The sequence below is a fragment of the Monodelphis domestica genome, chromosome 1 (genome assembly GCF_027887165.1).
Source record: "Monodelphis domestica isolate mMonDom1 chromosome 1, mMonDom1.pri, whole genome shotgun sequence".
In the NCBI taxonomy this organism is placed as follows: Eukaryota; Metazoa; Chordata; class Mammalia; order Didelphimorphia; family Didelphidae; genus Monodelphis; species Monodelphis domestica.
In genome coordinates, this window is record NC_077227.1 from 92,459,726 (window position 1) to 92,748,083 (window position 288,358).

General features: G+C 35.1%; 1 protein-coding gene and 1 pseudogene across 2 annotated transcripts; both read right to left on the reverse strand.

Annotated features, from left to right (window-relative positions):
- Window positions 1–18,811: 18,811 nt before the first annotated feature.
- On the reverse strand, window positions 18,812–233,017 carry PLPP4 (phospholipid phosphatase 4). 2 transcript variants are annotated; one of them, XM_001376673.5, is made up of 7 exons: window positions 232,313–233,017; window positions 167,605–167,713; window positions 125,146–125,236; window positions 120,690–120,753; window positions 119,465–119,589; window positions 55,146–55,316; window positions 18,812–21,589 (listed from the first exon to the last, which is right to left on the reverse strand). In XM_001376673.5, exons 1-7 carry the CDS (start codon window positions 232,366–232,368, stop codon window positions 21,390–21,392), a joined length of 816 nt encoding a protein of 271 aa, XP_001376710.3. In that variant the 5' UTR covers window positions 232,369–233,017; the 3' UTR covers window positions 18,812–21,389. The 2 variants fall into 2 exon arrangements, with proteins under 2 accessions (XP_001376710.3, XP_007478965.1); XM_007478903.3 differs by lacking the exon at window positions 120,690–120,753 and having other exon boundaries at window positions 119,465–119,554; window positions 232,313–232,951.
- On the reverse strand, window positions 74,245–75,703 carry LOC130453760 (dual specificity protein phosphatase CDC14C-like; annotated as a pseudogene).
- Window positions 233,018–288,358: the final 55,341 nt, after the last annotated feature.

Sequence of the window (288,358 nt, forward strand, 5' to 3'; positions counted from 1 at the left end):
CATGAGAAAATAGTTGCACTATACATTGTAGACAGAATTTTTATAGAAGAGAACTAACTAATTAATTCATTTTTATAGCCTAAAGTCTAGGCTCTAGACCTTAACAAAACCTGAGCTTTTAAAAAGAGAATTTCCACAGAGTTCTACTCTGAAGAGGGAGTGTGATAAGTCAGAGTGTGGGAAAAACCCAATTCGCTCACTTTGGGGTCAGACTCCTCTAAAACATGAACCAGGGCTCTGTGATGCCAGAGGTACCTCCCCTCCATCACACCTTCAGCCCACTCCCCCAAAGAATGTAATTGCTACAAGAAACAATAGGTTTCTTTTTATGTCATGGACCACTTTGGCAATCTGATAAAGCTCATTGACCCCTTCTAAGAATAATGTAAAGAGAATAAAGGAAATGCCCATTTTCAGCTAGAGGTTAATGAAAATAAAAATGACATTTCCCCCATCTACGTTCATAGTCTTTTGTAAATTAAAAACCCTTTCTGTGAGAATTAGTACATTGCTCTTCCTCCTTCCCCTTAGTCACTAGGATTCTTGAATGCCAAGTAGGAAGAAATAATTAACCTGAAAACCTAATTATTAAGAATAATAGTTTAAGTTTAATCTCAATTTAAATTATCAAGAATAATAGCTTAAATTTAAATAGAAAGCTACCAAATGGCCTGACTCTGCTTAGAGTTGGTAGGTATCAGTGTTCTTAGTAGCAACTTCATGGTACTTTGGAGTCTGTCTTCCCTACTTACCCCATTATCAACTCTGGGTGCCTTTGGAGCCGCTTTTCCTTGGTAGTTTCCTCTAACTACACATATTCCCAGTTTCATTTTTTTATTATTCCTTCAGCTCCAGGAGCTCATGACCCTGCTTCAGGAATCAAGAATGAAGAAACTCTAAGCCAATCTATTAAGCTTTTTATTAAGGCCTTTTAGGTGCCAGGCACTGTGCTATAGGCTCTGGGTGTACTGACAAAACCAAACTTGCCCATGATTTCCCCCCACCAAGTCACAAAACAAAATCCACCCTGGGTTCTCAGCTGTGTCTCCAAAAAGACTAGCCCAAGTCTCTGCTCCCTTTTCCAGGTCCAGCAGAAACAGAGTTTCCTTCTATTATTCAGTCAAGCCTTGGTTCTTGATAGTTTTAGAATTCTTTGATTTGGGTATATGATCCATTTTGATGAGAAAGTATTGCTGTGGTATTTGAGGCTTGCTTGTTAGAACTTGTTGGTGTTGCCTTAGAAAGCCTCTAACAGAAATAAAGGATCACATATTAATTCAGGAGCAGAAAGAAGAGCTCACCATTGCAGAGCTGCAGAAACTTCAAAGAGCAGTAATAGCTAGTGACAGGCGAGTTTTCTACAGTTGAAAAGGAGGCAAATGAGAATGTCCCCACTTTATTAATCAAGTTAATGGGTGCAAAATGGGGGGAAGTGCAAAACTTTGTTGAAAAATAATACTCCAATAAACCTTTGCCAAACAGAAGTGTACATTGTTAAATGACCAAATCATTTCCAGTTTTAAAGGAATTTTGAAATTCAGACAAAAACAAATCATTGGATAATTGTTTTTGTGAAGTTTATATCTGGTGAATCTTAAGCAGAGTAGTGATAAGGGACAAAAAAACCAGAAAGGCAATTGGCACCACATATTAAGGAAGGGACTCCCTCCTCCAGACAATAACATTTCTCTCCCTCACCATCTCTTAGGCCATGAACTCCTTTCAATAGAGGTAAGGTTAACAAATTTATTTAATCTCCTTTTTTTAAAATTTGTGTCTATGTATTATTATTTATTTAGTAAAATACAACTATTAATGCAAATAATGCCTTATAAAATCTGGCTTTTCTGGGTGTCTGGAATGGATTAATTCAATTTACATTATTCTTTATAGAAAAAATTCATTTGGTACTCGAACTTTTTGGTAGTTGACCCGCCTTCTGGAGTGAATTATTGACAAATACCAAGGTACTGCAGAATTTTCATTCTTTCAGATAATTCATCATTCTGAGACTTAATCACTCAATGAGTTGGGAAGGCATTCATAAATCCTTAGAGTGAGAACCAAAGGATTGACTAAGCTTCATGAAAGTGCCCCTTGTCTTCAGTCATTTCAAGAGTTATCAATGGAGATATAACACACACACACACACACACACACACACACACACACACACACACACACACATATATATATATACTTCCAAAGGGAGATGCTATCCAAATCCTTTTATCTACTCCCCTTGAGGATAAATGTGCCCATTCAGAAGTCACAATGGCTTTTAAATGTAATCAAAGTCACTAGGATTTACTGCTTTACCCTCATCAGGTTTATGTGGCTTTTCTGGGTCAGTTTCTACATGGATCTGTTTGGTTAATATATAAAGAACTGAAGATCTATAGTGAAGAGGATGAGAAAACCCATGCAAGTATTCAGACCTCTCCCAGGACAGATCACTGGGTTGGGAAGGAGTGGTCACTGTGGTCACTGCCTTGCTCCAACATAAAAAAGTCCAATGAAAAAAGATGAAGGAGCAGAGAGTACAGAAAGTCACTTTTCAGATTACAGCAATCCCTCCTACACCATTACCCAACATCAAATCTTCCTTCAGCAAGCTTTGTTGATATTATTTACCTGCCTCTCCCTCAAGCAATTCATTAATGTGTGCTCTCTCTATGAGTCTGTGTGTGAGTCTGTGTCTGTGTCTGTCTGTGTCTGTGTCTGTGTCTGTGTCTGTGTCTGTGTCTGTGTCTGTCTCCCTCTCCCTCTGTCTCATCCCATGCTCAAAGTCTCCCCAATCAGTTTTATCCTGAGGGAAGGACACTTTCCCATAAAATCCAAGGTACCACTTTAGAGCTCAAACTGCTAAAGTTTTTCAGACTGGCACTTTGTATACAACACTTTGCTTCAATATTCTGTGCCCCTTTTGTTTCCTACAGTTTCATTCTGGCTTTCTCTCATTTACTTCCAGAGTCCTGTTTTAAATGAATGGTCAACATCTAGCTTCCCTCATCTTCTGCTTCTTCCATTTTCCTCTTAAATAGACTTACTTTCTTTCAGAGAGATGTCATATATATAACTGGACACTAAATACTGAGGAGAAATAAATATGCAACATTGGCCATTACTTTGTTAAAGCACATTGATTATAGTTCTCAAATACATATTCAGAAATGAAATGATGACTTTATCTTTTATAATGTTCAATTTTGTATGTCTCCCAAATAGCACAGAGAATATGTTTTGTTAGAGTCAGATGTCCCTTCCCTCTCCATGTCTCAAGACATGAAAAGGGACCAGCGATATAGAATCATGACACTGGAATTGGAACAAATTCTACATGTTACCCAGTCCATGTTCTTTATTTAACAGATTAGGAAACTGGGGCCCAGAGAAGGGAAGTCACTTCATGACACATAGCACATTAGGAGTAAAATCATGAGATATAGCATAATATTGTAGAAATGTTACAGGATTTGGAGATAGGAGAACTGGGTTCAGATTTTTGCTCTGAAAATCTTGGGAAATTCATTTCATTTCTCTTGATCCCAGTTTTCCTGTATTCAGGAATACTTGTGATATCATCTCACACCTATCAGACTGGCTAAAATGATAAAAGGGTAAAATGACAAACGTTGCAGGGGATGTGGTAAAATGGTGGCACTGATATAATGTTGGTGAGATTGTGAATTTATCCAAAATTTTTTAGAGTAATCTGGAATTATGCTCAATTACAAAACTGTCCATACCCTTAGACCCAGAAATACCACTATTAAATTTATTTCCTCAAATGATCAGGGAAAAAGAAAAAGAACCAATATGTTAAAAATATTTGTAGCAGTTCTCTTTCTGGTGGCAAAGAACTAGAAATTGAAGGGATGCCCATCAATTGGGAAATGACTAAGCAAGTTGTGGTATATGATTGTGATGGAATACTATTGTGCTATAAGAAATGATAAACAAGTTAATTTTGAGGAAAAACATGAAAGAACCAACATGAAATTATTTAGTTGAATGAAAAAGAACCAAAAACCTCATATACAGAAATAGAAATACTGTTTTAGGAATGACTTGTGAATGTCTACCTCTAGAGAAAGAACAGATGAATAGGAAAAAACAAGACAGTTTTGTAACTACACATATCTCTTTATTTTGGATTTTATTTACTTTGTTTTAAAAATATTTTCTATGTTTACATATTTCAATTTCTTTACCTTCCCTCTACCCTCCCCCTTCCTGGATCCCTTAAGTACTTCTACTGAGTTATACAAATGTTATCACATACCTATTTTCATATTATTCATTTTTGCAATAGAAGAATCTTTTAAAACCCAAACCCCAAATCATATGTTCATAAAAACAAATTACAAGTCATTTGTTTTTCTTCTCTGCTTTTACTCCCACAGTTCTTTTTCTCAATGTGGATAGCATTCTTTCTCCTAAGTCCCTTTGAATTGTCTTGTATTAGCAAAGTCCATTACATTGTATTGTTCCACAATGTTTCACTTTCTATGTATAATGTTCTCTTGGTTCTGCTCATTTCACTCTGCATCACTTCGTGGTGGTTATCAAGTTCATATAGAAATCCTCCAGTTCATCTTTCCTTACAGCAAAGTAGTATTCCATTACCATTATAGAACACAATTTGTTAAATCATTTCCCAATCAAGGGACATGCCCTCATTTTCCAATTTTTTTGCCACTGCTCTTGGCTAAGAATATTTTTGTACAAACATTTTTCATGATTATCTCTTTAGGGTACAAAACCTAGTAGTGATATTGATCAATCAAAGGGTATGCATTCTTTTAAAGCCTTTTGGGCATAGTTCCAAATTGCCTTCCAGAATGGTTAGATCAATTCACAACTCCACCAGCAATGCATTATATATATGAAGCCTTCTTTAATGGGAGTAAAGGAGGGAGGGAGGGAATTAACTAGATGTTTCCATGTAACAAATTAATGAATTAAAATACTTCTCCAACTTTTTTCATAGGATTTAGATATGATGAAAGCAACTTTCTAAACTTTAACATGCTATCTACAGCAATGATAATAATTGTGGTTGATGTGGTTGTTGTTGTTATACTTATTAGCTAAGTCAATTTGATTTTTCATTTAGTGGACTTCCACCACAACCTATTGTCTTTTATAAGGAAGTTTGGATGGAAATCAATCAATACTTGAAATTATTTCCATTTACATTCATTGAGTCAAGTTGTTATTGTTGACCATGTAGTGATCCAAGACAATCTCAGGGACTCATAATGAAAAATGCCATCTACCCTCAACAAAAAAAAATGATAGAGTCTGAATGCAGACCAAAACATATTATATTTCACTTCTCTCTTCTTTTTTTGTTTGAAATCTCTTCCACAAAATGACAAATATTGAAAAATGTTTTATGTGATAGTACATGTAAAATCCATAGCATATTGCTTGCTATCTTTGGGTAGGGTGGGATGTGAGGGAATGAGAGAAGGAAGAAATTTGGAACTCAAAATGTAAAGAAGGATGAATGTTTTTAAAAAAGTTGTTTTTACATGTAATTTTGAAAAATAAAATATTTTTTTAAAAATTAATTGAATCAAAAAAATAAAGGAAGCAACCTTAAGGCAGATATGAATCAGAAAAGGTTTCTGACAACCATAACTGATATCTTCCTAATATTTTAAGTCAAATAACAAGATATGGAAAGCACCAGTTGTGGCTGAGTGAAGAAGAGAGCAGAAGTTCTTCTGCAGCTAAATTAGTTGTAATAGCCTCAAAGATCCACCAAGCTCCTGCTATATATCCAATTCCTTGATAACAAAGTACCAAAATTTTTCTAGGGAATTTATTATCATAAGAAAATGTCTCAGAATAATGCTAAAATTAGAGAAGCTTAAAATCAATAAAAATAAAAGCATAAAATAAATTTTAAATAGTAGAGAACTGATGACAGAGGAAATTCACAAAAAACTTTTATGATAAAATAATCATAATGTCTAGTAGTAGGAGCATTATGTCCACTTAATGGTCAAGATATTTCTAACATTATCACCAGTCTGTAACAATGATATGGACCATTTAAATTAAAACATCTAAAGGGACACAGGTCTCTTGCATGGAACCTTCCCAAAAGCCTAAGTTAATACCTGGACTCAAAATATAGTATCACCTTTTCAGTGTTCTCAAATTTGTCAACCAAAATTTTCCTTTCTCTAGAAATTCTATCATGGGGATCATATCAAATTTTGTTTACTTTTAAAATTTCTATTGAAATACTATCATCTTATTCATTTGGGCTTAGATGAAGACTCCTCATCTTGATCTAGAGACTTCCAATCCTCTCCAAAGTGGGCAAAGTATTCCATTTTCTTCAAGTAAACATCTACTTACTTGCAATTGTAAAAAAAAAATGAAATAAATAATCATTCCTTAAATCCCCCCTTCATATCATCTTCAAAAACTATTTTTTTTTAGACTTTTACAAATACCTGTCTCAATTTCTTTCTTTTGTAATATTTACAGATAATTTTTCTAGTTCTGTGTCACATAATCATGGCGACAGGGGACATCTTTGTTTTTATCCCTGATTATGCAAAAGCTTTCAGTGTTTTTCCATTATAAATTATACTAGTTATTGGTTTTAAGGAGACTTTTGATCCTATTAAGAGTACTTCTTCTATTTATATAATTACTGGTGTAAATTAACATAAATAAGTACTACATATTATCAAAGTCTTTTTTTGGCATCTACTTATATAACATTCATATAAAATATATATGCTTGTATTCATGTGTATATGTGTATATGTATATATATATAAATACATATTTATGTGTATATATATGTGATTTTATTTTCATTAAATATTTCTTTTACTTCAACAATGTATTTTCAACTATACTATTTATGGTACATAATAAGCAAAATTATATCATCTAATTAAGAAGAAGAGTGGTATGGTGGTTAGAGTGCTTTACTTGGTATTAATGTGGCATAGCTTCAAATCCTGCCCCTAACACATACTGTTTAAATTGCGAAGTCACATGAGGTTTTTGAAATCCAGGAAGCTCTTCATGATTTATAAGCTAAGTTATAGCTAGTTTGTGATGTTTTTTGATGCTTTAGAATCTTCCCACAATAAAAGTTTCACATAAAAAAAAAGTTTGTTCATTTTAGTTACCAAGGGACTTAAAGAGGGATTCACAGAATAATCAGACAGGTCAATCAATGCTGAAATCAAGAGGTCTTTATTATTTATAGTACATTATAATTTACATGCACAAAGGAAGATTTAAAGACACTGGGATCAAGTAAACAGAGGAAAGGGCAACAAGGAAAATGATACAGACAAGGCCTTTCAGCAAAAACTGCACAGCAGAATAAGAGAAAGAATATACAAAAGGTGGCTAAATGATGGTAGGAAAGACCATAGACTTTGAAAGGAAAGAGTGGTTTTTCCTTAGGTGTACCTGGTTGACTTCCTATCTTTGGAAGCAGTCAGGATGATATTTCCTGGGGATTGCCTAGCAAGGTCCCAGCTAAACTGATTTGGAGTAGGAGTGGGAGGTACAGTGGGGAGGTTCTGGTGGTGGTAGAGTGAGACTTTCTAGGTATATCTAAAAAAGGTTACAAAGAGGTGGCATATCTCTACCAGTGGCAGCTTACCACAAGTATTACTTGTCTCAAAAAGTCATGGAAAGTTTTTTTGACTGTCACAATATGGTTAATTATGTGAAATGTTTTCCAAATGTTCAGCCATCGAAAGATGCAACTTTGTGGTATGCTTCATACTAATTTCTATCATCTGTTTATTAATATTTTACTAGAATTTTCCATCAATTATGATTATGCATCTTGTAGTTCTCTTTGCTTCATTCCTCTCTGATTTGGATCATATTTTTCTCACTTTATGTCCTAAAAGTTAATTTATGGTAAACAAGTTGTCTTTCTGAAACTGAGTTGCTTAGATTCTTTACTTCATCTCTTATAACTTTTGAAATTCATCTATTTCCTTTAAAATCTAAGCTTTGCTGGATTATAACCAAGCATAGCAGTTTCTAATAATTCTCTTCCTATCTCTCTCTAGTTATGAATTTGCTTTTTCTATTGTAATTTGCTTTTTGACCTATTATCATCCTTTTATTATTTTTTTTAAACATTACTGTTTTCTTTAAAAGTTTTTTGTTTACTTCAACAGTCTATTTTCAAGTATATCTATCATTCTTGATTTTCTAAATATCTTAATTTGTATTTGTTAATTATAGATCTTGAAACATTTTTTAAATTGCATTCTCTGTTCAGAGTTTTATTCTGTTTTGTTAATGTTTCTAGAGACAATTTTTTCTTTTAGAATAATTGTGAAGTCTCGTTTTATGTTATCTCTGTTAGTTTCTTTAATTATATGTTGCTTCCTTTAGTATCTACTTATACTGATATGTTTTAGTAATATTTATTTATTTTTTATCTTATGGAAGTTTGTTAATTCTGGGTTTTTGCATTATTTATGAATTTATTTTGCCCTACCATATGATCAATTTTTGAAAAAGAACTGTTATGCTGAAAAACAAATATACTCTTTAATATTTCCATTCTATAATCACTGCCTGTTAAATTGAGTTTCTCTAACATTTTATTCAGATCTATAATTTTTGTCTGGTCAAGGGGCAACATGGTATACTGGGTAGAGTCCATAAATAGTGAAATTTGGATTAGGGTAGGGTTGTAGAGAAAGATAATAGTTCCATTTTGGACATATTTATTTTGTGAGTCTATGAGATGCTCAGTTCAAAATATACAATAGGCAGTTGGCATTGTGAAACTGTAGATCAGGATCAAGGATCTGAGAACCATCTACCAGGCAACATGTCTCTTTATCTCTCATGGCCATATCTAAGCCCAATGTATTTTATTTTATTTTCATCATTATTTCCTTCCAAAAATAACATTGTCCTCACATAACTGACATGTAAGTGTGGTGAAGGATCCTCTTACATCTTGTCCATTGACCTTCTTTGTTTGAATGGGCCTTCATTTAAAAAAATTATTAATCCAGTTCCTTCCAGCTTTAGGATACTCTGTGAGATAATTTCTTTTTTATACTTTGCCAATAAGTATTTTTTTCTTTACTTTCTTGATGATCTACATAAAAAGCTATATTTCTAAGAAAAGACAGACTTATTTCCTTTTTGATCTAGTCTAGATAAGACTGGGTTCCTAGTTCCTTCCTTGTTACAAAAACTTTTAGCCATGATATCCCTTCAGAAAAGACACATGTGTGGTACAGAAGAGGGAGCATTTGATCTATGGACAGATAACTCATCATTTCCAAATCATACTTCATGGGCTTTTCCTATAAATGTTCCTCAGAGAAGGAAGAATTCTAAAAATTACTAGTTTTGAAAGCATGGCAATATTGTAGTCTTCTAAATATTTCTGCCATATTTTCATACTATTTGGACTGTATCTTTCTTTGATTTCTTCTGTGGAATAGATGTTCAGGTCAAATGTCATGTCCACTCACCTTTATTTTCTTTAGGAGGAATGATTCAAATTCCTTCTTCCTATTAAAAAATCAAACATTTTTTTCATTGATGGCTAAATTATAATTTGCAGAATATTTACTTTGGAAAGCAAACTAATTTCCTTTAATTTTCTGAATCTAACAGCCCAGATTTCTCCTTTATTTCTCATAATTGATTAGTAATCTTATAAACTGGGACTACTTTTCTTTGGTATTGGAAGGGCTTTCTCCTGATCCTTAAGATCTGGATCATAATGATTACTACATTTCAGGATGAACTAAACCTGAAGTCCTTGTTTTCCAACTTGTGAATTTTATCAATCTCTTTGGATCTGTTTTCTCTATAACTTCCTAAAGTCTAATATTCAAGATTAGTGTTTTACTATGTTTTACTGGGTTACCAATCATTCTCAGATTGTGTTGTGTTACACCTTCAAAGTTAATTCTTTGGCTGTAGAGATGTCAAAAGCCCTTCTAATACTTAGAATAAGAATTTTTTTTTAATTCTGAACCTCTTAGTCTTTTTCTCCTATGTCCACTGCCTTAGTTTTCCTACTGACTGATGATCTTATTTGTAGTAACTATTTTAATTAGAGCTCTAATTTATATCCTTATTTTTTTTTCTTTTAGAATATCTAAACCACTCAGGAAGTTCTTGAGTAGTTTAACAACTTCTTGAGGCATAGTTGAGATGCTTTCACAGTATGATTCCTCTTCCTTTGAGGTTTCACATATTTCTTTTATCCCATAATATTTACTCATCACACCAGGATCTCTTTTTTTGTAATTTGCTCATTTTTTCAGTCTTTGCTGATTTTTGTGAGATTTTGCCAGTGATGAATTAGTTGGTGTTCTCTTTGTTGTTTTTATTATTTTGTTTTATTTGACATTGCTATTGCTTTTGTGAGGTGATAGAGTGACTGAGCTTAGACATGATCTCATATGAACCTCTATTTCCAGATGATATAACATACGATTCTTAATAAACCTGGTAATCTAGTTCTTCAGTTCATAGGGGTTTGAAGGCAGTAGAAGTAAAAAAATAAGAGTACAGTCTAAAGGTAGGGAGCTTCTAACCTATAATAGAAATCACATCCTACTGTTGAATAAGAAAAGTGAAAAATAAAAAACTAAAAAAGCAGACCTAGAATTATATTATGACACTGTAATAATGGCGTTTCTTTCAATGACTGAATCCTCAACAGAAAGTTGTTTGAAAAAGTCTCCATTTAATGGGTTGTTATGGCGAAATATGCCAGACTAAAAGTTGTATTGATAGGTAGTGAAAGAAAATGGAATGCTGGACATGGAGTTATTGAAACCTGAAGCTGCATACCAATTTTGGTCCTTACTATATAAATGTGACTGTAAGTTAATCACAACCTCTCTGAGCTTCAGCTTCCTTATATAATAAAATGTAAGCTCCTACCAGGATAATGACTGTCTCCTTCTGTTATTTTTATTGTCTATAGCTAGCCTATCCTATTGCTTAGAATATAATAGAAGCTTATAAATGTTTGTTGATTCATTGATTGACTTCAAAAAGCAGATGATTGTAGATCCTCGTTTACAGAATTATTGGGCAACTCAATAAAATGGTTTGTTGATTTGCAGTACATAATTAGATAATTTATGTATAAACCTTGAAGTGCTATGTAAATGTCAAGGGTTTGTATTTCACAAATGCCATCCATCAAATTAATTAAATATATAAATTACATATATTTATAAACGTATTCATCTATGCATATGCACACAGGCATACACAGGGCATAAACAATATAAATATCTACACACTATATATACAGAGATGAGGAGGATGAGGAAGAGGAGAGGTAGAATAAGAAAAGGGAGGAGGAAGAGGAAGAAGAGAAGGAGAATGAGAAGAAGAAGAAGAGGAAGAGGAAGAGGAAGAAGAAGAAGGAAGAAGAAAGAACTGCTTTGGAACTAATGCTTAGTATAGTTTCTAAGACAAAAGGTAAGGGTTTAAAAGTTTATTATCACATTTGATCCTCACAATAAATTTGAGAGGGAGGTGCTATTATTTTGTTCATTTTACAAGTAGGCAAACTGAGGCTGATGAAAGTTAAAATGACTTTACTAGGATCACAAAGCTAAAAGGGCCATATCTGAACTCAGATCTTTCTGACTAGGTGCAACACTCTATCTATGGCCCTATTTACTTACAGAAACATACTTACACATATATATCTTGGACAGATATTAAGAATGGATAAATAACTTATCCTAGGACAGGGTAGTCAGAGAAGACAATATTTGGGAAATCATTCAGTCTTTCCATTGATTTAATCATTACTACAACCATTCATCTACTTAATAATAATATTCTCCCTATAATGTACCTTTATCCCAGGCTACTGTGTATCATGTTAACCTCAAACCATACAATAGTGTTACATAAATGATATTCTTCAGGACATGTATGACCAGAATACATGGAGTTTTCTTGTATTGAAAATTGGAAACAATACATGAACAACCTGATTGATACAATCAATGTTCTTGAAATATTTTTAAAATCCCTCTAGGGTTCAAATGATCCTTGATGGAGAAAATGTGAGAAATATAGGCAAGAATCTCAGAGGATGAGAGACGTGTAACAGTAACCATTTGAATCAAGGAATGCCCACGTAAATGAAATCATTAAACTCCCAGTGTACCAATTAATCAAGAAGTATTTAGTAAGTATCTTTGCATTAAGCTAGTACTTTAAGGATAGGAAGGCAAAAATAAAATAGTACCTGCCCTCAAGGAACTTAGTGCCAATTGAGGGAGTTGGCATGTACACACATAAAGAACATATAAAATAAATAAAATGTAAGTAATTTGTTGGTGAGGGGAGCAGGGGGGTGTGCAAACAACTGAAGAAATCAGGAAAAGCCTTCCTAGCAGGTGAATTGAAAGGTAACTAGGAATTCTAAGAGTCAAACGATGAGGAAAGGATTCATTTCAGGCAAAAGAGACAGCTTGTACCCAAAACAAAGGGCACAGAACCATTAATTTTTAAACAGTAGCTGTATATTTAATTTTTTAAAGGGCTACTGAGATCTCTTTGGAACAGAGTAGTATAGCTCTGGTGGGGAGGGGGGAATCTAGTTACCTAAATGGATTTTTATGTATTCCTTCAATCTTGTGGATTTTTGTGCTGTAAATTGTTTAAGATCTAATACCCTAGAAGACTGAAGAAATAACACTTTCAGAAGTTAGTGACAGCTGCGCCAATGGGGAGATCATCTTAAATCATCCTTAGTCTCTCTGTAATGCTTCCTTTAGTGGTCACAGAATTCTGGTAGTCCATGGTGATGGGGCTTTAATGTTGTGCTCCTTTAGTTGGTAAATTCTAAAAGAGCAGGAATCTTTCATGTGTAATATTTTCCCCAGAACCCTTGACCATGAAGACTTAACTATTGCTATTTAATTCTGATGAAAGATATTGCTATGTAACTTTGTTCATGTTATGCTATGCTATCTTAACTTTGTTTCAAAAGCTCTAATGCTAAAATGTACTCATGGAAAAATATAGTCCCAGGTAAGATTTGTCCCTGTGTTGTTTTCTTAAGACTATTCTTAATGCCATCATAAAGTGACTGCTTTAGAAGTAGTAGATTTGTAGAAAAGCCTAATTCTCATGGGAAAATAAAGTTCCATTTGCAGGATCTTCCCTCCATGCTGTGGCGTCTATTTTTTTCTCATTTATTGTCTTTCTCTTCTAAAGAAAAATTAATTCTTTGTGTAGGTTTTTCCTTATACCTAGCCTGTTTGGTATTTGTGTTGTGTGAACCTAGGCTTTCTCCTGGGTCCTTTCTGTCCTGATACCTTACAATTAAATCCCAAGAACATCACATGCCTTCCTTTTACTAGCATCATTTCTAATTTCACATGTTCCTTTGGCAGTAGCTTTCATTGGGACTGAAGTCACTCTTGCATTGGCTGCCAGGAGATCCCTCTTCCTCTAGTTTCCTTTCTATTCTTTATTTTATGACTTACAAGGGGTCTCTTTCTTCAGCTGCCTGCCTCCCCCCTCACCAAGTTCTTTTGAATCTGCTTTTCCAGCTCAGTTTGTGTTGCTGACTTGCCCTCCCCCAACCCCCAGCTGTCAGCCGCAGCAGCATCTGGGAAATGATAAACACCTCTCAGAGGCATTTGTTATTTTATGGAAATCAGTAGGAAGAATTTATTACAACATGAATTCAGTCATATTATTAAAAGGGAGCCATCTGATAATACATTTTATAATCCCTAATCGGGGGTTGGCAACAATGAGTACAGTGCTGTAATCATTGTGTAACAGCTAGTAAAGTCCTTTTTGCTTATGATGCTCTCTACCAACCATATTAACATCATCCTGTGTAGTATAGGCACAAGAAACCTTAGAATGCCTGTAGAAGGATGTCTGCTTGTGACTGAACCTCGTATATGTTGATTAAAGCTTTTAGCTTCATAATAAACCTTTCTTTTAGTATTAATGACTATGGCACTTACAAAGGGAAGGCTGAAGAGAAGTCAGGTCCGATAAATAACAAATGCTACATGGGAGGCTGCATGGTCTAGTGGGCTGGATTTAGGAAAATGTGAGTTCTAGTCTTGCTTCTGACACATACTAGCGTTGTGCCTTTGGGCGAATTATTTAAGTTTTCAGCACCCCAGGCAACTCTCAAAAACCATAAACCATACACGAGTTGCCATTCTCTATTAGAGTAGGGAGTTTCAACAGCGAATTAAATTATTAAATAAGAGAGATTCTACAAAGGTGATGCATTATTATTTCTGATCACAAATAATGATAATATAATGATAAAGAAGAAAAGTGTAATATCCTCAAATTTTTTTTAACTATGTCCTCCCATTGGAAGTATGGCACTCAGGTATGTTAAAATGTTGTTGCTGTTTAGTCATTTTAAGTCATGTCTGACTCTTTATAAGTTTTCTTGGCAAAGATAATGGAGTCATTTGCCATTTCTTTCTCCAGCTTATTTTATAGATGAGGAAATTGAGGTAAACAGAGTTAAGTTCAGAGTGTCTGAGGCTGGATTTAAACTCAGGAAGATGAGTCATCTTGACTCTAGGACTGGCACTCTGTCCACTGTGCCACCTACCTGACATATTTAAGGTTTTCAAAGCACTTCTCATACAGGATTCATTTGTTCTTCTCAAAAGATATTACTAATCTCTTTTGCTTTTAAGAAATTGAGGCAGAGAAAAGTTAAAAGACTTTTCCAAGGTTATATAGCCAGTAACTGTCTGCTGTGAGGCTTAAACTTGGATCTTCTTTACCCACAGTTTAATGCTTTTTCCATTACATATAATATTACTTCTTCTCATGGGATTCAGAAGATCCTGGGTTCACAGAGGCTGTTTTGGTAGAGCATCATCTTTGATATGTCCTACAAAGCTAGAAAGGCTTCAAGATATATAATCATATATATATATATATATAATCATATATAATCAAGAGATTATATATATATATTGTGTGATCCCCAGGGAAGGTATGTGTAGAGAGGTTTCTGATCAGAATGATAGCCATAAAATATATGATAAATGGTATTTGGGAGGAGGAAGAGGAGAGCAGAGACTCATGACAACTCATGTGAACTATTATGATCTATTATTGTAAGTTCCTTAATGTTAGAGACTGTATACTCAGTGTCAAGCTCAGAGCTCGGCACATACTGGGTGCTTAATCAATGCTTGTTGAGTTGATATGAGTTAATTGAAGGCAGAAGCCAGATAGCTAGAACCATAAATTTTGGTGAAGTACTTATATATACATATGCTTAAGATCCTTGAAGTTTGGTGTTGATGATACAAAAAACCAATGTTATTTAAATATATTAATATTGGGCCCTTCTTTAGTTTGGAGAGATTCTGCCAATAGGTTATTGGAAGTGCTTCTTGAAGGCAAGGAATATTTTTCTTTCTACTATTTCCAGCACTTAGCAAATGCCAGACCTATAATAAATGCCCAATAAGTGATTATTGACTGATAAATAATAGATATCAATAGGAAGTAACCATTCTCAAGCAGAATCAACAAAGAATCATCAGTAACTGAAGGAATCCTATGATAGTTAAAGCCTCCCGCCAGCAAGAAGCTTTATGGTAGTAAAATAGAAAAGGGATAGAAGTTTTGGATCCCGCGAAGGGCGTGAAGGAGCCAAGCTTTTGAGATGTCAATGATAAGTGAGTAATCAAATATTATTAATATTTGGGAGCCGCAGCCATGCTCCGATCAATGGACATCACTGAAAGCCTATTTTCTGCCCAGAGATCCTGTTTAACACTACACTGGTCAGAGGATGATATAGCTCAGCTGGGAGGATGAATAGAGACTAATAGAATTAGAGAATACTAGGTATTAGCATTGGAAAAGAAAGAGAGAGACACCTGGCCTAAGGCCAGGCCTCAGGTAAAGATAGAGAGAAGAGAGAAAGGTGGTGATAGCAAACCTGTAGCTCATCCAAGAAGGAGGAGCTGAAGAAGGAGAGGGAGAAGAGGAGGGAGAAGAGGAGGAGCTGGCCACAGCTTTCCAATTTATTGTCTACACAAATGAACTCAATACATATTGATAAGTTGCACAATGCCTCAATACATATAGATGAATTACCTAGTGTATTGCCATTGGATAATTGCAAATCGCGACAAGGTGAAGGGTGGAGTTTTTATCCTCAGGTGAGTGAGACAAAAGGAAGCAGGGTTTTCATACCCTAACTTCATTGCCATGTGCAGAATGGCCAAGTGCCCATTCCCAAACCTTGCCTCTTTATAATACCTATGGGCTGGACTGCTACAATAGTCTGTTGAAATAAAGAAAGATACTATTATAATGAGAAATGAAGGAGAGAATTTGTGAGTATATTTCAAGCTCTGTTTAGGGAAAGGGTACTTTGGATACCAGTTTTTAGACAGAAATATCCACAGAGGGAAAAGCATTTTTTCATGCTTCCATAATTTCCATAAATATAAGCTTCAAAATCTTTCAACTTGTAAACCTTGAAATTTCTCAGACATGTGAATGTTAAAAATTTCCCCATTGGACTGGGAACATTCCCCATTTTGATGAGAAAACTCCTTGCTATGGGAAGGACCTCTACTCCACTCATATTTAAGACTGCTTTGAGGGAGAAAACTCCTTGCTAAACAATGAAAGTACTTGGACCCATGCTTATAATAAGGCAAGGAGTTCTTTGAGCCATGCCTGTTTTTTAGAATTGATACAATGAGATGCTAGGTACCTAAAAGGGTCAGGCAAGTTTTCTCTTAATGAGATTAGTTGACTCAGCTGTGTTTTCACTGGTTCAGACTTACTGAGAAGATTAGTCGACACAGCAGCATTTTTTTCTGGTTCAGACTTACTGAGGAGATTTGTCGACTTAGCAGGAATTCAGATGGGCAGTCCTTTGGAAAACGTCTACAGTAATTGGTAGATGTAAGGACTTAGGGGAGGTGACATAGGAGAAAAACCCCTATATAAGAAAAAGCAGGATCTCTTGAGAGATGATCCTTTTGGGGGATCTCTGAGGAGGATCGCTTGGGAAGAATCTCTTGAGAGAGGCTCTGGAGAAGGGAAGCTCTTGGAGGACAATCTCTAAGGAGGTCTTGCTGGAGCTCCTCTGAGGGGACTCTGTCCCTCTGGAGGCTCTGGAGAGAGGTCCTTTGGAACAGTCTCTGGCTGGAAGGCTCTTTAAGGAGGACTCTGGCTGGAACTTTCTCTGGTGAAGTCAGCTGAGATGGAGCTGGCTTGGTGTCACTAGAATCCTTGCTTAGACAGACCTTGTGGTGAGTGTTAAAAGACTGACTGACTGATCTCTCTCTCTTAAGACTCAGGTCTAGGCCATGTTGGCTTAAGGCCCTTCATACTTATTTCCTTTTTCTTTCTTTCTCTCTTTTCTTTAATTCCACATTTGTATTAATTAAAATCTCTATAAACCCAGTTGACTTGGGTATTTGAATAATTGGGAATATTTCCCTGGTGACCACCTTATATTTGATTTAAAACCCAAGACACTGTAGTGAAACATATTTTCTGCAGTCAAATTTACTCACCCTCTCTTATATCTGTCACAATTTATATCTTCCACTATTTTAATCACTACAGTTTAAGACCTCAACCATTTTAAATCTAACAAACTTCCTTTGCCCTGATTCTATACTCATCAAACAAATCTGGGTTCTAATGTCATTGCCAAAATTGACCTAACAACCAGAATAGAGTAAATAACTCAACTTGGTTTTTAGCTAGAAATATTTCTCATTAAAGATAGTGAAATAATTGCTTCTAAAAACCTCTTTAGAATTCAGGTAGCATGAACCAATTCCCAAGAGCCCTATCATTTTTAGATGATTTGTAAAATTAAATTTCTCTCTATATAAAACTGAGACACAGATGCATGACCCCCAGGTGATCTCTATGACAAACTACCTCCTTCCCTAGGTCCTAATCCCCAATTGTAAAGGAGTGAGAAAAATTTCATCCAGGTGGGTTTGTTGTTATAATCAGTCACTAATTTTCATTGTGATCTTACCAACCCAAGTGGCATACCTCCATGATTCCTGCTAGCCAGAGATCAATCAGTGGAATTTCCCCCCAGAATTCTCTGGATATAATAATTAAATCCCAAGTACATCACATGCACACACAGACAGAACCAGCTTCCTGGATGCTGAAGAAAAACCCAGGAAAATACACAAATTCATAAAAGAGTTAATAAGGGAAATAGGAACCTATCACAAATGCAGGAAATGTCCCAGGGTCCTCAGCTTTATCACGATTTGTTGCCTATGAAATACCATCTACAAAGACTGCAAATATTTCATTTCTTCTGAACAAATGTCCAGTGTTTTAAAACCCATCAACCAAAAGATATTTCTGTCTCCTCAAATTTGGTTGGTGTTTATTTGCTGTCTTCAATCATACTCTGATGACACTGATTATAAGCAGTTGGTTCCTCTGCCCTGCATGAGTGACTTTTATGCTTACTTCTTTCCAAATTGACAGTTTATATGGGGAGCCAATATTCACTCTTGTATTTATATGGGAGCTCTCTCCAAGCTTATTTACTCAAGTTACTGATATATTGATATCATTTTCCCCTCCCTCTTCCTCAGAAGGTATAGACACCCAATGAAACTCAGCTCATTGGTCTGTTGGCTTCTACCATTATCTTACTTCCTTTTTGTCATATAACAGATTTTAAGCAATATAGCTTGTATAAAAATGAATTACTAAAAAGACTGAATTAGCAATACCAAAAAAAGAAAATTGCAAATGTACAAAAACCCACATTCATGTGCTGTTTTATTGGTGCACACAGCATTACATTACCTTCACATTAATAGAGCATGAAATTAAAATACATGGAGCCACAAATTTGCCTTTTCTATGCTGGCTTGGGCTGGTAATGATTGCTCTTAATGATCCTTCTTGAAGTTTCCTGTTATTATGCTCATAGTAACTTTAATTGCTCTTTAATCAAACTCTTACATGGTCTTTTTGAAGACTTTCCATTTAATGATGTCCATTAAAAGTCCTTGATTCTTTGCTGGCTTTTGAATACTTTTTGACCATTCACTCTTAAATATAAGTAGGCTGCATGTACATTCCACTCATTAATTGTACTGTAAATCTTTTGCACCGCTGCTAAGGAGCCACTGTTCACCAGACCTAAGCCCTTATGGTCCTTGATTCAAAGCTCTTTATTAAGAAAGTTCTTTTGGTCACATTCAATTGAAAAATCACATTAAATGTCTTTTTTTCATCAAATTTCAATATAATTTTAAATTTTTCTGAGAAGAGGGAAGTATTTCATTAGACTAGAAAATACTCAATGATGAAACTCCTTCCATCAATGGGAATCAGCAACTCATCTGTAATTTTTAGTCTTCTAGAGTAACCTGGGACCACTGAGAAGTTACAATAACTTCCCCATAGTTCCTTTGCCAGAATGTATCCAAGAAAGACCCTGAATCTATATCTTCCTGATCCTACAGCCCACTGTTTAACCAGAACATCAATCTGCTTCACATTGTATCAGAAGGTCTACTTAGTTTTTCAGTTTTCTAGACAGTTGGCCTAAATAAATTGCTCTTTGAACTCCTTTCTTTTGGTTTCTAAAATTCTTTTCAACTGTGACATAGAAAATATTTGAAGAAATGACTAGGCTGATTTCAGATCAAAGTCATTTAATTACACAGTTTCTCCCTCTGAGAGAAATGCTCATCTCACTGCATGGCTACAGATCTGAGGCATCTGCAAAAGAAATAGGATTTGTAACTGGCAGTACTGTTCTCCTCTGTCATGGTTTGTTCAGCCCATGCAGAATAGTTATTATAAATGCCAGATAAGGTAGTGGAGAATAATCATGACTGATTACCCCAGTCAACTGATTGAGACAGGAGTTTGTCCTGCTGTCAAGCATCAATTTATAAATCTACTTTGGTCTTTAGAAAACATTGTTTAGCCAGCTGCTGGAAAGGGACATTCCTTTGGGCATTAATGATTTCACTGAAATTTCCTGGTTTGGGAGGGCCACATGATATACCCCCAAATATGCTTAGCTGAATGGAATAGTACATCTTAATGAAAAACATTAGTTGAGGATTAACATTTTACTCCATGGACCTGCTGTGTCTAGACAACTTGAAAAGTAAAAAAAGGGAATGGAAGAATCCAAATGCTTCTCTTAAGCTGATACTTTAATTATTATCATTCCACTGACCCCCTTCTTACTGAGGAGGAAACAGAACTAGTTTTCCCATCAGGGGTCTCTTATATTTGAAAAAGCATAGAGCATCACAGAGAACTCAGAATTCCAAGGCAGGGTATTACAGACTCACTTCATTCATTTTTGGTGACCTTGAGCTCCTGCTTCAGTTCTATGTTAAGGCTCTGTTTCTTATTCAGTAAAATGGACGACAGGGCATCATATTATTGTGTTCATCATGGTTGAACAAATCAGCAATTCCTAAAAATGGTTATGGGAAACTGTGACCTCAGTTATTGAGGTCTTCACCTATTAAACAAGACATTTCAGGAATCAGATTATTAGAGGAAAAATTCTGAAAAACCAGCAGCCCTAGAAAACAAGTTCTTCCTCCCCCATCATTAGCCCATACTTTCTTTTTTTTATTGCACCTGGTGATCTGCTCTTGAAGTTATACCCTAATAGTCTCTTCTGAAGTTAATGGCTCAAAGAGCCCTGAAAATGCTGAGGCCAAAGCAAATATCTTCTGGCCCATCTGAGAGACAGATGCTGTGACAATCTGATGACTCAGAAACCTTCCAAGGGTTCCCATGCTAGAATAGTTATCCAGACTACTGATAGACAAAATGGGATTCATGCCAGGGGTGGAATAGTCAGGCCTCAATAAAGTATGATGCTGTCCTTGTTAATTCAGAAGAGTGCTGCCAAATGGGAGGATGAGCACAAAATATTTCAGGTGGAGATTTTATTGTTTTACAAGTGTGAAAACACAATAATGTTGTCATTACATTACATCTAACATTTTAGAGAAAGGAGTTGACCAAATGAAGCTGATACCAAAGTCACATTTGGATACTTACTTTAACACCTGAACCAGGTTTTTTGTTGTTGTTGTTGATTTGCTTGATTTTTCCTCCCTTTAACACCCACAATTTTTTAGTTTTTCTTTGCCAACTCAAATAAATTGATAATAGATATCTCAAACAAACAGTGAATACTCCAAATTCAAAATGGAAGCAAGGAGATCACTCAAAGGATAACTTTAGAAAACAACAGAGGAAAAACAAACTATAAGAAATCTCTTCTATGATATTATGAAGGGGAAAGATAGAGGATATGACCAGAGTTAAAATGTCTCAATGTGCCTGTGCAATAGTCATACTGGTCCTTCTGTTATTCCCTCAAGTGGCATCCCAGAAGCATTATCAGCAGTAGGTCTTTCCTCTTTCTTCAGAGAGCTCGGAATTCGAAGACTGACATAAGGTTTATGGCAAGCTGTGTTAGCCAAAGGAGGATAGTGCTGTCTGTAGCAAACATAAGCGAAAATGAGGCCAATTACTCCACCAACGAAAGAATCTAGGTAGAAAAAAAAATTTAAAAGAAGCATGTTATGTTTCAATAATGCCTTCTTAAAAAGTAAACGTGGAGTCAGAAAGAAATTGTTCTACACCTAGCAACATTCACTTGAAGTATAATCCTATGTAATATTTAACCTCTCTGGACCTCAGTTTTTTCATCTGTAAAATGGGGGAATAATACCTGCACCTACTTCATAGTGTTTTTAGGAAGATCAAATGAGATAATGTAAGTAAATTGTTCTGCAAACCATAAAGCATTACATAATTCATTATTTGTTATTTTCAGGAAATAATACTTTTTAAATTTTCTTTTTTATTATGAATTTAAACAAATAAAAATAGAAAAGAAAAATAGGACAAATATATAAAACTCTATTTCTTTTATATTTAGTTTCAATATCAATATCTAGTATGGTTTGTGGGGGTCTAATATACTTATAGCTCACTCAGTCTTCCATTTGATTCAGTCTCATATTAAATCTTAAATCATTAAAAGCTCTAGAATAATCCTGAACCATTTTCATATTTTCTTGTTAATTCATGAAATTGCAACCTCTTTTTTATTAATCAGTTGATTCTACCCCATTCTACTTCGTTATTTCTCATATAAATTGGAAAAGATTCCTTTGCCAATAGTAATTATTCTTTCATCATTATATATTAAATCTCTTAGTTTTCTATGATTAAATAAATATTAATTATGCTGAATATATAAATTAAGAATGAAAGTGATATTAAATTAAGGTATAGATATTATATGTAATATTTTAGTGATGAAAAAGTCTACAGCCAGAATCATTTTGAATCTTCTCTTTGATAGTAGATGACTTTTCTTCACACTTGGAAAGACAAATGCACTATTAATTTCATTCACTATACTGATTAAAATTTCTTAAGAATCTTTTTCATATGTCTCTTCAAGATAAAAGTTAAACTCAGCCTTTGAGGAAATAAATTGTTAGTATTTTTAAATTTTCTCCTTTTTTTACCTATTATAATTAACCGTCTCTCCAGAACATACTTTAGGTTGTCAATTCCTCATAGACTCTTCTGAAAAGTATAAAATAGATGATCATTAAAGAGATGTTTGGCAAGTATCTAGAAAAGGAAATAGTGATTATAAAAAGTCAGAATGACTTTATCAATAATAGGTCATGCCAGACTAACCTCATTTCCTTTTTTTTAATAGAATTACTGAAATAGTAAATGAGAAGAATGAAATGGATACCATTACCTAAGATTTTAGCTAGACTTTTGATACATTATCTAAATCTCTTCTGAATGAGAAGACAGGGATATATGGATTAGGTGTTACTACAATCAGGTGGATTCTGAACTGGCTGGATGGCTGGACTCAAAGGATAAAGGTTTAATGTCAACATGGCAGGAGATCTTTCCTGGAGCACCTCAGGGATGTGTACTTGGCCCTGTGCTCTTTAACATTTTCATCAATGACTTGAATAAATACACAGAATAAATACACAGAAAATACACAGATTGTATCCCCATTAAATATACAAATGACACAAAGATGGGAAGTGTAGTTAACATATTGGATGACTGGATCCAAAAGGATCTTGACAGGTTAGAGTATTGGGCAGAATTTAATCTTTTAAAATTCAATGGACATAAATATAAAATATTGAACCTGAGCATTAAAAAATCAACTTTTCAAATTCAATAGAGCACAGACAAGGACAGGTAGCAGTTGTTCTGAAAAGGATCTGGGGGTTTTAGTGGATTTCAAGGTCAATATGAGTCAATAGTATTATATGGCACTCAAAAAAAGCTAAGGTGATCTCAGACTTCATTAAAAGGATATAGTTTCCAATTCCAAGGAGATGATAGTCTCAGTGTAATCTGCCCTCATCAGAACTTGTCTAGAATATTGTGTTTCATTCTGAGCACCAAGAAGGACTTCAGTAAACAGTACAAAGAAGAACAACAAAAAGGAGTCTTGCATCATTGGCATACAAAGATCAAAGGAAAACTAGAGAAAAGAAAACTTGGATTGAAATGGTGGGAGAGAGAGACATGACTACTATATTTTAATAACAATTTTCATGTTGATAAGGTATTAGACTTAATCTGTTTGGCCCTAGAGAGCAATGCCAAGAGCAATTTAAAATTCCACCAACAATTCAAAGGTCTTCTTGCTATATCACCACCAATGGTCATTTTCTATTTTTATTTCTTTTTCCAATATGATGGGTGTGAGGTAAAACCTTATGTTTGTTTTAATTTATATTCCTCTAATTATCAGTAATTTGAAGCATTTTTTATATATCTATTCATAGTTTGTACTCCTTCCTGTTTGAACTCCTTATTCATAAGAAGAGAATGGCCATCATTCTAATATGTTTGAATCCATTACTTATAAATCTTTTGAACCTTATCATAGAACAGTGCTGAAAAGTTTCAATACATAAAAAAAAGAAACAAATATAACTAAGTTCATCAGAGAGATGCATGCAAAATTCTTTGAGAAGTCCAAATAAAGAAAAATTATTTTGAACTCAGGAGGATTATGGACAATTTCATGAAGGAAGTCTCAGTGAGCCTGGTGGCAAATGGATTGCCTTGTGAATAACCAGGCCAAACTGCAGAGGACTTGAAACAATATTTTTTATTTTCTTTAAAAACATAGATATGCCTCCTTCTTTTGGCAGGGAGGAAGGAGGCTATGAGAGCATGATGGTGTGTAGATTTTGAAGTGCAATTTCTATATCAGTTTTCATTTTAAAATTTATTTTCTTTGTTACAAAGAAGGGTATAATATACCAGGTCAGTAGAGGATAAGTAGATATCCAGAAATGACTGATATAAAAACAAAAGATATGCGTAAAGCATATTTTTAAAAATCCACACAGTTGTGTAACATTGAAGGTTTTTCTTTGGAAAGAAATTTTGATAAGATTGCTGCTGTGTTACCTTTGGTCTCCTTTTCCTCTCACCTAGCTAAGTTTCTCCATACTAAACAGTATAATTCCATTTCATTTGACAGTCAGAGTATTCTCCAATTCACTGACTTTGTGTATATAGCATACCCATGGGCTTGGCAGTATCTGTGAAAGGGAATGGTAATTTAATACAAATTCAACTTGTACTGAACACTCTTCTAAGTGTTCCAAGTGCAAACATTTTGCTTAGTCATTAATTCAAATGCAATTCAACAGATGCCCTTTAAATAATAATAATTAGTATTTGAGTTTTATGAAGTGCTATATATATGCATGCATGTATGTATGTATGTATGTATGTGGAATCTCATTTGATTCTCACAATAATTTGGCAAAGGAGGCACAATTATCTCCATTTTACAGTTGTAGAAGAAAATGAGTCAATAAACTAGTTGTGGCATATGATTATGAAGGAATACTACTGTGATACAAGAAATAAAAAGTAGATTAATTTTTTTAATGTGGAAATAGCTTATATCAACAAAATAGAGAGGGAGGAGGTCAATAAAATGGACCTGCAACTTAAAATATGAGAAAAAGAAAAAATTAAAAATCCTCATATAAAAAACTAATTGGAAATCCTAAAAATTAAAGGAAAAATTAATAAAACTAAAAGCAAAATAACTAATGAACTAATAAGTAAGACCAGGAGCTGGTACTTTGAAAAAAAAATAAATAAAATAAAGTAGTGCTAAATCTAATAAAAAAAAGAAAGAAGAGAATCAAATTAATAGTATCAAAAATGAAAAGGGTGTCTCACCTCTAATGAAGAGAAATTAAGACAGTTATTAATAGCTACTATCCCCAATTATATGGCAATAAATATGATAATCTAGGTGAAATGGATGAATATTTACAAAAATATAAAATGCCTAGATTAACAAAAGAGAAAATAAATACTTAAATAATTACATCTCAGAAAAAGAAATTGAGCATGCCTTCAAGGAAGTCCCAAAGAAAAAAGTACCAGTGCCTGATGGATTCACAAGTGAATTCTATCAGACATTTAAAGAACAACTAATCCCAATACTTTACAAAGTATTTGACAAAGAATGGAACTATCTACATGAAGTTATGACGAGTGAAATGAGTATAACCAAGAAAACATATACAGCAATAGAAATACTATTTGGATGAATGACATACATACATATTTAAGAAACTGATTCTAAGAGAAGCTAAATGACTTGCCATGGTCACACACCTAGTAAATATCTTGGGAAGGATTGAAACTCAGGTCTTCTTGATATTAGTTTGAGTGCTCTCTATCCACTGTGCCACCTACTATTCATAAAATTCTTTGTGTTCAATCTTGGGAATATACAAATAACATAGTGTATGTATTCAGAGGGTCATACATTTGCAATAATATGAGGAAAAATAACTATGATATACAAGTGAGTGACTTAATTGAAATATTAGCTTTAGGCAACATGCTTTTGAGAAAAGTGATGCTAGACTGGGAAAAGGGTAAAATCTGGCAAGGAAGATCTCAAGAGATTGTCTTGCCCAGGACCACATAAATGGTTTATGTAAAAAGCAAGACTTGAACCCAGGTCCTCTTGGCTTGAAGGAGAAGAAAAAATATTAATTAATTGAGATACATGACAAATTGCTCTCTCATATGGGATAAATCTCTCTCATTGTATCCATTTTTCCTTATTGTTTTTGGCTAAGATTAGGGCACCATAATCCTCTCCTCACCGTAAAAGGGTAACTAGGTAGTACACTATGGTGTCTAGAGCACTGGACCTGTAGTTTGGAATAATTCCTGATTTCAAATCTGGTCTCAATTAATTACTAGTTGTATGACCCTGAGCAGGTCACTTAACCCTGTTTGCCTTAATTTCCTCATCTTTAAAATAAGCTAGAGAAGGAAATGACTAACCATTCCACTGTCTTTGCTAAGAAAATCCCAAAAGGAGTGACTGAAGAATCAAACATGTCTGAAATGACTGAACAATAATAAGTCATTGAAAAAGACAAAAAACCTTTCCTTTACCATGCTACCCCTTAAGCTATCATTTATTCTTTCCCTCTGTTCTTCTTTATGCCCAAACTTCTAAAAATAGTGGTTTTTTATTATCTCCATTTCTTCATTGTCCTTGGTTTTCATTCCCTGGTAATCTGACTTCTGCTTTGCTTTCAGTCAAACAAAATAGAATGTGTGCATATTTATGCCATCCTCACTATGAGATCATATTAATGAAATTATGGACTGTTCAACTTTTGATCAATCTCTTGGAAAGGTTTCACAATTATTTTTAAGCAAGATATAATATATTTTAGCTTATTACCTGGTTTGTGCTCTAAAAGCTCTACTTATCACTAGCATTTTTATTATTGTGCATTAAGTAATATTTAAGATCTTTTTACAAAACCATAATAACACTATTAGCTACATGTATAATTTTATTTACCCACAATATATGATCAAGTGAAGTGAGCTGAATAAAGAAGAATCTTCCAATTTCTTCTGAGAAATATTTTTTTAAAAGGAAAACAAAGAAGTCCTCTAACAACTAATATTTTGAATAAAAATTATGGAAATGCTTCAATTAGGAAATGTTAGTATTTCATTGAGACTCATTTTGTTTTTAAAAGTTTTATTCATGCCTTTCATTTGGCAATTACAGTCATTTCCAAATAATATACCCCAATTGACTCTTCTCTTATAACAAAGAAAAACAAATGAGCAAAATCAATTGTCCTACCAACACGATACCTGTAGTCTGCCTCTCCAGAAATCATAGGACTGTAAGATTTGAAACTAGAAGTTACCTTCAAGGCCATCTAATCCAACCCCTTCTTTTTACAAATGAGCAAAGAGATTCAGAGAGATAAAATCATTTTTCCAAGGTCACACATAGTAAGTGACAGGGCTAGAATTTAAATTCCTCTAATTCCAAATCTAGCACTGTCCACTATACTCTAAGGTTTAGAGTTGAAGTGGTCCTGAAAAGCCAACTGCCAGATTTTGAAGAATGGGAAAATTGAGCTCTAAGGAATTTCAATGATTCCTTTAAAGTTTCAGAAGTTGATGTTATTTCCTCATCTCTTATCCAGGAAGAAGACTGAATATTTCTTGAGCAGGGACTAAACTGGTGTTCTTGAGCAAAGGGAAGAAAGCTTATTTTATAAATAAAGACATAGTGAAAGATCTTTGTCAGATCCTACCTTTGAAAAAGTATTAGTTGTGTGACCCTAAGAAAGTCATCTAAACTCTTTATGCCCTAGGCAACTCTCTAGAATTTACTAACTAATTTATAAAGAAAAGCTGTAACTTTCCTTGGCAAATGAAGATTCTACACCAGAGTCAAATCACAAATGCTCTTGATATTTAATATTTGTTAGGACTTCTACTGACTTTCAAGCATCAAGATGCCAAATTCATTCCCCACCTTTCAACTGCATTTCCCAACAATTGAGTTCTAGTTCTCATTTCCTTTTTCCAAGTTAATTGCAATAACTCTTCATCTGTCTTTTCTTTTAATTTCTCCTTTTTTCAGTCTACCAGAATAGCGTTCTTAATGCATAGTTGCAGCCTCTGAAGATATGTCACAGAATGGAAAGTGTACTGCATTTGGAGTCTGGTAAACCTGGAGTTCAATGCAACTCTCACACTTGCTAGATCTGTGACCCTCTATGTTCATGTTATTTATTATCCTTTTTGAAACAGAAGTGTCTTATCTTTAAAATAGGGGCAAAGTACCTACAGTGTCATTATGCAAATGGTATTTGATTATTGATTCCATCTTGTATCACTGTCAACATTTTTATAACTGTCAAAATCATGTTTCATTTGTCTGAGTTAAAATTGGAAACTTTCCTGTTAATCACTTATTGTCTATGTGCCAAGTTTAGAAGTTTAGATCTCCTACTAATCAGTGTTATATTCATATGTCAAGGAAATCTGTTATCCTTGAAGGATGCAAGAGAATGCCAGGACTTTAATTTGTTAAACAAGGTAGTCTCATTCACGCTTGTTAAACTGTCCTATAGGTAGATTCAAACAATGAACATTTCTTAGCAAAAGGAAGGAAGGAGGGATTGTGGCTAGTCTCCTCATTTCTAATTTCCAGCCAATCATATTGTCCTTTATGCTTGTAATGTTTCAGATTGCATAATCAATCATATTGTTTTCCTCATCTATGACACTACAGACTTTTGTAATCAATCACACTGTTATCCCTCCTACAGTGCTGCCTATTATTTTCTAAGTGCTTCTTTTGATCTCTTAAAAATGGATGGAAACCTATTTCAAGGTCTTAGCTTTGCTGAGAACTCTAAGATCCTTTTTATTGGCAAATGTATTCCTTGTCAATAAATTGATCATGCTTGTATCTTCGTGTCTCAGTTTGCCTTGATTTCAATTATAATATAATTTTGGATTTTAAATTGTTGTTGTAATGTTAAACACTACTGAGATTCTGGAAAATGCTCCCTCATATACTTAAGATATTATTTGATATAATCTTTCTAAAATCATACTAAGCTCTTTGCATTTAAATCATTTGCCATTAAATGAGCCAAACAATAAAACCTACAAATAATTTAGCTTTCTATGCTTCCCCTACCATATGCAATATGGATCATTGAATAAAAGACACTAAATTGGATTCTATATTATTTTAGAGGCATGAGAGTAAAAAGATATTTTTGTATATGCTTCATCATTTTTCATTAGTATGTGAAATATCAACAACAAAGTTAAGATGTAATTATAAGTAAGAAGGATAGTAAAAAGTTTATTTACATAATTTTTATACATGTTTTCTACCTCTTCAGTCAAGGGAATACCCACACAAATACAATCACATGTCCTGGAAGCTGAAGTTATCTGAATTTAATTTATATCACACAAAGTACACCAAATCCAAAATATTATTAGTTTTCTAGGAGAATAGTAATTAAATTCAATAATGACCTATTTCACTTTTGATTCACTGCACTGTCTATTTTCTTTAATGGCTTTCTAGTAGAGATGTCCCTTTCTCCAATTCTATTAATTTTCAGAGACTTTATCCAGAATGAGCAAACAATAAGTTAATTCCATTTAAAGCAGGTCAAATTCCATTTAAAAAAGAGTGTTTCTAAGAAGGAAATATGTGACCATGGGCATATATTTTAATTTCTTTAAGCCTCAGTTTCCCAAACTTCAAAATGAGGGTCATAACCTCTGCATTTCTTATTTAATAGGGTTATTGTAAAGATCAAATTAAATAATATGTGAAGTTCTTCAAATGAAAAAGATCAAACATTGTGCAAATATTAGTTATTATTATCTTTAAAAATCTCTGAAGAAATGATGAGATTCCAAACTACATGAACATACATTCTGACGCCTGCTGACTTCAGAGAAAAAGTAGAAGGTGAGAATGGGCAGAGATATATGAGAAAGTGTGATCTGGAGAAAGAAATGAGAGAAATTTGTATATAATAACATAAGTGCTTCATCCCTTTATTAGAAGAACATTTTCTTCAAAAAAAAAAAAGATTGGTAGGTGCTAGAAATAGTGACATCATCACGTGATATTGTAAAGGATCAAAAACTGACTAAATTTTAACAGACAAGAGAAAAGCACATTACTGATGTAAGAGTTATTCCCAAGTAAGCATTCTGAGTGCAGTCAGATCACTGACTCAACAAACCAAGATCAGAATTTACAATAAACAAGAAGAAAGAATATTAGTGAGAACAATTCATACAATTAAAGCATTTACCCTGAATTGACACTGGCTATAATAATATCACAACAGAGAATTAACCTATGCAAATTTATCACCTGAACAAGGAGACCAAAAGAGCCCAGAAAGCATTTTCATCAGTAAACATCTCACTTTCTTGCCAGATACAGAAAGAGAGAGATGTGACTGCCAAAAGCAATGCTGGGTAAGAATATAAATTTATTTGTAAAATATTATGAATGATAATGGGACATCATTAGAAGTATATTCCTATACAGGAGAGAACTGTGAAGGATAAAAACAACAAGAGCAGGATTTATATAGTACTGTGCTAAGCATTTAACCTGATCTCATTGCATCTTCACAACAATCCCAAGGGGTAAGTTCAATTAATATCCCTATTATACAGATGAGGAAACTGAGATAGGTGGTGGTTAGATGACTTGTCTAAAGCCAAACAGCTAATAAATGTCTAAAGTTACATTTTCAGGACCAGTGCTCTATCTACTTAGCTACCCAAAATATGTTTAAAGAATACTTGGCAAGATAGACAAATTCCAAGGGCATTCAAGAATGGAAATGAAAGAAGGAAACAGAAGAATGAGAAAATATGGGAAAAAAGTATTTCAATAAATTGTTTCCCCCATCAAAGACCATGGACACCATCACATGTAGACCCTAACATTGAAGCCTTTAGGTCCTTTTATATATTTTTTCCCTTTAGGTGCTTTTAGAAGAGGTATAAATGCCACTAGAGAGAACAAAGGTGGGGAAAACATCTGGATTATTTCACATATAAATTTATGCTGGAAATATATGCTGAAGGTCAAAAAAAGTATATTGTGAAACCAATATATGACATCTGAAAAAGGGTAAAATCTCAAAGGATTGGAAAAATTTCAGACATTATTAAAATAATAAAAAAACAAGTAGCTGAGAAAACATCATTAACTACTAAATACTAACACTAACTACATGTCTACTGTCTATGATAATCATTTATATGCTAAGTGAGAAAAATATCAATGAGGGCATTAATAAAAAAGCAGGATTTTTAAATCAACATTCAGCAATTGACCATGAACTCACTATCTTTGCCATATAACTAAAAAGTCATAGTCATAGATAATATAAAATCCTACTCTGCTAATTGTTAATTCTGGGAAAAAACCCATTTGATTCACTAGAAAAACATCTTACAAATTCTTTTATAGCAAAAAGACTCCAGTCCATACATTGAGATCATTTAGGGTTCCATGGTAAATGTTAGTTGGCTGGTTGTTGTCCTTCATACTTAAATAGGACCAAAATGACATCACTGGTCATGTCTTTTGACTTGTGCATAAAATGGATTTAAGTGAAGCAGAATTACACAGTCATGGGCCTCATTCTCTCATCTAGGTCATGAAAGTCCAGGGGCAAAACAAAACTCAAGATGTCTGATGAGGTTCTTGGCTTCTTCAATGTCTAAACAAGCTCTAAGTACTCCACAGTGCCCACTTCTGCTGCCTTCATGGCTCTTGTGGCACATTGTTCTCATCTGCCTCTTCACATGCTCAAGGTAGACATGCCTCCCACCCCAACTCACCAACAGATTTGAAGCTGTTGCCCTTCCCCTGGCATAGTCTGTCTGCCAAGGTTTATCAATGTGTGACCACCAAGCAGGTAACATCTTTTTGGTGCTACAGGTGAGGACTTGGTAGCAGATGAACAACAGAGGAAGAAAGCAGCCCTAGAAAGGCTTGGCAAGTACTCCCACAAGTCTTTTCTGAAGGCATCTCATTGAAAATGCAACAATAGAAATAACACTGTTCATTGACCTTCTGATTATTAAAACAGGGATATTGTGCTACCTAAATTAGTCACTGGGGCAACTAGATGGCACAGTTGGCACAGTGGATAGAATTCTAAGCTTAAAGTGAGGAAGACTCATCTTTCTGAATTCAAATGTGGCTCCAGACATTTACAAGATGTGTGACCCTTGGTAAGTCACTTACTGTTTGTCTCATTTCTTCATCTATAAAGTGAGATGGAGAAGGAAATGGTAAACCACTCCAGCATCTCTGCCTAAAAAACCCAAAGGAGGTCATGAAGGATCAAACATGATGAAAATGACTAAGAGCAACAAAAGATAAATCACTACTGTGATAGAAAAGACCCAATGTAGAGTCTAGGTCAAGTAGAGGTTTCCTGTGGATGATGAGGTGTTCTAGGTGCTACTCCAGATATAATCTCATCGAACGCTTCGAATCCCATGACATTCAGGGCCCCTTAGGAGGGATCTGCAATCACTTAGGGGAGTTTGTCTTGCCATCCCCATGGAAAGATTAGATGGATGAAAAATGCCTGTTGCCTAGATATAGACATATATGTGTATGAAGGCTCTAAAAGGCATGTCCAATGGTATGTATATCTGGGATGCACTCTACAAACAAGGAGGAAGAGAGCTGGCTTGATTGCTTTCCAGAAACAGAAGGTCATTTTACTTACCCCAAGTATCACAGGAAATCAAAGACCCATCTTTTCCTGAGTGACATTTTATTAACTTCTGCTATTTGGCAGTGAAATGTGGAAATTCAATTGCCTCAGAAGAAATGATGAGGAGTTTCAAACAGGTCAATGGAGATTTGGATAGTGGGTGTGAGTCAGATGCAACATATGACCAACAGGTCATTCTGAAGAACATGAGGGCAGAGGACATCATAAAGGAGTTGTATGGCAGGAAGAGAAGATGGGTTGGACATCTGGCAAGCAAGAGGGATGACAATCAGCATCCTCCTCTGGCTTCCCCACAATGTGAGGATAAATCAAGGAAGACCTGCAGCAAGTTGGGTTATCCCCCTGTTTGAAACCTGCACAGGTCATACAGAATGGCTATTGATGACTTCTGATTTGCTCTGTTAGAGGAAACTACCAGATTGATGATATCAATGATCCATTAAAGTACTCTGATTGCTATTATAAGTAACATTAACCAAAAATAATTCAATAACAAATTCCCATAAGAAAGCAGACTTTCTAGAGTGGTTTGGAAGCTTTAACAGTAGAATTAATGGAAGACAGAATAATAGAAATTTGATCTCTCAAAGAAGAATGCCAACATAGGAATGAAAATTGACACTTTAGAATTATGTAGGTTAGAAAATCTAAAATAAACAATAGACTCTCTGAAATGAGTAGTAGACAAGAACATGCAAAGCATGGAGAACAAATAAAGTGCAATAAATAAAAAAAAACAACACATGTTTTTTATAGACCAAATCACTTGACCTTCAAAACAGAACTCAGCAAGCCAACCTGAGTAAAAAATGATCATACAAAGTTCCAGAATACCGCATTACAGGAAATCATTCAGAAAAAAAATTATATGGAAATGTTAAAAACAGAGAAAACTAATCAATTGAATATACAATTTAAAAATTCTAGAGAATTAGCAAACTAATAAACCTCAAAAAGGAAAGAAGATTAATTTATGAATAAAACAAAAATATGCAAAACTAAAAAAACAACTGAAATGATACTCAATTATATATATTTTGTCTAACAATGAACCTTTAGTTAAACTGATGCAAAAAAAGAAGAAAAAAATTGCTAAGACATGAATGAAAAAGAAAAAAAATAATTTTTAAAATTCTATAGTTATATATCAACAATTTTTAAAAAAAATGAACTAGATTATTTTCTAAAAAAATAAATAGAACATCTAGCTGGACAAAACAGGAATCTACCTAATGTCTCTAAAATTGAGTAATCTGCAAAGGAAATCTAAAGTGAAAACAGTAATTATTGAAACTGATTTAAAAATAATTTACCAAACATTTTTATTCTATGATACATATCTTTTTTAAAAAAGAAAGAGTAAGGGAGTATTCTAAAAAAGTAGCATTTACTTTATGACACAAATTCTATCCTGATAATCAAACCCTTAAGTGATAAAACAGAAGAGAATTATAACCAATATTGATAATGAATATTGATTTTTAATATCTGAAATTCTTGAAATTCTCAAAAAAAGAGAATTGGTAATATATTCCCCTAAATATTAATTATTATCTACTTATATTACTATCAGTGACACAATGATATTTCAACAGTAGGAAACAATTAGTATAAACAAGTGTGTTAATAGCAATCATGATTATATTATTAAGTATATTAAAATACTTCAATAAAATGCAGCACCCACTTATAGTAAAAGTGTCAAAAATCAATGGCATTAAGGCGCTTTTTTTAAAGACCAAAAGCATTTACCTAAAATTAAAAACAATCATTACTTTAATGAAGATAAACTAGAAGTTTTTCCCAATAAGATTCTATTGAAGTAAAAATGTCCCTCTTCTATTATTATTTTCTACAAAAGCTAGTAATAGTAAGAAGGCAACAGAATTTAATTAAGGGGATAGTATTGGCTAAGAAGGTAGGAATTATCTCCATTTGAAAATAGTAAAATGGTTTGATCATAAAATAAATACTAGGAATCCAACAAAAAAATTAATAATTCAACTAATAGATTCAAGTCTCTAGTAAGTGAAAGCCTTCAAATCATCAGCCTTTCTTCAACCCACTACAATAATAATTATTGGTTTCTTTGTAGATACAATAAGGAAGAAATAAAAAGATATTATTTAAAATCATAATATCATTCAAATATATAAGTATTAACTATATTCTTAGGGAACTTCTACTAACCCAACAACACAGTTTTCACACAAATCCATGAAGACCTAATAATATGAGATATATACAATATACATGACTTTCCTATATCAATATAATAAAAATGTTTATACTATCAAATGCTAAAGCAATGAAATTATCAAAGTAATAATTTATAGTTAGGTAAAACAATTAAATTCATAAAAGCATTAAATGAAAAGAATATTGAGAAAATGAAAAAGTAGAAATGAAGGAAGACTATAATTATCCAATTTCATATAATATTTCAAACCAATATTTAACAAAACTATCTAGCATCATGTTAATAAAACACATAAAAGTGGATCAGAAAGACTAGGGAGCTAATTCATACAAGGATCTAGTATATGATATGCGGAAGAAAACATACCACTACAAAAGGAATTCTTTATTTGATGAGAGCTTTAAGAAAACTAAAAAGAAAATTTGCAGAAAATAGATTTAAACTATAATTTAAACTACATAGCATAGAATATTCCATATAAATATATTAGCTAAATATCAAAAGTCATACCATAAAAATTAGAGGAAATTGTGAGATATATTTGACAATTCTAAATAGATGATAAACTAGTAACCAGCTGCAAAATGAAGCATATTTTAAAATGTGAGGTAAAATGCAAAATCTTTTATACAAACAAAATCAATACAGCTTGAATAAGAAGAAAATACACAGATAAGTACAAAATATTTTTATTAAAGCGTTATAATAAATTTCTACCACCTCACCAATCTTTAGGGAATTGGTATTCATATGAAGCATTACTTGAATAGATAACTGATCAAAGGATATGAGAAATAAACTATCAATAACCTTTTAAAAGTGGTTTAATAATCACTAAGAGAAATAAAAATTAAAATATCTTTAAAGTAACCAATTAAGCCAATAAAAATTTCAAAATTAATTGTAAACAGAAAAGTTCAGTGTTAAAGGGACTGTGAAGTAATAGTCATGCTAATTGATTTGTAATAGAGCCGTAAATTGGTCTATTTTGTAAAAACAATTGGGAATCACAAGTGAAAAATTTCTAAAATATCTTTGACCCAGAGATATTATTGAGTTTATAATCTCAAGGAAGTTGCAAGGAACACATATGCCCCTACACACTTAAATGCACATATATGACGACTACATACTATCTTTATAGGTCTAGATATAGATATAGACAAATTAGTACTATTTTTAATTTTTAGAAACCTTAAACAACATACTAAATGACAACTATTTAAATGAAGGCAACAAATGATGAAAACAATGTATTATAAACAATATGCAGATTTTATGCAGCAGACAAAAATGGTACCAAATCATTGATGTTAAAGCATATGCACACAGTCACACACATTTGTCAAGAATTGAAAAGTTTTTACATTGAAGCATGCTGTTAGCAGTTTTAAAATAAAGATATATGTGTTAGCTCTTAGCGGAACTTTTTAATATGAGAAACTGAATTTCATATATATTTGTTAATTTTTTAATGTGAAAAATAATTTTGGAAGATGATATGAAATTAGATATCTGGGCTCAAATCTTTATAATGGAATTCCAGAGAGTAAGTTTAATCCTTGTTCCACATACAAAAGCAGCTGGCATTTATATAATGCTTTATTTTCTCAAATGATTTTAACCTGTTATTTCATGTGATTCTCACAACAATCCTGCTAAGCAGATGCTTATATTATCCCCATTTTACACATGAGGCATCTGATGCTGACAGAGATCAAGCAATTTGCCCAATACTTTATCAGAAGTAGCCTAGTGGTACAAGGGTTAGAACCTGGGCTTGGAATCAGCTCTGTAACCCTCGGCAACCCTCTTTGTCTCAGTTTCCTCATTTATTTAGGTTTTCTTACCTTATAGGTTTTTTTTGAGAAAAAATGTTAAAAAAAAGTGTTTTTGCCAGTTTTTAATGTGCTCTCTGTAAATGCATATCATTGTTGTTATCCTCTATACCACCTAGCTACCCACATAACCCATAAAAATATTTTCTGAAAAATCTTACATCTATCCTGGGACTTTTCTTTTCCATATTATACATCTTCCTTTCCTCATCTAATTTCAATACCCATTATCTCCTTAATTAATCTTTTCATAGATTATCAGAACTAGAAATGACCTCTGAGGTTAGCTAGTCTACCTCATATTTTCCTATAATAATAATAATAATAATAATAACTGACATGTCTATAAGTCTTTATATCCATTCTCTCATTTGATCCTGGGAGATTTTCTGAAATGCTCCCATTTGTCAAAATCCCCTTAAAATGTGATTCACCGAATTGAAAATGATTCCCCAGTCATAGCCTCAGTAATGTAGGATGTATTAGTTGTATTTCAATTAAAGTAGTCTAAGATTGAATTTTTTTTAGCTACTGTATCATGCTGTTTGCTCCTATTGAACTTTCTTTCAAGGAAAAACCTTAATTCTTTTTTTTTTCACACAAGCTTCTGGCACAACAGATCTCTTTTATTTTTTTGCTTTGTGCAGATAATGTTTCAAAGCTGCATGTAGGACTTTACATTCATCTCAATTAAATTTTCTGTGTGTAGTTCCAACTCACTGTTATAGCTTCTTAAGAGATTTTTGAATCCTGTTTCTGTCATCCAAGACATCAGCTTATCATTCCTTGATCTCCATCATTTGTCTACAATTTCGGCAAGGATACTTTTATGTCTTCATTCATGTCATTATCAATTTTAAGCAAGAATTTCAGCTTTATGTGAACTGATAGTAAAAGAAGAAAGATGAGGTTGTTGGATAAAGGAAAGATATTTAAAGTCAAAATTAGATGCTATTTGGGTTAGTGAAGCATTGTGTAATCCACCAGAGTGTGCTTATATATATGGATTCTGCTGTGCAGGAAAGTTTTTATTTTACATACCCAGTACAAAGAACCAAAATATCATATTATTTGCTAATTTTACAGACAGACGTCAATTACTGGAAGAATACAGTATTTGACAAAAATTTCTGAAAAGACTTAATTGCAGCTTGGTAGAGAATATGTTTAAACAAGTATATTATATGATGTATCAAGATAATTTTCAAAAGCATACATGACCTAGGAATAAACATTCTAAACAATTTAGAAGAAGAAGGAATAAATTACCTTTTAGTTCTAAAGTTTGTGATTAAAAACACCTATTTGCCACCTACAACAACCATGGTGTGTTACCCAGATAGTATGAAAGAGAATTCTTTACTCTATTGTCTATCCTGAGTTAACACTAACTTAAGTACCCCTACTTAGTACATCACTAGACTGAAAACAGGATTAACTCCACCTTGTCTTCTTTATAATTGAATCAACAAAAGATTAAACTTCCTACTTAATACTAGGTGAGAAGCTAGCAAGGCATTTAGAGAATTCATACCCTTAGAAATTACATCAAATCAGGAAATTGTGAACCTTTTCAGCTGAGAATCTGTGAATCTTTTTGATGAGAATTTAACATTCAGAAGGTGAGAAGTCGATCCTATAGACACTTCCCCACCCCCATGGCAATATTAGATAATTTGGAAACTGTGAAGAGGGGAAGGCACAAGAAGTCACCATAAAAATCAAGCCCCAAACTCCTTCAGGGGAGATTGTCTTTGAGAAGATAGTCTCAAGAGATTGTCTTCTGTAGATAGGCTTAGATAGTCTTCAAGGGAGCTTTGCTGGAGAATACGGGTTGGTTGTGAGCTCAGAGCTCAGCTTCTACTAGGACTCTGACTCTTGGATTACTTTGTTGGGTGAGTAAAAGGCTGACCCCTTTCCTAGCTTCTGGAGATACTAGCTTCCATCTTGTGTAGGTCACGTGGTTACTCACTATCAGCCTTCCTGGTTGAGAGTTAATTGATGTCTGCCTGGATTAAGCAGATCCAGAGCAAAACATTTGAGTTGATAGGATAGACAATTTCTCTATCCCCCTCACATTCCCTTCTTCTTTATTGTTTCCTCTCTATTTGTAAATATTTGTAAATAAATTTCTGACTCAAGATATAATAAATACTTATGACCACATAATTTCATATAATTATGGTCCAACCATTAATTTTAACCTTTACAACAGGACAGGTCCCAATGGTAAAGAAGTTGCTTCTCTACAAACCTTAATTTAGCTTTTCTTTGATATGAGTACCTGGGAAGGAGCAGTCCAAACCCTTAGGATTGTACCTTAAGAGTGTAAGACCCTGAAGTGAAAGGTGAAACTCACCAAAATCTCAGGAGTTAATCTCTAACAATTCCCAGTTTTTCTTTTGTAAGGAAAATCTAAATCCTTGGGGAGTAATAGTACAAGGCTAGATTACTATAAAGGTCGTTGTGAAATTCCTTGCAGGGAAGGAGAATGCCTTGGTTGCAGTAGAGTCCTGTGAGTCACTTTTGTTTTCTGTATATTTTCCTAGAGTTAAATACTGTTCTGTATCTGAAACATATTGCTATTTTGAGTGCTTGCAAGGAGTCCTTTTATTCATATCTATGAAGACCTATTCATAAGACACATTCTGAATTTCCATGGGGAAATTCTGTGTGGGTACAAAAATGGGCCAAAATGAAATTATTTGGGGGCAATCCCCAAGATCAAACCTAGTACACCTAAGTTTACAGGTGATAGCTCGCAGCACAGTGCCTGGCACATAGGAGTAACTTAATAAATGTTTATTAAATTGAACTGAATTTAATCTTCTTTAGAGTTTTACTCAGATACACACACATACACACACAAACACAAAACTATTTGATCATTAGAAAAACATCTTGAATGAGTCACAAACATTTGGGATAAAGGTAGAATGATTTGTTTTCAAATAAATGGGCCCTAGCTGTATTGCCCTAATGTCAAAGAAGACATGCAGTACTTTCCACTCCTTCACAGCTAGAAAATTTCACTGTACAGAGCCTATAAACACAAAGCTTGTAAGGTTCGAACAGATTAATGATTCAGGCTCCAATGTCTCTCTGCATTAATTTTTTTCCATATTCATTTTCTCTAACACTAGTATTCCTGGAGTTTCAGGGCTTGAATGCACACTGTTAATCACACAGCAGCTATTCTTGGTGTGACATTTCTCCACTGTAGGCTATAGAATGCCAATTTTTTAAGCTTCTGAGCTTGAAACTTGCCCAAGAGCCCCATGTGCTGTGATGAACTTAGAGCTGGGCCACTCTAACTACATTTTAGGTTTTGTATAGGTCCAGCTATTTTCAAGACATTCTAGGATAGTTACCATTTATATTCATTTTTTTCAATAGAACATAATATATAACATAACAATAATATATATGATTTGTTATCAATATGTAACAAATTATAATAAACATGATCATCCAAGAGAAACACATTTTCACATTAGCTATGTCCAAAAATCTATGTCAGGTAATACGAGATAGGCTGTGAAACAAAATACATATTGCTTACACTAGAGAAAAATTCATGGAGGAAATAAGGAGAAGATTGATATGTTTCGATCTGCATTTGGACTCCTGTTCATTCTTTGGTGGTGGATATCTTTTTTCATAATAAGTCCCTTGGAGTTGTCCTGGATCCTTGCCTTGTTGAGAATATGATCTCAGATATACATTCCCAAACACTCTGTTTCCTAATCTCTTCTCTCAAGCCCTCTCTTGAGTATATGTGTATATATATATATATATATATATATATATATATATATATATATACAGCTTGAAACAGTAGGAAAAATATGTTTTGAGTAGGTCTCTCTTGATTCAAAGCCTATCTCTGCCACTGTGTGACCCTAGGCAAGTCATGTAACCTGTTTGGGTCCCAATTTACTCACTTGTATAAAAAAGGAGTGTTGGATTCCATGCCTTTTAAGATTGTCTCAAATCTAGGAGGAAAATCTTATTAACTTGATTAGAGATTGTAGGAAGGAAACTTTGTAAAGCTAGATGCACGAGAGGTTGCAGGGTCCCAATTCCACTTAGAACTCTCCCAGGAGCAGGTGCTGAACACAGAGACTATTACTGGAAAAATCAGTTGGTGTGTCAATTGTGACTTGACTCCATTGAAGGGAGAAGCTGCATCTCTCCTGCTCACAAGATAGACCAGAGGAATACCTGACTGATTTTGGGGTGGACCCAAACTCAGTATTTTCTTCCCTTTGGCTGTTTGGATTTATTGCCTGCTTCCCAATGCTGAAACCTGCCTAGAAAAGTGGATTTTCTACAGGAGATTGCTGTCATCCCTCTGAGCTTCTGGCTGGACCCAAGGAGGACTCTTGTGTGTGAGAAATTCCCTAGGGTCTTGGATTGGCTTCCCCTTACCAAACCCTTTCCAAAGATATTACTCTTTAGCAGTCAGATTTAGTAATCTTAGTTAATATCTGGGTGGGTAATTGTAAGTTATTTCCCCATCCCTTGTCCTTCCCTTACCTGTTATTTAATAAACTGTTTATAAAACTGTGTGGTCTCTTCTTAAAACCTTTCCATTCCCCCCAAGTTCACCTATAACAGAACAGAGTGGGGATCAAAAGATTTTGAGTAGTAGCAGGGATGGAAGAGAAATGCAATAATGCTAACAAAAGTTTTAACGTTCCTGGAAATTGCCATCAGTTGACTAGGGATGTCTATCTCCTAAAGAAATATTATGTACTACAACATAGAGCACACTGACTTATATAAAATTTGAAGGAGCAATACATTTTCATAGCATCAATGCTATAAACTTATTTTCTTTTTTTTTAAACCCTAACCTTCCATCTTGGAATCAATACTGCATATTGGCTCCAAGGCAGAAGAGTGGTAAGGGCTAGGCAATGGGGGTTAAGTGACTTGCCCAGGGTCACACAGCTAGGAAGTGTCTGAGGCCAGATTTGAACCTAGGACCTCCCGTCTCTAGGCCTGGCTCTCAATCCACTGAGCTACCTAGCTGCCCCTTATAAACTAATTTTCTAGTGATAAAATGTGCAATGATTTTTGCTTTGATTCTTTGCCCACAAAATTTGGAGACTTGAGCAGGGAATTTATGCTCTCTGCTCCTTTCCACAAAGCATTCCTAGCCAACCTACAAAGGCACTATGAGTAATTTAACAAAATCAAGCGTCCCTAGCAAGTTAAGGTCCAGAGAATCATTCCACCTCTTCTAAATGGAATCATATTCTTTGTGGATAATATTGTTGACATATGGGAAGAAAAATGTAGTAACCAAATATAGTAGAAGAGAGGAGGGGTCTAGATGCCGGACCACATTGGCACTTCTGCTCAGGTTCCAGATGCCAGAACATCTAAGGGTACAAACCAAAGTAAACAGGAATGATATATTTGATAAAACTGGACAAAACAAATTAGCAGTTAACTGAGTCTTTGCAGAGTTGAGTTTTGAATGGTCATGAAAAATGTGCTTAGCATTAATAGTTGTGAATTTGATGTTTGATGATTCTGAGCAATGTCCCCGTGAGAAGTACCAGGATATGGAACCCACCAGGAAAGCATTGTGATGGCTTATAAAAATCCATCTTCTAATGACTGCATTTAGCACCAGGCTGTGTCCATCTGAGGGAATTATAAATCACAGAATCTCATGACTGGGGGGAACCTAGTTCAACTCACAATTAAAAGGGAATCCCTTTGACATCATGGCTGATAAGTGGTCATTGAGCTTTGGCTGTAAGTCCTTCAGTGAAGAGGAATTTATTACCTTCCAAGGAAAGACCTTCTACTTTGGGACAGTACAAATTGGAAGAAGAGTTTTACCTGACATAAAATCGAATTTTACTCATTTTCTATCTACCCATTCCTCCTATTTCTGACATCCAAACCAAGTGGAGCAAATGTAATTCCTATTACAAATGACAGTTAATCAAATATGTTAAGGCCATTGTGATATGACCCACAAGACTTTTTGAAGTGATTAATTCCCAGTTTCTTCAACTGATCTTTATATGTTATATTCTCCAGTTTTTTCTTCTCTCTTGGCTACATAACCTTGGATCTAAAATGTTATACCTAGAACTGAGCACAGTTGTAAAGGTATGGTGTGACCAAAGTCCAAAAAAGATAACCCCAAGTGGAGTATAGTAAACAAGTAAACAAGAATATTCCTACCTACTCTGTGTCAGAAATTTGGGGAATACAAAGAAAAAAAACCATCATAGTCTAGCGGGAGAGATATCATGAAAACTACTGAGTACAAATAAGATATAAGGAAGAAAGACTGAACATAATCCATAGGGAAGGAACTAAGAACAAGAAAAGCAAAGAAGGGTTTCTTATAGAAAGTGAGGCTTTAGATGAGACTTTAAGGAAGACAGGGCATCTACCAGGCAGAAATGGGGAGGGAATGAATTCCAGGAATGTGAGTAGAATTGAAATTTATATGATGTTTTCTAGGAAGTGTCAGGATGGAGTTTCCATATGTGGCATAGAGCATGTCAAAGATCAAAATAGACATAAATGGAAATTATATTGCTATTAGAGTATATCATGTTAGTTGTGATAAAAAGAAAATAGATGTAACATTTGAAAAAACAGATCATAAATTTGGTATAGATTCATGATAACACCATGATTCCATAATCTGGAAATATGCTGGAGCTCTCTCTAGGTCAAAAGTAGATTTCATAATTTCTTGCTTCATTTTAATAATAATTTTATCCTTCCAAAAATGGAAAAAAACATCAAGGGGTTTGTAGTCTGCTTCCCAAATGCTATATCCATTATATTTAGGTGGTCTATGAGGATAATTTAAGGGAACTAGTCATGTTTAGTATAAAGACAAGACTCAAGGAAAATGCAATAATTCTCTTCAAATATTCTAAGAGCTGTCATGTGGAGAAGATACTTGAGTTGTTCCATTTGCCCTCATAGGACAGAGTGAGACACAATGGATAAAAGCTACAAAGAGACAAACATAGTCTCTATCTTTAGGAAAAGATTTATTAAAATTTGAACTGTTCAGGAGTGGAATGAGTGGCCTTGAGGAGTGTTTAGATACTCCTCCTCACAAAAGATCCTCAAGAAGAAGCTACACAACTATTCATCAAGTATAATGGAGATCACTTTGGTATCTTAATGGAACTATATGCTCATTAAGCTCATTTCCAACTCTCAGATTGTGTGACTGAAATCTTCATAATAAAAGTAGACTACTTTCTACCTATCTTGTTTCATCATACAAGGTATAGCTTTCTAGAGTCATATTCTCATTATAATGCTAGTTCCAATAACATTTTAGTGACACCTTTGAGGTAAAATATGAGATGATATGTAGTTCCTCTTACTTGTTACCTATACTTGATGCAATTTCAAAAAGCTAAGAGAGAATAGATTTGATTTTTTACTTTTCTTTGATATAGATATTGTTTCCTCTTAATTTCTGGTAGCTATCACTATTCTTCTCCAAAAATTGAAACTACACTCCATATATATATATGTATGTATGTATGTATGTATGTATGCATACCCAGCCTCCTTTTTGTTTCAAAATAATTTTAATTAGTTTTTCATAATTATAGACACATTTATTCTATAAGACCTTGTTTTGTGTATTCTATCTCTTGCCAGGAGTCTCTGACTCCTTTTAAACGGTGCTCCAGTAATCCAAATCCCAGTCTCAGATATAATTTTCCTTATCTGCTGTTGTCTTCCAAAATCTGACCCTGTCCACTGAATTCTTTGCTTCTGAGTGGCAAAAGTGAGAAAAATACTGCCTTTGACTCTGGACTTTATTTCCCTGTCTGAAACTTTTCAACCTTTAACAATTCTTTTCTTTTGAGCACTGTCATTTATGTTCACACAAATTTCTAGAAATGGATTACAGTCATCAGGTTTGACAAGTTTGGGGAGTTTTCCCTTCTGTGTATTGAATTCATGCCCTAAGAAAATAGCTAACCTCTCCATTATTGTTACCAGGTCAACATCTTGCTACCTCAGTACCCTGCAGTAAAGAGGCTACAATCACTACTACTCATCTTTTCTTCCTCTGACCCTTAATGATTTCTCATCTAACAGAACCTAGGGATGCATATCATCATTTCATGGAGGACAAACAGCTTCTTTATCACTAGTGTCCAATTTCACTCTCTTTGGAGAAAGACACATTTTTATCAATTCTAAGTGTTTGATATTCCTTCTTTTTCTCTTTTGTAACATTTTTTCTACTTTCCAAACTTCTAAAACAGGTCAGAATTCCCCACCACCTCTTCAGAGTATTTTCCTTTCTTTTTACATTGACTATTTATTTGTGTGTATGTGTGCGCGTTTTTGTGTGTGTATTATATGTGTATACACACATAACATATACATATATAAATAAGCATATTTAAGAAACATTTAATTTGTATAAATAAAATAATTTAATTTAGGTATACATATAAAATATCATCTAATCTATATGTATATATAAAACATAAGGAATATTTTCTTTTAAATTTTCCTTAATAACTTGAGGGGTATTCATGAAATCCTTCTATCTTCTCTTTAGATAGAAGGCTAGCTTGCATCTGTGGCACAGATAGCACTCACTTGGCCACAGAAGAAATACAAACATTCTATTCTCTACTAGGCAGATTGGTGAAAAATTCTCCCAATTCTTAATATTTGCTGGAAGTGACATTTTCAGTTCTCTCATTTCTTCCTAGTAGTTCCCCTGGATAACTTCTATGGCAAACTGCATGTAAATGTTTTTAGCTTGGATATTCTCACTCTTTCACCACATTAGGCTGACAATCATTCCCAATTTTTCTGTTTATTAATTATTAAGTTCTCTTATTTATCTCATGACCTATCCTTATGCTCAAACACTCCTACTTCTGTCCATGTTTTTCTTCTCCTTCTTTTGCTCTTCCTCCTTACTTCACTTCCTCTTCTTTCTCTTTCTCTTTTCAAGACTTTTTTTCTTATCTCTTTTCAGGTACATCAATGTATTTTCAAGTTCTACCAAATTTTTAATCTCTAAATATAATCTCTGACCTCTTTCCCAATATCAAACCCCTCAAAATCACTTTCAAATTAGTTCTCCTTTGAACTCAAGTCCTTCTCCATCTCTTTCCTTCATATAACTTTCACAAAAGATGGAATGCAACAGAGTCAATGGTGATAAGTGGATCAGCTACTTTGGTTATTTCAAGTCATTTTTTGTTTGTTTTATTATTAATGATTTTTTCTAGATTATATGTTGATACAATTTTAATAACTTTTCTGACACTTTGTGATCCATATTATCTGTTCCCAAGATGGCAGTTTATTTTATAAGATATACATATGTTATCATACAATATATATTTCCATATTTTGCCATGTATATAAGGCACACACTGCTTACACTAGAGAAAAATTCATGGAGGAAATGAAAGGAAGAACAATATCCTTCAATGTGCATTCAGAGAATTCCTAAAGTTCTTTCCATGGCAGAACAATGTCTTTTTCATCATGAGCTCCTTGGAACTGAAATGGATCCTTGCATTGTTGATAATAATTAAGTCATTCATAATTGATCATAGTATACTACTGTTTCAAGTCATCTTCAGATACAAACTGAATCGCTATAGAAGTAATCATTAGATCTCCCCAAAGTTGCCATGAAAATAATTGAAAATATTAGGTTGGTTGTTCCATAGCTTATGTCCCAACTAAAAAAATATTAAGAACAATTTGAGTCATTGAACTCAATTTACTCATTGAACTCAATTTACATTGAACTCAACTCCTATCTCCACTCTATCTCCAACATATAAAACCAGCTGTAGATACATAGTTTCAGTAGCATTATGTAAGCCTCCATAACCTCCTTGAAAGTAGAAGTTATTTTGCATTTTTGTTTTTGAATGTCTAGCACTTAAGACAGCACTTAACAAAGTACACACTTCATAGATATTTATACATTGCATTCACTAGAATGTAAACTCCTTGAAGCAAGATTATTTTCATTTTTGTATATGCATTCTTAAAAAACTTATTGTAGTACTTTAAACATGGCAGGTGCTTAATAAATGCCTGTTGCTGAAAGAATACTGAAGGAACTCCTACTACTTAGTGCCTGGTTTATAGTAGACATTTAATAAATGTTTCTTGATTGATTAAATAAATATTCGTGGACAAAGCTCAAGGGGATATTGCCTTCAGAGACATGCTCTCATAACTACCTCAATTTATAACTTATGATCAATGCCATGACTTTCTTCTTTCTTTCTCTTGGTTATATAAATTGAAGTGTGATAATGGACCCCAAAAATGCTTATCCTTCCAAATGAAATCATTCCCATTTAACTACTCTTGGATCATTGATGAAACATTTGAACATGGAGATCATCATCTTTATGATCCTGAATAAAAAAAGGTTCAATGGTCTTTTTCTACATTTGCCAGTGTACATACTGGGAGGATGGTAGTAAGAACTGAAGTTCCAGAAAACTCGGTAGATATTTGCAAATCACCCAAATTCAGTTTTATCATTATATGCTAAAAATTAGCCAAGGGGAAAAATACATTTTAATAGTATTGTACTACCAGCATATTTCTGTGTTAATGTTTTTTTTTGTTTTTTATGAAAAGAAATCCAGCCAGGTTTGAAAAATGTGAAGAATATTGTTGTTTGTCAGTATAATGATCAATTATTTTAAATGTGCTAACATTATATATTAAGATAATTAAAATAACTCCTCATCAAATCTACCAAATGCATTGTTCTGGAAGTTTTTTATTTTTTATACATATATGTATAATTGTATGCATTTATATGTGTGTGTGTGTTTCATGGCATTTCCTCTTCCTGTGGCTCATTTCTATCACCTGTAAAATTAGAGACTTGGAAAAGATAATCTTCCTATGATTCTAATATTATGAATCTTTTGTTTGAATTGATATATCCATAGATAATGAAATAGAGTGATTATATATGTCAGAAAGAGCATAGAGTTAGGAGTATAGAGACCTGGATTTGAAATATATAAAGTACTAAGAAATTACATGTTTTTATTAATACTAATGATGACAAAAATAAAGGTCGCATAGCATAGTATATAGATTGCTGGATATGGGACTAGGAAGACTGAGTTCAAGTCCTGCCTCTTATTCTTACTAAGCAGCAAGTCAATTGATCTTATCAAGCCACAGACAACTCTTTAAATTAGATATATGTGGCATTTGTGAGAAGAGTTCTAAAGATAATGAAATCATAGGTGCTAAATGTATTGACATCCTGATAATAACTAGTTCTGTCACATTGTGTGACCTTAGAAAATTTAATCTTTTACTCCTAGATTCAGTTTCTTCTTCTATAAAATGACAGAAATTGTTATGTCTCTCTTATTTGATAAAAGTATTATGATGAGCCAATGAGAATATCTGGGAAAGGGGCTTTACAGGATGTTAAGGAACTATATAAATTCATGGTCATGCTAGAATCTTGTAACAACAGTTACAAGGTAGGACAACTGATGTGTGTGCAGAGTAGACAGGCAGGAACTACTGTCAATAACCCAGTGACAAGGTACCAATTTCCCTATCCCTCTATGCCTAAGTACAGCTAGTTTCTGAAATTAGAGCTGGTCTAGGCTTCTTTACCGGTATTTCTAAGGTGACCCTTACAATCTATCAAAGAATTTACTGTTGGGAGGGAGAATAAAAAGACCAGGCAAAATTGTTGTGGTAAAAATATCTATGTGATCAAGTAGTACAACTGAAAAAAAGTACCATTATCTTCTTTCTCTGTGTATTTCTTCTAGTGTCATATGTATTACTAAAGAGAATATTCTATAGTGGACTGTCTTAAAAATTATTAAAAGAAATAGGAACTGGACCTATGATTTTACTCATATGGGCAATTCCAGGTTGAGGAAATTCCCTCTGCCAATATAAGTTAACACTTTCTCTGAATCTTCAAGTGTTAGAGACTTTCCTAGAAGACTAAGAAGCTGAGTAACTTGCCCAGGGTCACTCAGTCACTACTCAGAGGCAGGGATTGAATCCAGCTCTTCTTAAAACCCAATTCTCTAGGTACTATGTTGAGGCCTTCACATTCATGAAAAAAGACAAGATTTAGAAGGAGAAGGAAAGTGTCTAGAAAAAAACAGCAAATAATAGATGGGAAATTATCATATGAAGAAGAATCCAGATAGAGACATGAATATACAATTAATGGATCCTCATACATAGAATTTCAAAGCAAAAATTGAACTTAGAAGTCACTTAGTTTTCTAGGGCAAGTCCTACCTATGCATAAGTTCTCTTACTGACATTCCTAGCAAGTGATCATCCCTTCTTCACTGGAAGGCCATCAGGGATTAAAAAAAAAATGAATTACCTCTCAAAGCAAACAATTCCTCTCTTTTGGACCCCTTTACTGAAATGTTCTTTCATTCTCTCTTTTTTTAAACCCTTACTTTCTGTCTCAGTAAAAACTCTAACATGGAAGGGCAAGATCTAGGAAAATGGGGGATTTGCCCAGGGTCACACATCTAGGAAGTATCTGTGATCAGATTTGAACCTAGGTCCTCCCAACTCTAGCCCTGGTTCTCTAATCACTGGGCAACCTAACTGCCCTCAAATTTTTTCACTTTGCAATTTTCATACTTGGAGGTATAGAAGTTAACACACTTGTTGTTCCTCAAATCTGGCATTCTATGGAGAATCGTGCCTCATGCTCTCACATAGGCAGTCCTGCATGGTTGGTATATGTTCCTTCCTTGTTTCCATCTTCAGATTCCTTCAAGGCTTAGCTCATGTGCTACTTTCTTAGTTCTTTAGTTTTGTTACAGCTCATTTCCTCCTCAAATCACTATTTGAATACTTGTATATTTATATATCGTAGTCCCCTAATAGAATGCAAACTCATTAAGAACAAGAGATCTTTTTGTTTTGCTTTGTTTTTTGTCTCAGTATAACTTATACCTGACATAGTAATTAATTGTGCATCCACGCACATACACATATACACACAAACATGCTTTTTTGTTATTTAAGAAATCTAGGAAGTGCTTGGTGAGAAAATTTCTTCTATCAGTACAGATCAGAAAAGCTTCAATTCATATTCTTAAAGAATTTCCTGGGGCACCAAGAGTTTAAGTGCCTAGACAAGAGTCACAAAGTCAGAGGAAGGACTTGAACATGTCAAACTGACTCTGAAGTTGATCCTCTATCTACTATGCCATAATACTTGTTGGATTAGATTCCATCCTTCATTTCTAGTTCTATCCTCTAGGGCTTGAACAGAACAAGTCTAGTTCATTGTCTCAATGACAATATTTTCCCAATTCCTTCAAAAGAACATCTTAATATGGTTTTGAAACCTTTTATCATCTTGATTACTCCAGGTGGATAAACTTTGACTTTGTCAATGTTCTTTCTAAAACATGATCCCAGAACTAAATCCAATGTTTCATGTGACCTGATCAGGACATGATAGTGGAGGCCTTAACTTCCCCTAATCAGGACATTATGTTAATAATAAAATTACATGTTTTACATTTACTTTTTGCCTGCCATATCAAATATAAGAACATAATAACCAAAAACACATTAGATTTTTTTACCTAAACTGTTCCTGCTCCATACCCCTTCTATCTTATATATTTACAGTTGATTTTAAAAACTAAAATGTAGCAATGAATATTCATTCATATTAAAATTTATCTTGCCTAACTTAATCTCATATTCTAACCCAGATGAATCTAAATCATGTTTTTGGATCTCAACTTTGCCATCTAGGGTATGAACCTTCCCTTTATCTAACATGTCACCTGAAAAATCTGATAAACTATACAATATACACCTTCTTCCAAGGATAAAACTAGATGAGATCATGGCTAAGAACAGACTGCTGCAGCATTCTCCTAGAGACCTTACTCCATCTGAATCCATTAATTTATCAATCTTTGTATTTGATTGCTACATTAGATCTGAATCCATTAAGCTATACTCTCATTGAGAATGTCTTTTACCATTTTATTCTTAAATGCCTTCTTTAAATCTAGGTATTCTCTGTTTGGAGCTTTTTCTTTTGATTTTCTAGTCTAGTAACAATGTCCAAAAAGAAATGAAGTTATTATAGTATGACTTGTTTTTTAATGAACTCCTGATAGTTCCAAGCAATCACTACTTCCTTTAGTGTTCATAAAATCCATTTAATATTTTTGCTAAGAATCAAAGCTTCCCAAAATTCATGCAATAAGCATTCATTAAAAGAGATAAAAAATGAAATTAATTAGGATAGATTGGCAGTGGTAAACCTTTGAGAGACTGCCAAAACTGCAGCCTTCACACTACATGTGAGCCCCCTGCCTTACCCCAGACAGGGGAAGGAGGAAGTGCTCCCATTGGGCTGCTAGGCAAAGAAGCAGATGTTGAGAAAATGTCCTCAGGTGGGTGTGGAGGGGGGATGAAGGGATCAGCCCCCTTAGGCATGCTCTAGCATATGTACCATAGTTTCACCAACATGGAGAGAGACTATGCTTTCATAGAACTTAAAATATAGTAGGGAGCATAAGACAAAAAATATATATATATATATATATGGAACAACTTAGTAAATATGTGAATGACTATCATAGACCTACTAAATCTGAAAGCTGAGAGGATCCATAGTAGTCATCTAGTCCAGAAAAAACTTAATAAGAACAATTCTTACTATAAAATAGCTAAGAAGTCATTTACTATATGATAACTATATATATATGCATATATACACAAAAATACATTCAGATACCCATATATACACATAAAGATATATAAATATAGAGAACATAGTTCTATGAAAACTTGAGAAATAAAATAGGTAGCATAAACCAGTCTACCATTAAAAGAAAGCTATTTAACAGAAAAAAAATCACTGGCACAGCTGATGCATTTATCTAGATACATTTGGATCAGTACATATTGGTGAGTTTTCCTTTTGATTATAAGGATTGGTACTAATAATAAACTATCCTCAAAAGACGGATGATGGCATATTCCAATTTCTCTCTGGATAGAGATGTCACCAGAATGTGACAAATTCTCTTGTGTTTGTTGATGTTGCTATTGACTTTTGGTTATATATCCCTAGGCCATAATACTTTTTGAACATTCTCATTTAACTCTTTACTCCAGGAAAAAATGAGATAATCATTTCCTATATATGGGTCATAGCCCATCTTTACTGCTTCTGAGGCTTTCTCCTCATCATCTCATTTCCCTAAAATGTTTTCCCCCCAAAATTTTAGCTAGTTGTTGAGTTATTAAAATTCTGCTAACAGTTTTAGAGGAATAAGGTCAGGTCCTATGAATTCATGGATATAGGGAACTACTGGATGAAAAAAAACCTCCTTTTATTAATACATGTTGACACTTTCTATATAACTTATTGCCTCAGAGAATTTTCCAAAATACTAAGAGATTAAGTGACTAGCCTAGGGTCATTCAACCAATATGTGTCAGAGGCAGGACTTGAATCTAGGTCAAATACTTTGTTTTACTTAATGCTAGTATTTTTCTGAAGTGTAGAAAATTGGGTTATTTGTCAGCAGTGTTCAGTTGTTTTAGTTGTGTCTAACTCTTCATGACCCCATTTGGGATTTTCTTGGCAAAGATACTGAAGAGATTTGCTATCTACTTTTGCAATTCATTTTACAGATGAGGAACTGAGAAGTCTGAGGCCAGATACAAACCCAGAGAGATGAATCTTCCTGCCTTTATGTCCAGCACCCTATCTACTGTACCACCTGACTGCCAGGGTTTTTCATTTAGTAGACTCAACATATTTTTATTACACTAAAAAAAAAGAAAATTTGAAATAACTCAAATTGTGTTCAAAATTAACTTAATACTAGTTGTAATTTTTGCATTTTCTTCCATTTGAGTAAATACTCCTGAATTATGAAGTCCCCAATTTTCTCTAAAATCAAGCATCTGTAACTAAATAGAGAGAAAGGAAAAATGAATGAAAGAAAGAGAAAGAAAACAAGAGAGAAAGAAAGAGAAAGAAAGAAAGAAAGAAAGAAAGAAAGAAAGAAAGAAAGAAAGAAAGAAAGAAAGAAAGAAAGAAAGAAAGAAAGAAAGAAAGAAAGAAAGAAAGAAAGAAAGAAAGAAAGAAAGAAAGAAAGAAAGAAAGAAAGAAAGAAAGAAAGAAAGAAAGAAGGAAGGAAGGAAGGAAGGAAGGAAGGAAGGAAGGAAGGAAGGAAGGAAGGAAGGAAGGAAGGAAGGAAGGAAGGAAGGAAGGAAGGAAGGAAAAAGGAAGGAAGGAATTTATGTGTTATTTTTCAGTAACTTTAGGTTGCTTCCTGACACAAAAAAATACTTCTTTTTTCCAATACCTATATGACTGCTAATCAGTGAGCTTTAATATCTCAGAAAAACTTCAAATACATGTGAGCCAGAGGTCAATGGAAAGATAGATGGTGGACAGGAGCATGATATATCATTTAACCAACTACAATATGTGTGATGAGTGTTGTAAAAGACATAATTAAGGAAATGGGCCAGAAAATGAGATGGGTTGGTAATTTGACAAGACAAAAAGATAACACAGGAACAGATCAAATTACATTTATACCTATAAAATGGTAAAGTAACCAGAGCAAGCTTTCTAGCATGTTGGGCTTATGGAGGAAAGCCAAAAGATTTGGACCATAGCACAAGATGAGAAAGAGAAAGTGGCATTAGTGGAGAAAAAGCACCCCTGTCACTGAGATTATAGTTCATTGAAGGATGGAAGCAAGAAGAGCTTTCTTAATGATTATCACATACTTAAACTCCTTCACAATGCTTCTATTGCAAAACAACACTAAAATTATTTACTTTATAACTGTGTTCTATCATATTTTGTCAGGAAATTCTTTTGTTATGGATCATGGGTCATGGTTTAATCTGCAGTATATCAGGATACATAAAATTACTGGTATAACAAATAATTCCAGAGACAAAAATAATTATAAAGTGACATGATGATTTTTAAAATATATTTACTATTCATAATCCATTCAATTAAATGAGAGGTAGGGTTCACTTCACATAGGATCTCTCAGGAGGCCATACACCTAGTTTGATAATGTTATCATTACTGTCTTTGTTGGGAAATGATTGCTTTTATTCCTGACTGTAGAATGTATAGCATATTCTTTTGAACATCCTGGTAGTAGGAAATCTTTATTTTTTTCAAAATCAATTAAATTTTGGAAATAGTAAAAAGTCACTCAGAACAAATCCCGGTGAATGGAATTGGTGACCAAGTTAGGCAGTAGCAACATTACCAAATATCGAAGTGTAATATTCAGCACTCAGGCATAAAAAGGTCCATAAGTTGAGTATGAAAGCAGGTATCATAGAGAAAATCAGGAAATATTTTGACCAATTGATGGTCCCATCGGCAAAACTACATAAAATAATTTCTTTGAGGGATAATTCTCACTCTTACTTCAGAAGGGAGAATGGGGCACTGTAAAATTAAAAGGCAGAAGAGAGCAGAGGAGGCACCACAATGAAGGAGAGATTCCTCTAGGGAAGCTTCTGGAGCATTAGGGCTATAGGAAACTGCTAAAAAGTAAAGAACACCTGATTATAATGACTTTGCTACCACACCATTGATGGGAGCTAGATATTAGGAAGGAAGCTAGTATATCTCCCAAAATACTGGTTGATAGAATTGACCTATATGCAGCAAAGAGAGAGCATATGGAAAGAACAAATAGAGTATGAAGGAAGGACTAGTTAAGGCTGGCATGACTGCAGCTGGAATTTTGGGGTCCTAGGTCTTTTTGATATGAAGACATCATCATGGTGGATGGAATGGAGAAGGCAGGCTGGGAATGTTCATAGCCATCTGTTTTAAACTAGATTCCTGGCTTGTGATACTGTAGAACCCATATACAAATCATAACAGAACTGGAGGAGCCAATCTCCTATCAGTATGAGAACTGAGGTCATCCTTAGCCTAGAGCTGTCTATCCAAATTATACCACTTGAGTTTACTCCTAATACCCCATCTCCCAGAAAAGGACAATGGATGGTGAGTATCCTCCACACCATTTATTTTTATTGCATTTGTTAACCAAAAAATCAGTTCTGTTGTTTAACAAATTTACCCAATGTAGAAACATGTGCTTTGGTCTTTCCCAAGTGACTATGTTCACACAGCTTTGTCTTTTGAAAAATAATAGAGCTCAGGACAATGTAAAGAATTTGACAACAAAACTCAATATGGTCAAATAAAAAAGGAAATCCATCCCCTTTCCCATAGAGCATCCTTCAAAATGCAGATACAAACAAGATGGAGGAGACATCCCCAGGGCTCACCTTGCCAGTGATGCTTGTAATCACACATGCGTGACAGGGCGATCATCATGGCACAATACAGAGGCAGAATCGCTGCACAGAGTCGCCAGCTTTTCCCACGCCCATTCTCTGTGAAACAGTGCAACTTCCCAGCTAAGTAGAAGGTTGTAAAGCCCAGGCCCGAAAATGCAACTGACAAAGAAAAACAAAACATGTTACCTAAAACAGTGGTTAATAATGGAGTTGTAAGAGCCCTTCATTGAGTATCAAAAGACCAGTCAGTACCAGAGGTCCAAAAGCAACACTAACTAGAAATTGCCAAATGTCTTGGAAAACATCCCGTTTCTGAAGCTGCCAAATGATTGTAATATTTGTTCTACTTATTTCACAGGGCTGTTGCTAGGAAAGTATTTTTGTCATCCATAAAGAATAATATAAATTTGAGCTAATATTAAGCACCAGAAAACATTAAACTAATTGGTATAAAGTTAGAAATGAATTTCATAATTTTTCATAGGTAAAAATAATCTGGACATCATCCTGATCAGTGACTGCAAAGAATCACAATAGCACCAGAAATCTGTGGAGTGACTTTTCTTCAAGTAACTAAAAATAAATGATGTTAACATGCTAATTTAATAATATCACTACGCTATATACATAGGTAACACTCCCATTTTCCATAGGAGTAAACTGAGACAACAGTATGAAAACATTTAGTATCACAGAGAGTCAAAAGTAGGAATAGCTGTGTCTGTCAAGGTGATGCTAGGACAACTGGTAACCTTGGTGATATTGATCAGTTTAGTGAATGAATTAAAAAATCAAGAACATTATTTGAATTTTCATTCAATTCATTCAACATGAAATCAACCAGATATAGACACATTTGTTTTTCTCCTTCTACTATGCTACATCAAAAAATCAGTATGAATGCCCAATGTTGCCACTGTCCAAATGTAAAAGATGGTGAATTTCATATCTACCAATGTTTAAGGAAGATTTGAGAAAGAACTCAGCAAAGAGATGGAAAAGATGATGTTATGATTTCAAATTATGTTGCCAAGAAAAACTATCAGGATGTTAGGGTGTTGGCATGACTGATCTCAAAGTAAATTTTTTAACATGGCCATTTGTTCTATAATTGTTATATAAAATTTTAAAGTCTGTCCACACAACCCGATTATTATATATAATGTTAGAAACTCTCTTATTTGATTTGGCTCCTTTTCAAGAAATAATGTATTTGATGATTCAATTTTGTTCATGTCACCATAAATAGTGGACAGAGAACCGGACTGGGAATGAGGATAGGTCATTCTAGCTCTGGCACTGCCAATAAGTGAATTTAGGAATGTAAGATGAGAAGTCTGGACTAATGAGCTCTAAGGTCCCTTTTAAATCAAATGTTTATGAATCCATGATTGTAAAACACTTTTAAATGATATTTTCCTACCAGAATTTTACCATTTTATTCACTTCTTTCATTTTTAGCCAATATTTATCCCTAAAAAAAAACAAAATAATGTGGGTAAATTACTCCAGTCTGTCTTCCAGAGTGACAAGATGAGTCTGAAGACAGCAGACACTATGCCTCAAAATAAACATTTATAAAATTTTACCCCCTGAATCCTCTGATGGCTAAGGCAGAGCAAAGAACCAATGTCAACATTGTAAATGCAAACTTCCTTATGTTTCCTGCAAATAGGGTCTTGAATCCTTCTTCAATTGTTCTAATAATCTCTTACAAGTAAATACTGTGTTGATGATAAATACCAATTACCAAAGGAGAAATCATGCAAAAATATAAGTCGGTATTTATCTGCCCTAAAAAATGGAAATGAGTAAAAATGAAAATAATATAAAATTGTTATCAACATCAAATAATCAACACTATATAAGATTCTAGGCAGGGCAGTAGAAAAGTAGAAAATGCAGTTTCTTACATTTAATAAGATTATAATTTATAAAGATGGAGAGGATATTCTATGGTGGTATGAATACAATTTGCTCCAGACTATGACCATAAACTGAGATTTTTTGAAAGTCAGAAAAAGATTCTGAAAAAACATTGCACAAAATACCTTTTTTTACTGTGAAAAGTCTCTTCCATGTATTTCAAATAAAGACTTTAAAAGTGGATTTCTATTATTTCTACTGTCTTCACTTTTATTGTCATTTTTCCATTCTTCCTACAATCTGTCACTAATATTATATTTCCTTCTAGCTTCTCTATTGTTTATAGTTTTTGCATAGTTAATACTGTCTATCCTAAAATACACAGCATAACAGCATCTCTAACCCAGAATGAGTGCTATTTTCTGACATATTCATCCATATCTTTGCAATCTGAAAAAAATACAATCAGTGGGCCTGGCCTCCCTCATAAAACAATAGAAAAAACCTTGGAGTAGGAATTCAAATCTTGTTTCAAGTCCCAATAACTACCTGTGACTTGCTGAAATCAATCATTTTACTTCTCTATGACTCAGTTCCCCTTTTTATAAAATGGGGGCAATATCTATGATACATATATCAAAGGTTTGCCATGAAACTCATATGAAAAAAGTGCATCTGAGCCATTTTGTAAAGTTGAAAAAGAATAAGAATATATGAATAAGAAATATCAGTCATTATGATTAAACCTATATTAAATAAGAATCCCTTCTCCAACAATATATGATCATTCAGCCTCCTCAAAAAGGCCTTCAGTGACTGCTTCTTTGTACATTCTACTTTTGGACAATTTTATTCATTAAGGACATTTTTCCTTACACTGTGGAGAAATCAGGTTTTTTTTTTTTTTAACTTTCAGCCGTTGTTGCCAGTCTGTCTACTGGGGCACAGAGAAGAAATCATGGTGGATCTTAATCAATAGGCAAGAGAGTCTACGTTCTGTCCTATAGAGAAAGAGAAGTGAGGATTTTGAATAAGAAAACAAGTTACTATGTTGCTGTAGGAATATTAACCTAGTGGTAGGAAGTATAAATTAGAACAAAAGAGACTAAAGCATACCTTTTATTTACTTGTAACTTTTCCTGTATCTTTGAGAGAGGAATGGGAAACATTATCCTTGGATGCTTAAACTGAACAAGAATTTAGGGAGCTATGTATGTAGCGGCAACCTCCATAATTTTCAGATTAGGAAATTGAGTATAAGAAGATTTGGGACAATTTACAGGACATGTCAGCAGACAAGATATCCCCAGAAACATGAGACATACAGCTAATCATGAAGAAAACCACCAAGGAACTCAAGTCAAATTATTCCAACATGAAGAGTTCTTACTAATTTTGTACTCTTTTTTTTTTTTCTTCCACTAACGCCAATAGATGGTGCTACCATAGCATAATGAGCCAGTCTGTGAATATTAATCTAGTTGGTCTATAGGTGTCTGCTGTTATTTTCTATTTACAGGTGGCTTCTTTAGTAGAGAAAGCTTCCTTGATTTTATTAGCTAGCTGTGTTCTTACTCTTCTCAGAAGTGTCGTTACACTACTTTCTCTAGCTTCTTGAGATTAGGGAATACTTTAATTTATACAGATATAGACACAGAAGTGTACACATGTACATTCTTACCCTACACACACTCTCTCAGAATGGCTTTTTAATGAATATTTATTGTTAAGCTAATTAATTGATGGTCAATCAAGTCATTTTGTTGTTATACACACAAAGTGTGTGTACATAGTGTAATTATTGCAGATCACCACATATTTGATACCTCAATGTTTTCGTAGTTTTTAAATAAATTTTATCTCATTTGAACCTTACAAAAATTCTGTGAGGGTTATTTTTCTCCTTTTACAAATGGGAAAACTGAGGTTGAGAGAGATAAAGTGATCTGTTTAGAGTAACAAAGTTGGTAAATGTCTAGTTTAATAGTAAAACTTACTAGTACTTATGAGGCAGGTCTATAGATGGAGCATCTTCCATGGTTCAAATCTGTCTTCATACATATACTACTTATGTGACCCTGGGCAATTCACTTAATCTTGTTTGCCTTAATTTCCTCATCTGAAAAATGAGCTGGAGACGGAAGTAGAAAACCACTCCAGTCTTTACCAAGAAAACACCAAATGGGACCATGAACAGTTGGATATGACTGAAAAACAACAGAACAGCTGCAAAAAATTAAGAAACCCTCATGAAATTTTTACATCATTAGGTAGAACTTAAAGACTGTTCTATGGAAACCTATAACATAAAGCAAAGATTTGGATGGGAACTTGGAAAATTGGTCAAACCCTCTCATTTTATATTGAGCAACCTGAAGCTCAGAGAACAGAAACAACTTTACCAAGGTCACAAAGATAGTAAGTAATAGAACCCAAATTCCAAATAATGTCCTTAGACACTAAAGCTAATATTCATTCTGCTACACTGCTGCTGCTGCCAGAGCTAGATGAAGCCCATGGATTGTTATGGGGTCCAAGTGGTTACAATTATCTAAAAGCAATAATGAAGTCCTTCCAGGTAGAAGATGAAAATTCAACAATTGTATTCATGATAATTTTGTAAACTTTATCTATGAATGTATTACTCTAAATATGTTACCCAAAGGATTTGGGGAAAAAAAGTATGAATTGTTCCTCCAGGCTGACATATGGATTTTTCCAGACTATAATAGTGGGTATTGGTCATAAGACCATCAGGATAATGAAGAACCAAAAGAGAAGAGATCAAGAAAAACCAAGATTGAACTTTAATATAAAAGTGCAGTAGGATTGTTAACAAAGGGGTCGCCCAACCATTGGAGCTTGAGCTAAGCACAGAGGAATTTACTTCAGGCCAATCATTTATTTTTTTTAAATTTTATTTAGTTAATTTAGAACATTATTCCTTGGTTACAAGAATCATATTCTAACCCTCCCTCCCCTCCACCCACCCTCCCCATAACCCATGTGCAATTCCACTGGGTATTGCATGTGTCCTTGATCAGAACCTATTTCCATGTTGTTGATGTTTGAGCTAGGATGTTCATTCATTTAGAGTCTACATCCCCAATCATATACCCCCTCGACCCATGCAGTCAAGCAGTTGTTTTTTCTTTTGTGTTTCTACTCCCACAGTTTTTCCTCTGGATGTGTATAGTGTTCTTTCTCATAAGTCACTCATAAATGTTTTGGATCATTGCATTGCTGCTAGTAAAGAAGTCCATTACATTCAATTGTACCACAGTGTATAATGTTATATAATAGTGTATAATGAAGTCCCTGTGTATAATGTTCTGGCTCTGCTCCTTTCACTCTGCATCAATTCCTAGAGGTCATTCCAGTTTCCATGGAATTCCTCCATTTTATTATTTCTTTGAGCATGATAGTATTCCATCATCTACATATACCATAATTTGTTCAGTCATTCTCCAATTGAAGGGTTTCCCCTCATTTTCCAAATTTTTGCTACCACAAAGAGTACAGGTAGGAATATTCTTGTACATGTATTTTTCCTTATTATATCTTTGGGGTACAAACCCAGCAGTGCTATGGCTGGATCAAAGAGCAGACAGTCTTTTAGTGCCCTTTTTGGCATAGTTCCAAATTGCCCTCCAGAACGGTTGGATCAATTCACAAATCCACTAGCATTGGATTAATGTCCCAACTTTGCCAAATCCCCTCCAGCATTCATTACTTTCCATTGCTGTCATGTTACATGCCAATCATTTTAATTAATTAATTAATTAATTAAGAATATTTTTCCAAGGTTACATGATTCATGTTCTTTCCCTCCCTTCTTCCATCCCCACTCCCAGAGTTGATGAATAATTCCACTGGGTCATACATGTATCATTGTTCAAAACCCTTTTTAATTTTTTTAAATTTATTTAGAATATTTTTCATGGTTACATGATTTATGTTCTTTTCATGCCAATGATTTACTATTGATCATTGAGGGTGAGTCACTTAGGGCTGTTTGAATGACATTTGGGAAAGGACAATGGAGGAACAATTTCTGCATCAAAGAAGTGGGATATGGTTTATTGAATATGGAGTACTGTATCTAGAGGGGAAGTTGAAGTCAGGCAATGTATGTACAACAAAACCATTCCCTAAAATTTTTAGAAAGAGCTGGGGAAGCCCAGTACTCAGATAATTTTTTTTTTGCATAAAAGTAGGTGGGTAAGGTCAGGGTTGACGTGGATGGAAGTTACAACTATTTATTGCTAAGCACAGTGTTTATATACATAATGGATTCTTTATACATGTTTGTTGAATAATTGAATGAATAAAAAGGCATCATTTTGGGATAAGCAGATGATGAGATGTGACTAAGAGGCTACAAATAAAGAAGTTTCACTTAAGTGGTCCAAGACCTGAACCACAAGGCATATACTTTTTTTCTAAGACCCAAATAACAGTGATTTTTCCTCCTAAAATTGTTTTCAGCTTCCTCATTTGGAAAAAAATATATATGATTAGGTAATCTGATTCAAATATCAGTCCCCAAGTTTGACAACTTTCTAGGTAGTATTACTCATTCTTAATTTCTTTTGCTAACCAATTCAACTCTATTCCATCTTTTCACATTGTTAGGTGAGAATGAAGACTGATAAAGGAGGGAGTAAAAGGGAATTGGCTCTTTGGGGGAGATGGCCATTAATAGAAATAGTAAGGCTTCTTGTAATAGATAATGGATTTATGATTTTCCAACCAAGTGATTTAATGCATATATTCATTCAGCTGGACTCAGTAGATTTTCTTATGTTTAGGTAAGTGTGATATAATAGAAAGAACTCTGGATTTTGAGCCAGAGGGTCCAGGTTTAAATCCCACTTTTGACACTTAGTCCCTATGCAATTCTTGAACAGATAATTTACTACACATGGGCCTCAGTATTTCATCTTTAAAAATGAATGGATTGAACTAAATGGTCCCTAAGGTCCCTTCTAGCCCTAAATGTATGGTTCTATAATTCTTTAAATCAGCACTTTTAATTTAGAGAATAAGAGTTAGACTAAATGATCTCTAAGGTGCCTTTAAGTTTTGAATCCAAGATCCTATGACCTATCTCTATGAGGGGTCCTATTTATCAAACCTTTAGTTGAAGCAAAGATGTGATCTTTGATGGTGTTGTAATGGGGATCTCTGGGGAAAAAAAGCCACATGTACAGCAATATATCCATAGCCAAAATGTCCTGGAAGCTTTAAACAAAGATTCTTCTCTTAGCCCAAATCAACAGGACATTTTGAGTGTCAGTAAATGTTCACAAGATGGAAGCAGTCAACCTACTGCCAAAAATATTCCCCTCCTTTTTTTGTCTGACTCTGTGAGAGCATTTGGTCTCTTGGTTCCATTTGCTCTCATTGCTAGTGATGCATTATAATTTAGACTGACCTCCACACCAAAAGTCTCCAGTTCATTCTTTGCAAAACAGATAAAAATCTATTTATTTGGGTACAAGCAGGAATTTCATTCAAGAGACATTCCAAAAGGACTATTTGCTTCCCTTTCCATAAGCAAAATAAGAGTTAAAAGGTTTTTCAAAAGATATATACAATATCCTCTTTTCTCATCTGACCAGTGGGGTTGTCTAGCTTCATTTGAGATGTCATTTAGTGCCAATAGATAGTTTTAAAACCATTACTGTGTATTTATCTGCCCTACGAGGTTAGGCTGTCACTAGGTTTATAGATGACATGATGATGCTCCAATGACAGGCTAGGGCTTCTGTCTGCCATTATCACACTAATTCTTGTGTGTCTACTCAATTGAAGAGCTCTCAGCCTGTCTACAGAGCACTCCTTTGGGTACTAGAAATGGATTTTATCTCCGAGGGAATACTGACTCTTGGTTTACTGGTTTACTAATATCTCCTTCCAGAGTAGATGAGGATAAAAAGGAGCACAAATTCCTTGTGATTTCATGACAACCTGAAGCCTGGTCTATAAAATGGGAGGGGTCAGATCAAATGATCTCAAGGTACCTCTCCAGCTCTACGTTGCCAAGATATTATGGTTCAGATTAGAATTCAGCTGGGGGAGTAAAAGAAGAAAATGTTTTTTAAACCAGGATTTGGCAATGGAGGAAAACAAACATCTTGTTCTCTTCAGAAAGAAAGTATGACATTGAGACACAGACTGACTGTAAAAGAAATAATTCTGACATGGAAGAAGTTGTGTAATGTTTAACTTCACTCCCTTGGTGATGATATTTTGACTGATAAAGGTTGCTATGTTTATGATTGAGAGAGGCAAAATCAAATATTGTTTTTTTGTCAACAACGCAGACAGAGAAATAGGAGTTTAGGGAAAAAGAACATTAAGTGTGTTGAATTCTATCCTAGTTAGCTCATGTTATTGGAAGGTCCAATACAAAGATCACTTAATTCCATTTGTGGCTAGAGTCTAGTGTAATTATAATAATAACTCATAGACAACACTTTACAATTTTAAAGGCTTGGCATACATTATGCCACTAAGAGGTATCTTGGGACAGTGAAAAGAAGTCTAGATTTAGAATCCAAGGATCTTGATTCAAATACTGACTCTACCATTTATCACCTGAGTTCCCCTGGTGAAAGAGAAGAGAGTAAGCATTTATATAACACCTATTATGTGGTAGGGCATAGTTTTTTAGAAATATTTTCTCATTTGATTCTCACAACAGCCCTGTGAGATACATATTATGATTACTCCCATTTTAGAGTTGAAGGAAACTGAGGAAAACAGAGTTTAAGTGACTTGCCCAGTGTCTGAGGTTAGATTTGAACTCAAGCCTTCCTGACTCCAGCATGGTTCTCTATCCAGATACCAACTTGCTCCATCTTTCTAGGGCTCACTTTGTACATCTATTAAATGTAGGAGTTGGGAAAGATGGTCTCAGAGGTTTTCTTTTGCTCTAAACATGTTATACCATCTAATTTTATAAATAAAAACTATATGAAGTAGACACTCTAGTATTATGGTTCCTGTTTATCAAAAAGGGAAATTAAGTTCAGAAACATTAAAAGGTTCAAACTTTAATAGTTTAAAACCGTAAAAATAGTAAAAAAAAAAAGGGACACTTGCAGCAGGAATTGTACACTCAGAGAGGTATCGTTGAGCTCAAGATGTTCTATTAATCAAATGGAAATGCCCACAATGGGCTGCAGAAGCAAACATATGCTCCACTGTCTTCACAATATACTGCAGGATTTCTTGGCTGAAGATGCCTGACTATAAATATTTATATGCTGCTTGGGCTATGAAATTCTAAAGTGCCACTTCTAACTGATAAACAAGGAACAAAATCAGAGCTGGGAGGGATTCCCCAACATCCCAGCCCCTTCAGCATTTCCCCATCTACCTCCATGTATCCGTGCTCATCGGTAAGCTCCATGAAGGCAAGCTCAGAGTTTATCTACATTTTGTATTTGCATCTTCCCCAGCACATCGTATCTGGTGGAGTAGATGCTTCATAAATGTTTTCTGTGATCATTTTGCAGACTTTTATACTAGCAGCCAAGAGCTGAAGGGGAGGGGGATAAAGGGAGAAAGTAGAGAAAAGGGAACCTGGACTAGATAGCAACAAATTAGAAAATTGGCAAACAACATTTTACAAAACAGCCTTGGTAACAATCAGAAAAAATGGCATCCAGTTTTCTGTTGCACTTGACACTTACACTGATTACTGTGCATTTCCCTCAAACAAATTGATCCTTTTAGACATTAAGAACTGAATAGTGGTCTAATGAGGCAATTGGTACAGATTTTCATTTCACAATGTTCAAAGAGTGAGCATTAAGTTCTCCTGAAGGGAAATGCATAATGCCAGATGGCTGTCTAAATCTTCATGCTAAAACATGTTATGAGGAGGATGCAAACACCATTCCACGACAGGGAAATGGAGCACAGTGGAAAGGTCATTGGCTTCAGGGTTGAAAGGACCTGGGTTCTAGTCCTGCTTCTGCACTTACTGGCTGTGTTACCTTGGCCAAGACACTTGATTCATTTCCCCATTTGGAAGATGAGCAATTGGACCAGGTGGTTTCAGAGGACTCTTCCAGCTCTAGTTCCATGATTCCAGGTGCAGTTCAACCAAGAGGGTAAGAACCACTTAAACTTTGGTGCCATTTCCCTGCTTGTATAGCTTGGAATAGTGGAAAAGACTCACAACCCAAGGTCAGGAGATCAAAGTTCTAGACCTGTTACCATGACTAATTCTCTCAGAGACTCTGGGCAACGCACAACTTTTCTGGGACACAGTAGAATTTAGGGATCTCCACAAGCCCCATTCTATCTAAAAGGATATAGTTACTAAATATCCTTTTAATGTTTTAAATATTTAGGTATATGAAAAGAATCATAGTGTGGCATAGAGGACAAGCTCAGGATTCTGTCAGAAGGACCCAGGGCAAGTCTCTTAATTTCTTGGTGCCCTAAGAGGTTACAGAGCCAGTGTTGAACATCACAGCTAGAGGTAGTTTTCTCTATAACTAAAATAAAATGTCTAGCCCAAATTTATACCCATATATGCATATGTGTAAGTATACACAGGTATATTTGTACACATGCATGTGTATATACATGTATCATATAGTCACACAAGTAGTTGTGCATATGTGCATGCATATATACCTGCACAAATATGTATTTTGGTATTTGTGTGCATATACACATATGTGCATTTAATGTGTATATATGCATATATATGTGTGTCTCTATATCTATAATCTAAATAGAGAGATAAATAGATCATTTTCTAAGACTTTCATTTGCAAGAAAGATGAAGATGTGAACTGGAAAAGAAAGTATAACATTGGGAGCTCCCTACAGAAATGGTATCATTGGTCTAGTTAGGAAAAAGAAAAAAAATTATATATATTTTAACAGTGGTCTAATAAAACAATTGGTATAGATTTTCATTACACAGTGTTTGTGTCTATCTATCTATCTGTGAAATATGAACTTAAATTATTTGTTTCATAGTCTCAGTCCTATATTTCACCTTTGATACATACTTCTGGAATAATCCCTTTCATTGTTTGTAAATAAGGGATAGATTTCTGAGAGATGATATGTGAGGAATACATAGGAAATCAAAGGAATTTATTATTAGAAAAGCAATAAAACTTTATTTTTAATTATTTTTAAAATGTTAAGTAGGACCATTTGGTTAGATAATATAAAAGTAAATGTTCATTTCAATGCTACCTCCTCATATTTCTGAGTTCTGTCCAGTAGTCGGTGTTTCATTACCATAGACTCATGGATCTTTCCTCTGGAAAAGGGAACCCATGAAACTGAAGAAACTTTTGACTGAGTTGTTAAGCAATATAAATGTTTTTCTTCTCATTTGGTAGAATTTTCTAAGCAATGATGCCACTCAGGTAACCATCCCACCACCAAATGACTTAGAGGCATTTATCTCCTGATATTTTAAAAGCATTTCGCTATATAGTACATATATACATATGTGTGTATAGATTCACACACACATATATATCCATGTAAAAACATCTTTACTCAGTCTTCTAGTCACCATAAAGGTGAACTAAACCCTACTGATTCCCGCTTTTAGACTTTTGGAAAGAAATTCTCTCTCTCTCTCTGTCTCTGTCTCTCTGTCTCTCTGTCTCTCTGTCTCTCTCTCCCTCCCTCCTACTCCTTCTTTGTCTTGTCTTTGTCACTGTCTATTTTTCAAAGAAAACAAGCTATGTTAAACGGCCATTTGGATTTAGTCATTAATGAATAGATTTATCTAACAAAAAAAAAAAACCTCATCTGATCACTGTGATTACAGCAGAGAGCCTCGGGTCTGTAGCTCATCTGTTACCTAAACAGTTTTCTTGCTGCTGCTGAAAACACGATTATTCTTCATGAAATTACTGACAGAAGATAATTAACAGTTTTGATTTAGCTACTCAACCATAATGGCAATTGCAGAAGTAAAATTTGATATAAACGATCAAATAGTCTTATTTCGATTCCAAATGAAATGACCATAAGTGATTTTAAAATATTATCTTTTCTCTAATTCAGTAGGGGCAAGATCATTTTAGAGGACTGGACAAACAGCTGAAATTTTTCTGAGAGAATGGAGTGAAGGGGTAGAATCTCCATTTCTTTTATCTCTTCCAAGTCACATGTCCCTCTTTTGTCACAATTTCTATTTGTTCTATTTGTTTTTTATTCTTTTTTATGGCAAAAGCTGTGTTTAGATTAACACAATGAACTAGAAAGGAAAAGAAAATCTGAATGGTTCAACTAAATTAGTCAACATCTTCTCTAATCCATGCATCTTTACTTGTAAAAAGAATCCCTTCTACACCCTAGGTAAGTAGTCACACAGCCTTACTTAAAAGATTTTCAGTGCAGTGAAAAGAACTACTTCCAGAGGAAGCCAGTTCTTCCAATGGATACTTCTAATCATTAGAAAGTTTCTCTTGCCATCAAGCTTGATTTTGCCGTTTTGCTACTTTGGCCTATTCCTCCTAGCTATTGTGCTGAAAGGAATGATGAACTGGAGGAATTCCATATGAACTGGAAAGACCTCCAGGAAGTGATGCAGAGCGAAAGGAGTAGAACCAGGAGAGCAATGTACACAGAGACTGAAACACTGTGGTACAATCAAATGTAATGGATTTCTCCATTAGTGGCAATGCAACAATCCAGGACAATTCTGAGGGACTTATGAGAAAGAAGGCTATCCATTTCAAGAGCAAGAACTGTGGGAGTAGAAATACAGAAGGAAAAATAACTGCTTTATCACTTGGGTAGATGGGGATATGATTGGGCATGTAGACTCTAAGCAATTACCCTAATGCAAATATCAATAATATGGAAATAGGTCTTGATCAATGACACATGTAAAACCCAGTGGAATTGTGAGTTGGCTATGGGAGAGGGTTAAGAGGAGAGGAGGGAAAGAATATTATTCATGTAACCATGGAAAATGTTCCAAATTAATTAAATTAAAATTTCCACATAAAAAATAAAATAAAATGGAAACCCAGACCATGTCTCCCTCCTATGTCTATATTTTTTCTATCTCCCTACAACGCCTCCACTTTGGATATCTTCATTTCTCCCTGTTTCCTAGATTCATTTCAGGTGTTGACTTCTCTCATTAGAATGTTAGCTTCTTGAATGTTCTTTCAAATAACATCTTTATTTTTTCTTATATTTGTACTCTCAGCAGTTATCTCAGTGCCTAGCAAACATTTAATAAAAAACTTGTTGACTTGACTAGATATAAAGAAAAGTCTATCTCCTCCATTGCTAGTATTGAGGTCATCAAGCTGGACTACAATGTCCCACCTCTAACATCTGGGTAACCCTGGACAAACTATTTAACCTCTCTCAGTGTTCTAGGCTAAAGGTAGCAAACTTGTGGCCATCAGGCCATAGTCTGCAAAGCTCTCAAGTATAACCTGAACCAGATTAAAGCTGAATGGGAAATATCTAACAAAAATAAACATATAATACATTATCCATATAAATAATATTAATTTATGGCATTCTAAATCAATATGCAGTTGGCAGGAATATATGGCAATTCTCTAAGATTACAAGCTGTTTTGATAGACAGCACTGCAATGATAAGAGAAATTTCTTCATGTGGGATTTCCTTATAACTATATCTATATGTATGTACACACACACACATATATATTATATATATATGTATATTTAGATCATAAATTTAGAACTGGAAGAGCCATTAGAGGGCATTCTTTCCAATGATAAACTATTGGACAACCTCAGAAAGTGTCACAAGATCACTGACTTGCCTCATCTATAAAACTGGGATGATAACTGCCCTGCCCACCTCATATCCTTGTGAGAACCAAATGAAATAATGGCGATTAAATGTCAAAAAATTTGTAAAGTACTATATGCAAATTCATTCATTCATTCATCAACCATTAGTAATTACCCATTATGTTCAAGGCTTTATTTTATGAGCTGGGAGAGGTGCCAAGATTACTAATCTGGCCTGTGCCTTTGAGAACTAAAAAATTTTTTCATCAGCATACTGAAATCAGATAGACTAAGCTGTACTATTGTTGGTACTTTTTTTGTTAGCATTTTAAAACATAAGAAATCAGAGATGGAAATGTCTTTAAGTAAAATAAATGTCTGTAAATAAAATAACGAAACCCTTCATTTTATAAATGTCAAAACTGAAACTTAGTGAAATAAAGTAACTTGCCTAAGATTATACACAATTAGTGAATATGAGAAGTCAGGTAATCTGGCTCCCAGTTGAAGATTATGTTGACTGCATTGTATTCATAGGATCATAAATTTAAGGATTGAGGGACTCAATAAGGCTATTGAATCCAATGCCCACATTTTTAAGAGATGTAAAGTATCTCATCTACAGTCGTTCAGGTTAAGAATTAGGAATCAAACCCATATCTTTTGATGACAATTGAGGATTCATTCTATGGCATCATGCGGCTCTTCACAAAGCATCATAATTATAAAGCTACTGAGGCCAATATCACTACACTATGCCATTCCTCTTATTAATCCTCTTCAACCCAACATCTCCTCCACCCTTGAAAATTCTACTCTAAAGCTACCCATCCCATCCCCTCCTCTTGAACCTGCTTTCATCCAAAAGCTTTTCATTCCTGCTCATTCCATCTTTTTTTACTTACCAAAACTTGGGTCCTTCCTAATGGGAAGAATTTCCTTGGCTGCCCTTTATAACACTGCCTGCCCCTTTTTCTCACATTCCACCAACTCATTGGTCAATGTTGAGAAGGTAGAATGTTCCTTGCTCCCCATTGCTACCAGGAACTCTCTGTCTCTATCATCTGGCAACCTCTTCTCCTTCAAGATTCATTTAATACACATTTGCCCCTTCATCAAGATTCTGGTAAATGTTATTAAGAGTCTTCCAGGTCTCTCTTTTTCTTTCTTTGACAAGTTCAATGCCTGATTCAGTCTTTCCTCCCTACTCCTGCCCTTCTACTAGGGGGCTTTAAACATACATATAAATGAAGATAAATCTTCAAAGACTCTAAATTCTCTGTTCATCAACTTTCTCATTTCCTGTGACCTGTTTCTCCACCCTACCATAGATACTGTGATAAATGTGATTTTTGAAATATATATTGTTTGGTGTTATAGTTTTAAATGCCAGAATTCTAATATGGAGTCATAGGCTAAGTGGTCTTGATGATGATAAAGATATAAGCAATAACAGAGAGCCTATACTTTTCCATTATCCTGAGTCATTTTGACCCTATGTCAAACATGTAAATGACTGAGATTCCTAATGGATGACTCCCAGTTCACCATTGCAACTGTGTGCTGACAACCATTTCTGGGATTCCCAATTATGGATTCAGATCCTCCCTAATTTCTGATCCCAATAGGAAACTGCCCCATCCAAATATGGAATAAAAAAGTAACCCAGGGGATTTCTCCACCATATCTGAGTCTGATTAGAAATGTGTCTACCCAGATCTAGCAGATTACCTATACTTAATAAAGCCAATCTGCAAATTTCTCCGCTTATCCTCTACTCTGAGCACATATACTCCCTCCAAGATCTTTGCCACTTCAAACATTGCCTTCATAACCTGCCACAGAGTGGCCAAATCTCTGTGATATCATATATAGATATAGATATAGAAGAAAGCTCATGGTTGTACTAGCTCCCAAGTAACAACTTTCTGTAAATCCTCCACCCCAAGTCCTTGTTCTTACCTGAGCCAAGAGTCTAAATGGAGCACTACCCTGAGATGGTCCTACCACTGAACTTGCCATCACACACAAGACTTCTACTTCCCTCTTCATGAACTCTGAAATTCCCTTCTCTGATCACAGTCTGTTGCTATTACAACTCTTTCTGCTTTGCAACCTTAAACTTTGCTTTTTGTACTCCTGGGACCTTTGATCTCTCAGTTGTATTCCTGGTCATCACTCCTTCACCTGCTGCCCTGGCCTCCTTTCCCCTATCTTAACTTCTTGGGGAACCAGTTCAACTCTACATTGTACTCTTCTCTCAAGTGCTTTGTCCCTTTCTGGATGGCCAACTAGCCCTGCCAAGCCTCAGCCTTGGATCACTCACACCATCCTCTGTTTTTTCTCCTACATGTCTACTGTTAATAAAGTTGGAGAAAAACACAAAATCATTATGACTGAGTCCACTATGAATGTATGTAACATACCATCAACTGGACCTTTTTGTAAATTCTTTTACACCTAACTGATTAACTATCTCATTTACCACAGCTGCTTTCCCAAACCTTTACACCCTTCCTCACATCTCCCATGGCTCCCTTTGCCTCTCTCTCAGCTGAGACCTGTCTCAGAGTACACTGAAAAAAATGAGGTTCTTTGCTGACAACTCCGTTTTCTTTCCTATTCCTTATCCCACATCACTCAGATATATTTGACTTTCTTTTCCTTCACTCTTTTCTAACATGAAAAGGGTGGCATTTCTCCTTGCCAAGGCAAACCCCTCAACATGCACTCCTGATTTAATCTCATCCCCTCTTCTCCAGCGGATTGTGCCCTCTAACAGCCCCACTTTCTTATCTTCAATCTTATTGGGTCCAGCAGATGCTTTCTTTACTTCCTACAAATATGCATGTCTTCTCCATCCCCCCCAAAAAATCATTTGATCCATTCATCCCCCAAGACATCATTTCACATCTATTCTCCCTTTCATGGCTAAACTCCTTAAGAATGCTTTCTTCATGAGTCCAGACCCAATGCTCTGCTTGGAAGATAGATGAGCTAAAAGAACTCCTGAATAGAGAATTGGACCTGGAATCAGGAACATCTAATTTCAAATCCAGCCTCAGATACTAGCTAAGTGATTCTGGTCAAGTTACTTAACTTCTGTCTGCCTCAGTTTCTTCATCCCCCAAATAAGGATAATATAATAGCATCTATCGCCCAGGACTGCTGTGAGGATTAAATGAGATAATATTTATAAAGTGCTTTGCAAAATTTAAGGTGATATTGAAATGGTAGCTATTATTATATCAATCAAATCAACAAGTACTTTTAAACTTGCACTATATGCCAGATAAAATACTAGGTGAAGAGAAAAAAAAAAGATTTGAAGTAATCTCAATCCTTGACAGAACTTATGTTCTATTACAGAGAGAATAAGAATTCATATTTGTATGTGTATGCATAAACACACATATAATACATGCATATGTACATGCATATATACACATATACAGAGATAAATAGAAGATAAATATGAATCTTAGATATAGCTATAGATCTCCATATTATGGATATAATAGAGATCTATATTATAGGTCTATATATAATTTCATAATACAGGTCCAATTTTAGGGGGCATAAATAAGTAAAGGCTTCATAGAGGTAGTATTTGAGCTGACCTTTAAAGGAAGATATTGGAGGCAGCTAAGTGGCTCAGGGGATTGAGAGATGGGAGGTCTGAGGTTCAAATCTGACCTGAGACATTTCCTAGCTATGTGACTCTGGGCAAGTCCCTTAATACCATTTGCCTAGCCTTTTCCATTCTTCTGCCTTAGAATCAATAATTGATCAATAATCATGATTCTTAGAAAGAAGATAAAGGTTTGGGTTTTTTATTCTTTTATTTTTTTAAAGTTGTTTATTATTATTATTTTTTTGCATTTACAGGCTTTTAATTACAATCATTCTTCAGCACAGGTAGGGTCTCTTTTTTTTCCTTTTAACAACAGCTCTTAAAAACAAATTAGGTATAAAAATAAACATGGCTGACATTTATTTAAGGTATTTGTATTATATTATAAAAGTATCCATTTTCTGTTAAGATTTCAATGGTCCAACTTTTCAAACTGGATTGCCTGAAACTGGTCTAGTAAAGTAACAATCATTAATTCACTCATTCATATGTATATGAAAAAAGAAATATGTGAACTCAAGATATTCAAAATATTCTTTAATGTCATTAGGCCCCCTTTATTTATAGGTAATAAGATACATCTTAAGTTTTAAATTAAATTTCTGTAATTATTATCTAATATTGACAGAATCTACTCTGCTTCGTTGGATTGAACAAGGCAATATAGAAGAGTTACATTTTTGTGTACCCTAAATAAAGGCAATAAGTGAGACCTCATATTTAATAACTGAAATCCATAGATGCAAATAATTATAGTTTGAATCGAAGGAGGAGATCAGATAAGATATGGGGAAAAAAGCAACAGCAGAATTCAATTAAAATGGCACCTTAAGAAAAAAATTAAAATTCCTTGGAATTTTTGTTTTTTAAGGGAAAGAAGTCAGTAGTTTTTTTTTTTTAAAGAAAGGCTTTCTGCTCATGTTACTGGGCAACAAAACAGTGACAAGTCATAGGATGCTATTGACTTATTAAATGGTTTTAAGGATGAGAAATAAAATTATGCAGCATTTGTACTATTTGAAACCAGCTCTCTCTCTCTCTCTCTCTCTCTCTCTCTCTCTCTCTCTCTCTCTCTCTCTCTCTGTCTGTCTGTCTCTGTCTCTGTCTCTGTCTGTCTGTCTGTCTGTTTGTCTCTCTCGGTTTTCTAAAGTAATGTTTATTTTCTTTCACTAGTTTTCAAATATTTTCTGAAAGATCCACTTTGTACCAAAACACTTAACAGTGTTTACATAAAGTTACCAGTAAGTAAAATACTTTTTGGTGGAAAGCAAGCAATTTGGTGTACTTGGCTAATTAACATGAAATAATCAAATTACAACAAATCAAAAAAGCACTCTTACCATAAAGCAGTTTCCTTTTACATCTTAATACAACATAGTAAGGACAAACAAAATAAATATACAGAAGCTTGCCTCAGATTCTCCATTCCTTTGAAGGCCAAGAACTAAAAATGATTGCCATCACAATTTATACACATGCACCAAACAGAATCTTGAGTCTTCTTAATAACAGAAGGCTTCATATTTACACCTGAAACTAAATTTACAATAGATTATTTTTGTTTGACAAACTTCAAACATTTCTTCACATAGAGATTTTGAGTTCTTTATCAAATTCCTGACCTCAGTATGAATAAATTCAACTAATTAAACTCATGCAGATTTTCTTCAATGACCAAGTGTTTTAGTTAGAAGCAACTAAAAAAAATTTTTTTTTTGCTTTTTGTTTGGTCTTTCAAAGAAACTGTGTTAGGTTCTGTTGTTTTCCTTTTCCTAGAGGATTCCTTCAGTTCTGGCCACATTTTTTCCTTTAACGTAAGACTGTTCTAGTCCTTGGAATGGAGTGGCTAAGAGTGGCTATCTGTAAAAGGGTTCTGATGGTTACTAGGTTCTTAAACCATCTAGACACAATAGCAGGATGGGAAGAAAGCAGTCACAAACAATCCACCAGATGACAATACTACATAGTGCAGAGGTCAGCACAGCTAGGATACATGTTAGAGGGATAGAAGTTGCTGGTTTTGTCCATCTTCTACTTTTCAGGGCAAGTAGCTTATCACCTTGAGCCATTCTGTTTATTTCATCATCATTATCATCATCATCACTGCATGATTCAGAATCTTTAGTTTCTTCAGACTGGATTTCACATATTGAAATGTTATCAACCCCTGTTAGGATTTTTGTGATTGCAGCTGCACGTCTTCCATTTTCCTGGTCCCTTAACTTCTTGCAATAATAGTCTCCTTCTGTCCAAAGGCTTGCCTACTTTGACACCAAAAAATGTTGCTGAGGTCCAATCACAGAGCCAGGTCTACAGATTCTGATCCAGGCAATGGTTTTAGGAACTGTCATCCTATAACGCTTTATGATATATCAGGCTATAAGGGTGCCTGCTCTTCCAAGACCAGCTTTTCAATGAACTGCTACACCACCTTCAATATTTTCACAGATACTCAGAAATTCTTTGACTATGGCTTCACTAGGTATGCTGCCATCAGCAAAAAAAAAGTTCCTGATGGTCAAAATCAGCATCTGTAAATCTCCTAGCATCATATGCCTTTTTGTTGAGTCTAATAATGGTTGTAACATTGTGCCTTTTAAAGCATCCCTGAAAGGAACATAGGATATGTTTCCAACCAACAGCATCTTGTAGGTATCTTCAGTTTTCTCCAAATATATTATTATGAAACACCCCATAAGGAAAGCTGCATTTGCTTGTTTTCTTTGATCAGCACCCATAAAATGAATTATTTTCTTCCTCATCAATGTAAGGGACTTCAATTTCTTATTTATCTTACAACAATATTTGTAAACCATTGCCAGATTGAGTGGTCCAAAATCTGCGAAGAAGTTCTCATATTCAAATTCATCATCTATGGAGAAATAGTGTATGTTTGCAGCACTCTTTGGTTTCTGGTAAAGAATGGCAAAACACAGGTGATCTGAGCCTTTTTTGGGTTCACTTCACTTTACAGTAGGACTTCCTTGTGGTAGTTGTAACATCATGGAAGAATACATCCTGGGGCACCACAAAGGGAGCTGGAGCCAGCAGAATATTGTGAAAACCAGTGATGTCCAAATAAACATCCCCCGACTCTAGTTCCAGCTCCACCAGGTCCTGTGAAGTCGAGTTCCTGCACTTACTGGCTCCCAATAAGTTCAATGAGCTCTTGGTGTTGGACACCATGAACCAGCTCGATGATCGCCTCTCCTTCTTCAGCTTCAGGGAGCCAAGAGCATTGAGTCCAGGGACCCACCACCATTGCCCTTAGCTCCTGCCCGTGAGGCCATAGCCATCACCAGCCCAGCACTGAAGCATTCCCAAGGAGGAGAAAAAGCAGTGGGAGAAAAAAAAAAGATGGGGAATGGGAAGCGATGATGCTAGGTGGTGGTGGTGGCATAGATAATGGCTTCGGTAATGGTGGGGGCTTCTGGCAGTGGTGGTGGAGCACGAGGGGGTGGGGGGAAGAAGCCTCTGCAGCTAGGAGAGGAGGAGGAGGAGCTTGGCTTTTTTTTTAAGGTAATCAATTCTTTACAGAGTTCAATTGAAAACAAAATAAATACTGAATAAGATTCATATGAAAGATATTTGAGATTAAAGAAGTCATTTTAATGGTGGTATGTAGTCTTAACTAAAATGAAATCAGAGTAAGCCCTTGGAAGAAAGATATTAGGTATTATGCATTCTTGTATTCTTCACATTGTTTAGTGTGCAGTATCTTTTATCCATTCATTCATGCAATAAAAAATTAGCTCTCAATATTCTAAAAGACCAGTTTCCAAGAACTCTGCTAGCCACTAGGTGTTCTGAAATAACCTCTACCCTCAAAGAGCTCCTTTTCTTCTGGGAGGTGGAACAGAAACAACATGCACCCTGATAGGGGCACTAACAACTAGGGAATTAGGAACCACTCATGTAGGAGGGGACATGAGTTGAGCCTTGATGGAAGCTTGAGAATTCCAAGTAATGGATCTAGAGTTGCCATATACACAATGACACCTAGTGGCCACTTTCTCCAAAAAGCATTTCCTGGCATCTCCAGCTGGAAGTCATCTTTTCCCTCCTTGTGATTTTCAGCACATTTTTCATATTTCTTTTATGGCATTTCCCATATATTACCTTGTATTGTCATTATTTACACACATAGTCTATCTCCTTTAGGAGCTCCTTGAGAAAAGATATGGTGTCTTATGCAATGCATCTAGAGTGAATAGGCTTATAGATGCTCTACTCCATCCTTTTTATTTTATAAATAGAAAATTAAAGTCAAGAGAGATTGAGTAATTTGCTCAAAGCCACCTATGTAAGTGAGGAATAGAGCTGCAACTTTATCACTGGCATTCTGATCCCAAAGTCAGGGCTTTCTTCATTTCTCTTAAACTCCTACTACAAAGTAGGTACATGATAGACATTTCATAAATTTTTATTGAATGATCACTCTAGAGATAATCTCAAGATACAATGAATGAGTCACAAGTATTGGCTGTGCAGGGAAATATGAAATCTGATAACTAATACTGAGCATCTTCTAATGCATTAACATAATGGGGGGAAGGGGGACAAAGGAATCTGTTTCACAATGACTTTATAATCTCAATATCAAGATTCACCCATCCACTTATTCATCAGTTGATCTAATATTTCCTTTATTCAGTGAGAGAGAATGAAAGTTTGAAAATAAAACTCATAAAGCATTAAGGATATGGTAAGTGCCAAACAGATGGAAAAGAACTTGAACTTGTCAAGGCGCCATAGACGTATAACATAACCAGTGTAATGGACTTCTGAATGGATTCTGACAAATTGAAATTTGAGGAGAACTTTAAAGGATATATAAAATTCTAATATAAAACTGGTAGTGTTCAAAAGTTTTAGCTAGGGCCAATCTAATAAAGAAGACTCCAAAATCCAGGATCAAAATAAGAATGAAAGAAAAATGAAAAGGAGTTGAAATCTCATGATATGATTGACAGTGGTAGAACCAACCTCTGCACAGAACTTCTGAAGGCTCCTGGATGGAAGATGGAATGGTTCACCAAGAGCAGGGGATAGGAATCCTTCACTAAAGTAATATGTCAATGATAATTCTGGCCTTCGTGATAATTATTCTGGCCTTCGTGACAATATCATAGCAACAGGAGCAGAAGAGGGGAGAATCTGACTAATTATTGATGAAGGATAGGCTTTAGAAAATGAAGTGGGAGGAGGAATATTGGCTAAGATAAGAGATGGAAAGTTAGAGGAAAAGACAAGGTATAGACTAAACAAAACAAACAGAAATTGGCTGTAAAAGGGAGAAGATAAAATTCTTGAATCATTTTAGCAAGCCAAATAATGTACTCCTTAAGTAGGAGAGGACTATTTTCTGATGCTAGATAGAAAACTTAAAATCTATCACAAAGATATCAGATTTTCAAGCAAGGTAACTCTATGGTTCTATAGAAAGAATAAGTCCTGATACAATAGGAAATACACAGAAACCTCTTAATCAGCCCAGGTTATAGAGTACAAATCATTAGATGGAGCTTTGGTGATCATCTAGTATAATTCTATCAATTTATAGATGAGAAAATGAATTTAGAATGGAGAAATGATTCATCTATAAGAGGGATAATTAATTGGCAATTCTCATGGAATCTGTTTCTTATTATTGTTTTTTTTAATCAATCAATTAATTAATTAATTTAGAATATTTTTCCATGACTACATGATTTGTATTCTTTCATTTCCCTCCTCCCTCCCCCTTCCAGTAGCCAACGAGCAATTTATCTGAGTGTTACATGTATCATTGATCAAGACCTATTTCCATGTCATGAATATTTCCATTAGAGTGATTATTTAGAGTCTATATTCCCAATCATATCCCCATTGAACTATGTAATCAAGGAATTGTTTATCTTCTGTGTTTCTACTCCCACATTTCTTTCCCTGGATGTGGATAGCGTTCTTTCTCATAGGTGCCTCAAAACTGTCCTGGATCATTGCATTGCTGCTAGTAGAGAAGTCCATTATGTTCGATTATGCCACAGTGTATCAGTCTGTGTACAATGTTCTGCTCCTTTCACTCTTCATCACTTCCTGAAGGTCTTTCCAGCTCACATGGAATTCCTCCAGTTCATTATTCCTTTGAGCACAATAGTATCCCATCACCAACAGATACCACAATTTGTTCAGTCATTCCCTAATCCAAGGACAACCCCTCATTTTCCAATTTTTTACCACCACAAAGATCACAGCTATGGATATTTTTGTACAAGTCTTTTTCCTTATTATCTCTTTGGGGTACAAACCCAGCAGTGCTATGGCTGGATCAAAGGGCAGACAGTCTTTTATCGCCCTTTGGGCAGAGTTCCAAATTGCCTTCCAGAATGGTTGGATCAATTCACAACTCCACCAGCAATGCATTAGTGTCTCAATTTTGCCACATCCTCTCCAACGTTTATTACTTTCCTTTGCTGTCATATTGGTCAATCTCCTAGGTATGAGGTGGTACCTCAGAGTTGTTTTGATTTGCATTTCTCTAAGACATATTTAGAACACTTTTTCATGTGCTTATTGATAGTTATTTCTTTATCTGAAAACTGCCTATTCATGTCCCTTGCCCATTTATCAATTTGGGAATGGCTTCATCTTTTGTACAATTGATTTAGTTCCTTATATATCTGAGAAATTAGACCTCTGTCAGAGGTTTTTGTTATAAAGATTGTCCCCGATTTGTTGGTTCCCTTCTAATTTTGAATACATTGGTTTTGTTTGTACAAAATATTTTTAATTTAATGTAATCAAAAGTATTCAATTTACATTTTATGATATTCTCTATTTCTAGCTTGATCTTAACTTCTTTTCTTTCCCATAGGTCTGACAGGTATACTATTCTATGTTCATCTAATTTCCTTATATTTTCCTTCTTTATATTTAAGTTGTTTACTCATTCTGAATTTATCTTGGTATAGGGTGTGAGATGTTGATCTAGACCTAATCTCTCCCAGACTGTTTTTCAATTTTCCCAGTAGTTTTTGTCAAACAGTGGGTTCTTGTCCCAAAAGCTTTGGGTTTATTGTATACTGTCTTACTGAAGGCATTTACTCCAAGACTATTACATTGATCCTCCCTTCTGTCCCTTGTCAAAACCATATTGTTTTGATGACCACTGCTTTATAGTATAGCTTAAGAATTGGTACTGCTAGGCCCCCCATTCTTCACATTTTTTTCATTACTTCCCTTGATATTCTTGATCTTTTGTTCTTCCAAATAAACTTGGTTATAATTTTTCTAATTTAATAAAAATATTTCTTGGTAGTTTGATAGGTATAGCACTGAAAAAGTAAATTGATTTCAGTAGGATTGTCATTTTTATTATGTTACTTCATCCTACCTATGAGCAATTAATGTTTTTCCAATTATTTAGATATAGTTTTAATTGTGTAGAAACTGTTTTGTAGTTATTTTCATATCATTAATGTTTTTATCTTAACAAATAGTTTCCTAAATATTTTATATTGTTTAGGGTGATTTAAATGGAATTTCTCTTTCTAACTCTTCCTGCTAAGTTGTGTTGGAAATATATAGAAATGCTGATGATTTATGTGGGTTTATTTTGTATCCTGCAACTTTGATAAATTGTTGATTATTTCCATTAGTTTTTTAGTTGATTTTCTAGGATTCTTCAAGTAGATAATCATATCATCTGCAAAGAATGATAGTTTAGTCTCCTCATTACATATTTTAATACCTTCAATTTCTTTTTTTCTCAAATTGCTACTGCTAGTGTTTCTAGTACAATGTTAAATAATAGAGTGATAATGGGCATCCTTACTTCACTTATGATCTTATTGGGAAGGCTTCTAATTTATCTCCATTGAAGCTGATGCTTGCTGATGATTTTAAATATATACTGTTAATTATTTTTAGGAAAGGCCCTTCTACTCCTAACCTTTTTAATGTTATCAATATTAATGAGTGTTGTATTTTGTCAAAGGCTTTTTTCTGTATCTATTTAGATATTCATGTGGTTTTTATTGGTTTGGTTATTTATATGGTCAATTTTGTGGATGGTTTTCATAATATTAAACCATCCTTGCATTCCTGGTATAAATCCTACCTGATCATAGTGAATCCTCATGGTCATTTGCTGGACTTTTTGCTAGTATTCTGATTCAGATTTTTGCATCTATGTTTATTAAATAGATTGGTCTGTAGTTTTCTTTCTGTGTTTTTGGTTGGCCTGGCTTTGGAATCAGTACTGTATTTGTGTCATAAAAGGAATTTCGAAGAACTCCTTCTTTGCTTATTTATGTCAAATAGTGTGTATAATATTGGGATTAGTTGTTATTTAATGTTTGATAGAATTCACTAGTGAATCTATCTGGTCATGGGGAATTTTCTTACTGAGTTTTTTGATGGTTTGTTTGATTTCTATTTCTGACATAGGATTATTTAAGTATTCTATTGCATCTTCTGTTAATAAAGGCAGTTTATATTTTTGTAAATATTCATCCATATTATCTAGATTGCTGTATTTGTTGCCATATAGTGGGGCAAAATAGTTCTTAATAATTACCTTAAGTTATTTTTTGTTAGAGGTGAGGTAACACTTTTCATATTTGATACTGTTAATTTGGTTTTCTTCTTTCCTTTTTTAATTAGATTGACCAGTACTTTGTATATTTTGTTTTTACAAAGTACCAGCTTCTAGTCTTATTTATTAATTCAAAAGTTCTTTTACTTTCAATTTTGTAAATTTCTCCTTTAATTTTTAGGATTTCCAATTTAGTTTTTATCTGGGGATTTTAATTTGTTCTCTTTCTAGTTTTTTTTTTAATTTGCATGCCCAACTCATTAAACTTTACTCTTTGATTTGCTGATATATATATATACACACACACACACACACTCAGGGATATAAATTTTCCCCTGACTACTGCTTTGGCTGTGTCCCTTTGATTTTGACATGATGTCTCCTCATTGTCATTCTCTTCAATGAAATTATTAATTGTTTCTATAATTTTTTTCTTTAACCAATTTTGGAAAATCATTATTTAATTTCCAATTAATTTTTATTTGCCTCTTCATGTACCCTTACTAATTATTATTTTCATTGAATTCTAAAAAGTTTGCATTTATTATTTATGCTTTTTTTCCATTTGTTTGCAATGTTTTTATGCCCTAGTACATGGTCAATCTTTGTGAATGCGCCATGTGCTACTGAAAAGAAGGTGTATTCCTTTTTGTCCCTATTTATTTTTCTCTATATATCTATTAACTCAATTTTTCTAAGATTTCATTCACATATCTTACCTCTTTCCTATTTAATTTTTGGTTTGATTTAACTAGATCTGATAGAGGAAAGTTGATGTCTCCTACTAGTATAGTTTTACTATCTATTTCCTCCTTAAGCTCTAATAGTTTCTCCTTTAAAAATCTGGATGTTATACCATTTGGTGCATACATGTTGTATACTATTATTTCCTCATTATCTATACTCCCTTTTATCAGGATGTAATTACCTTCTCTATCTCTGTTAATCAGATCTATTTTTACTTTGGCTTTGTCAGATATCCTGATTGTAATGCCTGCCTTTTTTTCTCAATTGATGCCCAATAAATTTTGCTCCAGCCTCTTGCCTTTACCCTTTGTTGTCTACCTGCTTCATTTGTGTTTCTTGTAGACAACATATGGTAGGATTTTAGTTTCACATTCAGAGTTTTGATTACCACTGGTGTATTCCCCATAATTTTGATTTCCTCTTTTAATCCTGCCCTTTCTTCTTTCACTATTTCCTTCTACACCAATGTTTTGCTTTTAATCAATCCCCCTAATCTCCACTCTTATTTTACTTCTCTTCCCAGCCCTTCCTTCTCATTCCCACTCTTATTTTTTTTAAGGTCTATTGAATTCCCTCCCTGTCTCTTTCCCTCCACTTTGGTAGTCCCCACCCTGCTCTTCCCCTTGTTTTTTTTTCTCCCTCTCAACTTCCCTGTGGGATAAAATAGAATTCTATACCCCAACAGGTCCAGATGCTCTTCTCTCTCAGAACTTATTTCACTGAGAGTAAGGTTTAATTATTACATATTAGAACTCTCTTCCTCTCCTTATAATAGTATTCTTCCCTTCCCCCTTCCATGTGCCTCTCTATGTGGTATAATTTATCCTATTTTTCTTCTTCCTTTAAGTTTCTCTTGGTGTCATCATCTATTCCCCTCCCCCCATTTTTTACATATCATCTTAAACCACTTAGTACTCCAATCTCTATCTATGAATAATTATTCTATCTACTATGATTGTGAAAACAATTTTTGAGAGTTATAAATATCATTTTTCCTCATAGGAATATAAATAATTTCACTTTACTGAAGTCCTTAAAATTCTTTTTTCATCTTTCTTCTTTACCTTTTCATGTTACTCTTGAATTTTGTATTTGGGGATCAAATTTTCCAATTAGGTCTTGTCTTTTCTTTAGGAATACTTGGAAATATTCTATTTTGTTAAATACACATACTTTCCCATGGAAGTATATAGTCAGTTTTGATGGAGAGGTGATCTTTGGTTGTAAACCCAATTCTCTTGCCTTTCTGAATATCATATTCCAAGCCTTGCAATCATTTATTGTGGAGGTTGCCAGATCGTGTGTAATCCTGACTGGGGCTCCTTGATATCTGAAATGTCTCTTTCCAGCTTCCTGCAATATTTTCTCCTTGGTTTGGAAGCTCTTGCATTTGGCAATTAAATTCCTGGCAATTGTCTTTTGAGGATTTAATGTCGGGAGGATTTTTTCAATGTCTTTTTCTTTTTTGCCCTCTTTTTCAAAAATATCAGGACAGATTTCTTGGATAAATTCTTGTAATATAATGTTAAAGCTTTTATTTTTTTTCTAGGTTTTCAGGTAGACCAATGATTCTCAAATTGTCTCTCCTGGACCTGTTCCCCAGGTCAGTTATCTTTTTTTTTAATAGGCAATGGGGGTTAAGTGACTTTCCCAGGGTCACACAGCCAGGAAGTGTCTGAGGCCAGATTTAAACCTAGGACCACCCATCTCTAGGCCTGGCTCTCAATCCACTAAGCTACCAAGCTGCCCCCTCAGTTATCTTTTCAATGAGATATTTCATGTTTCCTTCTATTTTTTCATTCCTTTGATTTTGCATTATTTATTCTTGTTTTCTTGTGTGATCATTAGCTTCTACTTTTTCCTTTTTGTTTTGGTGCATCCTGCTTTTCATGGCTTCCAGCAGGTCAATTCTGGTCTCCAATTTGCTCATTACATCCTGTGATTTCTGTGTTTATTTTTCCAAATGGGAAATTCTGTCTTTTAAACTGTTATTTTCTTTTTTAATTACTTGCATTTCTATTTCCCACTTTTATGCCCATTTTCTTCTATCTTTCTTATTTGGTTCTTAAACTCCATTTTGAGTTCCTTGAGAACTTGTGACCAATTTCTATTTTTTTAAAAGTTTGAATGTGTGTGCTTGTTTGTCACTTTCTGCTATCACCTCTGTAGTCTGCTCCTTTTCACTAAAGACGTTTTTCAGTGTCAAGGGCTTTTGATTCCTTTTGGTACTTGTGGATTGCCATTCCTTTGAATCCACAGTCATAGCGGGGCTCATTTTTTTCTCTGAATTATCTACGCTTCTCAGCCAGAAGTCTGAGTGAGGCTGGCAGGGAGTTCTTGGTATAGCGGGTTTCAAAGAGTCTTGCCCTGAGGCTATTTTTCCAGTCTCCATTGCATCTGCCAGGGCCAGCCTATGTCTGCTTGGTCAGCGTGGGTCTGCCCTGAATCCATGTCCACTCTCAGTTCTCTGAGTTCCATGCTTTGCGCTCCTCAGCCTTGGGTCCCAAGTCTAGCTTCCAAGGCTCTGAGCTGCCCTCAGAGGTAAGATTATGATGCTCTCAGCCACCCCTGAGAATGTAGAGATTGCCCCAGCCCTCTCTCTGACTCTGTTGTGGTAGTTGGTATGGGAGAGAGGTGATCAGCTAGCTCTTTGGTAGGTGTACTTTTACCCTCTTATAGCATCAAAATGCCCAAATCCTGCCTACCCTCAAGGCTGTGCCTCTTGGAATAGCCCCTTCTTCATCTGATTTTGATTTTTGTCCTTTTGAGACACTTTGTTGTGAGTGGTAGCAGGAAGAGTAGTGAAATTCCTTCTACTCTATGGACATCTTAGCCCAGAAGTCCCCTCTTATTATTGTTCTGATGCCCAGCAATCCATCTTCTCTCTCTGTAGCTTTGTACTGGCTATCTCCTGTGCCTATAATATTTTTACTTCTTACTTCGGTCTTTTATCCAGTTTTAAAACTCAACTCCATCCTTCACTTTATTTTCAAAATCTTTTCTCATCCCCCAATACTGATGTTCCCCCCTTATTGCCTTGTTTATATTTCATATATTTCAATATTAGCATATGTTATATCTCAGAATTGAACTTAAGCCCCTCTGAGCAAGCATAATCAATAAATTAATTTTTTCATGTTTGGAATTTTGTTTCTATGGCTTTTATTTGTGATACATTGTTTCATTTTCATCTTTGTACTTCCAATGATCAGCACAGTTCCTGGATGGAGCATGAGTTTAATAACTGTGTGATAACCGATTAACTGACTGATTCAAAACTAGTATCTGGGTTACTTAACTTCTGTTCCAGGGCCATTTTCACAATATTATGTTGTTTTTATGTATAACGTTAGGTATCAAAGAATACACATGTAGCTATAAAAATATATACCCATTCACTACAAGCTGCATTTCTAAGAGAAATATGCCACAGGGATTAAATCAGTCTGGTTGTCTTAGGCAAAAAATGTGGGATCTCTTAGAATATAACCAAATATTATCATATCAAAGTAAAAATTAATTTTCAAGTAGGCAAGGATATTTCCTTTTTTAAACATTGAGAACCAAATTCTCCCAGAGACAGGCAGATACTAGATAGAAAAATGTCAGAAGCTATATTCCCAGGATAAAAAAAAGTCAGGAAGAAGATTAAGGATAAAATATCACAAAATTCTGCAATGCCTACACCTCCCCGAGCTATTTGCAAGGAAACTATTATTTGAGCTACTGTATGCAATTTTCCCAGTGGAGAGTACCAAACAGTCATGAAGGTGTCAATGTGATTTTGCACAGCAGAATTCTAATATGTGGATGGTTTGAATTCTTAGAAACATTTAGCAGGCTTCCTAGTTCGAGTGTCATAATGAAATATGGACATAAAATGATGTTGGAAAACAGAAATCTGCCTGCATGATGGCATTCCTTAGGGAAATAAAGGGGCCACCAACTGAATTTAGTTAAGTGTATTTTTTTTTTAAAGAATGGTCATTTCATTATGTGGAGCAGCTGGATGGTACAGTGAAAAAAGGCATGCTGGGCCTGAAATCAGGAAGACCCAAGTTCAAATTTGGCCTCAGACATTTAGTTGTATGACCTTGGGCAAGTCACTTAACCCTGTCTGGCTCAGTTCTTCATTTGTAAATGAATTGGAGAAAGAAATGGCACAACATATCTTAGCCAAGAAAATCCCAAATGAGGCCACATAAAGAGTCGGAGACAATTGAAACAACTGAACAAACAACAATTTCATTGTTCCCATCAAAAAAGTTCTTTGCAGAACATAAATTGGATGAGATATTTGGGATAAGAATGTGCATGACACAACCAACCAGCAGGCAGTCACAATGACACTAGGTCTGAGGAGCAATTATTCTCTTTTTGGGGAAATGGTCTAAATGTTTGACAATCCCAAGGACTTGCCTTCCTATGTTGGTTGAGATCTCCAAATGGAGGAAAGAAAATGTATATTAGATTCATTCAATCAATCCATAAACATCCATTAAGTACCAATTACATGTCAGAAACTGGGATAGTCAGTGGGAAATAGTCTAGATTCTAAAGGAACATAGATTCTATTAGGGAAGACATTTGTAAAAAAGATTAGAAAGGAATAAATGTTTGAATTGAAGGGGAGCTTCGAGATAACCCAAGTGTATGAGACTGTCATTTTGCTGGGGAAAAAAATGTAAGCTCAATGAGATACGGTGTCTTGCTCTAGGTCACAGCTAGTGGCTGATTTGGAACTTGAAGGATTCCTGGGTCTATAGTTCCCTTTGACCCATTAAACTACCATTTATTTCAAGAAGGTGGTTTTAAGTTGAGGATACCCTCTATTCCTGAGAATGGGCTGTTTTCATGTCTGGTATTGAAAAGACTAAATAAATGACAACATGTGTCATTTACAAAAAACATTTATGTGCCTTAATTACCCTTACTTTCCATCTTTTGCCATCAATTCCAAGGCAGGAGAGTAATTATACACAAACACACACACACACACACACACACACACACACACACACGCCATTATTTTCTCTTGGAATAAATACTGTGTATTGGTTCCAAGACTGAAAAGTGGTAAGGGCTAGGCAATTGGGGCAATTGTTGGGGTTAAGTGACTTGCCCAGGATCTCACAGCTAGAAAGTGTCTGAGGCTAGATTTGAACCCAAGACCTCTAGTCTTGGCACTCTATCTACTGAACCATCTACCTGCTCCTCTTTATTACACTTTTCATATGTTTTTAAAATAAGATTTATCTTCTACCTTGGAATAAATATTGTGTGTTGGTTCCAAGACATAAGAGTAGTAAGGGCTAGGCAATGGGGGGTTGTGACTTGTCCAAGGTCACACAACTATTCTGAGTAAGCACTGGAACTCAGAAGCTCCCATTTTTATGCCTGACTCTAAATCTACTGAACCACCAAGCTGGTTCCCAATAGACTATTTAAAAATAAAATTAATCACATGTTAATTCTACTGATGGAATCTTTTAAAAAATTAAGACTTATGAGTTCACATTTTGATGTTTCTAGTTTCATTAAAGTACAAGCTCAACATGATTCAGACACATATTGGTCTCCATATTGAGTGATCAATTTTGTCAGAAAATTCACAGGAAATGAGAGGCATGATAGATGAGAATACTGGACTGAGAATCAAGAAGATTCATTTCTGATATTTACTAGCTGCTATCTCCATGCCTTCATGTTGGTTGTTCTCTTTACCTGGAGAACATATACTCTGTTCAATCCTCGAATAACTCCTTGCAAACATTTCTTGGATTATTTAGTTTCCTTTTAAAATTTGGTTCATGTCACGATTTTCATGAAGTCTTGTCTGATTCCCCCCATCTGGACAAAAAATATTCCATAAAATTATCCAATATTTATACATGTATATACACACACTACATTTTATATTTATGGTGACACATACATGCATATGTACATATACCTTTAATCATGGAAGACAAAATGTATATATATATATATATATATAAATATATTCATATGTGTTATATTGCATGATAAAATGATAGCCCAGTGTCTGACACAGAGTTGGCAATAAAAATATATTGATTGACTGAATGATCCTGGGCAAAGTCATTTAGTGGGATTGTGCCTCAGGTGATGCTGTAGTTGTTATTAGCTAAGTCATGGAGAATTTTTATCTTTGCCACAGATCCATCAGGTACTCCCAAATGAAATTTGAAACCAAAAGTTGAGTCAATTTCTCTCATAAATCCTTTGAAATGGGGGGGGGTGAGATCAAAATGTTCCTATTAAAAAATATGATTGTCAAGTAGTGGATCAAGCTAATAGATTAGGCACACAACAGAGAGTAGTAAATGACTATTCTAACCTGGTGTTTGAAAAAAAAAAAGCAAAGATCCAAGTTTTTAAAACATACTTTTTGGAAAAAGTTGCTGGGAAAATTAGAAAACACTATAGCAAAATATGGCATAGACTAACATCTCACACCACCTATCAAGAAAAAGTCAAAATGAATACATGATTTAAAGGGGGATACCATAAACAAACTATGAATAAGGGAAGAATTTACAACCAAACAAGAGAGAACATTACAAGATGTAAAATAACTGACTACATTAAATTTAAAAGCATTTGAATAAGCAAAACCAATGCAACAAGATTAGAAGGAAAAGAACAAATGAAGGAAAAATTATAGCAAGTGTCTCTGATAAGGGCTTCAGTTCTAAAATATAGAGGACTGAGAAAAATTTATAAGAATAAATTCCCCAAATGATAAATCATCGAAGGATATGAGCAGGCATTTCTCAGATGAAGGAATCAGAATCATCTTTAGTTATATGAAAAATGCTCCAAGTCACTATCAAGTAGAGAAGTACAAATTAAAATAATTCTAAGGTAATAGCTCAAACTTTCATCAGACTGGCTATTATAACAAACAAGGAAAAGAGTAAACATTGGAGGAGATTTGGGAAAATTGGGACACTAATACAGAGTAAGTGGAAATTGTGAGACCAATCTGCAACCATGCACAAAGGACCATAAAATGGTGCATACCCTTTGACCCAGCAATACTACTTCTATGTGTCCCACAGGGATTGAGGATACTTCTACACAAATTTTTAGAGCAGTTCCTTCTGTGGTGTCAAAGAATTACAAATTAAATAGATGTGAATCAGTTAGAGAATGAGTGAAAAAGATGTATTGTGTTAGGTGATTATAATAATTATAACTATTGCTCCATAAGAAATAATAGATTTATATGAAGTGATAAAAAGCAAAGTGAGTAGAATCAAGAGGATGTTGTACACAGTAAGAAAGAATGCATGATGATTAATTTTGGTTTAATGGCTTTACTATTATTAGCAATGCAAGAAGCCAAGATAACTCCAAGGGAATTATGACACTCAGTGTCATAGAAGGAATTGATGGAGTCTGAATTCAGATTGAATCATACCATTTCCCACTTCATTTTCTTCATGAGTTTTTTTCTGATATAAGTAATGTGTTTCCTTTTAGAACACGGCAAACGTGGAAATATGCATTGCATGATAACACATGTATAACTTATATCACATTGCCTACTACCTTGGGGAGGTGAAGGAAGGAGGGGTAGAACAAAGATTGAAAAATGTCAGAAAATGATGAAAAAACTTATCTACATGCAATTTGGAAAAATATAATGAAAAGCAAAAATATTATTGTTCTTAGAGACTAAATGGCTAAGAGGCTCAATGTTCTAAGCAACTTTCTTTACAAATTTGGCTAAATGGTACTATTACTGAAAAAAGCATTGGTTTAGGAGAAAAAAATAGTCTGGGATTCTTAATCATGTCACTCAGTTCAGTAACCTTGGGCAAATCACTTAAGTTGATATAGGTCTTATTTTGTGTGAAATGACAAGACTAGCAGATCGGCAGAGATTAAATTCAGAACAACTTGCACCACAATATGACACAATAGCTTCAAAATGGAAATTCATTCTGAATACTGAGAGCCACACTATAAAAATCATCAGAAGAAAAGCAGACATGTTACCTATTAAGTTAAGGATATACTTAACTAAACAATAGGAGAGAGAGTTCATCCTTCTAAATAAAATACATAATTTTTATTTTGTAAAATTTAAAATTAATTTTAAAAACATTTTAATTAGTATAAAAAGAGAAGCCACAGATTATGCAAATTTTTCAACAAATATTTCTGAAATTAATAAAAACCCAAGATATATATATGAATCTAACACATAATAAAACAGCAAAAACATTCTCCAATGAATAAGTGATCAAATAATATGAATAAATAGGTATAAAAAGGATCGCAAACAAGTAACAATAATATGACAGACCAATAAGAAGAGAAAAACAAATAAAATCTGAGGTTTTTAATCTCACACCCAGCAAATTGACAAAGATAACAAAAGACTGGAATAATCATCATGAGAGGGTTGCTGAAAGTCAGACATAATTTATATGTTATTGTTGAAGCTGTGAATTGGTCAAACCATTTTAGAAAACAATTTGAAATTATATTAAAAAAGTAACTCAAATGTCCATACTCTGATTCAGAAATTCCATTCTTAGGCAATTGCCTTTAGGAGGTCACAATAGAAGGAAAGATTCAATACACACCAAAATATTCATAACTGCATGATTTTTGCAGTTGCAAAGAACCAAAAGTAAAAATAGGTGTCCATTATTTGGTGAATAGTTAAACAAATTGTGATACATGAAAATGATGGACTATCTCTGTGCATTAAGAAATGCATGTGAAAACTTACATCAACTTATGTGAGGGAAAATAAGCAATACTAGGAAAACATTATGTGTAAATAAAACACAACCATGTAAATGGATTGAATAACAACAATATCTAAACTGGATAAAAAGCCATTATAATGACCTAGTTGACCTTAAAGAATTGATGTGGTTCCCTCCCTTCTTTACCAGATGGGCAACTATAGAATAAGAAATACTTTATATATGATTACAATAGACTGATATGTTAATTAGGTTTTATGAATTGCTTTTCCCCTCTTTACATTTTATTATTTTGTTACTATTTAGGGCTTTTAATATATTATGAAGATGATAAAAAACAAATAAAATTAATTTTAAAATAATACAAAGAGAAGATTAAATAAAAGATTGAAAATATTTGCCCTACTTCATAAAACTGATATGAAGATGAAATGGAAGAAGGTAAATGAAAGTTTAGGATAAAATTAGAGAATATCAGTGCTTTGAGTGAGAGTAAAGTGATGATCTACTCTAAATCTCTTATTTGAAAAATGAAGACACTGAGTCTCAGGTAGAGTATTTTGTTGAAAAGCTACTTTTGATAGAAATAGAATTAGGAAAGCCATTGTTTTTTGTTTGTTTCTTTGTTTTTGTTTTCTCCTATACTAATTCTCTTTCTGGGATAGTTAGGGGAAGCTGTGTATAGAGTGATGGGCTGAAATCATGGAGACTCAGCTTTATGAGGTCAAATCTGTCCACTTACTAGCTGTGAGATCCTGAGCAAATCATTTTATCCTTTTTTCTTCAGTTTCCACATCTGTGAAATAAGTTAGAGAAGGGAACAGCAAACCATTCCAGTATCTTTGTCAAAAACAAAATAAAACAAAACAAAACAACCTAAAGGCAGTCATAAAGAGTCATACCTGACTTAAACTGAACAACAATTCCTTCACAAATTTTACCACTTAACAAAATTCATATATAAAGATATTCAATAGTGCAGAAATGGGAAGGTCTATGACGCAGACACATAGGTTCAATATTATTCTCCCTGTAGGCTCTTACCCTCTAAATTAATTATAAGTATAAAAAAATAAAGATTTTTAAAGTTATTTGGCACAACACTGAGCACAGAATGAGAACCAAGCATGAGAGTATTTGTATTCTTGAGAGTGTATCACTTTTTCTTTTGGTGTTACAGATTCCTTAACTATAAACCAGGGATGAGACTAGTGCGTAGCTACAAGCCATGTTGGCTAGAATGACAAATTAATAAACACAAAGCACTTGGAGAATAGAAAATGCTAAGCATTATAATTAGGGATCATATTAATTGCATTTTTATAGTGACAGTGACTGTATTAACCAAAGCCCTGAAGTAATGCTCCTTAGGAGAAACCAACAAAGCAATCTACAAACATATCACCTCATTATTCAAGTGCGTCCAACTCAGACTAATGCTTTATTGCAAGAGGCATTTTAGAACTTAAGTGTAGAATAAGACATGATGTTCTTCTGAGGCACTGGATTGATTTCTCAGATTGCAATACTGTAGCCACTGAGAATTCTGAAAACACTGATTCAGAGAGAAAGAAATTAGAGGCCACTCAAGAGCTGTGTTATGGGAATAAGCACAGAATAAATGAAATTGTGCAGGCTGCTGGTTACAGATCTAAGTCTGAAATGTATGTCAAGCTTCACTGATATTTTTTTCCTTGAGCCAATCTTTCTCTTGAGTTCCAATATTGTGATTGACTTTTTCTTCTCTGGTTGTTAATTTCATGAATCTATTACTAAATGTTATTTGTGATTAGCTGGTTTGGGCACGGTATGTGGTAGTATAAAAGTCTGCATTCCTATTTTTGTTTTGTTTTTAATTTGTAGACTAGAACTTTTATCCTAGCCTAGTGTGAATAGAAATTTTTAGCCAGGAAGCAGTAGCAAGCTCTCTACCCAGGAAAGTGTAGGGTTGAGCATTTATTAAGCTGCCAGTTAAAAGCCAAGCAGTGAATTGTGCATGGAGGATAAAAAGAAATGGTCCCTTCCTTCACAGAGACTATATTCTTCTAGCCTAGAGAGAGGTGGAAACTGAACAACCTAAACAATGATAGCCAGGAATTATATATAACTTTAAGGTTTGCAAAGTGCTTTACATATATTATTTCATCTGATCCTCACAACAATTTTGTGAGATATGTGTTATTATTATTCTTACTTACAGAGGAGAAACCAATGAGATTTGATAAAGAACACACAGCTAGTAAGTTGTCTGAGATAGGATTTGAAGTCAGATCTTTTTGGCTACAAGTTGGGATATCTCTTCATTATGAATGTGGATGGAATTTGAGTAGCTAGTGAGGTAACAACGAAGAAGAGAAGTGAAAATTTCCAAAACCAAAAGAAGGCCTTGAAGAATGATAAGGATGGATTCTAAGAGGTAGAGTCAGAAAAGGGAATATATTCCAGGCATGCAGATTAACCTGTAAAAAGGCACAGAGGTGGAAAATAGAGAATGCAGAGAGAGAAGAACAGGATCCCAAGGACTGAGTCATTTCAAGGGACCAAGGAGTTATTGATGAATCAAAAAGAAGAGGAAGATAGTTGTGAAACAAAAAAAAAATGCCAGGAGAGAACACTTAAGATACATCAAAGAAGAAAAGAGTATCCAGTTAGAGGTGATCGATTGTTTTAAATACCACTGAGAGGCCAAAGATAAAGTCAAAGAAAAGGCTATCAGATTTAGTAGTTAATTTACTATCCATGGAGGAAGCACTTTCAAGCCAGTAGTAGAGCCCAAAGACAACTTGCAAGGGATTGAGAAGTATTTGAGTGAGGAGGAAGAAGTTGCAGTAAATACAGACCATTCTTTTGAGGAGTATGGAAAGTGGGGCACGGTCAAGTTTCAGTATGATTGTGTAAGAACTGAGCACAGACTAGAAGAGAGAAGAAATTCACAATTGCATCAAGAAACAAATATTTAGCCATAGAATAGAGTAGGAAAGGAAGAACAATTCAAATTCTATTTTGTTCCTACCTTCTTCATCAAGGAAAATTATTTCCAAAGGAGAAATAGGAAAACAAGTCTGGTTAAGTGGGAATGAAGTCCGAATTAAATGAAGAAATAATAACTATCTCAACCTACTTAAATACTTAAAGGTATTCTGATTAATCTTAAAATACTGAAATAAATTTAAGACATGGAAAAAGCCATCATATCTAAGATGAATGAAGAAATGTTGACTTTCTTAGTTACTTAAAAACTGAAATATATCCAGTTTGATCTTCAAATATTGAAATAACTTGAAAATCTGAATAAAAACCATTGTCATCTTTTAAATTATAAAGACAAAAATGGAAAATGAGCAAATGTAGTTGTGATTTCTTAAATGAGCAATAAAGTAGATCATGGAGAATGCAGACTAGTAAACTTGGCATTGATTCCTGACATATCTCTAGAAAAAAAAAAACATCTTTTTTAAAAGTATTGCTTATGAGCACATAAAACAGAAAGTAGTGATTACCAAGAGTTAGCAAGGGTTCACTAAGAGTAAATAAAATACATCAAATTAATTCACTTCCCTTTCTGTTGGACCAGTACCACTGATATATCAATATATCAGAAATATATCAAAGAAATAGGCTATTTTGTTTCCCTCATGATCCTCTGAACAATGGGGAGCTACATAGGAAAATGGAGCATCAAGCCTTGAGTCAGGAGGACTCATCTTCTTCAATTCAAATATGTCCTCAGACATTTATAGATGTGTGTTCCTGGACAAGTCTCTTAACCCTGTTGGCCTCGGTTTTTTAACTGTAAAATGAAGTGGAGAAGAAAATAGCAAATTGCTCCAGTATCTTTGCAAAGAAAATGCCAAATGATGTCACAAAGAGGCAGACATGACTAAGAAATGACTGAACAGTTTTTTCTCTTCCTGCAGGATACTCTGAGTTTTTAATTCTTTCTTCATAGATTAGCCTGTATCTATGTGTATATTTATAAATTTCTATAAATATTTGTTAAAACTTCTCATTATATCCTTATGGACAAGGTGAAGAAATATGAGCTTGGCTGACTGATAATAAAATTAAATGAAGTAAGAAAAAGTGAAAGACATGGATCAGAGTGTTGATTTATTGATTGATATCAATCTAAAGGGAAATTTCTGTTTATTTGGTTTAGAATTTTGTCTATGACCCAGTTCTGCTCAACATTTTTATCATCAGTTTGGATAAAGAAATATTAGACCAGTTTATCAAGTCTATGAATTACAAGAGGCTGAAGACATACATAATACATTTTGTGACAGAATAAGGATTAAAACAAGCAGAATTTAATGGAAACAGTTAAAATGATGTCCTTAGATTCAAGAAATAAATGACAAAAGCAGATATCAGTGATGACCTGGATTTTACAAGAAAGAAAAACAGTTTTAGTTGGGTACATATTTAATTTTTTACAAAAAAAAAGTTTTAGTTGAGTATATTTATATATTTTTTTTAAAAGAAGAAACAACAGGTTTAATTCTCTTGCATTTCAACAACAGAAAAAGAAGAGATCTTAACAACAAAGAAAAAAATTCCTTGGGATTCTGGCATTTTCCAGGGTATTGTCATATATGTGTGTATGTGTGTGTCTTCCACCACACCTTGACTTCTAGATCACTATCTTGGTTTGGAAAGCTTCCACATTTTTGGGGTGATACCCATCTGATAGGTACACAATGGAATGACAAAACCAGAATCCCCCAAAGTCTTCATAGGGTAATATGTTTGTATGGTTCCCATAAGATGTGGTTCCATAGAATCTGGCAAGTACAAGTTGAGAGAGGCATGGCTGAGAGATTTGAAGATGTCTTTAGCTTGTTTTTTTTTTAAAAAGATAGAACTTATTCTTTTTTAATATGAAAGGTTATCCAAAAAAGGGATAGTTTTTAAGTCCTTGCCTTGAGGCTACTTACTATCATTTTTTAATTTTATAATATTTTATTTGATCATTTCCAAGCATTATTCACTAAAGACAAAGATCATTTTCTTTTCCTCCCCCCCACCCCCATAGCCAACGGTATCACATGTGTTCTTGATTCAAACCCATTGTCACGTTGTTAGTATTTGCATTAGAGTGTTCGTTTAGAGTCTCTCCTCTGTCATGTCCCCTCAACCACTGTATTCAGGCAGTTGCATTTCCTCAGTGTTTCTACTCCCACAGTTTGTCCTCTGCTTATGAATGGTGTTTTTTCTCCTAGATCCCTGCAGATTGTTCAGGGACATTACACCACCACTAATGGAGAAGTCCATTACATTTGATTATACCACAGTGTATTAGTCTCTGTGTACAATGTTCTCCTGGTTCTACTCCTCTCGCTCTCCATCACTTCCTGGAGGTCGTTCCAGTCTCCATGGAATTCCTCCACTTTATTATTCCTTTTTGCACAATAGTATTCCATCACCAACATATACCACAATTTGTTCAGCCATTCCCCAATTGATGGGCATCCCCTCATTTCCAATTTTTGGCCACCACAAAGAGCACAGCTATGAATATTCTTGTACAAGTCTTTTCCCCCAATATCTCTTTGGGATACAAACCCAGCAGTGTTATGGCTGGATCAAAGGGTAGACATTCTTTTATCGCCCTTTGAGCATAGTTCCAAATTGCCCTCCAGAATGGTTGGATCAGATCACAACTCTACCAGCAATGAATTAATGTCCCTACTTTGCTACATCCCCTCCAACATTTATTACTTTCCTTTGTTATCATGTTAGCCAATCTGCTAGGTGTGAGGTGATACCTCAGAGATGTTTTGATTTGCATCTCTCTGATTATAAGAGATTTAGAACACTTCTTCATGTGCTTATTAATAGTTTTGATTTCTTTATCTGAAAACTGCCTATCCATATCCCTTGCCCATTTATCAATTGGAGAATGGCTTGGTTTTTTGTACAACTGATTTAGCTCTTTATAAATTTGAGTAATTAAACCTTTGTCAGAGGTTTCTATAACATTTTTCTCCTTTTCCCTTTCCTTCATATTTACCTTTTCAGGTATTCCATGTTCTTTGTTTTTTCGATATCGAACTTTCCACAGAGCTCTGGTCTTTTCTTTGCAAAAACTTGGAAGTCTTCTCTTTTGTTGAATGCCCATACTTTCCCTTGGAAGTATATAGTTAGTTTTGCTGGATAGCTGATTCTTGGTTGAAGACCCAGCTCTCTTGCCTTTCTTAAAGTCATGTTCCATGCCTTACGGTCATTCAGAGTGGAACTTGCAAGGTCTTGTGTGACCCTGATTGGCATTCCTTTATATCTAAATTGTCTTTTTCTGGCTTCTTGTAGGTTTTTTTCTTTTGTTTGAAAGCTTTGGAATTTGGCAATTACATTCCTGTGAGTTGTCTTTTGGGGATTTAGTGTAGAGGGTGTTCTGTGAGCTCTGTCAGTGGCTGTATTGCCCCCTTGTTCTAGGATCTCTGGCGAATTTTCTTTGATTATGTCTTGTATTACGATGTCGAGTTTGCTGTTTATTTCTGGTTTTTCTGGTAGTCCAATTATTCTTAAATTGTCTCTTCTCCCTCCATTTTCCAAGTCTATGACCTTGTCAGTGAGATATTTTATGTTCTCTTCTAATTTCTTGGTCTTTTGGCTTTGCTTTATTAATTCTTGCTCTTTTACCTGCTCGTTGTCTTCGAGTTGCCTAATTCTGACCTTTAAAGCCTGGTTTTCCTTTTCACTTTGGTCAAACTGGTTTTGTAGATGTGTGAATTTCTTTTGCATTATTTGCCACTTTTCCTCCCAGAAGGCTTCCATCTTTTTGATCATTTCCAATCCAGATTCTTCATGGGTTTGTGGAGAGTTTCCATTTCCTTTGGAAGGTTTCTGAGCATTTGCTTGTGTTTCCTCTTCTATCTCCTCTGTATTTTGTATTTTTACTCCATGTGTCCAAAGTGGCCCCCTTCTTCTTGTTTTTCTTGTAATTTTGAGGCTTTTGTGCTTCTGTGGAGTTTACCATCTCTATCTGAGTGGGGAGGACTAGCTTTTCTTATCTCTGTCTGGCGTTCAGAGGTTTTAGCCCTAGGCAAATTGTCTGTTCTATGCAGTTATTGTTCTGTCTTCCCGAGGAAGCTAGGAATTGCTGGTGTTTCCATGTTACTGCCCTCCTCAGTTCCCTCCCGATGCTTCTTTGTTGCCTTACTTCCACCCTCTGAGCCTGGCTTGGCATCCTCCATGAGGTGTTTTAATGCCTTTGCCGGCCAGAAGACCCAGCACTCTGAGGGGGAAGGGGCCGAGGCTTCCCAGAGCTCCACAGGTTCCTGATAGGATTAGCTTTCCCTGGGTTGAACTGAGTATGCCCTGAGGCAGCGACCTTCAGTGAGACTCTGATGGAAGGATCCAACCAGGGGGTTACAGGCTCTCTCTGTTTCTCTGCTGTCTGTGTTGGGTGTCCCCTCAACTGAGTCAGGTTGTTTTTAGGAAGAGGCCTTCAGAATAGCCGGCTCTGAGGTTCTGAGGTTCCCTCTGCTGCCTTGGACTCAGCGCTCTGGTTTGGGGGGGATGGGTCCTGGGACTTTCCTTCTGCCTACCCCTTAGGTCTGAGTGATCTCAGGTTCTGGATTTTTGGGGGGGCTGTACCTTTTGATCCAGGTCCAGGAGGAGGATCCCCTGGGTCTATGCTGTTGTTCATTTTGAATTTCGGTGCCCTAGGAGCATATAGTTTGAGTTCGGTAGGGAAGGGTTTCCAGAGATCTAAACTTTAGCTTTCTCTAAGCCACCATCTTGACTGGAAGTCTCCTAGTTGAGTATATTTTTAATGTGAGCCAAGAGTATGATTGTCAGTAAAAAAAAACAAACAATTCAGTTTCAGATTATTTTTAAAACACTATATAATAGCCAGGTTAAGGTTGCATTGCATTGATTATATGTGGAATATTGTGGTTATCATCTAGGTATCATGTTTTAAGAGGGCTATAAAGAGAAAAAATAAAATGGTATCTCTTCTCAATGAACTTATTTCTTGCTGATATAGTATATAATATGTGTATAGATCAATGTGAACTAAAGTATAGAAAGACAGGAACAAAAGAAGGAGAAATAAAATTCAATGTTGAAAACTTGAGAATGGAGAGAACATCAAACATTATGGTAAACAGGGAAAACTTCACAGAAAAAAGTGGCAGTGGGCTGAGGTTTGAAGAAAGTTAAGGGATTTTAAAAGTGGAAATGAAGATGGAGTCTAATTACATGACTTAGACAGAAAGGATCACATTATAAATTAGGAAAAGGATGAAATTTTCTTTCAGATCTATTGATAGCTTAGGACATAATAAGCAATAGAGAAGATCACAGAAGCAAAATGGACAATTTTGATTACATAAAATTAAAACTTTTTGCACAAACAAATGCAGCTAAAATTAGAAAGAAATGATAGTTTTTTAATGCCCAAAGTTTTTGTGATGAAAGTCTCATTTCCAAAATAAATAATTAATTTGAATTTATAAGAGCCATACCCAAATCAATAAATGGTCAAATGATATAAATTGGCTTTTTAAAAAGAAGAAACCCAATGTTTAACAACCCTATAAGTAAACAATTCAAAACATTAATATTGACAGAAATGCAAATTAAAACATCTCTGAAATTCTACCTCATGCCAGTCAGATTGGCAAAGACAAATATTGAAAGAAGGAAAAGAGGCACAGTAATACACTATTGATGGATCTATGATTCTATCCACCCATTTTGGAAAATAATTTGGCATTATGCCTCCAAAGTCTCTAGACTATGAGTACTCTTTGGCCTACTCATTCTACTCCTAAGCCTGTGCCCCTCAAATAGATCAAATAAAAAAATGAGCCATATGTTAAAAAATTAGAACATTACTTTTTGTATTGGTAAAGAATTGGGAAGTAAAAGTTAGGCATCGGTTAGAGGATGCCTAAATAAATTATAGTACATGAAAGTAATGGGACACTATTGTAACTTAAAATTATGGGAAAATAGTACATAAGCCTTATATAATATTATTAGACTATAAGAATTGATGGGAAATGGTTTTAGAGAAACCTTGGAAACTTGAATGAATTATTTTAGAGTGAATTGAACAGAACCAGCAGAAGTTGTATAACAACAATAATGCAAAAACAATATTGAAAGACTTTAGAAATCTGAACAATGTAATTACTAGCCATGATTACTGAGTATCAATGGGGAAACATTCTACCCATATCCCAACAGAGATATAACGAATACAAAATGCAGAATGTGGTTATGTATTTTGGTCATGGCCAACTTGGGGATATGCAATGCTTGACTATGTATTTGGTTATAGGTATTTCTTTGTGTTTTTCAATGAAAGGGCTAGCCTGAAAGCAAGATAAAATAGATGCTTATTAATTGAAATGAAAGTTTAAAGGTAGAAAAAATAAGAATGGAATTTAAAAAAGAAATGGAATAAAGGCATAGCATCCACTATTTCATATACAGAAAGGCAGTATTAATTATGTCAAATTTGGCAAATGGTTAGTAAACATACAATAAATTAGTAAATATACAATATAGGTAGAGCACTAATATAGAATCAAGATAGAAATATAAGCTGAAGATAGACAAGCTTTGAAAGCCAGGAATTAGTACTATATTGATGAAGACTGATATAATAAAGAACCTACATGTCATTTGTCCACTCATGTAATAATCTGAAAGAATTGGGATTGTTTGACCTGAAAAAGAGAAGACTTGAGGGAGGGGAACATGATGGAAATCTTAAAGTAATATAGGAACTATCAGACACAAAAGAGAACTAGGCTTTTATTATCTGAATCAAGAGGATAAGAAATGATAAGTGAGAGAATCTAGAGGGTGAGAGCTATAGGTGAAAATTGAAGGTAATTAAATTTAGGAATGAAATGAGAAAATTTCCCACCAATTAAAGATGATCAATAGCAAAATGGAATGCATTGGAAAGCAGTGGGTTCCCTTTTAATGGTGGTCTTTTTGTGATGGCTCATGTAGAAGAAATAATTATTTTTCAGGCATGACCTGACCAACCATTATGTTGAGGTTATTCTATCTCTGATATTCTATAATTCTGTCTGAGAGGCAACAGGTTTAATGGGAAAGAAACTATCAGAAGTCAGAAGAGGTCTGGGTTAAAATCCTAGCTCCAGCGTTTGCTAGATCTTAAGAGATTAATAATAATAAATAATTAGCTAACATTTATATAGTACCTACTATATGCCAGGCACCAAGTTAAGCACTTTACAAATATTACCTCATTTGATCTTTAAAGAGACAATAAGAGATATTTGCTATTATTATAACCATTTTACAGTTGAGGAAAAAGATTTAATCACTAACAATGTTAAATAACTAAATTCCTCAATTTCCAGTCCCTAGTATAGATAGTACATGCATTGCCCACTTAAAAATGTTATTTTGGTGGGGGTAAGAATATAAATTTATTGATGTCAGGTTTATTGGTCAGGCTATCATAATTGATAAAGTGATATAAGATCTCCATGGCTCTCCTGAAATCTGAGATGACCCAAGCTGGGTCAGGTAACCTAACAAATAGATTTCTAGGAACTCTTTTATCAACCCCTCCTTCATCATCCCAAGACATCTGTAATTAGTGAGAGATCATTAAGAAGCAGTCCATCGACCTATCCACTCCTCCCCATCGCCATATGTAGACAGGTCAAGAACTCTTCCCTTCATTTAGTAACCACATTTTGTAAAAAGGAAGTTATCTCTTGGGATCCCTACGGAAAAAGAAAATGCAAAACATTGCAGAATACATGGTATCTTTGACCAGATCCCAGACAGAGAGATATTATGAGGAAAACATTTCGAAAACTTGAAAGATAGCAGCCAGGTATCTCAGTATATAGAGCACAAGCCAAGCCTAGAATCAAGAGGACCTGGGTTCAGATCTCACCTCAGACACTTCCTAGTGACCCTGGACAAGTCATATAACCTCATTTGCCCAACCTCTGCCCTTCTGTCAGCGTTGGTACTAAGACAGAAAGTGGAAGTTTAAAAAAAAATAGAAATTGTGCTTTAAGAAACAAAAGAGATGCTGATTTGCAAGGTAAACAGATGATAGATAGATAGATAGATGGATGATGGATGGATAGATAGATAGATAGGTAGATAGATAGATAGATGGATGATGGATATATAGATAGATAGATAGATAGATAGATAGATAGATAGATAGATAGATGGATGGATGATGGATAGATAGATAGATAGATAGATAGATAGATAGATGGATGGATGATGGATAGATAGATAGATAGATAGATAGATAGATAGATAGATAGATAGATAGATGGGACAGACAGATAGATAATACACAGAGTATTTCTAAGTGCTTGTTATGTGCCAGGAATTGTATTATTATGGAGATTTAAATATAAAGAAGCTAAATAGCCTCTGTCTTCCTTGAAAATGGGAGATTCAGTTGGAGTAGGATACAATCTGTGAAGTTGGCTAGAAAGTGTTGTGGATTCCTGGGCCTTGAAAAGATAAGAAAAAGCTCATCTGTCAAAGCCAGGGACCCAGGGGCACAATTACTAGTGGGAAGGTGGAGAAAGAAAAAAGGCATGATGTTTAATCAACTGTAAGTGATTAAATCCTATTTTAATTAAATACAGGACCAGTATCTATGTATGATGTGCTCCAGATATTTAAGACTGGATTATTATGCAGTCTTCTTTCTCAGTCCTGTCTTTAGTTATATCAGTACTCATTCTTGTCAAGTGCATAAGGTGACTCGGAAACTAGTCAGAAAAATCTGCCTTTCCAATAACCACTAGATGTCTGAGAAAAATGTCAAATGTCGGCAGAATGTAAATCAAGACTTTGCTTTAAAAAGCCGATGTCTTTACAGTGGCAACTATTGGAAGAAGAATAAAAAATAATAAAATCAATGAAAAATGAAAAAAATAAAATCACTTTGCTAATTCAATTCAAAGGATCAGTCTGATATTCAGTAAAGACAGCCAATTCTTGGAAGACAGAACAAGAATAAAATTATATGACAACAATTTAACATTGTTGTTGATACAAAAAATGTCTGAATTTGAATGAGACAAATACATTCTCCTGAGTCTCTTTCATACTCAGGTGTGACATATGAAAGGCCTAAGGGTATAAAAGAGTTAAATAGGACCCTAAATTTATGACCAGAGCATTGCTAAGAAACATATGATAATGGATCATTCAGATTGGCAAATAGCCAATGATTCCGAAAAATAGGAATCTAACCACATTTTATATTTAGAAATCAAATGAATCAGTTTGGGGAGGTAAGTATTTTTCCTACTATAATATGAATTCTCTTCACTTAATAAGAATTTGGAAGTCCAGTTTCTATCAAAGTCAAGAAAAGTTCTGTTGTTTTGGAACTTCACAGGCATATAACATACATGATCATCTGCACACAAACATAGACACAGTCTTATTGTAGTAGAGATAATGGTGGTGGTTATTGGTGGTGGATCTGATAGCCATGAAAATGACAACTACCACCACCACCACCACCAAATCATGCCATAAAATGTAGATTCCAAGTTCTTATTAGAGTTTAATTTTTAAAGTTAAATTTATTTATGTATTTATTTAATTTAGAATATTTTTCCATAGTCACATGATTCATGTTCTTTCTCTCCCCCCTCCCATAGGCAACATGAAATTAGACTGAGTTTTACATGTATCATTGATCAAACCTCTTTTAAGAGTTTTCTTGCAACTTATTTTTTTAGAGTACTTGAATACTAAATGTTATCATGTACTGTTGTTACATATTTTTTACTGGTAACAGTCTTCTTTTCTATGTTATCTCATTTGATCTTTGTAAAAATCCTATGAAGCAGATAATAGAAGAATTATCACCATTCCATAGATGAGGGAATTGAGTTTCACATATGCAAAATTAGCCAAGTTTACCTAGCCAATAAATGGCAGAGACAGGCATCAAATGACAGCCTGCTGATTGTAATCCCACTGTTCTTTAGATGCTGACAATCATTCTGCAAATGGTTCTGGATGGAAAAGGACTGTATTTCATCTCATGATTCTTTTCTTGGTCAATGCAAGAGTTAAGATCATATCATATCTCCAAGATGTCAACCCTTGGCATGAAAATTGAAAAATATCTATCATATAAGTGTTTCAAAATGCCTTGCATATTCAACATGTGGAAAAAATGACCACATTATTAACTTTTCATTTGGATGCTATTTTTCCCTACCACCGTGCCTTACAAATAGGAAATATTTAAGAAATCAGTTTAATTGGTTTCTACAAAAACTAACAAAGTGACATAATAAAGTAAGACCTTAATAGATGTTTGCTGAATGAGGAAGCTTATGTATAATTGAGAGAGGAAAGGTGGAATTATTATATATAAACAAAAATTCTAGAATGTGTCAGGTCTATCCATGCATAAAATCTTTAACAAGCCCAGTAATAACAGTCTTAGGCACCTAAGAATAAACAACAGTTTCTCTCCTAAATCCTCTATTATTTTCCCTATTGGTAGTGAATATACCCATTGGCATTCTTCAAAATGAAGGACAGCAAAAATGGTAAAGAGAAAAATTCATTTCCTAGACATTTTTATCTCATCCATAGCAGATTAAATGCAAATAACTCATCTAACTTAAAAGAAAGAATACTTTGAAAAAATCTCTACAGATGCATTTCTTTTGGGGTCCATTGATAATCATCACTACTGGATTTCTCTCTCAACTGATTGTTCATAAGGAAAATATAATTTCTGACTTCAGTTATCCAAAACAGGATTGATGAGCCTGAGCAATATCATCTGCAATCTTGTGACTAATATTTTGGACCTAAAACATCTGATTTCATTCTTTTAAAATGTATTTTTGAAAGACAATACTTTATGCTCCACTTTCTAGTGATTTTCTTGAAAAGCTTTGACTTCTTCCTAATCAAGAATTACTAGAATTGAACAAAATAGGTTTATTACAATGCTTGCTACAGTCATGTCCCTTATTTCAGAAAAATGGAGAAAAATCATTTTCTTTTCTGCTTTAAGAACCCTCGTTCTTTTAGATACAAGCAAAGCATCTATTTTAGTAATGAGAATTTGCTACCCATTATCTTTGAATTTTTCAATTAGACTATTATGGGATGGGGAGACAGACAGATAGAGAGACAGAGACAGAGAAACAAAGACAGGAAGACAGAGAAGGACAGAGAGAAAGACAGAGAAACAGAAAGATGAAGAGACATAGGAAGAGAGAGACAGAGACAGAGACAGAGACAGAGAGACAGAGGAAGAGAGGAAGAGGGAGACAGACAGAGAAAGAGAGATGGAGAGAGAGATAGAGAAAGCAAAAAATAATCCCCCAGTATTTGACCCCAGCAACTTTCCAGAGAAACTGTGTCAAGTTTGGAGTACTTGGTATTTCTTTTTCAGAAGACATTGACAAGTTGGAGAACATACAGAGGAGTGAGTTTAGATAATAAGAGGATTAGAAACTATGCTATAAAAGGTTTGACTGAAGGAACTGAAGAAAAGACAGCAGGGAAGAGAACTGCTTTCTTTAAACATCTGAAGAATCTTCATGTGCAAGAAGGATTAGCTTTAAGGCTTCAGTACTCTTTGGACAGGAGTAAAAATGTAGGCAGGGAGAGGAAAGCTCAATAATGAAGAATACAAAAGACCAGAATCAATTCTCAAACAGGACTAAGGTAACTGGATCAACTTTATTTTCATCCACCATGAAAATTCCATTATGTTCTTCAAAATCAAAGGCCAAATATAGGAGAAACCATCTTTTAATTCTCTTTATGCTACTGATTTTCACACTAATATTTCATCATTCCCATTTTAAATATTTTATTTTGTCCAAGTCAGAGTTGTTTATCTCTCTCTGTGTTTCTATTTTTCTCTCTCTCCGTCTGTCTGTCTGTCTGTCCCTTTCCAACTCCTACCTCTTGTTCAGATCAAACTTTTAAAAAAATGAAAACTGATAACAGACTTATTGATGTTTATTCAGAGTAGCTTAAGATCTTAGTGGCTTTATCTATACCATGACAGTCATTTTAGAGGCCTGCAGACTGGGATTTGTCTCTACTTTGTCCAATTTAAGCCCTATTAATCAAGAAAGAAAGTGAATTTATTATGACAACTATGACTGTGGCACCAAAGATGGCACAAGTGGCTAGTCTAACGGTTAGTCACAGAGATAAAAAAATTAGTATTCTTTTAGAGTGGAAAGCACTATCCCTGAAAGATGTAAATTTTATTCTCCAGTGCACTTCTTTTTTGTAATGGGTACCTTTGGTCAACACAGAAATTATAGAAATGGAGTTGAAAGGAACATCAGAGCACATTTCTTACCTAAAGCAGGAATCCTCTTTATAATATCACTGACAAGTGGTCACACAGGCTTGACATAAAGCCTTCTAATGACAGGGAACTTGATGCTTTAACAAAACAGCTCATTTTATTGTTTGGTAACTCTTACTATTGGAAGTTCTTCCTAATGTTGGGCTAAAATGACTCCTTGAAACCTCAATCCATTGATCTTAATTCTCTTCTCATATCTATTGAATTTTCCTCAACCTGAACTTATACCTAAGGCCAAAACAAATTTATTACTAATTAATCAAAATGCATTAATTGGATACAGAATCCATAGGGATGTCTAAGCATCCCTGGTAAGTGAGGAGGGAGCAGCTATATCATTCAGTCAGTCTTCAACAAGAATATATTAAGCACAATGCAATGGTCCAGGTCAACTACAAGAGACCCATGACAAAAAAAAGGCTATTATCCACTGCTTTGGTAGGAACTGATTGAGTCTGAATGCAGATTGAAGCAAGCCATTCTTTACTTTATTTCCTTCACAAATTTTTCTCTAGTACAATTGATATGTATCTTCTTTGATATAGCAATGAACATGGAATCATGTATTGTGTACTCATACCTGCATAACACATATCATACTACCTGCCATCTTGAGGAAGGAAGAGGGATGAGAGGGAGAGAGAGAGAGAGACCATGGATCAAAAAAATCAGAAAATGATTATTGCAAAATAGTACCAACATATAACTTGGAAAAAAGTCAAAGACTTAAAAAAAAGAATTTATTAATTTCTTCTTATACACCAGACACAATATTAAGTACTGGGGATAGACATTAAAATAAAAACATTTTATGGCCCCAAGGAGTTCACAATCTAATGGAGTTAGACAACATGAAAAATAACTATATGCCAGCAAGATTATATTCAAGATAAATAGGAGATAATAAACAAGAGGAAGGCACTGGCATTAAGGGAGATGGAAAAAATTTCTCTTAGAAAATAGGATTTTAACTGAGACTTGAAGAAAGTCAGGAAAACCAGGAGGTTCAAATGAGGAGGGAGAGAATTACAGACATGGAGGGATAGCCAAGGAAAATGGTTAGAGTTGGGAGATGTACTGTCTTGGGCATGGAATAGCAAGGAGGGCAGTTTCACTGGTTAAGGAGTTCATGGTGTAGAGAGGGGAAAAGAAGCAAGAGACTGGAAAGACAGGAAGGAGCCAGATCATGGAAGGTTTAAAAAATCAAACTGAATTTTTTATTTGATCACCGAGGTACTAAGAAGATACAGACTTGAGCAAAAACAACCCTGTAAATAGTTACCTCACTTAGTTGTATAAGGTAGATCTGAAAAATCATTTATTTCAACCCACTCCTTTTACAGATGAGGAATCTGGAGTCAAACATTAAGAAACATCCCTAAAGTCACAAAGGTAGTAAGGATCAAAAGTGGGATTTGAGCCCAGATAGTCTTACATCACAGGTGGTGTTTTTTATTCTACTCTGCTGCTGTTGAACCAATTAGATGAAATTGCCATCCTGCTTTTGTCAAAGAGAAGCACAGAGTTTGATCTGGATGGAGGCAAGAAAGCAGAGATGCTCAAAGCACATCCAAGCCGCTTATTTCAGGAGAGACCCTATGACGCATGAATGACTTTACAACCCATTTTGGATGTTTGTATTTACCAGCAGACATTACATATCCCACACCTTGCCTCTGGCCTGCCTGAGATCTTAGACATTGAGAACATTAGGGGTTTGATAGTGAAGAATCATCACCTGCTGCCTTTACCATCCTTTCCACACCATCTCCTCTTGTCCATGGCTTAGGGTCATAGATTTAGAAATGGAAGGAAACTTAGAGACTATCAAGTACTAACTTCTCATTTTATAACTGAAGAAACTGAATTCCAGGAAATATCAATGACATTCCTAGGTCCAAAAAAACAAGCAAATACTTTATCAGGACTCAAGCAGAAGTCTTATTGTCTCTGAGTCCAGAGCCTTCTCCACCATATGCCATAATGCCCATGTCAGAGATTAAGGGACTCTTGCTTTAGGAACTTGACAATGCTTTTGAGTGGTTTTGCTACTTTTTTCCTTTTGTCAGATTATGCCTCCTCTATTCCTGAAAGTCCTATAGTCCTTTTTGCTTTTGGAAAAAAATATATAATGTCTGTGTATATGTATGCCTATGTAGAGATGTATAGATATAATACACATAATATACATGTCTATATACACATGTATAAGTAGACATATTTTATCTGTGTGTGTATACATTTGAAACTTCTTCATTCCATAATAGTCTTCTTTTTCTGTCTTGGTTAAAGCACAAAAACCACTTTGATTAGAATTATGGCTGGGAAGACTAATATCTAGCACTCTGCACCTAAATTCCTCATAGTATAACAGGTTGTGCTACTTGTTTCCTCCTACAGTCTTTCGAGCCAGATCTGGCTCTGGCATCACCCCCTGTCTAAACAGAAAGAATATGAGGCTGAATGTTTCCTCTACTATCCAAGTCATTTGATTCTGGTGTTATACATATTCATCTCTATTTGCCTCCAACCTGATCTTGTAGACTTCTCCCAGGTTTCTGCTACATTGGCTAAATCCTGTATTATGTTACCAGCCTAAGCCTCAGTTTCTACACTTCCCTTCATTTCACCTGGCTCTGAACCAAGCCTTGGTCACACACCTTGATTCTAGTCCTTGTCTTGTCCTTGATTTAATGTATGGACTTCCCTGCCCTTGGAGTCTTTCCTTTAGTAGATGGTGGATGCCTGATCTGTACCAACAGATCGATACCTATAGATCTATAGCAATAGATTGATACTTATAGATCTTTACCAATAGATGAATACCTATAGATCTTTATCAATAGATCTATATCAATAGATTGATACCTATAAGTCTTTACCAATAGAACTATAACAATAGATTGATACCTATAGATTTTTACCAATAGACTTATACCAATAGATTGATACCTATAGAGCTTTACCAATAGATTGATACCTATAGATCTTTACCAATAAACCTATACCAATAGATTGATACCTATAGATCTTTACCAATAAACCTATACCAATAGATTGATACCTATAGAGCTTTACCAATAGATTGATACCTATAGATCTTTACCAATAAACCTATACCAATAGATTGATACCTATAGATCTTTACCAATAAACCTATACCAATAGATTGATACCTATAGATCTTTACCAATAGATCAATGCCTATAGATCTTTACCAATAGATCTATACCAATAGATTGATACCTATAGATCTTTACCAATAAACCTATACCAATAGATTGATACCTATAGATCTTTACCAATAGATTGATACCTATAGATCTTTACCAATAAACCTATACCAATAGATTGATACCTATAGATCTTTACCAATAAACCTATACCAATAGATTGATACCTATAGATCTTTACCAATAGATCTATACCAATAGGTATTGCTCCATTGCCTTCTTCAATGGAGAAATAGTCAGGATTCAGCAAAGAGAAATCAGACCACATAAACCTTTTACATGAGCAGAGCTGGAGACCCTGCAATAGCCTATCTGATCACATTTATACATGAGGTTAATAAAACCCATGGCAGGATCTCTGCCTCTAGCGAAGGACCACTTCATTTTTTTTTTCATAGACTCCATTGGCAGTCTGATGAAACCTCTGAGCCCCTTCTCAGAATAATGGTTTTATATACACGAACGATATAGGATCACAAAGCTAATTACATTGAAATATAGTTATAAAAAATGTTTTTAGAAAGCTCACAAACCTTGGATCAAGAACTGCTATACTAGTGAGATGAAAGAAAAAAAAGAACTAAATGTGTTATGGCATTTATGTGGGAAACTTGGAAATTGAAACCTTCTTTGGATTGGAAATTGGCCCCACAATGAAGTATCTAATTGCCTGGCAATCCTCAATGTGTGCACCAATAATATAACAGCGCTTACAGTAATTGTGCATTAGTGCTTTCATTTATGTGTCACTACGTGAAAAGCTTTTAGGGCTAATTACTGAGCAGCACTTCATGTGTTAAGAGAACTAGTTGGCATGCCTGAAGGGAGCCACGCTCGCCTTTGCAAAGCTGTCTCTTGCTGATGCCACTGGTTTCAGCTTCATGGGGGCAAGTCCGCAAAGGGCACTCTTCCCTTTCTTTCTGGGAGGAGGCATTGAATTCACAGCTTGTAATGGGCTCTGCCAGGCACTGCAAGTCAGTTCCAAATCAACTCTAGTTCCCAAAATGCCTCTTTAATCTTTTCAGACAGGGCTTCCTAGACTGTGCCTTCGGGCTTCCTCTTCACATCTAGCAAGTGGCTCCATAAATCGCCTTGGTCACTCAGAAGGATGGCCGAGCTAAAACCTTTCTCTAGCCTTTTTGGTTCTTTTTTAACAGCTACCCAATGAACAGTGAAGGCATGATGAAGGAGACAGCAGGTTGTGATGATGAGACTCCCACACTTGCCAGAACGGGATGCTTTCCTCCTTTTCAACTTAGCCCTTGGCTATAACTTAAAAGTTTGTCACTGGGGCCAAAAATCCACAGTTCTTTATCTGTACGGCTCGTGGCCTCGCTGGCTGAGCTAGGCTTTTTTTGTTGTTGTTCTTCTGCCTCTAAAGTCCTGCTAGGAAGCATTTGGTGCAGTTGTTGAAAAGGATGTCCCAGAAATTAATGATCAGATTTACTTTCTTCTTCCCAATTGGAGACTGGCAGACAAGAACACCTGGTTAACGTTATTATTCTTGGCCATTTTCAGAGGTTTCATTGAAGGAAAGGTTACATAAGGGTAGATGTTGTTTCTTAAGAATAATATAACGGTTTGTGATACTTTTGTCTTGAAAATGTTACAATAAGCCATTATAGTACATTACTTGTTTTTTTTTAAAGGATATTACTTAAGAAACATCTTCCAGAGTTTTTTATTGTTTCTTTTTTATCCCTACTGATTAACAGTGCTGGGCACAGAGAATATGTTTAATAAATGTTTATTAATTTATTTATTGTTCTGTTTAGTTCTCAACACCATCTCACCCCCAGCCATCATCAAACTGTTACAAAATACTGGGTATATTACATATAGCTCTATACTGAGAGACAATATAATACTTGAAAAACAGGAGGGAGAATTTGAATTGATAGAAAATAAATAGAGGAATGGAATCAGTGCAAGCAATGCACATAATATACATCCCATTATTAACAATTAACCATAACAAAAATTATTAACAATAAATGAACACCTCTTAATGGGAGGAATAAATCGGGTCGATAGATGGTTAGCACATGGAGGTGCTGTACCAGAAGCCAACACATATCGTTATGTGTTGGATTAAATTTTATTTTATCCTTGCTGTCACTGGAACAGATATAAGAGATAATACTTTTCTGCTTCTTTCCAGAAACTGAGCCAAAGACTTGGAAAGGGCTGTATGAAGATGATTTAGTCTATCCTTGTACTTTCAAATTGGCTGATAGCTAAGTCATGTTAGATGGAATTTTTCTTACACTATAAGTATGCTCTCTGAAGGAGGGGAATTCTCAAACTAACTATAGAAATCACATGAATCCATTCAGGCATTGACTGACTATTACGTATCAGTCACTGTGCTAGGTGCTTAGGGATTGCTCAGATTAAAAATGAAACAGCTCCTGCCCTCAAGGAGCTTACCTTTTATTAGAATCAAGGTCATAATAGCAAGTTCATGTATAAGTAAATGCAGACTATGTGAAAAATGAATGCACATTGATTGGAATGAAGGGGGACAGAAAGGGCTTCTAGAAGGCATTTGAACTGATCTGTGGAAGAAACTAAGGGTTCAAGAAGCCAAGGTGAGGAAGGAGAGAATTCCAAATAAGGATGAACAAATTGCACTATTGTACAAAGCCAGGAAATAGAATTTCTTACAAAAAGAAATAGCTTAATAAGCCCATTTGGGGAGGGGGCTTAAGAGTTTGTAATAGGGGACATTAAGTAATAATTCTGGAAAGAAACTGGAATCCTTGTGAAGTGCTAAAATGATAATCATGAAAGTTTGTATTTAGAAAGACTGTTGAGTAGGAGGTGTCAGCAGAATTGAGATGTAAAAAAGGAATAAGATGAAAAATGGGCAGTAAAGAGGAAAGTGGATGCAAGGAGCCCCATAATCATTTAGAAGTGATTATGAGTCAATTCTCCTGAGTGGAACACAAGTGGCTGGGAAGGGTACGTTCTTCACCACAAAGTGACCATTACTCACAGGACACTGGGGTGGAAAAGACCATATCACATACAGAAAAGCTACTAAGCATTTATAGGAATGATTTAGCATAAGAAGTACAGTTATGAGATTGTTTTGAAGAAGAATATGACTATTACATTTTAGATGATGGTAAGAATTGATGCATTAGAAAACAAAATGAGGAAAAGTGGAGTAATCATTAATTACTATGGCTATTACATCTTTTATGAATGATGGTTTCCTATAGGTTTGTGCTTCAAAAAGATCATTCCTTATTATATAAAAGATTTGAAAACACCAGGGCCAACAGAGAGGGATACATAAAAAATAACGACTTTGCTCCTCCCTTTGGTCTCTAGCCATCTAGACAGGTAGTAATGAGTGAACCTGAAATTAAGGAGAATTATAATATCGACAGTGACTGGCAAGATGCCTAGAATTAAATGATAGTTCAATAAATGATAAATGGATGAATATACATATAAATAATAAATATAGACATACATATAAATATTGAGATTGCATATTTACAATTTTTAAAGTTCAATTTTTTCAAATTTCCATAAGAATCTGAAGACCATAGAAGGTACATCATAGAAATAAAATGAATAAAGATATAGCATAGAACCTTTGCCTCTACTAATGTCTGCAATATAATATACCACAATGAAAGCCAAGGCAAGAGGCCTCTGTATTATTATCCTATTTTCAAACTTTAATTTCTTTTGAGAGTAATTTTAGAATAAGAGACTTTCTACCTACCTGAATCTGGAAAAGTGAACTGCTTACAGAAGGTTCCATGAAGATGCCTACAGAGACCACACGCTGCTGCAAAAGATCCTGAGTGAACTTTTGGATGTGCTGACTTGAACTTTCAGGGATTGAATGCATTTGTTTTGAATGTACATTTTTATGCCAAAGGGGACTGCCTCCTACTGGTTTTTGTCCTTTTTCCCTTTCTTTCCCTCTTATCCCCAAATTATTATAATTTCCCCTTAGAAACTGCAGTACTATATGTATCTTTAGTTAAAAATCTTTAGAGTTATAAGTTGGTTATGTTTAAAGTGATCCATTGGGGAGACTGGTCTCCCAACAGATCCCAGGGGGGAAGGGGTGTTGTAAAATTTTTGTACCCTGGGGAATTCATCCCCCAGCCCTCTCTACTCTTCCCAGGCTTCCCTTTTCTTACGTCCTGGCATGGGTTGGGCTATAAATGGGTTGATTCCATGCCAGGGAGGGGTCTTTGCTGGGGCTTGAGTAGGCAGGCTGATGGGGCTCTGGTTTTTGTCTTTGTCCCCACCCCTTTGCCTCTCTTATCCCTTATTTTTACCCTTACAATACCTCCAAGAAAAACTTTTATTTAATTTTCTTGCCTTTCTTTCACAAAAATCAAATAAGAGTAGAGCTGAAGCTTTAGGAACAGTATTAAATGACTGAAAATTTTAAAATAAATTCATTAAGTGCCTCTTCTTTAAGTACTTGCTATAATGTAAGATATTCTATAGATACATAAGTTCAAACGGTAATAGCTATTGCCCTCAAGTGAATTATACTCTATTAGAATCTAGACCCAAAACTTGGATAAAATATCAAGTTTAACTAAACAATAGGCAAAAGTTCAATGAAGCAATTTCTCCCAAAAACATATCTTTAAAGTTCCTTCTAGCTCTAATATTCTATGTTCTAATCACCTAGGAAGCAATCATAATTATCACCAGATGATATTTTCCAAGACCACTTGGAATCACTGAGTCCTCCAGGTTTTCGTTTTATCCTTTTGGTCTTTTCATTGAGGGTCCAGAGGATGGAACAAAAGGACTGATAACTTCCTCTCAAGTGGGACCTTTTTGAATAAAATTCTTCTTAAATGTTTCAGGTACATTAATCACAAGATACAGTATGTGGATGAGAGGCAGCATGGTGTCTGCCTTGGAGTAAGACTCAGGTTCAATTCCTGCCTATGGCATATACTCACTGTGTAATTATGGGCAAATTATGTAATTAACTTCTCTGCCCCATATGACTTCCTGGGATTATAAATTACAGACTGGTTGCCCATTTGATGGAGGGAGTTTACCCAATGGTAGTTCTCTAAACCAATGATATCACAGATCCAGCTCACTTTCCCTTTCAAAAAATAAAAAGGATTTGTCTAACTATTGGACAAAGCAATATTGTAAGTTTCTATAGGGTAATGAGAACAATAATAATGTTTATATGTGGGTATGTATATATATGTCTGTGTTTTATCTGTATTTTATATATCTATATATACATGCATGTGTGTATATAAATACACACACACACACACACACACATATATATATATATATATATATATATATATATATATATATATATACTCAAGGCACTTTTACATATATTATTGGATAATGTGAAGAAGTGAGATTTTGGTTCTAAAGCAAAGAGGACACCATGTAAATGGACTGACCTCAGGCAAATGCTCACCAATCTGCCCTGGCTGAATTGATGTTCCAACCATGTGCTCAATGGCCCCAAGATGCCCAAGGCATTTTGTACCCTGCCCATTTCTCCCATAGCTCCATTGTGTGATGAAACTAGATATAAAAACATCATTCAGCTTTCTCTCTCTTCAATTCCATGTTTCCTAACCCAAACAAGCCCTGTTCCAGGTCACTTAGAACTAACTGATTTCTATTGTCAAATATTCATGATTTATAGGGTTGAAACCTTCATCATTAGTGTAAATGATGCTCAGAGATTATTCTTAAATTTGGAACTTAGACCGGCTTTATTCCTGATAGAAAAAAAAAGCTGCCTCATTTGAAAGACCTCCTTCCATAGTTTAATCTTCAGTTTTATCACTAGGAATCTTGTTGTTGGCTGCTCCCTCTGATGCCTAAAATGGAAAAAGAGGCCTTTGGCTGATGGTACTTTTCAGGGAAAATTGTTAAAATTTCAGACAACATTGATTTTTAAAGTAACAATCTCATAACTGAACTCTCTAGGTATACTTTGTTTATGAAATAATTATTGTCTGGCATGACTGTCAAAATAAGTCTGATTACCTGATGAGGGTGAGAAATCCATTTTAGGCAATTTTATACCTCAAAATGTGCTTTGGGCCTGAACATTCAGTCATCAGTTGGGCATATCACTTAATTATTTCTCTACTTTCTTTTCAAATTTCTCCTATAGGCAATTGTAATTCTATGGCACTCTACCATTTCATTCAAGACAGACTTCAATACATTTTGATAAATTATACCACTGATGTGCAAGTATTTGTTGTCACATAGCAATTTAGTATAAGTAAAATTTTATAGGTAGCTGGAGTATATATTTTGGGAGAAAGATATAATTTTCCATATTTTCACTTTTAGCTATCTATCATACAAATTGGCAAATTGCCTAAATAAAACGCTTAAGTTTAGGGGGTTGAATAGGGGTGCTGAGAGGTTTGATGGTCACAGAGCCAATACGTGAAGGAAGCAAGACATGAATCTAAGTATTTCTGCCTCTGAGGCTGACCTTGTATCCATCATGCCATATGTCTGACTCCTGTGTCTGACTACATTAAGTTGATATTTTTAGAGACTTCATGATTCTTGATGAAGCTAATTCCCTTTCTTGAAAAATGAATCAAAGGGAAAGACTATCTGAAAAAAAAATTTACCTTTCAAAGGACCTTCTGCTGAAGCTCTTGTGAGATCTCTTGACCTGCAACCTTCCATGGTTGTAAGCCTGTGCTGACACTAAGAGACACCACTTTATTCTTGAATATAGTGAGCTTTGACTTTTCTTATGCTCATGGCATTTGTTGTTGAAAGCACTAAGGACCCCAGGAAAGTGGCAACTGGGAAGCCTTTGTACCAAGAGCATTTTATTGCTTCCAGAATTCTGCTGCCTTGAACACTTTGGAAGAATGTGCTTTGGATGCTGATGGCAGATGGAGAAACATAAGCCTCTGTTTTCAAAAGAAATGGATATTTTTTTAAAAGAGATTATTTGGCTCCCAGTGCTATGTTTACATGATATTGCCACTTGAGTCACATACTCTGAGAAACAAAGGATGAAAACAAATAAGGAAAGAACTACTGGTTGCTTTGCAAAATTACACAAGATAGCTATTATCAAGATCTTTTGCCTAACCTTAAAATGAAAGGGCAAAGAGAACAGATTTACACATACATGGGCTCACCATGTGCAAAGGAAGGCTCAGGAGGATCCTGCCACTGCTCAACTATTAGTGGGAAAATATTTGTAAACAGCTTCTGAAGTATCACCAGCTGAGGGCAGAAATAGCTTCTGTCAATGATCTTATCTATCATATATCAAAAACCAGCAAGACATTTAACAGAGTGCCTGATGAGCAGGCTTGCCAGAAAGAAATGCTTGAGAGAGAGAGAGAGAGAGAGAGAGAGAGAGAGAGAGAGAGAGAGAGAGAGAGAGAGAGAGAGTACACCTGCAAGTTTAAGAAAAGCCATTGTTTGAAATTATTGAGCATGACTTTAAGTATCTCTTTAATGATAGCTTGCCAGCTCTTTACTCACAGTTCTGATCTATTTTTTCACAAGTTCTGATGTAACAAAAAGACACTAAATTTTAAATAAATCTTTGAAACTATCATTCTGAAGGTGCTACCCAGGTTTTTCACAGCAGGCTTTCTTTCTGTTCTCATTTACCTCTTTTGACCAAGAATGCATCAATGCACACATCATAGGCTTAGAATCAAAAGGAACCAAAAAGGCTATGAAGTCATTGTACAGAAATGGAAACTGAGATATAAAATGCCCAAAGTCACATAGCTAGCAAGTGTGAGAGGAGGGATCTGAACTCGTGTCTTCATGCACTCTTTTAACTGTACCACACAGCTTCCAGCATGGTCTAGAGATGAGTCAATCCTTATTAGCTTCAAGGACAAGAGACAAGAGAGCAGGCAGGAACACAGGAGACTACTATTCAAGGACCTTTCAACCACCAACATCCAAATTGTGCCCAAAGTATACAAATGTTATTATTACAGCCAAGATTTCCTATGTCAGATCATCATTTTAATCATAACAGATAATGGAGGGGGAAATTCAGAAATTTCAGAGAAGCATAGAATCATAAAATTTTAGAGTTGTATAAAAAAATGAATAAACAAATAACCAACTGGCTAATTAACAATCCGCCTACACTTGGAGACTTCCAATGAGGGAGGATACATTTCCTTCTGACGCAGTCCAGCAGTCCATTTTACTTTTTAAAAAACTTTCATTTTTAGGAAGGTTCACCCCCTCCTCCAATGTCAAGCCTAAATTAGCTTCTTTGCAACTCCCACCCATTGTCTGAATTTTGTTCTCTGGGACCATATGGAACAAGTCCAATCTCTCCTCTACATGGCAGTCCTCATATATTAGAAGAAAGCTATCATATATGTTCATTGTTTTCTCTTTGCAGGCTAAGCAACCATACTTCCACTAATTGATCCAAATAGATTACTTTGCCATTGTCGTCACCCCCACTGAACACTTTACACCTCAGGTACCATAGAATGTGTTGCACCTGCCCATAATCCCTGCTCTTGATGGAGTTATGGTTTGTAGCATTTGAGTTTTAGACTTCTGAGCAGCAGAGTAAAGATGATCAGATGTCCATGTTGTCTAGAAACAAGGTGGTGACCCTCTAAGAGCAAAGGTCTACCAGTGTCTAAAGAGGGGTGATTAGCCCAGGTCAGAAATGGAGCTAATCAAATCTCCTATTCCAATCAGCAATGGTATTGAGCCCATGAGTTGCCACAATACTTCCAGCCTGGAGAAATTGGGACATCAGGGAAGGAAAGGGAACAGAATGAAACAGGACAGAAAATAAGGGAAAATGTGGTAGCTAAAACTGAATACAACAATCCAGATATGTCTGACCACAGAAGAAAATAGCAGGACTATTCTTAGCAACTAATTCCTAGAAATTCTATCTTTTTTTAATATAAGTCCAATCCAAATGGATAAGCTATTTTTAACATATACCACAATATCTAGGAGTGGCAGAAATCCCAAGATGAGCATTCAGTGCTACACAGGTCAGAAAATATGTGTCACTTATCATGGCATGTTATCTCTGCATCTTTCTTAATTCTCATAAGCCAAATCTTTCAAGCTCATATTTTGAGCATCTGACATAAACCTTGTATAGACTAGCATTCACATTTTAATGAGAAGAAAATAGAGCACTAATGTAGCAAAGTATTTTCTTAACTAATTCTAGAATATCAATTTTAGAGAGAAATAATGATTCAAAATCCTAAAATTCTGTCAAAAACTGCCTACAACATTAAGGAGAACAGAGCTGAAAATTCTTCAGTTAACAAACAACTCTGAATAATAAAGTTGGCGGCACCCAGAAATGGTCAAGCAAAATGGTAAAGGCTTTCCATTCCATGAATATGGGAATTAGTTGATGCAAATTGGCAAATTTGATTACAATTAAGAAAACAATTTTTATAATAATGGAGGGAACAATAACCCATCAATGACCATGAGAACAAGCCATATACATCCTGGGAATCTTAGCTTCAAGTTTTTACTGCCACTGAGAATGCTTAGGAGGGTCCACCCATTGCTTATAAATATTTCAGCTTTTTTGCTTCCAAACGTCAAATATTGCTGGAAATACCAAATAACTGTGATGTTCCTCAGTCTAGATAAGAGCAGAGATCCTGTTTTGTGAATAGTTGTTGACTCTGGCAATGGAAATTGGGAGCTATCAAAAGCAGGATGTTGCATCCTCAGTGAGGAAGGACAGATTGCCTTTTCTTTCTACTATAGGAAGAAGGTCCATATTAGCAAGCTCCAAACTCCATTTCAGAAAATGTATATCAAATCAAAGCCTATCATGAATAACAACAAATTTTAAAATATTGACACTTCTGAGTACTTAGTCCTCTGGAGCCACCACTCTCTATTATGTATTCCGTATATTCTTTAAGACCAAACCTCAGCTTGCAAGAAGACAACATGAATCTCTGTAGTAAAGAAGATGGTGAAGGAATAAAGTTGAGAGAATGACAAACTACTATTGTTTTGAAAAGACTAAGACCACAGGAAACATAGCATAAAGCTAGAATCCTGAAATACCCAAAATACATTGCTCAATTGGTTTGAGCGGACAACAGAAATTTGCAAAAAAACATTCCTTTTAGGTTGGTTACCTCCAATCACACATCTTTCATCAGATTTGATACATCTGCAAGAGCTTCATACACAGTAGGTAAGGTTAACTATCCTTTGCCTTCTGATAAAAAAATATAAAAATTCTTATTTTTATTTACCAAGCTCTTTTATGGATTCATCAGAAAACATGACCAGAGGGAATAAAAAGAGCAAAATTGACAAAGTCACAAATAGATCAACTTACAGGAAGAGTGGATGCTGGGAAAGCTCTTTCGGCCCTCAGACACCAGATCAGGATCACCTGTGCAGTGCATTTCAGAGTTCATTACTCCATCTGGAAAGCAGCGGTAAAAGAAATCGGGACGAGGTCTACAAAAAACACCATGGATATTTTAAATATGAAAAACTGCCATTGTAAATATGCCTCCTACCCACACCTCTCCCTGCCCCTGCCACCCCCAAGAGCTGGTGATCAAATCCCTTATGCCAATAAAAAATATGATGATTCTTTTGTATCAGTGTAGATTATTCTCTCTACATAGTCCTTTAATTAAGCTTCTGTAATCCATATTTAGAATGCTGGAGGAAGTTGAAGATATATTTTATTAATGATAGTTGAACTTCTCACATCCCCATGTTTAACTTCTTCTATTTCCTCATGATGTTAGATTTTATTCACTTTGACTAAAAGAACTCCAAATTTCTTAGAAATAGTTTCTTCTGCTCTCATTTAGTGTGGTGAAATTCTCCAGTTACCCAATTCAAAGACTTTTTTCCCCCTAATGGACTCTGTGGATAGGTTTTACTTTTTATAACATTTCTTTAAAAAATTGAAGCAAAAATATTCAGTTTTATTTAAAGGAATGGATGGCAAACTGCAATGAATACAATGAAAAACTCCAATTCCCAACCTGTCTCTGGTAGAGAAATAAACAACCAGCATCCATGCATATGAAGGGCTGAAATGAGCAATCAAATTGGGTTCCAGTGAAAGCCATTAGTAGGTCCTTGTCTGCACAAAGATAGGACTTTAGCTTACAGGAGACTTGTAAGTGCATAAAAAATTATCTGTATAGCTAGCCTGTCAAATAAAATAGAAGGAACTATTTGAATATGCTATCCAAAATATACTGCAAAAGAATTTGCCCAAAGTGACTCAGAAGGATTTTCTTGGACTTAAGCAGCCTTTGTGACTCAGTAAGAAACAAACTCTAGATTGTTAGGCTTCCTCAAAATCCAAAATGAACCTGAGAATGGACAGCAAAGAGGCCTGCTGAATAAATAAATGGTTTTTGAACTGAATTGCCAAAGATCCAGCCCCAAATGGCCTCTTCTTTAGCTTGTCAGAAAAGCTATAGATCTTTTTCCAGTATATTCTGATCAAAGATTAAATTGTGGTGTCATTAAACAAGTTTGCTCTAAATCACCTCAATAGTTAAAGTCACTGTTTCCAACGTTTTGGGACTTACCTTCCAACTATTAATTTAATAGTATTTGTGCAGACTCCATTCAGAGCTAGAGCCAAGGAAACCGCTACAAAACAAAACCAAACAGACAGAAAAATAACAACCTGGCTAAGAATGAGCAAAAAAAAATTAACTGTTAGTTCACTATTACTTAATTTATGGTCTTAGAACTGAGTTAAATTAGTTCTCCCAGGGACAGAAAAAGAAGAAAAACTCTGATTTAAAAATTGTTGTGACTATTATTTGCTAATTAAAGGCTAACTTCAGAGCATATTAAGAGAGATGGAAATTCCTCTCATTTAGAAGATTTGGTTCATGGAAATGAAATATAATTAAGCCCAAATATTGGTATGTATCTTATCCAATTCCCTGTCCTTTTGATGCAAAATTCCCTATTCTCACTCACCTACAATCCTCAAATTCATAAAAGAACCCATCTATCATTACTTGGCTTTATTCAAATTGATTGAATACTGCAGCATATTCAGAGTTCTTTTTATTGGTAGCAAGACATATTCCTTTTTATTTTCCCCTGGCAACCTTCTTAGGAATAATTCCAAACTAGGCCAAGCATTCATTGCAATAGCACTTCAGAAAACACCACTGGCCCCATGCTAATATCTCATTGCTGACCATAGCATCACACTCCATCACTGCCACTGCCTCCACCATTTGTCCCTCTGTTCCCCACCCATATCTCTGCCTCTGCAAAGAGAAATAATCTAGAAGATTGGTTATGGATGTCAAAATATTTTGCCTGTGTGATTCCTTTCATACATAAAACAGAAGGAATTGCTAAAATATTTTATTCAAACAATACTGCAAAAGGATTTTCCCCAAGTAGCTCAGAAGAATTTTATTCAACTAACAACACATGTCCCAAAGGATGCTACTGGCATGATTAAGAGAACTTTCCCCTTCTTCAATGGCATCTCAGAACAATACCTCTCATGCCTTCTCAACAGTTTTAGAGGGATTATATAAAATGTCCAGTTATTAAGACTAATTTTATGAAAGATCAAATGCCTTTGATAAGTAATAAAACTTTCCATTTATATGTTGAATAATAAAGATTTTAAGCCTTGATTCTCCTAAGGCAAGTATTAATTCTTAAAGACTCTCCAAAGTTTGTCAGATAAGAATATGGTGCAACCCACAGCGAGGTGGAGCTTAGTTTGGAGGGGAAGGAGGGGAGGTTGAAGAAGACTTTGGACAGACATAAAATTATTCTTCTAGGGCTAATGTCACCTAATGCATGCCATGCTCTTTAAGTTCAGAAGTATGGAGGTGAGAAAGAATTGCAATTGATTAACAAAACAAGACAAATGAATTCAAGTCAACAGACTGAGAGCTTGGAAGGGACATATTAAATAGTACATTCACCAAAGGAAAATAAATAGTCCATGTATCAGAGGGTGACTGGCCACCTTTGAATGTGGCAGAGAAGGTAAAGGCAGACTGGGATCAGGAGTGGAACATGAGTCAGCAATGCCATGATGTTGTCAAAAATTAAAAAAAAACTGAGCAGGCAACTGGGATGCATAAATAGCATTTGTGTAGGAACTCTGAGTCAATTCTTTGATTATTTTCAGCACAACACAGGCTCCTACTAAATAAAAGACATTTCTTCTCCTCTCTATACTGAGAACACTCCCAAAGAGGCCATGGAGCCATGAGGCTGAATTCTATTTTGTTGTTGTCTCTACTTTCTCATCTTCTACTCATTTGTTTGCATGACATCTATGGTTTTTCTAATACAGATCCCTGTGGTCCTCTTGGAAGATGGTGGCCTTTTCTTGTCAAGAAAACTTAACTATTCCTTAACTCAGGCTCACCTATCACCACAAATTTTATAACTGCAGGGTCACTATGTCACAAAATAAATCTTGGAGAACCTCATGGACGTTCAAAAGGAGCCAACTCACTGCACATAAACCCTAATATTATAGGTTTGGGTGTCTTTTTCTTGCAAGGGCATGTTTCATGAACTCTAGCTACAAGCTGCTACTTTCTGGACAATTTAGCAGAATCCACCAACTGTGAAGCCCACCAAAATCTGTCCAAAGTGCTTTCCTCTGAGAAATGATAGTAGAACACTGGAGTGGAGATGCCTATTGGTGCTAGATGGACCTCCAGAAGCCAACTCACTGTCCTAAAAAGCAATTCATATTTTTCTCTGTGTGATACAATCGAGATTGGATTGAAATAGAAGCTTCTTATTGATTTTGAAGAAATGGTCTCACTAGGATTAGTCTCCCAAAGGGAAGGTAAGTGAATATAAGCCAGGAGAATTCCCTACTTGATATTCCCTTATTCTTGTTAGTTAACAATAATGTTGTTCAGAAAGACTAATTTTTTTAACCTCTTACAACAATACCATTTAGAGGAAAGGGATTAACCCATGAAACAAATTCAAAATCAGCATCAAGATTTACATGGTCAATCTATCCTTTGTGATTGGCCAATAATATCTTATGAGAAAGTTACTTGTATTACTGAAAAATTAATGCAGGACTCTCATTTTAATATTGCTTTGTTCTTTAAACTGATCAGATAAATGACAGCCTAAATCTTTTTTCTTGAAACTCAGCCCCATGAAGTAAAAGCTCCATAATTACATAGTGATTCTATAAGACAGATGTAAGCTCTGTTCCCTATCACCAGTTTTAAAGGTTTTCCATTTTATAAGTAGAGATAAGGTATTGCACCCAGGATTTGTGAGTTGGGGCAAAGTCTATTGAATTGCGAAGAAACATATTAAATGCGACTACTCTTATTCAGAGATTTTTTAAAGTTAAAATTTAAACAGAAAATCCAGTATGTAGAGCCATCAGAGCCCCTTTAGAGAGATCTTAGTACATTTATTTGTTTTATACATGTATATATTTGTATGTATAGATTTCTCTTAGTTGTCCTAAAAATGAAGAGATAAGAACTAGATTTACAGCAAAGCTCTTAATCTTTTTTATAGAACAGATTTCTATTTAGTCAGGAAAACAGAATATGAAATAATACAGTCTACTATTTTAAGATGTAGGAAACAAATTATATATAGTGTTCAATTCCAAAATTTTAAGCTAAGGGAGATTTAAGTTGAGATTGAAAAGGGCTAGGGAATTAACTGTGTAATACTTACTGCCATATGAATAGCCCACCACCAAAGGGAGGTAATGAATTACAAGCATAACCATAAAAGGGGAAAAAAGAAAATTCTTTTAAATAATAGTGTTCCTTTTTAGGGGCCCAGGGAAGAATATGTAAAATAGTTGATGGAGGACGTGTTAGATTTTCCAATGGAGCTACTAATCACTATGTTCACAATGCTCAGTAAGTCCAAATCATGAGATCCCACACATAAACATTTTCTAGTAACCCAGGAAATTTCCTATCCAAAAAATGGTAAACCCAATTCAATGCCTGAGCACTGCCCTCCAAACTGTTTTTGTCTTCCCTGTGATTATTCCCCTGTTATTAAAAACAATAGAGACATAGCCTGCTGCATGGAGCTTGTCATGGAAACCATTATTAAACCTGCATACTTAATATAAGGTAAATATTCTCACACAGTTTTTATCATATTCTAAAAATTGGTTCTTTATGACAAGAAAAAAACATGGTTTGGGGGAGAATTGGAATTAATTACTGAATGATGAATCAATTTCTAAATGATAAATTCAATTCAGTTTTCCTGACTGATGAAAATAACTAGATTGGCTTAACTATTTCCAAATTCAAGCAAATGCTCAGTATACTAGAAATGGTAAAAACTAGGGACATGAGACAAAAATAGTCAAACTGTATCAGATGGTTAGGAACTAAGGCAAATGAACAGTTTGAATACAGTATCTTACAAATAATAGACATTTAATAAATGTTTATGGAATAAAATGTATTCATGATGAGCAAATGAGACTTAAACCCTTAGAACTTCTGTTAATAAATAAGATAAGCTTTAAAAACTAAGTATTTTTGAGAAAAGGATAGATGAAGAAGGGAAGGGGTAAAAGAAGTTAGTGTTGATTTTTATTTGTTTCTTTTTTTACTCTTCTTAATCAACTATTTTATCATCCAGATAATGGGCATTTAGTCTTCTAAACTGGTGTGTAAGTTCTCCAGAATGGCCACTATCATTGGAAAAGATGTGAAAAAAGATATACTTCAATAACAAAACCACCCAATAACATTTTCCTTATTGCAAAGGGTTATTTTTGTCCAAAAATGGTAACTCATGGCTAGCACATGAACAGAATCTGCTTCTCATATGTTTGGTGTAACAAACAGTAAGAACATATGAGGACAGAAAATATTCAGTTATCCACTCTAGGCACCTTGTTAATGACATACTTCCCCAGACCAAGAAAAAAATCTCAGCTGTGTATGTTTTGAGATTCTTTAGACCTAATAATGAACTAATTGATTTCTGCTTCTTCATTGAAAGTACATACAGCTCATACTTTACCTAAAAAGGCCTCTTTAATTTCAGTCTTATCAGTTCTCCGGATGATTTTCACCACAAAAATGACTGCCAGTGGTGTGAGAAAAGAGATTGCCTGCAAGAAATCACAAATCATCACTCAGATGAACGTCAGATTATAGTCAAAATAGCTGATTGTTCCAGTTAACTGACCAGTTGAATAATTTTTATTGAATTAGTAACCTCAAGCAAAGTAGGATGATTTATATCCTTACATAGAGCAGTGTGCAGACTTTAAAAAGTCAGAGACCTAATTGTGGGTTGTAATTGATTTGTAATTGCTGGAAGCCACACTTAAAATGGGAGCTTTTAAAGTCAAAATGATTAATCCATAATTGTGATGACTCATCTTTGCCAGGAACTCCACCTGTGATTTCCATTGTAAAAGGAATAAAAATGCTTCAAACAAAACTATCTTCTCACTCTGTCTCCCTGTTCCTGGATCTTATCTTTTTTTAACTTTAAGAAACTTTATGTCATTTTCTTGTTCACTTGTTTCAGTTATAATCCTGTGTGACTCCATTTGGGATTTTCTTGGCAAAGATACTGGGAATACTTTGCCATTTCCTTCTCCAACTCATTGTTACAGAGGAGGAAACAGAGGCAAAGTGGGTTATGTGATTTTGTAATTTGCCAAGGGTCACACCACTAGTAAGTGTCTGAGTCAGAATTTGCTTGTCACTCTATCCACTGTGCCACCTAAGCAGTAAATTTTATGTTATGGTTATCCTCTCTCTCTCTGTCTCTCTTTCTCTCTCTGTGTGTCTCTCTCTGCTGTCTCTCTCTGTCTCTGTCTCTGTATCTCTCTGTCTCTGTCTCTCTGTGTGTCTCTGTCTCTGTCTCTCTGTGTGTCTCTGTCTCTGTCTCTCTGTCTCTGTCTCTCTCTGTCTCTCTGTCTCTGTCTCTCTCTGTCTCTCTGTCTCTCTCTGTCTCTGTCTCTCTCTCTCTGTCTGTCTCTCTATCTCTCTGTCTCTCTCTCTGTCTCTCTGTGTGTCTCTCTCTCTGTCTCTCTCTCTGTCTCTGTCTCTCTCTCTCTGTCTGTCTCTCTATCTGTCTCTGTCTCTGTCTCTCTCTCTCTCTGTCTCTCTGTCTCTCTGTCTCTCTGTCTCTCTGTCTCTCTCTCTCTCTCTCTCTCTCTCTCTCTCTCTCTCTCTCTCTCTCTCTGTCTCCCACCCTCTCTCAGGAAATTAGTGGATGTGACTGTCTCCTTTACTATAGAATTGAGCCCATGCCCTTGTCTGACTTCACCCCCTCCAATCAAAAAAAAAATTGAATTTTAAAAATAGTCCAAAATGAGGAACAAATTATTCAATAAATACTTGTTAAAGGAAACAAAAGGGGATGTGTGTGCATTCAATACTTCTAAACTACCAGATCCATTGATCATAGAATCCTTCAGGTTAGGATTGCACAACTATAAGGAATATGTGCATCTTTCTCCCATCCCAGTTTGATCAGGTGTATCTACAAAGACAGGCATATTAACAACTTTAGAAATGTATAGACAAGCAGATGCTTGCCTTCTCTAGGCTCAGTGTTTATAATTTATTCCATGTCCCTAATCATAAAATACCTATTTAAACTTCTCATCAACAGTTTCTCTTTTAAGAATTTCTTATATGAGCCCATTCAAATGGATTCTCACTTTTGAATTCTTCCTACTAGTTTCCTCAACTGTAAACTTCAAAATTTCTTAGACTTATAAATGTTGGAAATTTCACCATTGGAAAATTTCATACTTGAAAAATTTCCTATTGATAGTGGGTCTTGACTATTGGAATGTGAACCCCATTGGCATGGGAGGTTCCTTCTTCTCCCTTCTTAAGATTACTTTAGGACAGAAACCTTTTGCTGAACAATGGAAAGGACTTTGACCTATGCTTAAGCATAGAACAGGAATTTCTTTGAGTCATGATTGATTTTAGAATTGATACAATGGAGATACTTGGAATCAATCTCAACCCTATTCAGTCCTAACAGGATTGAGTAAGGGCTGCAGCCTAGATCAAAATTTAATTATTTCAATCTCTACCCTACTCAGGTTAACAGGATTTAGAAAGGGCTGTAGCAAAGGATCAAAGATTTAATTATTTGAAAATATGACCTTCAACAGACATGTGCAAAGCCAGAAGACCTCTGGGTGGTCCTGGGTTAAGCTAGAGCCTCCATTGGCACAGGAAAATTGAGGGACAGGTGATTGGTAGATGTGAGGACTGAGGGGAGGGAACTTGGATGGTTTTCCTGAAGGATAGGGGGGTCTGAAGACTCAGGGGGTGGTTGAGAAGTTGGTCGGTGTGGTTGGTGTGTGCTCTGAGAAGCTTGCTCTGAAGGAAGCTGAAAGTGGGGGCCTCTGAGACTGTTTCTCCATTTTGGTCACGTGAGTAATAGGGACTGATCTCTTTTCTTTGCCCCAACTATCTAAGGGCTTGGGCCTTTTGGCCCAGCCTAATCAGAAGGGGTATTTAAGCCCTATTCCCTTCTCTCCCTTTTTCTCTCTCTCTATCTCTAATTCCTTTCTTCCTCCTATTGTAATTAAACTCCATAAAAGATTGACTGCTAACTTGAGTTTTCATTTAGGAATTACTTAGCTGAATTCCTTGGCGACCTTAAATTAATATATATCAGTCTTTTAAAGTGATTTTCCTTGTCACACAACCTTCTACATTTTATCCTTCTAGACAACACACAGTCACTAGTTATTTAGATTTTTCCCCATCCACTTCTTATAGTACTTTAGTTTATGAAGTAGTCAATAGTATGAGCACCCTAACAATTAAAATTCTCCATGTCTTTACATAGTATGAGATTCTTTCCCATGAATCTTAATTTAAAGAAATTACCAAGGGTTAAAGAGCTTTTCCACTTGTTATTTTTTAGTATCTCAGGAAAAAGGATTGACCACTTGATTTATCCATCTATTGTCCCTCTTTCTTGCTTCCTTGCTCCCTCACACTCTTTTAAGTTCATACATATCCTAGATAATGTCTTTCATTAAGATTTGATACAAGTCATTGGGGATAGTATCCTATGACTAAATTCGTCATGTGAATCCCCTTCCCCTTTCAATTATTTGTAATTCTACTTTATCTATGATCATGTTGTACTGTGATTTACAGTCATATAGACCTATTAGGAGAATATTAATGTTAAAGAGTTGGTCTTTTTCAATCATAAGCAGTTTAGAATCATTAAAAATACCATGCAGTTCTTCAGATGTTATCCAACTTGACTATCTCCTCTGACTTAAATTTGGTCCCATGTATGTCCATAAAAAGCATCTATTCCACACACATAAAGAGAAGGATATGCCGAATATGCTCCAATTATCTACTGATCCATAACTTAAATTAAAACAAGAAGCACTATTCTTTCACTTTATATATTCTGTATGCATGCTTATATGAATTTATATCATGCTCCTACAAATCCTGGAGAACTCTGTACAGTCTTTCACATATTTAGAATATTATTTACAGAATAAAAGAATCAGAAAAACCTGTAGCTTCAATTCACAGGTTTTATGAAATAATAAAGTTTCTGAAGTTTCATTTTTCCCTGAAGTAGTTAATTCTTTCAGCACTATGGTTTATAGAAAGTCAAAAGACAGTACAATTTACTGTGCTATATGTGCCAAATAAGTAGGGCTAGTATTTAAACACAAAGGTTGGAAATAGGACAGAATCTCAATTCACTTTGCCAGCTAATCAAATGGTTACCAAATCTGCTGCAAGTGGCCCAGAAGTTCTTTCATTCCTCTAATTTACTTAGTCAAATTGGCTGAATTTCTCCTTTGACTTTCTCAGAAGATAAACTATGTTATAAATTGCAGGATATAAGCGTCAAAAACACAGAAACAATATCCTTTTTAATATCTTTTTCTCCTATTTTTGCCACATTGACTCTTAAATAGACTTGTTAAATATTTGTTGAATTGAAAATGTATTATGGAGCCACAAAATAGCTGAGTGACAGGTTTTTTCTTAGTCAGCTCTTCCCTATCATTTTATTCTTTACAAGCACTAATAAATGTACCAAATAATATAAAATAATAATAACAGCTAACATGGAGAAGGGAAAATAAATTCTCACCAGGTAATCCACTTAAAAGTAGTAGATAAATGATCAAGCAAATAAAAATTCTGAATATAGTGAAAAATACTTCATGGTAAAAGAATATTAGTAGAAATTTCCAGAAGGAAATAAAATTAAAATTCTATAGGTATAAGCCCAAGAAAAGGGGAGGAATGAACACAAGTCTCATATTCTAAGTGGTTTGAATTTCAATATAGAGTTTTTTAAAGTGCTAAGGAGTGAAAGACTTAAAAGAGTAGATGTAAAAATTTAACAGAGCAGTGGATATACTAAAAATTGAGGCTACAGATCTAAATATATAAAGATATAACAATATTTTAGAAAAGTAAAGGAAAAAAATCAAAATTAAAAACTGTGACATTTAATAAAAACTTAATATCCCAGAAGATACCACTAGCAGAAATTATTGAAGAATAGGTAATTTTGCACAAAACACAATTAAATAAAAAGTTGAACACTATATTCCAGGAACTCACAAAAAAAGAAACTCTGGAATAATATGGGGAAATGACAGATCAATAGGTTTCATAGGACACAACCAAAGAAGATCCATGGACTAAATCACTCAGAAATTTAAGTACCAAGCACCATACCTCTCAAATGAAATAGAAATTATTGTAATTATATAGGAAGATAAATAGAATTTCATATCTATCCCACTGACTGACCTTTGCATTTTTTAAACCCTTACCTTCTGTTTTAGAATCAATACTGAATATTGGTTCTAAAGCAGAAGAGTGTAAGGGATAGACAATGGGGTTTAAGTGACTTGCTCAGGGACACATAGCTAGGAAGTGTCTGAGGCCAAATTTGAACCCAGGACCTTCCATCTCTGGGTCTACCTCTCAATCCACTGAGTCACCTAGCTGCTTCTTTAAAACAATTTTTTGAGCTTTTTTATCCTTGTATTTTTAAACTAGTATCAAATAATTTTAGTAATTACTGTCATTTAAATATTCATTTTTTGGAAAGAAATGGGGAAAATGGAATACAGCACACTGAAATATAAAACATCTTAGGCCTGGATCTCAGAATAACATATCCTGCCAAATTCAGCATGATCCTATGGAAAGAAATTATGGATTTTAAATTATATTGATGACTTTCAAAAGTTCCTCTTGAATAAAGTAGAATTGAAAAATCTTTGAAATGAATAGTGTCTTTCTACACTTATAAACCTTATGAAAATCTTATAAAAAGTAAACAAGATTAAGATTCTTCAAAAGTTTAGATGGAGATCCAGTGATTATGTAGACAAACGACTAAATAAAAGGATTGACTCTTAGAAGTTTTGTTTTGTCTAAAGGTCATTAAGAAAATATAGAGAGACAAGATTTGGACTTGGGCATGTAAAAAGAAATACCATATAGGAAGAGAGAAAGAAAAGAAACTTTAAGAAATTGAAATTGGAAGAGTTGAGATGAAGGTCATTAAAAAAAAAACAAGATTTCAGAGGAAAGAATGGTTCATAACCCACAATTTTCTTAGAATTGGCAAAGGAAAGCTATAGACAGACAGACAGACAGACAGACAGACAGACAGACAGACAGACAGACAGATAGATAGATAGATAGATAGATAGATAGATAGATAGGTAAGTAGGTAGATGAGAAAATAAAAGAGAAAATGGATTTATTATCATGAGATTTATAGAATATAATAAAGAGCATATTGAATCAGTATAAAGAAGAGGAAAAAGAGGAATATGAGTCAGAAAATGAGTTTAGGGAAGGGATTACCTGAAACAAAACAAGCTACAAGTAGAGAACTGTTCATTAGAAAAAAAAGGAGTATAGGGACAAGACTCAGATCAAACTGGGATAAAAATTATAAATTTATAAGGGTTCATGGAGAGGCAAATTTAAAATCAAATGAAAACTAAATAATTTAATTCTTCAAAACGGATGGGTCAAAGAACAAATCAAAAAAACAATGCGTTCACCAAAGAGAACAACAATGAGGAAACAATATATCAAAATCTACAGTATACAGCCAAAGCATATCTCGGGAAAATTTATATCTCTAAGGGCCTATATCAACAAAATAGAGAGGGAGGAAATTAATGAACTAAGCATGCAACTTAAAAAACTAGGAAAAGAACAAGTAAAAAACAACAGATAAAAACTAAATTGGAAATAAAAAATCAAAGATGAAATTAATGAAATTGAAAGTAAAAGAACTACTGAACTAAAAAATAAGACTAGGGGCTAGTTCTTTGGGGAAAAACAAATCAAATAAAGCCTTGGTTAATCTAATTTTAAAAAGAAAGAAGAGAATCAAACTAACAGTATAAAAAATGAAAAGGGTAATATCACTTTCAAGGAAGAGGAAATTAGGGTAATTATTAAGAGCAATTTGGCCCAATTTTATTAAAAGAAATATGACAATCTAGTTAAATGGATAAATATCTACAAAATAAAAACCACCTATATTAACAGAAGAGGAAATAGAATACTTAAATAATCCCATATCAGAAAAAGAAGTTGAACATAACATTATGGAACTCTCTAAGAAAAAATCTCCAGGGCCAGATAGATTCACAAGTAAATTCTACGAAACATTTAAAGAACAACTAATCCCAATATTGTACAAACTATTTGACAAAATAAGCAAAGAAGGAATCCTACCAAATTCTTTTTATGACACAAATATGGTACTAATTCCAAAGCCAGGAAGATCAAAAACAGAAAGAAAACTGTAGACCAATCTCCCTAATGAACATAGATGAAAAAATCTTAAATACAATACTAGCAAAGAGACTATAACAAGATATCACGAGGATTATTCATTATGACCAAGTGAGTTTTATACTAGGAATGCAGAGCTGATTTAATGTTTTAGTGGTTAATGGTTTTAGGAAAACCATCTACATAATTGACCATATCAACAACCCAAACTAACAAAAATAACATAATTATCTTAATAGATGCAGAAAAGCCTTTGACAAAATACACCATTCCTATTGAAAACACTAATAAATATAACAATATAAGGATTTTTACTCTAAATAATAAGCAGTATATATTTAAGATAATCAGCAAGAATCATCTGCAATGTGTGAACTTGGAAATTACTCCACCCTAATTATTCTTCTATATAAATAATTATTAATTAATAATTGATATATTAATAATTCTCTATATTAATTAAAATCACCTGATTCCCAGCTGACTTGGGTATTTTATTATTTGGGAATTTTCCCTGGCAACCAATTATTTAGATTTCAAGTCACAAAGCTAAAATCATCTTTACAAATGGGAAAAAGTTAGAAGCCTTCCAAATAAAATCAAGAGTGAAACAGGGATGCCCATTATCCACACTGCTGTTTAATATTGTACTAGAAATGCTAGTAGTAGCAATTAGAGAAGAAAAAGAAATTGAAGAGATTAAAGTAGGTAATGAGGAAACTAAACTATCACTCTTTGCAGATAATATGATGGTATACTTAGAGAATCCTAGAAAATCAACTAAAAGGCTAGTGGAAATAATTAAAACTTTAGTAAAGTTGCAGAGTACAAAATAAACCCATACATATCACCAGCATTTCTATATATTTCCAACAAAACTCAGCAGCAAGAATTAGAAAGAGAAACTCCATTTACAATCACTCTAGATAATGTAAAATATTTGGGAATCTATTTGCCACGACTAACTCAGGAATGTATGAACACACCTACAAAACACTTTTCACACAAAACTAAATCTTAACAATTGAAAAAGCATTGATTGCTCACAGGTAGGAGTAGCTAATATAATAAAAATGACCATCCTACCTAAATTAATTTACTTATTCAGTGCAATATCTATCAAACTACCAAGAAACTTTTTTATTGAATTAGAAAAAAATATAATAAAGTTCATCTAGAAGAACAAAAGATCAAGAATATCAAGGGGATTGCTATAAAAATGTGAAGGATGAGGGCCTAGAAGGACCAGATCTTAAACTGTACTATAAAGCAGTGCTCATCAAAACAATCTGGTACTGGCTAAGAGATAGAAGGGTGGATCAATGCAATAGACTTGAGCTAAGTAACCTTAGCAATCTATTGTTTGATGTATTCAAAGATCCCAGCTTTTGGGACAAGAAATCACTATTTGACAAAAACTGCTGGGAAAATTGGAAAATGGTATGGGGAAAATAAGATTTAGATCAACATTTCACATCCTATACCAAGATAAATTCAAAATGGGTAAATGACTTTAAATATAAAGAGTGAAATCATGAATAAATTTGGTGAACATAGAATAGTATATCTGCCAGATCTGTGGGAAAGGAAGGAATCTAAGACCAAGCAAAAAATAGAGAACATTACAAGATGTAAAATGAATAATTTTGATTATATTAAATTAAAAAGGTTTTGTACAAAAAAATCCAATGCAACTGAAATTAGAAGGAAAGCAACACACTTTGGGAAAATTTTATAACAAAAATCTCTGACAAAGGTTTAATTTCTCAAATGTATAAGGAATTGATCCATATTTATAAGAAATCAAGCCATTCCCCAATTGCAAAGTTGCCAATGGATATGAAGCATTGATTGCTCATGGGTAGGAGGAGCTAATATAAAAAAATGACCATCCTACCTAAATTAATTCACTTATTCATTGCAACACCTGTTTTCAGATGCAGAAACCAAAACTAAAAATAATCACATGAAAAAATATTCTAAATCCCTCCTGATTAGAGAAATGCAAATCAAAACAACTCTGAGGTACTATCTCACACCTAGCAGAATGATCAATATGAAAATAAAGTATAATAATAAATGTTGGGGGTGACATGACAAAATTGGGGTGCTAATGCATTGCTGGTGGCATTGTGAACTAGTCCAAGCATTCTAGAAGGTAATTTGGAATTATGTCCCAAGGGCTTTAAACGAATGTACACCCTTTTATCCAGCTATACCACTACTAGGTTTGGACCCCAAAGATATAATTATGAAAAATGTTCAAAAATATTAATAGCTGCACTCTTTGTGGTAGTAAAATTTTGAAAAAAATGAGGGAATGTCACTTGATCGGAGAATGGCTAAACAAATTGTGGTATTTGGTGGTGATGGATACTATTGTGCTATTAGGAATGATAAACTGAAAGATTTCTATATGAACTGGAGATAACTCCATGAATTGATGTGGAGTGATATGAGCAGAACATTGTACACAGAAAGTGAAACACTGTGGAATAATCAAATGCAATTCTCTTTACTACTAATAGAAATGCAATGATCCAGGACAATCTTCAGGGAGTTATAAGAAAGAATGCTACCAACATCAAGAGAAAGCACTATGGGAGTCGAAGCACAGCAGAAAAAACATGTGATTTTTCATTTTTTTTAATGGATAAAAGATGTGGAGTTTTGGTTTTTAAAAGATTACTCTATTACAAAATGAATAATATAGAAATAGGTATTGATTGATAATACACGTATAACCCAGTAGAACTGCTTGTTGATTATGGGTGGAAGGAGGGATAAGAATAGAAGAAAAACATGAACCATGGAATCATGGAAAAATACTTTAAAATATTTTTTTTGTGAAGAACAAACAACAGCCTCTTTCTGTGGATAACATTCTTAGATTTTCTTTCTGCTCAGTTCACTGGGGAGTTAAGGAAAACTCATTGCAATCTTTTCATAATGTATTTGAGCATTTCTTCATTCTCTTAGTCAAAAATATCTCTCAGTGAATTTTTTTCTGTTTTACTTTACAAAATATGCTTCTTGTCCTGGTCCACCAATAACATGTTGGGACTGAGTTTATAAAAGGTTCACAGAGTTCCTGAGGTTGGTACTCAAATAAATTAAAGTCCACTCAAAATTAAAATTATAGATTTGGGTCACAGAAAGCAACTTTAAAAGCCTTCTTACCCAAATCCTTCATTTTTACTAGGAGGAAATAGAACTAAGAATGATGAATTTATTTACCCAACACCATTTTACAGGTAGTAAATAATAGAAATAAGATTCATATCCTGGACCTCTGATACTAACTGCATTCTTCTTTCTATTATACCCCAATATTTGAATTCTTTAATCCAAGGGAATTCCAGAGTGAATGGGAAGTGGGTTACATTTGTAAAGCCTAGAGTTCTCTGAGGAAATTATGTGTCAAATACCAACATACTGGTATGTCCAGATGCGACATATTTCTGGAATGCCACCATTTTTGGAGCTAGGTTCAGCCTATAGTCCTGATAGAATACTGCAAGTTCCAAAATGGAGTTTTAGTGCTCAAACACCTTGCAATTGATAACTCATAGTGAAGCTTACATAAGAAAGACAGAGGGCAATGTAGGCAAAGAACATCAAGCAAACACTTTGAAATTCAACTCTGGACAGTCTCAAACCTGAAGCATAGAAGGATTATTTGGGGAAGAAAATCAGGGCAAGGATCAGTGTGTCCCCACTGTAAAAGTAAGATGTGGGATGTCTTCAAAATCCATCTTGACAGTGCCTGATCTTTTCAAGAGCAATTTTGGAAAATGATTCTCTCAGAGATAGAGGTCATCAGTAACCTAATGGAGTAGCTGTGTGTCTTATAAGTAGTGATAGCAGGGAAGAACACCCACCTCCACCCCCACCCACACACAGGACTGGGTGTGAATTTGTAGGCTTTGAATAAAAGAACTAAGATTTCTCACTGTGCCTTGCCATGAATTCAAAAATGTCTTTGACCATCTGCTGAGTAGTCAGTGTTTTTTTGTGTTGAGCAAATACAGTGGGTACACCCAGGGAAAAAAGATAAGGACAAGGTGATCTACATCTATCCTACAGATATGAGCCCATTTCCCAAGGATTGCTAGGACTCATATCCCTTTTTTTTTAATTTATGGAAAAAATAGTTGGTGAAATGAACTACTTGAGGAAGAGATATGACAGATGAGAACAAATTATCCAAAGTTGTCAATTAATGAGTACCAAGGCTTCATTTTCTTTTCCAAATGAGTGGCTCACACTGTGCCTCAGCAGGGAGGGTGAATTTCAAGGAGAAAAGTAATTGTTGCAATTTGAAAAGAGTTGGGAAAAATATGAACATATCATTTTTAAATTTAATTTATTTGTTTGTTACATTAAAATTCTCAGGTAATTCCCTCTCTTCCCTACCTTATTAGGGAAGGCATCATTTAATTATATATGTATATATATGTATATATATAAATGTATTGCTTATTTCTATTTATCAGTTCTTTATCTGGAGATGAGCATATACCAGTCATACTTTAAGCAATATTTCTGTTACTATAAATAACATTCATTTGGTTCTGCTTGTTTCACTGTCCATAATTTCAGATATGTCTTTTCCATTTTTAAAAATTAACCTGCTTGCCATTTCCTACCATGCAGTAGTATTCTACCATAATTATATGCCACAATTCATTTAGCCATTTTTAAATTGATGTGCATACCTTCAGTTTCTAGTTCTTTTCCACCACAAAGAGAGTTGCTATAAATACCTTAGAATATATAGGTTCTTTTCCTCATTCCCTGATCACCTTAGGAGATAAACCTAATAGTGGTATGACTGAGCAAAAAGGAATACATAGTTTTATACCTCTTTGGGCATAATTTCAGATTACTCTCTAAAATGCTTGAATCTCTTCACAGCCCCAATAGTATATTAATGTTCTCATTTTTCCACATCCCCTCCAACATCTGTCATTTTAATTTTTTTTTTAATTTCAGTCTGAGAGATTCTTTAACATCAAAACCCTAATCACATCCCTATCGCACCATGTGGTTGATCATATATTTTCCTAATGCATTTCTTATTTTGCAGTTCTTTCTCTAGACATGGATAGCATTCTTTCTCCTAAGTTCCTCTGGATTTTCCTGGGACATTGCATTGCTACTGGTATAAAAGTCCATACATTCAATGGTGCCATCATGTATCAGTCTGTGTGTACAATGTTCTCCTGGTTATGCTCCTTTTGCTCTCCATCAATTCCAGGAGGTTATTCCAGTTCACATGGAATTTCTCAATTTCTTTATTCCTTTCAGCACAATAATATTCCATCAACAACATATACCACAATTTGTTCAGCTATTCCTCAATTGATGGACAACCCCCTCATTTTCCAATTTTTTTGCCACCACAAAGAGCAAAGTTCTTTTTTTTTCTTTTGGACAAATATGTTTCCTCATTATCTCTTCCCCATTTCTTCTTGCATCACTTTCATTTCTCTTCGCCACGTTTCCTCTACCTCTAATAGTTGGTTTTTGAAGTCTTTTTTGAGCTCTTCCAGAAGAGTCCAATACATATTTTTCTTTTGGACTTTGGGTATGTTTCTTTTGCTTTCACTGTCCCCTTCTATGTCTGCACCTTGCTCTTTGTCTCCATAAAAAGTCTTTAGAGTTAGGTGCTTTTTTTGATTATTTGATCATTTTTCCTGTCTAATTATAGGTAGGCTGTTTTCTGGAGAACTGTGGTACCCTCTTAAACTTCAGTCCTTCCTCAATATTGTTTTTGGCTTATTTTCTGGGTTGTTACTAGTTTACCAGATGGTCTGAGGGCTGAGAGCTCTGAGAGTCACCTCCCCCTACTGATTCAATTGACCCTTGAGATGCTGATAGTTTAAATACTTTCCTCAGACTTGGGTGTAAACTTTTGATCACATTCTGAACTTGATCAGGTCAGGGGATGATCAGATTGTAGCCCCAGGCTTAGGCTCACGGTTGTGATCTCAAGATGGTCTTGATTCAATCAGGCACCATTGATTGCCCTGTCCTAGAGCTCCACCCATAGTTTGGGGCAAAAAGATCCTGGTGAGGCTTCCCCTGAGAACTGTGTCCTCAATCCAGTCTGTAGATTATATCCTCATCCCAAATACAGACTAGGATTACTGGCTTTGCTCTGGACCCACAAGGATAGGTCCCCTTTAGCCCAGATTGCCTTGGCTGGGACTCTGGATTTATCTACAGGTTTGCAATTACAAGGGGTGTTAGTTGGCTTGGATCACTAGTGCCTGGGCAGGATCTCAGGATCTGACTTAGCTTGGTTTAAGTTCTAAACCTTGAGAACAGATGTGTAGGGCAGTGAGGGGTGTGGTTTGCTCTTGGCTTGCTCTTCACTCACTGCTATTCCTCTTGCTAGCTCCACTCCCCTCTCACCTCAGTTCCCCAGATGATCTTTGACAACCTTTGTAAAAAATAGACTCAAATACAGGACTACAATCCCCACAAGCCTTTGCTCCACTTCCCCAAAATGCTTTGTAATCTCACGGGAATTCAGAGGTGGGCCGAGATCGAGGAAGGATTTAAGCTGGTGGCAAAGGGTTTTGGTCTCTCTTTTGGACTTCCATTTTGGAGCAGATGCATCTCTTCTGTGATGTGAGGTAATCTGGCCTAGGCCTCTGGCCTAGGCATGTGTTTTTTCTTATTCTGTATTTTCTTTAATCTTTAATCTTTAATAAACCTCTAAAAAATATAATACTCCTTGCAGAGAGAAACTAATTTCAACCTGCCTCAGTCTCCCCATATTCCCTAATTTTAATCTTTACACCTTTTAGTTGAAGGTTGTTTCCTTCTGTCTCTCTTGGTTCTTTCACTCCTGTATTCATTCTGTGGTGATAGTTTACTATTGCTTGGAGAGGATTTTTGTGGTGAAATTGTGCGTTACTGCCCTAATTACTCCTCCATCTTGGTTCTACTGCCAGAAGTCCCTATTTTTATAAATTTTATAAAGTTCTCTAAATATTTTAGAAATGAGAACTCTGAGAAACTGTCTATACTTCTTTCCCCAATTTACTGCTTTTTTCCTAATTTTGGTTACATTTTTATACAAAGTATTTTAATGTATTCAAAATGATCTTTTTTACATTACTTTCTGCCACTTGTTTATTCATAAATTATTTTACTATACATAAATCTGATAGGTAATATTTTCTTATTATCCTAATTTAGTGATTACGACTCCCATTTTGCTAAGATCATTTATCCATTTTGATATTACCTTACTAAATAGTGTAAGATATTGGCCTATATCTAGTTTCTACCAAACCACTTTCTCATTTTCCCAACAATTTTTATTAAATAGTGAATTGTTATCCCCAAAACTTGGATCTTTACTTTTGTCATACACAAGGTTACTATGTTACCTTACAATTGTTAGTTGTGTCTGTTCAGTTACATTGATCTATTTTTCCATTTCTTAATCAGTACCAGATTTTTAATTATTTTTTATAATATATTTTAAAATATGATATGGCTAGACCTTATTCTTTTAATTTTTTTCATTAATTCCTTTGATATTCTTGACCTTTTGTTTTATAAATGAATCTTTCAAAATATTTTCTAGTTCAATAAAATATTTTTAGGAAATTTAATTGGGATGGCATTGACTAAGTAGATTAGTTTATATAGGATTATATTTTTAATTGACACTGCCAACCAATGAATGATTTCTCCCATTATTTAAATATAACTTTAAATGGCACTTTACAAAGAGTGTTTTATAATTATGTTCAAGTAGTTTCTGGGTTTATTTTGGCAGATATGCTCCATTTTATTCTTTTTTTCCCCATTTGAATAAGTTTATTTAATCAATTATGCTAGGCAATTTATACTTTCGTAAGTATTTATCCATTTCACCTAGATTGCCATATTTGTTGCCATATAATTGGGCAGAGTCGTTTTTAATGATTGCCTTAATTTCCTCTTCATTTGAGGTTAGGTCTCCCTTTTCATCTTGGATATTGTCAATTTGGTTTTTTCTCTCCTTTTTTTAATTAGACTGACTAATACTTTGTCTATTTTATTTGTTTTTTCAAAGTACCAGCTTCTAATCTTATTTATTAAATCAATAGTTCTTTGAGTTTCAATTTTATTAATTTCTCCTTTGGTTTTTAGGATCTCTAATTTAGTGTTCATCTGAGGATTTTTAATTCGTTCGCTTTCTAGTTTTTTTTATTTTGCATGCCCAATTCATTGACCTCTGCCCTTCTTAATTTCTTAATATACGAACTCAAGGATATAAATTTGACCCTGGGTACTGCTTTGGCTGCATCCCATAGTTTTTGAAAGGATGTCTCACCATTGTCATTTTCTTCAATGAAGTTATTAATTGTTTCTACGATTTGTTCTTTAACTAACCAGTTTTGGAGAATTGTATTGTTTAATTTCCAATTAATTTTTGATTTGGCTCTCCATGTACCCTTACTAATTATTATTTTCATTGCATTATGATCTGAGAAGGTTGCATTTATTTTTTCCGCCCTTTTGCACTCATTTGCAATGTTTTTATGCCCTAATACCATGTGCTACTGAAAAGAAGGTATAATCCTTTTTGTCACTATTTTTCTCCACATGTCTACTAACTCTAATTTTTCTAAGATTTCATTCACTTCTCTTACTTCTTTCTTATTTATTTTTTGGTTTGATTTATCTAGTTCGTATAGAGGAAGGTTCAGGTCTCCCACTATGTAGTTTTTCTGTCTATTTCATCCTTTAGCTCCTCTAGTTTCTCCTTTAGAAATTTGGATGCTTTGCCATTTGGTGCATACATGTTGAGTACAGATATTTCCTCATTGTTTATACTGCCCTATCTCTTTTCACTAGATTTATTTTTACTTTGGCTTTGTCAGATATCATGATTGTGACTCCTGCCTCCTTTTTATCAGTTGATGCCAGTAGATTTGGCTCCATCCTCTTACTTTCACCCTATGCATATCTATCTTCCTCATGTGTGTTTCTTGTAAACACCATATGGTAGGGTTTTGGATTCTAATCCACTCTGCTATTAGCTTGCTTTTTATGGGTGAGTTCATTCCATTCACATTCAGAGTTATGATTACTAGCTGTGTATTTCCAAGCATTTTAATTTCTACTCCTGGTCCTGCCTTTTCTTCTTTCACTATTTCCTTCTACACCAATGTTTGTTTATAATCAGTCCCCCTAGTTCCCACTTTTACTTTACTTCCTTTTATAGCCCCTCCCTTCTTATTCCCCCCCTTATTTTCCCTGTAGTCTTTTTAAAATTGCCCCCTCACCCTCTCCCTCCCTTGTACTGCTTCCCTCTCCACCAGTCCGTTCGTTACCCTTCTACTCCCCTATAGGGTGCAAATCTATTCTCTGCCCCAATGGATTGGATTGTACGTCCCTCTTTGGATCAGTTTCAAAGCACATAAGAGTTGAGTATTTCCTATCTCCAACCTCTTTACCCTTCCGGTGTATCGATGTTCTCCCCCCTCCCACCATGAGCTTCTTTGTGTCTTATAAATTTACCCCAATTTTTTTCTTTTCCTATTTCTTTTAGTATTAACCTCTTTGTTTTAATTATATATATATATATATATATATATATATTTATGTATATATATACACTCACGTATATGTATTTATGCATGCATATATCTATATACCTATTTATGTCTTGTCCTTTCATCCTATATAGTTTGTCACTGTTCCCTCTAAGTGTAATTCTTCTAGCTGCCAAGGTGATAGCAACAGTTTTTAAGAGTTACCAATGACCTCTTTTCTTATAGGGATACATATCATTTTAACTTATTGAGTCTCTTAAAATTTTTTTTGTTGTTGTTTAGTTTTGCTTTTCTTTTCCCCCTCTTTTTAATTACCTTTTGATGATTCTCTTGAGTTCTGTGCTTGGACATCAACTTTTCTGTTCATGTCTGGTCTTTTCTTTACGAATGTTTGGAATTCTTCTATTGTGTTGAATGACCATACTTTCCCATGTAAGAATATAGTCAGTTTTGCTGGGTAGTTGATTCTTGGTTGTAGACCTAGTTCCCTTGCTTTCTGGAATATCATATTCCTTGCCTTTTGGTCCTTCAGTGTGGATGCAGCCAGATCCTGAGTTATCCTCACTGTGGTTCCGTGGTATCTGAATGACTTCTTCTTGGCAGCTTGTAACATATTTTCTTTGGTCTGATAGTTTTTGAATTTGGCTATAACATTCCTGGGTATTGTCAGTTGGGGATTCAATACAGGAGGTGATCTGTGGATTCCTTCAATCTCCACTTTCCCCGCTTGTTCTAGGATATCAGGGCAGTTTTCCTGAACAATTTCCTGTAGTATTATGTCCAGGATTTTTCTTTTGTCATGGTCTTCTGATAGACCAATGATTCTTAAATTGTCTCTTCTCGAACAATTTTCTAAATCATCTGTTTTGTGAATGAGATGCTTCACATTTTCCTCAATTTTTTTCATTCTTCTTGTTTTGTTTTATAGTGTCCTGCTGCCTTGTGAGGTCACTTAATTCCAATTGTTGTATTCTGGTTCTTAAAGACTGGAATTCATCCCTTGCTTTTTGGTCATCCTTTTCCTTCTGGTCTGATTTTCTTTGAAAGTCGTCTTTCATCCTCTTTACCTTGTCTTTCATCTCCTTTGTCTCATCTTTGTCTTCAGCCTCTCTTAATTGTGTTTTGAGTTCTTCCACAGCCTGTATCCAATTTGCTGGAATTTCTGATTTATCATTTGCTGATTTCTGATTTATCATTTGCTGATTTCTGATTTATCAGAAATCATTGATACTTTATCATGATAAATTTCTGATTTATCTCCCCCTCTGTTCCATTTGCTGAGTAGAAGCTGTCCATTGTAGTTTCTTTCTTCTTTTTCTGTTGTTTTCTCATATTCACCCCTTCTTTACTCCCCGTATTTGTCTGTGCTGTTGCTCCTCTCATTGTTTTGGTTTTGGGAGCTTCTGTCAGCCTCCCCTCTTGGAGCTTTAACAGAAGATCTCTTGGTATAGTCTCTGGGGTGGGATTGTTGGGGGTTTGAGCTTACCAGTCCTCTGGAGGCTTTTGATTGGATTAAAGTCCAGCAGTCAATGAGGATAGGTGTGGAGCCTGGGCTTCCCTGAGTTCTGGAGACTTTTGATGGGATTAAGTTCAGCTTAGTTGGGCTGGGTGTGCTCTAAGTCCAACACACCCTGGAAGGCTGGAGCAAATATGGAGAATCTCCACAGCTCTGGCAAGGCTGCCAGGTCTGTGTTCCCTCTCTAGCTCCTTGCCCAACATCAGTGTTGGATGCTCTGAACTTGGCACAGCCCTGCCCACAAGGTACACCCTCCAGACCAGTACCTTTGCCTTCCCAGAAGTTCCCGCTGCCGCTGGACTCTCAGCACTCTGGGTGGGAGGGAGGATGGGTCCTGGGACCTTCCTTCTGTCTTCCCCTTAAACCCAAGTGTTCTCGGATTCCAGCTTTTCAGAGGGTGTACCTTTTGAATTAAGTCCAGCAGGAGGTTTCCTTGGCTTGGTCTTGTTGTTAAGTTTGATTTTCAGTCCCCCAGGAGCATTCAGTTTGTGATCAATTAGGAAGGGTATTCAGAGGTCTGAACTTCTGCTCCTTCTAGGCTGCCATCTTGACTCTGCTCCATTTTATTTTAAAGATTATCTTGTACTATGCCTTCTTACAGGACTTTGTTGGTGATATAAAGAAATGCTAGTGATTTATATGAGTTTATTTTATATACCCTACTACTTTGCTAAAATTATTGATAGCTTCAACTAACTTCTTATTTGAATCTCTAGAATTTTCCATATATACCAACATATCTGTCAAAAGATATGATTTTATTACCTCTTTGCCTATTAAGATGCTCTCAATTTCTTTTTCTTGTCTTATTACTATTGCTATCACTTTTAATGCAAAGTTAAATAATATTAGTAATAATGGGCATCCTCATTTTACTTTTGATTTTCTAGGGAAGACTTCTAACTTATCACTGTTACAGATAATGTTGCTAATTGTTTTATGTATACATTTACTCTTCTGAGGGAAAAACCCTTTATACCTAAGCTTTCAAGTATTTTAATAGGAATGAGTATTGCTTTTTGTCAGACTTCATCTATTGACATAATATTTTTGTTACCTTTTGTTAATGTAATAAATTATGTGAATACTTTTACTCATACTAAACCATCTCAGGATTCCTGGTATAAATTCTGTTTGTTCATAATACATAATCTTTGTGATATATTGCTGTAGTCCCCTGACTAATATTTTATTTTAAAATTTTTCATCTGTATTCATTAATGAAATTGACCTATAATTTTCTTTCTCTATTTTTGTTCTTCCTGGTTTAGGTATCAGCCCCATATTTCTTTTATAAAAAGTGTGACAGGATTCCTCCATTACTAATTGTTCTAAATGATCTTATTACTATTAGAATTAGATGATCTTTAAAGGTTTGGTAAAGTTCACTTGTGAATTTTAAAGAGCAAGTCTTTAAGGATGTGGTAAGGTGTCCCACTGGCACACACACTGGTTATATACCAACTATAGACAAGATTAGTGGTTCTCAAGATATGGTCTGTGAATCTAGAGCCATTTATGAGGTCCAAAAGATCGAACTAATTCCTTAATAATACTAAAGCATTATTTGTCCATTTAAAAACTCCTCCCATTTCCAGATACATATCTGTATAAGGGCAATTATACTTCAAACAAAATAACATCTCACAATATACTGAATGCTAGAACAGATATGAGAATCTTGCCATCTTTTATAAAGCCAGATATTAAAACATTTTGCTAAAATATGTAAAATAATTCCATTCTTCTCCTTGAATTTCATGTTTTGGAAAATATAATTATTTTAAATAAAATGTTTTAATCTCAAAATGTAATGGGTTTCTTAATAATATTTTAAATGAATGAATACATATTTTAAAATTTTATCAGTTTACATTTCTATTACAGTAAATGTTGATAGATATAACTTTAATAAACAAAAGTTCCTAAGGGACCACAATTTTGACAATTGCAGAAGGATCTTGAGACCAAAAAGTTCAATAACAACTGACCTTACCTACAGCCTAGTAATTATTTTTCCTACCAGGTAACTAAGGAGTTAAGTGGCCACCATGAATACTATGCTTGACTCAGAGTTATGAATATATTAGCTCAAATGTGATTTCTGACATTTATTTTCTGTGTGACCCTTGGCAAGTCACAACTTGTGTGTTATAGTTTACTGATTAGTAAAATGAAGAAATATTGGCACCTCCTTCTTAGGTATCATGAGGTCCAAATAAGATAACATTTGTAAAGTATTTTACAAACTGTAAAGCATTATATAAATTCTTGCTATTAGCTAGGTCCTAAAATCAGTCTACTATGGCTTGTTCTTTGTGAGGAGATGTTAATTCTTTCTCATCACCAGTTCTTGTTCTAGATGGCCACCTCTGCTCCCTTTAATAATATTCATGAAAATTTTGCCAAGAATTAAATTCAACCTCAGTGGACTACCATTTGTACATTCTATTCCCTTCCTTTTTTGTTTTTCAGAATGGCAACAATGTGGGGCATTCTGTATTGTAATTCTTTACTACTTCTCCAGTTTTCCAGTATTTCAAAGATTACTGACCATGGCTTAAAGACCATTTTTTGAGTACCTGAAGATCTTATTCACTTGAATCTAGACACTTGATTTCATCATGGACAGTATAAATTCAGAGCTAGGAGAAACTTTAGAAATGATCTTGCTCCTTAATTTATAGACCATACAAATGAAGATAGAATGATTTGCCAAAAATAGTCAAGACTCAGGACTTTCTAGCTCCAGACACAGCTCTTTCCACTGTTCTGTTCTGCTTCTTTATCTCCTTCAGTGTATTATTTTTATAGTAGCATGACATAAAATATAGGTTCAGAAGTCAGGATTCCTGGGTTCCTATACTAGTGTATGACCAGAGCCAACTCACAAAACTTCAAACTGAAGCTTTGTAAGTCTCAATTTCTTTATTTGTAACATCAGTATGATAGCATTTGCACTATCCATCACAGAGGTAGTACTTGGCACAATAGGTACAATTCTAGACTTGGAATGAGGAACATTTGAGTTCAAATCTGTCCTCAGCTGTTTAACCCCAAGGAAATCTAAAATTAACCTCTCACTGCCTCAGTTTCCTCATCTCTAAAATGAGGACAGTAATAAGATCTATCTCCCAGAGTTGTTGTGAGGATCAAAAGAAGGGATATTTGTAAAGTAGTTTGCACAGTTCCTGACACATTTGCTGTTGTTCATTTATGTCTGGCTCTTCATGACTCCATGGAATACTCCCTGCAATTTTCTTGGCAAAGATACTGGAGTGGTTTCCTACTTCCTTCTTCACTCTGTCCCCATTTTACAGATGAGAAACAGAGACAAATAAGAGTTAAGTGACTTGCCTAGAGTTACTACGTAAATAATCTCTATCAATAATGAATATATTATAATTAGGTTAGTAACATAGTGATAGGGTCTTTAAATATGTAATATAGCATATATATATATGTTGTACTTAAGATTAGGTTATAGATTAGACTAGGGACTTAGAGAATAGTTTTAAGTAGGGAATAGATTAGGAGTAAGTTAAGTTAAAGATAGCATATAGACAGTTAATTATACTTAGAAATAGACAAGCTGAATTGCAGATAGTAAAGTTTTAATTATTTATTGTAAAGCTAATGCTGAAATTATGTTTAATGGAAATATATATAGATAAAATAGTTTGCAAATAATTATAGATAAATAAAATAGGAAAAACATTTGTATTAGTTTTACTTAGCAAGAGTAAGTAATATTAGCACTAAGAATTAAATTTCTTTGTAATGGTTTTGTTCAAACATTTATTATACTGAATTTATTGTAAAACCCTAAAACTACCCTTACCCAAACTTTCCGGCATAGAATTCCTTAGAGTAGATAAAGTTAGCATAGAATAGTGATAGAGTAATTGAGGTAAGTTTATTATTTGGGGGGAGTAGTTAGAAATTAGATTTAGTAGCTTGGTAAGTATAATAAAAATAAGTAACCTTGGGAAGGTCACAACAAAAAAGGGGATGATTGTGGAAAGAAAAACTGAAGCAAGTTTTGGACTTTCTGCCACTCAGGTGGAACAAACATCAGGTGGAATGTTAGAAAGAAGATAATGAACTTAGAGAGTGACAGTTGTTCTCGGGACTCTCATGGCACTCAGACTGGAAGGAGCACTCTCTCCCTGTCTCAGGATAGAAATACCTCCATTCCTAATTTTCCCAACTGTGTGCTCTACCTGGATTCTTGTGATCATGTCATCGAACAAAAGGATTTAAGGGGAGTGGTTTGAACTGTAAGGCTGTTCTTTAGGGCATCATCCTGAAGAGACAGGTCTAATCAGCTTTGAAAGTAGAAACTTTTCTTCCTTTTGCTGTCTAATACTAAAGACTTTGAACTTAAGAAAACTAGCACAGCTTAGCATAGACAGGAATAAAAGAAACCCTCCACTAGCCTGAGACCTGGCCTCAGCTCAAAAGCTGAGAGAGACTCAAACCCAATCTAGGGAAATCCCGATTTCCTCTTCCCTGATATCTTCCCAATCCAAACTTCTTATTAAATTCATAGCGAGTTAAATAACCACAGTCAGATAAGAGGACTATCATTCAGGGGATCATAGAGGGAGTTGAACCTCAGGACAGCCATTCAACCATAAATGGTCTATATCAGATCCCTGCTTGGTGACCTTGGTCTAGAAGAGGCTTGTTCCTGGGGGGTTGGGGGTTGTACTTACCTACTCTGGGGTATCTTCAACATCAATCAATAGAGAAGACATCCCCTCAGGCTATCATAGGTGGTTCATTTATTGGGAGCCCCATTTTTCAAAGATAGCCCCTCGGCAGGGGGTATCTCTCTCCTTTTACCTCATCAGCAGCCATATTCCCTCTTTCCCTGCAACTCCTCCATTCCCTATTACAAAACCTTCAATTATCCCCTGTACTTATTCAATCATCTACAATCCCTTTTAATTATTACAATTCCAACCCACATTTTCCCAATTATGGGACTGATGCTTTATTCACTGCACCACCTAAATTACCTTAGTAGGTGCTTAATAAATGCTTATATTTCTTCCTTCCTACCACTGTTATGAGACAATTGAATCAAATGTAATAAATATTCATTAAATGAGGCACTTTGCAAAGTGTTGAGGATTTAAAACAAAAAGAAAACAATTCCTATGCTCAAGTAGGTTCCATGCTAGGGGACTATACATGTTAGTTGTTATTACCTCATTATTTTTGTTATTTGTACCCATACCTTGTTGCCCCTTCTAAACTGGAAATAGGGATTATATCTCATTCTTTTATATCTTCTATTTGACATGCTATATAGATTTAAACCCCTGCCTTCTCTTGTTGACATTTAACTCCTGTTCCTAGTCCATTTTTAGCATAAAAAGTGGCACACTACAACCCCTTGAACTTTGCTAAAGGCATTCCCTAACTCAAAAAGCCTCCAGGCTCCTCCGCAACCTGTACTCTTGCCCTTCAGCTTTCCTAGCATAGGAATGCATTGAAACATTGAACAATATGCCATATGTCCCAGTGATGTAAATGTCTGCTTATAATGATTCTTTCTTTTCTCTTTTCTTTCAAATGTCATTTGTGCAGCTTCATATTTCATTCTCAACATGATCCAACGATATCCTCATGTATCAGTTTCACATAAGAATGACAAATGATAGATTCATTTGAATACGTCTCTATTTTTAGCAAATATTTTATCATTAAGACAGTAGGGATAGAAGTGAAAGAGAAGAAGAAAGAGAGATGTGGTAGTAAACTTTGGTAGTCCAAATTCACTCATCATTTGGGGTAGGGGAATTGGTGCTCAGAAAATAAATTAAGGGGGTTTGATAGTGATTAATTCTTCCATTTAATTTCAAGAAACAAAACAATTTAATTAAATAGCACTCGTACCTTGTCAAGTGTTCTAACTGAGCCATAGAAAATTCTGGATTATGAGTGTTTGAAGTCCAACAAGAGATATATAGAGAAAGAGAATTATTTGGAGTGGGAATAGAAAAAAATTTTACTAATGGGATAAGTGCTTGCGCTCTCTCTCTCTCTCTCTCTCTCTCTCTCTCTCTCTCTCTCTCTCTCTCTCTCTCTCTCCCCCTCCCCTACCTCTATTTATTTATATATGAAGTGACTAATGTTTATAATATGAAACTAAAAGTATACAGTAAACTATTCCTTTCCTAGCTGCAACAAACTGGAAAGAGTATGCAAAATATTGTGTGCCTCAGTTTTCCCTTTGTTAGTATCAAACTTGTGAATGGAAATAGAAATGATCAATATTATGAGGAATTTCTTGGTATCTAATGATTTTCATCAAATGGGTTTTATTTTTTTTATTTTTTTTAAATATTATTTTATTTGGTCATTTTCATACATTATTCACTGGAAACAAAGATCGTTTTCTTTTCCTCCCTTCCCCTTCCCCCCCCCCCCCGCCTTTCCCTCTCCCATAGCCGACGCATGATTCCACTGGTTATCACATGTGTTCTTGACTCGAACCCATTTCCCTGTTGTTGGAGTTTGCATTATAGTGTTCATTTAGAGTCTCTCCTCAGTCTTATCTCCTCCAACCCTGTAGTCAAGCAGTTGCTTTTCAGCGGTGTTTTTACTCCCACAGTTTATCCTCTGCTTGTGGGTAGTATTTTTTTTTAGATCCCTGCAGATTGTTCAGGGAAATTGCATTGATACTAATGGAGAAGTCCATCACCTTCCGTTGTACCACAATGTATCAGTCTCTGTGTATAATGTTTTCCTGGTTCTGCTCCTTTCGCTCTGCATCACTTCCTGGAGGTTGTTCCATTCTCCATGGAATTCCTCCACTTTATTATTCCTTTTAGCACAATAGTATTCCATCACCAATATATACCACAATTTGTTCAGCCATTCCCCAATTGAAGGGCATCCCCTCATTTTCCAATTTTTGGCCACCACAAAGAGCGCAGCTATGAATATTTTTGTACAAGTCTTTTTGTCCATTATCTCTTTGGGGTACAAGCCCAGCAGTGCTATGGCTGGATCAAAGGGCAGACAGTCTTTTATCGCCCTTTGGACATAGTTCCAAATTGCCCTCCAGAATGGTTGGATCAATTCACAACTCCACCAGCAATGAATTAATGTCCCCACTTTGCCACATCCCCTCCAACATTCATTACTTTGCATAGCTGTCATGTTAGCCAATCTGCTAGGTGTGAGATGATACCTCAGAGTTGTTTTGATTTGCATCTCTCTGATTATAAGAGATGTAGAGCACTTTTTCATGTGCTTATTAATAGTTTTGATTTCTTTGGCTGAGAATTGCCTGTTCATGTCCCTTGCCCATTTGTCAATTGGAGAATGGCTTGATTTTTTGTACAATTGATTTAGTTCTTTATAAATTTGAGTAATTAAACCTTTGTCAGAGGTTTTTGTGAAGATTGTTTCCCAATTTGTTGCTACCCTTCTGATTTTGGTTACATTGGTTTTGTTTGTACAAAAACTTTTTAATTTGATGTAATCCAGATTATTTATTTTGCATTTTGTAATTCTTTCTAATTCTTGCTTGGTTTTGAAGTATTTCCCTTCCCAAAGGTCTGACATGTATACTATTCTGTGTTCGCCTAATTTTCTTATAGTTTCCTTCTTTATGTTCAAGTCATTCATCCATTTTGAATTTATCTTGGTGTAGGGTGTGAGGTGTTGATCTAAGCCTAATCTTTCCCATACTGTCCTCCAATTTTCCCAACAGTTTTTATGAAATAGTGGATTTTTGTCCCAAAAGCTGGGATCTTTGGGTTTGTCATATACTGTCTTGCTGAGGTTGCTTGCCCCCAGTCTATTCCACTGATCCTCCTTTCTGTCTCTTAGCCAGTACCAAATTGTTTTGATGACCGCTGCTTTGTAATATAGTCTGAGATCTGGGACTGCAAGACCCCCTTCCTTTGTATTTTTTTTTCATTAATTTCCTGGATATCCTTGATCTTTTGTTCTTCCAAATGAACTTTGTTATGTTTTTTTCTAAATCAGTAAAAAAAATTTTTGGAAGTTCCATGGGTATGGCACTAAATAGATAGATGAGTATGGGTAGGATGGTCATTTTTATTATATTGGCTCGTCCTACCCATGAGCAGTTAATGTTCTTCCAATTGTTCAAGTCTAGTTTTAGTTGTGTGGAAAGTGTTTTGTAGTTGTGTTCATATAGATCCTGTGTTTGTCTCGGGAGATAGATTCCTAAGTATTTTATTTTGTCTTGGGTAATTTTGAATGGGATTTCTCTTTCTAGTTCTTTCTGCTGAGCTTTGTTGGAATTATATAGAAATGCTGATGACTTATGTGGGTTTATTTTGTATCCTGCAACTTTGCTAAAGTTGTTGATTATTTCAATTAGCTTTTTGGTTGAGTCTCTAGGATTCTTTAAGTAGACCATCATGTCATCTGCAAAGAGTGATAATTTGGTCTCCTCCTTGCCTATTTTGATGCCTTCAATTTCTTTTTCTTCTCTAATTGCTACTGCTAGTGTTTCTAATACAATGTCAAATAGTAGAGGTGATAATGGGCATCCTTGTTTCACTCCTGATCTTAATGGGAATGGATTTAGTTTATCCCCATTGCAGATGATATTAGCTGATGGTTTTAGATATATACTGTTTATTATTTTTAGGAATGACCCTTCTATTCCTATGCTTTCTAGTGTTTTTAGTAGGAATGGGTGTTGTATTTTATCAAAGGCTTTTTCTGCATCTATTGAGATAATCATGTGGTTCTTGTTGGTTTGCTTGTTGATGTGGTCAATTATGTGGATGGTTTTCCTAATGTTGAACCAGCCCTGCATCCCTGGTATAAATCCTACTTGATCATGGTGGATGACCCTTCTGATCACTTGCTGGAGTCTTTTTGCTAGTATCCTATTTAAGATTTTTGCATCTATATTCATTAGGGAGATTGGTCTATAATTTTCTTTCTCTGTTTTTGGCCTGCCTGGTTTTGGAATCAGTACCATGCTTGTGTCATAAAAGGAGTTTGGTAGAACTCCCTCTTTGCTTATTATGTCAAATAGTTTGTATAGCATTGGGATTAACTGTTCTCTGAATGTTTGATAGAATTCACTGGTGAATCCATCAGGCCCTGGGGATTTTTTCTTAGGAAGTTCTGTGATGGCCTGTTGGATTTCTTTTTCTGATATGGGATTATTTAAGAAAACTATTTCTTCTTCTGTTAGTCTAGGCAATTTATATTTTTGTAAATATTCATCCATATCACCTAGGTTGGTATATTTATTGCCATATAGTTGGGCAAAGTAGTTTTTAATGATTGCCTTAATTTCCTCTTCATTGGAGGTGAGATCCCCCTTTTCATCCTTGATGCTATTAATTTGCCTTTCTTCTTTCCTTTTTTTAATTAAATTAACCAGTACTTTGTCTATTTTGTCTGTTTTTTCAAAGTACCAGCTTCTAGTCTTGTTTATTAGCTCAATAGTTCTGTCACTTTCTATTTTATTAATTTCTCCCTTAATTTTTAGGATCTCTAGTATGGTTTTCTTCTGGGGGTTTTTAATTTGTTCATTCTCAAGTTTTTTGATTTGCATTTCCAATTCCTTGGTCTCTGTCCTCCCTAATTTGTTAATATATGCACTCAAGGATATGAATTTTCCTCTAAGTACTGCCTTGGCTGCATCCCATAAGGTTTGAAAGGATGTTTCGCCGTTGTCATTTTCTTCAACGAAATTGTTAATTGTTTCTATGATTTCTTCTCTAACTATATGATTTTGGAGTATCATGTTATTTAATTTCCAATTAATTTTTGATTTGGGTCTCCATGTACCCTTGCCGATAAATATTTTAATTGCCTTGTGATTTGAAAAGGCTGCAGTTAATATTTCTGCTTTTCTGCATTTGAGTGCCGTGTTTCTATGACCTAGTGTATGATCTATTTTTGTGAATGTGCCATGTGGTGCTGAAAAGAAGGTGTATTCTTTTTTGTCCCTATTTATTTTTCGCCATATGTCTATTAATTCTAATTTTTCTAAGATTTCATTCACCTCTTTTACCTCTTTCTTATTTATGTTTTGATTTGATTTATCTAAATTTGATAGTGGTTGGTTCAAGTCTCCCACTAATATGGTTTTACTGTCTATTTCCTCCTTCAATTCTCCTAGTTTCTCTATTAAAAATTTGGATGCTATACCATTTGGTGCATACATGTTGATTAGTGATATTTCCTCATTGTCTATACTTCCTTTTAGCAGAATATATTTACCTTCCCTATCCCTTTTGATCAGGTCTATTTGTACTTTGGCTTTGTCAGATATCATGATTGCAACTCCTGCCTTCTTTCTATCGGTTGAGGCCCAAAAGGTCTTACTCCAACCTTTAATTCTAACCTTGTGAGTGTCAACCCGTCTCATATGTGTTTCTTGAAGACAACATATGGTAGGGTTTTGGGTTCTAATCCAATCTGCTATTTCATCAAATGGGTTTTAAACTAAAAAGGATGGAGAATGGAAAAGAATATACATATCCATTTACCAACTAGTTGCCATTAGAGTAGCTATATAGAAGGGGGGGGGGGAGCTAAGATTCCAAGGAAAGAGTCAAAAGTAAGCAAACAAGCAAAACCCCTCAAGATTCATTCCTATTCACAGAATGGTGAAAGTTTAGGCAACAAACAAGAGAAACAAAAAGGCCTAAAACAAAGAAGCATACTTGACCTCACAGGTACCCTCTGAGACTTGGTGAAATTAAACCCATAACTAGTTCATAGTTCTGGATGGGTAAACTCTATTCAAATGAAAAAAAAAATGTAATGTAATGTAATGTAATGGCAAATGTAATGGAGGAAGAACACTGTATATAAAGAAAATATATTCAGGTGAAGAAATCCCAGAACCAGAAAAAGTACTATGACCAAGAATGTTTGGGTAAAAAGAGATAAGAAAGTAATTTTGTCACTGGGATATATACTAAACACCACCTGAGCAGAAATAGGAAGTAGACAAGTTTAAGAAATAGATTTTAAGTATGGAATAAAAATATAATATAGTAATTATTATCTAGACATCATCTAGGTTACTTTCTCTGCCAAAGGCAGAGTAGTTAGCAACTTCTTCCCTTACCTAGTAATATGTTCATCCTTCAAAAAGGGGACAATGTGTCCATTTTGTTTGTGATTCTAACAAGGAGAAATTGGTTGCTAAGATGAAAATGATAGGAACCACTGGGGGAAAAGAGTAAGCCATGGTCTTGTAAAGTGTGTCCGGGTTTTTAAAAGTTGGAAGGAACTATGGTTGGCAAAGGTATTTAAGGCCAGAAAGAGGGGATTTTTAAAGCTATATTAGGAAAAAGGAGGATCAATGGAGGAATAGGACATTTTTGAGAGAACAAAACAATGATCACAATCAATAAAGAGAAAGCAGAACTACTCTAATCTTATTTTGCTTCTACTTTCTCTGTCAAGGAGAATGACCTTTGCATTGGACATGAAATGAAAAGTATGACTTCTGTGGAAGTGATACCCAACATAAGCAAGGAGATAGTAAGAGTATGCCTACTTGTCATTTATGAATTCAAGTCAACCAGCCTAGATGAATTATATCCCCAAGTACTGACAATTTTGTGAAATATCATGGAAAATGGGAAAGGTGCCAAAAGAATAGAGAAGAACAAATGGTGTCCCAATTCCCAAAAAAATGAGAGAGAAAAAAGTCTGCAAACTATAAGTTAGTGAGTTTGACTTCAAATCCTTTAAAAAATTAAGTTACTAATAGGATGAAATACAATGAAGACAAATGTAAAAAATGATTATTCTTGCACACAACATAACACATAATTTCACAAGTACAAGTGGAAGGATATGGTTAGATGTCAATTATTTTGAACACTGATCAAGTGTTTTTTTTTTTCCTAAACCCTTACCTTCCATCTTACAATGAATATTGTATATTGGTTCCAAGGCAGAAGAGTGGTAAGGGCTAATCAATGGGGGTTAAGTAACTTGTCCACAGACACACATCTCTGGGTCTGATTCTCAATCTTGAGCTACCTCGCTGCCTCCGATCTCATAGTTTTAATGGACCACAAGTTCAATATGGGTAAATAGTGTGGTATGGCAGTCAAAAATACTAATGCAAACTTAGGCTGAATAAAAGGAAAGTAATTCTCAGGAATAGAAAAGTGTCATTCCCACTGAACTCTACTTTCATCAGATCTCAACTAATATACCATGTTCAGTTCTGGATGCCATAGTTAATGAATAACATTTAAGAAGGACTTTGGAGAATATCTAGGAGAGAGTAATCGGGATGATGAAAAGCTTCAAGTTAATGCCGTATAAGGATTAATTGAAGAATGTGGGCATATTGAGCCTGGAGAAAACTAGAGGTAGGGGTAAGACCTGATAATGATCTTCAAGGTTTTCATTTGGTGGGGGGATTACACTTGCTTTATTTAGACCAGAAACAATCATTGGAAATTACAAAGAGATACTGGGGAAAACTCCCTAGTAATGATACCTGACCAAAAGTGACATGTGATGATTCCAGTTGTATGAGTTCTCTCTCCTTAGAAGTCTTCCAATAGACAGGAGGCAACCACTCATCCATTATGATATTCTTGAGGGTTGTCTTCTACATAGGGGTAGGATTGGATAGCCACTGAGGTCCCTTCCAGTTCTCAAATTCTATGAAATTCTGTAAGATGAATTTTCACACTGTGATAGAAAGACAGGTTGGCAAATCAGACCTGCAGGAACTGTGTCTTTGAAGCTCTTGTTTTTTGAAACACTGACAACAGTTTGAGTTCAGATTCGGGACATGCCAAAATTATGATCTGAAAAGGGTGGAATGAACCTGCTGGCTTTTGACATCTGTCTACAGCTGCCAAGCAATAAATAAAAAGGCATTACTCTCTAATCTTTCCTGATAGGTAAAACCACTCTACTGAACAAATGCCACCATGGAATTTGTTACTAATAGTTGCTGTCCTAATTTGAGTAGTCTTTTGTCATAAAGAGTAGAAATCTTGATACACATCCCCTAAAAAATTTATGTGAACCTAGTATTTTGGACTCATGCCAAATCCAAGAGATCAGAATAAAAAAACACTATCTCTGAAGAGCAAGAAGAGGTGATACAATTCCAGACTTCATACTTTCCCAGTTCTCTGTGCCAGTGAGGAGAGTTAGTTGCAACCCCATCAACTCTCTTTCCACCACAACATCCTTGAAGAACAGGCAGAATAAGCAGGACTCCCTTTGAGATCCTGATCATTATTATTTATCACCCATTCATTTCTACTCCTATAATTACTATGGCTCATCAGCTATTGTTATTTCTTTCCCTATATTACTCAACCATAGGTAGATAAGCGACAAACTATCACCATCCCCAAATAAATTTCTCTAATCATCATCCTTTAAAATCCTACTCTACCCATGTTCCACTCCAAACCTGACACTTCTTTGTACTATGTTTTTTTAGAATTTCACTTTGAACCTCTTTCTCTCACAATCTATCTACTTGATCTCCTTGAAAGTTGGCTCCCTTCTGCAAACCAAGACAATATTGAATCCCTGGCCATCTTCTCCAACACTAATTGTGTCTTCATTAATTTATATACTCTCTTTGCTGCTGCCCTTCACCCCACCCCACCCTACATACATACAATAGTCCTGGAGGGCCACTTTCAGACTCTGCCTTTGTACCTATCACTCAGAAACCTCTCCTCTTTTGAAGTTAAAAGATTAAAAATTATACATTAAAGCTAATTTTCTATTTGAAGTTAAAAGATTAATAATTTTCAAATCATGGTATTTAATGAACACAATACCTAGGTCATCTTTCCCCCACCTTGATCCTTTTGTCAGAATTCAGCACCTGAATCACTACCTGCCTCTTCTTCTCAACTCTTTCCTTATGAGTAGTGGAATTCACCATCCATGTTAGTGCTCTCTCAAACTCCTTAGCCTCCTAATTGTTTAATCTCCTTAAAGCACTTGACCCAGTCTTTCATTTTACCTAAACCTCATAAGGAATAGTTGTACTCTGAATCTCACCAGTGTTCTGCTTTTTTCATTAAAAACCCTGGCAATCCTCTATCTAATCATAACCTATCATTCCATTACTTCCATATACTCCCTTCCCCTCACCAATCAGTTCTTCACCCTCACTGAAATAGCTGATTCATCCTCTTCTCCGCATATTCCAAAACCATTACTATTACTCTGATTTCCCTTTCCTATCTTCAGGATTTCAGTCTTCATAATTAATGAATTCAACCTTACACTGTCATCTTCCTTCAAACCCTCTTGTTCTACTACTGCTCATCCAATGCAGAACCCAGCCCTGGATTACTCCTTTCATTGGCTTTCTCCTAGTTATATTCTGCTGAATGGAGCCAGAAGAAGTCACACAACTGTTCCACAGCACATTTGGGTGCATTATAAATTCATGTTATCCAACTTCAGAAAGTCTCTCACTGCAGCAAGGCAATTTTTTCACAACTCCCTAATTTATTTTCTATTTCACTCCCCAGAGAAGCCATTTGATAACTTATCTTCCCTCTTCAAATCATCCACAACTCTCCCTGATCTCAGTTGAAGACTTTGCCTCTCATTTTATTAAGAAAATTGAGATCATTCCGCACAAGTTTTTTTTTTTTTTTTATCTCTCCTCTACACTTTAAAACCCTTTTACATCACTTCCTTATTCTCTCCTCCTGATAATGTTGGTCCTTCTGATTGCCAAAGGCAATACCTCTACATTTTCCTTAGAACTCCTCCCCTCCTATCTTCTTCAGCATGTTGCTTCCTCAACTTCCCCTTCTCTCTAATCTTCAACATCTCCATATGTATTTATTCCTTTTCTCCTGCATTCAAAAATGCCCAAAGCTCCTTCAAACCATTTCTAAAGCTATCATCCTTTATATCTTCTCCCCTTCTCAACCAAACATCTAGGGGAAAAAAAAGTGTGCACTAATTGTCTCCATTTCCCTTCTTCCTTAACCCTTTGTAATATATATATATATATATATATATATATATATATATATATATATAAACTCAACTTTATTATTCAAATGAAACTGCTCTTTCCAAAAATTTTAAATATTTTAAAAGTTTAAAAGTTTTTTTCAAATCGTTTGATTGCCAGATATGATGATCTTTTTTTCCCCCAGTCTTCATTCTTCTTGACCTCTCTGCTATATTTAACATTGATGAACACCCACCTTGCTTCCTGTGTCTTGTTTCCTTTCTGGGTTTTTGTGACACTCCTTTCTGTTCTCCTACCCGAATTTTCTCTGTCATCTTTGCTAAGTCACCATTCATAGCATACCCATTAACTGTGAGCATTCCCCCAAGTCTCTGACCTGGATTCCCTTCTTTCTTTTTGCCTATCTAATATTTACTCAGATGACTAACAAATCTACATATCCAGTCCTCTTCATTTACTTGAGCTTTAGTTCCATAGCATAGTATCTGGCACACAATAGGTACTTAATAAATGTGAGTACCATCAACTGCCATCTTGGCATTTCAAACTGGATGTCTCAAAGATATCTTAAACTCAATATGTCCAAAAGAGAATTTGTTTTCTTTCTCTCCTCAAATCACTCTCTGCTAAAATATCTTATTTCTGTTTAAGATACCACATTTCTGTTATTCTCTCAGGCAAAAAAACTTTGACATTATCCTTGACTTAGTGTCCTGAATTTTTTTAAACCCTCACCATCCATCTTCATATCAATACTATGTATTGGTTCCAAGACAGAAGAATGCTAAGGGTTGGCAATAGAGGATGGGGACTTGTCCAGAGTCACCCAGCTAGAAAATATCTGAGACCAGGTTTGAACCCAGGACCTCTCATCCCTAGGCCTGGCTCTCTAGCCACTGACCCACCTAACTGTCCTCTATTTTGCTTTTAAATATTTTCATAAACTGAAACCTTCCTACTTTTTTCAGTTTATTTGCACGTTCATCCCCTCTACATACTCTGTGATCAAGTGACATTGGAATCCTCAATTTTCCTTAAATAAGACAATTCCATCTTCTATCTTTAGGGATTTTCATTAATTGTCTTGCATGCCTGGAATATTCTCCTTCATCTCTACCTCCTAGCTTTCCTGAATACCTTTAAGGTTAATATAATGTCCCACCTTCTGTACAAATGCTGTCCAGTCTCCCTAAATATTATCAATGTTGGTAACTTCTCTCTGAGATAATCTGCAATGTAGCCTTGTACATATCTTGTTTATGATATTGCCTCCATGATACATCAGATTGTGAGATCTTGCTATCCCTGGTGCTTAACAAAATGCTAGGCACATAGTAGGTGCTTTAAAAATGGACTCTGATTGACCATTTTAAAAATCACTAAAAAATTGCGAAGCTAGTTCACTGGAGAGCAACTAACAGGGAAAACAGCTTAACTTGTGCAGCAGGGTGCAGTTTAACACTGTTATTACATTTATCCATGATACACACATACACAAAAAAAAAACTAAGAACTTCTGTCATAGAGAGCTATCAACAGTCACTGACACCCACATAGCTAGTATGTATCAGAGGCAAGAATTTAATCCAGATGTTCCAACTCCAAAATCAGTCCTCTATCCAATCTGTCTTTTTTGTTTCTAATCATATTAAGAGATACATTAATCGCAGTCTGATTCTACATTTTCATTATTCTGTGCTTCACACGGTTTCATTCTATACACCTGTGACTGAATATGTGCTATTTTAAGTGATAGAAGAAAAAAAATGCTTGTCTGGTCACTTCACTCTTTTCCTGAGAAAAATTGTTACCTATCCTCTGGGGACACAGTAGTGGAGCAGTTATGCTATCTCATTGGGTAAAGAAAGGAAGAAAAATGTAATCTCTGGGCAACTTCTGCCCTTGGTTATGAATGAGGAGCCAGCATTACCACAAAGTCAGATGAGAAGGCCATAGGTGTAGAATAAACAACTTCTTTACTAATTAACAAATTTCATCTGTGTATGACCTATGTAAACAACTGGCTCAAGAAGTTCATTGATTAAACAAATGAAGCTAGTAGCAGCATAAGGTTGGAGACATTTTCTAAAAATTGGGCCATTCCTCCAGGATGCTAATTTGCTGTATTTTCTTATTTGGACTGCTTTGGAGAGAAACTGGTATTCAGTGGTATTATAAAATAATTGAAGAGAAATAGTAGGAAAAGGGAATGATATTATGTGCAAAATTGTATTGTTATTATTTGCTAAAGTTGCAAATTATATTTAAATTCTAAGCTGGTATAAACTTTTCCCTAAGGCAAATGACAAATGGGACCATTAACAACTCCTAGTTGATTTTAAGTATTCAATCAAAAGATGTGCTGCAAAGGGTACCTAAAAATCATTTTTTTTGCATTTGTAGATTTCACCTCAGGAATATTCTCTGCTGCTGGCAAGTAATTATGTCACATCATAAAGAAAAGTAAAAATTGCTTAGACTTTTTAAGAGCCTAAATGATCTCTCTCTGGTTTCCTCCAGCTCTAACATGCTATGAATCTTGAGTATAAAAATTAAATTGTCCATCATAATATTCCTTTACTAATATTACCTCAATTTTTTAAACCTCTCAATTTCACCTTTGTCTCATCTAATGAATTATCTCACATACTGAGTGTAAGATATTATTTCCAAGTTATAAATAAGGTGATAAAAGGCAACTAGATGGCACAGTGGATGGAATCTTAAACTTAAACATCAAGAATACCTGAGTTCAAAACCTGCCACTGTCCTGGCAAATACGTTCACTTCTCACCCTCGGTTTCTTAATCTGTAAAATAAAGATTTTGTTGTTTAGTCATTTTCCAGTTGTGCCTAACTCTTCATTACCATTTTTGGGGTTTTCTTGGTAGAGATACTAAAGTGGTTTGCTATTTCCTTTTCTAACTCATTTTTAAAGATGAAGAAACTTAGGCAAATAGAGGTCAATGACTTTCCCAGGATCACACAGCTACTAAGTGTCTGAGGCCAGATTTAAATTCAGGTAGAGGATCTATCCACTAGCATTTTATACACTTAGCCACCAAAGATACCAAATATTTCACAGTTTTCTTATGAAAGCCAAATAAGCCAAAATATGTTGTGATCCACAAACATTAAAGCACTATGTAAACACTATTATTTTAATAATATATTAGCAAAATTTGATAATACTATATCATCTGACTTGCAAGAAAATGGAAGCTAGAAGAAAGTTGATTTTTTTTTCTTTCAAGAATTAGATATCAGGCATAGGTGGCTCAGTGGATTGAAAGCCAAGCTTCAGAAACAGGAGGTCTTAGATTTAAATCTGGTCTCAGACACTTCCTAGCTGAGTGACCTTGGGCAAGGCACTTAACTCCAATTGCCTAGCCCCTACTGTTCTTCTACCTTGAAACCAATACAGAGTATTCATTCTAAAATGAAAGGTAAGGGTTATTAAAAATGAGATATACTGGACTAAAGAAATTTATTCTTAAAGATATATAGAAACATAAATGGGTTTGTTGATTTCATACCAAGGAAATCACAGAGATGGATATACTATTGAACAGGCATCATCAAAAAGGGCACAATTAAAGAAGAAGCCAGTCCCAAAGTAGAAGAGCATAAATCTTGATAAATCCTTGATTGAAGTAGTGGAGAATTGCTGATATATCTTGCACTCTTAGATAGGAATTATGACCCCTTTTAAATAAAAGACATGTCTTTCATAAAAGCTACTGAGAGCTTGGGAATAGCATGGAAAATGTCAATTGAGGTTGTGTGAATATGGATGAGAAAAGAATAGTGTACTCTCTCTTTCTTGACAAAAGATGGACCATACAATGAATACATAAAGCAATCTGGACTAGAGTCAAATATTCTTTCTGAGCCTCTGCTGTCTTTCTTTTATAATTAAAGTAAACCATACCATTTGCATTGAGGCACAGAAGATTGAATATCGGATTTAGATTCAGGAAGATCTGTGTTCCAATCCTGCCTTTGACACTTTCTAGATATATAAGCCAAGTCACTTACCCTCTATGTGTCTCAGACAGTCCTCAAAATTTAATAGTTACTGAGGGTTGCAAACCACAGAGGTATCAGAAAATGCCAAAGGACTCCCTATGTCAACAAAATCACAGATTTCTCACATCTTTGCAAAGGCATTCTTACTCAGCAGAAAGCATCAAGGAAATAACAAATGATCCTTAGGTGACCCCTACCCCTCCACTCAAAAATCTTCAGTGATTCCCCATTGTTTCCAAATCATACTCCTCTACTTTGCATTCAAGGCATCCACTGTATGGCAACATTTTAAATTTCCAGGTTAATCCACATTATTCTCCTCCACATATTTTAAGAAGTATCCCAACTGAATGACTATTTCCCCAAACAAAACATTTCCTTCTGCCTCCCTGTTCACATTGCTGTCAATGTCATAAATATCCTCCTGAATTAACCTGTTGAATTGCTATCCAGCTAATACATTTCAAGTCCTGCATTCATTCATGAAATTTTATCTGCACTCTTGTTGACAAAGACAATCCCTCAGACCCAGCATAGCACTTGGTTGGCTTTATTTGTCATATATTATTTGGTGCTATGGTTCTCTTTTAATGTATCTTGATCCTTCCCTCTTTTAGACCCTAAGCTTCATGAGGATAGGAAATCTGTTTTATCTATTGTTATTCTCCTAGAGGATAGCTTAGTAAGGGGCTTAATAAACCTTTGTCAAAATAACTTTGCTGTTGAATTACACTGTGGTAAAATCATTCATGTCATTTATGCTCAATTGTTGAGAAAATAGCTATTATATTATCTGGGAAATGGCAGGAAAAGAAAAAAAGGAAGGAAGGAAGGAAAGAAGGAAGGAAGGAAGGAAGGAAGGAAGGAAGGAAGGAAGGAAGGAAGGAAGGAAGGAAGGAAGGAAGGAAGGAAGGAAGGAAGGAAGGAAGGAAGGAAGGAAGGAAGGAAGGAAGGAAGGAAGGAAGGAAGGAAGGAAGGAAGAGAGAGGAGAGAGGGAGGCAGGCAGGGAGGAAGGAAGCTTAAAAATGACCAAAATACTGATTTGGCCAAGAAGGAAGAAAAATGTGGATCAACTCAAACTACACTCAAAATATGCTTATTTAGGACTTTTGTGTTTTAATAGAAATATTTTAAATAAATATGAGATCTATATATTTATTTCATAGGTCTTCTATTTCAATATATCTGTGATTTGTGGCAAATGTATTCCCTTATTAAGTCCTCCATGAAGGAGGCAGTCATATTTTCCCCATTCCAGATCTTTTACAGGGCAATTCTTGGCACAATCAAGTTCTTTTGAGTACTATAGATCTCTCATAGAAGCCCCTTCTGGGGATTGATGAAATGAGCCACAAATGAAGATAGTAACAGCATCCATAAATATGAACATCTGGAGAATCACTCAATGAATATGCAATCCATCTTTCCTCTGCCCGCTGCATAGCAATGGGAATCACCTTTGGTGAGCATATGTTTCCCTCTATGGTGCCTTGCTGGAAGTTGGTACTCAGCAGATCATATAAAAAGTTATCCCCATGGTCTTGGCATCATACATGATTTTTACATATTTATAGGAGTTACCTTGCTTGAGAGGAGCCAATAAAAGTACATTTTATGTTAGTGAACCAAATGGTCTCTTGTAATCCACAAATGCCAGACACACTGACATTTCTATACTTCTCTGGTAATTGTATTACTCTGAAGATGTAATTAGCTATAGAAAATTGTTTGTGCAAAATTGCCTGCTGTCTTCATGTACTGTCATCTAGGACATCCTCAATGTATAGACTATTCTCATAAAGATTATATAGACACAAAAACATAGGGATTTGGATTATAGGTTACTGAGGACTTTTCAGTTGCTTTTCTTCAGTAAGAGTTGTATGGATGATCTTGTCTATTCTTTAGAAATTCTCTTCTGAAATGTATTACAATTTGATGCCTAAAGGCCTTTTAAATTGTATTATCTCTGGTACAGAAGGTGTCAAGTTTGTATACTTTTCCCAGAGTAATTTTCTTCAATTCCTTTGCTAACAATTTAGGATAAAGAGGGAACAGAATCTAACTGCTGATAAAATAAATGGTTTTGGTAATGGTTGGACAACCGTTCCATTTTCACCTCTATTTGTTGTTCTCCTTCCTAGAAATGCTTCTCATGTTTTTCTTCTTGACTTTCACAGTATCAAGAGGTAATATTTCTCATCTTTACTGTTACAATATTTTGCAAATATGCTTTCCTCTAAGCCAATATTACCTTTAGCTGCCTGTATTTCTCCACTTGCCAAGGAAATATGAATTTGCTGTCTCAGACAGCATGTGGACTCAAGAATCTTTTCACTATAGCAACTATTTTGTATTGTTTTTGTGCTCTAAAAATGATTATGCAAATTAACCTCTATTTTTGCCCATATCTCATTTCTTTGTACCAAAAGTTTGTGTCAATAGACTGGAGTTGAAAGTTTATATGACAGGTTAGACTGAAGTTGCTGGGTATACTTGGTCTCTTCTCATTTTTATCATTTCTTCTAACTTTGATTTATTTTTATCTTTTCTTAGTCAATTAATAACATGACAAATGTGTAAGGCATTACATAAAGATATTTGAAGTTTCTAGAGTGAACATTGCTAATTAACCATCCATTAAAAATATGTCCTATTAATTATAAATCTGATTACTACACATCTAGGCTATTACAAAGGACCTATGAAAGGCAGAAAGACTATCTTTAATATTGTCTCTATTAATGATACCCAGAAGACCAGCTATAATTTATGTGATAAAAATAATTTTCACCTTTATATTGCAGATATAATTTTATTCACTGCATTGATTGTGTTTTTGTAGACATGTACTAAATCTTGTGGGTCCAACTGAATGAAATTCATCAAATAGTATTAACAAAATGGAGACTGAGCTTATTCCATTCAAAGAGCAGGGGATAAGACCCAAGTTGAATGCACGTTTATCCCCTGAAAAAAATGCAACATTCAAAAACCTCTTCAGTGCTTCCTCTCTGTTAGCTGCCAACATGCAAATGTACCCCCATCTTTTTTGTGTCTGATGCTAGAATATTCATGGCTTTTGTCTCTAGACTTCAAAAAGTTCATTGTTAAAAATTCAGGACTCTGAAATAAATTTCCACCAATCTGGCATGGAAATTCCTTTTCAAATTATGTTTTTTCAGCTTGAGATTCCTGAAATTGAGATAATGACAAACTGCAGGTTTGTCTGATTAAAGCCATAAAACTAATCTAACCAGAGATGATATGAAGTTTGATTTCAAGATAACCTGTTATTGAAATTGGAAGGTGCCCAGGCACAGGACTCACAACAAAATAAAATATAATCTCCACACCAGAATCCTCATCTTTCATGTCTCCCAAGATTCATGAAATTCAGCTTTTCTTTCTGTATAAAAAGTAATTATTAGAAAACAATTGAAGTGATTGTTTTCTGCTTGCATGGAGATCTGAGCCATTCTGTGAGTTCCCATATCCAAATATTCTTTCAATTATCACTAATTAAAGAGGCCTCATCAAGAAAACCAAAGGTGTTTTGATGTGTTTTTCTTTTATAAACTCAAAAATATCTTTTGTAGAGGCAATTAAAGCATTTGGCTTAATCACCTCGGTAGTTAGTAGCACTAGATTTAATGCTGTATAAATAGAAATAGTCAGAGTGTTATAGCTAACAAATAGTTTTGTTTGTTTGTTTTTAACTCAAAATGGCATCTACCCTAGAAAAGTTGGCAGAATTCAAGGTGTAAATTAGTGGGTTATTTTGAAGTAGGTCTTTCACTCTTCAAAATTAAACCTCTTGAAAATTAAACACAATCTTTATACATCAGGTTAGCTGAAAAGAAGGGACAAAATCCTAAAGACATCACCTCCTCCTCAAAGTATAATCACATAGGGAAGGCTTTTAAGTTACTCCTTTTTGGACCCGAGCACTTGCATTGATACAAACAAAAAATGTGTTTGGTCCTTTGAAGTCGTCTTAAATTCCAGCCTTTTTTGTTATTAAGGTGCACACTAGTTAAGTTTTGTTCTTTGAAGATACTGAGTTTTCATCTATACTAACTAGTTTCATGCACAATTTCACGCTCTTCCTACAGCATAACCATAGAAGATCAGCTCATTGGCCACCAAGTTTTCTTGTTCACAAATGCCTAACAATAGATTTGATATTCACCGACTGCAAGTATGCACAGACTCATGGAAGACTGGAATGAGAAGAGACTTTGGAAATCATATATGCTAACCCTCTCATTTCACAGATGAGTAACCTGAGCCCCTGAGAGCCAGCATGGTTTAGTGGCTCGAGAGTTGGCCTTGCCAGAAGGAAGACCTGTGCTGAAAAATAATTTTCGCTTTGATATTATAGGTATTATAAACTAACACACTTCATTGATTGCGTTTTTATAGATCCACACTAAATATTCCAGGTCTGACAGAATGCACTTCATCAAATAATGGTAACAAAAGCTGCTGAAAGGCAATATGATTGATGCGATAGAAAGCCTGCCTTTGAGGCAGAAAGACTTGCAATGAAGTTCCACCTCTTTACATACTGGGTGTGTGGTCCTGGATAAGTCATTTAATCATTTTCCTTCCTACTTTCCTAACCAACTGCCTTGCAGAGTGAGTACCAATCTACATTGTAAAAGGAAATTTCCTAACCAAAAGCTTCCAATGCCAGTGAAATCTGAAATCTCTCCTAAGAAAATGAATGATTAAATAAATAAATACATGGATAAATTAAAAATGTTAACAAAATCATGGATTAAATGCCCCAGGCATATACTAGCTTTGTTACCAAAGGCAGGTCCCTTTGTGGCCTCAGCCCACTTTTTAAGGCTATAACTCACAGATAATAGTTGGTGGCTCAATGGATAGTGTTGGACCTGAAGTCAGTCATCTTCCTGAGCTCAAGTATGACCTCAAACAATAGCTGTGTGACCCTGGGAAAATTATTTAACATTGTTTGCCTCATGTTCCTCAATTATAAAATGAGTTGAAGAAGGAAATCACAAACTATTCCAGTCTCTCTGCCCAAAAAAAAGTCCAAATGGAGACACAGAGAGCTGGACAGGATTAAAATCATATGAACAAGAATAAAAATTAGTGAAGTAGGTTTGCTTAACAATAGTCCTATGAGCTGATGAAATTAAGTGTCAAAACCAAGAAAAAAGAAAAACTATATGATCTGTGGCAGGAATGGGAGTGGTGGGGTAGAGCAAGTTGCCCAAGATCCCAAAGTTTGTCAGTGACAGAGTGGTACCAGGCATGATGTCTCTTGAGTCTCAGGGCAACATTCTGCTATGCTGTCTTTTCTCCTAAGCACTGAGCAGTTTCTATTTATTTCATTACCCCTAATAGCTCATGCATAATTTTGAATTGAATGACCTATCAGGTCCCTTTCAACTCTAAGATTCTATAATTTTAATTAAATGGAGTGGAAAAGCTTTTATTTCTATCCAGTTTTCCTAGTTCTTTTTTAGCAGAGGTTAGAAACCCATACACAAAATAATTTCACTTAGAATTTAGAGGGCTATCAAATGTTTCATGAAATCACCGAGTACTTACAAACATGAGGCGCGTTGGTATATTATCTGACTGCACCAATGGATTTTTGTAGAGCCATATTTCTTCTGGCTGGATGACTCTCTGAAATGGGTCCAAAAACTCTGTAAACCTGGAAGGAAACAAAGAGAGAGTCATAGGAGACCTAGTCTAACTAGCACATCAATGGGGGAAGGGGGTGCCTGGCTCCAGAAAAAGTCACTGAACAGTCACCATCTGAGAATGTTGCCCAAGAAGCCTGGTTTCTGCTCTTCCCCAGGGCATTTTGCCTTTGAGAGTAATGAAGCAGGCATTCACACACCAAAAGCAACTGGTTTTCAAAAGAGAAATGAAGGAAAAGCTAATATTAAGTCCATGGTGTGAGTGGTCTGAAATTCAGGAGACTTGAAATCTAAGTTCACCTCTGCCAATAGCAGCCTGGGGGATATTGAGTACCTCAACTCTTTTCCCTGGGCTTCAAGTTTTTATTCTGTTGCTAAAAAATCACTTTAAAAGATTTAAGCAATAGCAATCAAGTCGATTAAATGTGTGTATATATTTATATAAACATATATATATATATATGCACACATATATATGCACACACACATAAATATACATACATGTACCCTGTGCCCCATTCATTGCTGTTCTTTAAAGCTTTATGGTTTTTTTGGTAAGATGATATGTGTATATTTTCATTTATATATATATGTGTGTAGACAAATAGATACATATTTGTGTAAATATATATATACACATCTACATACATTCACACAGCCTCATTGTTCTCTAAAGCTCTATAGGTATTTTTTGGTTTTAAATAAAAGATGCGTGTGTATTTTCATGTATATGTATATATAAAGACACATATACATGCATAAATATATACAAACACACACACACATATATATACACACAGCTTATGTTCTATAAGTTTTTTGGTAATAAATATATGTGTATACACATATATACATAGCCACTGAATTTAAGGATTGATTGATATCTTGGAAATCACATGGCTTAATTTTATTTGATGGATGAAGAAACTGAGGTCCAAGAGAGGTGGTATCTCCTTGAACCTCACAGAGCAAATGAGCAGCAGAACACAAATTTCCTTGGGTCTGCCTATACTAAACTAAAATTGTGTCATCAGCATGAAGCAACAAAGTAAGATTTGTTTGGCACAAAACTGAATCTGCTTCAAAAGAAGTTTGGGCAAATTCTAGGGTGTGCTCAATTTGTCTATGTTTTTCCCAAATATCACAAGGCTGCTGTTGACACCTGGGGCTTACTACATTGGTTTGCCTCAATTATAGCCTGAAAACCAAAGTGGATGCCAGTGAAAGCCACTGTTTGGTGACTGAAGTCTTGGGAATTGAGCTGATCTGCATATTCTGAAGAAAATAATCATGCACCATGAGGAGAAAGGATGGATCAACTGGAGATAAAGAAGATAAGGAGAAAGAGTAGGGTCTTTTAAGCAAGAAGGTCACTTCTGGCTTTAAAATAACTTTCTTCCCTGTCTCCTACAATTAAACTAGCCAAATAGCTAGACACCAGGAAAGGAAGAGATAGACTTGAGCTGAAAGCAACCATAGAAATGATCTAGTCTATACCCCTTGAGGCCCTGGGGAATTGAATAATTTACCCACGATCACCCAGGTTGATGTAAAATCCTGGTCTTCTGAGGAAAAACAAGAAAATAATGAAGAAAAGAGAAGAAAAAAGGAAAGAGAATAGCATCTCTATATACTTTGCTACAAAGGGACCAAATTGATGTAGGCATCTCAAGTCTTTAGTTTCATACCCTCCCACACATAGTACCATTCAGAGAGCTTACTCTAAAGCTAACTGGACTATGGAGATAGCACTAATCCTCCTGGGAAAGAAAGGCCAAAGTGAACAAATTAAAAATCCCCAGATGAAAACTAAATTAGAGATCCTAAAAATTAAAGGAGAAATTAATAAAATCAAAAGTCAAAGAAGTATTGAATTAATAAATAAGACTAGAAGCTGATATTTTGATAAAACAAATAAAATAGGCAAGGTACTGGTCTATCTAATAAAAAAGGAAAGAAGAAAACCAAATTAACAGTATCAAAGATGAAAAGGGAGACCTCACCTCGAATGAAGAGGAAATTAAGGCAATCATTAAAAACTATTTTGCCCAATTATATGGCAATAAATATAGCAATCTAGGTGATATGGATGAATATTTATAAAAATAGAAATTGCCTAGACTAACAGAAGAAGAAATAGAATACTGAAATAATCCTGTGTCTGAAAAAGAAATTGAAGAAGCCATAAAAGAACTCCTTAAGAAAAAATCCATAGGGCCTGATGGATTCACAAGTGAATTCTATCAAACATTTAAAGAACAAATAATCCCAATATTATACAAACTATTTGAGGTAATAAGCAAAGAAGGAGTTCTACCAAATTCTTTTTATGACACAAATATTGTACTGATTCCAAAGCCAGACAGGTCAAAAACAGAGAAAGAAAACTATAGATCAGTTTCCTTAATGAACATAGATGCAAAAATTCTAAATAGAATAGTAGCAAAAAGAATCCAACAAGTGATCACAAAGGTTATTCATTATGACCAGGTGGAATTTCTATCAGGAATGCAAGGATGGTTAAATATTAGGAAAACCATTCACATAATTGACCATATCAACAAGCAAACCCACAAAAATCGCATGATTATCTCAATAGACAAAGAAAAAGCCTTTGACAAAATACAACACTCAATCCTACTGAAATCACTAGAAAGTATTGGAATAGAAGGGTCTTTCCTAAGAATAATAAACAGTATATGTCTAAAACCATCAGCTAGTATGGGGATAAACTTGATGCATTCCCAATAAGATCAGGAGTGAAACAAGGATGCCCATTATCACCCCTATTATTTAATATTGTACTAGAAACACTAGCAGTAGCAATTAGAGAAGAAAAATAAATTGAAGGTATTAAAATTGTCAGAGGAGACCAAGCTATCATTCTTTGCAGATGATATAATGGTCTACTTAAAGAATCCTAGAGAATCAGCTAAAAAGCTAGTGGAAATAATCAACAACTTTAGTAAAGTTGCAGGATACAAAATAAACCCACATAAGTCATCATCATTTCTACATATCTCCAACACATCTCAGTAGCAAGAGTTAGAAAGAGAAATTCCATTTAAAATCATCATAGACAATATAAAATACTTAGGAATCTATCTGCCAAGACAAAAACAGGAACTATTTGAACACAACTACAAAACACGTTCCACACAATTAAAACTAGATCTAAATAATTGGAAAAACATCAATTGCTCATGGGCAGGACAAGGTAACATAATAAAAATGACAATCCTACCCAAATTAATTTACTTATTTAGTGTAATACCCATTGAACTACCAAGAAATCTTTTTACTGAATTAGAAAAATATCATAACAAAGTTCATTTGGAAGAACAAAAGATCAAGGATATACAGGGAAATCATGAAAAAAAATGTGAAGGAAAGTGGCCTTGCAGTCCCAGATCTCAAACTAACTATACTATAAAGCAGTGGTCATCAAAACAATATGGTACTGGCTAAGAGAGAGAAAGGAGGATCAGTGGAATAGACTTGGGGTAAGTGACTTCAGCAAGCCGGTCTATGATAAACCCAATGATCTCAGCTTTTGCAACCAAAATCCACTATTTGACAAAAACTGCTTGGAAAATTGGAAGGCAGCATGGAAGAGATTGGATTTAAATCAACATCTCACACTCTACAACAAGATAAACTCAGAATGGGTGAATTACTTGAATATAAAAAAGGAAACTAAGTAAATTAGGTGAACACAGAATAGTATACTTGTCAGATCTTTGGGAAAGAAAATATTTTAAGACCAAGCAAGAGTTAGAAGAAATTACAAAATGTAAAATAAATAATTTTGATTACATTAAATTAAAAAGTCTTTGTACAAACAAAACCAATACAAGCAAAATAAGAAGGGAAGCAACAAATTGGGGGGAAATCTTCATAATAAAAACCCCTGACAAAGGTCTAATTACTCAAATTTATAAAGGCTTAAATCAGTTGCACAAAACAATCAAGCCATTCCCCAATTGATAAATGGGTAAGGGACATGAATAAGTAATTTTCAGATAAAGAAATCAAAACTATTAATAAGCACATGAAAAAGTGTTCTAAATCTCTTATAATTAGAGAAATGCAAATCAAAACAACTCGGAGGTACCACCTCAAACCTAGCAGATTGGCTAACATGACAGAAAAAGAAAATAATGAATCCTGGAGGGGATGTGGAAAATTGGGACATTAATGCATTGCTGGTGTTGTGAATTGATCCAACCATTCTGAAGGGCAATTTGGAACTATGCCCAAAGGGTGCTAAAAGACTGTCTGCCCTTTGATCCAGCCATAGCACTGCCAGGTTTGTACTCAAAGAGATAATAAGGAAAAAGACTTGTACAAGAATATTCATAGCTGCTCTCTTTGTGGTGGCAAAACATTGGAAAATGAGGGGATGCCCCTCAATTGGGGAATGGCTGAAGAAATTGTGGTATCTGTTGGTGATGGAATATTATTTTGCTCAAAGAAATAATAAACTGGAGTAATTCCATGTGACCTGGAACAACCTCCAGGAAGTGATGCAGAGTGAAAGGAGCAGAACCAGGGGAACATTGTACACAGAGACTGATACACTGTGGAACAATCGAATGTAATGGACTTCTCCATTAGTGGCAATGCAGTGATCCTGAACAACTTGGAGGAATCTATGAGAAAGAACACTATCTACATTCAGAGAAAAAACTGTGGGAGTAGAAACACAGAAGAAAAACAACTGCTTGATTACATAGGTTGAAGGGATATGATTGGGTATGTAGACTCTAAATGAACATCCCAGTGCAAACATCAACAACATGGAAATAGGTTCTGATCAAGGTCACATTTAATACCCAGTGGAATTGCATGTTGGTTACAGGAAGGGGTGGTGGGAGGTAAAGGAAAGAGCATGATTCTTGTATCCAATGAAAAATATTCTAAATTGACCAATTAAATAAAATTTTCAAAAAAATAAAGAAAGAAGAGACCAAATAGAAGTCTTGGGAAAGGGCAGTCTGGTCAATGTTGGCTTCATCCCCTGATCCATTTATGATCCCAAGACTAGGCTGACTCAGATACATGATGGATGCTGTGAATTGACTAGCAGAGTCCCTTTTCATTTGTATGATATGGCACTGAATTATCAGCATACCGAAATATTTACTACTTTTCCTTTCCAACTAGAACAAAACAGAGGTTTTCTCTCTCTCTCCCTCTCTCTCTCTCCTTGTCTCTCCCTTTCTCTCCCTCTATCTGTCTCTCTCTTTCCCCCTCGATGCCTCCTCCTCACTCTCCCTCTCTCTCACACACAATCAGATTTTGTAATATAAAAATGCCTCAGGAGCCTGCTTCTTTATTTCCACACCTTTAAAAAGTTAAGTGGTGCCAATTCATAGACCACCATAAACACTGTAGGCCCTTGCCAGAACTTACCCTCAGCCTGTTTTACTCCTCTTTCTATGCCAGAATTTCAAAGGTCTCTTGAAAGCACTTCTCAAAAATATTTCTTAGAGACTGAACGTCAGTTCTTCAATGGAATGAGCTCTGGGTTTGCAAGTGAGGAGTCCCAGGCTCTCCTCATACCTCAGGATCCCTTCCTCATTGTGTGACTTTGGGCAAGTCCCTGGCCACATCTGAGAATCACTTAATGTTGGAACTAGGAAACACCTGAGAATTCACCTAGCCTCATTTTACATCCACCTTACTTTCTAGAATAGGAAACTGAGATTCCCCAAGGGTCAAGTAATTTGCCCAAAGTCATTCATCAAGTCATCTAGAACCATATTTTAGACAGTAGGATTCTCCAGTCAGCACTTTCCCATTCTACTTCTACTCTTTAACTTGGACCTCAGTTCCACCAAAACAAGCCCTAATTAGAAACCTTAAATCACCATTACTTAAATGATTTTATCAACACTTCCTCTCCTCCCTCCTACCAAACAAATAAGGCAATTTAGATTGATTTTTTAATCAAGTGAATTAAAGTGAAATTTGTTGATATTTTTTCTTTTAATTTTGGAGAAATGTATAGCACCACTTGAGATCACAGGGGTCACCTTGGAGCATTGCAAGCCTGTTATTGGGATTCAAGAAAAATCATCCTTTTCCCAGCACTTGCCCTCAAACTCAGCCTTTTTCTTCCACCTCACACAGAGCCTTCTAGATTTCACTCACATTTCTTCCCAGCACAATGCCTGAGTGACAGTGAACCAACACATTTCTTATTTTTTTTTCTGTTAAGTTTTATTTATGGGCAAGGTAGTTACTTTGAAACCTGTTTGCTGCGCACCTTTTGGACAGTAACTCAGTGTAACCAGAGCCAGAATCCATCGATCAAAGCTAGTTCTTTCCTCTGGGAGCAAACACTCCAAGACAAATATATGCTCTCCTTCTGCCTCTCTTCGCCATTCAATCTCCACATCAGAGAATTCAGACAGGGAGAGTCAGGCACACTTTCAAAGAAACTGAGAGAGAACATTTGCTAAGCTAAGAGAGACAGAGAACACTTCCAACAACAAAAACAGTTGGATGATATTAAAGGAACAGAAAGGAATTTTTAAAAGCCTTGTTCCCTGGAAATAGGACTTTGATGAATTCTTTGGGTGTTTGTTGGGTGTTCTTTTAACTTCTGTCTTAGGAAACGGAAAGAAACATTATATGACAATATAGAGAATAGAAATCCCAGTCTTGATATTTAAAATTTGCATATAAATGCCTTAATTCACTTAACAAGCATTATTGAATTCTATATACTTTACCTACTGATTTGTAGGGTCTCAGAAGTGTTGCAAAAAAACATCTTATTTATCTGGAGGTATATGGACCTAATAAACTCACATATCTATAACAGTCAAAGTCAGAGAAGAAGAAAAGGTTTATTAGTAGCCAAAGTAGCATAAAACCCATGCACTTGAATTCTCATTCATTTTATTCACAGAATAAGAAGAGTGATTATGAAAATGTTAATAATACTAATTAAACTTTGAAATGTGTGTGTATGTATTCTTTTACAGAGAGCCTGTTGTTAAATACCACTTACTATAATTCACACAAATAAAAGCCTTGTGGGACACTCAATTTTTAAGAGTGTAAAGGGATCCTGGCCATAAAATGAATGGATTTTTCTATTTACACTTTTGTAAAGGTAAAATTGAATAACAAACACCTCAAATATATACTTATATCTTTGAGTGTGTATATGAATGTGTATTAAAAACACTGAGATGAAAAGTCTTATAACTATTAGTGCTGAACTTCAGTGGTAACCAGGTGCTTTCCCCCAGGAAGCATTTTGATAATGATGCTTCCTGAGAACAAAAATACAATTGTGAATTAAAATTGTTTATTTTATCCCTTTCACTCTTAAGATTTCCTTCAACCATTTATTTACTGCATGATGTTGGCTGAGGTACTTAAACTCTCCAGGCCTTGGATTCTCTAAATTTAAACAGGCAAAATCCACTTTGGTGGGAAAATAGAGTAACACTTTTTATACAAAGTTGGCTTACATAAAAATCCAAGCAGTCTTTAATCAGTTATATTTCAGTAGTTACCTATGAGGATATAAATTATAGTCAGTGTTGGTATGGCACTACCTGTCCTGTCTTTACCTCTCAGAAATCTTCTGATAATAAACAAATACCATATATAGCGCTGGGTAAATTTCCTGGAGAGCAGGAGGAATAGTGGAAAATGTGCTACGTACACTCAAAGATAGTATGACAATTTATGAAAAATATTCTTATTTTAAATCTCTGACTTTAGCAGTACATATCAAATACCAAATATCTGCTTCTATCTGTTCTTATCTACTTTTCTGAAGCATATTACATAAATTGGAATATACCAAACAAAATGAATGGAAGCTTCTAAGTTTCAGAGAATCACTTAAAATATAATTGAAATAAAGGAAAAGAAAAGAAAAAGTAGAATGGAAATATAAGAACATGGAAATAAAAAGTAAGACTAGAACAGAAAAATTATTTCTTCTCTTTGGGCAGGCAAGCAAAGGATGGCAATTAATATTTCATTATAAACCCAGAAAATTTGACTATCTTTTGGTTCTAAGTATTTCCTTTGGTGAACTTACCCCCAGACTAAGATGGCTACAAAAGATATATCCTTCTAGATGTCCCTAAAGTAGCATGAAGAACTATATTCTCTTTTCATTTTTGGCATCAAATAATTAGTGATCATGTCCACTGTGAAGACAATTATGAGCAATTACAAGCTACTTGTTAGCAACTGGTGATTTACAATAGGTTTTGTGTAACATAGTGGTAGTTAGTTGGAATATGTAAGAGGTGGGACTTGAACTCAAATATTTCTGGTTTGGGTATTAGTTTTCTGTCAGCTCTGCCGGTTGCCTTTCAATCATCAAGCAACCAAAAGCCTTGTTCTCTTGCTATACTGTCATTATAGTATGGTCCATGGCAGGGAATTGTCCTTAGAAAGAGATATTTTGGATGCCTCAGTAATTAAAACAGCTAACATGACTTTTATATGGCACTTTTAGGTGTGCAAAGTGACTTAATTATATTTGGAACCCAAACTTCCTTTCCCACATCTTTCTGTACACTGTCTCTGAAATCTCTACCAACTCTCCCAGGTGAATTCTTCCTTCTTCATCCTTCAAGGTCCAGCTCAAATTCAACCTTTTCCATGTAGTCTTCCTTAAATCTCCTACCTCCTCTCAATTTCTACAGTACTTTATTTGCAATTGTTTCATACAATTTCATACTATCCTTTTTATTATAGTTATTCATGGCCCTTTCCTGTTTTCTCTATTGGAGTATAAGCTCCTGGACAGAAGAAACCATTACTCATCCAAGAACAGAGGTTCTTAACTTTCTTATGTTATGGATCCCTTTGGAAATCTTGTAAAGTCTGTGGATACTTCAGAAAAATGTTCTGAAATGATTAAAATAAAATGCATATTCTTACAAATGAAACCAATTATATAGAAATTCAGTTATCAAAATATTTGTAAAACAAGGTCACAGATCACAAGTTAGCAACTCCTTACTGGGGCATGGCACCATGATTGGCACAGAGTGGACACTCAGAAAATATTTATTGAACTAAAACAAATTTACATTTGCCAAAACCAGGAAGAGTATTTCTCTATCATATAATCATTGTCATCTCCAGTTCAAAAAGAGATAACTAAAATTCTGCCTGAGAAGGTACAAATTGTCTTGTCCTTCCAGACTTTCTAACAAGTTTCCAGTTCCCAAATGTACCTTCTAATTAAGGGGAAAATAGGGAAGAGAAATCAAGAAGCATTTACTACATATGTGCCAAACACTGTTCTAAGTGCTTTATAAATATTTCCTCGTTTTATCCTCACACATGCTCTGTGAGGTAGGTGTTATTATTATCTCTGTTTTACAGATAAAGAAACTGAGGCATACAGATGGTAAGTGACTTGCTGAGGGTCATACGATTAGCATCTGACTGGATTTGAACTCAAGTCTTTCTGACTCAACAGTCCTCCCTGGCTGCCTCTGTGCCTCAGGGACTCAGAATTCTTTTCATTGAATTTTTCTTCACCGTGAAAATCCATCAAATACTTATTAAGCCATCTACATACCAGGAATCATAAACTGTTTTTTATTTAGGTCTAGATTTATGATTTCCTTTGTATGGGGAAATCTCTGTGAGGAAATTTCCTATTCATTGCCACTCAGCCCATGCTCTCTAACATCTCTAAGGCTCTAGTAGGATCACTAAGAGGCTGGTGCTTTATCCAACCTGCATAGCTAGAATACTTCAAAGGTTAGACTTGAATCCAGGTTTTCTTTTCTGAGAAGATGGTGCTCTATCTTTAAATGAAAGCACAGCCTCTCTTTAATAAAACTAAGGATGCAAAAGTCCTGGTATCATTTTCATTACTAGTGGATCTCTTTTAATGAACAGCTAGGTGGCTTTGAGAATATAGAGTTGGGAGTCAGAAAGACTCATCTTCCCAAGTTCAAATCTGGCCTCTGACACTTATTAGTTGTGGGATCTTACGCAACTCACTTAACTTGGTTGCCCTCAGATTCCTCATCTGTAAAATGAGCAGACAGGGAAATGACAAACCATGACAGTATCTTTGTCAAGAAAACCCTAAATGGGCATCACAATGAGTCAGACATCATTGAACATTACTAGATAATAAAAAGTTCTTTTTCAAGGAAATTCTTAATTCTAAGGATTTTAGATTTATCTTAATGTTTTCCTGTATTGGAGGGATGCTCAGTTCATTTGCAGCTAGACCTACCAATGTTCAGTAGACCATTTCCCACATATATACAATTTTGGGAAATCATGTGTCTTAAAAGTCAGGAGAACTAGGTACTGGCCTTAGATCTGTTACTAAATAGCTACTGTGTCTTCAGGAAAGTCTTTCTGTCCTTGGCTCTTCATTCATTTAAAGAGCAAAGTCTTATCCAAGGGAGAAAGATCTCTGTGAGTTTCTGACAATGGAAGGAGTATGAGAGGGAAAGGTTTAAAATGAAGAGAACTTTGTTAAGAATAGAACAAGGATTTCAGAGGGCACAGTGAAATGGGTGGGAATATATGGAGTATAACACCTGAAGGATTGGATTGATGTGGCTATATCTCTAATGCCTCATCCCTCACCAAGAAGTTGGACTTGTCCATTCATCACCCACACATAATTCCAACAAAGTGATTCACTGTTAGGAAAAATCATTAATGCTTTTCAGTTTGAAAGAAGAAAAAAGCTAGACATGGAAAAGAAAGGTTATCAAGAAAAGACTAAGAAGGAAAGCATGCTTTTTAATTGCTCTATTGACTTTTCCTCTCCAGTGAGTTGATCTCCCTCTCAAAAGAGAATAAATTTGCAAATGGGCATTAAATGCAGCCAGCAATACAATCAGGAATTCTCCAGTGCTTGGTAAGAGAGTACTGTACCGCATTTTCTATTAAGCCAGGGAATGGGGATGGGAACTGGGATGAGCCTATTGATTAAGTATCCTCACATCTAATAGCTCCCCAGGCTTTATACTTAGATAGAATAGGTCTTAGCTGTCCATGTGGAATGACTTCAAGGATGCCAATGAAATCCCACTGACAAAAATGTCTTCCTCGTTTGCACACTAGTGCTTAAAATCTCTTTAAAGATGAGATAAATCTCCCATGATCAAAGTGTCTTAAAGTGAGTGTCCACCTATGGCAGGATACATTGATCGATCAAAAGAACAGAGGACTTGGAATCAAAATCCTTGAGTTCAAGTTCTGGCTCCATTACATTATACCTAAGAGACCATAATTTCAACCTTTTGTGACTTTTGCTTTCCTTACCTTTAAAAAGAAGGTGATTAAATTATGTGAGAACATAAAAGTTGATCGGAATTTCAGAGGCTCATATGTATTTAAGAATCCTGACTATATAACTTCCGGGTAATCATGGCTGCAATCTAGACGCGGCACGTTTCCTCTCCCCAGCACCGAACGAAATAGACTACATCAAAGGAGCATAAAATCACCTTTGGAGGAACAGAAGGACTCCCCAGTACCCCACAGAGGCAAAGGTACGTGGGGCTTGAACATTTCCACACTAAAATAAGAAGGAAAAGCTTGCACAGAAAAGTGAACTGAGCCGCCCTTCTCCCACCCCACCTCCCCCACTAAACCAGAGTGAGCTACCTGAGCGCTCACCGGGACAGCGAGTGAGTGGGGAGCGTCTCTGTCTGGGGGGGCACTCCAGGGTCCTTGGGATCTGGGGACTGCCAGGAAAAAACGTCTCAGGGCGCTTTCACTGGAGAAGCCAGCGGACTTCGGGCGGGCTGCGCTGAACAAGGCGCACGGATTATCTGGGCGGAGCTGAATACCTGGGCTCGGAGGCTGGGAAGAACTAGTCTGAAGCAACCTAAATTCACAGAAAAACCACTCTTATAACCCAGACCCCAGACCAAAAAGGAAAGGGAAATAAAACCACCAAAGGGATGGCTCACATGGCCCAAAATCAAGCCTCCAGGAAGAAAGGGAAAAAAGTGACTATTGAAAACTTTTATGGTGGAAGTACCCAAGGGAAAGAGGAGAATGAAGAGGAAATCCAAAAAAATTCAGAACACGCCTCCCAAAATGGAAACTATCAACAAGCTCTGGAAGATCTCAAACTGGAACTTATCCAAAAGATGGAAACCTTCTGGAAAGAAAAATGGGAGAAAGAGATCAGCTGTCTGACAGATAAGACTGCTCAATTGGAAAAAGAACTCGAAGCATCCAATACAAGGGCAGACAAGGCTGAAAAGCAAATCCAGTCCCTAATGACCAGAATCAAGCACCTAGAAGAAAGTGAGATGATAAAACAGCAAGAATCAATAAAGCAAACCCAAACAATTAATGAATTGGAAGAAAACATAAAATATCTCACTGAGAAGGTCACGGACCTGGAGAACAGAGGAAGACGAGAAAATCTCCGTATCATCGGTCTCCCAGAAAAACCAGAGGTAAACAACAAATTGGATTTTATTCTAGAGGAGATTATAAAAGAAAATTGCCCCCACGTTCTGGAGCAAGGGGGCAAAATAGAAATAGAAAGGATTCATAGAACACCTTCTATACTAAATCCCCAAAAGACAACGCCTAGGAATGTAATTGCCAAATTCAAGAGCTTCCAAGTAAAGGAGAAAATCCTACAAGAAGCCAAGAAGAAGAGCTTCAGATATAAGGGGGCTCCCATAAGGATCACACATGACTTAGCGGCTAACACACTAAGAGACCGCAAAGCATGGAACACGATATTTAGAAAGGCAAGAGAGCTGGGTCTCCAACCAAGAATCAACTACCCAGCAAAACTGACTGTATACTTCCAGGGGAAAGTATGGGCATTCAACAAAATAGAAGATTTCCAAGCATTTGCTAAGAAAAGACCAGAGCTCTGTGGAAAGTTCGATATCCAAGCACAGAAAGCAAGAGAAACATGAAAACGTAAATATGAAAGAAAGGGAAAAGGAGATAAATCTTATCTTTCTCTTTAAGTCAAACTCTCTTCTATAAGGACTACATTTACATCTAATTATATATATTAATATGTGGGGAAAATGTTTTGTGTAACTCTCATAAATTGTATCATCATAAGAGTAGTTAGAAGAAACATGCATAGGGAAAGATTGGGGAATCAAGAAGATTTGGGGAAAGTTGGGGCAAAAAAAGGAAAAGGGAGGGGGGAACCGTGATAATACTAAGATTAACTTCAAGAAATAGGGGGGGAATCAATAGAATAAACTTTCCCATATAAAGATACACATGGGAAGGGGAGGGGAAGAACTCTCATATGAGAAGGAGAGGAAGAGAGCGTGAAGTGGAAGTACTTAAACCTTACTCTCAGTGAAATCAAATCTGAGAGGGAAGAACATCTAGATCCAGTGGGATCCTGAATTCTATCTTATCCATTAGGGCAAGAAAGAAAGGAAAATTAAGGAGGGGGAGGGGGGAGGGAGCACAAAAAGGGAGGGAAGGAGAGGGGGGAGGGGAAGGGAGCATAAAAAGGGAGGGGCTAGAAAGGGAAGCATCTCAAGGGAGGGGACTAGGGGGACTGACCTAAAGTAAATCACTGGTTCAAAAGGAGAAAGCTAAAGAAGAAAGGTCAGAACTAGGGGAAGACATCAAAATGCCAGCGAATCCACAAATAACAATCATAACTTTGAACGTGAATGGGATGAACTCACCCATAAAACGCAGACAAATAGCAGATTGGATTAGAACACAAAACCCTACCATATGTTGTCTTCAAGAAACACATATGAGACGGGTTGACACTCACAAGGTTAGAATTAAAGGTTGGAGTAAGACCTTTTGGGCCTCAACCGATAGAAAGAAGGCAGGAGTTGCAATCATGATATCTGACAAAGCCAAAGTACAAATAGACCTGATCAAAAGGGATAGGGAAGGTAAATATATTCTGCTAAAAGGGAGTATAGACAATGAGGAAATATCACTAATCAACATGTATGCACCAAATGGTATAGCATCCAAATTTTTAATAGAGAAACTAGGAGAATTGAAGGAGGAATTAGACAGTAAAACCATATTAGTGGGAGACTTGAACCAACCACTATCAAATTTAGATAAATCAAATCAAAAAATAAATAAGAAAGAGGTAAAAGAGGTGAATGAAATCTTAGAAAAATTAGAATTAATAGACATATGGAGAAAAATAAATAGGGACAAAAAAGAATACACCTTCTTTTCAGCACCACATGGCACATTCACAAAAATAGATCATACACTAGGTCATAGAAACATGGCACTTAAATGCAGAAAAGCAGAAATATTAACTGCAGCCTTTTCAGATCACAAGGCAATTAAAATATTGATCGGCAAGGGTACATGGAGACCCAAATCAAAAATTAATTGGAAATTAAATAACATGATACTCCAAAATCGGATAGTTAGAGAAGAAATCATAGAAACAATTAACAATTTCGTTGAAGAAAATGACAACGGCGAAACATCCTTTCAAACCTTATGGGATGCAGCCAAGGCAGTACTTAGAGGAAAATTCATATCCCTGAGTGCATATATTAACAAATTAGGGAGGACAGAGACCAAGGAATTGGAAATGCAAATCAAAAAACTTGAGAATGAACAAATTAAAAAACCCCCAGAAGAAAACCATACTAGAGATCCTAAAAATTAAGGGAGAAATTAATAAAATAGAAAGTGACAGAACTATTGAGCTAATAAACAAGACTAGAAGCTGGTACTTTGAAAAAACAGACAAAATAGACAAAGTACTGGTTAATTTAATTAAAAAAAGGAAAGAAGAAAGGCAAATTAATAGCATCAAGGATGAAAAGGGGGATCTCACCTCAAATGAAGAGGAAATTAAGGCAATCATTAAAAACTACTTTGCCCAACTATATGGCAATAAATTTACCAATCTAGGTGATATGGATGAATATTTACAAAAATATAAATTGCCTAGACTAACAGAAGAAGAAATAGTTTTCTTAAATAATCCCATATCAGAAATTGAAATCCATCAAGCCATCAAAGAACTGCCTAAGAAAAAATCCCCAGGGCCTGATGGATTCACCAGTGAATTCTATCAAACATTCAGAGAACAGTTAACCCCAATATTATACAAACTATTCGACATAATAAGCAAAGAGGGAGTCCTACCAAACTCCTTTTATGACACAAGCATGGTACTAATTCCAAAGCCAGGCAGGCCAAAAACAGAGAAAGAAGACTATAGGCCAATCTCCCTAATGAATATAGATGCAAAAATCTTAAATAGGATACTAGCAAAAAGACTCCAGCAAGTGATTAGAAGGGTCATCCACCATGATCAAGTAGGATTCATACCAAGGATGCAGGGCTGGTTCAACATTAGGAAAACTATCCACATAATTGACCACATCAACAAGCAAACCAACAAGAATCACATGATTATCTCAATAGATGCAGAAAAAGCCTTTGATAAAATACAACACCCATTCCTACTAAAAACACTAGAAAGCATAGGAATAGAAGGGTCATTCCTAAAAATAATAAACAGTATATATCTAAAACCATCAGCTAATATCATCTGCAATGGGGATAAACTAAATCCATTCCCATTAAGATCAGGAGTGAAACAAGGATGCCCATTATCACCTCTATTATTTGACATTGTATTAGAAACACTAGCAGTAGCAATTAGAGAAGAAAAAGAAATTGAAGGCATCAAAATAGGCAAGGAGGAGACCAAATTATCACTCTTTGCAGATGACATGATGGTCTACTTAAAGAATCCTAGAGATTCAACCAAAAAGCTAATTGAAATAATCAACAACTTTAGCAAAGTTGCAGGATACAAAATAAACCCACATAAGTCATCAGCATTTCTATATAATTCCAACACAGCTCAGCAGCAAGAACTAGAAAGAGAAATCCCATTCAAAATTACCCAAGACAAAATAAAATACTTAGGAATCTATCTCCCGAGACAAACACAGGATCTATATGAACACAACTACAAAACACTTTCCACACAACTAAAACTAGACTTGAACAATTGGAAGAACATTAACTGCTCATGGGTAGGACGAGCCAATATAATAAAAATGACCATCCTACCCAAACTCATCTATCTATTTAGTGCCATACCCATGGAACTCCCAAAATTTTTTTTTACTGATTTAGAAAAAACCATAACAAAGTTCATTTGGAAGAACAAAAGATCAAGGATATCCAGGGAATTAATGAAAAAAAATACAAAGGAAGGGGGTCTTGCAGTCCCAGATCTCAGACTATATTATAAAGCAGCGGTCATCAAAACAATTTGGTACTGGCTAAGAGACAGAAAGGAGGATCAGTGGAATAGACTGGGGGCAAGCAACCTCAGCAAGACAGTATATGACAAACCCAAAGATCCCAGCTTTTGGGACAAAAATCCACTATTTCATAAAAACTGTTGGGAAAATTGGAGGACAGTGTGGGAAAGATTAGGCTTAGATCAACACCTCACACCCTACACCAAGATAAATTCAAAATGGATGAATGACTTGAACATAAAGAAGGAAACTATAAGAAAATTAGGCGAACACAGAATAGTATACATGTCAGACCTTTGGGAAGGGAAATACTTCAAAACCAAGCAAGAATTAGAAAGAATTACAAAATGCAAAATAAATAATCTGGATTACATCAAATTAAAAAGTTTTTGTACAAACAAAACCAATGTAACCAAAATCAGAAGGGTAGCAACAAATTGGGAAACAATCTTCATAAAAACCTCTGACAAGGGTTTAATTACTAAAATTTATAAAGAACTAAATCAATTGTACAAAAAATCAAGCCATTCTCCAATTGACAAATGGGCAAGGGACATGAACAGGCAATTCTCAGCCAAAGAAATCAAAACTATTAATAAGCACATGAAAAAGTGCTCTACATCTCTTATAATCAGAGAGATGCAAATCAAAACAACTCTGAGGTATCATCTCACACCTAGCAGATTGGCTAACATGACAGCTATGCAAAGTAATGAATGCTGGAGGGGATGTGGCAAAGTGGGGACATTGATTCATTGCTGGTGGAGTTGTGAATTGATCCAACCATTCTGGAGGGCAATTTGGAACTATGCCCAAAGGGCGATAAAAGACTGTCTGCCCTTTGATCCAGCCATAGCACTGCTGGGCTTGTACCCCAAAGAGATAATGGACAAAAAGACTTGTACAAAAATATTCATAGCTGCGCTCTTTGTGGTGGCCAAAAATTGGAAAATGAGGGGATGCCCCTCAATTGGGGAATGGCTAAACAAATTGTGGTATATGTTGGTGATGGAATATTATTGTGCTAAAAGGAATAATAAAGTGGAGGAATTCCATGTGAACTGGAACAACCTCCAGGAAGTGATGCAGAGCGAAAGGAGCAGAACCAGGAAAACATTATACACAGAGACTGATACATTGTGGTACAATCGAAGGTGATGGACTTCTCCATAAGTATCAATGCAATTTCCCTGAACAATCTGCAGGGATCTAAAAAAAAATACTACCCACAAGCAGAGGATAAACTGTGGGAGTAAAAACACCGCTGAAAAGCAACTGCTCGACCACAGGGTTGGAGGAGATAAGACTGAGGAGAGACTCTAAATGAACACTATAATGCAAACTCCAACAACAGGGAAATGGGTTCGAGTCAAGAACACATGTGATAACCAGTGGAATCATGCGTCGGCTATGGGAGAGGGAAAAGCGGGGGGGGGGGGGGGGTGGGAGGGGGGGAGGGGAGGAAAAGAAAACGATCTTTGTTTCCAGTGAATAATGTATGAAAACGACCAAATAAAATAATATTAAAATTTAAAAAAAAAAAAAAGAATCCTGACTATATCATGTAGCTTCATATAATCACATAGCTTCTACTTGAAGATATGCAGTAAGAAAAAACCACTACGTCCCAACAAAGCCCATTTCACTTTTGAAAACAGCTTAAAACTGCACCTCTTCAACTTACATCCACTGTTATTAGCCCTCTGAGGTCAAACAAATCTGTTCCATCTTTCACCTGATAGTCCTCTAAATACTTGAACATAAGTAGCTATTCTCTTTCTAAGCCTTCTCTCCTCTAGGTTACACACACACACACACACACACACACACACACACAATCTTCAGTGGCTCTCTATTTACCTCCTAGGATAAAATATGAAGTCTTCTGTGTCACATTCAAAGCCCTTTGTATCCAGTTTCCCTGCACCCACTTTTTTAGTCTTCATAGATGTTTTTCACCCCCACTTACTGTGTGGATCAATAACATGACCTCCTTGCTATTTCTCAAACAAGATATTCCAATACCTCAGTCTGGCTGTTTTTGCGACCATGTCCCAAGCCTGTATTGTTCTCTTCATTTCCACATCTTGGTTTCCCTCATTTCCATCAAGTCTCAAATAAAATCTTACCTCCTCTGGGAAGGTTTGCTGATTCACTTTAATGCTTGTGCCTTCTTTCTTTTGATTATCTCCCATCTATCTTGTATTTATCCCATTTGTACCTAGCTGTTTGCATGTTGTCTTCCCCATTAGACTGTGAACTCTTGGAGAGTAGAGACTGTCTTTTGTCTTTCTTTGAACCCCTAGCACTTAACACAGTGCCTGTCACAGAGTACATACTTCCTATAAATATCTCCATTTTGTCTAGACAATTCTTATATAGGAAGATCACCAGTTCTTTCAATATCCTGATTGCATTCTTTGGATACTCACTCTCTCATTCATCAATGTTCTTCCTAAAATGTGGCATTCAAGACTAAATATTAAGAGAGGATTCATTTCTAATATATTTTATTACTTCTATTTCTGAGTTTTGAATTGAGGTTTGGATTTGCTCCTTGGACCTCTTTACTCATTCCTAAATTTCTAGCAAATTTAAAGAATGCCATACACTAGAGTATTTTCTATTAGATTGTGGCAAAAAGTGAAATTATGGGTTCTATCCTGCCTATTGAAATAGGTATATTAAAATAATGAGTAAAATCTACAATTATAAAAAATAACAGTTTATTTTAAGGTAAGGGAAGAAGGGAAGGGAATTGGGAAGATCTTTTCTTAAGCCCATAACCAAATTGCTAAATGCCACTATCTAATAATTTTCATTATTAGTTATAAATTTGGGAAGACTTGAAAGTTACAGGAATAAGGGCCAAAAGGGAGCTCTCACTGAGAGATGGCTTCAGCAGCTATTGTAGGAATATCTCAGCATACACAGATCACAGTTGGATCTAAGGAAAGCCACAGGGGAGAGTATAACTATGCCACTAGGTCTACCCTAGAAGAGTCGAAAATCCTCAACCTCCTGCTTCCTTGACTGTTAGGAAAAGCAACAGCCTGTCACTCTCCAATGTTCTGGAACCTTTCTGCTCTGAAGGACCTCCTGCTCCTGCCTTGCAGGACTTCCTTCTCCTGCTTTGCAGCAAAGAGCTAATCCTATATACTTACAACACAAGTAAATAAAACCAGCTTAGGTCAGATGTGTCTTCAAGTAGCAAGGCAGAGTTCTTGAATCTTGCAGTGAAAAATATCAATGTCTCTCCTAACTAGGCAGAACTTAATTCCTCCCTCTAAATATTGGAATCATAGCACCAGATGTGTGATTTTCCACCATCAATAAAGGAATCAGAGAGAGAGAGAGTAAGAGAATGATGTATCACCTCCTTAATGGCTATTCAGCAATTAGAGATGCCTCAAGATGTCTAAGGCAGGGCTGAATAATAAACAAAGAAAACTGTATTTAATGATCTGCATGGAAGAATTTCTTTATCTTTAATCACTGAGTGAGATTGCTTATCAATCAATTAATTGGTTATTGTTAGCCTAATCAATAAGCTGATTTTCTTACTTGGAATGCGGTTTATTAGAATGTTATATACCATTACAATACAATATTCTAGATATGGACTGACCAGGACAGGATAAGGACAATCACCTCCCTCTCTATCATTAGAAAGCTCTAAGATATATATTCATCATGATACTACAATTTACCTTAGACACTAGAATAAAAATAGATAATATTAGGTCTTCTAATGAAAGCAGGCATTGATAGAGGGGATGGAAAGGAAAATGAGGACAGAGCATCTAAAACCGGCAATGAAAATAGGAAAGAAGGAAGGCTTATGCTGGAAGAAAGTACATTTACAACTTCTCATATTTGCCATATGGCCAACCCTACTTATTTCTGCCTAAACATTCAAATTATCAGCCTTATATGAAAAATATCCTTGTACCATTTCTCTTCTCCCTCGTTCTATGAGTTAACTAACTACTCCTCCAAAAGTGTCTGATTTAAATAAAACTTTTTGCCCCACAGTGTCTCCATTTGGACAAGTTCTCTTTAGATAGAAGCCAGTGTGGAACTGAACAGAGCCCAAATACAGGAAAATAAATTCAAGCAAACACAAAGGGGGCAGGTAGCAGTGAGCAGCAAAGACATGTAGTTGCCCTGTGTCAGGCGAAAAGGGAGACAGAATTAGCATGAATATATCTGAAAACTATTCTGGGAAGGGTGGGGATAGATGGAAAAGTTGCCCAAGAAAATCATCTGTTTGCCTCCTCCATCTGTTACACAATTCTTAAATGAGTATACCCAAAAGACAAGGGACATTTGGAGCTACTTCTGTCTTGAAGACTCATCTAAGTATAAATATTTTCAAACATTTGCAGTGAGGCATATGCTGAAATATAATCACATTTTGTACAAACAAAATATTCAGAAATCATGTGACCCCTTACAAACACTGTTGTAAATTGGTTTATTGCAAATTGAGTGTAAATATTTTCAAATATTTCCATGGGGTCAGATTGAAGGGAGGAGGAGAGGATGGGGGACAGAATGATTATTTCATTGGAAATATCAGGCAGAAATCATGACATGTTTCTGCTTCTTGAACTTGAGAACATGCTTATCCAAAGGATGGGGAAAAAATACCTACCTGGAAATGTGTTCTACCAAATGTCTACAGCACCCACATGCCACACACACACACACACACACACACACACACACACACACACATCCCTCTCTTTGGGTCATTAAGTTCTTACCAAAAAAAGAAAACTACTTGCCAGAACAACTTTGAGAAAGATTTTTTTAATGTTTTAGGAAGTTTTAACTTCAAAACAAACACACAGAGGAAAACATGACATTGCTAAAAGGAGAAAGGTAAAAAAATGGAGAGGATAGAAAGGACAGCAAGAGAGAGAAAAGATAAAAAGAAAACTAATCAAAGCAAGAAAAGAATTCTATCAGTGAAGATCACCTTAAAAAACCACAGAAGAGAAAACAAGTAGGGTGGTCTAGGGTAGAGGCAGCTGAATGAATGGAGGGGCTACTGATTTGATCCACTGCTGGCTCAACTAGAGAGCAGATTGAGATCAATCAAAAGCACTTGTTTAGTTAGTCAGGGCTCTAAAGGTCAAGTTCTAAGTGATTCCAGTTGCTACAGGTTGAGTCAGGGCATGGGCAGTTCTTTGTGACAAGATTTCTGAAGAACATCTAAACTCTCTTAACCACAGCCAGTGTCTATAAGCAAGTGAGAGAATGATTTTAACTTATTTCCTGAAATCTCCAACTGGTTCAAAATAGACTTCTGAGGCAGGGTCAGCTCAGAAGTTCTAAGGATTGAATTCCCTTCAAAAAGCCAAATAATTGTCCTATGTCACAAGCAGCAAATCAATTGGAAGCTCATCATCCCTATGATGTATAGAGATCCCAGGGTCTTACATACATTTCACTACTTCTGGTTGGTATTTAAAATTATTTATAACTTGACCCCTTCCTTACAGTTTTATCATCTTTAATTCTTCTCTGCTTATTTTGTGACCCAGCCACATTGAACTATTTGTTGTTCCTTGGTCATGGAACTCTATCTCCCATCTTTGCATGACTGTTCATTATTTTCTGGAGCTCTCCTTCCTCTCTTCCACTTTAGTTTCCCCAGCTTCTTTGAGACTTAGTTCAAACCCCAACTCCTTCAAGAGATCATTCCCCATCCCAGCTACTAGGACCTCTTTCTCTAAGATTACCTTCTATTATATATATATATATATATATATAAAATATAGATAATATAATAAGATATATATCTTGTATGTGCTCAGTTTTTTACATGTTGTTTTAAGCTCTTTGAGAACAATGGTTTTTTATCTTTCTTTGTATTCCCAGCAATTCATATGATATATAGTAAGTACATAATCAATTCTTGTTGAGAGAAGTAAAAGTCTTTAGAGAAGTAGAGAAAGCAAACTCCTGAAAGAGAAAAAAAATATCATTTTTCTGACCAGTGTCAGCCTCCAATTATTCTTTCAAGCTGATACACTTAGAGAAAAATTCTCTTTGTGCTATGTATCTCCTCTTGGGACCTGGTCCTAGCCAGAACCTGGTAGAATGGTCTTGCATGGGTCCTAGTGCCCAGACAACACAGAGATACCCACACAACTCGCTGAGCACAGGAATCTGGGGCAGGCGATAATGCAGCCCATCACTCAAGCTAAAAACATAGTGAAAATAAAATCTAATTTGAAGGGCTGTTGTGCTATAATTTTAATTAAGATAAGCCACCTAGAGAGTTGACTGCTCCTCACTGGAACCTGAAATTGTTCCTTTGAAAACATTCAACCTAATGAATAGCTTGGAATTTTCCTAAACGTCAACTAGCAGGAAGAGGGGAGAAGAGGGTGCTGAACAATATAGTGGCATTTTGGGGTGTGTTTGAAACCTAAATCTCTGAAATATTATGTCTTTAGCTGAACTGCACCCACTTGAAAAAGATACTGACCTGCAGCAACTGCCCATTGTCACTTCTATCTAATGTCAATGGTAAAAAAGAATATTATCAAAGTAATAAAAATATTCTTATTTCTAAACAGAGTTTTTGAGTTGGATGTTTGAATTATCAACAAAATGCCAAATAGTGAATATCAGAGATGGACTTTAACCTCAAGGATACTGATTCCAAAAGCCAGGCAGGAGGAACGAATATAGCAATAAGATAGTAGAAGTCTATAGCCAATTTATTACCATTCAGCTAATAGAAAACAAATAAGTGACAATAGGAAGTGGTTGAAACTGTTAATATGAGAAAAAGGGCCCTACTTATTAGCCAATGTAATTTTAAAACATACTTTGCTGGAGGATATAAGGGGATGAAAACCATGGCTTCTATCCTAATTAGTCTTAAAATCTTTTGCTTGTTTTCAATCATGACCATATTTGGGTCAAGTGGGACAGAAATACTGGAATGTTTTGCCATTTCCTTCTGCAGCTCATTTTACTGATGAGGAAACTGGCAAACAGAAGTTAACTGACTTGCCCAGGGTCACACAGCTAGTAAGTGTCTGAGGCTGGACTTAAACTCTGGTCTTCCTGACTCCAGGTCCAGTACTCTATCCACTGGGTCATCTAACTGCCCTACAAACTAATAGTGAGGAATGAAATATCCACCAAAAATACTGTAAGACAAAATGGGACAATTTGAAGGCAGAATTTATATGAAGGGGTCAGGGAAATCATCATGGAAGTAGTGACCATGAAATCAAACTTTGAATGGACAGAAAGATGTTTTGTATATGTGAAGATATATATTATCTCCCAGACAATAATAGGCAATTGAGTATTTCAGAGGAGAGACTAAATTTGGAGGGAGAGACAGAGACAGAGAGAGACAGGGAGACATGGGGGAAAAGGAGGGAGAGAGAGAAAGAGAGAGAACAAGGGAGAAAGAAAGAGAGAGAGGCAGAGAGACAGAGAGGGAGGGAGACAGAGGAGAGAGAAACAGAGACAGAGACACAGAGACAGAGAGACAGAGGGGGAGAAAGAGGGAGAGAGAGAGGGAGGGAGGAAGGGAGAGAGAAAGAGAAAATGAAAAATAGATTTGTGCTTATATGCACACAATGCATATATGTATATACATATATCAATATATATATATACATTCATATTTATGTTTACAAATACATATACATTTACATAAGAAAATATATAAGAAATTTGCTTACACTTTGACCAGGTGGGATTTATACCAGGAATGCAAGGCTGGTTTAATATTGGGAAAACTATCAGCATAATTAACCATATCAATAATGAAACTAATAGAAACCACATGATTATCACAATAAATGCAGGGAAAAAAAACCTTTAAAACAAATACCCATTCCTAATAAAAACACTAGAAAGCATAGGAATAAATGGATCTTTCCTTAAAATAAGAAGTATCTATCTAAATTCGTCAGCAAATATCATCTGCAATGGGGATAAGTAAGAAGGCTTCCCAATAAAATCAGGAGTGAAATGAGGATGCTCATTATCACCACTTTTATTTAACATTGTGTTGGAAATGCTAGCTTTAGCAATAAGGAAAGAAAAAAATTGAAGGAACTAAAATGGGCAATGAGGAAGCTAAACTATCACTCTTTGCAGATGATATGACGGCATACCTAAAGAATCCTAGAAAATCGATTAAAAACTAATAATTTTAGCAAAGTTGCAGGATACAAAATAAGCCCACATAAATCATCAGCATTTCCATATATTTCCAACAAAGTATAGCAGCAAGGATTAGAAAGAAAAATTCCATTTAAAACCAATCTAAAAAATATGATGGGAATCTATTTGCCAAAACAACATAGGAATTTTATGAACACAAATACAAAGCACTTTTCACACAAATCTAGCTAGATCTAAACAATTGGAAAAACATTAATTTCTCATGAGTGGGATGAGATAATGTAATGACAATATCACCTAAATTAATTTGCTTATTCAGTGTCATATCAAATTACCCAAAAACTATTTTATTGAACTAGAAAAATAGACAAAATTTGTCTGGAAGAACAAAAGATCAAGAATATCGGGAACTAATGAAAAAAAAAGAAGATGGCCTAGTAATAACAGATCTTAAAATGTACTATAAAGCAATGATTATCAAACAATCTAGTATTGGCTGAGAAACAGGAGGGTGGATCAATGGAATAGATTAGGAGAAAATGACCTCAGCAATCTATGATGCCCATCAATTGGGGAATGGATGATCAAATTGTAGTATATGAAAGTGATGGAATACTATGGCACTATTAAGAAATGATGAACAAGATGATTTCAGAAAGAGTTGGAAAAACATACATGAACTAATGAAAAGTGAAATAAGCAGAACCAGAAGAAAATTGTCCATAGTAAGAGCAATATGGTGGGATAATCAAATGTGATAGACTTTGCTACTCTCAGCAGTAATACAATGATCCAGAATAATTCTAAGAATTCTGAGGGACTTTTGACAAAGAATCCAATATATATGATTTTTTCACTTTTTTATTTGAGGTTTTGTTTTGAGGTTTTGGTTTTATATGATTACTTACAAAAATGAATAATATGGAAATATCTTACATAATAATACATGTATAACTCAGATTGAATTGCTTGTCAGCTCTGGGAGGGGCTTGGGGAGGGAGAGTGGGAGATAATTTGAATCAGGTAACTTCCAAAAACTTACATGGAACTTTGTTACTACATGCAATTGGTAAATAATAATAATAATAATAATAATATACATTAAAAAGGAAAGCTGCTTACCCAAAATTTTAACTTATAGAACTTTTTTATGTTTAGAAAGTTCCAACTTCAAAGCATATGTATATGTGGTTCCACATATGTCTAAAAGTATTTTATGTATGTTTGCCCATTTATGCATATGGATTTGCATGTGTTTGGGCATATATACATACATGCATAATTATAGAAGAACCCACAGCATATCAAAGCAATACAAATGTATATATAAATATATTATAACATGATATATAACAGAAACAGAATGTGCATATATTACATATAATATGATTCACATATATTTGTATATATACATATATGAAATTCATGGTAATAATTATCTGATTCAATTGTCAGACATCAGATGATAATTAAGCCAATAGGAAATTATGAAGTTATGGAGGGAAAGCTGTAGAGAGTAAAGAAGTCATAGCACAATATCTTGGAATGTGGTTAGTGAGAGGACATAACAAAGATGATGGAGTGGCAAAGGAAATGGAGAAAGAGTGGCCAGAGAAGCAGGAGGAACATGAAGAGAAATCAATATTATAACAACCCATAGAAAAGAAAGGCTCCATCAGGAGAGAATGGTCCTAATGCTGCAACTTACTAGCTGTAAATGGTTTCTCTCAAATGGCATTTTATAAGGCATATTCCTTTTACATGCACATTAATTCCTAATTTGTATTATATTTGTCTAGGTATATATATCTTATCTCTCCCCTATTAGATCACAAACTTCATCAGGGAGAAATCATAGAGTACATAGAAGGTACTCAATAAATATGAGGAGTTGGCTTTATTGTTTTAGTGAAAGAATATTTGGTCATGGTCAAGTCAATTTTCTCTGAACTTGTTTTCCTTCTTTGTAAAAGAGGAGTAATTGTATTTGTACTACCTCTCCCATATGACCATTGTAAGGATCAATGAGGCAATTAGACTAATGATGAAGCCCAAGGTCCTTTCTGGCTCTTAATGTGCTTTAAATGCTCTATAGACATGAAATATTCTTGTTACTAATGGTATTAATATTAAAAGAGGAAAGAGACCAGTGCACTTAATTTGGAAAACAACCAAACATTTCTCATCATTGGTCTTTAGGAATGATACCTTTTAGACAAGACAAGCAGATTATTAAGCTCCTTGTGGGTAGGACCAGAGTGTTAGCTATGACAAAGCTTATAGACAAATTAGAGACAACCAATGTTCCTTGTTAATATTGGTTGGTATCCAGCTCCTGGTATCATGGTATCAAGATATCCATGAATCTAGGACTTGACATAATTAGATAATTAACATTAGACCCCTTGGGGCAGGAGGCATCTGTTTTGATAACTATCAAACATGCTTGCCTTAATATGAATTGCTGAACAGTGTCTTATCTCTCCTCTGATGCATTACTATAAATAATATTCTCCACAGAACTGTATAATAGAATTGTATTATGAGACATCTAGGACATGTGACCAATAAAATAGAAGTCTAGACATTTTAATCTGTCATTAACTATCATGGAAACAAAGAACTTGAATTTGGACAGACTTAGAAAAACAGTAGAAAAGAGAAGGACCTAGCATGCTATGGATCATGAGGTTACAAAGCATCAGTAATGACTGAAAGTCTGAACAACAACAAAAACAGGAAGGAAGGAAGGAAGGAAGGAAGGAAGGAAGGAAGGAAGGAAGGAAGGAAGGAAGGAAGGAAGGAAGGAAGGAAGGAAGGAAGGAAGGAAGGAAGGAAGAAAGGAAGGAAGGAAGGAAGGAAGGAAGGAAGAAAGGAAGGAGGAAGAAAAATTTCAGATGAACCCATAAGATATGAAAGCAAGAAGCCCAATAAGGTAACAGCTGTATGAATTAATGGTGGAAAATATTAAGCTTTAAGGTTAAGCTCACTCAGCATCCTTTATTTGACAGCATCCAGACTGGTGGGGTGGGCACATAAACCAACTGACATGCTTGCTCTTTAGAACTCACTCAGGGATTTCCTTGTTGCTACAGACTTTGCTGACAAGCTGTCCCTGCTGTTCCCTCCTTGTCCTTTTGTACCAAACTCTGGATATCACCTCCATCCAGGCATGAGAAGAATATGAGAAGAAGGGAAGAGAAAAAGGGGAGAAAAGGAAGAGGAGGGATAGAAGGAAAAGGAAGAGAGAGGAGGGAGAGAGGGAAGCACAGGGAAGAGGAGAAGAAGCAGAGAAGAAGAAGATCAGGGAAAGAGAGAAGGTGGAAGAGGGAGTATAAAAAGGAATTTTCATATTTCCTGCTGCCTAGCTGTCTTCTGTATCCCAAATGGATCAAAGAAAAGGAACTTTCTGTACAAAAATATTCATAGCAGTTCTTCTTGGGGTAGCAAAGAATTGGAAATTGAGGGGATGGCCATTAATTGGGGAATGACTGAACAAGTTGTGCTAAATGAATGGAATCATGCAATAAGAAATGACAAATGAGCAGGATTGTTTCCAAAAAACCTGGTAAGGCATATATAAACTGATGCAAAGTGAAGTAAGGAGAACATTATATACAGTAACAGCAATATTGTATGATAATCAATTGTGAATGACTGGGTTATTCTCTTTAATGTAACAATCCAAAACAAATCTGAAGGACTTATGATGGAAAAATGCCATCCACCTCCACAGAGAGAACTGATAAACTATGAGTGAATAATGAAGCATACTCGTTACAAAAAACTTTAATTTTTGTTTGTATATATGTGTTTTCTTTTGTAACATGGCTAATATGATAATATGTTTTGCATAACTTCACATGTGTAATTAATATAGTGTTTGCATTTTCAAGAGGTGGGAGGAGGGTGGAAGAGGAGAGAATCTGGAGCTCAAAATTTTTAAATGAATGTTTAAAAAATTTACATGTAATTGGGAAATATTAAATGAAATTAATATAATGTATTTTAAAACCAAGAACATCCACTTTACTCTTCCCTAAGGCTATTAATGAACAAAAGAGCAGAAAAATCTTGAGTAGGAGAGAGTAGATATGGTTTTACAAGGCATTAGAAAAGAGGAGTAAAATCTACCTGGAGTCAGGCTTATCTTCCAAGAAGCTATTTGGAGTAGGGACTAAGGCTGATGAAAACGGAAATTCCCAATGTGCAAGAGGATGAACAGCTATGACATCCATCCCTAAAGGATAAATCCACCATCAAAGGGTAAAAAGTCAGAAAGTTGTTGGAGGATTATAAAGCAAAAAACTTAAACCACCAAAGATCTCAGGAAGAAGAAAATTTATTTAAAAGCCCAGAGAGAAAGCTAAATCAATATAACAGATACTAAAATTAGAAGGGCAGGTGTCTGCCAAGATTTTTAAGAGATTTCAAATGTCTCAAATTAAATATTCCAAGACAAAGGAAACTAAACTAACACCTGATGAAACACAGAATCCTATGGCCTCCCCAGAGAGCATGGAACCACACACAGCAAGATGCTCAGAATAGTTCAACAGAGAAATCAGCATTTTGAGAAAGGAAGTTAGACAGAAACAAATGATGTAACTTAAGATCTGCAAAGCATAAATAATTAGCAGAAGAGGGAAAAAATCCCTTGAATCCATGGAGTCAAATATCTCCAAAGAAGTGAAAAAGATAACAGATGAAAAATACTAATATACTGAAATCAAAGACAATTGGAGGAAGAGAAGTCAAAAGCAATAATAATGGAAGAACACATGCTTTTGGTACAATCAAAAAGAAATATTTTCAAAGACAGAATTTACAGAGGCAACTTAAGGATTAAAGGTTTCCCAGAAAAGTATGACAAACCAAAAAAACTGAAATACCATAATTGAGGAAATAATACACAAAATTGTCCCAATTTCTAAATACCAAAAACCAGTAAAAAGTGGCTTGATTAGTGTAGCTCTAGCCCCACAGAATATATTTATGTAAAAACTAAAAAGTCTCTACACTTTTACTTGTGTGGCACCATTAGCATTATTTCCTGGGTCCCTGCCATCATTCCTTATTAATCAGTTGAGGAAATACCCTCTTTTCACTGATCAAAACTATCCCACTCTCTTCTTATATAGATATAATGGGGCCAGTGCCATGTATAACCTGAAGCCCTGAGGGACTTTGGGCTTTTGACCACAGTGTGAATACCATTAAACTCATCCTGTGTGATTACTCAGCTTTGCTACTCATTCCTCATTAATAGCCTTAGTACCTTCTCTCTTTCTGCCCTTCTGATCAGATAGATGGGTGAAGGGCAGAATAAAGAACTCATCCCAAAGCCTAAATTTAAAAATGGATCCCAGGCCAGCCTTCATTTATCACCAGCTTAATCTCCTTTGACTGGACTCCATCATGCTCTCAGGATGTGCTTCAGCCATTCCTTCTTTTCAGGTTCCTTTTGCATATTTTCTTTTCCCATTAGATTATAAGTTCCTTAAGGGCAGGTACTTCATCATATTTATATCCACCACCCTGCTTAAAATAGTGCCTGGAACATAGGAGAAGATTTCATTGGTTGACCAACAATGAAAAAAGATGGATGTTTAATAAAAGAGAGGCATTTAAAGCTTTTGTTTTAAAAATGTGAGAACTATACTGTGATTTTAACCAATAGAAGGGGCTAATGATGAGAAATTATCTATTAATGTAGATCATCAACTTCTTCATAATTTATACTTTTATACAATTGCCTGGGGCACTGAAAACTAGCTGCCTACCCAACCCAGGACCAGACCATAGGCATAATAGATGCTTGAGGCAGAAATTGAACCCAAGTCACCATGAATCCAAGATCATCCATCTATTTATCTATTTTCTCTTCTTCACTCCCTCGCTAGAATTATAGTTTATTCCCTCCTTTATTTTACTCCTTCATATCAATCTGCTAGCATCATTAGTTACTCTCAAAGCACATTTCAGGTGCTGCTCCTTTCACACCCTTTTTTCTCATTCCTGCTCTATTGTCAGTACTCTCCCCTTACTAAAATTACAGTTTTTATTATGTATATATGTATATATATGTACATATATATGTGCATATATATATATATATTGTATCCCCAACCCCACCACAAGATAACATCAATTCTTTGAGGACCAGGGATGTTGTTTTTGATGTTGTATCCCCAGATCCTAGCAGGATGTCTTGGATGGAGAATGTGCTCAATAAATGCAGTTGAGTTCCTTATTGCCTTGGACAGAGCTGGAGAACAACAGGTATTTAATATTCTCCAAGAACACTAGGCTTAGAATGTTCCATACTAACTCATCTCTTATAGTGAATATGCAGGTGCCTCTCTCCCTATTTGTGAAAACCCTGTGATTAGAAGCCTATTATCTGTCTGGTTATTTATTTGCTAGAGTGTTTATTAAGACTAATCGGTCTAGCAGCCATTATTGTTTGTATTTCTACCACTAGTTTCCCATTGCAACATCAATTTGCAGGCATGTCACTTTTCCTGATTGCTTGAACAAGGGAAAGAAATCAGCCCTATCAATACTTACCAAAAGCTGCACGTTCTCTCCTTTCAATATCAAAGATTGCCTGAATTGTTTCAATTCAGACATCAAGTATTATATCCAGTTTGATATGGTCTCCAGAGACATCTGGGGGTATGTTGTCAAAAGTATTAGGCAACAGATGGATGAGGGAGAAGAGGAATAATGTGGAGGAATATTGTAGAGGAAGTAAAGGAGATAATAGGTGTACCCAACCCACATTAACTGCAAAGGTTTAAAGACTTTCAGGGATCAGTGACAAGAAGAACTGTTTCTTCCTATTTCCTTGTGACAAATTAGCTCCCTACTTCTCAGGTTCCAGAAAGGAAACAGAACCTTTAGAGCTTCTCTAGGAGAAGTAAGCAGCAACTACCCACTAAATTAGGTCCCAGAAAGCAAACAAAACCTTTAGAGCTTCTCTAGGAGTACTAAGCAGAAACTATCCAGTAAATTAGGTGGAGGGAAGTCACAGAGTTAGAGAGCAACATGGGGAAATATAACATTGGATTCTAGATAAGGGAAAGAGTTAATATAATTCTAACCCTCCAGGTTCCCTCTGATCTCCTCTCCTGTTCTCTCTCCCCTTTTCTAGGTTCACTTATAACACTCCTATCAGCCCTACCAATACCAAAACTCATAATATTCTCCTTTTACTCTACTGATTCTCCCAAATCTCTCCTGATTTCTATGGGGAGATCATCTGATCCTATGATTTCAGCCACCACCCAACTTCTGATGATTCCACAGCTGCATGTTAAACCCTGATTCCATAACCCCTCTGCAATCTGGTATTTCTATTTGCTTAAAAATTCATTATGTTCTATATCACTGGTGGAGGTGAAGGTTCAGAACTAAAGACAATGTATGGAAGCCCCCAGGACAAAGATATTGAATAATTAAAGCTAGCTATCTAACAAAGGAATGAGCAATCTGCTCCAACACAAGGAGGTAAGTTCTAATTCAACTGAAGCTCTATCTTGTATTTTCCCAACTAAGGAGCAAACCAATAATGAAAGAATTGTTTCATGAGGCAAGGAGATTACTAGTGAATGTTCAAGCTGACTGATCATCTTGGAGAGATTTCTTGGGGAAAATTTTTACATAAGCAAAAATTGGGCTGGATGACTTTTGAAGTGCCTTCTATCTCTAAGATTCTATGCTCCAATTATGTCCCTCACTTTTGCTCCCTTACTTTTGCCAAATCTTATTTTGCAAGGTTTGTAGACATTAGCTCACATCTAAATTACTGCAAGAGACACTGAAGTGGTCTCTCAGACTCCAGTCTATTCTATATAATATGCCAGTAGAAGTAATTGTCTTCAAATATCCCTTTCATCATCTTACTGAAAATTCTACAGTTTTCTGTCGCATATCTAATAAATTATTCTTCCTGGTCTTCCTGGTCACCTAATGCCTTTGTCCCTCTACCACCTCATCCTCCATCTTGCTTATTACTTTTATATCTGTTCCCTCCAAACAATCTTTTCTGGCTGCTCCAGTCTTTGCCAGCATGTGGATTGCACCCCTCTTCCTTAGTTTTGTAAACTACATTATATCCCTCCTCTTCAGAATCTAGCTGATAGCTCACCTTCTCATGTGAAGCCTCCCCAGATTATCACCTCTGACTCCTCTTTTACTCTATATCTTCAGCTTCAACAAAGGAAGTTTATGCTCCATCAATTCACACTTTTGGACATAGAACTAATAAGAATTTTGACTTCAGGAAGAAATTCAGAGATCACCCAAAACAATCCTCCCTGGTCTTTCTTGTGGCCTAAAAAGGTGACGCTATATGCCTGAGGTCACAGAGCTGGTAACAAGAGGAGCCAAGAGTAAATTTTAGATCTCTTGACTCAGTTTTAGTACCTCTCTCATGACTCTCACTACACTAAGAAGAGCTCATGCTACTCTGTAAGCATTCTTTTGTGACTGCAGATTGTGTTCACTTTTTCTCTAGACAATGTAGTGGGAAAAGCATAGAATTGGACTCAGAGAACTTGGGTTTGAATCCTGTTCATATTATAACTATGACTTTGGGTAGTCCTCCTTTCTGATCCCCTTGTTTCCTCTTCAATAAAATTAATGGGGATTGGAGAAAAAATTAAAATTAAAATCCCTTCTAGCTCCAAATTTTAATATTCTGAGGGAAGGATCATTTGAAGAAAAAGGGCTATAGAGGGGGATATGGGATTTTGAGGGGAAACATTACAATATGTAGGTCATTCTAATTCATGGGAAAATACACTAAGAAGACCAAAATAGGTACCTGTATGTCTTTCATGCATGGCTCAGGTTAATTATATTCCAAAGCATGAGAACCTCTCCTAGTGCCTAATACAGTGCCTGACACACAATAGATTATTTGCTTGCTTGATTTTTTCAGCAGAGAATAACCTGTTAGTAGTTTAAATATGAACTGCCCTACCTGACATAAAAATCCAGGTAGCCAAGACATATGTTTGTTAATAGATGTGAAGTATTCTACATTAATGTACTGAAGTGGATCAATCCATCTGTTAAGTCTCTGAAGTGGCTGGTTATTGGCATTAACCCTTTACTTCTCACTGGGCTATCATAATCTTAGCAGACGTAGGGATAGAATAATTAGAAGATGATTAAATAGATAATCTGGAGATATTCTTTCAAGATGGTGAAATGGGGGTAGAATCCAATAATTGTTTTAGTGGTCGTGGAGGTGGTATTTGGGAACTTGGGGAAAGGAGTCATCAGAATAATGTCAAGGACAGTTTCTTTACTGAAGATTATTATGCTAATAAGAGGGAATGTTTTATATTCATATCTCTTAGGCTTTTAAGTCTGGTTATTACTCATCTTAAGTTAATTCTTGTAGTAATCTATTGTGACTGGTAACACCTCAATTTTATTCTTGCTCCCTTCACACCAACAACATGAATGTCACTCTCCTTCACCTCCAAATTGCAGTTTTCTTGGAACACAAATGGAACCCCATGGGCCATAAAAAGAAACTCCAGAAAGTCACACAAAATTACACAGGAATACAATGGTGGACAGAATCTCAAGATAATCATGACTGCAGGAATTCACATTTAAACATGTATCACTGCTATGCAACAAATCTAACTCCAATGAACTTATTCTGGCTCGCCAAAAACCAAGGTGACTGGGTTGAAGACAGCCAGTATTTAACCAGTAATTGAATGAAATAGGTCTCCCTTCATTTCCTCATACCATGAAATACTGGAAACAGTTGTGCCTTAGCAACTGTCTGAGAGCATCTGTTCCACCTGCTGACTGGATTTCCAGTTCCTCATTCCCATTCTTAGTGTATTTTCATCATGGAGTCATGCTTGTTCCTCTCTCCTGAAGCTGAACTTGTAGCAGGAGGTAAGATCCCTGTGTATTGAGGAGATATGACCATATACACTGAGTCAAGCTTCAACTGGAAAAAGCCCTTTCATTATAGTAGCAAACATGAAGCACAGTGGCTCTTTCACTATACTTCATAGCTACACTGAGTTTAAAATGCATATTCAGCAAGATATGCCAATGTACTAAAAACAAAATAGGACATGTAATTATTAATGATTAGATATATCATTGTAGAATACTGAAAAGTACCATGGCACATCAACAGATCAAGCCATCAGAAATCAGTAAAAATCTCAGTCTTTTCTACATCATGTGGGAGAAAGCTTTGTACAAAAATACCCTTAGGTACTCCATAGAGAGAGAAGCATTTTGATTAATTTGAGCCTGTCCTTGGTTCAACAACAATTCCAAATGCAGCCACTCTGGATTATCAAAGAGACTTCTGGGGAATCTACAATAGTTATTGTAAATTGTTAATTGGCTTTTGAGATTTTGCATACTACTGCAAATTTAGATAATCAAGTTTGAGAAAAAAAAGTGTAATCAAGCTGATTTATCCACAATTATCTTACCCTATTATCTTTCTTGTTACCTCATTTGCCAATTATTTGCATGGAAAATTTTTAGGTAATGGAAACAAAGAAGGAAGATAGAGTAAATTTCTTCCTAACATTAGAGGAAATGTCTTTGACCCTCAACAGTCAAGATGAGCCCTGGGAAAGGCAAGGTGTGTGAGCCCAAGGGACCATAACAAAGAAGGGAAAAGAAGGTTGGAGGCAGTTCTGTAAATAAACTCTGAATCACAGATTTAGACAAGGAAGGGACCTGAGAAGACACCAAGTCTAACAGTCTCATTTTACTGATGAGGAAAGAAGTAAGAGGTGAATAGACATGTTCAGAGTCACACACAAAAGTCAGAGGCAGAATTAGAATTTGGGTCTTCCTGAGTCCAAATCCCCTATCCACTGTACCATCTACATTTCTCTAAAGCTATCATAACACCAAAAAAAAAAAAACACTTTAAGAGGCAGCATAGTATGGTGGAAAATATTGAGACTGGGAGCTTATGAGATCCTACTTCAAATTTTGGCTCTACCACTAATTCAAACTGTGACTTAAGCAAATAATTTTTTTATCTGAATCTCAGCCTTCTCACTTGTCAAAATGATAGACTAAAAGGACTCTAAAATGATCCCTCAATGTCAGGTGACCCTTCCTGTCAGAGTCAAAGGTCTTAATGTAGAGAACCCTTCTCATACACAATAAATTATCACTAAAGTAACAGAATTGGAGCAATCATGATAAAACCATAGAATAAACAATGTCTTTTTAATGTAGTAAAAAGTTCTCTAAATAAATAAATTATTAAATTGTACATGAGGGTCCAAATGATTTTCCTCTAACCAGTTAGATGAAGATGGGAAAGGTTCTATTAATAAACCTTTTCCTAACCTCAAACCTGGAAGAGATCTTCTGATCATCTATGATTCTATACTTCCTATGAATGAGTAATATTTTAATTTGTCACATGTTTATCTATGTATATTTCATCTCTACTACCTATAACCACAACTTATGATTATATAATGTACTAAATCAATGAAAAAGCATTTACCTATATTATTTAATTTAATTGTCACATCATTACTATCTAGATAGAATGTTGCACCTGGATTCAGGAACTCCCAGTTCAAATCCAGCCTGAGACACCTACAAATTTGTGGCCCTAGGCAAATCACTTTACCCCTGTCATTCTGTTTCTCCATCTGCAAAATAGAGATAATAATATATAGCACCTACCACTGAAGGTTATTGTGAAAATAATATAAGATCATATTTTTACCACAATTTACAAACCTTAAAGGATTATATAAATGCCTAGATATATAGATATAGATATAGATATATACAGATATATATATATATATTAATGTAAGCTCTTATTAAACCTAAGTTGCTGGTTGGGAAAATAGGGCTTAATGAGGTTAACTGAATTTATTTATTATCTACATTTTATTTTATTATTATTTTATTGTTATATTATATTATGTATAATTATTAATAAATATATATTTATATATTAATATAATTTCATATAATTAATATAATATATTATATATTATATATAATTATAAAATTATTATTATTATATATTATTATTATCTACATATCTACAAAGCAAACATTTATTATCTAATTGGAATGGATAATCTATCGATTTAGGTTATCTAATAAATAATATTATCAAATATGTATAAAATATTACATTAGGCATAAAGAATGAAAAGGCAAAAATTATTTTTCTTTCATAAAGTAACATGTTCAAGGAACTCATTTTGTACTCATGATATATATATGTATATAAATGAATATATATGTACATTTTCTTCCTCAATGGTATGCAAATTCCTTGAATTCAGGAATCATTTCCCCTAATTTGTTTTTGTATACCCAGCATCTAGCTCTGTGTCTGATGCATATATAGCAAGCAGTTAATAAATGCCTTCTGATTGATTTGGTTGATTGATTGAAATTAGTAAATACAGCGTAATTTTCATATGGTACTAACTTGAGCATTCAAGGAAGTGTTAATGTGGTTGGTAGGTTGAATCTGAGCTATTCTTTGAGGAATCCAAGAATTCAACAGAGGGGTTGTGAAAAAGAAACATCTACCCATTGGTGACTCATTTGAAAACACAGCAAGGTGAATAGGATATCTATCATGCACTGGAAAGATAGTACATGAAGGGAATAATATTGTGAAAGGCTTGACTTGACCATGTTTATACAAGTAGTAATTAATGGAGGCAGCATTCAAATTTTAGTCTCCACCAACTCCAATGTCTTTAATCTTTTACCTATATGGCGCCACCTCCTCTAATCAACTTGGGAGGGGGGTTGGGGAGAATCAAGTCTTATTTACCTTTGCATCTCTCACAGGGCTGAGCATGTTAGACTGAACACATATTTGACATGGCAATGTTTCTTGGAATGAATAAATGTAAGGGAAAGAAAAGGGCAATGGAAAATTGAGGGTATCTGAGTCTCATTGAGGAATAATATGTGAATGTCCTCAATATGTGGAATATACTTTCTTCCTAGCTCATGAAACTGGGTAGGGGTGGGGAAGAGAGTAGGAGAAAGAGTCCCATTCACTTTATCTAAAATGAGGGGGAAAAAACAACATTTTGCGAAGTAAATGCACAAAGGAAAATATTGATACAGAAAGCTCATAGAGTTTTACTGGTTAAAGAATCAAGGCTCTGCAGGGGAAAGCTGGTATCAGTTTCAAAGTGGAAAGAAGAGAAGAGATGGATAATTATGCCCAAGCTTAGCTTTGAAGAGGAAAGAGAGGCAGGAGGCAACTAGTTCACCAGCAGGATAGGTCTGCTTAGGTCCTTTGCCCTTTTTTGCTTCTCTCTTAGGATTTCAACTTCTTCTTTTATTCTTTCTGTCTTTGCCTCATTTCTTTCCCTACTGAATGAATCAATAATTCTGCTTAAAAAAATCACCACTCTGAGGTCAGCTTCTTTTTTTTTGGGGGGGGGAATATACTAGAGTTTAGTTCCCTTGAGAAAAAAGTTCATTTTCAGAGTCTATCCTAGTCTTGCAACAGCTCAGGGAGCAAATGAAGCTCAGACCAAGGACACACCCTGTACTTTGTCTTTTGGGTCAGACCAGCCTGAATTGGAAGGTATCAGTAGTTTCTGTTGGTATTCTTGAAAGCAGGCATGGGGAAGCAGTGCAAGAAATATTTTTCCTTTGGCAATTTTAATTATCCTCAGGTAGTTAAATTATTGAACTTATGAAATGTTAAAATATTAAATTATTTATTTACTAGACTTTAAAATAATCATTAAATTAACTCTGCTCAGATTCTGAACCAATGTAACTGAAATAACTTATATTTCAATAGACCCTTGCAATGTACCAAGTATCTTATAATTATAAGGTTTCACAGAATCAAAGTATGTTTGATTTAGAGTCCTCCTCACTGACCAAATAGTCCAATTCACATCAAAAAGACATTTTTCTTCACATTCCTCAAAAGTAGGTATCTTAATTTTGTCAGTAGAAATTAAATGAGAGATTAACCCACTGCTCCCCAAAAAAGTCATTCCACTTTTGGACAGCACTGATTGTTAGTTAATTTTTTTCTGACATCAAGCCTAAACTGGGTTCTTTGCATGTCCTACCACAGGACAAATCTAATTCCTCTTTCACAGGTGAAGCCAGCTCTCATTTCCTCCCCTTATCCCCTCAAAAAAAGAATCACTTCCCTGGTTCAAAATCCTTCAAAGAATCTCATATAACTTGAACTCAAGACTCTTAACCAATATGGTAGTGGTGCTCTGGGAGTACAAGCATTAATATCTCCATCAAATTGATGAGAAATATAAGGCTTAAAGATCAAAGTCACAACTAGCAATTTTGGCACATGAGACAAGCATCACAAAATAACTAGGGAAAGCAGCATTAAAGGAACCTTCAGATCACTCATGAGGTGGGAAGATATTGGCAACTGGCCTATGAGTATAAAACTCAGTCCTGGAACATACTGAGAATGCTTTAGTGTGACTGAAGAATGGAAAGGAGTAGGATGAGTCTCAGTGAATCTGTGTCAGGGATGCATTCTTTTTGTGTTCAGCTATCTCTCAGTGGAGAAAGTGTTATCCTATTTTATCTACTTATTCTTACTAATGAGTTTCTACACTTCTAAGAGTACAAAAACAATGTCAAAATGTTTCTATAAAATTTGAAAAATAAAAGTTTTTATAAATATTTTATACTTTTTGTATATTGTAAAAATGTTTATGTCTGGTGCTAAAGCCCTGCTGGGGTAATAACTTTGGAAAAAAGGAAGTTAAGTGACCTACCTAAAGATCACACAGAAGAGCCAAGTCTTGAGCCCATGCTTTCTGGTTCCCAATCCAGCTTCAAAAATATCTTGTCTCATCCCTCATGCTCTTATTTTCACTCTTCATACTCCTTAATCTAATGAAAGCACTAAGCGGGTAGGAATATGTTTGTGTTTGGGATGGGAAGTGAGAAGAGGGCAGAAGAAGTAGGAATGAGATCAAAAGAAAAAGGAGAAAAACAAGTCAAGAACGTCCCTTTTATATTCCCTTTTCTTACCTCAAATCCTACAAAATAAAGCTAGTTTCAGTCTCTTACAGGAGGAATTAATATTATAAATTCCTACAAACTCCAGCATCCTCTAAGTCCATGCTCCCTAAAAAAATATGTTTTATCATTATAACCACTTTAGCTACAGAAGCACATCAAAACTCAAACCCTACAATTTATTTCCTCAAGATAAATGCTTCCAGGTTATAATATGGTCTCCTTGCACTTAGAGCTTCTTTTTACTTTCACATACATTATGCCACTTGAGTTTCAGGACAACCTATGAGGTAGATGCGATGGACATTGTCTTTCTTTTACTGAGATTCTAAGAGATCCAGTGTTTTATACAAGGGCACCTCCGTGTCACAGTGAATAGAGTCCTGGGCTTGGATTCAGGAAGATTCACCTTCATGAGTTCAAATCTGGCCTCAAACTCTTACCAGTTGTGTGATCCTGGGCTAGTCACCTAAGTATGTTTGCCTCAGTTGCCTCAGATGCAAAATGAACTGGAAAAGGAAATCTCAAACCACTCAAGTATCTTTGCCAAGAAAACTCCAAATGGTGTCACAGAGAGCTGGACACTCATGAAAATGAGTGAATAAGAACAACATGACTAGCATATGGAAGAGCTGGGACTAAACCCCAGATTCCATGAATCACAATGTGAGGCTTTTCCCAATACAAATGCTGCTTCTCATCATTTTTTCTGGTCCAGATCTAAAATAAATCAATTTGCATTTCCTGGATATTTTCCAGAATGAAATGGCTTAGAAATATACAGGAAGCCACTATAAAAACCATTTCATCCATGTCCCTTGTCAGAAGAACTCATTTGGCATAAACAGTAGTTGCAAAAGCAGTCCTGCTCTTTTTGGGAATTCTAAGACCCCATCAGGACTTTTAGGGTAGTTTGATTCCCTAGGATACGATAAATGTTGGGAGTCAGACATCTGGGGCAAAAAAAGAGAATGAAAAGTAAACAGGCTGTAGTTTGATGGAGAAGGATCCAAATTTCCATGACAGAATGCTGTATCAATATAGTCTTTGTAAGTTTTTTGGCTTCATTTTTTGAGGAGGGATGAGAGAAAAGGAAGAACTGTACTTTTGGTTAAATTAATGCATTGTAGATCATAAATTGTCATAGACTCATTCATAATGACCTTTCATCTCCATCTACCTAAAAAGCTATGTGAAAAAAATGGAAAACTGTAAAAAAAATGAAAATAAAATAAAATGCTGTGAATTTGAGGTCACCAGCCCCTGGTATTTTATTTAGCTACCCTCCATACTTAAACTTGACTTGGCCAGAGAATATCCTTTCCTTTCAACATCCATTTCCATCACCTTACTTCAGGGCTTGCTATAGATTATGTGGGCAATCATAAAGCCTCCTAAGAGATCTCCCTGCTTCTAATCCTATTCATTCCTCAACCAACCATCACACAGGTGCCAAACTATTCTTCCTAATGAATAGGTCAAACCACATCACTTTGCTGCTCAGAAACCTTCAGTGGCTCCATACTGCCTTGTAAAATGAAATAAGTGTCTTCTTTTGGCATTTATCCCTGCCTGTAAGTACTGAGTGCTAGTGGCAGTTCCAGGAGAGACTGGGGAGAATTGCTCATTTTTAGGGGAAAAAATCCATGATTCCAACTTTTATACTATACCTCATCATTCACATTATATGATGGGCCATACTAGTCATATTAGCCACTTTCTTTTATTCTCATATTTCCCCCTCTTGTCTTCAATCTTTCACATAATTTTTCTTCTAAACCTGAGATTCTCCTGTTACTAATAATAATTCCCATGCATAAGGCACTTTAAAGTTTACAAAGTATTTCAAATAAATTATTTCATTTGTATCTCATAACAACACTTCATGGTTATTTTTAACAATCCCAAGTGGTATTATTATTCTCATTTTACAGATGAGAAATCAGGAAGGTCAAGTGACTTACCCAGGGTCATGCAGCTAGGAAATATCAGAAATGAGATCTAACCCCAGGTAATGCTGATTCACTCAATGCTCTTGTATCACTGGGCTGCATTATTCTCTTCCGAAAGGATGGCCTGAAATCCAAAAGTCACCCACATGGCTTTTGGCTCCCCAGCCCCAGTAATTAGTTTAAATTTTGTGACTTCTGATATTGGTATGCACTTAATGTCTTACTCAATTCAATTCAAACATTTTAAGTGCCTTCTATATGCATAGTACTGCTATGTACTGGGTAAAAAAGGGTGCAGAAATGTTTCAAAGAGGTGGTCCCTATTCTCATAGAGCTCAGAGTCTGCTGGGAAATATACAAAATTGAATAATTATAACAGAAAAAAATGAGCAAATATACAATAAAATAGGTTATGGAAGAAAATAATTGGCTATTTAGAAAATAAGTATGACACTCCAGGCCCACATATCAAAAGAGATGTGCTATAGGATGCAACACATGAAAATCTGAACCTTGAAAGAAAGACCAGGGTTGGAGGTAAGAATTTGAGTCATCTGTAGAGACTGACAAAGTGAAACTTTCAGAGTGAATAAAATTACCAGAGGAAAAATGTAGAGAGAGAAGAGAACTGTGGACAGAAATCTATGGAACTTTTTCCCCCTTCCCCCATCACAACATAGGATCAAGAAGAGAACAGGGAATCAGAAAGAGAAATAGAAACAAACAATTATAAAAATTGGAGGCAAACCAGGAAGATGTGATGTCTCAAGTTATGATAAAAGAATGTTAGTCAGTCAGTAAGTATTTGTTAGGCAACTACTATGTGCCAGGCACTGTGCTAAATGTTAAGGCTACAAAGAAAGATAAAAGAGTCTCTGCCCTTATGGAACTTACAGTTTAGTAGGGAACACAAGAAGCAAGAAAACATGTACAAATAAGCTATATACAGAATGAATAGGAAATAATTCAAAGAAGGAATGCAATAAAATTAAGAGGGCTTCTGGAAAGGCTTCCTATATGAGGTGGGATTTTATCTAGGACTTAAAGGAAGCCAAGGAAACTGGGAGAAAAGGGTGAGGAGGGAAAGCATTCCAGAAGTGGGGACAGTCAGAGAAAATGCCCAGGGCCAATAGGTAGAGTGTCTTGTTCTTGAAACAAGAATTGGAGAGATGGAAGGTGGAGAAATCAAAGCTGTAAGAAGAGAGGAAAAAGAAAAGGGTCATGAAGAGTTTTGAAGAAAAAAAAATAAGATTTTGCATTTGATCCTGGAAGTGGCAGGGAACCACTGGAGTTAACTGAAGAAGAAATAGTGACATGGTCAGGGCAGCTAGGTGATGCCGTGCATGGAGGACCAGGCTTGGAATTTGGAAGATTCATCTTTCCTGAGTTCAAATTTGGTCTCAGACACTGACTAGCTGTGTGACCCCAGACAAGTCACTTAATCTTTGTTAGCCTCAGTTTCCTCTTAGTTTTCTCATGTGTAGAATGAGCTTGGGAGGGAAATATAAAGCTATTCCAAATCTTTGCCAAGGAAACTCCAAATGGGATCACATTCAGACAGAACTGATTTAATGGAAGAATAGGAATGGTGGCATAATTGGACTTGAGCTTTAGGAAATCACACTGATGGCTAAATGAAGAATAGGCTGGTGTAGAGAGAGACTTGGTGCAGCAAATTCACCAACAGCCTATTATGGTAGTCCAGGCATAAGGAGATGAAGGCTGTAGAAGGAGATAAAGAAGGAGAAGGAGATAAAGGCTGTAGAAAGGTCAAGAAGTATGAGGTTGGAAAAAGCCCTTTGGATCTGGAAACTAGGAAGTCCTTGGCAATCTTCCATTGAGTACCCTCAGGAGAGCAAAATTGAACTCACCAATTTTGCCTCCCTTCAAAATGTAGTCCATGCTCTTGTTTCTCTTCCAAAGGAAAACTCTTGGGATCTGTGTACCCAGTATAGCCAAGGAAATCTAGAAATAATCTCTTATCTCAAATGTTTTGAAACAAACAAAAATTGATAATAGAAACATTTCTTTTCAGAGTAAATTCAGCTATATAATTTTTATTTGCAAATAATTAAATTTTGGTCCAGAATTATGTGATATATTTTGAGATTCTCTATAAAGAAAGAGAGGCACAAGTCTCAGGCACTAATTCTAAGTGCTGACACAGCAGCAGGAAGATTTCTTAAAACATCGTACTACTGGACTAATTCAAGCAGGCAGCTGAGATTTTGAGAGGAAAATGAAAGCCATGATTCACATTTTGGACATAAAGTACAGTGATAATTAATCAAGCTCTGTCTGGTACTCCTGATGCCTTTTATGTTGGCTATAACAGATACTCTTTTCAAACAATGGCTACTGCCATTCAGGAAGAGTATTCCATTTGTTAGGAAAGAGGAAATGTGATTCTGTTTCAGGGACAGAAAACTTTGAGTGAAGCAGGGACAGATCATGCTTCTGAGCTAGAAGCTAACTTCCCTTGGGCAAACTAAGGACAAAGTGAGGAGGTAGCTGGTGGAAAGGGACAGAATATTGTTAGTATACATGAGGAAGGAATAAGGTTGGTCACTGGATACATGATTTGATCAGTACAAGGAACTCCCATTGAAAAACCCACTCTGTCAAGGCAGATTAGCATTTTCATGGCAACTCATAGCCAAAGAATTTCCCAGAGCCTTGAGAAGTAAAGTCCCTTGCTCAGGATCATATAGTCAAATACATAGTAGAGGTAGGATTTTAATCCAGATGGTCTTGGTTCCAAGGCAAGAACCCTACCTACAATATTCTCTGGGAAAAGAAAGAATTTGTCATTGAATTGAAAGAGGTCAAATGACAACTGGATATTAATTGTACCCATTAGACAAAATGGAACCTGAAGGAAAATATGAATGGAAAAATAATTCAAAGTGTATAGTCTCAGGGTAGAGTGGAAATATCAATATATTCATATAGAAAAGTAGAGTTATTCCCCAAGCAAAATGGGCATTGGGAACCCTCTGCACCTTCTGTTTAATATGTTTCTCTTTGGGGAGACTCCCATCTCCTCAGAACCTTCAATTTGCCACAAATCCTCCAGTTCATCACACAAACACACACACATCAGGGATGTCCACACTACAAACCTTTTTCAAAGGCTCTTCCCACCCAAATCAACATTTCTTTACCTATTTCTCATTACAGTGATAATTGTTATTTTCATAGTCTGCTGTACAGATTACAGTGTTTTGTGTATATTCTGTAATTGACCTTCAAGCTAATCTTGAATGAAATGTGAGAGTCAAGTCATCCCTACTTTATGGATGAAGATTCTAAAGTTAACAAAATTCATGTAAAGTTTCAGGTTAGTGAAAATACCGAGTCTTAATCACGGATTTCCTGATCCCTAGTCCAGTGCTCTTCCCAATATGCAACACTATGCCTTGTTTTTCAACTTGGTGGATTTAGTCACACAGATATTTCTAGGTGCTAGTGAGAGGAAAATCTTCCTCTAGATTGGTGCTTCCATGGACCACTGTTAGTCTCCTGAATCCTTTCTAGATATCCTTGAAGTAAAAATTATTTTTCTAAGAATACTAGAATATTGTCTATAGAAATAGGCTTCCTTCCAACTATAGCTGTGTGACATCAGATTCTCTTCACATACTTCAACCAAAACAACATATTGCAAGAGAATAAATGAAGAGGCAAATAGAAGAATTCAGCTGATTTGCTCAAGCCAGACATAAGAGATTTGCAAAAACATTTAAAATAATGCCACTCTTCTAGCTATTTGGGGAAAATATAGTAATTTTCTTAAAATGTATTATCTTATTAGCATATAATTGATATATTGTTATATTAATGAATTAATAAATTTTTCAAAGGTATTTTTTCTCAGGTTTAATATTGTAAATATCAATAGAAGAGTGTAAAGGGGACTTGAGAGCAAAACATCTGAGATATATATATCTAGACCTGTAATTACTTTTCCAATTAAGACTAGGTCTAACAAAAATAGTAAATCATCAACACATCATCAGCTTCTATTTAATTTCTTTGATGAATATCATTGAAAGGTAGCCTGACATAGCAGATGGGAATATTAAACTTAGTGCAGGAAAGACCAGTGTTCAAGTCCTGCTCCTGACATATACTAGCTGTAGGACCATGGGCCAGTCATCTACATTCTTAATGTCCAAGAGACAGTACTGTGAATTTTTGGTGTATTACATTAGATCATGTATTATCTTATCTTAACCTCACAATCCTAGAAATTGTTATTATCTCCATCTTACAGTGAAAAAAACCTAAAACAAAGGATATTTGACTTGTCTAGGTCACACAAGAAGAAATTGTCTTAGAATCATTTTGAACTTGGGTTGTCATAACTCCAAGTATAGCACTATATCCATTGAATTACTTATAATACTCCAAGAAGGCTCAGGCAGACTTCAAAATTATCACTAAAACAATAGCTTAGGAAAGATACATGTCACTTTCTTGATCTATCTAAATACTATAGGAAAAAAATAGGGTTGGAATTATTGAATGCATTTAACTTTAGGGAAATGACCCTTTCAAAAGTTAAGCTGTTGGGCATACTGTTGTGACTTTGTGGACTGAAAACCAAAACTAGAGACTAGAGGTTCTGGGTTCATATTTGGCTTCAGATACTTCCAAGCTGTGTGTCCCTGGACAAATCACTTAACCACCATCGACTATCCCTTACCATTCTTCTGTGTTGGAACCAATACATAGTATTGATTCTAAGACAGAAGGTAAAACAAGTTAAGCAGTTGTCTTGAAATTAAAAATAGAATTGGTAGCACTGGTATTCTCTGTTCAATGGCTCTTAAGACATTTCTGGCCCAAATGCTGTGAAATTCATTATTACTTTCAATGTTTTATTGTTCTTTTAAAAAAAGAGGAGGAAAGTCTTTTCCAGGATTCAGCGGGAAACAGATGCATGATATGTTAATCTAATTATGGAAAGGCAGATCTAGCTAATTCTGTATTAAAAAACTTGGTTATCTTGGGTTCTTTCCTCTTTCCTTTCTCTCACATCCAGAACATTTCTTCATTTTATCTCTACAACAAATGAATACACTCTCATGAACATATTCTCTCATTTTTATCAACATAATCCTAGTTGTAGATGAAAACATTTTAAACTGCATGCTATGCTGTTTAAGCAAATCAATTTTTGTTTTGTAATCAATAGATAGTAGGTTCTTATGCTCTATAATTTTAAAGATGAGGTATGTTCTGGAAAACTATTTCCAAAACCTGCCTGTTTTCTGCCCACATTGTCATTAAGTACACCCTCAGTACACAAATAGACCAGTTTTGAAGATAATATAGAGATGAGAAAATAGTCCAAATGCTAAGTAGTTGCTGATATCTTTGGGGGTTGCATATGCAGGTGTGAATATACCTGTGTAGGTAGGTAGCAATACTATAAGTGAAATTTTCCATTATTCTGAAATATTCTATTCTTAGAGATATTTTGAATATAAATCCCTTTGTTATCTTAAAGTTCTTTCAACACAACATGAATTTCTTCAATATGTATTTGGTCAGATCAAATAGATATTCCTTAAGTAATTCTCTTAAATGATATTCCACTTCTCCATGAAGCACATGTTAACAATCCAAATGTGCTCATTCCATTGTCCTCACAAAAAGATATAGACATTTGAATGGATCTATGATCTCATCAAAATGTACACTTCTTCCAAAGCTACGGGTGGCATTGAATTTACACTTTCTCATCCTATGTAACTGTCATCCATGATCTCCCATAAATTCTACACAGGGAACCCAATCAACTTTCTGAAGCTTTAAAATAGGTATTTAATATCTTGCAGAAACTAGTACCGCATAAAAACTAGCTATATGCTCTTTCGCATTCTTGTTACACAAATGGCCTATTTTATTTTCCAGTTATGTTTTCTGATTATATCTTTCATGTCCCTTCTTTTGTAGGACTTGTCATTGCAATAAACTGTAGCATATTCACATTGCATTTTTCTTTTGGCAATCTATAATTTTATTTCTTCAGTGACTATAATATTCTATGATACATAATCAAAAAGATCAATAAAAGAATAAAAAGGTTGTTATTCAAGGGATTCGGGAAGTATTGCTTAATTCTCTATATAAAAATCAATCAAATTTCTTCTCCCTATTTGATTCTTGGTCCACTTCATTGTCCATATACAAAGTCTGTCCAAGATCCACAAGGTAGAGGGATAGCTCAGTAAATAATGGTAGAAGATGACAAATAGTATTACTTCATAAGAAAATGAGAGATTATGGGAAGATTTTTTAAAAATCCATTCAAATGCATACTTTGTTCCAAGATATACACATTGTTCAGTCACTTTTTTCCCTCTGTGTATCTGTTACATCAAATTTCTTTTAATGGCTATGAATTTTATTCAGGAGGTCCTATAAATTCCAAGGCATCATCTTTGAACAAAATAGGGGGTCTTATCTCTTATAATAGGCTTCTATTTGGACATTGTACTGAACATTCTCTGGAACAGTATAAATCCATTTTTATTGATAATATATCTATTTTAAATTTTAACTTATGTGCTAATAACCAGAGGATTGTTAAAATCATCTCTATTCTTAAACCAAGGAATGCCATGTATTGTTATTCAGTAATTTCAGTTGTGTCTAATTCTTCATGGCCACATTTGGGGCTCTCTTGGCAAAGATACTGGAGTGGCTTGCCATTTTCTTCTCCAGGTCATTTCACAGATGAGGAAACTGAAGCCAACAGGGCTGAGTAACGTACCCAGGGTTGCACAGATATTAAGCATCTGAGGTCAGATTTGAATTGAGGAAGATGAATATTCCTGACTCCACTCCATCCACAGATGTATCTGCCCTCTATCCACTACACCACCTAGCTGCCATGAGGAATGTCCCTGGATCTCATTATATTAATGAAACTCTTGGAGGAAACAATACAGTTCATCAGTATCTTGAATTCTCTACATCTTTTAATCAATTACATGACTACAAAATTTGTTTCCTATAGAATATTTGTGAATTCCCTTATATTTTAATCATATATACCATCAATATGCATATAGATAATTCTCATACAGAAATTGTAGAAATAAAAAGTAGGCAAGTGAGTGAGGTAATTTATAATCTCTAATTTGCCATGTTTCAGGATCAATCCTAACATGATTTTTCCCCTGTTTATTTGATATCTTTCCCTCTTTCTGACATTTTAAGAATTATTCCCTTGATGCCTAGAAAGTTAAATGTCAAATCAATCATGGATATCCTCTGTGTACACTTTGTTTGGTCTTGTTACATTTCCTGTTTTTGATTCTGTATTATTATTACCTCCTCAAGAAGCACATCAGTAACTACAAGGTTGAATCCAAATTTATGATTTCGTTGTCACTAATGAAGGAAATAGCTGGGCTTTGAAACATTGACAATGTTTTCCCATTTTTCATCTAATGGCTGTTTTTATACTTTGATCTTTACAAACTCTTAGAGTGATATCACTTAATTGGTTGACACACAAAATTTTCTGATAACAATTTTATTATTCCTATAACCGCCTCTCACTATTTTATGAAATGATACAGCTTATAAGCATTTTCCATCCTCCTCCATAGGTTTTTTGAAAATGGATCTGGATTGGAAACCAGTGTTGTCCTTAATTGCCATCTGTTTGCACTCAGCAAAGGAATCAAGGGTTTGCTAGCTGGATTGGTTTCTAGGTGTTTTATTATCTCTATTACTATAAATCAGTTAAACTTTTCTAAGAAATGCCAAAAATATTTGCTTCTTTTCTTCTTTGCTTCTTTGCTTCTATCCACTTATTTTTCAGAATCTTTAAATTGTTTTGCTTAAAGATGTTGTAACTTTATTCACTATCACCTTGTTTCCCCCTTTTCTCCTAAGTTTACTGTTAATTTTTGACCTTTGCTCTAATTAGTCTATGATCTAATTACAGAGAGTAGATTCTCAAATGACTACTATGTAGGTAATCAGTCACACCCCATTAGTAGTAAATTTCATTTTTGTGATGTTTTGTGCTTTCCATTTTCAGTGCATTCAAACTCTACTTTAAATTTTGGAATCTACAAACAAATTGCTTCTCTTCAAAGCAAAGGATTGTTTCATTTGCATATATATCTAGCCAGTATCTGGCATCTAGGAGGTGCATGATAAATGCTTATCGACTGATTATTTTTGAATCCAGAAAATTTATGTTCCATCTTGTTTTTCAGTGTATTCTCCAATACTCACCTTTGCATGGAAGTTACCATATACAAGGGAACATATGTTGACTTGCTTTAGGCAGCTTTGTCAAAATTTTCATTGAATTTCTCTACTTCTTCATCCCCTACAGCAAAGTTAATACCTAAATTGACTTCACAGAAATCTCTTTTTATGACCATTATTATCACTGCACGGCAAGAAAAACAAGGATCTTCTGAAATGATGCCTCTTGATACCCTCAGCTATAAAATTCACCAACACTTTTATTTACTTCTCTAAGGCCAATCTATAAGCTATCTTTCAATTTAACTACAAACTACTTGTTTTCTATTTTCATTTATAGCAATAATATCACTATTTATGTGATTCCATTTTGCCACAATATAATTCACTGGTCAGTGGGTAAACATCTCATTAGTTGACCAACGGTAAAATTCACATTTAGGGCTGGATTTTAAATGGTAGAATCTTATGCCACCCTACCACTCTCAATGCAGGAGTAAAAGATAACAGGATTGAAGTGAGGTTATTTTGAAAAAAAATATTCTATTTTATGAGTCACCATAGCCAAAGAATTTATTGCTCAGTGCCCAACAAGAAGGTGGTAGGTCTCTCCCCACACTTAGCTGTGTAATCATTGGATAGGCCTTGTAGTCTGTTGCAGGGTTCATATTCAAAATCTTTCCACCTTAAAATCTGCTGCCATATTCTGCAAAAAACACTGATGAGATATTAAAGTGACCCTTTTATGGAACATATTAGATTTTAGCATAAAAATAATATATAAATGAATGAATAAATGAATATGATACACTATGACACAATTTTCCCTCTTTTTCATATTTTCAAAAAACAGTTTCTGCTGACAAGCCATAGCACAAAAACAAGCAAAAAGTGATCTGATCCCACTTAATGCTTCCTCCATTTCTTTATTCCTTGAGGAAATGTTGTCTTCTAACAGAATCTGCTCAAAATTAAAAGGAGGGAAATAGCCTTTGGAATACAAAACATCTCGTTTAATTCATGGCTAGCATTTGGGCTATACTTTTGAAGCAATTGAAAGAAAAATCCTTCTGGAGTCCTAACTTGAAACAAGCCTCTGCATTAAGGTAAGACTAGAAAAGAACATTTTTACAGTGTTCATTTGAATATATATAGATTTCTGAATGGAAAGTAACTGTCCAAGTAAACTACTCTACTACCCTATTATACTTCCTCTCTTCTTGCCATCTCTCCCATCAGGAAGGAATGATCAGTGGGCACAGACCTGGTAAGGACATTACTGGACCTCTGAGAGTAATATAAATTCAGACAACACCTTTAACTGCCATAATAGCTCTAAGCCAGCAAAGCAAAGAGGCTAGCCAGCCCTTGCTTCCAAAGACATATCAACATAGCTGTGACCCCTTGGATGGTGCTGAGCAGCAACTATTGCATTCTCAGAATTCAGATACTTCTTTCTAGTCTGGCTACTGTTGAAGCTGCCCCCACAGAGCCTGAGAGCTCACTACTCTTCTTACTCTTTAGCTCCTCTGGTTAATGTTGCAGGTATTTTGTGGAGGTTGAGATTGAAGGAGAAAACCAGCATCCCTTTCAAATGTTCTTCAGATCCTTGGATTTACAACCAATACCACTATTTCTACTTAGGAACCATAAACCAGTTTTCACTCCATGCCCACAGGCTACTGGAACAGACTTTAATGGCTTCTCTCTAATGTTCAGGGCCATTAGGAGAGAACAAATCAGAATAGAGATGAAAACCCAGTCAAAGGAGTCCCTTTGGGCAATCACAGAGTAAAAACTTCACTAAAGCTTGTAGTGAGAGCCACTAAACCTGAGTTTTTCCATCAGCTTCCAATAAGTGGGTCCAAGTTGATGGAGAAGAATTGAACAGATTCTTATGTAAAATTTTTCTCTCTCATGAATTAGGCAGCAGTGTATGGGGGACACCTGAGAGTCAGAAGACCTACCTTGGCTTGAGGTCTGGTTCTACCAGTAACTGACTATGTATTCTTAGCAATTTACTTGCTCTGAGGCTGAAATCCTTCATCTACAAGATGAAGGGGTTTTAAATGAGGATCTCTAATATCCTGACCATTTCTACTATTCACTGACTTAAAGTTTTCATTCTTTGAGATACCATTTAGTGGTCTTTCATGAGCCAAAGACTTATCTGCTCCTTATATCAGATTTTATTTGGATTTTCATGTTATGTCTTTGTGAAGTCTCACAGTAAAACTCAATCTCCATGTTTTTCACATATATTTTAATATAAATATTTTATAGAACATATTGTAACACTGATATGTATCTTCCATTTGTAATTTTGTTCCTGTAAGTGATAACTGTCTCCTATCAAACAGTGATTCTCCTAAACTTATCTTCTTTGGAGCCAATTAATGTCAAGATAGAATATAATTGTAGTTAAAACAAAGTATCTCACATTGATAGTTATGTGCATGTATCTAATCCCCAGACTTAATTTAAAGTATTTGCGGGCAGAACACACCTTAGACATATTTTCATTCACACATCATTTACTATTCTGGGCACCAATAGGCACTCACTAAAAATTAAAATCATAAAATCTTGCAGTTGGAGGGTAGGGATCTCAGATATTAATGAGTCCAGTCTTTACTTCTATTCTGAAAAAGAATCAATCCCATGTTGAATAATTATTTTTCAAAATCTTCAAATTTTATTGCTTTATTGCAGATGACAGTGACCAAAAGCTATACTATTAGAGCACAGTTATGAAGGGGAAGGTGCAGGATGAAAATTCAAATAAAATTTTGATTTATTATATTAGTGGAGAGAATGCAGCACTTGTAGTCCAGTGAACCTCAGTTCAAGTACAGCCTCAGATATTCACTAGCTCTGTGCCTTAGTTTCCACATCTGTAAAATGGGAATAAATAATTTATTTCACACAATGGTTGCAAGGATAAAATGAGATTATATATATATATATATATATATATATATATATATAAAATACTATGCAAACCTTAGAGTGTTATACAAATACCAGATTGTGTGTTTCTTGATCAAAGGCAAACTTCTCTGATTTTGGAGAAATTCATCACCAGATTGGCTGGATTGAGAGGGAATTTTTGTTCAAAACAACTCTCAAAGACCATCTAACAATTTGTAAAGAAACTGCAACCTCTATTGGTAGAAGAAAAACCACATGAACATTTTAAAAAACCATAGACCTTTAAGTATTCTAAATCTCAAAGCATTTTATAAGTTTATTTACTATTAGTAATATAGTTCACAGTTTTCTTGAATTATGAAGCTTACTTCCATCTTTGGTGTTTAGAAGACTTCATCTAGGCCAATAGAAACTAAAGCTACTTCTAATGGGCTCAGGAGAAAGAAACATCTCACAGTGATGAACAATTCTTTCTATCAAAAAGTGCTTCTTTTAGTAATGAAAATCCATTCCCAGCTGCTGCTAGAGCCAATTTTCTTTGTTTTTTTTTTATACTCAGTGAAAATGGAAAAGAGCTAATCACCATCTTCCATGTGAATAGGCCTCATATAATTGAAGACTATTCAATTATCTCTCAGTCCATACTTAATCATTTGAACTTTTCTGGGTCTCTCCTAGTCAGAATAGGATATCTAATAATATCGCCTTAACATGTAAAGTTGTTTGACTTCAGTCTGCACAATGAGGAGTTCTATTAAGATCTATTGATAGGTGTCAGCCTCCTCCTATAAAATAGATTCCTTTCCACAAATCAGTGATTGACTGCTATAAAGCACATCCATGAACTGGTACAGCAGTTTGTTTCAAAAGAAGACAAGTTGCTGATGCTACATTTTTATTAGTTAAAGAATCTTTCATAACAACAAACTGAATCCAGAAGTTTCCAAATCTTTTCTGAGTCCTATGTGGGTCATAAAAGTAATAATCTTTATGATAAGTTGAAATAACTATATCCACAAGTTATGAGGCTGATTATTTCTCTGGTAGTATTATAAAGAACCATAAATTCTCAGAATTCTCAATACAGTAAACTCCTTTTACAATGGTAAATAATATTTCAAAAGCAGAAGATGTTTCATTAATCAAATAACAAGCAAAAGGCTTCCAGGGAAGAAGAAAAACAGATACACACACACATTTGCTCTACCATCTACCTACATGGCTTCGGAAAGGTCTTTGATTGAAAGAACTCTAAAGGATAAATATATCCAGCAGTGAAATGTGCCTAGCATGCCTAGTGTATTCTGTGTGGTTCGGAATTAATAGTTTTAAGAAGACTTGTTATTCACTAAACAAATATATATTTGAAAACTACTAGGTGCAAGGACATTTTCTAAAAATGCCTTTAGAATCATTTTAGTAGATTAAGGTTTTGAAATTTCTTATAATAAGTGGAAGACCAATCTCTCTAATATTGATGCACAATTTTTTAATAAAATACTACCAATGAGATTACATCAATATATCACAAGAGTCGTACACTATGGTCAAGTGAGTTTGACACCAGGAATGCAAGGATGGTTCAATATTGAGAAAACTAACAGCATAATTAACTATCAATAACAAAAAAATCAACAAAAACCATATGATTATCTCAATAGATGTAGGAAAAGTTTTTGACAAAATAAAACATCCATTCATATGAAAAATACTATAAAATGGGAATAAATGGAACATTCCTTAAAATGATGAAGAGCATCTATCTAAAACCATTAGCAAATATTATTTTTAATGTGTATAAGCTAGAAGCCTTCCTAGTAAGATCAGGAGTGAAGCAAGGAAGCCCATTACCAATACTACAATTCAGTTTTATACTAGAAATGCTAGCAATAGCAATAAAAGAAAAATAAATTTAAGGAATTAGAATAGGCAATATGGAAATAAGGCTATCCTTTTGTATATGACATGATGGATAGTATAATTAGAGAATCCTGGAGAATCAACAACAAAAAAGTCAAAACAATTAACTTTACCAAAATTGCTGGATATTAAATAAAAACATTAGCATTTCTTTATACTACCAATAAAGTCCAACACTAAGGGATAGAAAGAGAAATATCATCTAAAATAACTAGACAAAAATACCTGGTCATCTACGTGCCAACACAAATCCAGGAATTATATGATCACAACTATAAAACACTTTGAACATAAAGTCAGATTTTTTAAAAAAGCTTATGGGGGCTGAGATGAGATACTAGAAATGGCAATTATATCTAATTTTAAATTATTCAGTGCCATACCAATCAAACTACCCAAAATAATTTCATAGAGCATAAAAATAATAATAAAATTCATATGGAAGAATAATTAGCCAAGAAAATCAAGGGAATTAATGAAAACAAATATTAAGAAAGGTAGCTAAATAGTTCAGCATCTAGAACTGTATTATAAAGAGGCAACCATCAAAATAATCTGGTACCAGTTAAGAAATAGAGTAGTGAAACAATGGAATATATAAAGTACTCAACACGCAATAATAAATGACCATAGTAACATAATATTTGAAAAATCCAAAGATTTAAGCTTTTGGAAGAAGAACTCACTGTTTGATAAAAAAAACTGCTTGAGGAAACAGGAAAACAATATGACAATAACTAGGCATAGACCAACTCATCACACCATATCCCAATATAAAATCAAAATGGATACATGATTTGGAGATAAAGGTTGATGCCATAAACAAATAGGGGAGCATAGAAAGTTCATCTGTCATATCTATGGACGAGGGAAGAATTTATGTCCAAACATGATGTAACAGAAAGAACATTACAAGATGTGAAATAGTTATTATGGACCAAATTAAATTAACAAGTTTACCAATGAAAAAATTCAAACTATCTTCAGTTGTATGAAAAACATGCTCCAAATCACAATATATTAAAATGCAAATTTTAAAAATTATGACATATCACCTCACACCTATTACCTATGGATAATGAGACAAAAAAAGGAAAATGATAAATGTTGGAAGGGATGTGGGAAAACTGAAGCACTAATACACTGTTGGCAGAGCTGTGAACTTATATAACCATTCTGAAGAACAATTTGAAACCAAAACCATATATAAATTATATAAATAAATAAAATTCCATATACCCTTTAATCCAGCAATACTACCACTAATATTTATAACTGCTTTTTCTGTGGTGGCAAAGAATTAGAAAATGAAGAGATGTCCATCAATTGGGGAACAGTTAAGTTGTGGTGTATGATTGTAATGGAACACTATTACGGCGTGAAAAATGATAAACAAGACAATCACAAAAGAACCTGCAAAGATTTATATGAAGTGATGAAAAGGGAAGTAAGCAGAACCAGGAGAACCTTGACACAGTAACAGCAACAAAATATGATAGTCAACTGTGAGTAACTTAACTATTATCTGCAAGGCAAAGTCCAGGACAACTCTAAGGGATTCATGAGTCATCACCAAAGAAGGAATTGGCAGACTCTGAATGAAGATTGAAACATAGCATTCTTCCCTTTATTTCCTCTGTGAATTTTTCTCTAGTGTAACCAATATGTTTCTCATTTCATAACATGATGAACATGCAAATATGTATTGCATGAGAATACATGAACAACCTATACTGTATTACTTGCCATTTTGAGATAAGGGCAGAGGTGGAAGGGAGAGAGAGAACATGGATCACAAAGTGTTAGAAAACTATTATTAAAAGTCATATTGACTTATAATGTGGAAATAAATTAAGATAAAAAAGAAGTGAATAATGATCATTGAAGCAGAAAGGTGGTATAGTGAATAGGGTGCCAGACCCAGTCAGGAAGATCTGAATTCAAATCAAACCCATTTGCTACAAGAAGAAGGATCAGCCATAGTCTCTGAACTTCTGCTCAGGAAACCTAGTGAGAGAGGATGATCAATGCTGAGGATAGAACTTTTGATGATTTTACCTGTAGCCATCGATTGTGGAAATCTCTTTGGCAGGCAAGAAGTGAGGACAGGAGGTATTGAGAGGAAAATAAGGACTGAAACTTCAACACAATTTCGTAAAGTAAGTCCCTGTATGGGATTGAGGTACTTTGATTTGGATAGCATATTGTGTATGTTTCCCACAAGTCATGCATTAATAACATGTTGAATGTATAATTATATTTTTGAAATATGAGTTGATTATTTATGGGAACCTCAAAGTAAATCTCTTTTTTTGTAAAATGAAGAAAATCTTGCAGTATAAAGAAATTCCCATTTATTTACTCGCTTTGTTTCCAATATGTCTAGATCTTACTTTGATAAATTAAGATGTGCCAGTGGGAATAAACTTAAGTGTCTGAATTTCATTAAATAATTTTAATATATTTAAAGATATAGGTCTGTACTAAAAGGACATTTACTCTTTTCTTCATAGATAAAAAATTACTTCCAGGAAGGTAAAATGCAAAAGGCTAATTGGATATATATATATATATATATATAATATGTAACTTCTAATATTTACTCAGGTCATATAACAAAATTGAGATTTTGGTGATAGATGGTGTAAAATGTTGGTCTAAGCCTAATTTTTATCATTCTGTTATCCAGTTTTTTTCTTTTCTTCTCTTGGAAGTCTTTCCAAAGTGATGCATAGTATAAGGTTTATTAAGATCTTGGTTATTGTGTTCATTTGGGAAATGGAGACTTTGCAGTGGGACTTAATTTTTATTTGTTTTATACACAGAGAGATATCTTTTGGTATGAGTATTCTGCAGTTTATATATATGTAAATATATGTGACCCTCCATTTCCTTTTTTCATGACTTTGTACTGGCCACATCCTTTTTCAAGAATTGACTCAAGCCAGGCCTTTGCCTCACATGTACTGGTTGTCTCCCTTGTTAGAATGTAAGCTCCTAGAGAATAGGGATTATTTAAATACTTGTATGTTAATTCCAAGCAGCCAATCCAACAACTGACAAATAGAAGACACTTAATAAATGCTTGTTGATTTAAAAATATATTTTTCAGTAGACATAGCTATGAAATATACCTGATTAAGGGCTTTCCATTGATATCTGAAAATATCAATATTATTGTGTAAATACAGCATACTAATACATTATTATTAGAGTTGTTCATTGTTCCAAGCATTATGGAAAGAAATTTGCTATAATGTTAAATAATTCAAATATTTTTGAAACCAGATATCCCATTGTTACATATAAACTACTAAAGAGTTCATTGATCGAAAAGTTCCATATAACCCACATAATATAATCAACATATTTTAGTGGCAATGACCCAGAAAAAATAAAAGTTTATCAGTTGGGAAATGGCTAAGCAATTGTAACACATGAATAGAATGCAATATTACTAAACTTTAAGAAATGATGAATGTGGGGGATACAGAAAACCATGAGAAGAATTATTAGAACTTGTGCAAATGGAAGCAGGAAGAACCAGGAAAAAGTTCAATAAATGACTTTAACAATGGAAATAGAAAGAACAGCAACAACAAACATTTAATGTGAAAGACAGGAAATTATAGTAATCCACTCTGGCTCCAAAGAAGAAAGAAGATGATGCAGCTTGTTTCCTTCAACGAAGAGGTGGGGGACCTGATTGTAGAACATTGCATTATACTGTCAGACACAGTTAAAGTAATTAGTTTTGCTAAATTGCTTTTCCCCCTTCAATTGTCTTAAAATTTTTTATTATAAGGGATGGCTTTCTGGAAAAGGGAAGGAAGAAGAAGGGTAGGGGTGAGCAATAAGTCTGTAATATCACTAAAAGTGAAAGGAAAAGAAAGTCTTCATTTCTAGGCCTTTTCTCTATGACCTCTTAGCATCACAAAGTGAGGGTTGGAAGAGACCCTAGACATTATTATTCAAGCCAAAATCCTCATTTTGCAGAGAAGAAAACAAATTCTCAGAGAGAAGGAACTTGCCCCGGGTTACACAGCAAGTCAACTACAGAACAGAAGTAGGATGAATCTCCTCAATATGCTATCTACACCACAGTTGCCTCCTAAAAGAAGTCTACCCAACTCCCTTAGCAGTAACTAACTCAGGATTTCAATTTCAGATTATTACTTACCTAAGATTCTTTATGTACATGTTCCAGAATTGAGGAGATTTTTGAATGGATGAAGTGGAGATACCATCGTACAGTGAAAGTACCCAGAGAATTTGCAGTCAAAGGACCTCAGTTTTCATTCCAACTCTGCTATTTATTCCCCAGGCTACCTCAAGTGGGTTACTTCTCTTTACATTTACATTTACATAAGGACATTTACCTTAAATGTAAAATAAGGGCTGTTTGAACTATATGATCTGTCTCTTCTAGTTCTTTAAAAATATCCAAACTCCTTTAACTTCTACTAAAATGATGGATGCCACAAGCAGAAAGAAAAAGAGATGTTAGTTTATTCCCTGCAGGGATGAGCTTTTGTCTTTTCTGTTCAAACCAATAAATCAATAGATTTCATCCCCTGATACTTAAAGAACCAGGAAACCCCATTCACAGAAGTTGTTGTCTGCATATATATCATATTTGCCTTGATAGAATTAAAATCTTGTTCATAATCAGCTGCTTTTCATTGATATTTAGAACTCAGGATAAAGTTAGCCCCAAAATACTATTCTGAGTTATGCTCATCTGTGTTTCAAAGTTAAAAGTACAACTGGGGATAATTGGTTCGATCAGGGATTACTAATGAGTTGTGGATGTTTTTGTTCAAATCATTAAGATTGGTAGAATTAGCTCATTAGGACATGAGGCTGTTTTGCTACAAGCTACTTTTTCTCACTGACTGCTTAGTGAACAAAGTCCAGAGTTGGCTTTGGAATTTCAAACCAAAGTCATAGGGAGAAAAAGATCATCAGGGTATTTCTTTACTATGTGGTTTAATAGAAAGAGGACTGTACTGGGAATCAGAAGCCCTGAGTTCAAGTCACAGCTCTGCCACTTACTAGCAGGGCTGAAAACCTTGGGCAAATCCTTTCATCTCTTAATTTCCCAATTTGTAAAATGGGAAATATAACAATTAAACTTCTCTGCTCACAGTGTTGTTGAGAAGATCAAACTAGGGAACAGATTCTTGATATGTCACTTCACTTTATTCCTACTGGGCCCTACAAATTTCATCCTGGGACCCTACACTTCTAATTTTAAGAGCTTACTTTGCTCTAGGAAAAACCATCAAATTAACATTACCATTCCTGCAGTCAATCAAATAACTGTATATAACATCTCTGTAAGCTCTTAGACCAAAATACCCTTACACTGACCTCTACTCCCCTCTAAATACTGTCATATATTAGGATATATGTTCCTTGAGGGCATATTCTATCTTGGTTTTTTTTTTGTATTTGTATAAATTGTTATCATATAATTATTTTCATTCATTCATATATTTACTCTATACTTGTCAAGTATCATATAAGCTATTAATATTAATTTGATATCTTGCCTCTGTTATCTCCAGCACTCCCCACACTTAGTCATTCAAAGGTAATCATTAGTGGACTGAAATATAGCTCCCATGCTCTGGCTAGGACTTCCAGATTCATTAAAAATTATTGCTTTGGGTAGTTCAATTTGTTATAGTTATGTTATTTCTATATTCATCCCATGCCAATTAATATAGTGTTTCTTCTACTATAGTATTTCAGAGCCAGAAAAGACCTAGAAGACATTTCAGAGGTCATCCATCTGCTCCAAACACATCTCTTTTTTGACAGATAAGGAAACTGGAGACCAGATGCTATAAATGACTTGTCTAGGCTCACCCACCTAGGAGAGCTAATATAGTAGTAGAACTATAGAATTTAGATAGGAACTTGGATCTCCTGACTCTTCAATCTGCTCTTACTATTCTAAAACTCTGTACTTCATCAAGATCTTCAGAGAAATTACAGGTTCTTAGGGTTAAATACCTAATAGAGCAACTAGCCATTTTCTAAGCCTGTGGAATAGAACACATATCTTGGTTATTTTTTAAAGAGTAAAGGAGAAATAGCAGTTGTTCTGAAAATCTTGGCTTCAAAGAAATCTATCTCACCAGTTTAAGAGAATGCAGTTTTCAAACAGTTCCTATTCTATGAAGTCCCAAGCTCCTTAATGTCAATCCAGGAGTTTACATGACCATCAGAAATAAAAGGTGAAATTAGCTTCATTAGTACTGCTTGTGTATAGCTACCAAGGTCAGTAGACACTGGGCCAGAAATCCCTGTTGTAGGATGTTATGCTTTTTGTGCAACTCAAATATAGTCAAAGGACATGATCATCTATCTGATGATTGTCTTAAAAGCCAGAGGTTTTTGCACCAGATGTGGAAATGAATTCTCTCTCTCTGTCTCTCTCTCTTTCTGTCTCTCTGTCTCTCTCTCTCTGTCTCTCTCTCTCTCTCTCTGTCTCTCTCTCTCTCTCTCTCTCTCTCTCACACACACACACACACACACACAAACACACACCATATCATCATCATCATCATCATCATCATCATCATCATCTTGAAGAAGAAAATGATGGAAATGCCAAACATGAGTTAAGGACATAAAAATTCCACTGGTGAGCTAGAACTCTCTATGCTTTAGCAGAATAGCATAGATTTAGAGCTATAATGTGTCCAATTCAGTGCCACATCTGCATAATTCTTTATGTGACAGTGAACCCTGAAGCAATAAAACTAGGTCCCAATTAGTGTGAATAATGAATCCCACAAAGTGGTCACATGTATTCAAATTCATATTATTTGGAATTATAATATACAAAATATGGTGATTGGTTCCAGCCCAATGGAAATATGTAGTTCAAATTCAAATAGAACTACTTTAGGGAAATCATTATTTGTACTAATCGGGACTTAGCTATAATCAGTCCCTAGTGTTTACACACTAATCCTTTCAGAATCAGATTCTATCAGCTTGTTTATTCCCATTCTTGGAAACTGATATAACACACATGAGATAGTGAAAAAGAACAGAATCAAAGGATTTGGGTTTGAATACTGGCTCTACTACTACCTATATGAAAGATACTTTCTTTTTCTGGACCTCAGTTTCCTCATCTGTAAAATGAGAGAAATGAATTCAATGACTTCTAAAGTTCCTACCAATTCTCAATTTATGACTCTATGATTAAAAATTAATCTATTAATAATAAACATGCACATGAATTTGACCATTGTCTTTGCATCAACTAAAAACCTTCCTAAAGTAAAAGAGAAGAATACAAAGGGAATAAGTATTTATTAAATACCTGTTATGTATAGATTTTGCTTCATTCCCATATATAACTAGCTTTGTATATACGTTTACAGAATGTCTCCCCCATTAGATCATAAGTTTTTTTGGGGGTAATTCTTTTGCCTCTTTCTGCATCCCTAGCATTTGGCATAAAGTAGGTACTTAATAAATATTTATCAATTGATTTACATGTGTCAACAATTATTGTGGGATCTTATAGACATTATCTTCACTGATCCTCATAACAACTGTATAAACTGTGATAAGTTGGTGTAAACTCCTTTGTTTGTTTCTACCCAGTATTCGGACACTAAGGAAAGATTGCCCCTTAGGAGGCTACAAGTGTCACATATCAGTAAAAATGTCCATTAAATTCAAGAGCAAGGTATCTTCATCATAATGACATTACCTTATCCAAAATTTTTCCTCTAAATAGAAAGAAAGTAACTCTCTATTCTTTCTATATCCATTAATATAAGGAAATTCAGAAGAAAGACTTTAGTTGCCTGAATGGCTGCACTGTTACTATTTTACAGAAAACATAAGGTATACAAAACCAGAATGGACAAAATGGTAAATCCATCAGATAGACTATTTTTGGTAAAAGACTCATATAAACATTCAGTGAGGAAATATGAACATAAACTTGGAAAGAGAATTTCAGATTACTCAGCCCTGCATTCCATGGGGCATTCTGGTCATACATAATTCCTGAGAGATCAAACCAAAGGGTCAAAAGGGTAGTAAACTCAAGGTAATGCAACATCCTGACATCCAGAGATTCAACATATCTTTCCCAAGCACCCAATTTTTCATCATTTTCATCCAATAAGAATCCAATTAAGCAAAGCAAAAAATGCTAACAGTCTTTATTTGATCAGTCTGTAATCACAGCCTTTTAATGCCTGTTCTTAAGGTGAGAAAGATGGGGAGAAAACACATCTAAAGATTTGGTGAATGCAGTAAGATCAGATGGAAAGTTCTCTTCTTATTGCCAGTGAATGAGACTAGTGTTAAAACTAAAGAAGGGGGAAGAGAAGGGATTTCCTTGCATCTGGGAGAGTTCATCACCCTCTCCGGCTGCTGGGAATAAATACTCAGGGTGAATTTCATCCCTGACCAAGAAAGAATTTAAGAAGAAGACACTTTATTTCTATGCCAATGCACAACAAATGGAAAGTATTACTTAAAGTTTCCTGGAAGAAGGGATAAGATCCTCTGGATATTGTGTCCTGGATGTTTAGCAGCCAAAGGGGGACAGGGTAGGGAATAAACAATGTTTCTGTGATTCTACTGGAGTTTTGAAAATATGACAAATCCTGAAAGTTCATTCAGCTCTAACAGTTAATTTCCTATTATTGTACATTTTTAAAAGTCAGAAGCAAGCCACAGGTAGAGAGGGAGCACTGAGGCAACAGAAAACATTGCAGGGGTAGTTGTTACATTTCCAAGAAGCAAAAAATCCAGTTCTGGGAAGCCTGATGAGGGTATGCTGCCTAATGGGGGAGAACACACAGGTGGTGGGATGTGTCTTAACATGTGTTTGGTAATCTGAGATTGATCAGCTTTGCTGTAATACAATTGCTGAGAAAACCCCAGGAACTCATCTAAGAAAGATGGAAAGAGTAGTAGCTCAGTGCAACCTAAGTGAATCAGGAGGTTAGCAGTGAATTAGATACAATTGACTTTCTGGCTTTGGTGTACAATTTAAGAAACTAGAAGGAGACCAACCCCAGATATATGACTTGTTCATCTCCCTAAGAAAAGGTTTCCTAGATACTGCACTGAGTTGTGCCAAAGGTCATCAAAAAGCTCATCTTTCTCTTCAAATATTATCTTCTTTTTCTTCCTATCTGTCTTTTATTTAGACTACTGCACAAGAATTCCACAATGAACTTCACAGACTTCCAAAGTCCACAGACAGGGGTAGCCATCCAGTAGTGTTGTTCCCATTCTGGCAACAGTTTTCCTTGCTGAAAAATATCTCTACTTTGACCCTCCCCCACCCCCCAAATCCTATCTCACAGGGATTTTTGCCACAGTAACAGCAAAGACACACAGATGAAGATACAGGCACAATAGCAGGGAACTATTTCATTTCCATCTCCAAGATGGTGAAGATGGACGAATGAAGGATAGAGAAGTATTGATGAGCTTAGAAGTAAAAACAATTTTTAAACATTACTGTAAAATCGCAGATGTCCAGGGATGCAGACTGAGACCAAATCTATAATTCTGAAATAAAAACCTTCATTTCCCTGTGATCACCCAAGGAAGGGCGCAGTAGGGCAGACACCAGCCAACCCAGTGCGCTAAAATCCGAGTTGGTTCAGTATCTCCAAGTGTCTTGGGGAAGCAGGGGCAGCTGGAAGCAGCCACACTGTTCTATCTCCTTAGCTATTATAGAGCACCTACATCTGCCAACCTTGGAGAGCCCCTAGCCAAGACAAGGATGTGCTGAATGCAGCCAGCAAAACTCTAGTCCTGACTCAGTTTACCCCTGAGCGCTTACACACACACACACACACACACACACACACACACACACACACACACACACATGCCTACATATAGGAGCTCAGGAGCCAGGGTTCCAGGGAAAACAGAGACTGCACAGGATGCTAAATAATCATCTAAATGCCCCAAAGGTAGAAAGCAGGAGCCTAAGGGGCGCTCTGGGGCCAGTACTGGTAAGGATATAAAGAAAGTTGAGACCTAGACCCAGATTTCGTCCATCCCTATTCCCTACCCACGTTTGTGAGATACTTACACAAAGACTCCAAAGAGGAGTACTCGAACCCCGATCTCGATGGCCAGATCCCGCATGGTGAGTAGATATACTGAACCGGTCCCAAGCAGTGCGCCCCTTTCCCTCAGATGAACCTCACGCCACGCCGCCCCTCTCTTTAAAAGAGACCAGTCCGGTCTGAGACTCAGACGCACCACAGACTTGGATGGGGGGGAGGGCGGGAACGCGAGGGCGGGAGGGGAAAGGGGGCAGGGCTCAGCCTAAACCAGCGGTCCCCCAAAGGGCCCCCAGCGAGGAGAGCTGCCCCCGTCCCTCCTCCTCGCCCATTTCCCCGCGGCGGACCTAGGCGCCTCTGGAGCCACAGCTGGAGGCACCGCTGGAAGCTGCTTGGAGAGGCAGGCGCTCTCCCAGGTAGCGGAGCTACTTGCGGCGCCGCCGCGGTCCCTGCTGCTGCTGCTGCTGTTCCCTCTGGCTCTTGATTCGCCTGTGCCCAAGCGCGGAGACCAGAGGGGGAGGGATGCTTCTCCCCCGCCGTCAATTGGAAAAATAACTTCGTGTCTTCCGCATCTGTGATTTCTTTATCTGGAGAGGGGAAAATCCAGGGATGCCCGCTGTCTCCAGAGCCTTTGACAGTCTTTTCCCTGGCTACTTTGGTTAGCTGCTCTGTGCTCCTCTTCAGCGAAGCAAATAAAGCTCTCTTCTCTCTGCCTGTTTCTCTTAAATGATGAGAGAGACACAGAGACACAAACTGAGACACAGAGAGCTTTGTATTACATCTATTATATATTAATAGTCGCATATAATATATGGTTTATTTCAGTTGCTTTTACATTGTGTCAGTTCTGCACTCAGACCTTACATTTCACCTCTTTTTTGTATTAAGAATTTCATCCAAGATCATCTTTCCAAAAAACTACTCTTTGCCTCCTTTCTTGGACTTTCCATAATATACCAAAATGAGAAGGGGGAATGGCATAAAAGCCTTTGCTTGAAGATGATAAAATTAAAAAAAAAATACCATTCCCCTCTGGACTCCTACTCCTCCAGTTCTCAGACTCACAATTTTCAGGTGTGTATTTTTTTTTCTTTCTTTCCCCTCCTCAGCGAGAAAGGGAATTTCTCAGACTCTCCAAAGAAGGAGGTCCCATCTCAAACACAAGGCACTAGCCAAAGCTTAGTGGCTTTGAAATTTAGTTTATTTGGTTTGGATTCACTGGTGATTGAAAATTGGAGAGTCTGTCACCAACTTAAGAGAGTCCTGAAGCTCTTTCTTTGATGAACTTTGAAGAATATCTGACCTCTTTTATTTGCATTGGCCAGGCCATATTCCCAGAATGGAAGCTTAAATTCCTATCAACTTTAAGGTAGCTCATTAAAAGAGCACAAAAAAAGGGACCAGGCTTCTAACCCCTGCTCTTCCTTTAACTAAGTGTGGGAACTTAAGTGTTTTCCCATCTCTGAGCTTCAGTTTCCGCTGTAAAATGAGGATATTGTATTTGATGGTCTTTAAAGACTCAAGCCTAACATTCTGTGATTCTTTCCATTGGAATTATATACTTTTCACTTTACTATAAATACTGAACCAAGTATAAAAGTTAATATTAATCTAAAACTAATGTGATTTTAAAAAAAACAGACCAACTATTTTCATTGAGTATTTACCATGGGCAAGGACAAGGTAACTTGTATGCTGTGAGTAAGTGCAAAGGCAAAAGTACCAAAGATATATAAACCCAAGGAACTTGGCAATCTATCGAAAGGGAAAATAACCTCTCTCTCTCTCTCTCTCTCTCTCTCTCTCTCTCTCTCTCTCTCTCTCTCTCTCTCTCTCTCTCTCTCTCTCTCTCTCTATTTCTCTCTCTCTCCCCCCTCTCTCTCTCCTCCTTTTCTCTCTTGTTCTCCCTACCTCATACACACATCACACTGTGCAAGCAATGTGTATTATATCAAATAATTGGTACAAAGAGTTCTGCAATTATTCTGGGAGTTTAGGAAAACTATAGTCTAGTCTCAGCTCTGCCACTAATATGCTGTATTACCTTTGGCAAGTGACTCTCTGAATCAAATCATTTTTTCATTTTAAAGAATTGGAATAGATGGTATCTCTGGGGCCTTCCAGCTTGAAAGGGCTGTGGTTCCTTATATTCAAAGAAGGAATAGATAGCTTCAGGTGTGGGTGGTATTTAACATCTGATTACTCCTCTCCTGAACTAATTATGATAATTTTCATACTGGCATTCCTTTCTTCTCTCTCCCCTCCAATGTTTTCAATCCATGTTATATGTACTATCATATTAAACTTCCTACAGCACAACTTCAATCATACTATCCTTCTGCATAAAAGCCTTCAAGCCTGGCATTCAAGTCCCTCAATAATACTGCCTCAACCCTTCTTTGCAGCCTTACCTACTACTCTTCTTCTTCACTCACCTCACCGCCCCCACTCCAGTAATATTGAAGTACTATCTATCCTCCAAATACACCTACACTTTCCTACCATCCTTTTGTATCTTTGTTTCAGAATCCTTCCATCCTTCAAGAGGCAAATGCCATCTCCTTCCATAAATCTGTGATGCCTTCCAAAAAAGAAATATTTTCTTTCTCTTTTCTAAATAGTCTTAGAATGTTTTAATTTTAATGATAATTTTATTCTATCCTTTCAGATTACCTACAAATTTGTTATATTATGTAATATGAGTTTTTGCCAAATATCTTATTGCTTCTAGTAGGTGGTAAAATTTTTATAGGCAGAGGTTTTATCTTGTTTGCACTTCAGCAAAGATTACAGGATATCCCATATAATATATATGTACATGTATATATAGTATTCATCAAATATTTATTGAATTGACTTGAATTCACAGAAGACATGGGTTTGGGTTGGGCTTGGCAAGAAAGAAAAATTGGAGAGAATATTCCAGATAAAGAAAGTAACACAAATCAAAACACTAAAATCTGAATTATAGTATGTCTATGGAATATTGAAAAGGCCAATCTGCCTGGAATAGAGGGATCATATTGAATTATGGGAGGGGAAGTTAGAAATATAAGGTAAGGCTAAGTTAGAGGTGGAAATCTTGAAAATGGTCAAGAAATTTGGGCCATAAATTAGCATCCTTCTCACAGTCATAAAGTTTTAGAGTTAGAAGATACTACAAGTAGACATCTAATTCAATCTTTACCAAAAAAAAAAAAGGAATTTCTACTAGAGTGTATATGAGAAGTCATTATCTTGGCTCTGCTTGAAATGCTCCTATGACAAGCAGCATGCTATGACCCAAGATACCAGATTCCATTTTTTGATACCAGTATAAGGGAATTTAATCTGAAATCAGTCCTAAATATGACTCTACAATTTCTATCTCCCATTCTCACTTTGTTCTTTTGGGACTCATCATTTTCTCTTAAAATATTTGAGAACAATAATTTGATCTCCTGAGTCATTTTTCTGCCTAATAAACACCTCTAGTTCTTACAAATGAAAGACTCGAGGCTCTTTGCCTTTCTGGTGACCCTAAAAGGAACTAGGTGATCCAGGGCAAACCCAGCCCTCAGACACTTGTTGGCTATTTTTCTGGCGGTAAATCACTAAGGTTTTTTCTAAAACTTTGTTTCTTTAACTAAAACATAGAGATAATAATAGGTCTTAGGATTGTTGTAATGGTCAAACAAGGTAATATTAATAAAATAATTAGCACAATGCCTGGAACATATTCAGCACCTAATAAATATCTATTTCCTTCCCTCCTTCCTTCCATCTCTACTTGAAACTCGTTGACTTATCAGTCTCCATCTAAAACTGTATGCCCAGTACTGAACAGAATACTCCAAATGCAATCTTATTAGTACAAAGAATAAAGCAACAATCACTCCTTTATTCCTGGAACTTACACCTCTTTAAATACACCTCAAGATTGCATTAGCTTTTTTTGGAGTGCACATCATACTGATGACAAGTAGTTTATGCAGTCTACTAATATCCTTCTCAGTTTATTCAGACAAATTCCCAACTATGCCTCCTCCAACTTGGAGTTTTGAAATCAATTTTTAAATACTAGTGAAAGGATTCATATTTATCCTGTTGAATCAAATTTTATTAGTTTTATCCCACTGTTCCTTCCTGGCATGTTACACAGGGCCTGGCCCAAAGTAAAAGCTTAAAAATGCTTAAATGATTTGTTCACCATCAAGAACTTTCTGGATCTGACTTTATCATCTGATATAGCAGACCCTCCTAGTTTTATATCATCTTCAGACATGAAGCCATCAGTTTTACATGTCATCTATGCTTTATAGAAGCAATATAACAATAATAACCAAGAACTTTAAGATTTGCAGAGTACTTTACACATATGCATTCTTTCAAAAAACCCTCTGAAGTGAGTGCTTTATTATCCACATATTATAGGAAGGAAATTGAAGTCATGAAACATTAAGTCATTTGCCCAGGATCGCACAAAAAGTATGTATTCAAGGTTGTATTTGAATTCAGATCTTTTTGAATCTAGGGCCAGCAATTTTTATTTACTGTATGAACTTGTAACATCAAAAGTTACCTCATCTTCTTATCTCCTATTGCTCTTAATTCCCACTAAGTCAACACACCAGGAAAGTTTGCATAATGCACACAAGAAACAAAGATATTATGTCAACTATGATTGGACCTTTCCTTTATCTCTAAAGGTTTACCTGGATCAGTTCTCTTTTTTACTCTCAATCCAAATTCATATGGTTTGCATTTATTTTTTCCTTAAATACACACTTCCTCCTAAGCTTTTTAGCTTGATGTTTTCAACAATGATGTAAAATGGAATCAAGGTCAGCTACCGCACTGACAATGCACTGGCAGTATGTTATTCAACTTGAAAGGGCTACAAGCCAACACTATAGTGGAGGGACAGTTGGTGCACTACTTCCTGCTCGCAAATGATTGTGCACTGCATGAAGCCTCTGAGAGTGAGATGCAAGTGAGCATGGATCCATTCACTGCCATTTGCACTCATTTTGGCCTGACAATTAACATGGAGAAAACAGAGGTTCTTCACCAGCCAGCACCATATGGAACCATCAGTTTCAGGAAATGGAGACATTTTGAATGCTGTGAATAAGTTCACTTCTCTTGGCAGTATAATTTCCATAGATGTCCACATAAATGATAAGGCTGATGGGCGCATTGCTAGAGCTAACTCAGGATTTGGGTGGCTCCAAAGGAAAGTGTGGTATGGAAGAGGTATTAGACTGCCTACCAAACTGAAAGTCTAAAGAGCCATTATATTGATCTCATTGTTGTATGCCTGTGAAACCTGGACACTCTACCAGTACCGTGCCAGGAAACGGAATCACTTTCATCTGAATTGTTTTCGGGAGATTTTGAAGATCACCTAGCAAGAGAAGATATCAAACACTGAAGTCCTTAAGTACACAGCTTAAATGACAATAGAATTTAGAATTGGGAAGTACCTTAAAGGTTATCTGGTCCAACCTTTTCTTTTTTCAATGAAGAAATGAAGTCCAGAGAGAAGTATTCCTTTTCAATGTCATATAAATAATAAATGGCAGAGCTAATATTCAAACTCAGGTCCTCTGGCTCTAAATCTATGTTCTTTTCATATCAACATCCTGAACTCCCTTCTGTAGTTTAGAAAGGGATACATTTACTTGAGAAATAGCTTCACTTTTCCCTTCCACCATATGCTTGTGCAAGATTCCCCATAGCTCCATCAGACCACTCAAAAAGAATACATTTCATGAAATACAGTGTTCTCTTATCTCAGTAACTTTGAACTCCCCAATTTTCTTGCAACACTGAATATTTCTGTATTATAAAATGCATCATCCATAATATTGTTAAGCTTGTATCTTCCTTATAAAGTTCATGTTTTGCCTAGGGTTTCAAAGCTAATTGTCTCAGGCCAGATTTGAAATATGGTCTACTTGACTCTATTCACTACTCCAAAAAGCTCCTTTTATATAAGTCATTGATTTAAAAAAAATGCATTAAGAAGAAGAAAGCCAATGCCTGGGATACCTACTGAAGATATCTTCTTCTAAGTTGAAATAAAACCCTTAACAACTACTCTTTGAGTCCTGACTTTCAACTACTACCAAATCCATCTAATTGTATTGTCATCTAGTCTATATTTTTCCATCTTTTTTCATATGAATAATATTAGATATTGCTTTGCTAAAATCTAAGTAAATAGCAGCATCTCTCTGATTCACCAGTTTAGTCACTTAATCAAATGAGGAAATAGTATAATAATCTAGCACAGCAGTTCTCAACCTCTCAATTTGTAGCAATGAGAATACATAATGCATATCAGGTATTTACATTCCAAATCATAACTGTAGCAAAATTACAGTTTTGAAGTAGCCACCAAAATAATTTTTTGGTTTGAGGTCACTGCAACATGAGGAACTGTATTGCGGAGTCATGGCATTAGAAAGATTGAGAACCACTGATCTAGCATAACTTTTGTTTTATGAAGTCATACTGGTGTTGTGGTCACTTCCATTTCTAGAAATTTGCTATCTATTTAATTATCTATTCTAGAATTTTTCCAAGAATAAAAGTCAAGTCACTGGCCTATGTTTTTCAGATTCCATTTCCTCTCCTTGTTTTGACATTGGGAATTTAATATTTGCCATTCTCCATTTTGCTACAATCATTCAAATATCAATGGAAAAGGCTCAGGAATCATGTACAAGTTCTTGTATCCAAGAATGTGATTCATCTACAAATGATGATATGATTTCATTAAAGGCAGCTAAATGATACTTTATGATCTCCTTATTTATATGCATGAGAAGGTAGATAGTACAATGAAAAGAATACTGACCTTTGAGTCAGTGGGCATGGTTTAGAATCCTATATATTAGGCAATGAGCAAGTCTCAATCTCCCTAGATTTCAATATTCTACTCTGAAAAATAAGGACATTAGGCTAGGTGGACTCTGATTTGCCTTTTTGCTTTATGATCTATGATAATAGATCCTGCTTTTCCTCTTCATTGTAAATATTGTCCTTCAGGTCTTCAGGATTTTATTCTTGTATATCTCTTATCCCTCCTAGAGTGACTTCCACTATAAACTTTAAATCTATGGGGGAATATTTACCCGTTTCTTTGAAATCTACTGTCCCCAAATCTAAGATTCTTCTCAAACTATTAAAGCCTTTCTCTCCTTCTCTGCAGCAAATGCTAGGATGATTACTCCTTCCCAATGTTCCCATCATTCCTTCCTCTCTAGTCACCTATTTCTCCCTAAAGTTAAATCCATTATAAAATAGCTCATTGTTGGTACCTCCATCTTTTGAAGGATTGTATTATTATTAAGCAGAGTGAAGCATTATTAGCTATTCTTCTTTTGGCTGAGAATAAGTTTTAACAAATATCCAGATAATTGAAGTTCCCCCCCCCATGATACTACATTATGCTGCTAAGAAATATTTGTGATGTTTCTTTGATCTTTTCATCTATTTCTTCTTTCTGTCTCAGTAGTCTATAGTACATTCCAATGTCAAAATTACTTTTTTCTTTCCATTAATCTTCATCCAAATATTCTTTCCTATGTTTTCCCTTCTGATGCCTAAATTTCTTCATATAAGTAAGCCTTCTTAATGTGTAGTGCTGCCTGACCTGTACCTCTCTTGTAAATATATTTGAAATATCCTTTTATACAGAGAACACTGAAGGAAATCAAAGAGATAATATTAGATTATTCAACCCATTTTCTACTCTACTGGTTCCTTTTCCTCTGTCCCTTTACAAAACCTTCAAGCTTTCTTTCATTTCTTTCTGATTGGAATCTATCAAAGAAAGAATTTTGTTATCACAGAATTTGGAATAGGTCTGCTATTTCAACACCTGCCAAGTGAAGATCTCTTCTACAACCTACCTGTCTAAGAACATCAATCTTTTACTTAAAACCCTCTATTGAAGAACTTACTACCACCTGAGATTACCCATTCCATTTTGGGGAAGTTTTAATTCTTAAGAAATTATTTTTTCCTTTTATTAACTGATATTTCCAGCCAAGTCTAATCCATTTATACTACTACTACCACCACCACCACCACTATTACTACTATTATCACTAATAATACCAATAACAATAACACCAACCATAACAGTAACAACATATAGCATTTATATAGTGATTTAGGGTTTACAAAGTATATATGTTAACACAGTTGATCCTCACAACAATACTATTAGTACCTATAGTACCATTTTACAGATAAGGAAACTGAGTCAAGCAACAGTTAAAAAGCCCTGTTGCCCAGGGTCACTCAGCTAATAAGTGTCTGAGGCAAAATTCAAACTCAAGCCTTTCTTACTCTGAATCCTATAGTCTATCCAACGTGCCACCTAACTGCCTCTAGATATATGAGAGATTTCTTCAAGTTTCCTTTATATCTTTAGATACTTTTTCCAGTGAACTTGTGACTGTCATTTCTCCTATTAGTTTCTATATTTTAAAACTTCCCTCTGTGAAATAAAAGGATTTCCCCTGTTCAAGGAATTCAAGAGGACAGCCAGTAGGGATGGGAGGTGTGGATGCAGTTCTTCCACACATCTTTAATGTTCTCACCATTCAATATTCTTTTGTCAATTATTCTCTTATTTGTTCTTCACAACAAGCCTATGAGGTAGACTGGGCAAGGGTGGATGAAAAGACTTCGACAAATGAGGAAATAGTCTCAGAGAGGTGAAGAACCTCATCTGAGATCAGCTAGCTAGTACTAGGCAGAGCCAGGTCTTTTGGCAGAAGACCAAAGCTTTGGATTCCTTGGCAAGGCTCTTTCTACTAGATCTCACTGCCTCCTAAGGAGGTGCTGCCAATTGATTGTAAGGCCACCTCTTGGTAGTTTGCCCAGTTTGCCCTAGTTTATGGCAGGTACTGTACAGGGGTGCAACTGCATTTGCTAAGACAGCAGAAAAAAGTCATCAGAAAAAGGCTATTGAGTAAGGACGTGAAGAAACTACTTTCATCAAGCTAGATAAATAGACTCAGCCAAGACTTCCTGATCAATGACCCCATCCATATGCCAACTCCAGGACCATCTGCTAGATCCTTATGTAAGAATTCTCCAAACTGGTATGATTTTCTCCAGGGACAAGGCATATACTTGACTCTATCAAACACAAGAAAAGTTTCTTCTCATGACCTAAATACCATTGATGACAAAATGGAGCTACAATAAAGCTAGTTTTCAAGCAAATCCTGCAGAATATTATTCCCAAAGGATCATTGTGTTGCAAAGATTTTATCTTGGAAGGGTGATGCATGTTGCAGCTGGTTCTAAGCCATGCTCTGGACTTATGGCAGCCTATTGTTGTCTTGCCCAGAAGTAGAGATGTTCTTCTCTAGAGATGAAGCATGATTCTATGTTAATTCTACCTATAATATACATATATGCTTGTATATTTGTATATTATTCACTCTATAGCCCATCTGTACTGGCCAATTTGCTGACTTTTGCACATAATGTCCTTTTTCCCACCCTGGTGCCTTTTGTCCATCCAAGTCAGGAATGTTCTCCTTCCTCACCTCTGTCTCTTCATTGAGACTTCCTTCAGAACTAAGCTCAAATACTACCACCAGCAGGAGGTCTTTTATGGTCCCTTCCACTGTCAGTGTCTCCTCATCCAAGATTACCTTTTATCTGTTGTATATGTATTTTGCATCTGCCTGGTTATTTACAGATTATGCCTAAAATTAGATGATTTGATGTCTCCTTGGGGATAAGAAAGACAATTTGAGAGCTAATCAGTACTCTCTTCTTCCTGGGTCTTGCATTTGTAATTCTTACCTATTTTTCACCTAGTTCAAATGCCACCTCCTACAGGGAGCCTTTACTGACCATGCTAGTAAATAATGAGCTCCCTTTCTTTCTTGGATGCCACATAGCACTTTGCATATCTCTAATGTATGTATCCTAGGTCAAGTTGTCGTCTGATTGTTTGTACAGAGCCCTGCACTCATGATCACTAGATAATAACTGTTGGTGATTCTGTTTAAATTCTTTCAAGTCATCAGAATATGATACAGTGCACGGATGTAGCTAATACAGTGGAAGAGATGGATTCAATATGCACAGAACACTTGGATTTTGCTATCTATTTGTCTAAAAAGGAAGTCATCAGAGGGACACAGACTTCCATCTGCTTTTAGAGCTTTCTTTTTGATTGGCCTCCATGTTTTCAATTCCTCCCCCAAGATCTCAGTGGTACTTTGCCACTTATATTGAGAACAGATAAGACAATAGTCAGTTTTTGACACTGATAGATCTCACAAGTGAATGGAGCATTCCCACAGCAGTTCTAGCCCAAAATTCCACAAGAGGCTTTTCCTTCAAGTCCTACCCCTGGCAATATTAAAGAGTCTCTCTTACAAGAGGGCGATGCTTTTTTACAGCAGTGATAGATGACTCCACTGTATTTACACAGTCCCTGACACAGAAGAGCTCTTGGCTCATATCACAGAGCCTCCCACTCACCGCCATGGGGGTTTCATTCTGGGAAGAGTTATGTACAGAAGCTCTTCATAGGAGTTGCTATGGGCTCAGAACAGAGCTAAGCATTCCACAAATCAGAACTCCCAAAGCTCCAGGATCTATCCCAAAGCCTGTCTATAGCCAGCAACTGACTAAGGGGCTCACATATACTTGTATTTAGGCCAATGAAGTTCTAGATAATAGCAATTTGGGCCCTGCTTAATGGCCATGCTAAATAAATAATCATATTTTTTGCATTGGTTTTTATGAGCTTGTTGGACAATGATCAGCCCTGGGATAGGACTCAGTCCCAAATGAATATCTGATCCATTCATCCTAAATGATAAGCCCAGCTTAGCGCCTGCATGCTAAATGAGAGCCCCCAAAATACAGCAGAAAAGTAGAGGTTACCATTTCTAGACAAGGAAATCTGCAGAGGTAAAGAGCTAACTCATTAAAAATGTTTTAGCTTGGAAGAAGCTAGCTCCTGTTTTATAGCAGATTAACTTCTGTGAAGCACTTTGTTCACAAACAAAAAATGTGAATAGGTAATTCTAGTGTTATTATCCCCATTTTATAGATGAGGAAAACAAAGGTCAGAAAAACTAACTGCCTTTGCCCAGAGTCACAAAGTTAGCATGTGCTGGCTAAATTTAAACCCAAATCTTCTGATACTAAGGCCAGTGTTCTTTTCAGTATGCTACCTTGCCTGATCTGAATCATCCAACATACTGACCAACCATCCAGAGGACATGTGTTTCTGAGGTAGTTGGGGTGTTGTGTGAGTGTGTTTTGCTAATGAGATGAATGTACTTCAACACTGTGAGTTTTGATCTCATGGAATCCAGTCTGGGGAAACTTCCAGAACACTAGTAATAGGAACGAATTTGCCCAAAGTCATTGATGTTCTCTTGCCTGCCTCCTATCATGACTAATGGATCCCATTTGCAAAATTTATAAGAATAAAAGCAGTTGTACCCAAGTAACAGAGTTTTGCTCTGGATGATGCTAACTGAGTCATACAAGCTTCAGACCCCTAGACCCACCCCTTGGCTGAGTTAAATAGACTAGACAAACTCTAGAGAAATGTGGTTAAGATAGATATTTATCAAAAAACCGTTTTCCTGCAGTCTATATAGCAAGACTTTAATCCACTAACCTCTTAGTAGTTATTGTACATTTCCTATGTGTTTAGCCCTGTGGTGAGGGTGAGGGAGGAAACAATTAAATAAACGGCACAGAATAAACTCCTTGACCTCAAGGTACTTATAACCTGGTTCAGAGAGAAGACTAACACACAAGAAATGATTAAAGGGAAATTAAGTGTAGCAATACTTATTGCAATTGGTATGGAGAAATGTAATAACAGTAGAACAATTTTACAGCTCAGAGTAGAGGGTGAAATAAATATAGGCAATGAAGCACCAAGACTAGGTGAGGTCCCATGGTCCAATGTAATGGACTCTAGGTTTGAAATCAGATACCCTAGATTGCAATCCCACGTCTATTAGTCTGAATAATGAGGAGGCAAATCAATACCTCTTTGGACCTCAGTTTCCTTCTCTGAAAAAATTATTGTCTCTTGGTTTTCTCATCTATGATTCTCTGATACATTGAAATTCATTTTTTTCTTTTCTTTTTTTTTCTTCATCTTATTTTCTTTTTCTACTCTAATGATCTCCAAGGAAAGAAAAGAAATGAGAGAAAGGGATATACTGTGATGGGATGAGAAGATAGATGGTAACTGACCAATATGTCACTGAGAAGCAAAATAAGGAGGACACCACTAGAAATCTTAGGCTAGTCTTATGGATTATTTTGAAGGGAAGATGTCACCTTTTGTGTTTACCTGAGTCTGATCTCCTTGTTTGAATTCACAAGTCTGTTTTGTAACTTTCCAGTATGTGAGTGCATTGTGGCACTTATGTAATAAGTGATATTCAGAAGACATTTCTCTTTTCTTCATGCAAAGGGTGTTAATGAGAATGCTCTCTATTTTACAGATCCTCTCAATCCTTATCAAAGTAGGAAAGGAAATAATTCCCAACCTCTTCTTTAAGCCCACATATTATTCAATCTAACTGGCAATAGTCTTTCTTTCCTAATCCCAGTTGATGTCACATTTAGACTGAGTCTGTTCAGAGAAAAGCGAAGTCGAGATGTGATGAAATGGATCCAACTGATATCCTTTGGTTATGGCAGTTTAGCTCAGGGGATCAGAGAATAATACTAATGACACCAAGGTCATGCCTTTGGTTTCTCCATGTGGACCAATTAGTTTTGCTAATAGTTAAAACAGAACAGACCCTAACTGTGGCAGCCTATACTACAGATGTGTATTCTTGGTTTCAAAGGGAAGATAAGTAACAATATGAATGAAATTGGGCAAAATCCAGGGACCGCCTATGGTAAAACCATTGAAAAGGCATTCACTACTGGTGTATTTTGCTGTTTAGGAAGGTCACATAGAGCTACTTTGGGTTATAGGAACTGTGTTTGGTAGGGTGATTTATACTTTATTACTCCAGGTTTATAAAAGCTGGACCCTGGACTCTGAGCAACAGCATCCTCCCCAGAATCCCAAATTTCCTTCTTTTAAATTTTGAATTTTAGTCCTTGAGCCTTCCTTCATAACAGTGGTCCTGATTCCTGGGAGAAGGGAGGGAGAGACAGAAACAGAGATACAGAGGATAACAGAGAGATGGAGACAGAAAGAAACAGAGAGAGAGAGAAAGGTAGGGACAGACAGAGATAGGGACAGAGAAAGAGAGAGAGCTATACAAAGAGAGAAATAAAAAGGGATGGCAATCTGGAGAGAAAGTTAGATTTGTAATGAGTAAACCTATGTTTTAATTCCATCTCTTACTTTTATTTAGTGAATAACCATGGACAAGTTATTTAATTTCCCTGAAGTTCAGTTTCCTCATCTATAAAAAAGGGACAGTAATATCTGTAATGTCTATCTCATATGGTTGTTATTAGGTTCAAATTTTACAGTAGATTCAAAGTATTTTTCAAATCTTAAAGCACTATATATTATTGTTGTTATTAAGAAAATGTTAAATGTCACTAATAAATTATTAATATAAAAGTATAATTATAATACACATCCTTCATAAACCTCAACAAAATGTAACTGGTAATTATTAATGGGAATGTACAAAGAGAAACAGGCATAAATGAGGACTTAATGACTTCCTGAATAATGACTGGGTCAAAAATAAATCATAGACTCAAAATCTATATAAATAAAAATGACAATGGTTAGACAACACAATTATTTCTTGAATATAACTAAGGGATATTAGAAGAAATACAATCAGAGAAAATATGTGAAAAAGAGGCTAACAAATTTAATATACAATTTAAACAATTAGAAAATAAAAAACAATATAAGCATGAAGAAGAAATTTTGAAATTTAGAAAAGTGTATAAAATAAAAAAAGAGAATGTAGTATCCATTAAAAAACCTAAATTCCAGTTCTTTGAAAAGGCCAATAAAATTGATAAACTTTTGGTTAACCTGATTAAAAAGAAGAGGGGGAGAAATCAAGACACTAATTTGCATAAAGCAAAATCACAAAAGAAAAGAGAAAGAATTTTTAGAAACTAATATACACACTAAATGATAAAAAAATTAGAACTTAAAACAAAATGGAAGGATACATAAAAAGATATTGAGTACTCAAATAAAAAAATGAAGAGATCTTAATCAAAGTAAAGTTGAATCAACTGAAAAAAGTGGTGCCAAAAGAAAAACAAAAACAATATCTAGATAAATTTATATGTGGATTTTATAAAAAATTAAGTAAAGCTATACTACTACACAATTAATCAACAAACATTTATTAATCACTTGATTTGTGCCAAAGACTTTCCACAAATTGTTCACAAAAAGGGGAAAAAAACTATTCAGCAAATTTCTCATTTTGTGACAAATATAACAATACTTAAACCAAGAAAGCATTAAGCAAAGAAAGAAAACTGTAGATAAAGCATAATTAAATTATGTTCTGAATTCCTTACTTAAGGTATCAGGGAATTCTGAAATGCATGTAGAATTAACCTGGAAAATCTATGCATGTGAATAACCAAATCAATAAAGTTGAAAATGAGATACTAACTGATCTTGATACCATCTCCCTGCCAAATCCTCAGAAAGGGCATGACCAAATAGAGGAGGAAATTTTTAAAAAGTCAAGTGAAACAGCTAAAAGGTTGAGGCAAAACAGGTAAAATTAGTTTATCAGATTATTTAGGAATGGAAAGGAAAAATCATCATAGACTGACAAAGGAAAGTGAGGACTTCTTTGGGAAGAAAGATTGCACCTGCTAAAAATATCTGAAGGCATAAATGCTAAGGCTAGAGGGAGAATTGCAAGATTATATTAAATTAAGAAAAATTTTAAAATAGAGTGAACAACAAAAAGCTTAATATCTTCAAAGCTCTTTTTTGAAAGCAAATTAATTAACTACTATAGCTTGTGGAGAACTGTGGTCTAATAGATATGCATTTATGACTGTTTTATGAAGATATGGCAAATATGGAAGGTCATAGAAGTAAATGAAGGTCACAACAGATAGTTGTTCAATTTTCCTCCTAATATGTGCTTAACCTCACACTTTCTGGTGGTGTTTAAAGAGAATTTCAAAAGGAATAGGTTAAAATGTACTCTCCTTAAATATTATTTTGGAAATGTTAAGTCCTGTACTAAGAATTTAGTAAAAATTTCTAAGTTCTACAGTTTAATTTCCAGGTTGGAAAAGTTCAATAAATTTCTCAGAAATATCCTCTCTTTCTTTGATGATGTCATTAACATCTCTAGACACTCTTTTTTTCCCCTTTTATTACTACAAACTTTCCAGATAATTAGTAGACTATGTCTAACTTGATAAGAAAAGAGAATATGTAGACACTGAAATCTCAGAAAACAAGGGGCCTCAATCTTTTGGTTGCTCTCTGTTAAGTAAAGTTGATTTGAAAAGAAAAAGGAAGCTGGAAGAAAGGAAGGAAGGAAGGAAGGAAGGAAGGAAGGAAGGAAGGAAGGAAGGAAGGAAGGAAGGAAGGAAGGAAGGAAGGAAGGAAGGAAGGAAGGAAGGAAGGAAGGAAGGAAGGAAGGAAGGAAGGAAGGAAGGAAGGAAGGAAGGAAGGAAAGGAGGAAAGAAAAAGGGAGGGGAGGGAATGAGGGAGGGAGGGAGAAGGGAAGAGAGAAAAGAGAGAGAAATTCAAAGGAAAGATATGGAAAGTTTTTTTTAAAAAGGGTTTGTAAGAAAGACCTAATGGGTTTTTAAGGTTCACTCAATTCAGAGTGTGACAGAATGTTGGGCTTTTCAAGTTGAAAAATGTAAATCACAGACGAGCTGAGACTGCATGAAAAAATTCCCCCTCAAGGGCAACATTATTAAGTTATAAGCAAGTGATTATCAGAGGTACACCAATGGCAAGCGCAGGCTCTTGAAAAAGGGTTATTACAGCCAGACTACAGTCTCCTGTTTGTTCTTAGAAAACCAGAGCAGATTTGGCAAGGCAAGAGGCAAGAAGGGAGAAGGAGAATATAAATGTTTTTTTGTTTGTTTGTTTTTTTGTTTTTTCAGTAAAATGTTTATGAGAAACATTCACCATTTCCATTTCTTTACAAAGCATAAAGCCGGACCGCATTAGCAAGATGATTCCCAGTATTTCTCCAAAACCATAGTGTTTACAGCACACCTAAGTAGCACCTCCATTTCCAGTTTTCAACACTGTGGCTTTTCTGTAGCTGTCTAGGTGTTATTCCTCAGTAATTGACTTTTCCTAATTTAGAAACACCAGACAGTAGTTCTTGGATAATATTACTGGATAGGTTGTTTATAACAAAGACTTGCTTTAGAAAACAAAAGCCATACTATTCTACACCTCCAGGGTTCTTTATTGCCAAACTTGTTCAAAAAGTCACATTATGTTGAACTTTTTTATATAAATGGGGTCTTGTCATGTATACCAGTCAATGGTTTCCCAAGCATACATTTCTGCTAATAGTTCTGTCAGCCATTTATAAAATAATTACATGTGTGTATATACAGAGAAACAGGAGGGCAAACTATGGAAACTGCTTAGTAATGTGCCTGGAGCTTACTACCCGTCAGACATTAGTTCTCAGTATTAACATCATATTTTTCAACCCGCTGACATTTTTCTTTTTTTTTCTTTGAAAAGTGAATTGATCAGCCATGAGTGTTATCGGTCTGAAGGTCCAAGTATGAAAATTCTTCCTTCATTGAACAGATTTTCAGGAGAGCCAGACTTGGGTAAAACTGGGAAGAGAGGGAAGCTCCCTGGTGGCATTTCTTTTTTTGAACCCTTTTACTTTCTTCTAGTGCCACCTGAAAAAGTATCCAGTGCCCTCATGCTACTTCTAGAATACCAAGAACCAGAAAACTAAACTTGCCCTGTTCAGGAAACACCTCATAGCCCAAAACTTTCCCCATCACTCAGGCATTGTTCTTTGCCATTGTCACATCCCTTCAAGCATTTTTTCCTCTACAGCCATTATTACCAGTCCATAAAGGCTTGGGATCAAGGGTCTAACTATTTTGGCCAGGTGGTGGCAGTGCCATCTAATAGGTAAATTGTTGGATTTTGTGCTTTGCAAACCAGCATAAGTACAAGGAAATATTATTAGTATTTTAGGGAAATATTGAGCAGTAAGTTTAGTAAGGTAGGATAATCTCGAATTGTAGAGAGCCTTAGATACCAGTTATCTTTAGCTGAGTAAAATTGGTTCATCATATTAGGTCAGGTTACCTGTCAGATCCCCAAGCATCTGGGACATGTATAAGATACTTTTTTTGGAGGTGATGAAATCAAGGGCTTCCAAACCATGACCCATTAGTGAGAACGTTCCACTTACAAGAGCAATATGAGGTCATTGAACATGAGAGGAGAGATTGATGGTTAGAGACCCCAAGAGGACACAGGAGACTGCCAAATGTAAACTTTGCTTGTTTCTTCATTTTCCAACCTGGTTATGTATGAATGATGGAGGATGCCAAGAGCTATCCACCATTTTCTAGCAATTTTTCCAATGCAATATATGTTCTGAGTAGAATCAGAAGAAGCAAAGCCAATAGGAGCAACTTTGACTCACTTAAAAATCAAAAATCATAGAACTACTTCCTATGTAAGAATGGAGAGCAAAATGTCTAAGAAAAGCCAGTTCTCCAGTTTAACAAGATCCACTTATCTACTTAAGTTCCACTGAGCCCAATTAATTTTTATAAAATCTGTTTTCTTGTCAAGATAGAGGAAAGTCATCATATGGCTTAAAGTCTTTCCAGCAATAATTAAGCATCTGATAGCATGCCTGCTCTTAGAGACTAATAAAATCATGCCATATTTTAAAGGGGCAGGTAGGTATCTCAGTAGGTAAAGCATTCTGGACCTGGCATTAGGAAGACCTGAACTCAAGTCTGGCCTCAGACAATTACTAGCTCTGCCACCCTAGGAAAAACTTAATCCTAATTGCTTCAATTTTGTCATCTGTAAAATGAGTTCAGAGAAGGAAATGAGAAAGAATTTGAGTGTCTTTGCCAAGAAAACTTAGACGGGGTCACAAAGAGTCACACATGTCTGAACAGCAATAATAACTATATATTTTAGTGTATATTAAATTTTATCCTCCATAAAGTCTTATTTTGTTACTTCATTGTTCCATGTAAGTAACTCTAGGATCTTGAAGACTAAGCTAGCTTGTGTTCAAGATCTCTCTTATTTTATCATGCTGAAAAAGTTTCAAGTACTATTTGGTAACTTCAAAGGCAATCTACTCTCTGAGAACCAGCCTACCCAGTTGGAAGGCTTGATCAGCAGCCTTCTGACCATATGACAATGAATTCCTTGTATATGGCAACCAAGTAAACAATTAAAAAAACAAAATAAATGTGAGCTTCATGTGACCTCTTTGACTTTTGCAATGATGGTATTAGAGAGACAGGAAATGTGGCACATGATGCTTTGAGCCTTAAAAGGCTTTAGATCCATTTTTAAACTTTAAGTCCATTGCCAGTACTCCCAAAGTAAGGTGCTTTTCCAATGAACTATCCTTGGACATAATTACTAGAAGAACTGAATCACTTGGCAGAGTTAGTTTTATTGTGCCCTCAAGGGAAATAAGAACATTTTCCCAAGTCATTTGGGGATCACATATAGCAGTGTTCATGATAAACATTTGTAAAAGAAACAAAACAAAACAATTCAAAATCAAACACCACAAAAGTAATTGCAACTTTTTTGTTGCACCAATATCTGTTGCAGGAGAAGACGGAGAGATATTCTACATAGAAAGCCTTTGGGTTCCCCAAATTAATATAACATATACTTTGATACTGGATAACTTCAGTGCAAAGGTAGAAATAGGTGAGGATAAAGAGAAATACATTGGAAAAATGGATAAAACATAAAGAATCTAGAAGGTCAAAGAATTAAAAATGGAATAAAACCATGTTATAGATGTGTATACATATATATGCATGCATGTTGTAACTATCTGTATTAGTAATGCTTATTATTAAATATGTACATATATATTACATTCTTTGAGAAAAATCAAAAAGTGTTAATCATTGAACAAAATGTGAAATTGATTATATTTTAATAGATTTTAAATGACTTGTTACTGATATGGAACTCATTCCTGAATTAACACTCTATATAGTCAGGCCACAAACTAGTTTGAGAAAAAAATTAAAATTAATTAGAGCCAGAGAAAAAATAAAAATGAGAAAAAAGATACAATATATTATTTAAAATAATTCCAGACTGAAATATTTAGATAAGTTTTTAGTGATGGAAAATAGTACATGAACAGAAGAACATAGAGAACATATTTTCATAGGAGAGTTTAAAACAATATCAGTCAATTACTATAAGAAGGAGACTAAAAGAGTCTAATGTCTATTATAGTCAGCAAACATTTGCTTTACTTTTTGTCCTGGAAAAAATAGCAGCCAAAAGCACCATTAATGTAAAAATAAATTTGTTTACAAAGTCTTAGAGACAAGTATGAAGGAGAGGTATGCACAATACTCCCTCTGAAGAGAGAGAAAAGCATTGAAGGATAAGATAGTTTGAAGAAAATGAGAAAAGCACTTAGGATACTGGGTGAACCATTGGTAGCTAACTTAGAAAAAAGACAAAGACAAGAGCTGCAAAGGAGGAGAGGACATGTATAAACACTGGACTATATTACTTGAGGAGACATACACATTGATGAGTCCATGGGTTCATTTGAATATATGTGGGATTTAAAAAAATTTTGAAGCAATTTCTTCACAGCAATCCTATGGGAAGAGAATGATTACCATCTTATAAATGAAGAACCCAACTTCCAGAAAATTTTAATTTACTTGCCCACAATCACAATTAGATTCATCATAACAAGTAGATATTGTGTCCCTTGTAAAATTAAATAGTTCCTGCCTTCAAGGAGCTTGTAAATTGGCAGAACCATGGATTAATTTCAGATATAAAATATAGCATACATATAAGAATCATGAAATTGTATTAATTGCTAAATTAATCAACCAACAAGCTTTTGAGAACCTATTTTTAAATAGGCACTGTGCTAAGCAATGGGAAATACAAAATAATATCCTTTCTCCCTGCCCTAAAAGTTCTTAATCTGTGGCTGAGTCCAATGAGTACTAACACATTCAATAGAAGTTCTGATAGAGAAAGCAATATGGGTTGTGTTGTTACCAAAAAACTTTACAAAGCATAAAGAATGAGCAAGATTACACATAGTAGAGAAGATGAAGAAGATTCACATTTGGCATGAAAGAGTTGGGATTGGGCAGGGGGGAAAGGGATAGTCTGCACAAAAGTATACAGGTTGTAAAGCACAAGGTTCATTGCTGGAGTTTAAGGCGATCTATTTGGCTAGAGTAGGGAGAAATGACATTGGAAATATAAGATGTGCCCCAATTGTGGAGGCTCAACTTCTTTAAGGCTCAACTCAGGTCCAACTTGTACTGTTTTCTAACTCCTATCATCCATACTAATTTCTTTTTTCTCTGGCAATTGCATTTATGAAGTAATTATTATATTTGTGAAGATAGTACTTCACAATTTACCATTTTAGGATCTAACATTCATTAAGAACTGGAAAGGAACTTTAAGATCTTTTTATCCAAAAGCTCTTCATTTTACAGACAAGGGAAACAGAGGCTTGGAAAGGCAAACATTTATGCTTAAGGCCATAGAAAGAAGCAAAGCTAGAATTTGAACCCAGGTTTTCTGGCTCCAAATTTAATATTCTTCTGTATTACTAATTGTCTATCACTACTTCCTATCACTCCCTGCCTACCACTACTTTTCTCTACACACATGCTCAGTTGTATCAAATTGTTTTCTAATCATTCCATGCACCCTCATTCCTCCTACTTGGCTAGACTTAAGGATAGATTCTATATTTTATGTTTCTCTATTTTTCTTATAAAATTTAAAAAATAATAGGCAATTATTTAATATATACTGAATAACTTCATTGATTAAGTGGAAATGATAAGAATTCCCATTTCTAGTCTAGAATTATCATTCTTACTCCCTTAAAGTATTAAAAATGTTATTATAATTTCCAACTACTTTTCTTTCTGGTTCCCTCTTTTTCATTTTCTCCTCTATGCATGAACAACTGACATCAACAACAAACCCAATATTCCATAAGATTCACTGGTGATTGTCTAATACTTTTTCTAGAGGTGTATATCAGGTCACACTGGTTAGTTTTTGTGGATAATAAAGGAAATACTATAGATGTTGTCTTCTGAATGATAGTGTGGTTTCCTCTGGAAAAATTAGAACTCAACTATTCCATTTGGTGATGGTAATGATGAATAAGGAAAGGTATAATAAGAAGGGGCTTTCTGTAGAAGAAAGGAGGAAGGAGCAATAATTTAAAAAGCATAATGAGGATATTGTGTGTTACATAACTCAAAATATGAATAATAGTATGTTTGGTCTGATAAAGATGTTAAAATTCATTACAATTAATGTAGAAAAAGAGAAGACAGTGAGAAGACTAAAGAAGATGGAAGAGAAATAAAGTCCACTATATTCATTTTTCAATTTATAGCTTTTAAGTGCTTATGTCTTTTTTTTTAAATATCACCTTTGAGTATGAGTCTGACTCTCTCTCATTTTATTTTTTTATAAATACAATATTTGTATTGATGGTAGTTTATCACCTGCCAACAAAGACACTCTACACAACAGAAATCCTGTTTATATTTTATAAATATTTCTCAAAAGTTTTACAATCTCCTACCCCAGATAAAATTCCTTTGTTGCTACATAAAACAGTCAAGAAAAGAAGTGAAGTTAAGAAAAAATTAATCAACCTCATGACCCTCCTGGGTAGAATGTAAAAGTTACTCCTTCACAATTCTATTTAATCAATAAACTTATTCGGTACATATTTGGTGATTGTCTACTATGTTTTAAGTTTTGTAGGGGATATGAGGAAACCTAAATTAATCTCATCTGGCAGCATATGCAACTTCCTTTACCTATTCCTCCCTCCCTACATCTCTTGAGAATAAGATAGTGTTCATCATCTCTCACAGAAAAGCAAAATCCCCATTCCTTATCAAGAAGATATTTAACTTAATTAGAACAAAAATAAACACCTTTTCCATGTTTACCTAAAAGATCGGAACATTAGTCATCACATAAAGTCCTTTTTAAGTTTTATTGAATGCTGATTGATAGTTGTTGCAAAGAGAGCAATGTCCATCATGAGTCCATGGGCTAGAAACCCTAATTACAATTACAATGACACTTCTGACTTCTTGACATAGGCAAGAGCTGTGGTAGGACAGTGAGTCAGTGAGTGAGTGTGAGGGCAATCCACTGCCCTTTCCCCATAGTTCCTAGTAATCTATTTCTACAAGATTTCTACAACTGAATAATGATTTGACTTTCACCCAGTGACAAAGGCTGTGTATTTATCTACATGCAGTAAATGAAAATCAGCAAATACATATAGCTTAATGATCTTTGGTGATCCAGCAGTTAGTGTTTTGACTTTTAAAATGGGGGAGATTTAAGAAATATGGATAATAACTAGGACAATGACATCCCCACAATTCCTCCCATGGAATAATTTCTTAGCTCTCTAAGCTATTGGGGCATATCTAGATTTAGTGAACCATAATTGTGTTTGTGCAACAATGAGAACATTTCATTTCAAAGGAAACACCTCCAGAACATTGGAAACTCAATAATTCGATCTTATTCCCTACATTTCAGTAGCTCAACATGAAAAGCATATTAAAACATTTATCAAATTAAGATGCTAAATTAATGTTTAGTTACTGCAGAAGTGCTTATAATTTTCCCATCATTGTACATAATTAAGTAGCTATTCTGAGCATTAGAGTCACAGGCTTCTCTCAAGGAAATTGTGTCCTATGTGAGTGCTGAAGATTTATTAGGCACAAAAAGCACGTTCTGGGAGCCACCTTGTGGCCTCAATCAACACTGCAGCAAAATCCTTGGCCTCAAGCCTCAACAAGGGGTTCTTCACCTATCAGAGCACCACTGGGCAAATTAAATAGACAACAGTTCAACAGACTCTAACTATGGAACCTAATGTCTTTTTGGCTTGTAGATTATATTTGTAAGTGAAATAAAATCATTTGCACATAGAGAATATCTGGAATACCAGGGAATTATCTTCAGCCCAATGTTGGACTGAACAATCCAAAGTAAATTCTCCAGATCTCCCCAAAAGGCAGTTCCATTATGGTTCAGTATCAAGTCAAATTGAGCAAGAGTGGGGCTGAGAACACTGTGCCAGAGTCCAAAGAAAAATATATGTACCCTTCCTTCCAAAGAGTAGTGTATTTTTCTCCACTCTATTCTATTGGAAATGAAGACACTGGTGGTTATTACTATCCAGGGGAAGAAAGATTTTAGGTTATTTCTATGATGTTAGCATAGAATATGTAAGAGGGTATAATATATAATCACATGACAACACATGATTAGGAATGTCATTTTCTTCTCTAGAACATAATGAAAGATATAGATAACTTAGCTCCTCTAGATAGGTTGGAAATCAAGTATAAGGGAATTTAAATATCAGATAAGCAAATTTTTTTTTTCCTGAAGGAAATGAAGAATGAAATGGTCTCACTTGCATTGTAGGAATATCTATTTTGGCAATTATATGGAGGATCCATTTCATAGAGGAGAAAACTGAATACAGAAAAGATAATACAATTATCTAGGTATGAGGTTATAAAGGTCTAAATTAGAGTGGTTATGGTATGAGTAAAGAAAAGAGTCTAGAGGCAAGAAATATTGAGGATGTAGAATCAAGTCTTAGCAACAGATGCAAATAGGGGCAAAGTGAACTAAATGAGAATAACTCATGTCACAAACCTATATGTCTAGAAGAATGGTAGTTCCCTCAACAGAAATAGGGAAATTTGGAAGAGGGGAAACTTTATAGCAAATGAAAATGAGTTTGGGTTTGAATATGTTGAATTTGCAATACTTGTAGTATGGACAATGAAGATAACAGCAGGCATCTGAAGATACAGTACTAGAACTCAGGAGAGAGATGAGATTTAGGGATTTGGAAGTTATCTGCAGAGATAAAAATTGAACTATGAGGAGTAAGATCATTGAAAGAGTTAAGAAAGAGATGAAGAGAGGGCCCAAGAGAAAGCTAAGAAATCTTCATACATAGAGGAAAAGATATAGATAATGATTCTACAAGAGCTTATAAAATATTAGCTAAACAAGTAGGATGGAGATCACAACATCCAAATGTCCAAAAAAAAAAAACTTGAAGGAACAGAGAAGGTATCCAAAGGAAGAGAGTGGGGTTGAGTATGTGAAATGCTGCAAGAGGTCAAAAAGGATAAGTACCAAGAAAAAAGTCATGGGATTTAGCAAAAGAGAGATTACTGGTGACATTGGAGAGAAAAAGTTTCACTATATTTGAATGGAAAAAGCAGAGATTGAAAGGGGTTGGAAATGAATAGGGGGTTGAAAAATTTATATTGATGAAAAGGTACCAAAATCTTATGGAAAATTCTGCTATCCCAAATGTTTGATATGCCCTACTCTGTAGAAATGCTTGCCATTTATCTGCCAGCATTACTACAGTATTGTTCCTTTTTTATACATTTAATTTAAAGAAAACTAATACATTGTATTTTGCCAGTTTTCTTTCTTACCTGGTTTTCACATCTATGATGAGAGGCAGAAAGGGTTGCTAGCTAATCAAAGAGTGGAGAAAACAAAAATATGCTAGTTTGCTTTGTCTTTATCCCATTGCAAAGCTCCTTAATGGAGTCTTCATGGTTAAAACCAAGGTAAAGATCCTCAATTACATTAAGACCAAATCCTATTTTTACCTGAGATTGAGACAAAAAATGGCTTCCAATATGAGTTTTATAAATATTACATAATACAATTTTAATATAAATATTATGAATATCATGTAATACAATATACAATAAAATACAATTTTTAAAGCACCACTTGTGATCTGGCATCTAATGAGAGCATCATTCAAAGAGTATAGTCATTTACTTACATTCATTGTCCATGTACATTAGTTGTCATGGTAACTAACACCTTAAAATTTGGGAAGTCTCAAGAGAGAGATTACTCTCACTTTAAATATTTCAGGGAAACAAGAATGATATTTGGTATCTTGTCTAGCTGTAAGTTAGCTAATGAGTACATGTTCCCTGGAGTGCCTTTTCTTCTGAAATGACTTAAAGAATGAAAATACTGTTAAAACTGTTCATTTTTATGACATACATAGATAATACCATAACAAAAACTATTTTATTCCGATCCCACTAATTTGGTTTTCTATCACTCTTTGCTGGGTGGAGCTTCATGGACTCTATGCCAGCTATTTTCTTAGTTTTATATACTAATTACAGCATTAGTTTCTTGCCTCCCTTCTTACTTTCTTTCATGCTTTTCATCTTCACTGTGTCATGATTCTGCTGTGTAGTTATATATAGCAATTTTAGAAACTAACTTTGCTAACAAGACCTCATTTACATATCTTTAATCAATGTGCTATATATATATGCATATATATATATATAATTGATTCACTTTATGAGGTTACTAATGTATCTCTTCTTAATAGCATTCAGTCTAGTTAAGGTTATTTTTTTCTTTCATTCAACAAACACCTAGTGACTACTTACATCATTTATATAGAGGATGCCAAGATAAATAAGGTATATCCCCTTTCCTTGAGGAATTTATAATCTAATTATCAATTGAATATATATATATAAGTACCAAAATGTTTTTCACTATTTCATAATTAAACTTTTACATGAATTTAAACTGTCCTTCTTGCCATGATCCCATGAAGAATCTAGATAAGGCAGTGAAGAGGACAGTTTTCTAATATATTTTAATTTTCATAATATTGAGGAATAGAGAGACATGGATTTTTTTCTAATGTAAATCCCTCATTTTACAGATTAGGAAACTGAGACCAAGAAGTGTAGTTTGCTCCTAAGTAGATAGCAAAGCAAAGCTAAGCCCAGGTATTTAATCCCAAAGCCAACACTTTCCCCCCAATACCTTTAGGAAAACCAGGATAAACCAGTTACATTGAAATTGGATTTTAATTGTTGGGGCTTTCTTAGCTTTTTTTTTCTTTTAACCTTGGACTTGATATTTCAAATTGTGCTTTCCTTGACTATAAAATACCACAAAGCTCAGAAACTTAACCTACTGTCATTCATGAGAACTGAAGAAGGTCTAGAGTCCTTGTTCCCTCTAAAATAAAATACAGGTTCTTCAGCATGGCATCAAAATTCCTTCACAATGACTCCAGCCTACCTTTCCAAACCAGCAATACAGTTCCCTTTTCATTCATTTTGTGGTCCCAACAAACTGTCCTACTTGGTGGCCATCCTACATGTCTTTCCCATCTCTCTTTTGTGCCTTTTCTTAGAAAGTACAATCCTATACTAGCTCCTCAACTTTGCCTTTTAAAATTCCAACTTCCTAGCTCCAGTTCCTATGTCTAACTCTGGTTAAGTGCTACCTCCCACTAGAGGTAGCCACTTGGCTTCTTGGCCACTTGAATTGCTAGAAACTCCTCCCCTAAAATACTTATACATGTGTTTTTTAAAATGACATATATATATATACATATATATATATATACTTGTTTGCTTTGTCTTTATCCCATTGTAAAGCTCCTTAATGGAGTCTTCATGATATGTACATATATATATTAATATAATATGTATATATTATATTTATAGATATATGACCTAGAATATAAGGTCTTTTAAGCAAAGAATGTTTCATTTTTGCCATTGTATATCCTCAGTAATCAGTATAGTGCCAGGTTCATAGTAGTCAATGAATAAATGCATTTTGATTAGCATCAGATACACAATTTTTGCATCTGTATATCTGTATGTATATGTATACCCATGTGTGAATGTAAAACCCTAAGAAAGGTGTCTTCTATAGTCTAAGACAGAAAAACCATAAGGCGTTCTACAGAACATAAATACTTTGACAGTTAAAAACTCTTCCATAGTCAGAATTTAGTTTATGGCTAAATCAACTTCTCGAAAATTGGTAGTTACAATGAAAACTATGCTAATCTACCTTATTAAAATATCCAGCATCATTTTCTTCTCTGCATAAAACCAACAGCAATAGCATTAACAAAAGCATTTTGTTTGAATAACTGCAGCTCTCTTTCCATTAGTTTCCACTTGCAACTCTGTAAAACCTCATCATACGATGGTTTCTGTAATTATAAAGCACTAAACCAAAAAAATCTCAGACTTAAAATTATTTTTTGCTATACTAATCCCATTTTAAAAGGATCTATATTTTTATTTTCTCATTTCCTTCTGTATCCCTTCCAAGAAAAACATTCCTTATAACAATTTTTAAAGGTGAATAAGAGGAAATAGGTCAGCAAAACTCATTAACACATTTAAAAAATTAACATCATATGCAAAGTTCCCTATTCCTTGACCCCAGGTTATGCAAAGAATCTGGGAGAAATGTTTTCTCCTACATCTTCTTTGGAGTCAATGTGCTTCATAATTTTTTTTGAATTCATATAATCAATATGCATTTATTATCTATATTATTTATTTATTTACATGTGCATATATTTAGTATGCATTCTATTTATATAATATTCAAATCAATATAACTACATGCATATATATATATTTGTGTGTATGTGTGTGTGTGTGCGTGTGTGAAATAGCCTCTGTCCTCAAAGAGCTGGTTTTCTTTTTTTTTTTTATTTTAAACATTATTTTATTTGGTCATTTCCATACATTATTCACTGGAAACAAAGATCATTTTCTTTTCCTCCCCTCCCCCCCTCCCACCACCTTTCCTTCTCCCATAGCCGACGCACGATTCCACTGGTTATCACATGTGTTCTTGACTCAAACCCATTTCCCTGTTGTTGGAATTTGCATTATAGTGTTCATTTAGAGTCTCTCCTCAGTCATATCCCCTCCAACCCTGTAGTCAAGCAGTTGCTTTTCATCAGAGTTTTTACTCTACCAGTTTATCCTCTGCTTGTGGATAGTATTTTTTAGATCCCTGCAGATTGTTCAGGGACATTGCATTGACACTAATGGAGAAGTCCATCACCTTCGATTGTACCACAATGTATCAGTCACTGTGTACAATGTTTTTTTGGTTATGCTCCTTTCGCTCTGCATCACTTCCTGGAGGTTGTTCCAGTCTCCATGGAATTCCTCTACTTTATTATTCCTTTTAGCACAATAGTATTCCATCACCAACATATACCACAATTTGTTCTGCCATTCCCCTATTGACGGGCATCCCCTCGTTTTCCAATTTTTGGCCACCACAAAGAGTGCAGCTATGAATATTCTTGTACAAGTCTTTTTCCTTATTATCTCTTTGGGGTACAAACCCAGCAGTGCTATAGCTGGATCAAAGGGTAGACAGTCTTTTATCACCCTTTGGGCATAGTTCCAAATTGCCCTCCACAATGGTTGGATCAATTCACAACTCCACCAGCAATGAATTAGTGTCCCCACTTTGCCACATCCCCTCCAGCATTCATTACTTTCCATAGCTGTCATGTTAGCCAATCTGCTAGGTGTGAGGTGATACCTCAGAGTTGTTTTGATTTGCATCTCTCTGATTATAAGAGATGTAGAGCACTTTTTCATGTGCTTATTAATAGTTTTGATTTCTTTGGCTGAGAACTGCCTGTTCATGTCCCTTGCCCATTTGTCAATTGGAGAATGGCTTGATTTTTTGTACAATTGATTTAGTTCTTTATAAATTTGAGTAATTAAACCTTTGTCAGAGGTTTTATGAAGATTGTTTCCCAATTTGTTGCTACCCTTCTGATTTTGGTTACATTGGTTTTGTTTGTACAAAAACTTTTTAATTTGATGTAATCCAGATTATTTATTTTGCATTTTGTAACTCTTTCTAATTCTTGCTTGGTTTTGAAGTCTTTCCCTTCCCAAAGGTCTGACATGTATACTATTCTGTGTTCTCCTAATTTTCTTATAGTTTCCTTCTTTATGTTCAAGTCATTCACCCATTTTGAATTTATCTTGGTGTAGGGTGTGAGGTGTTGATCTAAACCTAATCTTTCCCACACTGTCCTCCAATTTTCCCAGCAGTTTTTATGAAATAGTGGATTTTTGTCCCAAAAGCTGGGATCTTTGGGTTTGTCACATACTGTCTTGCTGAGGTTGCTTGCCCCCAGTCTATTCCACTGATCCTCCTTTCTGTCTCTTAGCCAGTACCAAATTGTTTTGATGACCGCTGCTTTATAATATAGTTTGAGATCTGGGACTGCAAGACCCCCTTCCTTTGTATTTTTTTTTCATTATTTCCCTGGATATCCTTGATCTTTTGTTCTTCCAAATGAACTTTGTTATGGTTTTTTCTAAATCAGTAAAAAAAAATTTTGGAAGTTCCATGGGTATGGCACTAAATAACTAGATAACTTTGGGTAGGATGGTCATTTTTATTATATTGGCTCGTCCTACCAATGAGCAGTTAATGTTCTTCCAATTGTTCAAGTCTAGTTTTAGTTGTGTGGAAAGTGTTTTGTAGTTGTGTTCATATAGATCCTGTGTTTGTTTCAGGAGATAGATTCCTAAGTATTTTATTTTGTCTAAGGTAATTTTGAATGGGATTTCTCCTTCTAGTTCTTGCTGCTGAGCTGTGTTGGAATTATATAGAAATGCTGATGACTTATGTGGGTTTATTTTGTATCCTGCAACTTTCTAAAGTTGTTGATTATTTCGATTAGCTTTTTGGTTGAATCTCTAGGATTCTTTAAGTAGACCATCATGTCATCTGCAAAGAGCGATAATTTGGTCTCCTCCTTGCCTATTTTAATGCCTTCAATTTCTTTTTCTTCTCTAATTGCTACTGCTAGTCTTTCTAATACAATGTCAAATAATAGAGGTGATAATGGGCATCCTTGTTTCACTCCTGATCTTAATGGGAATGGATTTAGTTTATCCCCATTGCAGATGATATTAGTTGATGGTTTTAGATATATACTGTTTATTATTTTTAGGAATGACCCTTCTATTCCTATGCTTTCTAGTGTTTTTAATAGGAATGGGTGTTGTATTTTATCAAAGGCTTTTTCTGCATCTATTGAGATAATCATGTGGTTCTTGTTGGTTGGCTTGTTGATGTGGTCAATTATGTGGATAGTTTTCCTAATGTTGAACCAGCCCTGCATCCCTGGTATAAATCCTACTTGATCATAGTGGATGACCCTTCTGATCACTTGCTGGAGTCTTTTTGCTAGTATCCTGTTTAAGATTTTTGCATCTATATTCATTAGGGAGATTGGTCTATAATTTTCTTTCTCTGTTTTTGGCCTGCCTGGCTTTGGAATTAGTACCATGTTTGTGTCATAAAAGGAGTTTGGTAGAACTCCCTCTTTGCTTATTATGTCAAATAGTTTGTATAGTGTTGGGATTAACTGTTCTCTGAATGTTTGATAGAATTCACTGGTGAATCCATCAGGCCCTGGGGATTTTTTCTTAGGAAGTTCTTTGATGGCCTGTTGGATTTCTTTTTCTGATATGGGATTATTTAAGAAAACTATTTCTTCTTCTGTTAGTCTAGGCAATTTATATTTTTGTAAATATTCATCCATATCACCTAGGTTGGTATATTTATTGCCATATAGTTGGGCAAAGTAGTTTTTAATGATTGCCTTAATTTCCTCTTCATTGGAGGTGATATCCCCCTTTTCATCCTTGTTGCTGTTAATTTGCCTTTCTTCTTTCCTTTTTTTAATTAGATTGACCAGTAGTTTGTCTATTTTGTCTGTTTTTTCAAAGTACCAGCTTCTAGTCTTGTTTATTAGCTCAATAGTTCTGTCACTTTTGATTTTATTAATTTCTCCCTTAATTTTTAGGATCTCTAGTATGGTTTTCTTCTGGGGGCTTTTAATTTGTTCATTCTCAAGTTTTTTGATTTGCATTTCCAATTCCTTGATCTCTGTCCTCCCTAATTTGTTAATATATGCACTCAGGGATATGAATTTTCCTCTAAGTACTGCCTTGGCTGCATTCCATAAGGTTTGAAAGGATGTTTCGCCATTGTCCTTTTCTTCAACAAAATTATTAATTGTTTCTATGATTTCTTCTCTAACTATCTGATTTTGGAGTATCATATTATTTAATTTCCAATTAATTTTTGATTTGGCTCTCCATGTACCCTTGCCGATCAATATTTTTATTGCCTTGTGATCTGAAAAGGCTGCATTTATTATTTCTGCTTTTTTCTGCATTTGAGTGCGTGCTTCATAATTTTGAAACATTCAGTTTCAATTGTTTTGATTGTTCTTTCCTTCTACATTGTTGCAATCATTCTGTATATTATTTTCTTGTCAGTATTTACTTTATTATAGTTTGTATTTGTCTTTTTAAGTGTTTTTTCCTCATTATATGTCAGTACAATTTCCAATAATCATTTTCTATCCATCTTCTCTTCTTTCTTGGTCTCCTCCTTTCCCAAAACAGTTGGTAATACAATATAAGGTTTTACATGTGTTATCATAAAATATATATTTCCAGGTTCATCATGTGAAACAAGCAACATATCACTTATAGTAGAGAAAAATTCATGGAGGAAATAAGCTAAAAATAGCATGTTTCAATCTGCATTCAGACCCCATGAGTTCTTTCTATAGCAGGGGATAGCCTTTTTTTTTTTGCCAAGTGCCTTAAATTTGTTTTGGATCCTTGCACTGCTGATAATAGTTGCCATTCACAGGTGATCATTATTCTTTATTGCTGTGACTATGTACAGTGTTTTCCTGGTTCTGTTCATTTCACTTAGGATTGGTGATCATCTTGTTTGTCATTTCTTACAGCACAATTATATTCCATTACAATCATCTCTCACAACTTTTTCAGCCATTCCCCAGCTGATGGGCATCCTCTCGGTTTCCAGTTCTTCCAAGTTCTTTGCTACCATAAAAAGAGCCACTATAAATATTTTTTTACAAGTAGGTCCTCTTCCCTTATCTTTAATCCCTTTGGGATAAAAACCTAGTTGCTGTAGACCATATTGCTGTGTCAATGCACAGAATATGCACAGTTTTTCTTTTATAAAATCTTAAAAATTTTTTTAATCTTTTTAAAATCTTCCATCTTAGAATCAATTCTGTTTTTCAGTTCCAAGATAAAGAATAGAAAATGCTAGGCAGTGGGGGTTAAGTGAATCACCAGGGTCACAAAGCTAGGAAGTGTCTTACACCAGTTTAGAAGCCAGGATTTCTCATCTGGGTTCTGGCTCTCAATTCACTGAGTCACCAACCTTCACTACATCCTGTATACACAGTGCTTTGGCCCCATATATGTCTTTAGATATTTTTCTGTATGTAGTCAGTCATGAAGAATGTATTAACTGCTCACAATGAGCCAAGTACAGTGCCAAGTAATGGAGAAACACCAAAAAGAGATTTTACTCAACATTTTAATGGGGAGATATATGTCAATAACTAGGAACCTACAAGATATAGAGAGAGTAGAAGGAAGGTAATTTCAGAGGGAAAGTATTGGGAACTGAGGGAAGAACATAAGCCCCTCCTCTACATCCAAGATAATTCCTTTTCTCCATAATAGTTTGACCTGAAATTCTCACCATTTGGAGCCATTGCCTTGGAATTAAAGGAGATAGATAGATAGATAGATAGATAGATAGATAGATAGATAGATAGATAGATAGATAGGTAGGTAGATAGATAGATAGGAGGTCATTGTTTAAATTTGCAAATATTTGATTGGGAGCAGTAAAATTAGCCTTCTAGTCATACAGTTTCCCACCTTGGAAGGCATAAAACTCAGGCCTTAAGGAAAGAGGATGAAGAATGGAACATTTAAATTTCAGTGAGCATGAAGGCAGAAGCACATTAAGAAGACTGGACTAACTTGAACAAAAATTGTGTGTTGACCTTACAGACCTTTTGTCATAAAGTGTGGAGCTAGCTGAAGGCAGATCATGACTAAGAAGTTTGACTCAATTTAGTAGGTAAAAAGGAAGTGTTCCAAGCTTAATTCCTCTTATTCTTTAATTTCTTAGGTCTTTTGAGTCATTTCTTTCAGAACTACTGGGTAACGCACCACAGGCACCTTCTTGGGTCTACAGTCATGTGATTAGGTACCTTCAATAATCATTTAGTTTCTCTGAATCTCAGCTTTCTCCTTTCTTGAGGGTCTAACACAGTGATCTCTAAAATCCCTTTGGTCTCTTATGTCCCTTCCTGATCAAAGAAACTATGAGATCATGTAAATAAGAGATAATAAAGTATCTCCAGGGTAGGGCTCTTTTTGTCTTTGTCACAAGTTGTCCAAATCCTCCCACAAATCCATTCCATGGTTTACCTAGCCAAATCTGCCATTGGCCATCCTCATCTCCTCACAAAGGCTACAGGAGAGAGAATTAAGAGAGGGAAATATGTTTCCCTACTTCATATTGATGGATGTTAGAAGCATTTTTAATCCAAGTTCATCTCTACCTTTCTGGCCACCATTGCCATCATCTCTTCTATTTCCAATTCCAACCCTTGGAGAGGCTTCATCTGAATATGGAAATTATAGAAATGAAAAATAAGAAAGACCAGGGGATCAATATGTAATCCAAATATAAAACAATAGTACCCCTTATTCCTCTGATTTATGAATCAATCTAATCAGTAGCTGGCTCCATCATCCAGAACTGCTTATTAACTATTTGTGATGATCTCTTACAAGGAAGACTTTTGCCTAGATAACACAAATGCACAGATAATTGAATGAGATTTTCAAAACCTTTTTTTCTTTTTTTTCCATTTGAACAACATGTTTAGAAGTAAAAGAGAATATCTTTCTAAGTCATGTCCTTTTCTAACACTTTGGCTAAGTATTATACTCAGTAAGACATTGTATATCTTCCTTAATCAAAAGAAAAAGTCCACATGTACCCAAGCTAGAAGAGGTCCCCAAGGCCACTTGAGCTGTTACAGTAGAGATATCCTGAAGCATCAGAGAAGAATAGCAAATAAACTGTTTCCTTCTCCTATTTTGTAAATCTGGTCATTCTAACAAAGTTTGCATATGAAGTGGGAATTGGGACTATATGGAATGGATTAAAAACAGTAAGTCAATGGTCATAAAATATATTAAACACATTTTTTGCTTAGTGAAAATGAAACCTTGAAAGCAAAAACAAAAAACAAAAAACAAACCATTCTTGCCATCAAGGAACTCCCATTCTAAAGGAGAAAAAATAGAAAACTATGTGCATATAAAATATATTCAGAGAAGACAGAAGATAACCTAAGGGAGAGAGGCACTAGATGTTAGGAGAATGGGAAAAACTTCCAATAAGAGGTTAAGTTTGATATAAGAAAATAAGAGATGAAAGAAGCACATTTCAGATATGAAAGACAGACAAGCAAATACATGGAAATGGGAGATTGAGTGTTGTATATGGAGAACAGCAAATAGGCTGATGTAGCTGGATCATAGAGTTTATGTAGGGGAGTAAAATATAAATACATAGGAAAAGGAAGATATAGCCAGGTAATGAAGAGCTTTAAATGACAAAAAGGGGACTTTCTATTTTGCTCTGGAGGTAATAAGAAACCACTAGAGTATATCAAGTAAAAGGGTACCATAGGTGCTTTAGAAAAATCACTTCTGCAGTTGAGTGGTGGATGGATTGGAGTGGGGAGAGTAACAGGAAGACTAATTATAAGGCTATTGGAGTAGCTCTGATGACAGGTGATGAGAACTTGAAGAAAGATAGTGGCTGTGTGGATGGAGAGAAGTGGATGTATATAAGAGATATTGTGAAGGTAGAAAGCAAAAGATTTATCAGTGAATTGAATATATCAGATGAATAAGAAAGAATGATTCTGGAACTCAGGGTGACTAGGTCATTAGAGAGCACATTCATTCTTACCATATCTTTAGTTTTTATATCAATAAATGATATTTAAGTCCCCAAATGGTACTTAGACAAGGACTTAATGAATGTTTCTTTTTCTTTCAATATTCTTCCTATGGATGCCAAGGACTTCAAATACAAACATACAACTGAATATCTTTTATTTCTTTCCTGAAGATGAAGCATGCTACTTCTTGGACAAATTCCTTCCCTTGTCTGAGAATCGGTTCCCCCATTTGTAAAATGAGTTGATGTCTGGATTAATAGAAATGGATTCCAGCTTGAAATCCAATAATACTATAATTCTAATGGTTGTGATGAAAAGAATTGAGGATATGAAGGAGAAAGAATATTTATATTTCATCCTATAAATTACTCTTTACATAACTTTTCAGGTAAATTCAAAAGTTTGACATTGTTGCCACATTCATGTTCACAAAATTAATTAATTACTCAGTTATTTTCCATGAAGTTGCCCAGGAATACCTCTGAGGTTCCTGAATGTAATTCTGTTAAAGGATTATCAATTTAGGTTAATTTCTTTCTTTCATGGTTTACTAACTTTTTTCTTCCATATTCACTCCACTAAAGTCTATAAACATATGAGGGGAAATCCCAAGTTCATTTTTTTAATGTTAATTTCACCAAGTCTGTGGCAGTAGCTCAAGGTGATTTCTCCTTTAATAAGGAAAATATTTGGTGATTTCCAGCTCACAAAGGGAAAGCCTGCTTGGTGTTCCTAGCCAAGCTAATTTATGAGTCAATCTGATCAGCAGTAGTTTACATTGCAAAAACCTATGAAAAATTAGTGCAAATCCTTTATTCTTGGCACCAGCAAGTAAGCAGTTTTGACAAATGTAAATACTTAGATTTAGGAAGGTTTCAGCCACCCAAAAAATGCTTTGAAAAAAATCCATTTGTAAACACTTACCACCTCAAATCTTATGTTTCTAAACAAAGGACACAAAATGATGTACTAATGAAAGCCCCCCCCAAAAAAATTTAAGGCTTTGAGGTTTCTCCTTTGGCCTTGGTCGTCCTGACTACTAAGAGAGGCTGAGGCTAAAGGATCACTTGAGCTAAGAAGTTCTGAACTGGAGTAGCCTAAACCAAAAGTTCAGCATTTATATGATGAGCTCCTGTGAATGGGGTTGACTAAGGAGAAAAGAGCCTGCCCTGGCAAAACAAACAAACAAAAACAAAAACAATCAACTCTCTCTAGACCATAACAGTAAGACTGGACTTGGGTAAGACAAGGAGACTCAGCATTTTAAAACAAAAAGTAGTCTCTCCCTTCTCTGAACACTTCCAGGTTCTTTTTTGTCTATTTCTTAGTGTAGAAATAGATGGTCTAGCTGGAAGAAACCATAGATGTAATCTAGTTCAACTCCTTTATTTCATTTCATTTATTTATTTGTTAGATTTTTTAGCTTTAAAATTAAAAATAAAAGGTGTTTCCCTTTACAAAGAACAGGAAAAAGAGAAAATAAAAAATATGAAAGTACTATTAAATACAACTTGACTTTTCTTTTAAGTATCTAACTTTCAAAGCTACCCTATTTATCTGATTTCTTCTGTTCTTCCTGTCTTCTGCACATTTTTTAATGCTTCAATGCCTTCTTTTCTTTTTCCTTTGGAAACATTATTACTATGCCCCACTTTATCTTATAACCTGTTTTTTAATCTCCAGCATCCAGTCTCCCAACTTGCCTCTTATGCCCTTCCATTTTGAGTTTTCTTTTGGATATTGTTCCTCAATTAAAACATAAACACCTTGAGGGTAGATATAGTCTTTCTTTTTCCTATTTATATTCCTAAAATTTGGAATAGTGCCTGGCACATAATAATGCTTAATAAAATTTTATTTACTACTGACTGCATATATCCTTGATAGTTATATGTACTGTATACTTAGCTTTTTAATGATAAGGAGCTCTTTGAAGACAGAGAGAATCCCTTAGTCATCTTCATATTCTATACTTAGAAACTAAAAGACTATGTACAACCTGACAGATGCCTTATATATTAATCTACCTAATCAATAAATATCTTACTTTATGTACAAATATGTAATATACATTGTTAAAATTAAACTGTGGTTGGATTCTGAAATATATTAATTAGGTGATCACCAGGGATTTCATTTCTAAATCCCAAAATGAATTACTAAAATAAATGGAAATTATGGTATAGTTTATTTACAATATTTACAATAGAAGGAAGATGTTAAGGAATGAGAGAGAAAAAGAAAAATTCTGGCTTTTTCTTATATCAGTTAGAATTTCTAAGTCCCAGCCAGGGGAAAAAGAGTATCAAGAAGTTGGGCCTTTCTCTGTACCCCAAAGAGATAATGGACAAAAAGACTTGTACAAAAATATTCATAGCTGCGCTCTTTGTGGTGGCCCAAAACTGGAAAACGAGGGGATGCCCATCAATTGGGGAATGGCTGAGCAAACTGTGGTATATGTTGGTGATGGAATACTATTGTGCTAAAAGGAATAATAAAGTGGAGGAATTCCATGGAGACTGGAACAACCTCCAGAAGTGATGCAGAGCGAGAGGAGCAGAACCAGGAGAACATTGTACACAGAGACTAATACACTGTGGTATAATCGAACGTAATGGACTTCTCCATTAGTGGCGGTGTAATGTCCCTGAACAACTTGCAGGGATCCAGGAGAAAAAAACACCATTCATAAGCAAAGGATAAACTATGGGAGTGGAAACACCGAGAAAAAGCAACTGCCTGAATACAGAGGTTGAGGGGACATGACAGAGGATAGACTCTAAATGAACACTCTAATGCAAATACTATCAACAAAGCAATGGGTTCAAATCAAGAAAACATCTAATGCCCAGTGGACTTACGCGTCGGCTATGGGGGGTGGGCGGGGGGGAGGAAAAGAAAATGATCTATGTCTTTAACGAATAATGCTTGGAAATGATCAAATAAAATATATTTAAAAAAAAAAAAAGAAGTTGGGCCTTTCCTGGAGGCTTCATATCTCCAGAAAGGCAGGTTCACTAAGTCAGCCTTTCACTCACCAATGTAAAAAATAGACTCGAATACAGGACTACAATCCCCACGAGCCTTTGCTCCACTTCCCCAGAATGCCTTGTAATCTCACCTGGGCCGAGATCGAGAAGGTATTTAAGCTGATTCAAAGGCTTTTGAGGTCTTTTTTTCTTGGTCTTGGACTTCCGTTTTGGGGCAGGCCTGGTTTTTTTCATAAGGTAGGTGAGGTTGTGTCTAGGCCACTCTATGGCCTGGACACGTGTTTCTTATCCTGTATTTTCTTTAATCTTTAATCTTCAATAAACCTCTAAAAAATATAATACTCCTTGCAGAGAGAAACTAATTTCTACCTGCCTCAGTCTCCCCATATTCCCTAAATTTTAATCTTTACACCAATGATGGCCATCTAAAAGAAAGCAGTCTGGGGTCTCCTGCACGAGTTCCTCCAGACGTCCAGTTCCTCCAGGCCAACTCCATCCAATTGTCTGAATCTCTGAATGTCCATCTTCCCTTCAGCTCCAAGTGACTGATTCTTCACTCCAAGCCTGGGTGACTGACTGTGTCCAAATTCATCCCAATGTCTGAATCTGAATTGAATCTTCAGTCTTTTTCCCTCTATTTAAAAACATTTTTCTCTTGTGTCACCTCCTCTAAATTTTCACATCTACCAATCACACAGCAGATGCTTTTTCCAAGACTTCCCATTCTTTAGTTCTCATCTTCTTTGGTTAGATTTTCTCCAGGACTGTCCATTCTTTAGTTCTCACCTTCTTTGGTTATATTTTATCTTTTTTGGGTTACTTAACCTCTTTTGTTATGTTTACCTTTTGTAGTTACTTAACACCTTTTGGTAGTTAAAATCTAAAAATAGACCATAGCTTAAAATTCTAGCTTCACTATAAAGTAAGAGCTAAGTACCTTCATTGTTACAATCAGGAGATAGCTAAATCCAATCTTTACAACATATACATATACACAAATGGAATTGACAAACAAATTGGCTCTCTCTCTCTCTCTCTCTCTCTTTCTCTCTCTCTCTCTCTCTCTCTCTCTCTCTCATTCCCTTTCACTTTCTCTCCATCTGTCTTTCAATTCCTTATGGCATCCAAGGCTTTTGTGCATTAACAGACTTACTTATCTTGATTATGCTGAGGATCTCAGTTATGACTGGTATTATGCTGGAAGTTCAGTAGAGCTACTACTGGTTCAGCCATCAGTTGAGGAAATCCAAGAAATTATAATGCCTAAGTTTGCTGAACTCAGAGATTCCTGTGGTTGACCTACAATTTCTCAACTTGCCCTGGATTAAACTTAAATTTTTCTCAGTTGTCGTTTATTGCCTTATAAATGAAGTTGTTTTCTGTGCTAGTCTAATAAGTGAATTTTTCTCTCTCAATGAATTTTATTTCTGTCTCTTGGTTTCATTTTTTAACTTTGATTTCTGTACTAACAAGTATCTTGCTTTCTATCCAATGGTCCTCTTGAAAGAATTCCACTTTCCCCTCATAAGTCTTAGAAATGAATCTCAAAATGAAAGGGCACCTGAGTTCCCTACCCAGAGGACTGAATTCTCATTCCAAATCAGAGTTGTAATAAGAGGAAACAAGACAATGGCTAATTAACTAAGTCTGAGAATGTGGTGCTCATGAAACCCAAATCAAAGACTTCTTAGCCCTTCCTACTTCATAGGTAAACTATATGCCAAAACTGGACCCCTTTTTTGATGATTCATTAGTTACAAGGAAGTTTCAAGGAAGGAAGTTTGAAAAATATAATCACAAAACTATTACTAGAGAAACACTCAATTGAATGTCTGAATATTAATGGAAAAAAACATATTGTTTTGGGGAAGTGACATCCATAATCTTAATTCAGTAAAGCTTTCTAACTATTTCTATATCAAAAGAACTCTGGTTTCTTTACATATGGGTCCTTTTTAGGATTAGGTGTTATATAGTACATGCTGCAATAAGTTAGGTCTGTGGATTGAAGAGGCAGATTGAATTCCCCAGGTTCATGGTAATCCTGACCTTGGAAGTATAATTAGGAAACATATGATTGGATCATAATTATACCTCTCTCTAGAAATAAAGAAAACTCTAAAAGCTGGTTGAGGACCTGGAATTCAGCTCTCAGCCAGAGCAGGTCCCTCTCTCTGTTCCCAGAGCTTTTTTCTGATTTTGTGCCATGAACAAAGAAACACAAGGAAATATAAAAGCTAGGGTCAACCAAAGGTGCTTAAGAGAAACAAGATGAGTTCTGTCAGAGGCAGTCTTTAACAGAATAAAAGATCATATTTAGAAAAAATTCCCCAGTTGAACCCAGTGAAACCAAGTGAGAGGAAGGGGATAAGAGCCTTCATCAGTTATTTTCCTCAGGGATCCAGACACCTTAGCAAAAATCCATAACTTTTTTTAATCATACTTTGATATGTTTTGTGATAGTTCCCCTAGAGGTATAGGCTTAAAGAGAACACCAGTATTACTACTGCAACACTGTGCTCCTCTTAGAGAGCGGGGAGAGCTCCCTCCTGAGATCCTTAATCTGCAAATGTTCTTTCCTTTTTCTTCAAGTCAATCTAACTCATGCCCATGAACATACAATATTTTCTTATCTAGGGAGATGAGCTCCAAATTCTAGAAAACTGAATGTTTGGATCATTCTTACTTCCTCTATCAGAGGGTTTACATAGATATAACTGTCAAACTCTGGGTTTTCACTGAAATGAAGTTATGTACCAACTTTCCTTATGTTTTAACAGTTGAGCTCCATATTGAACTACCTTCATCAAACTCCTCATTTGTTTCTACCATCGGTCCCTGAATTCTAGTGAACATACTGGTGTGTTTAAGTCAGTAGGGAGCATTACAATCCTAGCTTCTTACCATTTAAAGACATCAGCATCAGTGACGGTAGGGTGGAAGAGACAAACAATTTTTGTAAAAGGTAGATTGATCAATCCACAAGCATTTACTAAGTGCAATTTACAGGCCAGATATTTTGTTAAGGACTTGGGAAAGGAAAAAAAATCATGATGATACTGAACTTCAAAAATATTACATTTAATGAAAGATAATTCTACAGATAGAGGCATAAGAATGTAGTCAATAGAAAACCAGGCTCAGAGACAGGAAAACCTGAGTTCAGAGTGGTATTGACTATAGATCAAACTGACTTTTAAGAGCCAATTGTTAAATGTCCAGTGTGAGTGATCATATATAGAAAACTGGCAAATATTAAAATCAGGGCTTATGTTGTGTTGTTAATTGTCTAGACTTAGGAAAGTGGTGGAGAAAATGTTACTAAAGCAGATTATACTTTAAATAGTGTCATGCATTTTCAGAGAACTGGTTGTTAAATTTTTACCAGCACATTCCTGCCCGGGTTCAAATTCTCTGACATACTGTGTGAGTTGAAATATCCAATAAGCAGTTTCTGAATAATGACTAAAACTCAGGAGAAATACTAAGGTTGCATAACTAGAACTGGGAGTTATCTGCATACAGAAAATAATTAATTGCATGATATTACTTAAACCCACGGGGAGAGTAAATGGGTCACATAGATAGATTATATGGAAATCAGAGAAGAGAATTTGGGACAAAGTCTTTGGAGGCATCCATAGTAGGAGACTAAAGACTGGTGAATGCCCCAATAGGTAGGAAGACAACCATGAGAGATCATTGTTATGAAAACTCAGAGAAAAGACAAAATCCAGGATGACAGAATGGTCAATAATGATGAATGCTTAAGAGTGGGCAAGAAAGAAAAGTATTTTCATAATAGGATATTGGAGTTCATAATTAAAGACATCATCTGTCTTTAGAGAACAGAAACCAGATTGCAAAGGGTTAAGAAGTGATTTCATGGAGAAGAAGCAGAAATTATGGACACAAATAATTGGGTGTTGTTTTTTCCCCTACAAGTTTGGTTTTGTAGAAATGGTGTATAAATGGAGATTTTGAACCTCTGACTTCATTCCCCAGAAGTCCTTAGTATTTCCCAAAATTCCCTATAATTGCTCCTGGGTTGGCAAGATCATATTATTGGTATTTAAGTAGATGTAAACATCTCTCAGGCTCGCTCTTTGACCTACAACCAGGCTGAATTCAGGTAGTTCTTTTACTTTAGTTATTATTAATAAAACTTTAAAAAATATAATATTTAGTTATTGTTCATTAATTTTAATCTTTACATTTTTGGCTTACCACAAAGCAGTTATGAATTCTCAAAATTTTTTGAGCAGATAGTAAAGATACTAAGTTTATAGGTCGCCACCCACCTTGAGGATCTGGTGGCAGGGTGTGCCTACACTCCTGCCCCACCCTGCCACCTGCTATTTCTCCAGTCCATCTGCTTGAACCAGCATACCTCACTGCTCTCCACCCATCTTGGAGCCTCCTCTTGCCAAGATCAGATCTACCACAAGAACCTGCCAATCCCAGCCATTTTTTTTTCCCCACAGAGGGTAATGTACAAAAATCCTTCCACACCAATCACTTTCCAGACTTCACATGTGTGTTTCTAGCCTTCCATAGCCATTTTTCAGCATGGAGAAAAGAACCCCACACCTTCTAATTTTAAAGCAGATTTTTTAAAAGTTGATCCTGGACTCCTAGTTTAGAAGGGTGTTAGTAAGTTTTGGGAAATATGCCTCATTTTTTTCCTTCTTTCTCTTGACCCAAAACACCAAGGAGCAATACTTTTTCTATCATATGTAAATACACTATTGTGTTCCCTTGAAGTTTTGCCCTTAGGGAGGAGATGAAAGAGCAATACTTTTCTAAGCCTCCTAACTAATTCCTTTCCATTCTGCCTTTGTAAAAAAATGGTATTCCAAATTATTCTTCAAAATCTCAAAGAACAGTTTGAATTGCTTTAGCTAGCAGGCACATATTGACTTTACTTGAATCTCTTACTAGCAACTTGTATTGTCATTGGATATTTCTCATTCTGCTTACTGCCCCTCAAGAATATGCAGCAAACTATGCTACTTAAACTATAAATCAAACTGAAATATTTTGACAAAGTTCTATAAGTCAGAAATACTCTCAACATGCAGAGTGGAGGTTCTGCCCAGAAACTTCAGAGCTCTGACAAAAGAGATGCAAATGGATGATAAATACTGAGTGAGGGGAAGGAAACTTTAAAAGAGATCTGGAAGTTTATTGCTAACTATTTTGAGTTTATTCTCCTCCTATAATATAGAACAAATCTATTGGATTGGTAAAAAAAAAAAGAATTTTGACTGCACTGCCTGCCTGCACCTTCTCATTTGTTTATATTATTGTATTTACTGATTGCTTTAAGGTTTACAGTTTTTAAGTTTATCTGTATTAATCTAGTTGACACCTTTCTGTAATACTGAATTATTTTAAGCTACTATGTTTTGCCTATATTGAACTTTAATTTGTACCTTTACCTTTGCTGAGGAACAAAATATTGTGTAAGCCCATGAACATCTTGCCCAAACCCTTAGCATGAGATTCATCAAAGATGTGTTGCCTTTGTGAATTGTCACATAGATGATGATGGATGAACTTCATCAAAAGCTATATACAACCTTTGGAGAATTTAATGTGCTAAATATCTCAAATTGATTTTAAGGGGTCTTTAGACATGATTTAAACTTTTTTTCAACAACTCTGACTGATCATTTTGCCTACCTCTGAGTTATTTGCAACAAGAAGTAAAGGGTCCATTTTAGTAGCTGAAGTGAAGTACAATTATAATCCCTACCTCAAGCATTTGTAAAAATGTGAATGGATGGGACATAACAGTCTCATACCAAAGGAGCTGGGAAGTTAATCCCAGAGCATGGTACCCCTAGATGGCTCCCAAGAGGGAGCATCACTCATTTGTAATTCTTTAATTTAATTCACTTCCACCAGAATGATCTAGAGTTCTTAGTAATGTTCTAGACCCAATATCAACAGTACAGAGATTTGTTGTTTTTTTCCTAGACTCCTCTGCCACATTTTTGTAATGATAGTAGTAATAGATTTTTTAAAGTAATATCTCAGCAAAGGTTGAAAGATTTGCTACATCTGTAAAAAATTGTGACAAATATCCACCAATTTATAGATTTTTAAAATGCCATACAGCAGACTCATGTGAATGATAATGAGAGTGGATTTGTTTGCTATTGCCATTAAATGGGCTCTTTTTACTTTGGGTATTCTGATACTTCTTGAATGTGGATTACGTGTTGAATTACTGTTCTTTATAAAAACTATTACTTTGTAAGCAGTGGATCATGGCCAAGTTTGAAAAGGAAATGGATCTCATTTTGGGGAGGGGGGGGGGGAGAAATCTTTGTATTCTACCTTTTCTTAACTGATAGTGTGTCAGTGATTATAAGCTATATATCTTTTATTTTAAAACTTTTTATTATCATTTTTGCTTGCATGTGCAATATAGTACCTGGATTTTATTTTTTCTTTCCTTTTTTGTATTTGAAGCACATCAACAGTTTTGAGATTTTTTTTAACTTTTTTGATTTTGCAGTTATATAAGTTTAAAATACATTTGTTCCAATGTTAAAGCATGCCCAAAAAGCTATAGACTATAAAAATGATGCCATTGATTATTTTAAAATTATGGGACTTTGCTTTATGATTCTGTCTAATTCCAGAAGAAAGGAATATAAAAAAGAGCCACTGTATAGTGCTAAAGACACATAGAGCACCTGCATAGTACCTATGGAGACAAAGCCAAAGAGACCAGATCCCAGTGGGATTGATATAATTTTGAGCCAAGACAAGAGGACTTGAACTTGTTTGGGGTTTGAGTTGTGGCTGTTTAACATGTTAAATGCAGGACTTCCTTGAGTCACATTCTATCAAGCATCTCCTTTTTGCTGCCATCTAAGCTCCCATTTGCTGCTGAAATCTGGTCCCTTTTCTGTCTTTCATGTTTTGGCAAGCTTTCTATAGTCCTGGCTACTGATTGGGTAAATGCATAATTGCTTAAATCATTTTAATTGGACCCTAATTCAAGGACCTGTTATAGATTTGTTTTTCCATTACTTAGATTTTTTAGACATAAGACTTTTACATTTTGTATTTCATCCACAAGTTATTTTCTCTTTTATTTGGATTTTTTCATGTTTTTGATTTTCTTTTGCAAATTGATTCACATACCTCATAAGTCAGTCATGCCTCCCTGAGTGATCCCCGTGTTTCTTATTATTCATCTTAGGGGGGGGCAACTAATTGTTGTGAACTTTGATTTGAATTTGAGTAATTTCAGGATAAGAAACTTGCTACCTCCCAGAATCCAGAATGCATCATGAAGATAGATGCCTGCAGAGACCAAATGCTGTACCAAAAGATCCAGAGTGAACTTTGGGATGTGAATTGAACTATGGATGTTTGAAATGCCTTTGTTTTGAATGTATACTCTCATGCAAAGGGACTGCCCCCAAATTGACTTTTTCTCAACCTAGTAATCATTGGTTTTGTTCTTTTTATCCCTTTTATCCACAAATTATTGCAATTTTAAAGTTGATTATGTTTCCATGATCCTTTTGGGGAAACTGGTTTCCCAATAGGATCAAAGGGGAGTAAGTATAAATGGAGATTTTGAACCTTTGACTCCATTCCCCAGAAGTCCTTAGTATTTCCCCAAATTCCCTGTAATCTCTCCTGCATCTCCATGTTGTTGAGATCATGTTATTGGTATTTAAGTAGATGTATGCACCTCCCAGGCTCTCTCTTTGACCTGCAACCAGGCTGAATTCAGGCAGTTCTTTTGTTTTAGTTATTATTAATAAAACTTTATAAAATATATTTAGTTATTATTTATTATTTTTAATTTTTACAATGAGAAATAAAGAATGATTGCTTGAAGGTAAAGTGTGTTTGTTTTTGAGGATGGGAGAGACATGAGTATGTTTTTAGAGCAAAAGCAATGAAGTAGTAGATAAGGAGAAAAATAGAGGAAAAGGGAACTATTGGAGAGAAGATCTTCCAGAGGACATAATAAGGGAGGGGTTGGTTCAGAGATATGTAGAGTAGCTATTATTTGCTGGAAAGATTGGCTTTGATGAAGAACAAAATCTCTGCTTCATCAGAGACTAAAGGGAAAAAAAAAGATTTGAGGGTGACATCAAAGGGTCTTGGGAATTAAAGGGAGAAGAGCTCATACCTGAAAGATCTGAAGACCTAAGTTGACTCATCCTAATACTCCCTGTATTTTCCCAACTAATCTAATACCAACATATTGGATCTCTGGTCTTTCACATCTCTGACTTGAATCTCTGGCACTTCAAATGGTATCCTATTTCTTTTCAACTTTAACAGCTTCTGGAACACATAACCAAAAAGACAGAGTAACAGACATTAGATCCTCATGACGTCTTAAACTTCTCCAAAATAGAAATCAAGCACAAGAAATAAAGTAATTTCACTTGTTTCCACAGCTTAGGACACCAAGTAACCAAACAAAGTAACAATGCAATGAACTAATAGCAAAGAAAAATCTTCTTTCAGTAATCACTTCCCAATACTACCCATCTCATTTTGAACATAGGGCTGTACTAGCCCACTCATATACTTGCAACATAACTCAAATCAACCAATTCCTTTCCTTCAAATTGTGGAAAATCAAGTAATTTGAGGCTTGCTTGGGCTAGGGCATCAGTAACCAGTGCTCAGAACTTAGCCATAACTCAAAGACAAGAATAAAAGAACTGGGGGAAGATCTGCCCATGTAGCCATGAAGCACTCCCCTAAGCCTGAGATAAAGAGCCTAGTATCTTGCTGTAACCAATCATGTCTCCCTAGAAATCACTAAGGGAAGTCTGAGGTCTGTGAAGAATAGCCAACTTTTGGTGGAAACAGAATAGCTTTAAGGTTCAGTCTCCAGTGTTTCTTCCATTAAAAGGGAGGGAGTCCAAAGATGAACTATAGGGAAATATAAGAAGTTAAAAAAGATTGAAATTACCAAAGATCTCAGGAAGTAGCATTCAGTCAAAGGCATTGAGTATGAATATTTAAATTGATCATTGTAACATCCTTCAGTTCAAAGAAAACCAGTGATATCACTGATATCACTTGACTTGATGTCTTGACTTACCTATGAATTGAATTTAAGTGAGACAGAATCTTATAAAACCATTAGCTTTCCTCTGTCTTCTAGAATCACCAAATACCAGTGGCAAGACAAAAGTCATGATGATTGGCAATGACTTGAGATCAGGGGCATCCTTGGTGTCTTTGATGTCTGACCAAGTTCTAAGTATTCCACAGTACTTACTTCAGCCACATTCATGGACTTTGGAATATGCTTAAAATAGACATTCCCCTAACTCACCAATGGGTTTGAGGTCTATTGGTCATCAGCCCAGTTTAGTTGATATGGTTTTACTGTGATGTGACTATTGCACATGCTACAGCTTCTTAGAGTAATAGGTGATAGTTGGGTCAAAAGTAGATACTGTTGGTGGATAAGCAACTCTCACAAGGTTTTGGCAATCCCTCACACCAGAAGTGACAATCCTCTCTGAATACCACCATATACTCCAGATAGGTGATACAGCGGATATAATACCAGACCTATAATCATGAATCCCTGACATTCAAATGTGTGACACTTCCTAGCTGTGTGACCTTGAGTAAGTCACTTAGTCTTATATACCTCAGTTTTCTCTTCTGCAAAATGAGCTGGATAATAAAATAACAAACCACTTCAATATTTTTGTCAGTGGGGGTCATGAAGAGTTAGACATGACTGAACAACAACAATGATATAAATCAGTTGGGAATATACTAATAACAGAAGAGAATATGACCTCCAGATTACCTAAAATAATCTAGACATCTATGAATAAAATCTTTGAGACAAAGAAAAATTAATTAACAACTAGAGGTAGAAGATTTCCACTAGAACAATGTTTGAATGTTTTAAAAGAGAAATTAATTATGAAATCAAAATTTATGACCTACACAATAAAAAATAACTGGCACATATAAAACCCAAAATCTCAGTGACATTTCTTACTAAAGAAGTCAAATAAATAATAACTGATTGAGAATGCAAATGCAGAAAAGTGAAGGGCAATCTGAATAATATTAAAAGAAAACATCATCTCTATAGAAACAAAATGGATTGATGCTGAAAGCAAAATGCATAAACAACTTATTCTAGGTCCCTCAGGAGAGCATGATACGTAAAAAAACCTGAACATCATGTTGCATGAAATAATTCAAGAAAGCTGCTTCTGAAAACCAAAAGCAATCAAAAGAATCCATAGCTTGCCTCTAGAAAAAAAAAAGCTTATGCCATAAATTCCAAAACACATAATAGTTAAATTTAATGATTCTAATGTTAGCAACAAATTCTGCAAGACATTTAAATATAAGAGAAATGAAGTTTAAATAATACACATCTGTTTGGCATCCACCAGACAACAGGAAGACATTGAATTACATGTTCTAAAGATCAAAGGAGCTCAAGATGCAGCTCATTAATTGAAAAAAAAATAGATATTCATTTTTTAAAAAGTTATTTTAAACATTATTGGAACGAAAACCAATCCTTAAGTAGACATTTACTTTTCAAACATTCCAGACAACAGATATGTAAAAAACAGAAAACAAAAACAACAAGGACAAAATAACAACAGACAATTAAGAGATTTCTTTTTAAGAGCAGAAAAAGAGACAAGGGTGAAGGCAGAAGTCAAACAGAAGTGATGATGAATAAACAAGTCTGAAATAGCAGATCTCACAACTTTTGATGTATAGGTAAAACTAATTTTCTGTATATGGTATTAAATTACAGAATAAGACAACACATAAAAAATAGAGACTCTCACCAAATAGAGGCTATTATTGAAGGAAATAATTGTCATGGTGTCTCAGGAAGAAGAGCACTAACAGGAGAATGGTAAAGAAGGAAAAGGGATGGAATGAAATTGAGGAAAGAAAGTAGTAAATCTTATTACACAGGTTTGAGGGGATACCTCTGATGAATGATCTCATAGGAGAAGATAGCCTATAAATGGAAATAGTAACCTTACAATGGGTATAATATGGAGGGAATTGATGTTTAGGAAGACTACTCATTCTGCCCAAGATAAGAATCAGAATTCCTGGGAGCAATTGACTACCAAAAGAGTAGAAGGGCTTAAATTCTGGGAGTTTTAATGGCAAATGAGAGGGAAATGACCAAGAGAAGGTCAGAGGTGGATAATAAACCGCACTAAAGAATTAGAAATTGAGAGGATTCCCATCAATTGTGGAGTGGCTGAACAAGTTGTGGTATGATTCTGAAGGAATAGTATTGTTCTATAAGAAATGATAAGCAGGATTGTTTCAGAAAAACCCTGAAAGATTTATCTGAATTCATACAAAGTGGAGTAAGCAGAACCAGGAAAAAATTGTACACAGTAATAGCAACATTATACAATAATCACCTGTGAATGATTAAAATGACAAGACAAGATTGAAGGATTTATGATGAAAATCCTATCCACTATATCAGAAAGAATTGATGGAGTCTGAATGCAGATTGAAGCATGCTTCTTTTGTTTTCTTCATTTTCTTGTTTTTTCTCTTGTTTTTTGTATGTATTCTTTTTCAACACAGCTAATTTGGAAATAACATTTTGGATGGCTTTCTATATATTATCTATATTGAGTTGCTTACCTTTTCAAGAGAGAAAGGGTAGGAAGAGAGAGAAAGAATTTAGAACTAAAAATATTTTAATATATTAAAATATTTTAATGGTAATTGAGAAAAATAATTAATTTTTTAAAAAATAACTGCATAATCAGAAACATAGGAAAATTCCTATGAGAGATCAATATTCTCTCTATCATCTGGAGAAATTGGTATTTTGAAGACTGATGAACAATAAGGGACAAAAGATAAGATACACAAACTAATACCACAGAAACTGCTCAGAAGGAACACAAAATAGAACTATTGTAGCTTTAATTCCAGGAGGAATACAACAACTAAAGGAATAAATAAATATAGAGGCAAAGAATCAAAGAATAAAAATCTATCTTAAAAAGGGAAAATAACCTGTTGAATGAAGGGGAACATCTTTTTTTAGAAAAAGAGATGATTAAGAAGGGGAAAGGACCTATTTGTACAAAATTATAGCTGCTCTTTTTGTGGTGGAAAAAATGTGAATTTGAGGGGATGTTCATCAACTGGGGAATAGTTGAACAAATTGTAGTATGTGTTAGTAATGAAATACTATTATGCCATAAAAATGGTAAGCAAAAGGATTTCAGGAAAAGTTAGAAAGATTTGTGGGAACTGATGCTGAGCAAAATGAACAGAACTCAGAGAATATTGTACACAATAACAACAATAGTGGATGATGATTATCTGTGAAAATTTGGGTACTCTCAGCAATGCAATAAACTGGGACAATCCTGAAAGACTTATGACTGGGAATGCTATCCACCTACAAGGAAAGAACTATTGGAATCATCTTACACATCACTGTATTTATGGTTTTGTTTTGAGGTTTTAGCTATGTATGACTTTGCTTTTACAATAATGACCAATATGGACATGTGTGTTTCATGACAATAAAAAACAAAGAAAAAGAAAAAAGGACAGAAAATAAAAGTTTAAAAACTAATCAACAAAAGTTGAAGGGGAGAGGAGGAAAGAGGGTCTTATATGACAACTTGGAGAGGGAAAAATAGGGTATGAATTAAATTATTAGGTAAAATGAAGAAGAAAAAAGGAAGTGATAGGTTAAGAAAAACTCCAATACCAGAGAAAGAGGTAATAAATTAGTGATAGAGAAGAGATCCATGAAAGAAAAAGTTGCCTTAAAAATATTAAGCTAAATAATTGAGGAGACAGTTATTATTATAGATAATACTATATTTACAAAAAGACAGGGTAAATACAACTTAAAAAACTATTAGAGACAAATGAAGGAAAATATAAACCTGACATGTTTAAATGCAAATGAATTAAACAATCCAAAAAAACAAAAAAATAATGAAAGTTTGGATTTTTTAAATTCCACAATCTTGTTTACAAGAATCACTCTTTTAAAACAAAGACAAACAAGTAAAAATGAGAGGCTCAGAAAAACTTCCTAAGATTCATGTATAACTTCATTCTCCTCATTCTCATGCATCCCATAAATTCACATGGTCATCACGTCTTATTTCTTCAGTGGCATCTCTAGCATAAATTCCTTTTCTGTACCTATACAATTATCATTCTAGTTTATGTCCTCATCATTTCTTATCTGGAATGTTTGGTTCCAATCTACCTTTTCTGCCTTAATATATATTATTCTCTTTTATGCTCTCAACAGCACCATCAAACTTACATTTTTACTCTTTCTTACATAGGATATTATGTATCCCTTCTCTATATTTTTGTGCTGTGAGTCCTTTCTACATGGATTACATTCCCTCTTTCCCTCCATTTCTCAAAATCGCTAGTTTCCTTTAAAACTGCTCAAGTGCTCCCCTCTACATAAACACCAAACCTTTTCTGATTTCCCAGTTGCTAGTTCTATCCCCTCTAAAATTATCTTGTATCTAGCATATATATATATATATATATGTATATATATATGTGTGTGTGTGTGTGTGTTTAATATATGTATATTCTCTCTACATTGATATGTATACTCCTTGAGACGAGAATATTCCACTTTTGTCTTTTGCCTGAGAACCTAGCAAAGTATTTGTCCCAAAGAAGGAACTTAATATTTGTTTATTGATTGCAAAATACCAGTATTGACTTGCCTGAACACATGGATTGTAACTTTCTATTTCAATTCCAAGACTCCATCTCTCTCCCTAGATAAAACCATTTCACCCCTACTCTGATGTGTGCCTTAATCACTGACTTGTGTATATGATTTCTTTCCCACCACATATACTTCTCACTTTTATTATCCCTATTAATCTGCTTTCTGGCTCAATTTATGTCTTTGGATGACATGCTTTGGTCAATTTGTTATATACTAGTTTCTGTTTCTGTCTGCTCCCTTAGATTGTATGTTTCTGATCACATTTCTCATTCTCCTGATGAATGTTGTGTATAAATGGAGATTTTAAGCCTTTGGACTTCATCCCCCAGAATTCCCTTAGTATTTCCCAAAATTCCATTTTCTTGTGTCCCCACATTTTGTGTGATTGTATTTAGACTGTAACTCCTCTCTCTCTGTCTTGGACCTGCAACCCTGCTGAAGTCAGGCAGTTCTTTTGTTTTAGTTATTATTAATAAAACTTTAAAATATAACATTTAGTTATTGATTATTCATTTTAAACCCACATTTTGGCTTAGCCTTACAGTAAAGATAATAAGTTTGCCAATCACTGCCCACCACGAGGTCTGATGGTGGGGTGAGCCTGCGCTCCTGCTCCGCCCTGCCACGTGCTGCTGCCTGCTATTTCTCCTGTCCATCTGCTTGGCCAGCATTCCTCAGGGCTCTCCACCTATCTTGGAACCTCCTCAAGACCCACCACAAGAGCCTGCCAACCCCAGCCATTTTTTTTTCCACAGAGGGTGATGTATAAAAATCTTTCTGTCCCAATCCCTTTCCACACTCCACGTGTGTGTTTCTAGCCTTCCATAGCCATTTTTCAGTGTGGGAAAAAAAAAAAACTTCACCTTCTAATTTTCAAGCAGATTTTTTTAAAGCTGATCCTGGACTCCTGGTTTAGAAGGCTTTTACTAAAGGTTTTTCACAGGGAACTCAGGTAGTTCCAAATCAGTAGATTTAAAGTCAGTTTTGGGAAATAAGCCTTATTTTTTTTCTTTCTCTTGACCCAAAACACCAAAGAAGTATTTTTTCTCTCATATGCAAATACGCTATTTTTTTCCCTCAAAGTTTTGCTTCTTTATGTTTGCTCTTTAAACAAACCCCATTCAGTGTCTTACAGGAAAAATACTATTGCAAAGCATGCTTGAAACTCTGAAACAAAAGTTTGAGTTGGTAGAGCTAAAAAGTGCAGTTTGGATCTGCTTAATTCTTTTCCTAGGAGTTTTCATTTTCATTGGAGATTTTCCACTTTATTTCCTTCTACTCAAGAATATGCCACAAGCTAACCTGAAACAGTTTGACAAAGTTCTAAAAGTTCTAACTGCTCTCAACATGCAGAGTGGAGATTCTGCCCTCTGCTTCTATGATGAAATTCAGACCTCTGACAAACAAAATCTAAATGGATAATAAATATGAGGGGAGGGGAAGGAAACTTTAAAAGAGATCTGGAAGCTTATTGCTAACTATTTTGAGTTTATTCTCCTCCTATAATATAGAACAAGTCTACTGGGATTGGTGAAAAAAAAAGATTTTGACTGCACTGCCTGCCTGCACCTTTGTTAGTATTATTGTATTTACTGATTGCTTTAAGGTTTAATTCTTTTGTTTATCTGTATTAATCTAGTCAATACCTTTCTGTAATACTGAATCATTTTAAGCTACTATGTTTTGCCTATATTCATCTGTACCTTTACCTCTGCTGAAGAACAAAATATCACTGTATAAGTCCATGAACATCTTGCCTATTTGTCATTAGATCCATTGAAGATTACATGTTGCCTTTGTGTATTGTCACATAGATGATGGTGGATGGACTTCATAAAAAAATATATATAACCTTTAGAGAATTTGATAAGCTATGAATTTATTTGTAATTCTAAGGCACCTTCAGAAATAATTTTAGTAACTAGTAGTTTCTAAATGGATGATTTAAAAAATTTTATATATGTATATATAATATTTATATAATATATAATTTATTTAATATAGGATATATATTATAAAGAGTTGTATTAAAGGTAAAGAAACAAAGAAATGTTCCTACCAATGTGTTTCAATCAGGAAGCTGAAAAAAAAGTTCCTGCAAAACTCTTCATTTGAATTTATTTCCACCAGAACAATCTAGATTTCTTGATTATGTTCTAGACCCAAATAAGTTTTACTTTGTTTAAAAATATGTTTGCCAAGGTTGAAAGATTTGCTACACCTGTAATAATTGTGACAAATATCCATCAATTCATAGGTTTTTTTATGCCATGCAGCAACTTATGTGAAATATGATAGTGGGTTTGTTTGCTATTGTAATTAACTGGACTATTGTGAATTTTGGGAACTTTGGCACTTCTTTAAATGTGTATTATCTACTGAATTACTGCTTTATTCTGAATCATTTGTACTCACACGGCTGATACAGTGTGTCACTGATTTTAAGCTATATATTTTTTATTTTAAAAACTTTTTAATATTGTATTTCCTTGCATGTACAATATAGTATCTGAGTTTTATTTTTTATCTCCTTTTTGTATTTGAAGCACATGTCAACAGTATTGAGATTTTTCTTTATTTTTTTTTATTTTGTGGTAATATAAGTTTTAAATACATTTGTTCTAATATTAATGCATGCCCAAAAAGCTTTAGACTATAAAAGTGATGCCATTGATTGTTTAAAAGAATTATGGGATTTTACTTCATGATGCTGTCTGATTACAGAAGAAGAGAAAATACAAAAAGATCCATTGCACAGTTCCAAAGAAGCACAAAGCTAAATTGCATAGTACCAATTGAGCACAAGGTCAAAGAGACCAACTAATCCCAATGGCATTGATGAAAATTTTGAGCCAAGACAAGAGAACTTGAACTTGTTTGGGGTTCCCAGTTTCTGCTTTTTAACATGTGTTAAAGGCAGGACTTCCTTGTCCCTCATTCTACCAAGTATCTCAAATTTGGCTTCTGTCTGGCTCCTATAATCTAGTCCCTTTTCTGTCTTTCATGGTGTAGCAAACTTTCTGTAGTCCTGGCTACTGATTGGGTAAATGCATGATTGCTTAAATCATTTTAATTGGACCCTGATTCAAGGACCTGTTATAGATTTGTTTTTTTTCATTACTTAGATTTTTTTAGACATAAGACTTAAATTTTGTATTTCATCCAAAAGTTAATTTTCTCTTTTATTTGGATTTTTTCATGTTTTTGATTTTCTTTTGCAAATTGATTCACATACCTCATAAGTCAGTCATGCATCCCTGAGTGATCCCTGCATTTCTTATTATTCACCTCTGGGTGGGGGGGGCAAGTTATTGTTGTGAACTTTGATTTGAATTTGAGTAATTTTAGGATAAGAAACTTGCTACCTCCCAGAATCCAGAATGCACCATGAAGACAGATGCCTGCACAAACCACATGTTGTACCAAAAGATCCAGAGTGAACTTGGGATGTGAATTGAACTATGGGGGGTTGAAATGCCTTTGTTTTGAATGTATACTCTTATGGCAAAGGGGGCTGCCCCAAAATTGGCTTTTTGTCAACCTAGTAATCATTGGTTTTGTTCTCTTTTCCTTTTATCCACAAATTATTGCAATTTTTAAGTTGATTATGTTTCACGATCCTTTTGAGGAAACTGGTTTCCCAATAGGATCACAGGAGGAGATATGTATAAATGGAGATTTTGAGCCTTTGGACTTCATCCCCCTGAAATCCATTAGTATTTCCCCAAATTCCATTTTCCTGCATCCCCACATTTTGGGTAATTGTATTTAAGTGGCCATAACTCCTCCCTCTCTCTCTCTTTCTCTCGGACCTGCAACCCGGCTGAAGTCAGGCAGTTCTTTTGTTTTCATTATTATTAATAAAATTTTATAAAATATAACATTTAGTTATTGATTATTAATTTTAAAACTCACACTTGACATATGATAACATGTTTCTAGACTGGTAAATCCTTGTTTTACTCTTAATTCTTTCCTTTCTTCTACCCTGTTTCTCAATAAAGGGCACATATGTCCCCCAGATATATGAAAAGTTTCTCAAGGAGTATGAGAAATAATTGGTAAATAACTTTATTATTCTATTGCAATTAATCCTTTTTATATGCGTTCACCTGGTAAATCCAATAATTTAATTCCTTTCCTATTGAATAAGGGAAAAGAGAAGGTTTACTAGGAGCCAAGAGATATGGGGGCCAAAAAAGGTTGGGAACCCTTGGTCTTACTCAACTTCCTCACTTTACAATTAAAAAAACCAAGGCTCATAGAAACTAAATTGTTTATCTTAAGTCATACAATTAATAAGTAGCAAAGTTTAAGTAGGACTCCAAT

What these genes read in the sequence shown, in the direction of transcription:
- PLPP4 (XM_001376673.5), bottom strand. Translation starts at nt 232,368, where the DNA reads ATGCGGGATCTGGCCATCGAGATCGGGGTTCGAGTACTCCTCTTTGGA. An exon ending in TACCAACGCGCCTCATGTTT is followed by an intron (nt 125,237 to 167,604) that starts GTAAGTACTCGG and finishes GATTTCTTGCAG; the next exon opens with GCAATCTCTTTTCTCACACC. An exon ending in ATTAAATTAATAGTTGGAAG is followed by an intron (nt 119,590 to 120,689) that starts GTAAGTCCCAAA and finishes TGTTTTTTGTAG; the next exon opens with ACCTCGTCCCGATTTCTTTT.